The sequence below is a fragment of the Lytechinus variegatus genome, chromosome 17 (assembly GCF_018143015.1).
Source record: "Lytechinus variegatus isolate NC3 chromosome 17, Lvar_3.0, whole genome shotgun sequence".
NCBI lineage: Eukaryota > Metazoa > Echinodermata > Echinoidea > Temnopleuroida > Toxopneustidae > Lytechinus > Lytechinus variegatus.
The window spans coordinates 24,834,430-25,043,439 of NC_054756.1; the positions used below are offsets into that span (position 1 = coordinate 24,834,430).

Here is a 209,010-nt window from a genome sequence, read left to right on the forward strand (position 1 = left end):
CACATACGATTTTGATGAAATCTTTAGCATTATGTTTGATTGATTTTTCTCTTTTTATTCAAGTCAATGTTTTTTTTGTGGGGGTGGGGGTGAACTTGGCCTCAAACTTGGAACATGCATTTATGGGGTGCCAGTGGCTATAAACTCAAATTACTCAATCATCGTGTTATATTTCACTCCTGCAGTGAAAAGCTGTGAAGAATTGTTTTTTTTTGTGAGGAAATAAATGGAGAATCCATCTTGATGCATATTCGATTCCCACTTGGTGCACTAGTGCCCTTTGGTAAGGCATTCATCCTCATTTTCAGGGGACTGTTTCATGAAAGTTGTCAGCACTAGCAAGATGTCTTTCTCTGGCAGTTACCATACAGTAAGTCAGAGGCCAGTGCCTTTCAGCCAATCAAAAGCAAGGATTTCACTGAAATAGTCGGCACTGACAATTTAGTCAGTGCTGACAACATTCATGAAACACCCACCAGGTCCCCCATAGAGGAACTCAAGCTGTCAGTCCTCTGGTTGCTCGCTTACAAGCATTCATGCTTTCTTAGCAATTTATTAGGTAAAAAGAAAATCACTACCAAAGAGTTGCAACAGTTCTAGGACACTAAATTCTACCTGATAATAGTGATATTGAAATCAGTAAAGTTCTCTATCTCTAGTACACATTTAAAAACTTGGCATTTGGAACAACTGTTTCTGGGACGGAAAATTTAAAAGTTTGAAGAATTGAAAGATTTTCACTGCTCAATTAATACTCAGTTTTCAATATCCAACATGAATATGGTCTGTTTTCCAAGTATTACTTTATGAAAAGGAAACATTTGTTAAAACAAAAGAAAAAGACTTGAAATTTTATTGTCCAAAATGGGAAAGGTTTTGGATCGTTGGACATGGAGTATGATTATTAAAGTTTCAATGTTTTCTCAGTCAGAGTCTCTTGTCTGGAGATGACAGATTTTACAAGTGCAACTGTGATAATTCCACACCAAAAATCCTTTCAATTAGATCATACTTGGCATGGATCCTCCTCTTTTTGGTAGCATCTGCATGTTCCAGTGAAGACACTGGAAGTTCCTCCAGAAAACTTTCAGCAGATGCTGCTCATAACTTATAGTTTATCCCATTTTACTCAAACGTTCATTGATCTTATTCTTTGATTTTTCATTCACACAAGCTAACCTGTTCCATAGGTTTCATTCTCCTTTAATGATGCCAGTCAAATATTATAATTATCAAGAAGAGAAATCCTTATAATTCCAGATATTTTTACCATTGTCAATAATGTTTCTTGTTATAGTAATTGAAAAACCTTCTAATTGTTTGTAAATTTTGTGATTTTATATAGATATCCTAATAAAACATATAATTGTAAAAAAAAATAAGTACATGATATCTCCATGGTCCATTGTATACATTAAAAAAATACATTATACATCCAAGTCATGATATCAAAGGAAAGTGCGGGAAGGGATACTTATTCCAAATCCCTGTCTTTTTTTTTGTCTGGGCCTCACACCTCTTAAAAACCTCTCCAGACTCCCTCTCGGGCCTCTGTCGTACCATCTGCTTCAAGAAATAACTTATCTCTGTTTAGTTTCTAATTCAAGATATTCTACCATTCTCATCAAAAATATTTGTTGTAATATTATTGAAAACATCTCCTGGTCTTCTCCTACTCTTTAAGTTGTTGGCCCTGATCTTTGCATCAGACCGTTTCTTTCTTGTCTCCTCCCACAACCGGCGCTGTATTAATGATGCACTTGGCATGGAGATCTGCTTGCCTGATTTCTCTCCACTGATTGAAGTAAACATTTTCTGAGGTGACCTTTGTCATTAGTAATTCGATCTTTGGTAGCTAAATAAACGAATTTTAAATGGGCATATAAAACAACTGATCTATATATGAACATAACTGTAATGGCTGCTGATGTGCCATGAAAATGCAAAATTAAGTAAAATGTAATAACTATCTTAACATTGTAAAAACGTTCATGTCTCCTTGCATTTAATCATCTCATCTTCAAGTTTCAACATCATCACAATCTATTCTAATCTTTATGATTACCATCATGCGTATCATTGTTATATTAATTATATATACATGTTATATATTTATCGAGAAAGAGTAGACTTACTGAATTTGCAACTCTTGAAGGCTCTTGAATTTTTTCCTCGTCGCCCCCAGAGCCCCCTGCCAATTTGTAGTCTCGATGTTGTTTGTACCAACTTGCAAGACAATGACCGCGGGCCTTCGAGGGAATTCGAAGTGGCGTAGCTCCTTTTCGACGTGATGACATTTTCCTCCTGGCGTTGACTAAGAGTTGACATCCTCGCTTCTTCGGGAATTCGACATCTCCTTGGACCAGTGTTCTCATCTGGCTATCTCCGAAGATATATACAAGCTGAAGTGGAAAATAAAATAGGAAAATGGCAAATTAATTAATCATTTTTACTGAACTGAATTATATGAATTCCCTTTTTAGGGGGGGTGGTAATAAAAAGATCACTGTTACACAGCTATACTGCCCACCCAAAATACTTTTCGAGAATTATACTAGGTAGGTAGCAGGTCTACTAAAAATATTGCTAACAGACAACAGAAGGTATTACTAATCGTTAATTTACCCTATAATATTTATCTATTCCGGTTGGACAGTGGAAGGCATTCTGCTTTCCACTGATCCCCTGCTCGAAAACTCGGGCTTTTGCTCTGTACCCAGCCATGATAGATGCGATATGACAGTGTAGAGAGGCCATCTCCTTGGCATATCGTACTCTAGTACTATAAAAGTGACTGTTGGTGATCTCTTCCCTAGTGGAGTAATCCTTTGCTGGTATCCTGTTATATTAAATATATATACGTTATATATATATATCGAGAAAGAGTAGACTTACTGAATTTGCAACTTGCTTGGCTCTTAGCAGGAGGCTCTTGAATTCTTTCCTCGTCGCCCCCAGAGCCCCCCTGCCAATTTGTAGTCTCGATGTTGTTTGTACCAATTTGCAAGACGATGACCGCGGGCCTTCGAGGGAATTCGAAGTGGCGTAGCTCCTTTTCAACGTGATGACACTTTCCTCCTGGCGTTGAATTGACTAAGAATTGACATCTTCGGGAATTCGACATCTCCTTGGACCAGTGTTCTCATCTGGCTATCTCCGAAAATACATACAAGCTGAAGTGGAAAATAAAATAGGAAAATGGCAAATTAATTAATCATTTTTACTGAACTGAATTATTTATATGAATTCCCTTCTTGGGGGGGGGTGGTAATAAAAAGATCACTGACACACAGCTATACTGCCCACCCAAAATACTTTTCGAGAATTATACTAGGTAGGTAGCAGGTCTACTAAAAATATTGCTAACAGAAAACAGAAGGTATTACTAATCGTTAACTTACCCTATTATATTTATCTATTCCGGTTGGACAGTGGAAGGCATTCTGCTTTCCACTGATCCCCTGTTCGAAAACTCGGGCTTTTGCTCTGTACCCAGCCATGATAGATGGGATATGACAGTGTAGAGAGGCCATCTCCTTGGCATATCTTACTCTAGTACTATAAAAGTGACTGTTGGTGATCTCTTCCCTAGTGGAGTAATCCTTTGCTGGTATCCTGTTATATTAATTATATATATGTTATACATTTATCGAGAAAGAGTAGACTTACTGAATTTGCAACTTGCTTGGCTCTTAGCAGGAGGCTCTTGAATTCTTTCCTCGTCGCCCCCAGAGCCCCCTGCCAATTTGTAGTCTCGATGTTGTTTGTACCAACTTGCAAGACGATGACCGCGGGCCTTCGAGGGAATTCGAAGTGGCGTAGCTCCTTTTCGACGTGATGACATTTTCCTCCTGGCGTTGAATTGACTAAGAATTGACATCCTCGCTTCTTCGGGAATTCGACATCTCCTTGGACCAGTGTTCTCATCTGGCTATCTCCGAAAATACAAGCTGAAGTGGAAAATGGCAAATTAATTAATTATTTGTACTGAACTGAATTATTTATATGAATTCCCTTTTTAGGGGGGGTGGTAATAAAAAGATCACTGACACACAGCTATACTGCCCACCCAAAATACTTTTCGAGAATTATACTAGGTAGGTAGCAGGTCTACTAAAAATATTGCTAACAGATAACAGAAGGTATTACTAATCGTTAACTTACCCTATTATATTTATCTATTCCGGTTGGACAGTGGAAGGCATTCTGCTTTCCACTGATCCCCTGTTCGAAAACTCGTGCTTTCGCTCTGTACCCAGCCATGATAGATGCGATATGACAGTGTAGAGAGGCCATCTCCTTGGCATATCTTACTCTAGTACTATAAAAGTGACTGTTGGTGATCTCTTCCCTAGTGGAGTAATCCTTTGCTGGTATCCTGTTATATTAGATATATATATGTTATATATATATCGAGAAAGAGTAGACTTACTGAATTTGCAACTTGCTTGGCTCTTAGCAGGAGGCTCTTGAATTCTTTCCTCGTCGCCCCCAGAGCCCCCTGCCAATTTGTAGTCTCGATGTTGTTTGTACCAACTTGCAAGACGATGACCGCGGGCCTTCGAGGGAATTCGAAGTGGCGTAGCTCCTTTTCGACGTGATGACATTTTCCTCCTGGCGTTGAATTGACTAAGAATTGACATCCTCGCTTCTTCGGGAATTCGACATCTCCTTGGACCAGTGTTCTCATCTGGCTATCTCCGAAGATACATACAAGCTGAAGTGGAAAATAAAATAGGAAAATGGCAAATTAATTAATCATTTTTACTGAACTGAATTATTTATATGAATTCCCTTTTTAGGGGGGGGGGGTGGTAATAAAAAGATCACTGACACACAGCTATACTGCCCACCCAAAATACTTTTCGAGAATTATACTAGGTAGGTAGCAGGTCTACTAAAAATATTGCTAACAGATAACAGAAGGTATTACTAATCGTTAACTTACCCTATTATATTTATCTATTCTGGTTGGACAGTGGAAGGCATTCTGCTTTCCACTGATCCCCTGTTCGAAAACTCGGGCTTTTGCTCTGTACCCAGCCATGATAGATGCGATATGACAGTGTAGAGAGGCCATCTCCTTGGCATATCTTACTCTAGTACTATAAAAGTGACTGTTGGTGATCTCTTCCCTAGTGGAGTAATCCTTTGCTGGTATCCTGTTATGTTAATGATATATATGTTATATATTTATCGAGAAAGAGTAGACTTACTGAATTTGCAACTTGCTTGGCTCTTAGCAGGAGGCTCTTGAATTCTTTCCTCGTCGCCCCCAGAGCCCCCTGCCAATTTGTAGTCTCGATGTTGTTTGTACCAATTTGCAAGACGATGACCGCGGGCCTTCGAGGGAATTCGAAGTGGCGTAGCTCCTTTTCGACGTGATGACATTTTCCTCCTGGCGTTGAATTGACTAAGAATTGACATCCTCACTTCTTCGGGAATTCGACATCTCCTTGGACCAGTGTTCTCATCTGGCTATCTCCGAAGATACATACAAGCTGAAGTGGAAAAGAAAATAGGAAAATGGCAAATTAATTAATCATTTTTACTGAACTGAATTATTTATATGAATTCCCTTTTTAGGGGGGGGGGGTTATAATAAAAAGATCACTGACACACAGCTATACTGCCCACCCAAAATACTTTTCGAGAATTATACTAGGTAGGTAGCAGGTCTACTAAAAATATTGCTAACAGATAACAGAAGGTATTACTAATCGTTAACTTACCCTATTATATTTATCTATTCTGGTTGGACAGTGAGAGGCATTCTGCTTTCCACTGATCCCCTGTTCGAAAACTCTGGCTTTTGCTCTGTACCCAGCCATGATAGATGGGATATGACAGTGTAGAGAGGCCATCTCCTTGGCATATCTTACTCTAGTACTATAAAAGTGACTGTTGGTGATCTCTTCCCTAGTGGAGTAATCCTTTGCTGGTATCCTGTTATATTAACTATATATATGTTATATATTTATCGAGAAAGAGTAGACTTACTGAATTTGCATATTGCTTGGCTCTTCGCAGGAGGCTCTTGAATTCTTTCCTCGTCGCCTCCAGAGCCCCCTGCCAATTTGTAGTCTCGATATTGTTTGTACCAACTTGCAAGACAATGACCGCGGGCCTTCGAGGGAATTCAAAGTGGCGTAGCTCCTTTTCGACGTGATGACATTTTCCTCCTGGCGTTGAATTGACTAAGAATTGACATCCTCGCTTCTTCGGGAATTCGACATCTCCTTGGACCAGTGTTCTCATCTGGCTATCTCCGAAGATACATACAAGCTGAAGTGGAAAATGAAATAGGAAAATGGCAAATTAATTAATCATTTTTACTGAACTGAATTATTTATATGAATTCCCTTTTTGGGGGGGGGGGGTGGTAATAAAAAGATCACTGACACACAGCTATACTGCCCACCCAAAATACTTTTCAAGAATTATACTAGGTAGGTAGCAGGTCTACTAAAAATATTGCTAACAGATAACAGAAGGTATTACTAATCGTTAACTTACCCTATTATATTTATCTATTCCGGTTGGACAGTGGAAGGCATTCTGCTTTCCACTGATCCCCTGTTCGAAAACTCGTGCTTTCGCTCTGTACCCAGCCATGATAGATGGGATATGACAGTGTAGAGAGGCCATCTCCTTGGCATATCTTACTCTAGTACTATAAAAGTGACTGTTAGTGATCTCTTCCCTAGTGGAGTACTCCTTTGCTGGTATCCTGGTGTCGAAAGTATGTTACTGTTCTGCCGCCTTGAAAGTTTTATGAGGAGGAGACATCCTTGGTTAGAGATCCAATTGACTCCTGGAAAAAGAATACTGCTTCCTTGCTTCTACCTGAGAAAAGAAAAAAAGTTACTAATTAGGTTAATTATCATAAAAAGAAAAATTCATACAATTTGAGATATTCTACCATTAACAGATATAATTGTTGTTACAATAATGAAATCACCAACCAGTCTTCTTCTTTCCTGTTTCATCGTTGTTGGCCCTGACTTTGGCATGGGACCACTTCTCTCTTGTCTCCTCCCACGACCGGCACTGTTTTGAGAGAAGCTATCTCTTTGACATGTCTCACTCTAGTACTGTAGAAATGACTTGACATTCTTGCCCTAGGAGAGTTATCCTTGGGAGGTTCTCTTGCGTCGATATAAGTGTGATACTGGTCCGCCATTTTGAAAGCTTTATTAAGTGGAGACATCCATGGGCAAAAGTGCAAGTGATAGATCCATTTGACCAGGGGAAAAGAATTCATTACTAATTCCTGGCTTCAGCCTGACAAAAGAAAAAAGTTACTAACAATTATAGTAGTAATAAAACACAAAATTGACAAAATTAGTACATAATATCTCTATGGTCCATACATTAAAAAAAATACATTATACATCCAGTCATGAGATCAAAGGAAAATGTGGGAATAGGGATACTTACTCCAAATCCGTCAACTCCTTCAAATGTAACCAGCAAATGTGGCTTAAGTGGGTTGTCTTATTTCGACATCAGGCAATTCTCCGATGGTCCCCTGTTTGGGCCTTGCATCGTCTGGAGACATTTCCATACTCTCTTTCTGGTCGTTGCCTCACCGTCTACATCAAGAAACAGAAAAAGGAAAACAATCTTCCACAAATCAATTTTTAGGGGAAAAATACATGTCGACAGTTCTATCAATTAATACTTTTTAACTCGATGTTTCAAAGGTAATCAAATTTTATTGTTGTCATCATTTAAAAAGAAAACAAAATATCACTATGCAACAAATTGAATTTATTGTAAATCTTTATGGATCCAGTCACATAAAAAAATGCTCTAAATCTGTAATATATATTATGTATTACATGCATTTTGTATTTTGAGTATATGATTTGTGTAGAAATGTTAATTAAAGTCTTTCTTTGAAAATAAAGGAAAGAATGTTAAACTAGAATTTAATTCGTCATGCGGACGAATTAGGTGGTCTGTCATGATTTTTCATTCAGAGTCGGCTAATGTATAAAATGAATAATTTAGATATGATTGATAATCTTGATTCTAGACATCCTAAGAATAAATTTTGACCATTGCTCAATGTGATTATTAATGTTTCCCATAGACTTTACACGTAAGCAATTTTGAGAATTACAATTCCAATATTGCAAGTGAAAAACGGACATGATCCCGGCATCTGATCAAAAAGTGGAGGTCACATTACCGAAAGCCCAGAATCTCAGCTATAACATATTAAAAGCTCCGGCAAAACTGACTAGAAGAAATGGAGATATGGCTCACGAAATAGAGGAATGTCGAATCTAGTTTTGAGAAAAAGTCATGTCCCATAGAGATTACACACAAAATACATGTGATATGAAAAAAACAATTATAATCTGTTTTATCTTGCTAAATTTTAACTTTCATACCTTTTAATTATCATAAAGGATCATGTAAGAGGTGGCAAAAAGAAAAAAAAATGAAAAAAAAAATCATCTTTTCTACCCCAGGAATCGAACCTCCGCCCTCGAGAAAGCAAGTCAAATGCGTTATCCATTGAGCCACGATATTCCCCATAGAGATTACACGTAAGCAATTTTGAAAATTACAATTCCAATTTTGCAAGTGAAATACGGGCATGATCCCGGCATCTGATCAAAAAATGAAGGGCACACTTCCGATAGCCCAGAATCTCAGCTACAACATGTTAAAAGCTCAAGGAAAGTTGACAAGAAAAAATGGAGATATGGCTCACGAAATAGAGGAATGTCGAATCTAGTTTTGGGAAAAAGTCATGTCCCATAGAGATTACACGCAAAATGAGGAAAAATGACATGCCTCTTTTCATCGCTGTTTTACGCAATGATGCGTTCCTCAAAACGAATATTCATGTTAACTGAGGAGAAAGAGTACCTTCTAAACTACAACATATCGAAATCTGGGCGAAAAATGATTTATATTCGAGAAGTTACAGCCAAATTTGCATAAATTTGATGACGTCATTTTTGAATAAATGAAATTTTTAGTTTGGGCGCCTATTTGATGACGTCACGAGATAATTTAGGGACAATGGTGACATGAAATCAAATCTACAACTCATAATCTATCGATATATGAAAAAAAAATTGGGGGTCAATGGACTATTTAAAGAGCTACAGTGAATTTGCAATAGGCATGTTTTTGCCCATATATGGCCTATAGTGAGAGCTCGCGCGCACACGTGCTGCAAACTTTAACGGGTGTTAATTTCGTTATTAATGGTTGTAGAAGGTTGATCAAGGTATCAAATTGCTCAGAATTTTATTAGCAATGCAATGATATTAAAAGAAACGGTTTTTCTGCGTTGCGTTAAGGTGTAACGCGCGGAAACGCGCGCGCATACGTGCGCGCGCGCAAATTTTCGAAATACTTAAAATGATCTGAAACGTACCCAAAAAATTTTATAGGTCATTTGGACGATTTTTTTACCTTTGACGCGCGCGTCATGACCTCTACATGACCTTTGATGACATTGACATTTGACCCTTGACATGAGGTTAATGTCATGTAAATATTGTTAATTTTTGATAATTGATAATGAAGATATGATCAAATGAAGAATTTTACAAAATGGCGCGTAGATGACGTCATCATGACCATATGACCTTCAAAAGCTTATTTTGCCGTCTCTATGATAGATTCTATATATGACAAAAAAATCAGCAAAATTGATTCAGCCAATTTCGAGAAAAGTTGGCGACAAACATAGGTGCTAAAAATAAATAAATAATAAAGAAAGAAAATTCTGACGAAATCAAGAGGTGATCTGTCATAGACAGACCACCTAAATATAATTTTTTGAAAAAATACTGACAAATCTACAATTTACAGTTGAGGCCAGAAGTTTACATACACCCAGGAAATTCAAAGAAAAGCTGACATTTGTCAAACGTCATAGAATTTACTGTATCTTATAAAATATTTGTGCTATCATGACAAATTTGATATCAAATTAATGAGTATGTCATGCCCCTTCATCACACTGCTTTGTCACCAGGAGCTGAAAAATATTTAGGTGAATTTTTTCCCAAAAAAATCTTCATATTTTAGACGAATTAAAAATAAAAACTTGACAAAAACATTTCATATTTGTGCTAGTTACTTCTGAAAACAAACAGTTCAGATTACACATTTTGTTCAGTGGTGACATATCATGATAGAAAATGTAATATAAATCATAGATTTGACATTTATATATTTTTATGAAAAGATGTTTGAAAATATAAAAACTAACAATAGAATACAATGGCATTAATATTACTTTTTTTCTTCAAAGAAAATTCCACCTGAAATATACTTTGATCTCAACGGTATTCCAATCATGTGGAAGAGCTCAATATGCTCTTTCATTTGATACCAAATTCTTCATGGTAGTATTTATATTTCTGAAGATATAGTAAATTTAACGATGTTTGGCAAGTGCACGAATTTCACTGAATTCCATGGTTGTATGTAAACTTTCGGCCTCAACTGTAAGTTTGATAGTGGTCCGCCACCTTGGAAGTTTTAATAAGAGGAGACATACATGTATATTGGCAACAGTGCAAGGGAGAGATCCACTTGACTGAGGAAAAAGAATTCACTACTAATTCTTGGCTTCTGCCCGAGAAAAGAAAACAAGTTACCAACAATTTAGTAGCCTATAGTGATCATGAAAAGATATCCTTACAATTTCAGATATTCTACCATTCTTGTGAAGAATATTTCTTGTTACAACTTCTTCTTTTCTGTTTCGTAGCTGTTGACACTGACCTTTGAGTCCGACCACTCCATTCCTCCCGCAACCTTTTTATCCCACATTCAATGGAAATCAAGTCAGCCGCTCTCTACCAGTACTTCTTCCCGGCTTGGACCTGAGAAAATTAAAACAGTGGTTGAGTGTTAAAGGGTGACCAGGTTGTTACATGTATGTGGAAGTCTCTGTTTGGTAATTTATAATTCTATATATTCTACCATTCTTATGAAAAATGTTTCTTCTTTAGGCCAACCTAGAGAAGAGAAGGAATTTGGAGTTGAAAACAGAGTCATAATGACTTCATTCAGTATATACCTTAATTATCCCTAAGTAGGTAAAACACCTTGTCTTCTTCTCTGACTCATAGTTTGCCCTTAGCTTAGCATCTGACCATTTCTTTCTTGTCTCCTCCAACAACCAGTACTGTAGATCATTGACGTACTTGGAATGGAGAGAGTCCTTTTCTTTAACATATCTCACTCTAGTACTATAGAAGTGACTGTTGGCAGTCTCCCCCTAGCAGAGTTATCCTTAGCTGGTACCTTAGCTGGTACAACAATAAAAACATCTGCCGGTCTTCTTCTTTTCAGTTTTGTAATTGTTGGCCCTGACCTTTGAGTACAAAGATTCATTCACTTCATTCTGGTCTCCTTCCACGACGTCTTTCTCCCACACTCAATAGATATCTAGTCAGCTGCCAACTTCTTCCTGGCTTCCACCTGAGATAAATTGAAACAGTGGTTGAATGTAAGAGATAGTTATACAAAGGCTGTCCGGGTAGTAATTTTGCGAAGCAATGTATTTCTGTTTCGGTACCTTCTTTCATCCTGTCATCCAAGTGGCCAAGCTGACCATTATCCACCACATACTTGATGTGTCCAATCCCTTTTCCCTTTCTCTTTACTTTCCTTGATTGACTGATGTCCCACTCTATTTTGCCCTCTTCATTCTTGATAGGCATGGCCATGCTATCATCGGCAGCAGTGTCTACAATTGCCATCTGTTTGTCATTTGCAAAACTGTCGGGAGTCATGGGTTGCCGTATTCTCACACTGAAATCAAGGTGTGAGAGTACGTATATGTAGAAAAATTCTCCTGAGGATACTGGAATGAAGACTTGAGCTAATTCCTGGAATGTCTTTGGTTTACTATTGGCATCAATTTTTTTTAGAACTCTTGGTCGTTTCAGTGAGGAGGTCTATCGAATACACTCTTTGAGCTGGTGTCCTCTACAAACCTCTTTGCCGTTTTTAAACATTTTACACCTCCACCTCCCGGATCTCTGACATTCCCAATCATGCCGTTTTCCACCTCGCTCACAGCAGACATCTGTTTTCCGAAGCCATCATTGTGGCGCAGTTTCATTTCCAGTCCTTTCCCTTCTGGGGCCTTAGCGGGTCTCACCACCACCATTTTGTAACGTCGCTCCTTGATCTCCTCTGATAACTTTGCTTCGTCACAAAAAAGCAATGAAGAACTTTGTTCAGTTATGGTTACAACTGTCCTGGACACAACATAGACTGTTGCCACCTCACCAATTTTACCGCCAAGCTGCAGCCACTTCGGCTGAGGTTCATCGTCCGACTCTGTCCTGACGAGTCTGGCGAATCAGAAGAGTCCTCCTGTCTAGTTACCTGCTGGCATTGCACACTCAGAGGCTTTACAATAGATATGATTCCATATGATAAAATACAAAAGAATATTAAAGTGGGGACATCGCATTATCAGCTTGCTCATTGCATATTCATGAAGACATGCTTAAAACTGTTCACCAAAATAAAACATGAATTTAGAAAATCATAACTTATTCCTTGTCTGATTTTGATGAAACTTTCAGAATTTTCTTTGTCTGATTTTACTTTATTCAAATCATATTATTTACAGCCCTGAGTACCCATTTAACAATACATGAATTACCAAAAATGACATAAGATTTCAAGAGACAAATTTTGAATACATTACACATAATAGTAGTAGTAGTATTATGCAGTAGTATAAAGAATAAGAAGAATTAATTTCGTCCAATGTCATATTTACTCAAAGACATCTAGAATTAGTATTAAAGGAATTTGTTCTGCTTACTCAATATTGTCTGAACTGCCAATGATCCTGTGTATGATCCACGATTTACCGAATATGACCCAAGATTTCCTGAGCCAAATTTGGAATACATTCCAATGCTGTGTAGTAGTAGTAGCAGCAGAAGTAGTGTCCAGTAGTGGCCATACCCTTCAAGAATTCTCATAAGGAATTTATTACCCTTATCTAGTTTTTTAAATTACAGAGAATGATACAAAATTTAGAGACAAACTGAACAAAATTTGTATGTATTATTAATATTGCACTTTAGACTGTAGTACAGTAGTAATAGAAGTCCATTCTGTAGTATTAAGAAAAATAATTATTCATCATGGCCAGGATCTACAAATGTATAACCGGAAATCAAATTTATTGTTTAATTGCATTGAAGAAGTACACCAAGAAAACATGTACAACACTCTACTTCAAGTTTTCAGACACAACTCGTTAACACCAACATGCTAGCCAGTCGAAACCCGATTGGGACCCAAGATACTGTATACTCTTGCGACATTTGCTTCGGTGTTAGTGTTGGGATTGTGATAGAGTTTTTGGTTCAGAATAATGTAAACATTAAAATTAGGGTTTATTTACTCATGGAGGTTGGGTGTTATGTTTGGCTTAAAGTGCAGATGGTTTATCGGAGCAATTGTCGCCAGAGCAAATGTTGTGGAACCAGCTTTATATGAGCGACTGGAACATGTTCTAAGTCAGCTACATAGGGTTATATCATTCAGGTTCACAAGTCTTGTGTAAATTCATTTGTCATTTGTAACTTATAATATGAACAGCTTTATGAAACACCCACCAGGTAGTCTTGTTAAAGTCCCTGGCTTGGCTGTGTAGTATTGTGGCTACTTAACTGTACTGTGACCCTACTTGTGGCCATAATTGTGATCAAATTACTACTGTCTCTTTAAATGAATATCACAACTGGCAGTTTGGAAGCAAACCTGTCTCAGAAAGTCTGTAATTCTAAATAAAAATGCTTGAATTTGCTGGGAATACTCATAGGCTGATGTATTGCGTACAAAAGTTTATCTAAATCATCTCATTTTGCTTGGGTGAATTATAAAGTATGATCTGCATCGGTCGTTTATATCCCATATGAATAGAAGTGTGCCCAAGGTGCTTCCTTGTTGGACACCACACTTTATGTTAATACATAAATTGGAAAAAAAAAATATGATTGAGAGAGATAAGATAGTTTCTATCTAGATGTAGAAGGTAGTTCCTGAACCACTCCAAGGCCTTTCTTAGTATTGTAGTACACCATAGTGCAAACATATTTGATTTGATTTTATTTCCGTTTCACAAATGTACATATGAATTATGATAAACATAACAATGTTGAAAATACTGCAAGACATAATATAATACATATAACATAATCTTAGATTCAAGAAACATAATTCAATAAATAAAGTTAACTAAGATGACATTTGTATTTAAAAGTAAAATGGAGGGTCTTGCCAAAAGAAAACAAAGCTTGTACAAAAGGCAAGCCCCTATTCCTTAGTTCATAAGTGATTGTTTCTTTGTGTTGAAGATCTTGGCAAATGGTAGAAATATTATCATTGTCAGAGCTGCGTTCTCAACAAAAGAAGTAAAGCATGAATGTTTTTTTCTCTCTTTAAAATGGAATGAAACTGAAAATGCCATCACCTGTTAAAGTGTATTATTTGTATTCCAAAACATGGTTGTAAACATTCAGCTACAATCTCCATAGAATTGGGAATTTGCTCAATTCGAAAAGCAAAAAAATTGAAAAGGTATATGAGGGGATCAACTTTTGATTGAGATACTGGATTCAAGCTCATGAATGATGTTAATATCATCATAGCCAGAACTTTTCTTGTTAATGTTTTAAAAAAATGGGTATATGTATGTCAGTTGAAAATGTTAGTTTAGGTAGGTATGGCTAATAAAAGCAGAAATGTATTTGTTGAGAGAGCTCAGAGGTTATTATGTTGTTGATATTACAGCATCACCTATGGAAACGAAATGGGCATCGAAGCTGAATGCACGAATCATATTTTCAAAAATATTTACTTCATTATCTGATATGTACGTAACTTGTTTCAGAAGTTTCCAGGTTTAGGTAAATCCATTTGTTCGTAAAGAAAATTTATTCTCTCTTTTTTAAACAAATGTTTTTGTCGACTAAATAGTCACCTCAAAATCTGTTGAAAAATAGTATTATAATAGTCTTATTTTTTTCATTTATATAAGAATCCCTTCTCTGAAATATTTGATTGTATTATTGAATAGTTTTACCATTTTATAATATTTTCAAATATGAGATGGGTTCTTATTATATACACTGACAGGTCATGTTCAAATGTTCTCATAAGATTGAAAAGTTAACCTTTAATGTACCCCTCATATTTTCGGAAGGTAAAAGAAAAAATTATATGAAGAAACTTATTTTGCTATTAAACAGTTTCAAGAATATGAAATCAAATTCTTTCTCCTTTGTCTGGTCTGTTGAACAATCTAGAAGGATGTGTGATTGTGTTATGTTTGATTGTTGTAAATCATTTTTATTACAATATTAAAGGAGACGTTCACCCTGAAGGAAAGTTTGTTGTAAAAATAGCAGAAAAATGATAAAAAATATTGATGAAGGTTTGTGGTATATCCGTTACTCAAAGATTGAGAATGTTATTAGAATTTCACATTTTTTATTTGTGATGTCATAAACAAGCAGCTACCCATATATTATGTATCATAAAATGCATGAATTTCATTTTTTAATGGTTCCTGATGATTTAAGTTTGTTTTCTTTCATGATCGGGTGTGAAATAATTTGTCTCTTAATATATAAAAGGTACAGTAAAAACTATTTTCAATTTTCTGAAAAAAAATGACATTTCATTGATTTTTTACCATTCGCTATAGAAATGCTGCTCACATATGACGTCACAAATCATATAATTAAAATTCTAATAAGTGTTTAATTCTTTGATGGATTTTTCGCAAACCTTCAGCAATGTTTTTAAATACTTTTTTCTGCTTTTTTCTACTTTTTGTCAGGGTGAACTTCCCCTTTAAGGGTTTCACCAAAAGTGCAGTTGGATTCAGTGGTCTATCATATAAACACCAGAGCTCAAATAAGTGATGATAAATAGTATTTCCCTTTTATATAAAATTATTTTCATCAAGCACTCTTTGGATTACCTTTGAAATCTGATATTTGACTGTAACTCATACTGGACATTTAAACTGGGGGCTTTGGAACAGTTTTAAAAGTGAGGGGTTTGATGGTTATGTTCACATTTCTAAAATACGTTTACAAAAAGATGTTTGTTGAGCCCCCCCCCCCCCCATTCCGTCACCCAGTGGCGTACCGTGGGTCAAGGCATGGGGGGGCACCAGCAAAAATTTTGAGTCACCTAGTGAGCACGCAAAGCGCGCTCAGTTGCTAGGTATGCCGACCTAATAGAGACATTTTAAGGACAGTGTCATTAAACGGATACGCATGTCACTGATCACATAATGCGAGAGCTGAAAATTGTTGATATTCAGACCTAAAAAGGGACATTATAAGCAAATTTTTGTAATCATGATATGTACCCGTCTTGCTAAACAAACAATGTGAGCACGAAGTCCGAGCTGAAATTTTTGTAAATATTGAACCCAAACAGACATTTTAAAGACTATATTTTAGGAATCTATTAAGAGTAAACATATCTTACGATAATAATCTAATGCGAGTGTCAAGCGCTTGCTGATTTTGTTAGAATTATATTTATCCAAACACATAAAGCACTTATAGTCATTGTAATCGTGATTAACATGGGCATCTCACTAATCAAATATTGCGAGCTCGATGCGCGAGCTGAAAATTTAGGAAATTCAGACCTGAAGAGGGACATTTTAAGGCTTGTTTGTAGGAATTCACGAAGACCATAAGTATTTCACTAACCAAATGAAGCGAGCGCAAAGCGCGAGCTGAAATTTATGCATATATTGACCCCAAACATGGATATTATAAGGACTATTTTTTAAAATAATCCATTAATAGTACACATATCTCACCATAGATATCTAATGCAAGTGCCAAGCGCATGCTGATTTTGTTAGAATTACACCTGGGGGCGTTTCCTCAACATTTTTGTCTGACAAGTTGTCAGATCTGACAACTTTTCTGGATTTTGATTGGCTGAGAAGCACTGTTACTATGGTAACTGTCGGATAAAGTGGGACTTGTCGGATAAAATGTCTGACAAGTCCTTTCATGAAACGCTCTCCTGTAGACATAATTTTTGTAGTCATGATTATCATACGCATTTCACTAGTCAAATATTGCGAGCGCGAAGCGCGAGCTGAAAAATTACGAAATTCACACCTGGAGAGGGGCATTCTAAGGCTTGTTTGTAGGAATTCACGTAGACCATGCGTATTTCACTAACCAAATGATGCGAGCTCAAGATGAACTTTTTTAATATTCAGATCAGAAGAAGGGACATTTTAAGGACTGATTTTAGAAAATCATGAAGAGCAGACATATCATCTCACTAATCCACTAATGCGAACGTAAGCACGGACGGGAAATATTTCATATTAAGACCTTACAATAATATGTCACTACATAAAACAATAATAATTCGAAGTAAAAGGAAATAAATTTTATGTATATTGACTTGAAAACGGGAGGTTTTACACAACAGGAATATATCTCGTTAAACAGACAATGCGAGTATCAGGAACAATGAAAACACAGGCCTTGAGCAAATTATGTTTCATAAAGTTATATATTTTTTATTTTTATGTAATATAACATAATTAACAATAATTTCTTCCTTCCCACTACGTTTCTTTCACTTTCTTCCTCTTTTTCTCCTTTTCTCCGTTTTTGTCTCACCTGCATAGCAGAGTGAGACTATAGGCGCCGCTTTTCCGACGGCGGCGGCGGCGACGGCGGCGTCAACATCAAATCTTAACCTGAGGTTAAGTTTTTGAAATGACATCATAACTTAGAAAGTATATTGACCTAGTTCATGAAACTTGACCATAAGGTTAATCAAGTATTACTAAACATCCTATTAGAGTTTCATGTCACATGACCAAGGTCAAAGGTCATTTAGGGTCAATGAACTTTGATCATGTTGGAGGAATCAACATCAAAATCTTAACCTGAGGTTAAGTTTTTGAAATGTTATCATAACTTAGAAGTATATGGACCTAGTTCATGAAACTTGGACATAAGGTTAATTAAGTATCACTGAAGATCCTGCATGAGTTTCACGTCACATGACCAAGATCAAAGGTCATTTAGGGTCAATGAACTTTGGCCGAATTGGGGGTATCTGTTGAATTCCCATCATAACTTTGAAAGTTTATTGGTCTAGTTCGTTAAACTTCGACATTAGAGTAATCAAGTATCACTGAACATCCTGTGCGCATTTCAGGTCACATGACCAAGGTCAAAGGTCAATGAACTTTGGCCGAATTGGGTGTATCTGTTGAATTACCATCATAACTTTGAAAGTTTATGGATCTGATTCATGAAACTTGGACATAAGAGTAATCATTATCACTGAACATCCTGTGCGAGTTTCAGGTCACATGATCAAGGTCAAAGGTCATGTAAGGTCAATGAACTTTGGCCATGTTGGGGTTTTTTGTTGAATAATCATATCTCTGTAAGTTTATTGGTCTAGTTCATAAAAAGTGGACATAAGAGTAACCATGTACCACTAAACATCTTGTGCGAGTTAGAGTAGTTTTCAAAGTCAGCACTGCTGCTATATTGAACCGCGTGATGCAGGTGAGACGGCCAGAGGCATTCCACTTGTTTTTTTTTTGCCAGCCGACTGGGGGAGGGGGGGGCACGTGCCCCCCCCCCCCCCCGTAGTTACGCCACTGCCGTCACCCATGTGATATACAGTGGGACAATGGTTTATGGATGTGTTTTACTGCAGTCACATTTCCCCTATGTGCCAGATCGAAGACAAGTTAAAAACTGCTGTTTTATTCAACCCACCTATATGTAGCTGGTACAGCCGCAAAAGGAGAAATTAGACTCCACCATTATTGACCCTTAATTTAATTTTAACAAATGCAAGTGACGTATGATTCATCTCATTTCACAAAAAGCAAAAATTAAGTGTGACTTAATCTTGTGTTGGTGAACGCCCCCTTCTGATGACTATGTGTTTTTTTTTATAATGAACTGTGAAATGTTTCACAGAGCAAATACAAGTAAATATAAACAAAGTGGGGTTTTAAAATGTATGCACTTCTTCCTCCTCCCCCTCTTTATTTCTTTATTTTTCTTCTTATTCTTCTACTATTTATTCTATTATTATTCTTCTTCTTCTCTTCTCTTTTCCTTTTTGTTTCTTCTTTTTCTCCTTTGTCTAATTCTTCTCCCCTCGTCTTCCTCATTCTTTTTCTTCTCCTCCTCCTTTTTTCTTATTCTCCTCCTCCCTCTTCTTCTTCTCCTTCTTATTCTTCTTCTTTTTCTACTCTTCTCCTTTGTATTTCTTCTTTTTCTCCTTGGTCTTCTTCTTCTCCTATTCCTTCTTCTTCTTCTCCTTTTCTTCTTATTTTCCCCATGTACATATTTCGCTCTATTTTCTCCCTCTCTTGCTTCTTTACAGTCATATTCCCATGTAATGTAATTGAGAAGAGTCTTAAATTATAAGGGGGTAGCTGTGTGAATATAACTTATTAAAAGCCTTTTTTTTCTTATGTTTTTCAGATCGAGCTTTCTGATCGCGACATAATTTTCATAGTTTTTAAGGAAAGTTCGCATTGACATCAAGTCTTTGAAAAAAAAAACAAAATTTGAAATGTTTGAAGGAAATCTATCATAGAATGACGGTTTTGGGAATTTTTACAAAGTGATTTCGTGCAAGTAATTACAGAGGAGAAAATGCCTCCCATTTTCTTCGAACATGCTCTCATAATTATGGGCTCCGCCGACAATTGCTCCACTTTAAATTCCACACACTAATCGAATGACCAACTTCAACCCTGGGTTCAACACTATAAACCTAGCATAAAACCCTATTTCTAACCCTAACCCTACACTGTAAAACTGCGGTGTTAACTGACTCCAATTTGTGTTAATAGAGGACCACACCCTGAGATTTTCAAATTACACCCTAGAGATTAAACATAACACCACAGAGTGTAAATGTAACAACAAAAGGTGTTGTAACAACACCTATAGGTGTATAATTAACACCACCAATTTAACACCGGTGTAAAATAAGTGGTGTGGTCCTCTATGTACACCGGTTAACACCACAGTTTTTGCTGTGTACATCTTAGACGAAATTATACCCGGAGCGGAGCAATTAGTCGCCGCAAATATCGTGTCACCCTCACACCGGGCCCTCACATAAATAAATCGTTAATGAGCCATCTTAGTCTTTGATACAAGGGCGAACTTTTATCGTCTGTGATACGCCATAACGCAATCCATTTTGAACGTTTAATTGTCTCGTGTTACTTGTTTGAAAATTGATACCGTTTTAATAATAGTAGTATCAATGGAGAATCGCCCGTTTCTCGAATTTCTGTCCATTATGGTGACGCTCAAATAATTGTGGATACCATAAAATGCAAACGAGGGTATAGTCAGTCACTTGACAGTCCAAAGGTTGTCAAGTTCAATCTGTTTCTTTTTTTTAGTGCGGGGGGGGGGGGTTTGGATAAAGTAACCATGGTGTATAGATGTAGGGTAATAGGGAATAATTATGTTACGAGGTATATGGATGAGGCTTCAGTGGCACTTAATTTTAAGAGTAATTTCGGTTATAATATCCGACGTTTGTCAGTGTAATATGATATTAATATTGTAGATTGGCTATTCGAGTTAGAATACTTAGGGTTCACTACACAGGTGTATATAAATTCCACAGAGAAGTTTCTTTATTCAAAGCTAGGGTCCAACTCCCCGAGAGCACATGGCCCACTTTATTTCTGCTGCCTTTCCAAAAACTATATCATCCAATTCACATAAACATCAACCAATCAAAAGGTAGTGTGTCCTCTGGGTGGACACACTCTATCTATAACACATGAAACATAGGATAGATCAGATAACCAATCAGGAAGTATAGTCCAGGATAGAAGAGGCGTAACCTTGTTTCTTTATATATACAATATTTTTTGATGGTTTCTTGTCAATTCGAGGGTGCTGATTACGAATCTGAATGATGCCACTCGTGTAACCTTGAGCATTTTCCGCAAATTGGCAAAATCCAATATGGCCGCCAAAATATGCAAATTACCCATAAAAATCCTAAAATTGTCCGCACATTAGCTACGAAATGCATGAAAATGTGTGGCAGGAGTGAGATACTCCCTGTAAAAACTTATTTGACAAAATATTTATTTTCGTCATATTTAAAATGGCCGCCATAGTCCATTGTATACTATATTATGTACAATATAAACAGGGAAAACTAGCTTTCACAAAAGTGAGCACTAAAATGCATATTATTAAGATTAAACGAGTGGAATACTGACTAAAAACATTATTGTTACCAAAATATATTATTAATATGCCATGTATGTGATGAATGTTGTATTTAGATATTCAAAATGGCTGCCAAAGGCCCTAAAAGCATTATGCACAATGAGAAAGAGGGGCAAAAAAATCACAAGAGTGATCACTAAAATGCATATATATGTGATAAATTAATGGGATACTGTTTAAAACACATATTTTCTAACGAAATATATTATTCACGTTTAAAGTTTGTGTTAAATACTGTATTTTTACTTTCAAAATGGCCGCCAGAGACATTAACAGTATTATGCACAATGCAAAGTGGGAAACCAATATTCACAGGAGTGAGCACCATAAATGCAGGTATTAGTGATCTGAGTAAAATATTGTCTGAAAGCATAATTTAAGATATATCATTTATTATGCCAGATAGGTGATAGATACTGTTATTGGAAAGTCAAAATGGCCGCTACAGGCCCTACGATATTATGCACAATGTGAATGGGAACAAATTATTTCAGCATAATTTGGCTTTGCTTGGCCAATTGGGGATGTATGAGTGAAATATCGTCTGAAAACATGATTTATAACAAAATATATGATATCTTATGTAATTTATGTGATAAATGCTGTATTTTGACATTCAAAATGGCCGCCATAATCCCTATATTTATCATGTACAATGCGAATGGAGAAACTAATTTTCACAAGAGTGAGAATCATGAAATGCATATGACTGTGATATACGAGTAAAATTAGTTTTAAACATGATTTCTAACTAAATACATCACATATTGGTTGTGGAGGTTATGAATACTGTACTTTGAAATCCAAAATGGCTGCCATAGGTCCTAAAAGTATTATGTACATTGTAACATTAGACATGTAATTTTGACAGAATATGGCTTTGTTTGACTCTAAATATTGCCTATAATTGTGAATTCTGATGCAAGGGTGAAATATTGTCTAACACCATGGTTTCTAACGAGATATATCATAATGTTGTAGGTGATAAACACTGCATTTTTAAATTGAAAATGGCCAACATAAGCCCTTATCGTATAATATACAATTTGAGTGCAGACAAATAATGTTCACAAAAAGGGCATATGGCAGCCATTTTGTATGTTGAAATACAGTATTTATCACATAAATTACATAAGAGATGATACATTTTGTCATAAATCATGTTTTCAGACGATATTTCACTCATACATCACCATTTGGCCAAGCAAAGCCAAATTCTGATGAAATAATTTGTTCCCATTCACATTGTGCATAATATCTTAAGGGCCTGTAGCGGCCATTTGATTTTCAATAACAGTATTTATCACCTAACTGGCAGAATAAATGATATCTCTTAATAGAAATCATGCTTTCAGACAAGATTTTACTCATAGGTCACTAATACTTGCATTTATGGCGCTAATATTGGTTTCCCACTTTGCATTGTGCATAACACTGTTAATGTCTCTGGCGGCCATTTTGAAAGTAAAAATACAGTATTTAACACAAACTTTTAACCTGAATGATGTATTTCGTTAGAAAATACGTTTTTAAACAGTATCCCATGAATTTATCACATATGATATGTATTTTAGTGATCACTCTTGTGATTTCTTTGCCCCACTTTCTCATTGTGGATAATGCTTTTAGGGCCTTTGGCAGCCATTTTGAATATCTAAATACAACATTCATCACAGACATGGCATATTAATAATATATTTCGTTAACAATTATATTTTTAGTCAGTATTCCACTCGTTTAATCTTAATAATATGCATTTTAGTGATCACTCTTGTGAATTTTTTGGCCCCCATTGCCATTGTACGCAATACTGTTTGGGCCAGTGGCGGCCACTTTAGACATCAAAATGCAGAAATGTTCCCATTTATGACATAATAAATGATATATCTCGTTAGTAATGATGATTTGCATAATATTACTTCGTTCATATATCGCGATTTTTTGCGGTTTAGTGCTCATTTTTGTAAAAAAAATAGTTTTCCCTATTCATATTGTACATAATAGAGTATACAATGGACTATGGCGGCCATTTTGAATATCAGGAAAATAAATATTTTGTCAAAAATTATTTTTTCAGAGTGTATTTTACTCCTGCCACACGCTTCCATGCATTTCATAGCCAATGTGCGGACAATTTTAGGATTTTTATGGGTAATTTGCATATTTTGGCGGCCATATTGGATTTTGCCAATTTGCGGAAAATGCTCAAGGTTACACGAGTGGCATCATCCAGATTCGTGATCAGCACCCTCGAATTGACAAGAAACCATCAAAAAATATTGTATATATAAAAAAACAAGGTTTGGTCAAGTTTCTATGGGGCCTATCCTGGACTAGTAGTGCATGCAACATAAAAGAAATCAATAGCCAATCAGCAAGAGGTGTGTATAGTGTATCAATGTGTGTATAACCAAACATACAGAGAATCAATGAACTGAAGCACATAATCCAGGTCAACTCCATGTCTGGCTAAACAAAGAAGTGATATTTACAAACAGTGAGCAAAGGTATTGAATTGCATCTCACATTCCAACTTGTTTATAGAAAGTTCTCTGACCTATAGTATACTGAAATGAATCTAACCTGTACATGAAAGTTCTCTGATCTATGGAAATAAGGCTCTACATAATACTCCCTCTTACAGTAAAAATGTCCTCATTTTTTTCAAATTGAGACCTATCTTCCAATTGTTTTTTTTTCCTTTTTTTTTCTAACCAACTTTTTTCAAACCAAAATCAGTCTTGCATTATTGTCAAACATCATACAGTTTACACCAGACAAATTTATCCTTCTTTAATATCTACAGAATACATGTATTTTTTTTCTAAAATATATATTGTGGAAAGAATCCTGCAAAAACCACAAGAAAAATTACGACTATGTATTTTCATTTAAATCATGAAAAATAATTGTAAACTAAGATGTCAATAAATATTGACCTCTCCAACTCAACATTATATCAGTTAGCCTTCTCATCTGAAACCAGAAAAGAATGATTCTGTATCTCAACTGGATATAAGTATATCAAATTGAAAGGCATAAAATCCTTGTTTTCAACATCAGCTGAATTATAGAAAAATCCAAGTTGTCAAACTTTAGACAAAATACTTCCACAGCCTAAAAAACAACATAAATATCAAAATCTCAAACACATTATCTCTGTACTAAATCAATTTTTCAAAGAGAAGAAAAACAAAAAATATTTCCTTTGTTTCCCATATTGTCCTCTGTAAACACCGTTTGTTTTTTCTTTTAACTTATAAGCTGTGTACATTTACAGTGAACTACTTATTTTCCTCTCTATCTTTTTTTTTTTAAACACATTTTCTTTCAAGCTATATGCTGTGTACAGTATATGTATTATTTACTCTTGAAACATAACTTTCAGTGTTATCACCTTTCTCTATTCAAACACTGTCCTAAAACTGTGTCCTGCAAGGATTGCAAAACAATACTAAACATTACTTGTTTGCCATTTTCTATACCATGACAACTTCACCTGTCCAAAGTTATACCATGTCATTGAGTTTGGAATAGTAAAAGAAAACACGAACAAAGCTATACCATTGTAAATGTTCAATGCGTTGCAAATTACACGTTGGAAGATCAGTATAATTCAAAATTAAACCGCTACACCAAGTGTCTAAAGAAAGTTTTCAGTTTACTTTTACTTCTTGACAAAAAAATAAATAAATAATGAGCGTACTAGCAATTAAATCATCCATTAAAAGTATGCCTTCTCTTTATATCCAATGCATGGCATAAATTCATGTATGTTTTGTCCTAGTCCTATCAAAAATAGGCATAATTTTACAAAAATATACCAATATGGAATTTTTTTTTTTTTTTTTTGAGTAAGTAGCATTAAGCATGTCATATAAACCACATGTGACATTTACATTAAACATCATATATACTGCACAGATAATAGATTTTTTTTTCTTCTTAAGTACTAACTATCCTAGTAGGAAGAGCAGAGCGAAGGTGCTCAACCTGAGATCGAACCCGGGATTATTCTGCCCGAACGTCGTGGTTCGTCTCTCTCTCGAGAAAAAAAAAACCATGCAAAGAAATAAGATTTGATCAATGCTGATTGTTAAAAAAAAAACTATCTGATCTGTAGAGCGAGGGTACAGACCAGCAGTAGATAGCCTCAGGATTATTCTGCCTGAACGTTGTGGCTATCACTGTATAATTGTATTACCTATCGTGGCTGAATCCTTCAAATTCTCGAAGTTTGATGTTCCAGAGTTAAAATTCCTTGTATTTGAATGTAATCCTCAAAGTGAAAACAAATATTTCCAAAAAGATGTGATCCAGAGTTCAAACTTGAAGGATGTATGAAACAAAATTTAAAGTCTGACGGTCATCAATCTCTGACTCGTTGGAGTTCTTTCATATAACGAAATATGTGATTCATCTAGCACATGACGAATGACCATGACCATTATGAATAAACAATAATAAAGCAAACAAAATTTTATAATGCATGCATTTCAACTGAGTCCATGCATCCAATGGTATGTCTTGATACACTTAAAACTGAGTTCATGCATCTGTTTGGTCATGTGTGGATAAATAAGTTCACGTATTCCATTCATTGTATGCATATTAAAGTTCAATCTCTGTTAATCCAGCATACTATGTCAGTCACGTAGTAATATCCAGCGAAATGAAGTTATCTGTAGACAGTAGTGGTCCTTTAGTTCCAATATTAATCACAAGACTATCCATATATCTCAGTTTTCTTTAAGATGATGAGTCAAATACGCTTCCAAATGATTAATGTTTTACTCACGAAGTATCATATTCCTTTAATCTCCTAGGTGGTATTAATAAACGTCCACTTCGTGATCGTCGTGGAGGTTGCTCAACATTTGCCTGACATGGCAGCATTGGCAGTTGTTCTCCATCCTCTTGGGGAAGGGGATGGGTATCAGGTCTCCATCGTCTACCTGGGGGGCTGGCATTGGTAGTTGTTCTCCATCCTCTTGGGGGAAGGGGATGGGTATCGGGTACCTCTCGGCTGCCTGGGGGGCTGGCATTGGTAATTGCCCCTGGTTCACCTGGGGGGCTGGCATTGGTAAGTGCCCCTGGTCCACCTGGGGGGCTGGCATTGGTAAGTGCCCCTGGTCCGCCTGGTGGGGTGGAATTGGTAGTTGACCCTCATCTGCCTGGCGGGGTGGAATTGGTAGTTGACCCTCGTCTGCCTGGCGGGGTGGAATTGGTGGTATTTGTGGTTGCCACCAAATATCAAAAGAGTCTGCAGGCCTATTGAAGGAGGATGTAGACCTGTTAAGGGAGGAAAATGGTATATTGAAGGAGGGAGTAGGTGTATTGAAGGAGGAAGTAGGTTTACCGAAGGAGGAAGGAGGAGTTCCCATCCTCGACCTAAAAGGCTTCAAACGATTGTGGTGTACAATCTTTACATCTCCGTTCCTAGAAATCTTGTAGTTCAGTCCCTCAGTACATGATGATAGAACTTTATATGGTCCCTTCCAATTCGGCTCTAGCTTGTTCCGCACGTTCACCGGATCATGTAACCAAACCAGATCACCTGTGGAATAAGTGATAGTCCTATTTCTCTTGTCATAATGTTCCTGTTGGGCTACCTGTGCTTTCCTTGTATGCTCCTTCACAAATCTAAAGGCTGTAGACAGACGTTTATTCAGTGAATCTGTGTAACCTTCTGGAGTCGAAGTAGGATGTGAGGTAGCTGCTGGCGTTGGGAAGTTGACGTTGGCTGGAGTCCTAGCCTCTCGTCCATGCATTATGAAGTAGGGTGATAACCCAGTGGTAGAATGTACACTAGAGTTATATGCCAATTGAAGTTGGTGTAAATGGCTATCCCAGTCTCCACCTTGGTCTGCAATGTACTTGGCTAGTTGATCTTTCAGGACTCTATTGGCTCTCTCCACAAGACCGGCACCCTGAGGGTGGTATGGGGAGGACCTTGTCTTCTCTATTCCCAGATTTTTACATAATTCTTGCAAAAGTTTGGATTCAAACTGCCTTCCTTGGTCTGTGTGCAGGCTTTCAGGCACTCCATGTTCTTGGATGTAATCTTCACAAATGTGCCTGGCCACTGTCTGTGCTGTCTGGTCTTTCATCGCATACAAATTCAAGTATTTGCTAAAATGATCCACTACCACCAGCAGATATTTATATCCGTTCCTAGATCTTGGAAGTTCAGCTATGTCAGCAAACACTTTTTCCAGAGGACGTGTAGTGGTAATAGTCATTAACTTTGCTCTGTATGGTGGATTAGGAAGGCGAAAAGATTCACATGCCTTACAGGTGTTACAATAATCCACTATATCCTTATGCATATAAGGCCAGTAAAATGACAAATGAGCTCTCTGCAATGTACGTTGTGCACCAAAATGACCAGATGAAGGGTGACCATGCAAATTATGTAGAACTCTCTGTAATAAGGATTTTGGGATTACAGTTTGGTAAGTGTATATCTCTCTAGGCTTGTCATAGGTCTTCCTACATAAAATGCCTTGCCTAATTACAAGACGAGGGAGCTGCCAAAGTAGTCGTCGCATACGAGCAGATTGTTGGCGACGTTCTTTCCAAGTAGGGTGATATCCATCTTTGACATACTCCATAACCTTAGAGATGTCTTCGTCTAACCGTTGGTGTTGAAGTAGGTCGTGGTCAGAAATCAAATCACTATGTGATCTCTTCTTGACGTTAGGAAGATTGTTTGCCTGAGTTTCACCACATCTAACCGATGTAGGTTGAGTTTCATCACATTTAACTGGTGTAGGTTGAATGTATGTAGTTTGAGTACCAGTAGTAGATGACGGTGATGAAAGAGGCTGGTGAAACGTCTGAGTACCAGTAGTACATGAAGGTAATGAAGAAGGCTGGTGAAACGTGTGAGTACCATTAGTCTTGGATGTCGAGGGAGGATGAATATTCAGATCAACCTTCTCCTTGGGTGTTTTCGTCACCGCATTGCACTCAACAGATTCCTGTTTCGTGTCGTTTCTTTGACCATCCAAGCGTCTTGACATAGCATCTGCATTCTGATGAGAACGACCACGTCTATGTCTTATGTCAAATGAGTAGGCATTCATCTCAACAATCCAACGAGCTCTTCTTCCTGTTGCATCATCCTGAATGGGGACTTTCCTATAACCCAAAAGAGGTTGGTGGTCTGTCACAATATCAAAGTGTTGACCTCGGAGATAGTGCCTAAAATGTCGAATAGCACATACTATCGCCCACAATTCGCAGTCATATGTAGACCACTTCTGCTGAGGTCTTGTCAGCATCTGACTGAAGTAGGCTATGACTCTCTCCTTTCCTTGCTGTACTTGTGAGAGGACAGCCCCAACTGCATCAAGTGAAGCATCTGTAGATAGGATGAAACCATGATTAAAATCAGGATATGCTAGAAGAGGGGGACTAGTCAAAGCAGTTTTTAAGTGACTGAAAGCAGCGTCACACTCTGTGGTCCAGATGAACGGTGTGCCCTTGTGAGTAAGCCTAGTCATTGGAGATGCAATCTGTGAAAATCCAGGTATAAAGCGTCTGTAGAAAGAGGCTAAGCCCAAGAATGATCTAACATCAGTGGCAGTCCTTGGTTGTGGCCATCTAGTCACTTTCTCTGTATTACTAGGATCAGGGAGGACACCTTCCGAGCTGATTACATATCCAAGATATGTAACTTTCCTCTTGAAGAAGTGACATTTTGACGGTTTGAGTGTTAGTCCAGCATCACGAAAGCGATCAAACACTTCTTTTAGGTTGTGTAGGTGATGATTAAAGTCTCTTCCCACAACAATGCAGTCATCAAGATATACAAGACATGTGGACCAATGTAAGCCGTGAAGAACAATCTCCATTAAACGTTGAAATGTCATGGGAGCGTTCACTAACCCAAAAGGCATCACGTTAAAATGGTAGAGTCCACTGCCTGTGGTAAATGCGGTCTTCTCTTTGTCAGCAGGGTGCATTTTGACTTGCCAGTATCCACTTGACAAATCGATTACACTGAAGTAGGAAGACGCAGATAACGCATCTATGGAGTCATCCTGTCGAGGGATAGGATGTGAATCCCTAATGGTAATGGCATTCAGAGCACGATAATCCACGCAAAATCTATAAGTATTATCCTTCTTGCGTACCATGACAATAGGACTAGCCCAAGGGCTATGACTTTCCTCAATGATATTGCGTTCGAGGAGATCGTCAACTTGTCGTTGAATCTCTACTCTCATAGATGGCGATGTTCGATAGGCTCTCTGTCTAAAAGGCATCTCTGTGGTTGTATAGATTCTGTGATGGTGGAAGTCTGTTTCTCCAACATCTTCTGGTCCAGAGCTGAAAATGTCATTGTAAGACTCAAGTAACTCTAAAGCTTGACGTCGTTCGCTCTCTGTCAAATCAGATTCAGCATCAATAAAATTGCTGTGATTTTTAACTGTGTCACTGATGTTATGAAGAGAGGAAGAAGCCGGAGGAGTTTTATCAGTCCCTGGTTGTATTGCACTAACAACATTGTACTCCTCTTCCTGGTCACCTATCGAAGAATGAAATTGGCCTAAATGTGTATCTGACTGTAACTCTATAGGCATCGAAGAAGGATTAACCAAGCGTACTAAGATTATCCCATTCTGAGCACTAGATAAAGATCTTGCTCCAGCTACTTCAAGCTTCTCATGAAGTGAGGGTTCAAATATCCCATCATAACCATGTGGAGTAAGATCAGCTTGTAGTGATGTTAACTTCCCCTGTGCGTGTACCTCACTCAGAGGGGGTAGTGTAACTGTTCCTATCAAAGATACATTGCAATGTAGGGGAGCTTGATGTTGACGATAATCAGCAAGGGGTATCTGAAGTCCAGGCATACTGAAGGAGGAAGTTGCTACAGATACCGCTGCCTTATGTCGAAGGAAAAAGTCCCAGCCAAGAATAATGGGGTGTGAAACATTCCGAGCAATGTAGAACATGTGTTGGAGAGCCTTGTTCCCAAGATGCAGGGAGGAGCAAACAGAACCTGTTATGTCCAGTGAATTTTCTGTAACAGAAGTAGCAGAAATTACTCCTTTCTGAATAGGACTTCTGTGAGGTGGAGGAATTGAATTAAAGAAGTCAGTACTCATTAACGATATGAATGACCCTGTATCTAGGTATGCTAGGATATAAGTCTTGTCAACAAGGACAGGGATATAAGGAGATGGATGGTTGATTTTGGGGCCTGTTGTAGTCTGAGCTGACGACTGACCCTCATCATCAGCTAATGAAAGTTTTCCGATTGCCGGGAGAAGTGGACTCGACGAGGACTCTCATCATGACGATAGGAAGTACGTTGCCCTGGATGTGTCTGTTCATACTTGTACCTTGAGTCATCATATCTAGAACGCCTATCACTCTGGTCTCGAGGGCGTGTCTCATCATACATATATCTTGAGTCATCATAGTTAGGATGCCTTTCATTCTGATTTCGAGGGTGTGTTTCCTCGTATCTGTACCTCGATTCACCATATCTCGAAGAAGGATGCCTTCCTGGGCTTGGCGAGTGTCGGCCAAAATCCCTTCTTGAAGGACGATAAGAAATCCCGGGACTTGGAGAACGACGAGAATAAGGACTTGGAGAACGACGGTTGTATGGGCTTGAAGAACGACGTCCCTCAAAAGTAGATCTGGGCCTGTATCTATCCGGCATACCATCTCGACTATTCTTTAGTTCCTTGACCTGCAAATCTATCCTGTCTATCTTTTCCATTAATTTGTCCAATAAGGCATCATGGTCTACACTGGCGACTTGCGGTTTGAAAGGAGCTTCAGTCGATGGAGGATGCTGCATAGGGCTTTGGTGCAATGCTCTTTCCATCCTTACTGCAATCTGTAATGCCTCCTCTATTGTCTTTGCACCATGTTCTCGAACCTTCAACTGAAGAAATGGGTCAAGACCTGCTATTGTGGAGGGGCCGAAACACTTACAATCATACACACTCACTAGCTCAAGTACACTTCACACAGGGAAAGTCTTACCTTATTCACTTGTATGTTGAACCCTCTCGGTCGGTCACGACACGTCTGTGCTGTGCGGGAGTTTGAGTATGGAGTGATCTGCTTGAGTGGCGTGAGTATGTAGCTAGAGTACCGGTATGTGTAGTGTATTGTGTACTGCATTGGTGATGGGTGCAAATATTCCCGCCGGTCCGGTGATCGTGTGACGTTGTCTATTATCTGCTTAATTACTCCTAATCCCCTAACACTATACTTCCCCCCACCCTAAAAAAATTGGGGGGCATATTTCCTATACAACTTAACATAACTTAATATACTTAACAGAAGGTATACTCAACTTAACCCTATACATAAAATATACATCAACGTTCACATTTTTTTTCTCTCTTTTTTGTGTATCTTTTTCTTTCTTTTTTTTTTCTTTGATCTTTTTTTTTCTTTCTTTTCTTCTTTCGTTTTCTGTTTCTTTTCTCCTTGATTTTTTTTTTGGGGGGGTCTGTGACCTCTCTTTTTTTTTCTGTAATCTTTTTATATTCTTTTGTGATCTTTTTCTTTTCTTTCTCTGTGATCTGTTTCGTGATCTTTTTCTTTTTTCTTTTCTTTTTCTTTATTTGATCATGAACGTAAGTATAACACAAATATTTACATCATCAATATATACATCATTACCAAATACATCATTACCAAATCATAAAAAATATTCTTACCTTGTCTCTGCCTTGATATAATTTAAATAAGCTCACTACGCTTATCTGTGTACCTTAGTAAAAGAAACAAATATATAAATCAAAGAATATATACATATGTGCATAAAGGGTGTGATCAACCAACTAACTTATCGATTTTTACGAATATAGAAACAATAAGGGGTGCATACAAATTAATTGGGTAATAAATTATACATATTATAGGCATTAATTTCATATTTATGGTATATATTGCATTGAAATACAGATCCTTTAAAATAAATGAATTTGCACAGTGGCAGGCAGAGACAGGTGCAAGGGAGAGAGACAGGAGCTCCTTTGCTTTAATCTGTCATAACCAGGATTGATAGTAAATTCAAGATGGACACGTTCCGAGGAGGCGCTCCCATGACGTTTCATGGGATGCCTCCAGGAACGGGTCGCTTTCTTGTTTCACAAATTTCACACCTGGTTATATGCAGATGTGATTGTCTTTCGACATGCCGTATCGGTAGTACTGAGAGCTACAGATCCCAGCATGCCCTGCTGAAGGAGGATCATGACTAAGCCGGATGATGTAATGTCTTAGTGATTCAGGAATCATGACATCACGCTCATCCTTCTCCATCAAGATGACTCCTTCTCTATAAAGGCAGAAGAGTTCCCTGTTTGTCCACAAAAACTTTCCCTCTGGCGGGAGGAAAAACAGAGTCTCTTCAGCCGGCGCTTTCTTGTCTGTCCAAAGGCGGTTTCTCTGCCACCTCAGCTGGGTCAACTATTCGGATCTCAAATGAATTGGCTTTGTTGAAGGATATTTCCATTACAGGGAAAGATTCAACAGCCACATTTGGGACCCCTTGTGTTTGATTTTAATATGGCACATCCTTGTCTACTCAATCGACAAGTGTACCAATCTATTTCTTTTGAAGTAGAAACCTTCTCAACTCCTGTTCCCATGGGGCCAGCCCCTCTATAAAGCGGCTCCAGGGATCAAGAAGGTGAAGAGTAGATCCGATTCATGAGTATCCACAATGGGACACATTCTGAAGGTTCTACGTCAGGTCCTACAATTAAGACTTATAAGCCTACCCAATCATATAACCGTTTTAAGAATCTTCTCGTTGTATGATTGGTAGGTCTTCACCATTTATAGTTAAGATAGCATTTGGGATGCTGATATTGGCATTGTGTTTTTGTAACAAGTCAACGCCAAACAACATCTCATCTGCTATCGGAGCTACATAAATCTTCTCGCTGAGTACTTGGGTACCCAGCTTGATATTGATAGGCCCTACCACCATGCCGTCCATTGTCATGTCTCGGCCAGCCCCCTTAAGGATTACACGCTTAAGGATGGGCGGCCGAGGCTGGAGGCGATTGAATAGGCTATCTGATATAATGGTGACAGCTGCCGCAGTGTCCAAAACAGATGTAATGGGCTCTTTGCCAACTGTCAACTCAACACTCAATGTTGAAGTAGACACAATTCTACAAATGACTACTTCAACCTCTTGATCTTTAACCTCACCGGAAATGTCTGGTGGCCATGGTGGATTCCTCCAAGGGACATCAAATACCTCGGAGAATTTCGGGCTCCCTGGACTTGCTTGCGCGTCCGGTGCCCGTGTGCTACCATGGTCTTGTGGCATTAGGCTGTCCTTTAATGGAATGGGGATGGTGGAGGTGGGGATCTGTGATCGGATCGGGGATTCCCCATCTCCTCCGATCCCTGTCCATTTCCCTCCTCCTCGAAGGCAACAGCCCTAAGTTGTCTGTTCTGAGCAGGAGATCTCCCTCTGGGGCAGGCCCTACTAAAATGGCCTTCTTCCCCACAGTTGAAGCAGCCTGTGAAGTTTCGCTGCCGATCGGTTGGTGGAAGGACCGAAGATGACCTTCTGCCTCCCTCTGTCCGATCCGGCGTTCTACTAGAGGTATACCTCGGCCTGTCTGATGTACCCAGAGCCCAACCAGAGGTATACTTTGGTCTGTCAGGTGTGACAGGGGCACGGCCGGAGGAGTAACCCGGCTGGCCTCTTGACACCGACAAAAGTTCTTTAGTACTCCTAGACAGATCAGTGATTGCAACAACCATCGAATCCATCTTGGAGGCCCACATTACATTCTGAGCCTCCAGAGCACTGATTCTAGCCTCAAGGCTAGAAGTTCCTTTGGTGGCAGCTTCCGGAGGAGACGACTCCTGTACCCTGAGGTCGTTATTGTCTTCTCCTACAGAGAGCTGCCTTACCTCGTTCCTCAGCCTAGGGCCATGCTTATGCATGGTCTTCTGGGTAAACTGAAACCATTTGTACTTGGTCATGGCTTCGTCTAATGTCCCAGGCCGAGAAGTCAGGACATGATGCCCTGCATCTTTGTCTTGGGCACCTTGGCAGAACCTTGCCACGACAAGTTCTTGGACGAACTTGTCAGGTAGGCCTACGAAGGCCTGACCTGCAAGGGTCATAAGCCTATCTGCCCACTTGATGATGTCTTCATCCGAGCGTTGAAAAGCCGATTGGAATTGCATCCGAATAACTTCCGGCTCCTCATGGAGAGCAAACCGCTTCTCCAACTTGGTAACCAAGTCAGGGAAGGCGATATTTGGATTGCTCTCCTGGATAAGGGCCATGAACTTACTGGCTTCGGCCTCCAACGCCAGACACAGCTGATATTTCTTGTCTGCATCAGACATGCCATGTCTTTCGGAATAAAGTTGAAACATTGAATAGAAGGCCGCCCAACTTCCCTTGCCGTCGAACGAAATAGTCTTCGGCAAAGAGGTTGGTCTAGAAGGGGGCCTTCTGTCATCATAGTCCGGTACCACAGGTCTTGATGCCGAAGTAAGTCTGGTGACACGGGGCGGCTGATTTCTTGTTGGCAGCCCCAAGTATCCCGGACTTACTGATGGCCTTGTGGTGTTTCCATGTTCATTGAACACTGAGCCTCCATGTCCATCTCCTTGGGGTCCAGCGCCTTGATACACAGGGTTGCTACCCCCATGTTGCAAGTCGCATGGTCCTTGGGGAGAGGTGTGCGGGGCCACAGTGTCAGGATAGTGTGGCGGATATCTGCCTCCAGCCCATGGCGGGCAATACCCACCGTAGGCAGCAGCAGGGTTGCAGTATGGAGGAGCTGGTCGTCCAATTGCTCCGAATGGCATCATATGCATCATCCTAAACATCACGCCATACATTTCCTCGTACTGCGCTTGAGTAAAGTGTGGAAGGGCCTGTGGGTAGTTATGTGGAGGTGTCTGGGTAGTTTGGTTTAACATTGCTGGTCGGCCACCCTGAGTACTGGGAGCCTGACCATGCAAATCTACTTGGGCATGAGGACCACACTGGAACTGGGGTCCTGGTGGGGTAACTTGTTGGGGACCCTGTGGTGGGAACAGGCCATCGTTCCATCTTGAATACCCAAATTGATTAGCCCAGAGGGACTTAGCCCTATCTTCTGGAGAGGCCGAGGGCTGCTGAGTATAAGCGCCACCTGGCCTCCCCCCTGTGAAAAATGAGGAGGCCTCCCCGGCCTGTGTCTGAGAAGACTGGCCTACAGCACCCTGTGTGCTATGTGCACGGGTGTGCTGTGGCCGAGCCTCGATCAAACGCCTGGCATATGGGGGGCTCCTTAGATGGTATAAGTGGAACGCTCGTATAAGGCTCATCTCCTTCGGAGCGCACTTCTCTGCGGTCCACATTACGAGCCGTTGTTGTTGGCTCATAATCAAAGGCGTAAACTAACAGTTCTGCCTTCGGTACATGAGGTATCGACAAGAATGTCTCTGGAGTAAGGTCGGCCGCCTCCCTCGCGTGTAGAATGCGGTTGGCGGTGGCCATACCCACTCCAGGCAAAGTCATCAATTCCTCAGACGAACAAAAGTTGATTTTGATTCTTGAAATGTTGCTCGCCATCTTGATGTAAGGAAATAATATTAATCAGTAACAAAAAAGAATCCCAATAGTCAATTGAAAATAAATTTGGGACAAATTAAATTCCCAAATTGAACTGTAATTAACCAAAAATTATCCTGCAGACTAGTTTGTCTTGCGGATAAAATCAAAATAAATCTGGGACAAAATTAACTTTTTAAATAAAAATATGAAAGAGAAATTAACAGAACTAACCTCAGAATATCCTGACCTGAGAATGTAATCAAATTAAAATCCAAAGGCTACCTTGCCTAAAAAATCAAATCCTGTGTTTTTTAATTCTTAGAAGAAAAAAATGCAAACAATCGAATGCTTACTTGTTCGAACAAGGATATGTAAAATATAGAAATAATTTCTTATTCAATTATGTAAGTATATTTTTATTATAATTTTTTTTTTTGAACAAAAAATAATATTTACAAATACACTTGGAATAATGAATAGTTCTACATACAATTTATTTAATTAAACACTTTATAATTTATTAATTTGAATGTCAGCAGCACAGCTCACAGCATTCACTCAACAGCAGCAGCGGCAACAATCCAAAAGCACAGCAACAACAGCAGCAACAAAATAATTAATACAATGGCAGCAGCAATTAACAACAACTCTTCAACACAACAGCAGCAGCAACAAGAAAATAAATATTACAAGACTGAATTTCCTGATCTCCTGAGACGTGACCAAAAAATAATAATAAATTCCTAACAATTCGACAGCAGCAGCAGCAGCAGCAGCAGCAATTTTCTGGTGTTTTCTTCAAAAAACACCCAGAAATATAATTACAAAAAAATAGTACTAACAACAGCAGCAGCAGCAGCGCAGCGGTCAAAGGAGAAAAGCAAATTCAGGCTTGTAATAAAATAATCAACTCACAACATCAATAATATTCAGCTATCCATTCACACAACATACGGTTCACAGCTCAGCCCACTCACGTCGCAAATTCACAACCCAATTAGTACACAATCAAACTCAATAAAAAATTCATCAAAGTCAATCACACTCGGTGGATTTAAATATATGGTTAAACAAAATGAATGGATATTTACCCTAAATAGTACACGAATATTGTTTGTCCCAAAAATAATCCGATTGGCTCCTGTCAAGCTAGCCGCTGAATTCCTTCAGGGGTTGCTGCCAGTGCCGATCGGTAAAAGAAATAAGGTAAATTTACGGAACTAAATATCAAACTTTTTCCACCAAAAATTAAAATCTCAAACTAAAATAATATGTTATTTGTTGTGTAATTTATATTTTGGACGAAACAGAGTCAAACAGCTGAAAGTAATCAAAAACCTAAAAAATTTCAAGATGGCGGCGGCTTTTTTATATTCGGCCACAGCCAGCGCAGATTCTGCTATCGGCGCCGGCTATGGCGAAGTAAAGAAAATGTTTTGCCGAAAATAAATTAAAAGTCACTTTTATCCTCGTCGCCAATATTGTGGAGGGGCCGAAACACTTACAGTCATACACACTCACTAGCTCAAGTACACTTCACACAGGGAAAAAGTCTTACCTTATTCACTTGTATGTTGAACCCTCTCGGTCGGTCACGACACGTCTGTGCTGTGCGGGAGTTTGAGTATGGAGTGATCTGCTTGAGTGGCGTGAGTGGCGTGAGTATGTAGCTAGAGTACCTTCTTCTTCTACCGGTATGTGTAGTGTATTGTGTACTGCATTGGTGATGGGTGCAAATATTCCCGCCGGTCCGGTGATCGTGTGACGTTGTCTATTATCTGCTTAATTACTCCTAATCCCCTAACACTATAGTGAAATGAAGCGTCTTAGATTCTCACCATTCCTTGCTTTCTCTTCATAATCTGGAAACGCCTCTAATACAAGTTTCTGAACAACTGCAGCATAAACTTCTAAAGGTTCCTCAGTTGCTCTGGGTCTAGCTGCTGCATTCGTCCTAAAGATGTCTAGAAAACCCTTTCTTGAAAAGACTTGAGAGAGTCTTGATTTAGCTGCATCATAGTTATTTTTCACATCTGTGGGCATACCATCCCATAATGAGAATGCTGCGCCACCTAAGCGGGTTGGAAGAAACACTTCCTTCTTCAGGCCAGAAGTAGACCCCGACGCATCTAAAGCGACCTCAAATCTCTTTACCCACTGTTGAAAATCAGCTTCATGTTCTCCTGTAAAAACTTCAGGGAGCTCCAGGCGAAACATCATGAAACAGTAACAGGGAGAAATATAGGCGTAAGCAAGGGTAAAGTAAAAGTCTCACAACAGTAGATGGCAATCAGTGTGAAGACATAATCCTATCTCTGCAGAAAATAGATATTCCAGAGTAAAGAGATCCAATAAGTTTTCACAATGATGATGGAGGAAATCCACTAATCACTGCAAATCCAAGGAAGTACAGTACACAGTCATGGAGTATCGAAGTCGGGATCGAAGTATCCAAGATGCACGAAGTACCGGTAGAGTGATTCCACAAAGTATCCGAAGTGATGAAGGGAGAAAACATCCAAAATGATCACGATCAAGGGAGAAAATAATAAATGACCAGCAAGAAAACACTGTAGAACACCGCTGCTACCAGATGTAGGGTGGCTACTGGAGTTAGAATACTTAGGGTTCACTACACAGGTGTATATAAATTCCACAGAGAAGTTTTCTTTATTCAAAGCTAGGGTCCAACTCCCCGAGAGCACATGGCCCACTTTATTTCTGCTGCCTTTCCAAAAACTATATCATCCAATTCACATAAACATCAACCAATCAAAAGGTAGTGTGTCCTCTGGGTGGACACACTCTATCTATAACACATGAAACATAGGATAGATCAGATAACCAATCAGGAAGTAGTGCATGCAACATAAAAGAAATCAATAGCCAATCAGCAAGAGGTGTGTATAGTGTATCAATGTGTGTATAACCAAACATACAGAGAATCAATGAACTGAAGCACATAATCCAGGTCAACGCCATGTCTGGCTAAACAAAGAAGTGATATTTACAAACAGTGAGCAGATGTATTGAATTGCATCTCACATTCCAACTTGTTTATAGAAAGTTCTCTGACCTATAGTATACTGAAATGAATCTAACCTGTACATGAAAGTTCTCTGATCTATGGAAATAAGGCTCTACAATATGTTTGATTTCGGCATGTTTTTTATTAGTTAAGGTGTTACAAATTCTTAGGAATGGTGAAGATGTTCTTTAAGTGCTTTACTCGTATTGTAATTTGCATTTTTTTTCGTTTGTATCTTTCTTTTATAAGAAAGAACTTTTTTTATTACGTTGCTGGAACACTTCCATGGCATAATGCCACTGACTGTCAGTGGCATTATGCTTCGGAAGTGTTCCAGCAACGTAATAAAAAAAAGTTCTTTCTTATAAAAGAAAGATACAAACGAAAAAAAAATGCAAATTACAATACGAGTAAAGCACTTAAAGAATATCTTCACCCAGTGGCGTAACTACGGGGGGAGCATGGGGGCACGTGCCCCCCCCCATCGGCTGCCCCCCCCCAAAAAAAAAAACCGGAGAAAGGGAGAAATAGAGGGAAAAGGGAGGAGAAACGTAGTGGGGAAAGAAGAGATTAGTTATATGTTATATTACATAGGAAGCATTTTTTGCTTCATTGTTTCTGGTGCTCGCATAGACTGTTTAACGAGAATAATCCTGTTGTACTAAAACCTCCCGTTTGCAAATCAATATACACAAATATATTTCCTCGCAATTCGAGTTATTATTGCTTTATGTAGGGACATATTCTTCTTTTTCATGACTACTTAAAGTGATTGCCCTATTTTAAGGTCTTAATATAAAATATTTCCTGTCTGTGCTAACGTTCGCATTAGTGGATTTGTGAGATTTCTGTTCTTCGTGAACTCCTTAAATCAGTCCTTAAAATGTCAATTTTTCTTATCTGAATATCAAAAATTTTCAGCTCCCGCTTCGCGCTCGCATCATTTGGCTAGTGAAATACGTAGGGTCTTAGTGAATTCCTACAAACAAGCCTTAGAATGCCCCTCTTCAGGTCGGAATATCCTAAATTTTCAGCTCGCGCTCGCAGTATTTGATTAGTGAGATGCTTATGATACTCATGATTACAATGATGACTTCAAAAAGTACTTCATGTGTTTAGATGTAATTGTAACAAAATCGACAAGCGCTTGGCACTGGTATTAGATGACTATGATGAGATATGTATACTCTTAATGGATTTACAAAGAGCATAGTCCTTAAAATATCCATGTTTGGGGTCAATAAGTACAAAAGTTTCAGCTCGCGCTTCGCGCTCGCATCATTTGGTTAATGAAATACATACGGTCTTCGGCAATACATACAAAAAAGCCTTAGAATGCCCATCTTCAGGTCTAAATTTCCCAAACTTTCATCCCGCGCTTCGCGCTTGCAGTATTTGATTAGTAAAATGCGGATGATAATCATGATTACAATGACTACAAAAGGTGCTTCATGACACTGTGTTTAGATGTAATTCTTACAAAATCAGCAAGGGATGGCACTAGAATTAGATGACTGTGGTGAGATATTTATACTCTTAATGGATTCTGAAATATATTCCTTAAAATTTCTCTATTTAGGGTCAATATATAAAAAAAATACATACAAAAAAGCCTTAGAATGCCCATCTTCAGGTCTAAATTTCCCAAACTTTCATCCCGCGCTTCGCGCTTGCAGTATTTGATTAGTAAAATGCGGATGATAATCATGATTACAATGACTACAAAAGGTGCTTCATGACACTGTGTTTAGATGTAGTTCTTACAAAATCAGCAAGGGATGGCACTAGAATTAGATGACTGTGGTGAGATATTTATACTCTTAATGGATTCTGAAATATATTCCTTAAAATTTCTCTATTTAGGGTCAATATATAAAAAAAATTAGCTCGCGCTTCGCGCTCGCATTGTTTGTTTAGCGACACAGTTACATATTATGATTACAAAAAATTTGCTTATAATGTCCCTTTTTAACTCTGAATATCAAAAATTTTCAGCTCGCGCTTCGCGCTCGCATTATTTAATTAGTGAGATACATATCCGTTTAATGGCACTGCATGTCCTTAGAATATATCTATTAGGTCAGAATACCTGACAACTGAGCGCGCTTCGCGCGCTCCCTAAGTGACTAGAAATTTTTGCTGAGTGCCCCCCCCCAATGCCGTGACCCAAGGTAAGTCAATGTCTTCACCATTCCTAAGAATTTGTAACACCTTAACTAATAAAAAACATTATGCCGAAATCAAACATATTAATATCATATTACACTGACAAACGTCGGATATTATAACCGAAATTACTCTTAAAGTTAAGTGCCACTGAAGCCTCATCCATATACCTCGTAACATATTCCCTATTACCCTACATCTTTACACCATGGTTACTTTATCCAAACCGCCGCCCCCCCGCACTAAAAAAAAAAGAAACAGATTGAACTTGACAACCTTTGGACTGTCAAGGTAGTATTGTTAACCATGTTTACTGTCCAAGCAAGCGTCATTTGCTTGCTAAGTCCACATCACTTTTATTCCATTTGTAATTATATTGCTCTGACAGTTTTAACAATCAATGGTCATCTTAAGGTCATGTAAACACGCGAGGCTGTATCATATTGACCGAATAAACTGCACTTTGAACATGTTGAAGGATGAATCAAAACGACGGAAATGGACAACCGAAAGAACTTATATTCACCAATAATCATAATAAAAGTGGTGGAACTTCCAATACCCAATTCACCAATTGCGATATGATTTTATCACTATCTCTGAACGATTTCTGACACTGATTACTACGTACTAGTAAATACATCTTTCGCTTAACGACTGTTGGCGAAGGGCTAGATCCGGGGCTAGATGTTCTGCATGACTTCAGGCCAGTTAGCCCTTAGTGACGGCGAGATGGAAAGCAGTCATGACAATCACATAATTAAAGAGGAGAACAATGGGGACTCCGACGCCCGGATCGGTGTCGATGATGACCACGAAGTGAAGCTTGAACGCCGGCTTAGTCTCCTGGATGGCATCATGATCAACATCGGTGTCATCATCGGATCCGGAATCTTCATTTCACCAAAGGGTGTCCTGGCCGGTGTCGACAGCGTAGGAGCCACCTTGTGTATCTGGCTGGCTGGCGGTGTCTTTTCTGTCTTCGGCGCTATTTGCTACAGCGAGCTAGGTACGATGATCCCAGCATCGGGAGGCACTTACACCTATGTCAGGGTAATCTTCGGAGACCTTTGGGGATTCTTAAGCTGTTGGTCTCTTACATTGTTCTCTCAATCTATCGCCAATGCTGTAATTGCGTTGATGATATCCAAGTACTGCCTTGAGCCATTTTACCCTGATTCGGAATGTCCGCCACCAAGGGTAGCCGTCAAACTTCTCGCCGTTGCAGCCGTTCTGATTATCACGTTTGTGAATTGTTGGGACGTGAAGCTCTCGTCCCGTCTTCAGAACGTGACGTCGTTCACCAAGCTTGTCGGGCTCGGCGTCATCATCTTCATGGGGGTGGTCAAACTCGCGAACGGGCATACCGAAAACTTTCAAAACCCTTTCGCATCGACAAACATCCAAGGACTTGCGCCAGCGTTCTACGCTTGCCTCTTCTCTTATGCAGGTTGGCAAAGTCTAAACTCGGTCGTAGAAGAACTGAAGAACCCTTCCAGGAACCTTCCAATTGCCGTCATAGTTCCTCCTACTGTGGCAACCGTTGTAAATACTCTTACCAATGTTGCATACTTTGCCGTACTCTCCTCTTCGGAACTACTGCGTTCTGAAGCCGTTGCAGTCAGTTTCGCCGAGCAAGCCCTTGGGAAATTTTCTGCCGTTGTATACATATGCGTTGTCTTGTCCTGTATCGGTTCTCTTAACGGGAGCATCATATCGCATTCAAGAACGTACTTCATAGGCGCCAGGGAAGGCCATCTCCCACGGTTCTTTGTCCAAGTTGGGATACGTCACAAGACGCCACTCCTGTGCGTCGTCACATCGTCACTTGTAACAATCGCACTCTGTTACGTTGATAGTATTTTCTTGCTCATTAACGTCTCCCGCTTCCTGAACTGCTTCTTCTTTGGACTGTTGGCCCTCGGGATCCTGTACCTTCGAATCAAGGAACCTGAGCGACCAAGATCTTTTCACGTCACCTTCATCATCCCTGTCATATTCCTGATGATGTGCTCATTTCTGACTGGGTTTTCCTTCTGGGGAGCACCCATGGATTCGCTCATCGGCGTAGGGATTATCTTAAGTGGGATACCGCTTTACTACATCAGGGGTCGATGTATCATCCGAGCTTCGTGGGTGACGCGTCTTTATCGACGCACAATTGTTTTCCTTCAAAAGGTAACGTTTGTTTCCCCTGAAAGAATTAACCAATGACGTCGCGTCTGCTTGTTTCAGTTCAATTCAATCAACATCATATCGAAAAGAATAGATGAACGAGTCGAACAGATAGGAAAAGATTGATTCTATCATATCAATTTTAAGGGTTTTCCTTCATGGATATTTCGTTTTCAGGACCCTTTTTTCTGCGATTCACAATTATCATTTTATTGCCTATTATTTTACGTTTTGTCTTTAAGTCTCAACACTTATATATAAACGTTTTACTTTAGAAAATAAATGTCTTTTAGATGTTGCTTAGATTATGCTTCACCTTTCAAAATAGAGAGAGGGGAGAAAGGGAGAGGGAGAGAAAGGGGAGGGTGGAGAAGGGGGAGTGTGATCAACCGCGTTTCTTACAACAACGTAACTGAGGGGCCATTTGACGGGCTAGAGAAGTGATGCCCCACCCCACCCCTCCGCCCCAGATTTTGTGTATGAGAGATTCGAAAATGAAAACAGAGATGATAAAATAGGAGAAAAGCAACAGCAACAAAATAGAATGGCGCAGAAGAGGATCAATCATCCCACAATACTACTCCCTTTTTGATTCAAACATAATCTGCCAGTAGGTCATCGTACATCCTATCGAAATTTGATGCCGCCCTTGTTTTACTTGTTTCAAATTGCATACCGTGTATGCTATATTTTTCTTAATTAGTTTGTTCTCCATTGATATAGGTTCGAACCTTTTAATTGCCCGAATGCTAGCTCGCTCGCAGAACAGACCAAAATACGATAATTACATTATATTGGCAATGAATCATAATAGTCTTTACCAAAATATTCGAACTAAAATATGTTTACATTCAAATTGTAAAAAATAAACATTCTCAAAAAGGCACACTCGGCGATTTCGTGAGGTTTTGTTCGGGGGGGGGGGGGCGACAAGATGACCCTCTCCCAACAAAGTTTCTATGTTTCAAAATTTATTGATCAGAATCCACACATATCCACCATGACGATAGGCGAGATATTGTTCCAGGGGATACCCCCCCCCCCCCCTCCCCCGGCCGTCATTCGGGATCGCCGGCCATGCCATAACGAGTTACACTCTAAAAAAAAGTTTACACAATATTGGGTAAAATGGGAACATGCATGTTTGTTGGGTAAAAAGATACCAAATGTTTTGTTAATTTGACGCAATTTTGCGTTGAAATTTACCCTTCAAACATGCAGTTTGCCCAATATTGGGGGAAAATTACCCAGCAAACATGCATGTTCCCTTTTTACCCAACATTGGGTAAATTTTTACTCTCTGTTTTTTAGAGTGTTTTGGCTTTATATAATTATGGTTTAGGATTAAAGTACCCTTATATTAATAATTCTCTTCTGCAATATATAACTTTCCCCTAGATATTTATGGCGTTTATATTCTCAACAGTCCACGAACTGATCTTAAAGGGGAATCCTACCCACATCAAAAGTTGCTTTAAAGGAAAAAGAAAAAGATATCAAACAATTTAAAGAGAGCAATAAATATCTTATTGCTTGTCCGATTTCTATCAAAATTTGTACTTTTCTTATTGTTATCCTCTCCAACACTTTTTATAACCAATAGGGTTGGATTCCCCTTTAAGGCATCGTATGAAACTTATACCTCACATTTTCCAATTTAAAAGATACTTCCCGTAAATATTACAAGAAATTTTTAGACATACAGATCTCCTTTGTTCGAGCAGATGAATTGAAAAAGAAAGACATCTTCCAGTTCAGTGATTAAACAATCAACTTTTAAAAGGCAGGTCGCCGTTACACAAACCTTTACAATCAATAAAAGGAAACAACGATTCTCACTGGTTACTTGTCAATCTTCTGAACAGAATGTGAATGAAACAATGCTCTTGATTGGCCATTGTATTTTCTTTCTTTATTATGCCATTAACTGCAAATTTTCTGTTATAGAAACACTGGTCAAAACTAGGTTTGATTATTAAAACAGTCAAATCCCACTTCTCATTAGATTCCATCCTAGCAACGCATCAGTATTTGGCTCTCATCAGTTCATTGAAATGTTGTTCGGGATTTTCATCATTTGCCTCGTTAACAAAGTGTTTGTTCTAGGTAGGTAAAATTGATTAAAACAATGATTAGTTCGAAATTAGTGTGTAATGGATAATTAAATTATAAGGGGGTAGCTATGGGAATGTAACTTATTCAAAGCCTTATTTTTTTTCTTTTTTTAAGATCGAGCTTTCTGTTCGCGACATAATTTTCATAGTTTTTACGGAAAGTTCACATTGACATGAAGTCTTATTTTAAAACAAAATTGGAAAGGTTTGAAGGAAATGTATTATAGAATGACGGTTTTGGGAGTTTTTACAAAGTGATTTCGTGCAAGTAATTACAGAGGAGAAAATGCCTCCCATTTTCTTCGAACATGCTCTCATAATTATGGGCTCCGCCGACAATTGCTCCACATAAAATTCCACACACTACTCGAATGACCAACTTAACCCTGGGTTCAACACTATAAACCTAACATAAAACCCTATTGCAAACCCGAACCCTACACTGTAAAACTGCGGTGTTAACTGACTCCAATTGGTGTTAATAGAGGACCTCACCCTGAGATGTTAAAATTACACCAGAGTGTAAATGTAACAACAAAAGGTGTTGTAATAACACCTATAGGAGTATAATTAACACCACTTTGTATTTTGGCTTCCAATCAAAGTTAGTTGACCTTTCCCTGACCTTGTCTTGACCCTTTATATCTTCTGGATAAGGACTTCTGATTATGGAATTATCAAAATCGAAAATATAAAAAATTTACACATGCATAAAAACACGGAATAAATGAGCTTTCTTAACACCATCAGTGTAATTTGCCATTTAACGAAAGTTCGTTGACCTTTGACATTTCTGGTCATAACTTTTTAACGGGAGGTCAAGAGTATATAATTGTGTACACTTTTTTGTTCAGTATAACAAGACAAACAATTTGATGTGTCATTTGAGAGAATTGGAGCAATTTAAAAAAATGACCCCCATTGACCTTATTTTGACCCCCAACAAGATGACCATTAGAAATTTGTCACCAAGTTGGAAGTTGTTCCTTGTGATGTCACCAATCACATTAAAGTGAACAATCAGACTTAGCCAATTTGTCGAAGTAAATGACATATGCTGCCTGACTATACCGTTTTAATAATAGTATCAATGGAGAATCGTCAGTTTTTCGAATTTCTGTCCATTATGGTGACGCTCAAATAATTTTGGATACCGTAACATGCAAACGAGGATATAGTCAGTGGCATTATGCCATGGCAGGGGCGGAAATCTCTCCCAAAAAGGTAGGGGGGACAAGGGGCTGGAAAATTTGACATGCAGAAAAAAAAGGTTATCCCAAAAGTTCGATTTTGAATGATCTATTTCTTACCATCATAAAAGACCACAAATAGTAGGGGGACATTTGATATTGTGTCCCCAATATTTTGAGTAGGGGGGACACGTCCCCCTGGGATTTCCGCCCATGTACCATGGAAGTGTTCCAGCAACGTAATAAAAAAGTTGTTTCTTGTAAAAGAAAGATAAAAACGAAAAAATGATGCAAATTACAATTTGAATTAAAGCACTTAAAGAATTTCTTCATCATTTTTAAGAATTTGTGTACACCTTGGGCCTGTTGCATAAAACTTTTTACCTGAGAAAACTCTGGTTAAAACTGAAAACCAAGGTTAGTCTGATTTCTGCCGTTGACTTTAACACAGGGCAAAAACTCCGGTAGAAACAACCTGAGTTTTCTCAGGTAAAAAGTTTTATGCAACAGGCCCCTTGTCCCCTCGTTCTCCACTCAGTAACACCTTACTAATAAAAAAAAACATTATGCCGAAATCAAACATATTAATATCATATTACACTGACAAACGTCGGATATTATAACCGAAATTACTCTTAAAATTAATCTTAAAGTGCCATTGAAGCCTCATCCATATACCTCGTAACATATTTCATATCACCCTACATCCATATACCATGATTACTTTATCCAAACCGCCCCCCCCCTCCCGGCACTAAAAAAAAGAAACAGATTAAACTTGACAACCTTTGGACTGTCAAGGTACTATTGTTAACCACGTTTACGGCCCAAACAAGCGTCATTTGCTTGCTGAGACCACACTTTTATTCCATTTGTAATTATCTTGCTCTGACAGTTTTAAAAATCAGGAGCCATATTATGGTCATGTATATACGCGAGGCTGTATCACTATTGACGGAATAAACTGCACTTTGAGCATCACTGCTTGTTGACGGAAATGGACAACCGGGAGAACCAATATTCAACAATAATCATGGTAAAAGTTGTGGAACTTGCAATTCTCAATTCAACAATTGCAATATAATTTTATCACAAACTCTGAACGATTTCTGACACTGATAGTACTATGAGTTAATACCTCCTTCGTTTTACGACTGTTGGCGAAGGACTAGATGTTCTGCATGACTTCAAGCCAGCTAGCCCTTATAGTGACGGCGAGATGGAAAGCAGTCATGACAATCACATAATTAAAGAGGACAACAATGGGGACTCCGACGCCCGGATCGGTTTCGATGATGACCACGAAGTGAAGCTTGAACGCCGGCTTAGTCTCCTGGATGGCATCATGATCAACATCGGTGTCATCATCGGATCCGGAATCTTCATTTCACCAAAGGGTGTCCTGGCCGGTGTCGACAGCGTAGGAGCCACCTTGTGTATCTGGATGGCTGGCGGTGTCTTTTCTGTCTTCGGCGCTATTTGCTACAGCGAGCTAGGTACGATGATCCCAGCATCGGGAGGCACTTACACCTATGTCAGGGTAATCTTCGGAGACCTTTGGGGATTCCTAAGCTGTTGGTCTCTGACATTGTTCTCTCAATCTATCGCCAATGCTGTAATTGCGTTGATGATTTCCAAATACTGCCTTGAGCCATTTTACCCTGATTCGGAATGTCCGCCGCCAAGGGTAGCCGTCAAACTTCTCGCCGTTGCAGCCGTTCTGTTCATCACGTTTGTGAATTGTTGGGACGTGAAGCTCTCGTCCCGTCTTCAGAACGTGACGTCGTTCACCAAGCTTGTCGCGCTCGGCGTCATCATCGTCATGGGGATGGTCAAACTCGCGAACGGGCATACCGAAAACTTTCAAAACCCTTTCGCATCGACAAACATCCAAGGACTTGCGCCAGCGTTCTACGCTTGCCTCTTCTCTTACGCAGGTTGGCAAAGTCTAAACTCGGTCGTAGAAGAACTGAAGAATCCTTCCAGGAACCTTCCAATTGCCGTCATAGTTCCTCCTACCGTGGCAACCGTTGTAAATACCCTTGCCAATGTTGCATACTTTGCCGTACTCTCCTCTTCGGAACTACTGCGTTCTGAAGCCGTTGCAGTCAGTTTCGCCGAGCAGGCCCTTGGAAAATTGTCTGCCGTTGTATACATATGCGTTGTCCTGTCCTGTATCGGTTCTCTCAACGGGTGCATCATATCGCATTCAAGAACGTACTTCATAGGCGCCAGGGAAGGCCATCTCCCACGGTTCTTTGTCCAAGTTGGGATACGTCACAAGACGCCACTCCTTTGCGTCGTCACATCGTCACTTGTAACAATCGCACTCTGTTACGTTGATAGTATTTTCTTGCTCATTAACGTCTCCCGCTTCCTGAACTGCTTCTTCTTTGGACTGTTGGCCCTCGGGATCCTGTACCTTCGAATCAAGGAACCTGAGCGACCAAGATCTTTTCACGTCACCTTCATCATCCCTGTCATATTCCTGATGATGTGCTCATTTCTGACTGGGTTTTCCTTCTGGGGAGCACCCATGGATTCGCTCATCGGCGTAGGGATTATCTTAAGTGGGATACCGCTTTACTACATCAGGGGTCGATGTATCATCCGAGCTTCGTGGGTGACGCGTCTTTATCGACGCACAATTGTTTTCCTTCAAAAGGTAACGTTTGTTTCCCCTGAAAGAATCAACCAATGACGTCTCTTCGGCTTGTGTCAGTTCAATTCAGTTCAACCCACGTCATATCGGAAATGAACAGACGGGTCGAACAGATAGGAAAAGACAGTTTATGTAAACTATTTTTGAAGCGTTTTCGCTTATAGACATTTCGCTTTCAAGACCCTTTTTTTTGCGGTTTACAAACTAATACCGTTTTAATGCCCATTATCATATTTCAGTTGACCTAGTATGAACGCATACGTTTTTTCTATAAGTCTCAACACATATTTATAAACGTTTTATTTTAGAAAATAAATGTCATCTATGTTGCTTAGATTTTGTTTCACCTTTCGAAATAGAGGGGGAGAGAGGGAGAGAGAGAGGGGGGGGGGCGTGTGATCAGCCGCGATTTTTTTACAACAACGTAACTGAGATGCCATTGGACGGGCTAGAGGTGTGATCCCCCACTCCCTCCGCCCCAGATTCTGTGTATGAGAGATTCGAAAATGAAAACAGAGAACATAAAATAGGAGAAAAAGCAACAGCAGCAAAATCGAATGGCGCAGAAGAGGATCAATCATCCCACAATACTACTCCCTTTTCGATTCAAACATAATTAAATCTGCCAGTAGGTCATCGTACGTCCTATCGAAATTTAATGCCGCCCTTGTTTGTATTTGTTTCAAATTGCATACCGTGTATGCTATATTTTTCTTAATTAGTTTCTTCTCCATTGATATAGGTTCGAACCTTTTAATTGCCCCGAATGCTCGCTCGCAGAACAGACCAAAATACGGTAATTACATTATTGGCAATGAATCATAATAATCTTTACCAAAATATTCGAACTAAAATATGTTTACATTCAAATTGTAAAAAATAAACATTCTCAAAAAGGCACACTCGGCGATTTCGTGAGATTTTGTTCGGGGGGGGGGGCGACAAGATGACCCTCTCCCAACAAAGTTTCTATGTTTCAAAATTTATTGATCAGAATCCACACATATCCACCATGACGATAGGCGAGATATTGTTCCAGGGGATACCCTCCCCCCCCCCCCCCTCCCCCGGCCGTCATTCGGGATCGCCGGCCATGCCATAACGAGTTACACTCTAAAAAAAAGTTTACCCAATATTGGGTAAAATGGGAACATGCATGTTTGTTGGGTAAAAAGATACCAAATGTTTTGTTAATTTGACGCAATTTTGCGTTGAAATTTACCCTTCAAACATGCAGTTTGCCCAATATTGGGGGAAAATTACCCAGCAAACATGCATGTTCCCTTTTTACCCAATATTGGGTAAATTTTTACTCTCTGTTTTTTTAGAGTGTTTTGGCTTTATATAATTATGGTTTAGGATTAAAGTACCCTTATATTAATAATTCTCTTCTGCAATATATAACTTTCCCCTAGATATTTATGGCGTTTATATTCTCAACAGTCCACGAACTGATCTTAAAGGGGAATCCTACCCACATCAAAAGTTGCTTTAAAGGAAAAAGAAAAAGATATCAAACAATTTAAAGAGAGCAATAAATATCTTATTGCTTGTCCGATTTCTATCAAATTTGTACTTTTCTTATTGTTATCCTCTCCAACACCACTTTTATGACCAATAGGGTTGGATTCCCCTTTAAGGCATCGTATGAAACCTCATATTTTCCAATTTAAAAGACACTTCCCGTAAATATTACAAGAAATTTTTAGACATACAGATCTCCTTTGTTCGAGCAGATGAATTGAAAAAGAAAGACATCTTCCAGTTCAGTGATTAAACAATCAACTTTTAAAAGGCAGGTCGCCGTTACACAAACCTTTACAATCAATAAAAGGAAACAACGATTCTCATTGGTTACTTGTCAATCTTCTGAACAGAATGTGAATAAAACAATGCTCTTGATTGGCCATTGTATTTTCTTTCTTTATTTTGCCATTAACTGCAATTTTTTTTGTTATAGAAACACTGGTCAAAACTAGGTTTGATTATTAAAACAGTCAAATCCCACTTCTCATTAGATTCCATCCTAGCAACGCATCAGTATTTGGCTCTCATCAGTTTATTGAAATGTTGTTCAGGATTTTCATCATCTGCCTCGTTAACGAAGTGTTTGTTCTAGGTAGGTAAAATTGATTAAAACAATGATTAGTTCGAAATTAGTGTGTAATGGATAAGAGGAGGAAGGACATGGAGATGGTGACGAAAGAGCTATGATGATGATGATGGTGATGATGATGATGATGATGATGATAATAATAATAATAACCAATTTTTATAAAGCGCTTTTCCCAGAATGGCCCAAAGCGCGTTCCAGCATATTATTACCCCGGTCATTTGATTCATTTCAATCAAGCACGAAAAGTGCACGATTTCCACTCCCTGGGGAGCATTCCTTGCATTCATCGCAGCCACATTATGGTGCTGGCAAAATCAAACATACAATATCTTTCGCATCCTACCGGGTATCCATTTAGCACCTGGGTCGAGAGTGGCAAAGTGTGGATTAACGCCTTGCCAAAGGACGCTAGACCGCGGTGGGATTCGAACACACGACCCTCTGTTTACAAGGCGAGTGTCAGAACCACTACACCACGGCTCTTCTAATGATGATGATGATGATGTGAGATTGACACTGATATTTTTCAATAACAATATAATGTAGTGATGACACCAATACTAGGTGTCATTGATTAGACTGATGATACTGGTGGAGATGATGATGATTGCGATAATGATAATGCTGATGATGGTGGTGGTGGTGATGATGATGATGATGGTGAGGATGATGGTGGTGGTGGTAGTGATGATTATAATGGTGATAATTGTGATGATGATGATGATAATGATGATGTTGTTGATGATGATAATGGTGGTGATGATGATGATGATGATGAAGGGGATGATGATGATGGTGGTGGTGGTGATGATAAAGATGGTGATGATGTTGATGGTGGTGGTGATGATGATGATGATGATGGGGATGATGGCGATGAGGAGCAGGAGGATGATGAGGAGGTTGATGATGGTGATGATGATGATGATTATGATAGATGGTGATGAAGATAACATGATAGTGATAAATATAATTAGATCTTTAATGGTACACGTGATGATTATAATAATAACGTCTGGGGTGTTGCAAGAAACTTGCGATCAATTTCAAGTAATTTTTCGTCCCTAATATATGTCTTGCAGTTAATTGCAAATTAGTGATTGATTGCTAATTTGCTCCTTGAAACAAGAAGTTTAATCTGATTTGCTACAGCTAACGTTGATCTATCAGTTGTAAAATTGCAACTGATCGCAAATATTTTCTTGCAACACCCCCTATGTCTGTAATCATCATCTCTATCATGGTGGATGACAGGGACGGGGCCGGACGCGCGAAACTCGCGGAATTGTTTTGCAATTTCAGCGAAATCACAATAGCAGTCAAGAGATGAGCCCAAACGATCTACGCAAAAAGTAAGGACTGAAGAAGTTATTATGATCATATTTATGCAAATTTCAAATCATGACCTAAAAAAACAGGAGCAGCTTCAGGCAACGATTCATCATCATGCGCTGTGGACAAATTCAGGTCGAGTTCTTCATGCGACGTCGTGATGAATCAGAAAGTCGGCGATGTCGTCCACGCAGTCAACGTCAGCGTGAATCTGATTCTGCTTGAAATATCCATTTCTAATGCTATTCCAAACTGTGGACGATCAACCAGAAGACGTCAGTATAGAGTCTGCACTATGGGTGTGATTGACGGTAAATATGGTTATGATATGAAAATAAAATTCTAAGAATATGAATATAGATTCATAGACACGTATAACTGATATAATATTGATATAAAAACGTACAAAATATATTGATAAACCATAATATTAATATGAAAATATCATGTGTGTCAAGTATGATATAATAAAGAATCAACTACATCTATATAAATTGAATGAATATGATATAACTAAACGTAAATGGTTGTATGAATACACGTACATCATTGTCATTTTAAAAATTATGTTGATGAAGAAACACCGTGCCTATTTTTACGATATGAAAATTATGACTACCACCAATGAAACAAAATAATAACGATAGAAATTATAATGTTGGAAACGAAACAAAAATGTTCTAGGAATTTTAACTCACTGTAAACTTTTTTCATGCAAATATAATTTTTGGTTGAATGTACTAGCACCCTCACAAAATATTATATATATGAGTATTTTTTCATGACAGTGGAGAGATTTTTCATAGTTTTCATGCATTGCATTTCAGCATGTGCTTCGAATCCGTCTGTCAAAGGTGGTTCATACTCTGGAAATGGCACTTTGTTTAGATGCGTCTTTCACCATCGTTACGAGGGAAAACGCTGTGAAAAGAGGGGCATGTTTGAATTTATTAAGTGGAGTATCCCAACCTGATGTTGTCAAAATTTGAATAATCAAAGTGAAGTTAATTAGGCACTGAGTGAAATACTTAAATACACGGGATTTAAACAACGAGCTATTCCACTTTTCGGTTTTGCATCATTTCGTTTGAAGCGAATCTGAATATGCTAAGGAACCGTGTGCGTCGCGTTCCTAGTTTCCATTCTTATATTTGTAGATTTGAATTACAATGTTTTTCAGTGTGTATTTAAAAAAAATATATATTATACGATCGAACTACTGATGACTGACTGAATGAGGAGGAGGAAGGGGGGGGTATTGCTCGTTTGTGGGGATTCGTATCACACCAAAATAATTTCTAATTCAGACGCAGACCCTTTTTTAATTTTATTTCTTATTTTTGAAAATCTAAGTTGACGCAATTAAACGAAAGAAAAGCGGGAAAAGATAGAATGAAAGGGAAACTAAAATACTACCTCAGTCTATCATCTTGATAGAATAAATTCGGAGGTGTATAGGCCTATGATAATATTGATTCATGTGCCATTATGCCTCATAGTAAAAAGGATGTTGATTGTTGATGCTCGAAAAAAATTCATGGGATTAATCGAAGTTTGAAATTTCCTGTTATTCAACGTTATTCCGAATAAACTTCAACGATTTCATCATTTACAAAAAAGAATTCGAATTTCGTTGGATGTTGATTCTATTATTGCTAAGCAACTGTAGTGAGTAGTCGATAATCAATAACGATAAATTACGAATAGTTCTTATCTTTAGAAATGAAATTTAATTCTTTCAAATCGGTCGATAATTAACGCAACGATTTTATCAGCAAAAAAGGACACGAGAATGGAAATGGAACATGCACGATTAAAACCTTAATCAAAGAAAAAGGGGAGACTTGCTATTCTGGTTTTGATGATGATGAAAGTACTACTACTACTATTACTACTACTACTACTACCAAAATAATAGTAATAACAGTAATAATTATTATTATCATCATCATCAGCATCGTCATCACAACCACCACCATCAAATGACCGGTGTGTTGGCTCAGTTGGTGGAGCGTCCGTCTCACAACCGGGAGGTCGGGGGTTCAAACCCGGCCGCGTCAGACCAAAAGACGTTAAAAGATGGGAGTTGCTGCTACCCTGTTTGGCGTTCAACAATTAAAGGGATAGAGCCTCGTCGATCTGGCGCTGCACGGTGGCCGCCGGGCCCACGATCAATTGGGCAAAGCAAATTTTCGGAGTATTTCATTTCATGTCTATTTCGAACAATAAATTATGGATTTTCATTTTCATTTTTTCATTTCATTTTCATTTCATTTTTCATATCATTGTCATCATCATCACAATCTTTATCACTACCACCATTATCATTGTCATCATCATTATCATCATCATCATCATCATCACAATCTTTATCACCACCATCACTATCATCACCACCATCATCATCATCATCATCATCACCACCACCACCACCATCACTGCTATAATTATCACCATCATCATCCCTACCATCATAATAATAATAATAATCATCATCATCATTGTTTCTGTACCCTTAAATGACTTTAAGAGTTCCCATAAATGTCATAGTGAACAAATTTACACAATACAAGACAAAACGTGGGATTGCTTTTTGTATTTAATCATGAGATGCCAAAGTGGTACTGTTGACCGAGTTCATTGTAAAAATGTAGCCTCCAAGCTGCATTTTACTGTTTCACCTAAATGCATACCTAATGAACAAAATTAAAATAAAAGTGCAAGATTAAAAATGACACATACATTCATGTCAATAGATTCCTGTTCAAACTGGAGAGTATGGTGGACTGGTTATCGAGTTGCAAAGCTTATCCCTGTTAGTATTTTTTTAAAGCAGCAGTTGAAATTAAATTCTAGAAAAATAAAAGGAGAGTTTTGCTTTCCTTCGAGACTAATAAATATAATACCACAAGAAAGTAATAAAGGGATTAGTGTGGGTTTTAAAAATTGACATATTGTGGCATGTCTTTGGGTGATGCAATGCATATTGGATGACGTGGAAAGAAATGAATTAAAGTATTTATGTGTGACAGATCTTTTGTATCACCTTTCTTTATCAATTTAAATCTTGTACTAGTACTTGGTATCAAGAGACTTGGCTTCTTTTGATGTGTGTAATAAAGCAATTTATTGAAATCAAATGACCTACATCATTTTGGATTCTCAACAGAACCGCCGAAATGCATAACTGTATTTGTTGGGTACATTTATATGGAAAAGAGAATATTGAGTTTCAAGTTTAAATCAAAGTTTACAGATATGCTAAAAAGAAATGGAGCTCAATCCTCTTTAAGACTGACATTACAAAGATATGACGCATAGAAGTGATTTTCAACTTGAGCTATATACTGTGATTGCAAAAAAGACATGCCACAAGTGTCACATTCTGTAACAAAAGTAAAGACAAACAAGACTATCGGCCCTCTGTCGCTTCACTTTTGTTAACAATAATAAAAGAGTAAATAAAACACCTTACCTAGGTATGGCAATGGTTTTGTTTTCCCGGTGAAAGTTTATTTCTTAAAACATCTACTGAGTCCTTGGAGAGTCGAAATCTGCCCAGCCAGTGGGCAGATTCCAAAAAGTAATAAAATGATTAAACATTCCGTCGTCCTTGAAATACTCCAAAAATACATACCATTTACTAAACTTTTCATAATAATCACTTGACTTGCAACATGATTCTTATTTTTTTCATATTAGTTTTAAAAAATTACTTCTTATTAAGGTTCATACCTCATAAAATTTTAATCTTGGAAGATTATATCAAAAGTGAAAGGCATCATGATCTATTTGTTTTTAAAAATGACAAGACATGATTATTTGTCCACATTAAGTGCAAAAGTTGTATAAAAAGTGTATAAAAATTGCATAGTAGACATATAAAAAGAGCACCATGGCATACTTAATAAATTGTAATCTACCTGTTTCGCGACAACATGAAAGTACGAGTACAGAGTGTGTTATGAAATGCAAAGTAACCTACAAAACAATTCGTATGAAATTCAGCATTCAGTTATAATGTAGCACCATGGTAGGAGTCACTTAGAAATGCATTCCTTTTTCTTGATACACCCTGTACTAATCTCTGAAGGAATTACCGGTGTGTTACAGTCATACCAACGTAACAGATTCCAAACTGACCAATTGCAAGTCACTGGAAATGACCTAGTAAGACTAGGGTCCTGTAACACAAAACTTTGCAATTATCATAGAATATCTTCTTAACGATTGATAGCATTGATTGCAACATACAATTAATCGTGAAAATCAAGCCTACGATCAATCGCTAACCTTTGTGTTACAGGACCCTGGTCGATTTCATTAGTGAGACTAACATTTCTGAAAACATGGGCCAAAGTCGAGTTGTGTTCAGATTACTTGAATAAATTGAAATAATAGTTTCTTCACAGTGACGTATGGGGCTTTCAGCGACGTGGGTGTATGGCAAGCCTTTTAAACATTTATTCCCATGTCTTCATATCAAGAAACAGGAATAAATGCGAAGAAGGGCTTGTCATATGCCTGCCCCACGAAAGCCCCTACATTGTAGAGCCAAAGCTCGCTAATAAAATTGCAAAGGAGCTTTGGCTTGGTCATTATCAAAATCAATGCACTCTTCTCAAAATGAGAGAATGAACAATGGCTCAAATATCTAACTGAAAGAATGAATGATGTCAGCCTTGGTTCCAATACTGAACTGAAAAAAATGATACCATATTCAAGTTAAAATAATCATCAGTAACAATCCATTCAACAATGTAGTATGTTAACACTATACACGGGCAGTGACATCGTGAATCACATTTATTTGCAAAGACAAACCTTTTGGACAATTCTTTTAAAATTCTTCATAGCAAGCCATAATCCTTATTTAAATAAGACAATTATTACTTTAAAAGTCTTGCAATATTAAAACCATTGGATTTTAAAAATTTGATGAGAGCACAGCGATAAAACAGAACACATTAATTGCAGACATTAAAAGACAATAATTCATTCATAATCCCTTACAATGTGCGTCAGTCGTCATAAATTGGACAGTTAATACTTAATAAAACTTGTGCTATCTCAAAAATTAAACATTTTTAAAATTGATGAGAGAACGGAAGGCATAAGGAAAGGAGATATGAACTCATCCCAGTCACATTGAATGTTGTGTAAAGTCTTGGTATGTAGTTTAGGAGTAACAAATGCACATTCGCATTTGGGGGCTTGATCGTGTGGTCATCGATGCACTCAGTTGGCGGCGCAGGAGCGTGTATCGACGTCGCCTTCGAAGAGGCCGGCGGACATGTTGATGAGGTCATCGTTGACCATGATGTCACGCATGCAGCCGACGTAGTGGGCGTTGACCTGGATGCCGGGATGGTTACCCTCCTCACCATCTTAAAGAGAGAGAAAATGCAAAATTATTTATTTATTTAATGATTGCTCTGACTACTCAAACTGCAGACATAAATATAATAATAATAATTTGACTTATATCGCACCAAATGCACTCTGTAGAGTGCTCAAGGTGCTTTTTAGGAAATTATAAAAGAAATTATGAAGAATTGAAGAGAAATGTTTCAAGGTAAAGTTTGAAAGTTTCAGGTGTCAAGCACTGTTTGATGTTTTCAGGGAGGCTATTCCATAGAGGATGAGTAAACAAATGATCTTTCCCCCCAGGTTTTGGAAACTTTTGGGGTAAAAAGAGAATTGGAAAATGAGGAATGTAAGAATCTTCAAGGGAAAGATGCAATGGAGGATCAAAGGGGGGGGGGGCACAGCCGGCTCGATTTCATGTAATAACATAAGAAAATGGAGAGTGGGGATATGACATCATCTGCCCACCTAATGAATATTCATGACGATGTGCATATAACTGTTTTCACAAAATATTCATAAACTTTCAAATTCAATAACTTCGTTATTTGTTATTCAATTTTGATGAAATTTTACTTTGTGAATTTTACTCTATTTATTAAGATATAAATATTTTTCAGCCCAGACCATCCCTTTAATACTAAATGCTATTATTTACCTGGCAATCCTCCAAAGTACAGAGGATTATTGGTGTTGGCAGCGGTAGCTCCGCTCGGACCGGTCACGACCTCACCCTCGTCTCCGTCAACAGTGATTTGCAGGACAGAGCCCTCTTTGGTCACTGTAGGAAAAGTGGACAATAGAGAGAGGGGATGAAATGATTGAATATTTTCTTTCATGATAAACTCATTCTGTTAAAGGGGAATCCAGCCTTGGTCATAAAATGTGTTGGGAAGGATAAAATTAATAATACAGAATGATGAAAGTTTAAAAGAAATCGGACATGCAACAAGAAAGTTATGACTGCTTTAAAATTGAGATCCCTAAGACTATGTAGATTTCAATTGGCAACTGGGTAAGTAAATTATGACAAGGGGCAAGAACAACTTTCCCATGGGCCATGCACTTAATTATCAGGGATTTGTGGTTTTCTCCTAAGTATCCATTCCCTTGGAGCAGTAAACTAAATATAACCAAGGCAGTATATTGTTTTATGTCCTCATGAAAGAAATACATATTTTGTAGTAAAGTTAAAAAAAAATTGAAATTTTAGCCATTTTATGTAATGGGGTACAGGGAGGGGTAGTCCTTGCCTTACTGTACATCACTATGACATCCCATATGCGGCCAATTTAAAGTCTCCATGGCTATAATGATTACCAATATTTTCAAACTTTAAAAATTCATAACTTTCTTACTGTTTGTCCAATATTGTTCAAATTTTCACCTATCAACTTGTCTGATTTTCTTTTTCCTCTAAAAACAAGTTGTTATTTGGGTAGGATTCCCCTTTAATTGTCCCACCATGCAAACCTTCACAGGTAACTACTCGTTTTGTGGATATTTCTGCTTTTCCAGCATGAATCTAGCATCAAGGTTACTATCACAACATACCATTCCCCATGAATTGACATCATCATCATTGGTTTAAGTTGCCATTTTCTGGGTGACAAGACATTTGCTCCTGCGACATCTGTTCCGATCTTATTATCTCAGATTACAATAGAGATTCTGACTCTCGCCTTGTAATCAGAGGGTCGTGTGTTCGAATCCCACCATAGCCTAGAGTCCTTTGGCAAGGCGTTAAACCACAATTTGCTACTCTCCACCCAGGTGTTAAATGGATACCTGGTAGGATGCAAAAGCCTAATTGAGTCTTGGAACTCTTGTTGGAATGCTCCCCAGGGAGTGGAGAAGGTGCATACATTGTATGCGGGCAAGCAAGGATCCGATGACCTGGGTAATAATATATCTGTAAAGCACTTAGAGACCTTGTTTCAATGAATTAAGCGCTATATAAATGCAGATTATTATTATTTAGTTTTGGAGGTTTAGATTTCACGTTTGGCTTAACGTGCATATTTTCCATCGGAGCAATTGAACTCTTTCTGTTCTCCTAAAGATACCTTCTACTGTCTTCGCATTACTTGATACTTACCTAGTAGGTCGTGCCAGTTGCCATCACAGAGGAACGCAGAGCCTTCTGGGGGCATGTAGGTCGCTTCAATGACACCTGCACCGTTCTGAACCCTGAAGAACAGCTGCAGACATTAAATAGAAAACAAAATTAGGACCGCGAAATCACCGATACTGCTTAATCTATCAAGATAAAGTCTATTCTGAGGCACACCATTACTATGACTATTCACCTGAGTTTGGCTTGAACTGCTGCTTTCAGCACTCACCGTCTTCAAGGAATTAATCCTGCCAGGTACCCACTCACTTCACCTGGGTTGACTCTGTCTTTTAGCTCAGTTAGTGACTGCCCTTTGCATTCCAACATTGCTTTCATCATCAGCAGCATTGTGGACAGCAACCAGAGCACCAGTTTTTCACCAGTCCATTTGAAATAACCTTTTGGAATGTTACAGATCTCACTTGTATACCTTCTTTTCTCCCATTCAACATTAACGAAAGCCATTTCTAAATTCTAAAACAAAAGATTCTTAATCAGTTCGTAGTCCAAAGAGCGAATCCTACTGACCAGTTGTCAAAGATTCACCCAACACTCACAGCAACCATCCTCGTGGAAAGGGGAATGCAGAAAAGACACATAGTACCTTTACGGTGGCATTTCTGTTAAAATATGCAACAGAAACTTCTGATAAAGTTACCTAAAACCCAAGACAAGCTTTATGATCCCTTCATCCCAAACCAAAGCTCTTACCTGTCCATCGATGAGCTCGAGGGAAGCAAAGTCCATCTGAGGTTTGGCCACAGAGAAGATGACCCCTGACTTGACACGGGGCTTGATGGACATACGCACCTCCATCCTTTGGTTGACCCCAAAGGTCTCATCTGAAAAGGGGTACAAAATACATTGGAGGATCAAGGGACTAGTCAGGATCATCGACAGAATTGATGTTTGCTATCAACAAAATACAGGGTTCCCCCAGAAATTTGAGAACAGAATTCCATGACTTTTCCATGACTAAATTTCTGCTTTCCACGATTTCCTGTGACGTCCCAGGAGTTAGGAAGAATTTGGGATGTTACAAAAACTGGGAAAAATGAAAATCTCCAATGAACACCAATTATAATAGCAGAGTATGACCAGAGAGTAGCGAGACACGATAAACTTGAAAGCTTCCATAGCCAAGAGGTTAATGCAATTCCGTGACTTTTCCATGGCTTTTCACAAATTTGTCAAATTCCCTGATTTTTCATGACCACAAATTTTTCCAGGATTTTCCAGGACTGAAGGAACCCTGATAAGATGAGGTGATCACATTGTCTTTTGCAGAAACATAAAATCTCAAAGTAATAAATATCTAAGTTTTACAACTTCTCAAATTTACTTACCAGGGATGACGTATCCCTTGCCGGGACCAAAGTAAACACCCGGTTCAATGAGTTGAGAGCAAGCCTGGATCTCGTACTCGCTGCTAGGATTCCCAAAAGGAACTCCGTTGTTGGCTAAATCTTTCATGCATCCAAGCAGGCCGATCTGGCTGGCTTCCTACAAAGACAGAAGTGAAATGGTTTCAAAGATTTTATGAATAGAAATATATTCATGATCCTGTTACATAACGGTTAGGAATCAATTACAAGAGTTGAACTGTACAATTGATTACATCTGGGGCCCATTTCATAAACTACTTACAACTGTTGTAACTTTGCCATTATGGCAACTACCATGGTAACCTTGATTGTGATTTACTTCTGAGCCCTGTTGCCATGGTAGTTGCCATAATGGCAAAGTTACAACAGTTGTAACTCTAAATGAAATGGGGCCCCTGATTTTACAGGTACACAGTTCTCTTCAATCAATCTGGCTGATGCCTCATCTTAATCAGTTGGTTCCTGGACAAAGCCTACGGAATTACAGAATTTCGGAGTCAACAAGTTAACCCGTTGCCTACCAAAACTGGGTAGTCTCTGTACAAACCCTATGAGAAATACAGAATCCAGACATCGAAGAGTTAATTGGTACGAAGCAAAGGTAGTTTTTACGGGACTTACATTGACATCGTTGTTACTGATCGTAAGCGTCCTGTTCAGGCCGCCCCAGTAGAAAGGGGATGTGGTTTGCAGAAGACGAGCACCTGGACCACTGTTGCCGCTCGCGACCAACTCTCCATCGATGTACAGCTCGCCCTCTGTCCTCTTACGATATGTTCTGATCTGAAGTACAAAAGTGGGAGAAAAGGAAAAGACGATCAGTGAACAATGATCTTAACTGCTTCATAAGAGAAAGGTTTAAAATTTTCAGTATGAGAGTGGACCTTCTTCGGGCCCGTTTCATAAAGGATTTGTAAATTTGCCATAATGGCAACTACCATGGTAACAGTAGGGCTCAGCAGCCAATCACGATTGAGGTTTCCATGGTAGTTGCCATAATGGCAAATTTACAACAGTTGCAAGTCCTTTGTGAATCGGGCCCATGGTCTCGCTTTTCCCATTCTCTTCTAGAACTAGCTACTGGTAGTTAAATATTGTGTTGGAACTAAGGAAATGGGTAGAACCACTATACAAACAGGCTACAAGGAAAGATTACTAATATGATTATTATCATTGGAACAGAAAATGATATGTTTTACATATATGTAGTTCATAGGTTTCATCAAGGGGAGGGGCAACCGAAGATTGTTAACCCTAAATAGACTGGACTATTTCGACGCCTAAGAAGACGGGGGGGGGGGGGGGTGCTGATTCAGCCCCCCTTATGATCTACGCCGTTGATCGCGCGATCGCGAAGAAAATTGGCACACGCATTACCCATGGCAATGGCATCAAATATTTGCCATTATGGCATCAAATTCTGCAAAAAATCTCATGTCTCATTGCGTAAAATCATAAGTTTGCTCTTATTAATAAAATAATGCCCCTGAAATTTTTGTTTCACATACTCTAGATAGGCATCTGATCAAATTGATTTTAAAAAAAATTCAAAATAAACATTTATTTTCTTATGTATTCTATTGTTTTCTTAATTTCTTATGTATTTATTGTTTTTTCAATGGAAATTGTCTGGAACTTTATTTTGACCATAAAAAAGATAAAATTAATTGATTTTAAGCAGTTAAAGGAAAAATAATGATACATTTATGAATTTTGGCTAAGAACACTATTTGCATTGGATTTGTACACAAATTCACATTTTTGAGTAATTTTGGGTCTGCATGCACTTACGAAATGTTGCGTAATTTTGGAACCGCGTACCCGGGGGTCACAATTTTGGTCCCAAAAGTTGCGCGAGACTTGTAAGTAAAAAGTCAGCGAGCGACGCGGATTTATCGCGAAAAATGTCGAGGGGGGTCTGAATGTTGCTTACTTTGTTTTGACCTGCCTGACCCCCCCTTCCATAACGGTTTTCATTGGTGATGCAATTGCCAAACAGGTATCAGATTAAAATGAGATTAGATTTGCAACAATCCTCTCTCAACCCTAATTCTCCCAGGGTATTTTGATTCTTGTCATTCCCAGGGGGGAGGGGCCATTATGGCCATTATGGCCCCCTTAAAACCTCGGCCGAGGATTGCGCGATCACGACGAAAATTTGCATGATGGTAGAGAATGACGTAATCTACGCATTTGCATGGGTAAATTTCACTGAATTCATATATTTATATTTTATAAGAATTAATTATGCTAATTTATTCATGAAATGATACTTTTTGCTCTGATTCACTAAATAAAGCTCCTAGAATGCCATTTTTGGGTGAAAATATTCTTTATAGTATTCCTAACAATTGTGAATGAAAAAAATCTGGTACCAAGGCCGATTTCTTATTTTATTGTTTTTTAAATTTCTTATGTATTTGTTTGTTTTTTTACTTTTGTTTTTTATTAGTCATTCCAGACTTAATTCTGATCATAAACAAGGCAAAATAAATCAAGTTTAATCAGTAAAAGTAGAAATAACGATACATTTATGAATTTTGGCTAAATACACAAATTGCATTGGATATGTACATGAAATCACGTTTTTGAGCAATTTTGGGTCTGACATGCACTTACATAATGTTGTAACCGCGTACCCGGGCATCACAAATTTGGTCTCAAAATTTGCGCAAGACTTAAAAGTAAAAAGTCAGCAAGCGGCGAGGTCAAAAAATTTTGCGCAGCAGTTATATCGCGAAGCCCCCCCCCCGGAGAATTAGGGTTAAACCATTAATTTTTGTTAAGCTTCATTCCCAGGGGCCTACAGCACAAAAGTGGGCGACGGCCAATCAAGATCAAGGATTACAAGTAATTTATCATTGGATGATTCACCCAACAGAGCCCTGTTAATGATTTCCTCATGTGTACAAGAAAACAGGTGCTCAGGATCCTTTAAACACAGAGTTAAGCACAGGTCATTCCCTGGCTGCACCGTTGCGTTGTTTATTGGGAATAATCATCTCTAGTTTATTTCACTTTCTTGTTGATAACAACGGTTCAGATTGTGAGCGCCGACCTCTCCACTCGAGTTGATCAGTTTACTTACATTTCACATAATTAATATATATATATAATACTTGTCTTTAATAATCAACTGGTATTTGTTACTTTGGGCAAGTCCGTAAAATAATCAACCTTTTGTACGCCCCACCCCAATTTTTCTCAAGTCTTATTTCACTTCATAAACTGACCAAGTCATGGTTCTTTGAGAACATTACAGAGTGCAAAACGAACCAGAAATCAGAGACAGAAAATTCCATGAAGGTCCCACAAATATGGGGTCAGACGTACATGTACACATTTTATGGAATTGCCCCTTTGTTACATGTAGGGAGCCCTAACTACAAGCTCTTGATTCTTTGGACTCCCTAATCATTTTTTACTTTGTATTGTTTTGATAAACTGTTCTTTGAATATTATTGTACATAGCTTCTGTTTTTTTTAATGGTTGAATCAATAAATGAAATGAAACATTCAATCCAAACATCTTACCGTATGCCACTGGGCATCGTTGATTGTGCGACCGTCCTCGGGCTCTAGTCTCAGATTCCCCGATCCAAGATTAAAGACCATAACGGGACGACCCTCATACAAGAACAGCGTCAAGATATCAATCTGGGAATCGTCTGCAGCGTAGTACATGAGACCGTTGCGGGCACCGGTTCGCACAGCAACGGAAATGTTGTACCTGAAAGTTGCAAGGGAAAATATTTCATAGAATGTATGTAGGTACAGTAAAAAGATTTTTCCAATAAACAAAGATCAATATCAATTCAACAATATATTATTTTGATGAGTGTTACAAAACATTGTACGATTGATAAAAAAAAGGTGAATTACCAAAATAAGTTAACTGCAAGGCAAGTAGTTAATGAATGGAGAACATTTTTCTTTTTACATTTGAAACTTGTCACATTACTGAGCTCAAGTTCGATATCTTCGTGTAGAGTAACTGTCGACACACATTTTAATGCAGTATTTTGCCAATTAAAATAAATAAATATATTTGAATTTAACCCTATTTAGGGTTAAAACTTGGGAGCTCAAATTTTAGTGCTTCCTCATCCATTCCTTTAAAAAAACATGCATTTATTAAGAGCTTTATGAGCCATCTTTAAATCAGTTTGATCAGGGAAGAGCTAAAGCCCTCTACAAACACAGATTACCAAATCTATGGTCAGCCGAATGGAATGGTTGCACTTCAGATAAGCATAAGGATAACTCACTCATTTTTGTATTGTTTCGTAATTTGTCTGGGGAACGCCACGTGACTGTCGGCCAGGACGCCAAACTGGACGGCGCCCTCGTTCGATGGGTCTTCAGGCGCTTCCTCCGGGTTGGACGACAGGACGCAAGGCCCGTCGTTGCGCATGGACGGCGGAGTCGACGCTCCTTCGGTCGAGGCAGCATCGGTGGGGGCAGGGGAGGTGAGGGTTACTTCTTCTTCCGTGGCGTTGCTCGATAGCAACGGATCGCAGAAGCCGTAGAAAGCATTGAAGTCTCTCATACGGTTGGCAAAGGTGATTTTGCTGTAATTTGATTGGAAGGTACAGATTATGAATAAAACTGTGTGTATGCATCTGCTATATAGAGGAGGTGACTCCTGTACACAACGGAATCAGGTTTGGGAAAGAATAATCCAGTTACTACTGAAACAAATTTGGAATAGATATTCAGATAAACCTGGATACTTTGAACATTTACATGCTATTTAAAATATAAAGTTAAATTGTGAAAAAGTGTAGTGAATAGTGGCTGATATGACAGATATGGATCAAAGACTTCTGCCAAACTAGGAAGAGGCAAACATTCTATTCTATGGTATTTTTTTGTGATTTTATTGTCTATTATTGTAGCACTTTTCGGGAGTTCTTTAACCCTAATTCTCCTGGGGTATTCTCCTGGGGGGGGGGGCCATTATGGCTCCCCCTTAAGATCTCGGCCATGGATTGCGCGATCACAACAAAAAATTGCATGATGGTAGAGAATGACATAATCTATGCATTTGCATTGGTAAATTTCACTGAATTCATATATTTCTATTTTATATGAATTAATTATGCTAATCTATTCATTAAATCATACTTTTTGCTCTGATTTACTAAATAAAGCTCCTAGAATTCGATTTTTTTGTGAAAATATTCTTTATAGCATTGTGAATGTGAATGAAAAAATTCTGGTACCATGACCGATTTCTTATGTATTTTATTGTTTTTTAATTTCTTATGTATTTCTTTTTTTTTATTTCTTATGTATTTCTTTTTTTTTACTTTTTTTTATTATTGTTTTTCAATGGAAATCATTCCTGACTTAATTCAGATCATAAACAAGGCAAAATTCATTAAGATTAGTCAGTAAAAGTAGAAATAATACACATTTATGAATTTTGGCTAAATACACAATTTGCATTGGATTTGTACATGAAATCACGTTTATGAGCAATTTTGGGTCTGACATGCACTTACATAATGTTGTGAATGTCGTAACCGCGAACCCGGGCGTCACAAATTTGGTCTCAAAATTTGCGTGAGACTTCAGAGTAAAAAGTCAGTGAGCGGCGAGGTCAAAAAATTTTGCGCAGCAGATATATCACAAAAATTGTCGAGAAAATTAGGGTTAAGATATGGCCTTTGAGTGTATCACATCTTATGCAAATGTAAAACATACAGCATAAATGAATGAAATAAATTAATATTTGCCATCCTGTGCAGTTGTAAGGTTACTTGACAACAACTTACTCATATTTGCTGGATATATCTGCAAGACATCCGATGAAAGGTGCATTGGCTGCGGGTGGAACAGTAATAGGTCCCAAGTCGTATCCCTCAGGAACACCACCAACAAAGAGCATGCCAGCTGTCTTCATACCACGGCTATTAAAGGCTTCTAACACTGGATCGTTATCATCGACCGACAGGGAGAGTCTAGAAGTACAAATAAAGAGGGTCAGAATCGGTGCACAAGTAGGTTTATTTTTAATTGGTCTAGTGCCACTTGGTCCAATTACCATCTCAAATACTATCATTCAGTCTACCATCAGTTCGTCCACTATCCACATGGTCTAATTGGCCATTTCGTCCACTCACCATTTTGTCTAATAACCAGTTGGTCCAAAAGCCATTTAGTCCATATGCCATTTGGTCTAATTGGACTAAGTGTTAACTGGGCGAAAATGAATGAAAATAAAATGGACATTAGAGCAACGATCATGAGACGAAATAGTCATAGACGAACTGGTGATTAGACAAAGTGATGATTGGACCAAATGGTTGTTAGATGAACTGTTGATGGGCGGAATGCTATCAGACCAATTAAAGGTAGACCATGTGGTGAGTGGAGGAGTTGGCAGAAGACAGATTGGCAATTTTTACCCATATATACAGCATAAAATAAAGACTTATTTCTAAAAATATTACCCCAATCAATGAAATATGGAATTATGACAAATATGATTTACAAGATTTTATTGTCAACTCTGATGATTCCAGAGAAATATACATGGTTTGGGTTGGCTGCGAAGCATCGGTATTGCCAGGGAACAATCTTTGTCAGTGCTGACAATATTCACAAAACAGAACCTTGATTCATTTTTTATTTTTTTCCAATATGCTCCATGAATATGAAATAATACAATGTGCAAGGTTGTTCTGGAGACCCTGCAGCAGTTTTCAGTTTGGACAGAGGGGAAACCTTTTCTTAATTGAAGAAAAGATTCATGGATATCAGGCATGCACGTGATAAACCAACATACATGTAATTCTAAATTAAAAAAACACATCAAATTACTATTAAATGGAAGGTTTTCTTTTACAGTAGTCATTGGAAGAGTTTGAGTGGGAAGTCAAATAATCGTGGCTCTGATGAACAATGTAGAGTGCATCTCTTCAACGAGGATAAATGACCGTCTTTGTCAAGGTACACTTTATTATCAATTTAAACTTTTTTATCAATAACTGATTGCGAAAAGCTGTAACATCTAAGTATATAATCAAACAATGTCATACCAAAAATTTGATGAAAAGCAAACAAATTGACATTCTTCTCAGGGAAAAGTACATGAAGTTGAATAATTCAAATAAACCAAGCATATATATTCACACACATACATGTACGTTTGCATTCATAATATTATATAAAGGGTCATATAGCATGCAGGCTAAGCACACTGTGGATATATATAATGATATTACAAGTATATTACATACTTAAGAGAGGCATTACATACAATACTTACGATTACAAGTTGTAACAATACATGTGCATGCATACATACATTAAAAACACAAACACATATTCTAAACATTCTGATATATACATGTATATATGCTTGTACATAGAGTTCTTATACAAGAGATCAGACACAATGTGCATGTGTATTTAGAGATATCTATGGGTGCGTTCAATCGCAACTTTTTACCCTGGAATCACGATTTGAAATATGTTCCTATAAAATACATGTATTTAAGTGGAATCATGATTGCGTTCAATCAAAAGAAGATATTTGCTTCAAAATACATACATGATATGCAGAAAAAAGGGGAAAGATGTTTCTGTAAGATCATGTTCGATTAAAGGTCAATAAAACTGGATAGTGTTTTGAATCATGATTCTATGTAGTCACTATGTCAGCCTATATCACGTTCATCCCAAACCGTGCCCTGCCAGCTGTATTCTTCGCCTTCCACAGTAGCGTTGCATGTATGTACTGAACATCAAAGGTGTGACGCAGTGACGCTTTAAAGTTGACCTACATGTATACTTCCTAGGTCAAACTGCGCACTACGACGCGCAATGGCGAGGCTGAAGTGAAGGAAAAACGGCATTCGAAAAGAGTATATAACCCTGATTCTGCAGTTACCGTGATTTAAGTTTGCATTTAGAATCATCAACTCATGTTTGTGATTCTAGCTTACAAGGTCACTTAAACACAGCCAAACAGCTTTAGTTTCGTTGTATTTTTTATCCATGAGAAAGAATGATAAGACTTGGGGGAAATAATGTAAATATTGATAGTATGAATGAGGAGAACACAGCATTAATAAAGAGAAGATTCAACATCATAAGCTAGCTTGTGCAATTTTTCGCTCCTTTTTATCAGGATTTTGAAAGAGTGATTCAAAATGGCTTTTTTATGACTTCTGTGATGTCATCACTGCTATATAGCCATATATCACTAAATATTAGGCCAAATACCCTAAAGGTGGGCAATTAATTGTACCACTCTACTACTGACTGATTGTATTAATCAGTAAATTAGATTTATTGTAGTAAGAATAATAAAACCAAGGACTCACAGGGACTAGGTAGGCAAATGAAGGACCTTAAACTTAGTCTGAATACAAGTACCGACATGATCAATTTGAAACCCCTACAGATACAGCAATAGGGAAACCTTTTATCAATTTTCAAAAATTCATAATGTAGTTCTAATAAACATCAAATTTTGTTCAAACTTTCACTCTGCTTTTTAATATTTGTCTTCTTTTTTCAAAGAAGTTTTCTTTTTTTTTTTTTGGGGGGGGGGGGTGTATTTGATTCCCCATTTATTGAGCTATAATGGATGAGTTGGTACACAAAAATTAAAGTTTCCAGTCTCATTGCAAGAATTCAGACTAAGGAGCACAACAGCAAATTTGAAAAAAAAAGTGTTCGAACTTCAAATAAGGGGGAAGGGGAGTGTCACAATCAATTGCGTCTCATGGTTATTTGAAACTACCATGGAAGCCTTGATTGTGATTGGCTGCTGAGCCGTGTTACGCAACCGAGTTGCCATGATGGCAAAGCTACCATAGTTGCAACTCATTATGAAAGGGGTCCTAGGTCAGACAAAACAGAAGGTGCAAAAATGGAAAATAAAACATAGGAAAATCAAACAAAAAAAGGAGAAAAGTTGTTGTTAAACTGTGGATAACACAATCAGGCAAACAAAACGTAAGCACACGTGCAAGTCATCATATGCAGGGTTAGGGAATATATAAGCTAAAAAAAAGGGATAAACAAGCTAAAACTAAAAACAACTACTCTACGGAATTCTAATAAATAATATTCAACTACTTACTCATCCTCTGGTCTAATAGGTTACACAAAAGTATGATATGGCAGCGAGGAAAAAGATTGGGAAGAATATATGATCATTTAACGAAACGCAGGAATGGGTTTTTGCAGGGGAGAACGGAGCATAGAATATAAAGAAGCGGTCTTTGGGGTTTTCACAAAGATTGTGTACAGGTATAGTGGGTGATTTCAAGTCCAGTGTTGGCCTTGGTGTTGGTGTTGAAATTTGGATTGCTTCCCCTAGCTTCAAAACTTATTCAGAGTTTGTAAAACTGATCCAGATCACATTATTGACATCTCGACAACTAGTGAGTGACTTTTCGGGACCATCTTCATTTTATGTTTGGTGTTATAATTGTGTAAAAATTAACCTAACACCAACACCAAAAGGTCAACACTGAACTTGAAATCACCCAATGTGTTTGAGACCCGCCTCCCCAAAACCAACTGTAAGTCACCCAAAATGAACTTTTGAGATTTTTTATTGAGCTTGAAAAAAGCACGTCCTAAGCTTTAAATTGAAAGTAACTTGTAAATATTGATCAACAATTACCCTAACAAGTACTTGATTGAATGTAGATGAAATTCAATGAGAGCTTCAAAGAATAGGAGGAAACAAGGTTTGAACTCTGGGGTTAAGCAAAAGAGATGTGCACATCGTACAATTTTTATGGACAAAAATTACCGTAAAAAGGTGGTGTCAAAGAAACTCTTGTATCTTGACTTTTATTTCAAATAGCAACCTCAAATTTTGAGAGTACGAAGAAGAAAATCACCATTTCAGATTTAGTAGCTTGTTTTTTTAATTGTTAAATGTTGAAGACCAAAATACTATTTCGGCTATTTACTGAGAACCTTCTCTTGTAACTTAGTGTTGGTATTGGGGTCACTGGTCACATTCAAATTAAACGACTCATCAAACATTGAAACTGTGATCAGTTTTTTTCTTTTGGAAATTTTCTAGAAAATATTCTGAACAAACATGTATTTTAGATGATGACGTTGCTGGCTTTCAATAGTTGCGATTGATCGGATCGATCGCAACTGTTTGTAAGACAGGCTCCTGGTACATGTATACACCGATTAAAGCTTTCAATTGTGAATAAATGTAAATGAACATACACACTGCTGTATTAAATTAATGGGGTGGAATGGATACGGTATGGTGTCCTATTACTACTCCCTCCCAATAAAAAAAAATCCATTTGAAGTATGTTGGGAAGAAAGGTAACAATTTGAAATTGATCATAAAATTAGTTTAAATACTCTGAACACTCGAAATAGAGTGAAATTATAACCTTTTGATTTGTGTTTTAATTTTGTTATCCCTTAAAATGAAAAAAAAAATTAGCTGAAGATGTTGCTGGAATGAAAAAATGACAAACACAAAAAATAAATATCATTACTTTCTTACAATTTTGTAACTTTTTAATTGTGAAAAAAATGAAGCAAAGAAGTCACACACTTTCAGAAATGGAATCAGGGGTATCAATTTCACTGATTATTTTGCTTTCAGTAAATGACATAAAAGGTTTTCAGTAGCTTATAACAAATTGGCTATGAAAATTGTTTAATGAAATAACCCACATTCCATGATACTACTACTACTAATAATGATATAGGGTATTTGTATAGAGCACATATCCACCTTGTCTCCCAAGGCACAACCAATAAAACGTTGATTACAGTAGCTTATAACAACACATGTAGTAGCTTGTAACAAGGTCAAGGTACAGCGTTATGAGGTGTGCACATGATAAATATATGCCTATTCTACCGCCTCAAAAAAGCACAATGAATATAATCAGAGCAGCTGAAGACTAATTGTAGCATGTAAAATTTAATTTCTAAGTTCTACAGCAATAAATTTAACTGATTTGATTAATTAATACAGAGTTAGCATGTCACACTTGCTATATAGTACTTGGGAAGGAGGAACAATGCTCAACAGATGTGTATGTAAAAGTCAATCTTGCATTTGATTTGATCAAATCAACTACCCCCCTCTTAAAAAAAAAAGTTTCCAGTGATTTAAATCAATCTTTCACTTCTATGGAAAACCAGCAGAGCTGCCAACCTGAACAAGAACATTTCAATATTTTCAAGGCTGAAAATCAGTATTTTGGTGAGGAAATTAGTATTTTCACAGGAATACCATAGTATAACCATCAGAATTCTCTATTTTTAGTACTAAATACGGAAAATCAGTACCACTTGGCAACTCTGAACCAGTATCACCATAATTTACTAGTGTGTGCACAGGCCTGTTAGAATTGGTCAAAAAAACTAATCAATGGCCTTCCTTAAAGTTGATTTGAATCAATAACATTACTTGGGAGTCAAGGGGAGTATGTCATGAACAAATAGATTAATTAAGGATTCCAGTAGCTTATAACAAATTGCCTTTGAAAATTTGTTTCATGAAACGCTCCCCAGGACCCCGAAACATGAGTTGAACTTGAAGAAAATAAAATCTTCATATGTAAATCATGCCTTCAGCAACAACCACCATTGTGTGGAGACATAGAAAAGCATGATCTCAAGATAGAAGTTTTGAGCAAGATTACAACTTTCTTGATTAGAACAAGTATTATGCAAATTAATAATATATCCTCAAATGAAGATAAAAATTTGAAAAAGGGAGGCCATCGAGATTTAAATGAAGTATTCCAGTTAAATACTATTCAAATTATGCAAATTAAAACAAATATGGTATTCATCTGCTATATTGCACATCAAAAGCTCTACTAGGTCTATCACTAGCTGTATGTATAATGAGTATACAAAATGCTTTCTGTGCATATAATGAAAAAAAAAAACAACACTGTCTACGCATTATTGCATTTGATATCCTTGATAAGATTATACAATTTTAGTTGATAACTACTCTACATTGGTAAAGATCACATGAAATGCATTTTTATACAACCCCATCCCGGGGGGGTGTTGGGTGTTTTTCACAAAGATTTAAGTATGACTTAGAGTCGCACTGCAATGTCTAGTTGCATGCGGTATTAAAGGCATGACCGCACTGGTCAGATCATGCGAAGAGGACGTGCACTTCTGCGTATTGATCAATGAGATTGCTCATTTCAGGTGCGCATTGGCATTTAAGTCATACTTAAATCTTTGTGAAACACTCCCCCGGCCCTGTAACATAAAGCGAGATTGATTATGGAGCTGATATTTACCATTGATTGCATTGTACATGTATATTGCATATAATCAATTATGAATGTCAACTAAACAATCAATCACTGCTCTTAACCCTATCTAGGCCAAGGTATTTTGGGAGGGGGCACAGCCTTTCTGTTATAGCACCAAGGAGGAAAAATTATCTTTATAGTTTTTTAATCTCTCTATATAGGAAAGTTCTGACTGTACACGTCGTCATATTCCTATTTGCAGTATCATCTAGCCACCCATACATGTATCTAGAAGCATCCGGTGGGAGTTTCATAAAGCTATTAGTAAATTAAGAGCGAATTCTGAAATGACTAGTGAACCTTTTTTACGCCCTGAATAATCACCAATGAACATTTAATGGTGAATGTCATTTACCACAAGAAAGGATCACCAGTCGTTCTTAAAGTCATTCTTAACTTACGAACAGCTTCATAAAACGGCCCCCGAAAGTATGAAGGATGATATGCATGAGTGTTTTACTTACTCTCGATTAGCTCTTCTTGCTGGGCGACGTACGTTAATGGTGTGCCACATTCCGTCACTGTACGCATTCTCGGGGGTCAGGAGCTCTGCAGTGCTGCCGTCTTTATGGGCGACGACAAGGACAGCGCCGTTACTCATCATGATCGCAACGGAGGAGCTCTGAAAGAGAGAGGATACGGTCAAAGTTCACTTCATGTTTACCTAATTCTAAAATAGCATATCATTAAATTTTGTTTCTTTATATTGATCCTCAAACTTAATATTTTATGTTTCAGCAAGATTTGTAATTATATGGTATTGTCGTGGGTATGATGGTGGAGATGAGGAGGAGGAGGATCAGGATGATGAGGAGAATGAGAAGAACAATGAGAATGACGATTGCAATAATAATAAGAATCATAGAGAAAGAGGAAATGAAATTTTCCTGAACACAATACACTTCCTAATCATGAACTATCCCACCGCTGCCACGACACTACAGAAAGACACTGCAATAAGTGCCTACCATTTATTATAGGAACATCATGATTTGACAAGGAGCTGCAAAGAGGGCAATTGTTTATATTCTCGTCAACACATGAACCGTCACAAGCTGGTGCTATAACACTTCACATACCAGAGTCGGAAATACACATACTGGCGCAGACCTTTCCCGCCTGACCTTTGCCCTCTGACCTCCCACTTACCTGAGTGTCATCAGCAGTGTAGAGCATGAGACCATCAGGCTCCTCGGTGCGGAATCTCAGGATGAAGTCGCCGTCTCTCATCAGGTCGAGGCCATCCACCATGGCCAGCTCGGTGTAACCTCCGCTGGGACGGGGGTACGTGGCAACACGGATGTCCTGCAATATCAACAACACAAACAACATTAGGAATGCAAACAAGAGCTAAAAAAAGCCCAACATTTTATTATATCCTTGCAATGCATTTGATGCACCTTGTTTGTCTAATAAACACAAGCTCAAACCCTGATAAGCTTGAAACTTTGCTGAAGTTGATTCTTTTGGTACCACTGAAGCCTGTTCCGAATTCAGAGGAAACTACATGTATGAATACATGTTTTACATAATCTTGAACAAAAACTACATTCACGTGGGAGAGTATTTGACATCTGGAGCGTGGATATGTGCAAGTTTACCTGAATATCATTATCAAGCATTGGATCTTACTTTTCAAACTTTTCAAACAAAAAGTTGGGTTCTGACAACTCAGTGTTGGATTAAGGCTCGGCAGTCACCTATTTGAAAAAGCCAATTATATTTGTCTTTTGGACAATAGACTAACCTGGCGGATGCAAGCAGGGAAGAATCCGGCCGTTTGGACATCGGCAGCGGTCAGGTCGACATTCTGGGAGCTGATGACCAGGTTTGCCATGCAGCCACGGAAACGCTCTCGGGTGACAGTTCTGGAGGAAAAAAAACAGAAGGGAAAGGAAAGTATTATTCATGCAGAAATGCTATAAATAGACTTTAAAATATTCCATCAATATTGTTAATTAACATTGCAGCTGAATCTTACTGTAAGACTTATCATTTCAATAATCCAGATAATTAATAATTTTGTTCATGATCATCATCTCTCTCATTCTTGATCCTTTTGTCCCTTTGCACAAAATAATGATCAAATTAATACTATTCTTACCACCATCAGCATCAGCATCAGCAGCAGCATCATCACCATCAGCATCACCGTCATCATCATCATCATCGTCATCATCATCATCACCATGATCATCACCGTCACCACCATCATCATCATCATCACCATCATCATCACCCTCGTCATCATCACCCTAATCGTCGTCATCATCATCATCATAATTATCACCATCATCACCACCATTATCATAATGCAATTCTACTTACGGGAACTGGCCATCTGGAATGGCAACCAATCCACCAATGTAGATGAGATCATTGGTGGCCAGCTCAGTCTCTGATCCGGGTGAAGAGAATGAAGCAAAGTCCTCCGTACTATGATAAAAAACAGAAAACAAGAAACTCACAAAATTATGTCGGCACTTTGTGTAGCTGAAACCCTGATAGTGCAAACCAACAGAATAAGAAAATTCATGATAATAATATTGTGGATGCCACTTAGAGTTGATTAAAAAGTCTGAATTCAGATTATAGTCTGAAAAAGTGACATCCCTGTAATATGGACACCATGTGAATAGTGCTTAATAACATGTTTCTAAGCAAGTTTGCATTGATCGGTATTATGAAGTGCTAAGTCTGTGCAAAGCAATGCGGAAAATACACGCCTGAATCTTCAGGTCAAGATAAAACACATAATTTCAAGGACTACTCACATTGCTTCCTGGGAGATGGTGAAGAGTTGGGTGGCCTGGCCGGCACGGAAGAGGTTGATGGTGGTCCACTTGTTGTTATTGTACATATTCTTGGACCTCTGAGAAACGGGACCAGATCCAAGGTCGTATTCGTAGTAGATACGACCGCCACGCATCTCCACAAAGAAAGTCTCTCCCTGAGTGAAGCAAAATCAAACAGTACAAATTGGTATTTGATGAAGGTAATGTCAATGTCAACACAAAGACAATTTAAACAAATGGAGGAAAAATCAATCAAGCACTTTAAATTTCATCAAAAGTTGTGACGTTATCAAAATTTTCCCTTTTTTTCGAATGGGGAGAACATCATTGACAGCATGCAAATGGTGGAACGATGATGTCACATACTCACTATAACTATAGTACATTCTTAGCTGAAATAGCAATTATTCAAATGTCATCTTTTCTGAAGCTTATGCTTCTAATGGTTTCTTCTGCATTCAATTGAGTATTTCTGAGGGTTATTATTGATCCATTCAGACAAGTTATACATCATTTTAAAGCTTTCGATGTGCTTATTCAGACTCAATAAAAATCTCAAAATTCATTTTGGGTGACTTATTGCTGGCTTTGGGATGGCAGGTCAACCATAAAGGTTTCGCTGCATTAGGATGGTGAACCTACCTCATTTCCGGCAAAGAGGAGGAGTCCGTTGGGGGAGAGCGTCTTGATCTGCATCTGGATGCGGTTACCGACAGCCATCTCCTTGGTTCCACGTGGGACAATGGCGTAGCCCGTCCCGTCGAACATCACCGCGGACGGAGGATCGTCGGGGTCGGTCGTCACAGCCAGGTCCGTCACGTTCCTGATACAAAAAAGGAGGAAATAAGTTTATGGATGTTCTTTAAACACAACTATTGAAGAGGTTCAATAATTGATTTGATTCAATTTGATTTCCACATTTCTATAACGTATAATAATAGCTGGATTTATAAAGCGCTTTATGCCTGAGGATACAAAGCGCTGCTAATATTACCCCAGCTTTAGCTCGAGCTACCTTCATCGGCACTCTGTGCATGCAAGGAATTACTCCTGGGTCACCTCACCTGGGTTGAGTGCAGCACAGTGTGGATAAATTTATTGCTGAAGGAAAACACGCCATGGCTGGGATTCGAACCCACAACCCTCTGTTTTAAAAGCGAGATTCAGAACCACTAGACCAAGATGCACCCACAATAGTAATAATAATAACAATATTCAACATTTATATGGTGCTTAATAAAATGTTTTAAATGTTGCATACTATTACCATGGCTTTAGCATGGCTATCCTGGTATTATCATTTCAACATTACATAACAATAAGCAAACATTTTCCATCAAGATGATTACCATACATGACATTAGTCTAGTTCAAATATAACTTATACTTGGAAAGTTTCCTTTTTCTTTTTTTAATTGTTGAAATGTGCAGTAAATGAACTAAGGAAAAAAATAAAACCAGACTACAGTACAATAGTAAGAACCATTAATAGAGAATCATACTGGACTATCATGAACATTTCAATATTACAAGAGTGTAAGGATCATTGATAATTATTACATCCTTTCATTTTTACCAAATATTACAATTTTACCTTTGATATTGAGTTTTCTCTCTTCATAATTTTTTCACCCGTTTTTTCTTTTTTTTATAAACAAAAGACATTTTTAACAATTATTGTTTAACTTCATTGAGTGCATATCACAAGGTTTAATACATAGACTTCATCCAGAAGTCAACAACCTGTTTCACGCTTGACAAATGGTTTTATAACCTCCCCCCCCAAAAAAAATAAGCGGTTCCTTTTTAATGCGTAGTGTCAATGGTTACCCACCTCATTATTCCTTCATTGACAGAGCTAGCGTTGACAAAGTTCCAGACTCCGATGGGGGTATCACCATACTGGAATTCATCCATGCCACCAACGAAGTCACGGTTGCTGATGACACCAGGTAACTAGATAGTTGATGAGAGAAATCATTTATCTATATCATTATTTTTCTTTCATTCATTCATTCATCCATTCATTTATGTATGTATGTATTTAATCATCCATCCATCCATTCATTCATTTTGGGCAGGGTAGCCCCATCAATTGAAATAATGTTTATACACAGAGGCCAAAACACACACAAAAAACATAGAAATGCATATATTAACAGGTACATAAAAAGTTATTGCACTATGGAGTGTAAACAGAAAGTCATTACGTGAAACAAACAAAAGCATACCTGAGCATTTTCTGGAGCACCTCCGATAAACATGATGGAGTCGGGTTGGAGATCAAGGAGGGTAAACTCCCCGCTGCTTGATGACTCTCCGTCCTGCTTGCCGGTGCTCTCCGTGGTGACAGTGACCTTGGCATAGCGACCATACCTGAAAAGATATTGGTAAACGTGCATGAGTAGCAGTTCAATGAGGAAAAAAAAAAGAAGATTTGGAATGCTAAAGGGGGGGGGAGGATGAGGAAAAGCAGAAAAAGAATATAATGTGGAGTTAGAGGATTACCCCAGTATTATCCCACTATTATCCCAGTATTTCCCCAGTATTACCCTAGTATTACCCCAGTATTACCTCAGTATTATCCCAGTATTACCCTAGTGTTATCCCACTATCATCCCAGCATTACCCTAGTATTATCCCAGTATCAGCCCGGTATAATCCCAGTATTACCTCTCCACAAGGACGTATCGCCACATCCCATCTGTGACATCCTGAGCTACCTGGGTCATGGCATCATCATCTCCAAGGTTGTAGCGGAAGACAAGGTTACGATTCTCAATGGTGAGGGCCAGGTAATCATCCTGTTTTGTGAAAACGGGGAAAAGGATACAGCCTAGGCATTCTATTGATATAACATGACTCAAGCCAGGGGCGTGATTCACAAAGAATCAAAGTTTCAAGGTTATGATTCTCAAGGGTGAGGGCCAGATAATCATCCTGTTTTGTGAAAATGGGGAAAAGGATACAGCATAGATATTCTATTGATATGACTTGAGCCAGGGGCATGATTCACAAAGAATTCAAGTTTATTGAAAGTTTGCTTACAATACAAATTAACTACTTCCTCAATACCAGTAGACATCATTTATTTATTTATCTAATTTTTCATTTGAAATTGATTCCTGCCAGCTGGTAAATAATTTAATATTCAAAACACCAACATTCCTAAAACTATAAAACATTTTTATTATTCAGGGGTGCAAGTCAATTTTACTTATTGTACCTGAAATGAGGCCAGAACACATTAAAACTCCATAAAGCCTGACAAGACCTGAAATAGGAAGTTTTCAGTTCTTGCAATAAAGCAAAAGCTTTAGATTAGAAATTACTGTTTATTAGTCAAAAGAATAAAAAAAGAAAGATAAGGAATAAAGTTCATACCGATGAAGCAGGACCCCCAACGTAGTAAAGGAGACCATCGTTGGCTTGCGTAGTGAAGTAAAAGGAGAACGAGGAGATTGGCGTTGATTCCGAAACCTCGGCAGGAGCCTTGAGTTCCACGTAGCTGTCTGGACCGAACTTGGCTGCAACCTTGATCTGTGAGCGGGAAAATTATGAACATTATAGAGGTTTTGCTTAAGGAAACGTGGAGTGTCAAATCTGTCGTGCAGACATGACAATGTGCATTAAAACCATGCGAATAAACTGAAATGGACACTGTGCGTCTAACATAAGTTCATGTACATGTAGATGTCAAACTTCTTGAAATAATGAAGTGAAGACTACCGACAGACTTTGGAATAGCATGCCTAAAAAAAAAGGAGGGTCACAATGACTTGAGAATGCTCCTCTTTTGTTGAAAATAGGGGACATACATCAGGGACATAAAAAAGGAGGGATTTTCAATGGAAATGACAAAGTCATGTAGACTGCCAAAAAGGAAATTTGTGCTAACTTTGAAAATTAAAACTGATGCATATTGCACCAAGCAGGTAGATATCATCAAGAATAGAATTCTAAGATTAAGAACAGTAAAGATATAAATCAACGCAGCCCTTACGTGGTCTTTGCATACACATTTAACTGTGATCCAAAATGGCAATTTCAAATAACTGGGATGAATAGATAGAATATCTCCAAACCTCTAAAATAATACACTTTGAGAGATAACATTGCATAACCAAGCTTTAAACATTGGTGATGGACAGTAAATTTAGCATGCTAATATCATGCTGTGAAGATAGAAATGTCAAAATAGTGAAAAAGATTTCTTGAAGATCACCCCCCCCCCCTAATAATGACTACAAGACATGTACAAATGCTCTTGAACTATCAGACATAAAAACACAAAATAAAAAGATTTATGATGAATTACTGCCATGCCACATGTGACACAACTTAAAAAAGGAAAAAAGAAAATGCATCTTTACAAAAAAAATGGAGTAAGAGAACATGTATAAACTAAAAGAAATCATAATTTAAAAACACATCTAATGAATGGTAAAATTTAAGCCAGGCATACAGTGTATCTCTTTTTTTTTTCTTTTTCTCACTACGGCTAGAGTTTGTCACTACGAATAACAAACACACAATCTTCATGTATGTTACCGTGTAGAGAATTCTGGGCAGGCAAAATGTATTATGATATCAAATGAAATGAAGAAAATCTGACTCACACTAAAAAATTAAAAGCACTTCTATATATATTTTTTTTTTTGCAGAGCTTTTTTTTAGAATGAAAAATGGGACCATGTCCATGTAATTCTACTATTTTTATCCCAAATGTGTTGATTCACTGATCATAACGTAGAACATAATTGGATAGAGTATTTTAATCAGTATTTGTTATACAAAGGGGCTTTGAAAAAAAATTAGTTACAGCCTGAAAGCTCCACGATTTAATTTAGCTGCTTTGTAAATGCAGCAGTTTATAAAACTGATAAAAGTGCATATTCTACAGATTTATTTTGCCAGACTACTCTCTCAAAAGATAAGCTTTTCAGATATGGTGAAATCATGGCAGAAAAAGTTTACTAAAAAATGTGACTGTTCTAAGCGTCAACCAAGACTACTGATTATCTGAATCTATCATATTTTTAATTGCCAACAGCAACTTTTTTCTTTTAAAGTTAATCTCAAATAAAAATTCATACAGAAATACATAAATCTGTATGTAAATTGAAATGAAAAATTTATGCATTTGCACAGAGACAGCAATTTACCATTTTCATTGCATTGCCAATTCAAGGATTAACAGTGATTATTTTCCTTTGAATTGCATCAAACAGTATGTACAGATGCAATCAATATAGGGAGGTATGTATGTTACTTTTCTTTTTATTGATTTTCATTCTTTTGGCATGTCATTTAAAGTAAATAGGCAAAACCACAAATTGGGGTCACTTTTATCCAAAATGGTAACAGAATAAATAATATTCTAACTTTATTTCTATTTGAAAGTGTGTTCAAACAAAAGCACATGATTCTACTCACTGTTCAAAGTTGAATTTCCTGAAAATCTGCCCCTTCGTTGAAAAGTAAAGTTGGGACCAGTTGACTTTTCAACACATGATTTCAGAAAAAACAGTTGTTTTTCAACAACAATTGCAACTATCAACTAAAAATATGTGTATTTCAGAGTAATATTTGGTACTATCTCATGACACTCAAGTGCAATATTCAATGCTACTCTATGATATTAAGTATAATATTGACATTTAACATGAAATGTTGTTTCAAAATTTAACATGGCTTTTCAGGGTAATATTTACAATATGTATTTTGTTTTATTCAAGTATTCAAAAGTATTTTATGGTATCAAGTGTAATATTTGTTGCTTTTCATGGAATGTAATCTAATAATTTATACTATCTCATGGCAATTTGGGGTAGTATTCTACGCTATTTCACAGAGGCTTGAATCTCATTTTGATCAAAAATGCAAAGGACACATAACTGCCTGCCCATTTACAACGTCTTACTCCAGGGGTAAAACCATTCTACATGCAAAGCAATAGAATTATTGATTAAGTATTCATATCTCAATCAATATATCAGTTGGAAAAAAAAATACATTTCATATGTCACATATGAAATAGCTACCTTGCATTTGGATAAGCTTGAAGATATGATGACATGAAATAAAACAACTTTTTCAAAGCTAACCTTATGTATGGGTATTACTGCTAAAATTCTTGTTTAAAAGACTAATTTTAGGCTCTTTGATGCTAACTTTGAAGATAACTGCATTTCATAATAATGATTTTTCAAAAATTAATAGATGCTATTATGTTACAATATAATATTGGAGTAATATAGTGATTAGAGTATATAAGGGGATAACAGAAAAATTAGAATGACGCAAAAATATAATTAAGGTGTAGCTCAAAAGTTTTGAACTGCAAAAGCTATCTCAGCTGGTTTTGCACAGGATTTTATTTCATCAAAAGGAGGACTGAAACAAATAACATCCTTTTTAAATGATTTTGTATTGTAAGGGATCAGTTTGGTTATCCCTTTACTTATTTTTAATTTTTTTTTGGTTTTGTCTAGATGGACATGATCCCTTACTCCGTTAGCCAGTGAACGTGCTTCGGCAATCTTTTTCTGGATCTCGGCGAGGTCGTAGGTCATGGAAAGGGTCATGTTGCCCATGAGACGGTGCTGCATCCGGAGTCGGTCTCTGATGTCGGGGATCTCTCCGTAGATGCGATTGATTTCATCCACTGTAGGGGGTGGGTGGGGTGGAGAGAATGGGAGAGAGTTTGAATTAGACGTACATGTGCATTTACTTCATGTTATCAAGTTACAATCGGGGGAGTGTTTCATGATAGGACTTGTCACATGTTTTAATCCACAAGTCCTGTTTTAGCCGACAGTTACCATAGTAACGGTGCTTCTCAGCCAATCAAAATCAATTAAAATGGTCAGAAATGACAACTTGTTGGACAGAAAATGTTAATGAAACGCTCTCCAGTTCAATAACAGGTATCATCCAATATCAAGATCAATAAGTTTGAGTATCTATGACTATATATCTACATGTATCTATCTGACTGTAATTGTCATGATCATCATCGTCATCGTCCCCACCACCATCATATCATCATCGGTCACATCGGATCACTGTGACTCCCATATGCACGTGAGCCAAGTTTGAAGTTGATCTGTCAACATCTTATATCATGTTTTATGACCTCTGCGACCTCATTTAACCCCGAATCTCAGTTTTTAAGTTGATCTGTCAAATGGTTCTTCATTTATCACAAGAAAAAGCTATTGTTTATATATATATATATATATATAGTAAATAGTGGTAGTAAAATACGAGCTGTGATTGGCTGGATTTGTACCACGTGACCTCCCTTCAAAAAGTTATATTGTACATATGTACAATATAACTTTCGATTTTTGGATGGCAAAATCCATGATGGGGGGCTTAGATTAAGGGATCTATTTACTATAATAAATAGTGAACGTTCTATCATACAATATTACTGGACTATATGAACTCCAAATATAAAATTATCCCTCGTGCAAGCCTATTTCACCTCGGCCTTCGGCCTCGGTGAAATAAACCTGCACTCGGGATAATTTTATATTTGTCGTACATATAATCCAGTATATTGTACAATAGATTGTACACTATATAGTTAATATATATATATGACATTTGACCCTTTGACCCATCGTGACCCTGAAATCTTTTCAGATCCCCAGGACTCCTACATCTATATCCATATGACAAAATTTTAAAGCAGATCTGTGGAACACTTCTGTAGTTCTTGTGAGGAAAAAAAAACCCCGAGACAAATGGACGAATAATCCCCTTAAAAACAATATGCCTACTATACAATGGGTGGAGGCATTATATTAGATACATGTACGAGTGCAGTTGAAGAAATTGTGAATGAAACGCAAATCCTTTCTTGTGTATTGCAATTTAATTAACCATTGTTGCACAATATAAAATCTATTGAACATAACTGTGCTCATCTACTTAGTGAATGCTTAACAATTAATGAGGTAAGGTTGAACTGATGTCTACATGAACAGTTTTTGTGTTGTAATAACAAGAATTATCTACTTTGTGATTTGGAATAATCTTAATTGTGAACAGTGAAATATTAGCAAACATATATAAATATTTACGACAACAATGGCTAGTCTTCTAAGCTTATTATAAATGAAAGAATATTAATTAAAAAAAAGTAAAATGCTAATTTGTGAACAAGGACTAGAAGATATACATTCATTTGACAACAATGTCACAAGTCTTGTACCCTTATATGACACATAAAAAGCTACATGTACCTAAAGCTAATTGCATTGGATCATGTACGAGTACTGAAATGTATTTCAATGGATAACTCCCACCCCACCTAAATATTGCAACCCTTGCAAACTAAGTGCATGCTTGCGACTTTCTGTGTACTAGTGAGTGACGCAAAGTGAAGACGCATGTTTGCTAGAATCTAACTATTTCTAATCCTGGGTCTTACCCGCGCTCTTCTCCCTGGATGGTGTCCCTAATGGAGGGTTGAAAAAATGGGCAGATATATCACACATATTCCTTTGAAACATATTAAAGCTAATGAGCCTTTTCATAATTTAACAGTGCATGCGCAGTAAAAGGTCATTTGAGATACATCGGGCCGTGGTTTTCAAATTCACCGACATAGGCGTTTGTGATTTTATGATTATATATATGTATTGCTTATATTTTTGCTTTAGTTTTTTGTTTCAAATAGTGATTGTTTTAGTAGCCCAAACATGGAGTAGTGTGTGCGTAGCACTTTGTAACCGAAAGGAAAAGGCGGCTACTTCAAAGGACTATGGGATCGGATCTTAAGATATTCTTCTCGTCGCTTTCCGGTACGTCCGAGATAGCGCATGATCTGTGACATCAATGATGGAGTTGTGTGCTATTCCATCATTGACGTTATGGCACAGCAAAATTTCTTTATGGGCGTTTTGTTTTCAATATCACTGTTAGAAAATCGCATGATGGAATCGTGCACTATTCCATCATTGAAATTACGGCAGAGTAGATTTTCTTTATGGGCGTTTTGTTTTCAATATCATTGTTATCGCTGGTCACATGCTGTTTTTTTAACCGATCACTTTACAGGATTGAACTCGTACATGTAAGATATAACATCATGTACAGTATTAAGCGCAGTAGAGAATATGAATACCATTAGTTGAATGATAAACTGAGGATGCCAACTTACGAGAATTTTGTGAGGATGCCATCCTATCGTTAGCTTCTTGGATCGTATCACCGAGACCATCAAGCTTAGCCTTGACGTCCCCGGCACGGGCAATGATGTCATCAGCCCGATCCTTGGCATTGTTTCCGATGTCTTCAGCAGCCATGGCGGTATTCGCAGCGCCCTCTGCCAGATTTCCAAGGTTAGCTGAGGTGGAAACAGTGTATGGTGGTCATGAAATGACAAATCTATGGTGGTTATGATATGATAGGCTCTTATATTGTCAGTTTCATAAGGTTTTTTTTCTGAGGTGAAGCATGGAGGAAAAGATAAATTCGAATTTAAAGAGAGTTTACCATGAATCCATGTTTAGTTTTTTGAAAGAGCAAAAACATAATAGGTAACTGAAAACTGGCAAGGATAAATAGGTAATATTAATTATAGGAATCTGCCAAGGGTCCCAAAACACAAGGGATAGGCCGACAGTTGTTTTCACGATTGATTGTACATTGTCACCGTAGAAACATGTTCTTACGATCATTGCTATGCTTTGTGTCACGGGCCCCAGGTCATGTTTTTTGGGGGACCAAAGTAATTGGCTTGACTTATGGCTAAATCCAACTAAGGTGATTGTAAATAACATATACTTTGTTTATTTCGGTCTCACAATTCCTTCGCCTTTGGTGATTGTGTGACATGTACAAGTTTGGCTGAGGCAGGCTTCAGTGTCACCATAGCCAATTTATAATGTGCATCGAAAACTCTTAAACCAATAATGCTCACTCATTTATCCGATGATTTTTCCATTGAATTACATATCTTGCATATTTTCACATGGCAACGGAAAGCAATGGATGAAGAAAAGCATGATAATCTCACCAATGTCGCAGTTGTCTCCCGAAAAACCGAGCCGGCAACCGATATCAGCTGGATCACATTCAGTGACAATGGTACATTCACTTGTTGCTATGAAACACATGAAAAAAAATCAACATTATTAAAATAACAGAAGGAATTTGATTGTCATAAAAGTCTTCATGGTTATAATTTTGTTAACATCACTGCATCAATGAGTAACCCAATGAAATAGTTATGGGGATTGTTCTCATTGCACTCACATTCAGATTAGCACCCACCACCATCGTCCTCTTCCCCATCATAACTACATGTATCATCCTCCTCCTCCCCATCATCAATGTTTATCATCTTAATCCTCGACTCCACTACCATCATCGTAATCATCATTCCCATTCTCTCCCTCTTTCTCACCATCACCATAATCTTCATCATTCTCACCATCATCACAATTATCCTCAACCTCATCATCATCATCACCATACTTATCCTCCTCCTATTTTCCATCATCTTCATCACCACCACCACCATCATCATCGTCATCATCATCATCACCATCATCATCATCATCATCATCATCATCATCATCATCACCATCATCATCATCATCATCATCATCATCATCATCATTATAATCGTCACCTACATCATCCTCATCATCATCACCACCACTCATACCATCCATACCCACCAGATGGGATAGCAAGGAGTCCTCTCTCGATCTCTTCCAATCCATTTCCTACAGAATCCAGGTTTTCTTTAACTGTATCCACGACCTGCTCTACTTCGTTCAGCTGATCCCGGAGACCTGAAAAGTCCAAAAAATAACAAAATAAATAATTGAATCCTTCAATTTCAATACGACTAACCCAAAACAGGATATTCAGGGATTATTATGGAATTCATGGAGTTGCAATGCAATTGTTTGCTTTTTATTGACTTCATTAACAAAAATATGTGGTGGTCAATGGTGTCAAGTTTTCTATACAAGTATGAAGTTCCTCAAGGTTCAGTTCTGGGTCCTCTTTTTCTTCTTCATACAAATGCTATTGTAGCTACTATAATAAAAACAAGAATCTCAATCATTTTATTACATAAACATATGTACAATACTGTACATGTACATAACCGATCAAAGAATGGTTTACTACAAATAAATTTTGAGATTACGGGGAAATATAGTATCTTTGTTTAGTCATCAAAACACTATGGGGATCCCAAGTTATTTGTGAATAATGTGGACAATTCAGGAAAAATCTTTTTGATGGCCACTTCTTAAAACGTAACTACCTGCTATGGCTGCAACATTAGATAAGCTTTATCATTGTAAAGAATGGGATTATCCCAGGACACTTAAAAAAAAGCATTTTGGGGGACAATAGCTGAGCCCCTCCGCAATTATCTTTTTGTTCATTCATTCAATGATTTTTTTTTAATACGGTGAAAAAAAAAGCTTTCTTCATGCACATTAACCTAATACATCTGAAACACAACCATGTACAAATATGCCATGGGACTTACAGTGTCATATCAAATATAAAAAAAAACATACATACATACAAGTAAGTTGCATCATCAATTGAGTTATATATTAAGTCATGTTAGAGTGGGGTAATTGTGCAAACATGGGCTTAACAAATGATCAACATGCCACAGTGCAAAATAATAGTGGAATAAGTGCATAAATCGTCTGGGCACCGTCTTACAAAGAGTTACGATTGATCTACTCAAATCATAACTCTATGGAAATCCATTAGTGTCATAATTTTTTTCTACAGAAAAATCGCAAAATGTCCTTGGTAAACAAAGGAGAATGCACCAAATTGTCAAGAAATCAATGAATTTATGGATATGCATTCATATCTAGAAATTTTTTTGAACAAACATGCATTTTATATGATAACTTTGCTGGCTTTCCATAGTAGCAATTGATCAGATCAATCTCAACTCCTTGTGAGACGGGGCTCTGAAGTGACAAAATTCATCACACACACAAAAAAATGGGGGGAGGGGGTTGAAGGGCTTCAACCGTCCCCCACCCCCACTCCCACCTGTGCAAATAGGGTTGATGTTGAAAAAGTAAAGCTTACAACGTCATATTCTAAATCAATTTAAAAAGAAATTATATAACACAATTATTTGTATAAAGAATAAAAGAAAAATACATGCAAAATTAGTTTGGTGAATGTATAGAGGCTTGTAGTGAACACACATTACAAACTATAAACCATTCCAAATAAACGGAACCAAAATACAATTTAATCAAGCATGGATCAGTTATACAGTGCAAACGGTTTACAAAAAAAGGAAAAGGAAAAGAGTAATTCCACAAAGTTTGTAATCCAACCCAAAATACATGTAGGTGGCGCCTTCCTGGAATATTTTTTTATGTTTTCTAGCTCAATACTGTAAGTTTTAATACTCTCAAATCATCATAACAAAGTGAAGTAAAAATGAGCAAAATCAGGGTCGGACATATGGGTAATTACATCAGGTTGGGTAAAAAAAATAACAAAATGTCTATTGTATTTCAAAGTGAAGATCAATTCAGATGTGGGCTGGCTAATTTTTAACATGTCTAAGTGAGGAAGGTATCTGACAATATAAATTCATGTCTGATCTCGAAATCTTTTTCTTGATTTGTTGCAATTCAAATTACATTTTTTAACCAATGTTGCAGAGACACCACATTCACATATCATTGGCAATAGACTGTCGGGGTCTGAAATTGCAATACTTCAGGATGATAGAACAGTTAACCTTAGTGGCACACCATTTTAAAATATATTTTAAGTGATTATTTGAAGATATTTGTATAGTTTAACTTAGACAAAGTTCCTTTACTTCAGTATATCACTGAAATGAACCCAACATGATGGAATGACCCATATAGAAACGTTGCTTCATGGAATTACCCAAAAAGGAAAGAAAAAAAAACCTTTGGGGTGTTACTTACTCATACTCTGGTTGAAGAGGGAGGCTGTGTGGGGCAGGGTGGGGATAGGAACACACAGTTTATAAGATGCAATACACTTCACACAAATGCGGAAAATATACAGTTCAAAATTATGCCTGTGAATTCAACACTTAAATTATGTTGTATTTAAATATATATATAGATATATATATATATATATATATATTTTTTTTTTTTTAAAGGATATCCACTAGCAACAACATCTAGCATTTTACAAAGTTGTATACAAGGCAATATCTGTAAATTAACTATTCTAAAGTAATGCAGGGATAAACACACCATTACCATTGGCAATCTAAAAGACACAAATTCATCTATTTGACCATTTACCTCAAAACCCACTATAATATAGCCAAACTGAATTTTTATCCCGCTTAGAAAAAATATCCTATGCTTTAAAAAAGTACACAACTTGTCAAAATTGAGTAATTTTGACAAGTTGCACACAGGTGCGTGATTCAATGAAGAATTTCAGTGAGAGCATCAAAGATTAAGGTTAAAGACAAGCTTTGAAGTTCAAGATGTCCCGAAAGAAATAAAAAAAAAAATATGTTCTTTTTTTGTTCTTGTTCAAATGGTGACAGTATGAAGAGAATGAGTTACTTTCGGGGATGGGGGAGGGTGGTGGGTAAATGACACAGAGTGAACGAAGACTCTTATTTTCAGATTAAAGAGAAATTCCAGTAGTTGCAGTAAACACTGATTTTATGAGAAAGTCTGTAAAACAAGGCTTAATTGTCAGAATATCATCGAGGATCTAGATCTGGTACAGTTACATTAACTGAACTTTGTGAAATCTTGAAATCTACGCTGAAAAATGTTCACGCCGAAGATCCCCAACACAGATAAGCGCACGTGGGACAATGTATAATTATTGCTTAGGGCGTCGGGCCTGACGCCCTACCCGATTCCTGTGCTTATTTGCTGATTTCTCAGCAATTACACAATTTCTTCCAGAATTCTTTGGCACATGCGTTTTATTTATACAAACAGACACTTTGGTGGTCATTTCATTGGATTCTGTACGAACTCATTTTGATATCGTTACCAAAACTAGCATTTACCTTTAAGTTATTTTCTATATTTCAAACTATAAAAGTCATATAAGCTTTTCATCATAATTTGAATATTGAAGATCAAATGACAATATATTCTAATTAACAAGAACTTTGTATCGTGACTTATTGCTGGTTTTGAGGCAGATGTCCAGAGCTGCCAAGTTGTATTTTGCATTTTCAGTATTCTTATCCCCCAAAATCAGTATTTTGACCAAACAATATCGTCATCTTCGATCCTTCCGTCGGTCAACGTAAGTTGCCATCTTGGATGACGTCATCATCCTTACAGACATATTTACCAGTCGCAAAATATCGCGATTTGAGCCGCTGCTATGCGCTTGTAAACTACGTGCGTGCGCTCGGAACTTGTAACCCGCATTGATTCGCCAGGATATCGAAAATTCTTATCGGAAAGCCTTGATGAAAGCATAACTCATTGAACGTAGAGGGCAGCAACACACGGAATACCTTTTCTTCTCTAATTTGTTTTTTACCGTATTTTATCATGAAAAAGCGTACTGCCGTATTTCAAATTGATTTCCGTATGAAATACGGAAAAATCGTACTACTTGGCAGCTCTGGATGTCACATGTGAAACATCAAAGCACAGAAAGCATATTAACAAGCACATGTAAATAAATAGTTGGTAAATTCAAGTGAGGAGGGTAAAAGCAGACGACTACAAGCAAGCAAGTTGGATTTCTAAGTATTCAGGCATGTACACAAAGCTGCCAACCTGAACATTTCGGTATTTGAAAAGCTAGAAATCAGTATTTTGGTAAGGAAATCAGTAGCTTCTAATGAATAACATAAGGCAACAAATAAAACTTTAGATATCAGTATTGTGCATGAAACCATAAGTATTCTTCTCCTTTTTCAGTTTTAATTGCAGAAAGTCAGTGCTTGGCAGCTCTGTGTACTGTATGCACTGCATGCTTCGAAGATGACAATGAATGCCACTATCAAGGGGCTGCTAACTGTTAAAAACTTTTCCTACAGTCTCTCTGAAGCAGAGTTATAATTGTATGATAGAGGGATATATTGGGACAAGAGTATGTATCACACCGATCTTAGACGCTTCTTCAGCGATGGCATTTTCCGCGTCATTGACACAGACAAACCAAAGCCAAAGAAACATCTAGGAAAGGACATGAAATGTTCTTTCCTCAGAATTCTAAGTCCAGGGGGTCGTTTCATAAAGCTGTTCGTAAGTTATGAGTGACTTTAAGAACGACTGGTGAACCTTTCTTACGCGCTAAACCATTGCCAATGAACATTTCGGTGCATCCTATTTACCACAAGAAAGGTTCACCAGTCATTCTTAAAGTCACTCTTAACTTACCAACAGCTTAATGAAAGACCCTCCAGGGCTCCGACAACATAAAGCTTAGTAATTCATCGTGGGGCAGATTTTTACGATTGATTGTATCGATTGTTGTGTATGATCAATCGTGCAAATCAGCCCCACAACGGATCACTAAGCTTCATATTACCGGCCCAGGTGGGTGTTTCATAAAGCTGTTCGTAAGTTAAGAGCGACTTTAAGAACGACTGGTGATACTTTCTTGTGGTAAATGGTATATACATTGGCGATGGTTAAGCGCGTAAGAAAGGTTCACCAGTCGTTCTTAAAGTCGCTCTTATCTCACGAACAGCTTTATGAAACGGCCCCCCGATGACAAGATCGATATGTGTTTTTTCTACATTTACTTGGCTCTATCACTTCAAACTTTCATGAGAATATACTACAGATACTTCATGGGCCAAACTACTTATGAACAGGGCCTGTTGCAGAAAGAGTTGCGATCAAATGCAACTAAAAAAATATTCCGCAACTTGATTTTCAGCCAATGAAGCACCTGTATTTGGGATTTGCGCTTGATATTTTGACTTGTGTTCAAATGCAACTCTTTCTGCAACAGGCCCCAAATGGCTACATTTGTAGACCGACAACATTATTAGACTTGGCATGCAACAAATCAAACAAATCATTTTTCATAAGAGTGATAATTGGATAAAATCTTTACCGTCCATGCCATCTCCGGCTTCGGCTGCCTTCTTTAGAAGTTTCTTGCTGCGACGCTTGGAATCTTGAGGTTCGGTGCCAAAGCTGTTTGCCTAGCAAAGGGTCAAAGGTCAAAGTTTACAATATGAAAGTGCTTGGTAATTTCGATGATTGTCTCAGACCAGGGCCAAATTTCATAAGTTTTTATGAAACCAACTCTTGTTGGAATGTCAACTGTCATTGGAAGAGCCAATCAGGAGGCAGAATTTTCACTATTCAATGCCATGGTAGCTGACACTCTATCAAGAGTTGCTATCATATCAACTTATTATGAAAAGGGTCCCAGGGTATAAATGGATGCAGAGTGCATTTACGTTGGATTTTTCTATAACCATAACTTTTTGAGAGACGAGATGATATCTAAGTATTCCAATCAGTAATACTCAGTTCATAAATATTTTTACACGAATGAATGTCTGACTACAGTTGCCTCATTGACTTTTGAACACGGGCTGCAATTGGATGCATATACATACCATACTTCATTTCCTGTCAATTATGAATGAAACAAATGAATTGAATCCAAATTTTATATCAAATGAAAACATTGAGACATTGCAACTTATGCTCCAATGACCACAGAAAATTTATTTTCCAGCGTTACGGAGTATAGCTGGTAAATTTTGTTTAGACGGCAACGTATGAATGCTAAGTCAGGCAAGCGTAGCGGTCTTGACGACGTTGGGTAATTTGAATGTGACGTATAGGGTAATTTGTATATGAAAAGAAGTAGATTCTTGAGTTGGGCGTAGAGAACGCCGAGGATCATTCTAGCCTTCTACAGCATAGAACTAGCACGTCTTTTTTAAAAAAAGACCAATTAGTTACCCGAGTTAATATTTTAAGAATCCATTATTTCGTTTTATGTCTGGTAACAACGTTTGTAATAGCCTAGGGTTTTTCAGAGTTTTTGCGCTTATTAGTTTTTATCTCTGTTTTTTCAGCCCGGGCTAATAGGATAGGGAAATGTTAGAGTCAAATTTCCCGTGTTAGGATTAAAAAGGATAAAACCTACGAAGATGATGTACCTTAAAACACATACTGAAGAAGCAATTGGTTTGTTTTCGCGTTTGTGACATATCTTATTTTTATGACAACTGTGTTGTCAAATGTATTGATTATTTGATATTACTGAATAAAGACCTCGCCGGCTCGATCGTGCTAGTAGCTTGGCAGGCTAATCCCAGTAGCTTGGCAGGCTAATCCCAAAATAATGTGTATTTTGGTTTTTTGGTGCGTTATGGTTTGTAATGAGAGATTTGTAAGACTTATGCTGTGAACGTTGGAGGATGAACGGTTTGAAAATATGCATTACTGCACTTAATGATTAAAAATACCAACAGTACTGATCAGGTTTTGCAACTACATGATAATCAAAGGCAATAGTTTTCCTTTTCCTGTGATTTATTGATTTAATTACTTATCATCTATTCATTTATCTATTAATTTTATTGCAGGCAAAAAGAGTACAAATACAAAGAAATTGAAAAACCGATGGACCGGTGGTCAGAAACTGCCAAAAGGACTCTAGTTCCTATTGAAGGTTCCCGTAACAAGTCAAAAGTTTACAATCAAATAAGCAGTTAATTAGATTTCTATGATAGTGAGATTAAGAAATTTGAAATTCCAGCAAAGTTTATCTTCTTCTTTTACAATTTTGTGAATGTTTAGTGTGAAGATACATGTAATTCCTGTAGGAGCTGTACTTACTTCGGCGAGTGCCAGTTCGGATGCATTCAGGGCTGCTCTTGCGGCTCTCTCCGCTTCATCGATGGCATTGACGATATCCTGGTAGGCATTCACAGCTTTTAGAGCATTCTTAGACTGGTTACGTGTACTGTCGAATGTCCTGGATGATTATAATATGAAATGATACCTGTCTGTCTCATATTGCTCTTAAACATAAATGCCAGCTGTCAAACAATCTAACACTAAATTTGTCTCAGATATGCCTCAATAATACTGTTTGTAATCAGCCACGCGTGAACACATTGCTGAGTTTTTTGTCTAAAAAACCTGTGCATCAAGCCATGATCAATCATTTTTTGGTCTAATACACAGGTTTCGTCTGTGACATCATCCAATACTACTCTCTAGCATGGCAGGCAGCAATATAAGCACTGCCAAAAATAATTTTTTTAAAGGGATTTCTGTTTGTTTTATCTTACCTATTAAGCTCCTTTGCATACTCTAAGAGGCCATTGGCGTAGTCGGTGGCATTTTGAACAAGCTCTGGCAGACCCTCTCCCTCCGCCTCGTAGCGGTCGATGAAGTCCTCCAGTTCCCGGATAGCAGACTCGAGTTTGGAACCATTAACTTCTGACGCCTAAGACGGAAAAGAAAGATTCTATCATCAGAGCAGTTAATATTGAGGTCAAAGGACAGGTGCAGGCATTCGCACAAGCATCCAAGCAAATCCCCCCCCAAAAAAAAAAAATAGAAAAGGAAAGGAAAAATAGCAAATTTGGTGTGGGAGAACTCTCTAAAAATCATAAAGAATTTAATCCTTGAATTGACGACAAATATCTCTTTTTCTTCTGAAACACAGCTCAAAAAATAAATGTAAGGCCAAGTAAAAAAAGAAAGTAGTTGATCGTCCTCGCGCGCATCTATTTTGGCCGCCGCATGGAAATTTTTGATATTTACTATTTTCAAAAATTGGCTAAAAAAAAAAAAAAAAAAAAATCGTGATGTTCCATTTTTTATATTCCCTTTTTCATTGCAGCATCAATTTTCTTGATATTTATTATTTTTATGGCTGTTGAATAGTGAAAAAATCACAAAATCATGTGCTTTGGGATCTCTCTCGCAACTTCAAAAACAAATGCAAAGTCCGATATCGCCGTAAGTGCAAGAAAGAAAAAAAATCTGATTTGGTTTTCTATTGGAATTTTGAAGATACCATCATAAATTAGCGAGAAGAAGAATAGAAAATAACGTTTGCAAACTCGGGGAAGATCACGGATTTCTTCATTTTTAGTGCATTTTCGGGGACCCCACTTCCTGAATCTGAACTAATCCGTCGCGTGCTTTGGAAATATGGCGCAGAAAAATCAATTTTAATGACGTAAATTTGTATTTCGGCTGGTTTTTTGGTGAGTGATAGCACCTGTACTTCGATGTGTGTTACGGTGATTGACTGTGCTTGTTGTGACTCTGTTGGGTAAATGCATATGACTTGTGTGCCGGGATGATTATTGACTGTGCTGGCGCAACATGTGAATTTGTGAAATGAATTGAATTTTCTGGCGAGTTTTCTAACGTCAGCAGGCGCGCATTGAATATTCAAAAAATAATTTCAAGTGGATTATTCTTTATGAAGATTGAAAATCATTAATGGGATTCCAAGAAGTGCCAATTCTGTTCAAATTTGATAAACTTTATTCTTCCTTGAGCTATTCAATTTGATGGAAAATTGTAAAAATTAGTTAGTAAATAGATCCAACACCTACAGTTACAAACATGAAATAACATATCAATTTGTTGTGTACAAAAAACGCTCCTTTTATAAGGCATAGAAATGGGACGTTTAACGCACAGTCACTAATACGCGCCGCTGTCTTCGCATCGTGCAGGCAGTCTACGTGTATAGTGGCGGGCTGCTACATTGCGGTGCAGGGGTGTTCAACTTACATATCGTGAGCGCACTCAGCTGCGTGTTTTCACTTCTCCTTTCTCTCCTTTTCTTGTAATTTTTCCTCGCATTACTTGTTTTCATAAATTTCCCTCTCACTTTCCTTGTTTTCTCACTCCCTTCAGTTTTGTAACTCTTCTTGATCACTTGCATTCATTGGCACACCCCCCGGTCAAAAATGGTACGGTTCTATCCAACATACACTCAAGTCGTCGCTGTACGAATAGTGACATTCTTCACGCGCTGCGTTGCCTAGCTATGCGTGTGTACTGTGTACTGTGTACACACAATGCCATCGGCTGAACCCGCCAAACTATAGTGACCAAAATTGCAAAAGCTTTTGCAAATGTGAAAAGTGACAGAGGTTTTGTTTATCCAATCAAAATCATTCTTAGGTATTCACAATCTACAGCATTTTCTGCAAAATGTCTTTTTTTGATAGGGTCTATTGTGACGTATATATATTTTTTACACCAATGTGAAGTCGCACCAAACGTTTCGTTTCCCTCACTTGCCCATTGGCTCATGTACAAATGGATTTTCAAAATCATCAAGAAAGGTTCCAAAAACCTCAAAAGTGACAGAACTTAATTTGACTAAAATTGACTGAAAATCATATCATGTTCAAGGTGAGAATCTGCTCTATTCTATTCTGTTTTGATAGATCACCTTGTTGACACGTTTGGGAGATATCTTAGTAAATCCCTCAAAAACTGCGTATTTTCCATAGGGAAATGATTTAACACGCTACGCACTGCAAAAAGGAGCGCAAACAAATTGATATGTAAACATTATGTGAACAATTAATTCAATCATTTAACATTTGATATCAATTAAAAAATGAATAAAAATTGAACAGTACTAAACAACATGTAAATGGATATACAAGCAGCTGGAAAACTGCGATGCGAAACCATTCCCAGAGCTAAAAAAGAGATTGGCTCTGGAAAACTAAACATGGCTCCATGGTAATAAAAATGACCCCACCGCCATGTATTTTTTACCGTTACAATATATATATTAATATAGAATAATGTTTAAATCATTCACATGACATGAACGTTTTGTTGGCGGTATACATCAGTATAAATACATCAATAGATTTTTATCGCATGATACATTTTCCATAGATTTCCAATCAATTGTATGTATATACATGTATATTATGCATATATATACATTTCTACTTATTTATTACTAATATTGAGCATGCACCGATCACATATTTCGAGCTTGACATGGCCTGACAACCATTTGAATAAAAATAGCAAAAAAAATAGTAAATAGTAAGGACCTCCCTCATCACTGATGTAAAAAAAACGGGCCGAGAAAATGCCTCCTTGTTTTTAAAAAAAATAGTAAGATAGCAAATAGTAAGGACCTCCCTCATCACCGCTCTCAAAAAACCCGGACGATCAACTACTTTCTTTTTTTACATGGCTCAAAAAATAAATCTAACATGAGAATCAAAGATAATTGAAATATTTGATATGAAATTGCCATATAAGCTGAATATATATCAATTATTGTAGACATTCTATTGCATTGCAAATTTTGAGAGTGTAAAGCTTTGCCGATTCCAGATATTTTTCTCTGAAGCAAGCTTTCAGAGAAGCCAAGACTCAGTGTAAATGGGTTTTGCACACGCACTGTCCATTCTATCGAGGTGGATATTACTCAAGGTCATCCTCCACCTACCTGAATGGCTGCACGAGCGTCTGCAAGGAATCCAGCGGCGTCATCGATGAGATTGGATGCATTCCGGACTTCATCTTGGGCCATCTCATTCTTAGCATTCACCTCGGCGAGGATAGCCTACAGAGATAACAACAATAAATAGCAGTTTGATTTATATAATGGGTGATTTCAAGTTCAGTGTTGACCTTTTGGTGTTGGTGTTGGGTCAATTTTTACACGATTATAACACCAAACATAAAATGAGGATGGTCCCAAAAAGTCACTCACTCGTTGTTGAGATGTCAATAATGTGATCTGAATCAGTTTTACAAACTCTGAATAAGTTTTGGAGCTAGGGGAAGCAATCAAAATTTCAACACTAACACCAACACCAAGGCCAACACCGAACTTGAAATCACCCAGTGCTTACTTTGCTTTTTTTCTAAGCACTTTACATCATAATCATTATTATCCCGGTCATTGCATCCTGGAATGTCCGGACACAAAGTATGCACTTACTCCACTCCCTGAGGAGCATTCCAACAAGCATTCCAAGAATCGATTACTCAACATACTACACAGGCTTTCACATCCTACTGGATGTCCCATTTAAGAACTGGGTGAAGAGTGGCAAAGTGTGGATTGACGCCTCGCCAAAGGATGCTAGGCCATGGTATAGGATTCCAACACACGACCCTCTGATTACAAGGCGAGAGTCAGAACCACTACACCATGACGCATCCACAATAAAATATTAAATAAACAATGAGTGATATTCTAACAACTGAACCAAGGTTTAACCTTAGACTTATATGGAATACTAAGTGTCATCTTACTACTTTCATATTCATGACAAAAAACCCAAACATATAACAATTCAGACATTTGGTAGGGAAACTAGAATTTGCCTCCATTGTACATTCTAATAGATTCTTTAATAGTTCTGCCAATGTTGACTTCGCCTGCGAGCAGCAGATGTCTGTAGTTTAGAAGCTGATGGCTATTTCAATTTTTACTTGACTATGATCAGAATACTTCAAATGGAAAGCTTCACAAATGTTCAAGCTGATAGACAGCATTTTGATATTTTTTAAGATGGTCTCAAAGCTGCAGGAACCTTCAAGCCTTATCTTTCTGCAAAATTTCTGTGAAATGTTCGGACAGGCATATATAAAATAGGCAAATAATTCTCATTCAACCATCTCTCCAATCATCCAATCTCTTGTGCGATTAGTCAGAATGAAAAAGTCCAAAGTAAGGGAGACAACCTCACCTCATAAGCGGGGGGACGATGCTTGTCCAAGATGGCATTGACTTGGTCGGTCACGTTGTCGGAATGCCTGCATAGTTCCATGAGTTCATTCAGCTTGTCAATGAAGCCACCCACATCGTCACCAACCTCATCCGCTCGTTGTCCGACCTCCTGGGAGTCGTTCTGAAGAGAACGAGCTCTGTCAAGGACTAAAACGAGAGAAAATAGGGACTTATCGCAACTGCAACAGGGACGGACTCAAGAAAACAGCAAATGCCTTGAAAATACCAGTCAAAAGACAATATACAGTTGGGAGGTCTTTGGAGAAAATTGGTGAACCAGAACAGTAGTTTAGTCTTCGAAGCGGATGGAAAATTCAAAATAAGTCGTTTGTCCAGAGACAGATAAAATTGATTCTCTGATTCATTAATTCTTGACAAAGAATGCTTTCTTATGAAAGGCACTTGAGAATACATTTTCATTTTTTTTTAAGGTGTCATGTGTAGTGGAAGCGAAAACTCCTTAATGAGGTAAATAGTAGGTAGAACATTAAGGAAAAACTCCTTAATGAGGTAAATAGTAGGTAGAACATTACGGAAAAACTAGAACTGGGTCTCAAATGAATGTTCAAGGAGTACAACCATGATTTCCATTATCATTGTCATCCTCATCACTGTCATCATATCATCAACATCATCATCATCTCCATCATTATCATCATCATCATCATCACCCTCATCACTATCACCAACATCATCACCATCATTACCATCATCATCATCATCGTCATCCTCATCACTGTCATCATATCATCAACATCATTATCATCATCACCTTCATCACTATTACCAACATCATCACCATCATTACCATCATCATCATCATTATCATCATCACTATCACCAACATCATCACCATCATTACCATCATCATCATCGTCATCATCGTCATCCTCATCACTGTCATCATATCATCAACATTATCATCATCATCTCCATCATTATCATCATCATCATCACATCATCATCATTATCACCCTCATCACTATCACCAACATCATCACCATCATTACCATCATCATCATCCTCATCACTGTCATCATATCATCAACATCATTATCATCATCACCTTCATCACTATTACCAACATCATCACCATCATTACCATCATCATCATCATTATCATCATCATCATCATCGTCATCCTCATCACTGTCATCATATCATCAACATCATCACCATCATCATCATCAACACTATCACCAACATCATCACCATCATTACCATCATCATCATCATCATCATTATCATCATCGTCATCCTCATCACTGTCATCATATCATCAACATCATCACCATCATCATCATCAACACTATCACCACCATCATCACCATCATCACCATCATCATCACCACCATCATCATCATCATCACCACCATCATCATCATCATCACCACCACCATCATCATCATCACCACCATCATCACCATCATCACCACCATCATCATCATCATCACCATCATCACCATCATCACCATCATCATCACCATCATCATCACAATCATCACTACTATCATCATCATCCTCATGGTCATCAACCTAATCATTTCCATCACCACCATCTCCATCGTCGTCATCATTTCATCATTCACTTTGGGACCCCAACACCACCCGCATCCTCAACTATCAGAGCACTCACGCTCTTGAGCAAGTCGTTTCTCCTCCTCGGCCGCCTCCTTTCCAGGATTGAGGTCTCTGTTCCGGAGTTCCTCCAGGATTTCCTGGGCACGGGCCAACAGCTCGCCAAGGTTGGTGTTACTGGATATCGTTCCGTTTCCGATGGCTTGCAACTCCCGAACAACATCTACAGAATAAAGAAGAAAGCATGCATTTTGTGGTCAGTTCGTCTGTTCGTGTACAATTTGGAGAACTGAAGAGAATGAGAAAATGTGTTTAGCATCAAAATCTAATCATAATAATGAATACCTATTGCTCTTATTATAATAATGACCTCAAAAAGCTCTCATCAACTTATGTATAAGAATGAACATGCATTATTTGTATCTCATTGATTTATGTATTATTATATTCATGTGTTGTAATTTGTATGTTTGCATGTAAACAAAATGAATTTCCATCAGGACAATAAAACAACATATAATAGAAATAAAATCATGAAAAAAAAAAATTTAATTTCCAGGAATATCAAAACTCTTGCCAAAAAAACTTCCTCTACAATAGAATCCAAAATGCACTGAGCTGCAGCAAATCGCATGACTGGAATATTGCATTGAAAATGAAAACACCAGCACATGGCTTCCACATACACTCCCTATGGCTAAAATGCATGCTTGAACCGGTTTTATAGAAATATCAATTACCATGGATGAAGTCGATGGTGGCATTTGCCTCGGCTTCAATCTGCCGGGCTCGTCCCTTGAGGATATCAGCATCTATGGCAGTATCTAGTCCATTCGTTCCTGCCGCCATTGCCTGCTCAAAGGAAGAAGGTAGTCAGATGTTGTTACATGTGAATCACAACAGGAGTTAGGGGTAGTTTGTGACATCCACTGTATTTAACTTCTTTGTTATTCATTTTTCATTTATCGGCACTTTAAACATATTCATTTTCCGAAAAAAATATCAATAGCATTACATAAAATTACTTATATCATTCAAATGCAACATTTGGTAGTAGTTTGCCCAGTGCATCAGCTGGCAGCCAGGGGAGAGGGAGGCAAACTTAAAAATTGTGAAACCCAATGGTCCCTCTGCCTAAAAACATATCAGGTAATATTTTACCATGAAAAATCTGATATATAAACTTGTTTTTTACATTATTAAATCATATTTGGTTATATTTTACCATGAAAAAATCTGATACATAAACTTGCATTTACATTATTATTATCATTTATTTGACCAAATCATGATACAAGAATAGATGACATTATACATGGTAAAAAACAAACAATACAGAATGGAGCAGTGCTACATGCTGGTCAGGGGTGATAACAGCATAATAAATAGCTGTTGCTATTAAATATTTGCTTAACAAATTATATTTATTTTCAGTTAGGCCTGAAAGTACTTGGATATTGATCGGTACATTACAAAGTACATTGTAATAATCATCAGTTGGATTTGAGAGTATGAAAATATTCCATTCGATATGAAAAGAAGATCATGAGAAAAGTAGACACAAATATAAAGAAACAGCTATACTACAGTTGTTTGATCTGTGAGTCAAGAGTCAGGCAAAGAGAAACAAAGGAGACAACGGGACAAATACACAAACACACAGACACAGAAAAACAGAGAGACAGAAAGAGATATAGAGCGAGATGGCAGACAAACCGAAATAGAGAGAACAGAGAAAGCGAAACATACAGAGACAAAAAACACAAGAAACAAGAGAAATAAGACAAAGAGACAAGAAGACAGAGAAAAACACTGTATTAGCCAGAAGGTGAGGAGGATTTCTTTACCCGTTCTTCGACCTGGCCTGCTTGGTATTTAAGATCATCAATCTGGTACGTGAAGTTGCCTAGTGAACGGCGGACAAGGTCGTTGTTCTCCTCCAATTCATCCACTTGTGGCTGTTTGTAAAATGTAAAAAATAACAAATATCACATACATGTATAAAGTATTAGTCTCGCTAACTATTAAAGGGATGCTCCAGGCTGAAAATATTTGTATCGAAATAAATAGAGTAAAATTCACCGAGCAAAATGCTGAAAATTTCATGAAAAAACAAAGAGCGAAGTAATTGAATTTCAAATGTTAGCAATGTATTGTAAAACCTATTATGTGCACGTCCTCATGAATATTCATTAGGTTGGCTAATGATGTCACATCTCAACTTTACTTTTCCTTATGTTATTAAGTGAAATCCTTATTTCATTTTTTTTAATTTATGTGTGAATGATATGTCTCCCCTTATAATAACATAAGTTGCAGCAATGAATTATCAAATCAGTTGCAAATCCATTTTCTTTAATTCTTGGAGGAAAAAACTTGAATAAGCATAATTTCATGTAATAAAATACAAAAGAACGCGTGGGAATATGGCATCATCAGTTTTCTTATTGAATATTGATGAAGACATCCATAGCAACTGTTTAACCAAAATAAATGTTAATGTTTGAAATGCCATAAATGTGTTATTCCTTGTCACAGTTGTCAGATTTCGATGAAATTTTCAGTGTCTTGTTTGCATAATTTAAAATCATCTGTTCATATCATAGAACTTGCAGCCTGGAGTACCCCTTTAAGGTCATTAATGTCTGGTAAAATAGACGGATGAAATATCCCATAAGTAATACTTTCATGAAACACTTCCCAGAATCAAGCATAACCAACTAGCAGGAATATTTTTGAAGGTTGCTGTTTGTTTCTTTTTAATTTGGGTAAAACTTTGGAGGGAATTTGTCCATTCCACCTCAAGCGTGACTAGCTTTCACACAGTGCCAGACAATTTTTTTTGCTGCTGCTGCTGCTAACACCTGGGCACCATTGCATAAAAGCTACTATTAAAGTAACTTTGCCATACAATGCTAACTGTCATGCTAGCTGACCAGGCTCCATTTGGGGAAGACAAGCCTAGCTTGCATCAGTACAGGCTGTAAAGGGGGAAACCCTGTTTCAGTCCCAGGAGCAAGTCGATTTGGCCCCTGGCTATATTTGGTTTGGGTTGACTGCCCATTCCATCTAATTATCATTGTCACATTATTCAATTATCGTTTATTACGTGGCAGTCATGGACCACTTTTCATCATTTTATGATGGCAGCATCCGGCCCAAAGAACAATCTTAAGAAAATTTCAAAAATGGAAACCTCATGGAAGAGTAATGTCTTACGATGAGATCATGGATGGACTGGTTGAGTTGGTTGAGACGCTGGAAGGCCACCACGCCCACGGTGATGCCAGTCAGGTTGCGGTCAGCCTCATCCAGATCGCCGGCCATCTCCTCAACGATATCCAGTAGAAGATGGACGCACTCGTCGCAAGCTGTAGCCATGTAAACAATCATCATTACAAAAAAATTAAATAGATAGTTCTGTTCAATAATAGAATGCTTTAAAAGACAATCATTGATTCATTAATTGGCATACCACGTTGTGTGTATGTATTGTGAAATATAGAGAAGTTCTGAAATATCCATATACAAATGTATATATTTTTATCATTATAACATGTCAAAACATATACATATATGTAATTATGATGATTATTCAGCATTATGCTTCTTTGATTCTTCTGTAATATTGGGTTGGATTTGACCCTCTAAGAAATCTGTCAGTTGTAACACACATACATGTACCAATGTATTGTCCACTACTACATATACCTAGTAATATGTCGCCACTCGTGGCGACAGAATAATATGGATGGATACCACGGTCCAGTAGGACAAACCAAGGCAATTGATTCTAGAATAAGTTTTTTAAGATTGATTACATTTTTTTTTAATTACAATACCTTCCAGTCAATACATATTATGCTTAAAAAAAAGAAATAAGATTAGCCAAAAGAAGTCCTTTCAGTTTCAAAAACTCTCCTTTCAAGACCATATTGCTAGTCTTACAATGGATATATAAATTCTCACACGAAAAAACTTATTTTTAGAATGAAATGGAATAGAAACGAACAATGGCATGCAATCAAAATCTGAAGTTGAAACTTCAGTGGAATGTAAACTCACGCTGACATCCCTGCTCGGTGAGGATGTAGCGGTCTTCGCACTCGTCACAGTTCTCTCCCATGGCACCTGGAGGGCACAGGCATTCACCAGTGTTAGGGTCACAGCGAAGCTTGGGGTCACAGCCGCATTCTGAAATGAAAAGGCAATAAAAGATAATGGAAGGGTTGTCAAGAAAGAAAATTGTCTCATATGGTGGTGTTGATTGTGGTATTGATGACTATTATAGTGATAAAGATGATGATGATGATATTGATGATGATGGCGATGAAAGTCGGAACTCTCATTGTTATATTTCTTGTCCACCTCAGAATGCTTTTAGAACAACACAACATCAATGCCTATCATTATTTCTATTATTTTTTATTGATGATGATGTTGAACTGATGATGGTGATGATGATGAGGATGATGGTGATGATGATGGCAATGATGATGATGATGGTAATGGTGAATACACATATATCTTGAGGGTGATCATTTCCACAAAAGAATAAAAGACAGAGAATACACATTATCAACATTTATCAAATAAGAAACATTACACCAGAAAGCTTACCATAGCAACCATTGGGTCCGTAGTTCCAGTATCCATGGAGACAGGCATCACATTTTTCTCCGCCCACACCAGGCATACATGTACACTGTCCCGTTTCCATATCACACTGGCTATCAATAGCCCCGACGGCGCAATCACAAGCCAGACAGCCGCTACAACTATGGTAGTTCCAGTAACCGACCTAGGGTGTCAAAACAAACAATGCATGAGATGAGTATACTCTTATGTATGACTTTTATGGGTGAAAAATAAAGAAAGTAAAGCCATCAAAAAGATTTTCTGAGGTTTCTATGCACCATATTTGAAGACATATTGGCCCGTATTCTGAAGTCGGGTTTAACTTAAACTCAGGTTTAGAGTTGTGGTTTAAGTATGGATAGCCAATTGTTACATAAATCACTAACAGTAGAGATATCATACTTCAGCTCATTTGGCTCTCAAATTATTCATAATTGTCTAGAAAGTATAAATAGATGATTGTCTTCTACACATAAAAAAAAAACTTTTTTACAGCAAAAGTTTCATGCAACAGGTCCCTGGAGTTAAAATTAATTTTGCAGTTGTAAAATTGCAACGGAAATGTGTAATTTATTGCAAACGTTTTCTTGCAACCCGCCGAAAGTGATGTAACTTACCGCACAACGCTCGCAGTCGTATCCTACAACGTTCGGCCTGCAGTTGCAGACACCATTGAGGTGGTCACATGACTCACTACCACACTGGTCACAAGAACAAGCTGAAAGGAGAAAAAAATAATAATTCAGTACTGGGTCACAGCCTATTTTTCTACATAGCATGAATCTATTCTGTATTCCAGCAAAAAAAAAAATATTAGTTGTATTTACTGGTTTTATTTTAATCCACAACCATTTTGTTATAATCATTTTATTCATTTATTATTTATTTTTCAATTTTATTTATTCATTTCTATAAAACTTATTTTATGTTATTTGTTTAATTTTTTTTATTTATGTATTATTATTTTTTTTGTGGGGGGGGCTTAACTCAAGCTGTAAAACTGTAACTATATGACCAATGGACAAAGAGAATTGTTTGGGCCCTTTATTCAGGAAAATAAATTACATTTAAAAATTTTCTGTCAACCATAATAATTCTGCGGTTGACCGATTGAATGAATTGGCAATTTGGATACATTTGAGCGAGCTCCTTCACACCATACCTTGGCAGTTCTGAGCGCGGGCATCACCGTAATACCAGTCGTTGCAATCCTCGCAACGCCTTCCCTTGGTCTCGACCCTACAGCTGGTGCAATTACCGCTGGACTGATCGCACTCCGACAAGCCGGTGTTGGGATCCGTGTTCCCGCTGCAGTCGCACCGCCGGCAGGCCTGGCCTTGGTAAGGGTTGCCATAGTAACCTTCAACGCACCTGGAGATGGAGAGATAAGAGAGATTTTGAAGTTTTGAAGGGGAGCAAACAAAACATTTTTAAAACTGTGTTTAAAAGTAGCAATTAAATTCTTTTAACATCACAAACATTTCTTTACAGACTTTCTCATGATGTCAACATTTTGCAGCAACGACATTCAATTACCTTCAATTCAGTGGGCAATTGGTGTTATTGGCCCAATAAACACGAAAATTAGCAATTGATATTAAGGCTGATTGATCGCAACTGACTGACTTGATAGCACACTTACTGGTCACAGTATTGGCCGGTATGTCCTGGTTGACAGATACAGAATTGTTCACCCTCGGGTGAAAAGGTACAGGTCTGGGCAAAGCTGATGGAAGAAAAAAAGCAAAATATCATTAAATCAATTGATCTGTAGAGATACACAGCTTACACATGGTTGAAATTGATCTAGGTTCGTTTGTCAAATTGGCAATGTTCATCAATATTTCATTCATTGTTCATTTTCAAAACTATAAAGAATATAGCAAAATATAATTAAATGAATGAATCCCATGGATACATACAACTTACATATGGTCAAAATCAATTTACTTTTGCTTGTCAAATTCACTATGGCCATAATTTTTTTATTCACTATTCATTTTCATTTATATTAATATATTAAAAATATAAGCAAATATTCAATTAATAATCCAATATATAGTAATAGTAAACAGCCCTCATGTGATCCAAACTAATCTAGTTTTGCTCCTTAAATTGGCAATGTCATTATGTTCTTTTTTTATTCATTTTCATACGTGAACTTAGGAATAAATAGTATGGACATTCAAGTAACATCTTTCCAAATGTATAATAGCAAAGTTGTAATGAAAAGTTGCCAATTTACCTTTAAATCAGCAGATGTTATTTTATTGTGTACATTGCATTGCCAATTTTAGAGTGTGTGGTGTTTAGTCTAAAGCCCATCTAATTCTAAAGTCTTGATATAGATTCAATAGTATTATATTGCATTACCATATTACATTCAAATCCACATAGAACCATTTCACCAAACTAATGCAAACCTTCAACATGTCATGTTTGCTATTCCTCGTCCGATTTTGATGAAATTAACAGTGTTCGTTGTCTGATTTACTATATCTGTTCAAATCAAATTACTTTCAGCCTCGAGTGCTGCTTAGACTCACTTGAGGTTTTCGACAGGCTGAGGGCATGAGCAGATCTTGCAGGCATCGGGCTCACCGGATGGCGCGTCACCATAGTAACCGTTCTTGCATCGTTCACACTGATCACCTTCTGTGTTGTGTTGGCAATTCTAAACATAGGACAAATGGTCATTTGTCAATTTCTTATGCTGCCTGCATGTTCTTTGTATTGGTAATAACCATGAGACCTTCAAATCTGAATCGAAGTCATATCATTTTTCAGGAACTGCGTGAATATTATGTGAAGTATTGTGGGAGTCAGCAACTTGGTACTATCTTACAGTTAAATGGTGGTGAACAATGCAGTTCCTGATTATCATCAAATTCATCATCAACATCATCGTAATCATCGTAATCATCATCTTCGTAATCATCATCATCGTAATCATCATCATCGCAATCATCATCATCATCAACATCATCATCATCATAATCATCATCATCACCAACATCATCACCATAATCACCATCATCATCATCATCATCATCATCATCATCATCATCATCACCATCATCATCATCATCATCATTGTAATCATCACCATCATCATCATCATCATCATCATCATCATCATCAAAATCATCATCAACATCATTGTAATCATCATCATCATCGCAATCATCATCATCAAAATCATCATCATCATCAACATCATCATCATCATCATCATCATCATCATCATCATCATTCTATCACATATATGCAATCCATCGTAATAAGTCTATGCTATAGGAACCCCCCTAAAAAATAAAAAAAACTTACCAGACACTGTCCAGTCTTGGGGTCACATTGACTGGCATGACCGTTGCAGTTACATGGGACACACTGACCAAGGTAAGGACCACTGCCGGGTAACCGGTAATGACCCTCTGCACATTGCTGGAGAACAAGAGATAGATAGGGAAATATACCACTGGTTAATAAAAAGAAATATACACCATTGAATGGTGAAACAATGGGTAACTGGTAATAATTCCCTGCACATTGCTACAGAACAAGAGATAGCTTAACAGATGGTTCGTATTATAAAAATATATACTGATACTTGTATCACATAAAAGAATGCTTAAACTATCAAATCAATGCTATCAACCAATCGATTGCTCCAATTTTAGTGGATTATTACAGTAGCTTGTAACCTGCTGAGAGGAATGTATCTTTCCTCACATGACAATCGATACATGTATCACATAAAAGAATGCTTGAATTATATAAGCCTGTGTATAGCTTTGGTAAAGGGTCAATAATGTGATTGATAATCGAATATCGTCTAATATGACAGTCTTACTGAAGTGTAGAGACCGTTAGATATTTTTCCAACTGCACTTCTCTGAGAAAATTTCAAATATTCAAATCTTGGATATATAGCGCCCTCTCTCGGTGATGCCTGTTTTAAACTAAAAAAATGGGCATTCAAGCACTTATCTTATAAATTTAGTGATTAGATATCCAAAAGTTACAGACTAAGAACATATCTTGAAAGTTTCAGCCCATTCCATGATTTGGAATAGGATTTAATTGAAAGACAAAAACACACAGATATTTTAATTTGATCGGGTGACCCGATCAAGTTAAATTTCCATGTAAAATCGCAAAATTTATCCTGTAAAACACATTTTCATTTCATATCCTCCACATCATAACTGTTATAGGGCATATCCATTCATATTAGCTAGCAATGAATTGGAATAGTGATAGGTGCATTTTGGTGGATTTACCAAAACTATACACAAGCTGTAAGTCAAAGCTCTCAACCAATCGAATGGTCTAATTCAGTAGCTTGTAACCAGCAGAGAGGCGTGTATCTTACCTGACATGACAATCTCTGACACTAATACATGTATCACATAAAAGAATGCTTGAATTATCAAATCAATGCTCTAAACCAATCGAATGGCCTAATTTCAGTAGCTTATTACAATAGCTTGTAACATGCCGAGGGGTGTATCTTACCTCACACGACAATCCCTGATATTGGGGTGGGCATCGACACCTCTCTACCTCCTGGGCCACGGCGCCATCTCCGTTCCTCTTTGTTGTATCCATGGAGACACCAACCAAACTGAAAGATTATGTTACCATGGTAATAATAAACCACTTTGGGGAAAAACACTTTGAGCCAATGATAGAAAAGGTACTGTTTAAACACAACTACATGAGGAAATGCAAGTCAAATGTGATGAAATGTGTGATTCATAGAAGCTGAATTCTTAAATTTCTTTTGATTAGCAAAGTTTAATTACATCCCTTAATGAAATTCGCCCCAGGTCTAAAAAGAAAATTTGCCGTTCTAAGTCAAAATGTACAAATTCAAAACAAAAAAAGAAGAAAAAGGAAACAGCATCATTCTAATTAAAAGTACCATATAAATAATAATAGGCATTTATATAGCGCCATCTATCTCGAAATATTCTATTCCGAGGCCATTATTATTAATACCCCAGCTTTAGCTCGAGCTGCCTTTCAGTGCTCATGCATTCAAGGAATTAATCCTGCCGGGTACCGATTCACCTCACCTGGGTTGAGTGCAGCAGTGTGGATACATTTCTTGCTGAAGGAAATTCCACCATGGCTGGGATTCGAATCCACGACCCTCTGTTTCAAAGTCAGAAGACTAATCCACTGGGCCACAACGCTCCACCATTCATTCATGATGTGAACTTGTGACCCCACATTACTCCTCGCTTTAAAAGTATCTTACAAAAAATACATATATTCTGTCTCTCTGTATTTTTCATGTTCCTATCTCAATTCTGTTAAGATCTTCTTAATTATTTTACAATGTTTATTCAGGAGACTTACTCTGCGGTGAGAATCCTATCGTAATACTGAGCCCTGATCTGGAGCGAGTCGATGTTAGCCAAGACCGTCATGAAATCGCTCCTAGAGACCTCTGCAGCACTGATACTATACTGGAAGTTGTTCTACAAAAAGACAAGTTGAAGCAACATATCATATCAATGATAAGCCTTATTAAAGAATTATTCATATATAAAGTGGTGCTAAAAATTAGTGAATCCCACGAGAAAATGTATATATTTCAAATGTTCAAGTTCTGACATGTTTTGAATATTCAATTGTGAAGTCAGGTGATAAAATACTACATTCAAAAGAGATTTTTTTGCAGGAGTTTATGTATTTATTGTAAAGTCAAAATAAATTTACAATACATGAACATATTTGTAGTATGACATGAAAGTACAATGTGACAAATTTATAACAGTGTCATAACAAAATATGTACAATACAATTTAAGGATAAGAAAAGTAGTGAAAATACAAATGCAGTGGCAAACTATACAAGAAAAATAAATGCTTGATTCATAGCAGAACAATGTAGCGCTCGCAAAAGTATGTAGCAATGTTGTCTCCGTTCAACACTCAGCATGAATGGGTGCATTTTCTGGTTCGGTTCACTGTCTTTTTAGCACCTCTGTACGGAGTTTTCTTTCCTGTGAACTTTCATTTCACTTCATTTATTCATTTCCATTTTCAACATAACGCATGTATGCGATTTTCAAATCACACCAACATCTTCCTGAAACCCTCTTACCCCTGAAGAATAAAGGTCTTGTGAAAACCACCCCATGTGAGTCACTAACCTCTTTGAGTTCAACTGAAACGGACAGGTCCTGGCCAGGCTCTGGTTGGTTGATGTGAAGATACATGATACTGATGTTGTTACCCTGCAAGGTCAGAGGTCAAAGACACCGGTTAACATTACAGAATTCTTGTTTACCAAAGTCCATAACTTTGAGATGTTTATTATGTTTGATACTCCTCATTGGGGTTGAAATATTGGAATAAAAAAAAAACAGAAAGAACAATATCAAAATCATGCAGACATATTAAAGATATCTGTAAACTGAAAAATCATCATTTCATTTCTCTGCTAGGACAATTGTAACATGTGCAGTAAATGGAAAGGAACTGGTAGTGTTCTTGGCATTCGGTACATAAAACATATCACAAACAAGGCTAACAGCACTTTCCTACACTGAAGTTTGTCTAATTTCATATACCAGGGGTATGACCTATTGTTTTCATTTTCAAATATAAGAAAAGAGTTCAATTATAGTATTTTTTTTATTATCCTGTTGAGCATTATCAATTACAGTCTGAATTTTATTGAAGAAAAGTTATATTTCAATGAGGTTTTAATTGCAGGGAACTCACATTAAAAAAGCTGTGCTTTCCAGTGGGTTCCTTTTTTCCATTTCTGTATTTCATATTTTGCTTAACATTTTCATTTCAACTTCAACAAAATTTACAATCAAACAATCTAGCAACGTTTACAATTTACAATCAAACAATCTAGCAACAATTGGGTCCTTACCGATATGAGAATGTCTGGACGTCTCATGGGCTGGGCGGGGCCGTCAATACCGATCGCTGGCTGAGGGTTGTTCCTCACTGTATACTCTAGTTTGCCTCCATAGGATGTTAGCTGCAGAAGGACATTAAATCAACAATGATTAATTAGAAATTGAGGATTGGTTCAAATAATGTACTCTAGTTTGCCTCCATAGGATGTTAGCTGCAGAAGGACAATAAATCAACAATGATTAATTAGAAATTGAGGATTGGTTCAAATAATGTATTCTAGCTTGCCTCCATAGGATGTTAGCTGCAGAAAGACATTGAATCAACAGTGATCAATTAGAAATTGAGGATTGGTTCAAATAATGTATTCTAGCTTGCGTCCATAGGATGTTAGCTGCAGAAGGACATTAAATCAACATTGATTAATCAAGGTAACATAAGATTTCTTCTTTCTTTTTCATTTTCACTCGTTTCATTTCAACAAATCAAATGAACATAAATGGACATAATACAATAAGGGTAAAATTTGAAGATGAAATTGAGGTTTCAAACAATGTACTCTAGCTTGCTTCCTCAAGATGTTAGCTGCAGAAGAAAATTAAATCAACCATAATTAATAAAGATAAAATAAGATTTCCTTTTTTTTATTTTCACTTTTTCATTTCAACAAATCAAATTTAATAAAAAATGACATAATACAAGTTATAAGAGTAAACTTTGAAGATGAAATTGAGGATTGTTTCAAAGGATGTACTCTAACTTTCCTCCACAGGATATTAGCTGCAGAAGGACATTAAATAAAAAACATTAATAAGTTATCAAGAACAAATACACAAAATGCACAAAAAATTGCTCTAAAGATGATCTAGTTATGAATCAAATTTTAATTTGACTAAGTGCAAAATTATTAGAAGACGAAGTGGAAATAAGAACAGCAATAAGACCAATTGGTGTAGCCCATGTGGTACTAGACTATCTCAGAAGTAGACAAACGACTTGTGGTCCAAGTGAACATAAATTGAATACCCTTCCGATGTCCGGGCGTCTCACCTTGTTGCCGATGAACTTGTCCGAAGCACTCCAGTAGATGGCGCTCTGTGGGTCGTCGCCTGTTCCACTCACGTAGATATTCGCAAAGTTGGAACCATACTGGATCTGGCTGGGGTCAAAGTTCACGGTCGTCCAGCCATCAACCATATCGATCTGCATGGACAAGGTCATGAGAGGAAAAGATTAAGTTGATGATTTGTGTCAATTTTTCATGAGTATCAAGATTAAGAAATATTGCTGGAATAAAGTGCTGGGCTATCATTTTGAAAAAACAAAAACAGCATGTCAAATGCCGGGTGTGTTGTGACATTCCATTATCACCATTATCTTCATTTAAACCATCATCATCCTCATCATAATAGTAAATAACAAATATGTAAATCGGATTCACCACCACAACTACCATCACTAGCAGCAGTAGCATTATAATCATCATCATCACCATCATTGTCATCAACATCATCATCACCATCATCATCATCACCATCATTATCACTATCATCATTGTCATCATAATTTTTATTGCTATCATCACTATCATGATCACCATGATGATGATGATCATCATCATCACTATCAACATCATCATCATCAACATCATTATCAAATTAACCACCATCAACATCAACATTATCATCATCACTATCAACATCATCATCACCATCATCACCATCATCATCATCCGAATCATCCCCACCATCATTGTCATCATCATCACTTTCATCATCATCATCATCACCGTCATCCCCATCATCCGAATCATCACCAACAGAATTGTCATCATCACCACCATCACTGTCATCATCACCACCATCATTGTCATCATAATCACCACCATCATTGTCATCATCATCATCACCATCATCATCATCATCATCATCATCATCACCACCATCATCACTATCATCCCCATCATCAACATCATCAAGATAACCATCATTATCATGAACATCAACAGTATCATCAACATCATCATCATTATCATCATCGTTATCAACATCATCATCATCATCATCATCATCATCATGAACATCATCAAGATAACCATCATTATCGTCAATATCAACATTATCATCATCATCATCATAATCGTCATCATCCTCATCGTCATCACCATCATCATCCACAGGTGCCACACATCGAAACTCACCTTTGCACGTCTTCGTGTGTAGGATTGGCAGTCGGAGCTCACTCCAAAGCAGAAGCATGAGATACAGCCCTCAGGGTTTGAATCGGCTAGGTAGAACGTTCCCGGTTCGCACTGGTTGCACTGATCACCGTAGACATTGTCCTGTGTGATGCAAATCACAAATGGGGTTACTTTATTAAAGTAAACCAGGTGGGTGTTTCATAAAGCTGTTCGTAAGTTAAGAACGACTTTAAGAACGACTGGTGATGCTTTCTTGTGGTAAATGACATACAAACAAAATGTTAATTGGCGATGGTTTATGCGTAAGAAAGGATCACCAGTCGTTCTTAAAGTTGCTCTTAACTTACGAACAGCTTTATGAAACACCCAGCAGGGTTAAAGGTAAATGCTAGTTTTGGTAACGATATCAAAACGAGTTCGTACAGAATCCAATGAAATGACCACCAAAGTGTCTGTTTGTATAAATAAAACGCATGTGCCAAAGGGTTCTGGAAGAAATTGTGTAATTCCTGAGAAATTAGCAAATAAGCACGGGATTCAGGTCAAGCGTCAGGCCGACATTCAAAGCAATATCAATACACTGTCCCACGTGTGCTTATCTGTGTTGGTGATCTTCATTGTGAACATTTTTCAGCGTAGATTTCAAGATTTCACAAAGTTCAGTGTATGTAACTGTACCAAATTTAGATCCTTGATGATATAGTGACAATTAAGCTTGGTTTCACACACTTTCTCATGTAATCAGTGTTTACTGCAACTACTTTCATTTATCTTAACTATTTACCTTGCAAAGACACTGAGCGGTGGTCTGGTCGCAGATCTCTTCTGTGGTTCCATTCACATCGCAATTACAGGGCTCACAATATGGGTAACCGTAGTAGCCACGTTCACAGCGTTCACACTGTCGGCCTCCGATGTTAGGCTTGCAACTACAAACAAAAGAGGCAGGGTTGGTAAATATGTGATTTCATTTATTCATTTATTCATTCATTTTTTTTATTTAGCCATAATAAACATCAATAATTCTATAATAATAAAATTATACTTTATAATTATAAAATTTTACTTTCATATATACAGTAGCGCTTACACTTACTTTATCAGAAGTCTATTTCGTAGTGCACCTAATGCAATAGCAATATATCCTTACATTTGCTTTAAGTACCCGTAACACATTGACAATAAACTGTACCTTAAGAAATGAAAAAGCAAAATTATCAAATGTGTGATTTCATTAACTGGAGAAATCTAGTTATATATTAATTTTAAGATTTGTCCAAAGAATCTTTTTTTGCAATGGGCTTCTGCACCAAGCTGAGAGAAGATACATGTATCTTTACCACAAATCACTTGCCAGACCTGGGGAGCGTTTCACGAAAGGTCTTGGCGCACGTATTATTTGACAAGTCCTGTGATATCCGAAAGTTTTCAAATCAACAGAGCTTCTAAGCCAACCAAAAAGCAATGCTCCCGAGTTGAGGGTGGCACAACTATATCTATGATCTGCCACAAAGTGCAAAATAAATTGTTTGCTATCAATAAGTCAGATGTCACGATTTCAGTAGCTTTTTTTCACAAATACATGTAGTTAATGGAAATCACAGACTATTTTTTAATGAAATGCTCCAATGGACTGACAAAAACTCATATCACAATCCTCAAAGATTTGATTTCAGTGATAAAGGATTGGATGTCAGTTCCATTAGAGTTGGTTATGACCCCAGGTCGGAGGTGAAAGGTCATGACTTACTTGCACTGTCCGGTGAAGAAGTCACAGTTGAGGTCATCATTGTCTACACCTCGGATGTCACACTCACAATCCTAAAAAAAAAATTAAAAATGAAATTAAAAAAAAGGACAAAAGAAAACAAATTATTGCTAAAATAATTTAAAATAAATCAATTCATAAAATCAGAAAGCGTCCCGGAGATCCACAATTTTATCTATTTAGTTTATCCGAATTTCTAGGTTTATAACTGAGTACACTAAAATACATTACCAGTACTACTAAACAATTACAAACTGCTCTAGGAATCATCCCAATGAATTCTGGTTGCTAAAACCCATTTAATGAATTGGTAAAGGATCAATAATTTTACTTCAATGTCATTTAACATTCCAGTCTCACAAATGTGCAGTGCACATTGAATTTCTTCTGTTTTTTTTTTTACAGTATATTGCTAATGTTAATAATTATTGTATGTTTTTCTGCCATTTCTCAGTTATGATTGTACTTTTCTTGAGAAAGGGTCTTTTGGGCACTAATCTTACAAATTTAGTGACTGGATATCTAAGAGCTATAGACAAAGATTATATCCTGAATTTGAAGACCATTCCATGCTTGAGAACTTGTTTTACATCAAAATGACAAAAAATTCACTTTATCTAAATATCATGTGATAACTTACCACACATCCGACAATAGGATGGTATCCATAGGTCTGGGGTGCGCAGGTGTCACAGTTGGCTCCGGCTACGTTCTCAGGGCAGATGCACTCTCCCGACACCTCGTTGCAAACACCAGACTGGCAGGTACAGGCTTGGGACAAGCACAAGACATTGAAAACAAGTTTGAAATTAAACCCTCAATTGGTTTTAAGTTACTTCTTTTAATGTTATTTATTGTGAAAATAGGATAAGTTGGGGTATATAATGACCTCTGACCTTCTGACCCCACAATCTACTCAGGGGAGCACTTCATGAAAGAACTTATCGGCAGTCTTATCCAACAAGACTGATTTTATTCAACAGTTACCATAGCAACAGTACTTCTCAGCCAATCAAAATAAAGGAAAGCTGTCAGATCCGACAACTTGTCGGACAAAAATATTGATCATTTGTTCTCTCATATGCATTCATGAACCAAGCTTAAATTTGAATGATCAAGAGAATAAGATATTCATTGTATATATAATGGTCTTTGACTATTGACCTTGTGACCCAAAAATTTCATCAGACCATCATCACTTCCAAATGCATACATGAGCCAAGTTTGAAGTTACCTTCAAACAAACCTTTCGTTATTGCGAGAATTAGGTTCCTTTTCTACTTGTAGTTCACATGAAAAGTTGTAAATGTCTAAAAAAATCATGGCTTGAGGAATTCATGAAGTGAATCAAGAATTGAGGAAAAAATTGGGATAGAAAAAAAGGAGATTTTGTATGTACGTGCCCCATCTATATAACACAACTGTACATAAAATGACTGTTTGTCAGAATTTTTAATAAGGCATACACTTAGAACAGAGTACCATGTATTCCGTACCTCTGCAATAGGGGAAATCGTAGTATCCGACGGCGCACTTGTTGCAACGACGCCCAACGATGTTCTGTCGGCACTGGCACTGACCGCCAAGCTCGTCACAGTTGAAGCTAAGAGAACCCTGGCTGTCACAGTCACACTCTGAGGCACCGTAGTTGAAGGCAGAGGAGAGAGAGAAGACGGCTTCACGACAGAATCCAGAGGAATCAGGACTGTAAGAGAGAGGATTAGTTCTCCAATAATTATAATAATAATATGGGGTATTTATATTGGGTGAATTTAAGTTCAGTGTTGACCTCTTGGTGTTGGTGTAAGGTCAATTTTGACATGAGTACATGTATAACACCAAACATAAAATGAAGGTGGTCCTGAAAAGTCATTTAGGAGGTGTTTAGCTCTCAATATTGTGACCTGTAAAACTTATTTAACTCAGAATAGGTTTTGGAGGTAGGAAACGCAATCCAAAATGTGCTTCCAACACCACACCAACACCGAACTTGAAATCACCCACTGTGTGAAAATATATCCACCTTGTTACATGCCCGGGGCACTCTTGCATTACCCAGTTATGCACAGAGAAGACTAGGATAGAGCAAGAGCATGTATGAAGCAATTGATAGTACAAGTTACATGCATATGGCATCCAGTGGGTTAAATGTGAGGATTTGAATCTATAATCATCTTATTTCAATTTCAAACAGAAATATATATATACATTGATATATTGTAGTAAATCAGGAAAATCAATCCAGATATTATACATCTACATATCTACCTATAACCCCTCTCTTCCAATTTCAACATGTCACAGGCTTTATCTAGGCAGGTTTCGAATGAGGCAAATGGCATCTATATAAGCGTACGCCTGATTTATGGGGCGGGGTGTGCACACACTGCGACTTTTTACATACTACATGAGGTGTATTAGTGCAATAGTACAAAATTGGTAGAAATATCAATTTACTGTCGTAAATTAAGATTCAAAATTAGCAGCTATGGAATGGGCACCAGGCATGCATAAAGCTGCGTGTAACTGATGAAAAGCTTTATAAAACACAGCCGACAACTTGGTCAAAGCCGACAACCTTCATATGTACTTTCTACACAGGTTTTAGCTTACCTAAAGAGGAAGTCGTTGGCACTGCAGTACTGGACGACAGGACTTACAACTATAAATACTCAACAGTGGTCTTTATACACAGTTTATTGCTCATCTGAAGAAGAGATCCTTGTTATTGAGATACTTGACTAATCGAAACCTGCCCATAGAGACCATCAACGTGACTAACTTAAATACCTGCGAGTGGTCTTTCTATACAGGTTTAAGCTTACCTGAAGTAGAAGTCGTTGGCACTGCAGTACTGGATGAACTCTCCTGCTCGGTCCTGAGGGTTGGCGTTGATGAGATCGGGTGTGTACATCTCAACAGGGATGATCATGATATCATCCTGGAAAGGTTCAAATGAGAGATGTTTGGAACAATGATGCAGATTAAGATGAGTTGATATCCATTTGGGGGGGGAAGGATATACAATTTACGATAAACAAAATAATGGCTAGGCTTGCATTTATCTTATTAACATGTTTTAATTTATTCTTGTAAGGGTTGGGAAAATTTGTGGCTGCAGCTTTAGTGGAGCCCATGCGACATCGAATGTCATGGGATAGGAGCGGCACAGCTAAAATAAGGGTATTATAAAAGCATATAATTCACTAGAACATCGTACTTTATCATAACTCAGTACTCATTTAACGGCTTGGAAGAGCAGTGACACAACATTTGCTCCTGCGCCAATATCTCAGAGCTTTACTTCATTTAAGATGTAGGGCTAATGTTACAATTGGGCATAATGTTAGGGTTAGGTATAAGGTAGGGTATAGTGTTAAATCCACTGCCGAAGTGCAGAGCGTGAAATTTTTAACAGAGCAATTGTTGCCAGAGCAAAAGACATGGAACTGGAAGAGCACACAACGGTGTTTCAAGATCAAATATGCAGAGACTTACGATCCAGAGTTGACGGTCGCCTCCGTCCGGCAGCGTGACCTGGATGCCTTGGCTGAGGTCGCTGAGTTCGAAGACGTTGCTACCGTCGGGTTTGGTGACGACGACACGACATCCGGACACATGGGGGCAGTATTTAGCATTGAAAGTACCTGAAAGGAGACGTGAGTGTGGTTATTTATGCTTTATCATCATCCATTATTCATCCTCTACTCCATGGGGTTACATACTTCATTCATGATACTGCGGACCTGGGTCCCGTCTTACAAGGAGTTACGATCGATCAAATCAATCTCAACTGTATGGAAATCCATCAACACCATAATTTTTTCAACAGGAAATTTGCGCAATCTCCTTGTAAACAAAGAGAATCCCACTGAATCTTCAAGAGAATGATGAATATACATGTATGACAATAAATAATTAAATAGAAAATATTTTGAACAAATTAGCATTTTAGATGTTGACATTGCTGGCCGTACATGATTGTGATTGATCGGATCAATAACAACTCTCTGTAAGACAGCGCCCTGATATTCCTCTTTTACAAGTGGATTATGGGTTCAAGGCCTATCCTGTGTGTTTATTTCCTTCATCAAGAAATTTCATCTATACAGTGCTTCACTCAATTCCGGCAGCGTCAAATGGGATTGGCAGGAATGGATTCGCCGATGAACATAATGTGTTACAGCTGCTCTACTAAAGCCAGGGTAATTATCCTGCATTATTGTAGAGACTTGTGATAAAGTAAGTCGCTAAATAAGAAAAAAACACATGCAATTATTGCTTATTCTTAAATCATCACAGGGTGCTACGTAACTTTTTAGAAGCACTTGTCCCGTTGGGCAAGTAAATTTTCAAACAGTTGAAATATACTTGCCAAAAAATCTATTTCACTTGCCCGAAAAAATCCTTGAAAAAAAAGCTTGACCTCTTCAAAGAAAGTTTTGCAGTTTTACAAACCATTGACCTTTTTCTCTCTTTTGACATGAAGTGATCTACCTTATTCTTGCGTTTCTTTTTCCAAAGTGATTTTATCTTGCCTGCCATGACCAAAATTAGGGTCAATATATCATCGACCCTAATTTTGGTCATTCTACTGTGAGAATTTTGCTTGCTTAATACGGGCAAGTAGTTTTGGTCTTTACTTCAAAACACTTGCCCGACTAACTTTTACTTGCCTCGGCAATCGGGCAAGTGCTTATGTAGCACCCGGATTATCAACATAAAAGATGAGAGATCTATTTACCTTCACCATCAAACTGGCCGACGACCCTGAAGTTGGCGTCGTAGGACTGTCCGTTTGGTTGGTAGTAGTGAATGACAAAGACAACCTCTCCACTGTTAGGCACGAGATCGTCATCATAAGATGCAGTGTTCTGTAAATTCAGATATAAAAAATTGCATGAAGTCCAGACCTGTCAACCTCTGGGAATGAGGAACTGTATTCAGTGATCCTCAAAACTGTGTTTTGAAATATTGACCCCCATATGACATTTGGTCTAGTTAACTGAAATTACATGCATCCAATTACCTACAATTGTGGAAGTTTTATGACACACAGAATATAGAGATAATTATTCATCAATAGGATACGACTTTCTTAAAAAAACAATTTAATTAATTTTATTGAGAAAATCATATCTTATGAAGAATGCCATTATTTTTGTTGCAAAATGGTAATAACTACCACGAAAACATACCAGTTGGCACCTCTGAAATAAAAAATAATAAGAAACTCACCTCATTATCATTTGAGAGGTAGATAACGGTCGGTGATGGGTTGTAGATGTTTGGTGGCAGGGGTACGTTAGGATCCATGTCGCCATCGAGGAGAATGGTGTTTGGTGGTACGGGGTAGGTCGATGGAAGACACCTACAATGCAACAAGAAACATCAATATTGTTATAAGCTTCCAAAATCCTTTACCGTTCACTTCATCTGGGTCATGATGTGCAGCATAATATGGGTGAATTAAGATTTTTTCTCTCTCTCTTTCCTTTTTCTTCCCTAAAATAATGTTAAAGGGAATCTGTATTTCATAACAAATGAAGGATTAACAACAAATAAAATTATTTTACATACATATATTTATACTTTCTTTTAATTCAATGTAAATCTAGGATAACTATTTCATGTGACAAAAATTAATTGTTATATTATTGTTTTATACACAATATATTGTTGTAATTATTTTGTTTTTTATCGTGTATAGTGTAGAACAAAATGTTCATTTCAAGTGAATAAGTACATTAATGAATTCAAATTCATATAAAATACATCTTCAACACATACCATTTAACATGTTTTCTTTCATGAATGGGTAAATTTATTACTGAAGGAAATATGCCACGGCTAGGGTTCAGACTTAAGACCCTCTGATTGAAAGACAAGGGTTGGGACCATTAGAACATGAAATGAGGAATATCTGCGCCCCATAACATAAAGCTGAATAGTGATTGATCAAGTGATTGATTTAACACTTGATCCTATATAATAATCAATGCAATCAATCTTAGAAATCAGACCCAATCAATCGCAAAGTTTTATGTTACAGACCCGATGTAAGTTTCTCTATTAAGACAGGGTCGTTATCTTCAACCCTGGACCCTTTAACATTAAGCTTTGCAATTGATCATGAGGTTGATCTATGATTGATCAAACACAATAATCGATGCAATCAATCTTAGAAATCAGACTCAAAATCAATCGCAAAGCTTTATGTTACAGGCCCCAGATGTAAGTTCTTCCATTAAGACAGGGTCGTGTATTTTCAACCCTGGACCCCGTAACATTAAAGGACAAGTCCACCCCAACAAAAACTTGATTTGAATAAAAAGAGAAAAATTCAACAAGCATAACACTCGAAATTTCATCAAAATCGAATGTAAAATAAGAAAGTTATGGCATTTTAAAGTTTTGCTTTATTTCACAAAACAGTTATATGCACATCTCGGTCGGTATGCAAATGAGGAACTGATGACATCACCCACTAACTATTTCTTTTGTATTTTATTATATGAAATATGAAATATTTTTATTTTCTCGTCATTGTCATGTGAAATGAAGTTTCTCCCTGAACACGTGGAATTCCATTATCTTAACATTTTGTGCTACAGGCAAGGAGGTCCTAATTGTCAAATTCATAAAAACTGAAATATTGTATAATTCAAACAAGAAAAAACAAAAGAAATAGTGAGTGACATCATCGACTCTCTCATTTGGATGTAACTGGCTCGTTCATATAACTATTTTGTTGAAAATAAGCGAAACTTTGAAATGTCATAACTTTCTTATTTTACATCCGATTTTGATGAAATTTTCAGCATTGTGCTTGTCTGATTTTTCTCTATTGATTCAAATCAACATTTTTCTGAGGTGGACTTGACCTTTAAGCTTTGCAACTGATCATGAGGTTGATGTATGATTGATCAAACACAATAATCAATGCAATCGATCGTAGAAATCAGACCCAAACAATCGCAAAGTTTTATGTTACAGACCCCTGATGTAAGTTTCTCCATTAAGACAGGGTCGTTATTTTCAACCCTGGACCCCGTAACATTAAGCTTTGCAACTGATCATGAGGTTGATGTATGATTGATCAAACACAATAATCAATGCAATCGATCGTTGAAATCAGACCCAAACAATCGCAAAGTTTTATGTTACAGACCCGATGTAAGTTTCTCTATTAAGACAGGGTCGTTATCTTCAACCCTGGACCCTTTAACATTAAGCTTTGCAACTGATCATGAGGTTGATGTATGATTGATCAAACACAATAATCAATGCAATCGATCGTTGAAATCAGACCCACAATTAATCGCTAAGCTACATGTAACAGGGCCCTGATGTTTTTTCCAATATTCTGTGAAGCTAATGCATCAACTATTGACAAAATCAATGATTAATATCTATTTTATTAAAGGAAATATGAACAAGCAGGCTTAATTGCCCCATCTCAACTCCTGAACTACTCATATCTGGCCAGGTTAACTACCCATAATGCAACATTAAGCAGCGTAGTCTTGTAATATAGACCCACTTGAATAATAATATATTAATTCACTGCTCAATACATTCACACCTCAAGTACATGTATATTACCAAGTACAAAACAAGTCCTTTTCTTCTAAAAAAACAATTTAGTTTCTCTATTCAAATAAATCGTTGGATAATTTATTTTCTCATTACTTAGTTGTTATCTCAATAGATTTATTTTAAGACAAGCTATCTACATCATGCAGCAAATGGAAAGACCACACATTTGACTACCCCTTCAAAAGAAGTAATACTAACTCTCCATCAGCAGTACGGACACATTCAAGGGTTGGTGTAACAAAGTCATATGAGAAAGACTCCACTGGGATGGCAATGACACGGCTCTGGGATGGCGGGAGAGAAATATCAAATGCAAAATGAAATTAGAAACAAGTTGTATCCAACACCATCATAGCTAAACCTGCTTGGTGTTATGGTATTACATGAAATCTGAATTATTTCATATTTTCATACATGTGTGTTATGTCTCCCTTGTAACGAAACAAGTTGCAACAATGATTATCTTACACACTAATTAAGTAGTCAATCTTATTCTTCCATTTTTGGATGAAAATTTTCGGACAAATATGATCTCATACACAAAAATACAAAAGAATAAGCGGGAAGATGACATAATCAGCTAGCTCATTGCATAATAATGAACACATGCAGAGAATTGTTTTCAAAGAATACGGTGATGCAAAATTAAAAAATGTCACAGCTTTGTTATTCCTAGTCCAATGTTGATTTTTGTGTGTGTCTGATTTTACTTCTTCAGTTCAAATCATATTCCTTTCCGCCTGGAGTACCCCAAGCAACTTAACTTACGATTGAAAGCATGTAAGGTGATCCGATCTTGGTAAGCTGGGCGTAAGGCATGACCTCCTGGATGTCAAAGACTTTGACACGGTTATCATCATCCAGAACGATGGATCGGCATCTGCACAGATCAAATAGTGGATAGAATATAAATGCGATATTAGAAATTGCAGTGCTGGTCAGAGAGACGTAAATACAAAACTGCCAATATGTTCTAGTCCCATAAGGCAGGGTTCCCAGCTTTTCAAGAAAACAAAATTCCCTGATTTCCCGCTGATGAAGTTTAAAAATTCCCTGATGATTTTTAAAACCCATTCCCAGTTTCGCATGTTTTCTAAGTTGTTGCAGTGAATTACATGTATTTTCAGTATACAAACATTACTGTAAAGCTAAGGTACTAACATGGTGTTAAAGGAGACGAAGCTCTGGAGACAAGGGGCGCTACTCCTTTTGGGCTTTTTAGTGTACATAATCATGTTTATTAAGGTAGAGGCCTTACTTAGATCATCTGCTACTCTACAGTTACCAGTACTTGTACTGCAGTCAAAGAGGCTACACTAAAAAAAACACCATAACCAGTCATTCAATGGATGTGATTGTTGTTTTGATATGCAACAAAACATAACAGAGTCTGACTGAATACCATGCTTTCGACTTTTGGGCTGATAGAAATCCTGATTTTCCCCTCATTTGAGGCATTTTCCCTGATTTGAGGTATCTTTTATCAAATTCCCTGATTGGAAAAAGGTAGAATAATTTTCCCTGATTTCCCTGATGGGCTGGGAACACTCATAAGGCCATTTCTTTGCAGACTCCAAAAATACAAGTGCAATGTTTTTGTGAGGAAATGTCATATTTTAGCACAAAAAATCACGATAAAATCTCTGAAATATGCGTTTCGACTGCAAAAATAAAACCTGTTGGAGCAGAGGCACAAATGTGTTGCCTATTTGCCATCTGTTTTCATTTATTTTATAGTAGTGATCAAGATACACTTACAGGAATGAGCAATCGTTGAAGATGAGTTCTCCTTGTTGGGTATCTTGGGAACCATAGACGTCAAGGAGACCAGAATTCTGGCCAGGTCCACCACCGTAGTACTCGAAGATGATTACATAGCGTCCTGCTCGGTCGATGGGGAGATCGATGCCATAGATGTTCTACGATGTGATGGGAAATGAAATGAATAAAGGAGTGTAAACATAATGATAGGCTGCACAACATTGCATATTCGGGTATCGTCATCATCACCATCACCATCATCACCTTCATCATTATCAGCACTATTATCATCGTTGTTATCATGCTTGTCATCATCAGTATCATCCACAAGGCCATTTTAATCTCGTCACCAATGTTACCTTCAGTCATCATCATCACCATCACCATCAACATTAACATCTCCCTCCCTCATCATCATCAACATCATCATCATCGTCATCATCATCATCATCGTCGTCGTCATCATCAGCACCAAAGCCATCACCACCAACATCATCATTAAAATCTCCACCATCATCATCACTTTCATCGTCATCATTGTCATCACTATCATCCACAAGTCCATTTTAATTTAATCACCGTTACCAACCATTCATCATCATCATCACCACCACCATCAACATTACCATCTATCTCCCTTATAATTACAATCATCATCACCATCATTATCATCATCATCAGCACTATCATCATCGTTGTTGTTGTACTTCTCATCATCGGTATCATCCACGAGGCCATTCTACTCTCATCACCAACATTATCTACCATCATCATCGTCACCATCATCATCACCATCAACATTAACATCCATCTTCCTCATCATCATCACCATCATCGTCATTACAAGACCATACCTGGTTAACATCAACAAGGGCCATGCTATCCACGCCCAGTTCTTGCATAATGAGATCATCTCCAAACCTCTGGACCGGGTAGCGTCCTCCGCCACCATCGACTGAATAGCCGTCAACACCAGGAGCTACGTAGAACTGGTCCACCTCGGGAAAGACATAGAAGTTACATCTATTGGAAGAAACACAATAATAATTATAATAGTAGATGGATGGCAGGAAAGATGCAATAGAAGTGATAAATACATCGCTTACTATGAAACAAATAATAAATGTCACAAATCTATAGATATTAGAAGTTGGTCTCAGGAGTTTTAGAAGTATGTGAATTTCCTTTCTTCTCTTCTTTCCTCTGAGACCAGGGTGATTTTTTTACCATGTATACTATAAGTAAAGATATTACATAAGAGATTATTGAAAATTAAAGAAATATTTGATTCGATGATGGATCCCATGAGCAGGGAAGAATAAGAATTATTCAGTCGAACTATAAAATAAGATCACAAGCATACTGTACGTTAAAATGAGATTGTATCCAATCTCAATTAAACTCTGTAATTATTGGATGGTGGTGAGTACACTTTCGTTAACCAATCTCTCTCGGCGAGATCACCGCTAGGGTGTAAGTTGCACGTATGATAATAATAGGCATTTATATAGCACCACAAATATTCTATTCCAAGGCGCATTGTTATTATTATTACCCCGGCTTTAGCTCGAGCTGCCTTTCAGCACCAATGCATCCAAGGAACTAATCCTGTCAGGTACCCATTCACGTCACCTTGCCAGTGCAGCACAATGAAGGAAATTACGCCATGGCTGGGATTCGAACCCACGAACCTCTGTTTCAAAGTCAGAAGACTTATCCACTGGGCCACAAAGCTCCACGTATGTATTATGAAATACACAAATTTCCATGACTTGACCCCACCTCACACACGAGAACATATGAAATGTAACATAAATCTTTTTTAATGTAAATGGGGATAGCCTCACCTTTGCTGAGGAGTACCGACGATGCAAGGCTCGGTCGTATGCTCTTGAAGAATGGTTGCCTCGTAGAAGTCAGATGGAAGAAGAACAACATAATCCTGTCCAAATATAAAACAATAGAGAGTATTAATGAGTAATACATGAGTCAGAAGGTTCAAAATATAGAATTTTACAACACCCTCTTGATGTAAAAGGAATTAAATAAATTCTTTGTGGCAGGCAGAATGTTAAAGTGTAAATAAACTGTAAATAGCAAATGAAAGAATGCAGACTGCAAACATCAAACTCGACGCACATTATGAAATTTGCAAGAATCTTAACTTCGGAGGGGGCAGACAGAACAAGAAGACAAAGATTTGTCCTGTTTGCAATAATTCATGTTATGACCCTAAGAGGAAAAGTTACTTACATGAAGATAAACAGAAGTTCAGAATGGGTAGGAGAATGAGTAATCAATTTGCTAAGGAATTTACCTCAACTTGAAAGGAAAAGTCGATAAATGGCATTTAATACCTCAATACAATAGCTATCTCCAAAAAAGTCACAAATTTTATTGAAGTAAAACTGGGAATGAAATTATGATTTCACAATTAAATAAATTCTTAAGTTGGTTGTGCAATTAAAAAGCGAGAGACTTACGATGAGGATGCCCTCTGGAGCCTCGATGGCGACAACCCACGAGCCGGGATTCAGCACAAAAGGTTTGATGACTCCGCTACCCTCGACAGTCACGAACTGAGGATTGACCGTGCTGACGAAGATGATACCGCTGCTCTGCTCAGAGGCTTGAACTGAAAATAAAATATGAATATTCATTAGGTATTTACAATATTTACAATTATCAATTTATGAATAATATTCTATATACACACATACAGGGAGCATGTTGGTATCCCCATGACTTCTATGGTTAAAAAAAATACCTAAACAGTTAAATCAATTTAATGCAGGTAAGCATATATGTGGTATTTCCAACAGAACAATACATGATGAAAATATAAGTTCCCAGTATCGATCCCTGAGGAACACACCTTGTGATGGGTCAGCAGGTGTAACAGTCATCCTGCCTCGGGTTGGTCCACCAGCGTTGGGGTAGTAGTAACGCAGGATGATTCGGTAGATGCTTGGGGATTCAACAGTGACTGGAATACGGATTTCAGGCTGTAAAAACAATTCACATAAATTCATTATCAAAATTTTCAATTCTCAATTACTCTTACTTCATCTTGTTCAAACCCCAACCTATTTGAAACCAGTCAACATGAAGGCTCTCGTGTAGATGCAGTTGTAATTGAAAAGAAATCCTGATTAACCACGAGGGTTACTTCATTCATCCGACCACTAATACATCTATATGCATGATGTTCTCAAAACGATTCGTCTTTGCTTTGTGCTTCTAATAAAAGGGTATTGCTCTCAAATTATCATGGGTCGGGTGGTTTAAGAAGTGAAGTAAAAATGGCAAAAAATGGAGAATAGGGCTTACAAAAAAGTTTATTATCTTATAGAATTGCACAACAGCGATTATTCATTCAATTCAATTAATTTATTTCCTCTTTCGATCTTTTTACATTTACAATGATAGCTCAATATACATATTTACAAAATATAACATTTAAATCAATTTTTAGAATACAATGATAACATGAAATCGAAAGGGAAGGAGACTAACTAAAAAGCAGAGCTTGTAGGTTTAAGGCCCCATTTATAAGTACATTTTATGAAAAAAATAAGATAACATTAAGAAATAAACAAACAACAAAATATATATCTAATTAATAAAAATAAAATATTACCTGTATAGCAGACATGATGGCATAGCCAAGGTAAGAGAAGCCTGGGAACTCAAACCCATCGTAACCGAAGCGGACGCGACGGCCATTGGGAGTGTACCCATCCTCGGCCTCAAACTTCATCTGGTGAAGGTCCGGTACAAAGTGATTGGCTTCAGGCCTGGTGAGAAAAAGATATATTTTATATCCAATTTCAAATTCAAATTTTGAAATTTCATAGTTCAAAATTAAAAAATAAGAAATAAATAAAAAAATCGAAAATTGAAAACTTCAATATTTCACTTTCTTGTTCCACTTCAAATTATAATTTCAATTCTTCTTACTGTTTCTTTATTTAATTTCTCATTTTGATTTCAGTTCAAACATCAATGGCCATTCTTATCTAGATTCAATTTTTATTTCATTTCATTTACCCTAAGTAGGCCAGGCTCATCACAATTAGATCTGCCAACTTGATCAAGAACATTTCAGCATTTTAAACGCTGAAAAATCAGTATTTTCTAAGAAATACCATAAGACAACATAAAAATGCCACTGAAGTTGTAGAAATCAGTATTTTGCATGGAACCAACACTATTCTTCTAATTTTTCAGTTCTAAATACTAGAAATCAGTACTACTAATAGCAGCTCTGCATCATCACCATCACCACCACTACCACCACCATTATCATCATCATCATCACCACCACCACCACCATCATCATCACCCATCACCACCACCACCACCATCATCATCATCATCATCATCACCTACATCATCATCATCATCATCATCATCATCACCATCATCATCATCACCACCATCATCATCATCATCACCACCACCACCATCATCATCATCACTACCGTAACCACTACCACAAACATCCTCATTGTTGGAACTATTCAACAAGGTTACTTACATGTCACATCTGACTCCGGTCACCCTAGGCCTACACACACACTGTCCAGTTTGTTTGTTGCAAGCGGCATGCACAGATCCTCCAACATCGCAGTTACAGTCTTGATACAAAATAGAGAATAATAATGATAGCCCTTAATACATTCTAAGCACTGCATACTATAACCGCGGCTTCACCATGGCTATCCTGATTGGGCGCTCAAGCATTCAAGGAACTTCTTCATACCAGGAACCAATCTATTACATTCGGATGGAGATGGCAGTTGTAGATCTTGCAGAAAGACGCGAGTGCTGCAGTGGGATTTGAACCTCAGACCTTGTAGATCGAAGCCCAGAGACTTATCAACTGACCCATAACACCTCTATGAAGCCTCCTTTTTTTGTTTAGGTATGATGCAACAAAGCTCACCAACTCTTACAGGGCAATTATTAGTCTAAGGACATCAAAGGTAAGGTCCTTGGATTTCCCTGTTAATATGTCTTGATGCGTCTCCATTGGCCTCTGATATTTTTTGTACCCTTTTTTATTTGCGCTCATAAATGGTGAAGAAAGTTGCCTTATAGAAAATTAGCTGTGCCCTAAAATTATCTAAATTGCAGGCATGCACTTTTTTTTATAATGTTGAGACAAAGCAGTGCAAGTTACTACTCCAGCTTTTTACATGTTTCAAATAAAACAAGAAAGACTCTAATACTCATGCAATGTCAACTCTCTGATGTGGAAATAACATACAAGTATCTGTAACCACAGTAGTAAAATTGGCATTTAGAAACATCATTTCAGAAGATTTAAACGCTACATAAAATATGATATAATTATAAGTTATCATCTAAATTAAGTCTACGGGGGAAAAAGTGATGAATTACCTTGGCAACCGATGGGGTTGCTGGCATCTAGGAGGTAGGTGCCATCGCGGCATTCATCGCAGGTACGTCCAGTGACTTGACCCTTGCAGTAACACTGACCAGTACTCTGTTTTGTCCAGAAAGAAACCAAACCAGCAAGCATTACAATTCATTCAAAATAAGTATAAAACAAGAATTCTGAAATATAAATTTGATGAAATGTTGAAGTTTTTGGATGTATGAATAAACATTATGTGACATATGATCTCTGCAAAATACTAAGCAAAGATCCTATCTTGTCAACATATGCCCTCATGTCCTTATTTTTGTTAGTGATTTTCAGCATTTTCAGCACTTTTCTTTATTTTTCATGTCTTTGCCATTTCATGTTGCAAATAATGTTCTCATGAGCTGAGAACATATGCATATATACTGTAATATAATGTGATAATGTGCATTTATAAATTTGTATTCATATGGAGTATGTTTCTTTTTCTAGGCTGGTTAAACTTTACTTGATTTTCCCATACTTAACTTAAAAGGGATGAATCAAACTACTTGTATATTTAGCCCCCCAAATACATACTTTTTATTTATTTATTTTTTTTGGGGGGATGGGGGGGAATGTTTCACAACCTACTGTCTAAATTAGCAACCTTGGATATTCTTTCAAAGTTCTTTGAATGGAGATTCAAAGCTCCTTAATCTTAATTTTTTTTTCCTTGTCTTCAGGACTGTTTTTAACTCTGAGGAATGGTTATTGTCACTTTAAATAGAAGAAAATACCAATTCATTTTAAATCTGTGTATGTACATTGAACATAAACATGCACTGTTGTACTTAAGTTGACAGGACCAACCATCTGTGTTATACGGGGACCTACTCCTACTGAGGAGAAAATTAGAATATTTCATATAATAAAATACAAAGAAATAGTGAGTGGGTGACGTCATCAGTCTACCAATTTGCATACCGACCAGGATATGCATATAACTGTTTTGTGAAATTAAGCAAAACTTTAAAATGTCAAAACTTTCTTATTTTACATCCGATTTCAATGAAATTTTTAGTGTTTTGCTTGTTGGGTATTTTTTGTTTTTTTTCAAATCAATGTTTTGTTGGGGTGGAATTGTCCTTTAAGGACAGAATTTATATAACATGCTCACAAAACAGAATACATAATTTGTAGCTAAGATGTCCATGTAGATACAGTACAAAAGTCTGATCAATCATTTTAATTACTTTGAGGAAATGACAATTCTTTGATTGTTAACAGACAAGGAAGCTGCTCACAAGTGATATCACAAAATGAAAACTTTCATAAGTTGCAACTACTATCATTTGATAGATATCTAGCACACCACGATTAATGTCTCCTACTGATAATTATTTATTAAAAAACAAAGTTGACTTCAGGCCTGGGGACTGCCCCTTGAAAACAATTCCGCCACCTTGTGTACAATCATCATAGAACATGTGAAATAATAATGACCATGAAAATATATAAGTACGCTGGTGATAGAATCTGCCAATGTATGTGAATATTATTTCTTGGACATTATACCCTCTTTAACAACAGAAAAGTTGAGCAATACAAATTTTTGAGACAGAATATAGGTGCGTGTTTGTGTGCAATTATGATGTCATGTTGCAATCACTTTTCTTTTCTTAACAAAAAATACCACTCTTTGTCTTGATAGCGATAGTATTAAATAAATAGGAATGATTTCTATCACCAATGAAGGACTCATGAGAGAAATATATTAAAAAAACTCATCCCATTTCCTTTCCAAAAAAAGCCACTCTTTAGGTGATGATTGATATAAAGTATGAAATAAATAGCAATGATTTCCATCACCAATTTCATGATTCCCGAGAGAGTAAGAAAAAATACCATCATCCCAGGATAATACTTTTACCTCATGAAAACAACAAACACAATGAAAGCTAGAGGTGCATGATATAGTGACTTCTTCCACACTTTCTTTTTCACTTCATCTTTTTTCAAATGGACTTTTCCCCCTATCATTTCCTCTAATATCCTTACTGAACTACATGTATAGAACACATGAAAACAAGTCTAGCAAATATTGAAAGCATGAAAATTCATCTTTTTTTGCAATACTGCACAGTGCAAAAAAGCAACAAGACTGCACCTACTGCTTGTGCATTTCACACAATATCCCTGTCAACCAGTGAGAAGCAAAAAAAAAGGAGGGTGGGGGTAAAATGGGGAGGGGTGGGCACAAGGATCTTGGCATACCAGCTATGATTGGAGGATGGTGGGAGTAAGGATCACCTATCTTGTGTTTTATCTAAATACAAATAACAATATTCACCAATCAAACAAGAACCCATATACAGAACAGTTTTGGGTGTCCCTCAGGGCAACTGCATATCACCAATCTTGTTTCTTTTCTAAGCACATGTAAATCTACTGTGGAGTTTCAAGATACTAGACAGTGTGGATGGGGCACAAATCAGGGGCATACACATAAAAAACAACTGAGGCCACCATTTTGGCAATGTGCAAAGAGATAAAGGCTCTATTGAATTTAAAAAATACAGATTCACAAAGGATTTTAGCACAATGGGTACAGATTATGGATAGGTGGGAGGTAGAGGAACACCCGAAATATGGATTTGACAACAAGTACATTTCCTTTTGAAAAATCAGCATTGCATTGTCAATGAAATTATAATTCTAAAAATGTTGTCCAAATGATAGAAAACAAATTGTTAGAAAACAAATTGTTTTCTTGTATTTTGCTGCATTTTTAATGAACAAAGATTAAAGATTCATTTTTCTTCATCTTTTTCCACTCTAGCTTTTTCTATATCTTTCTCTTTATAAGACTCAATGAATCAGGTAAATGTACTCGCCCCTATTGTTATATTCTCTAACTTCTTTCTTTCCCTCTCTCTATCTCTTACCATAAAAAACCATTCCATTTCTTTGTCGAATTTCATGCTACCACATAGAGGACTTCTTAAGGTTTTGATTACATATGTGCACCCACGGTACAGTAATAAAGTGTGTATGTGTGTGTGTTTTAGATACTTTTTCTTTAAAATAGTGATGAAATTTAACCCACCATACCAAACAATGGTTATGCAAGTATATATTATTGATCTTGAATAATTAAATATATATTTTAAATTCAAATGAAATATATAACTTATTTATGAAATAATGTACATACAAACACAATACATAAAAGTACATGTATGGTATGTGCATTATATAATAGCAATAATTTGGAAAAATATATTAAAAAAAAGAGTATAGAAATAATTGGGGCAAGGGCACTCATATATTGTAAAAAAAAATTATAACTAATAGTAATAAGAAATATACAAAGGGTCAATAGACAGTATTAATTTTTTAAAGATAAATATTTGGAAATCTAGGAAGTAGATTATTATGAATGTGAGGCAAAAATATACACAAAATTTAATTCACATCACACGATGTATGTTTAAAATTTGTCAGATTGAAACAATTTTTCTCCTTTATATTTCAAACTGAAAAATAACAGGCATGCAATACTTTATATTTTTATTAAACACAGCAAATATTCTCTTAGAAAGAAACTCTTAAAATTATTTGTTTCTATTATTATAATCTACATCATCTAATAAGAGAATGAGAAGTAAATAAGGGTAAAATGTATATGCATACGTTGGTTTTGAAAAAAAAAATAGAGCTAAACATAGAAAGGTTAAATCCACACATGTATAAAAATATACTTTTGTGGATTTGAAATTTACAGTTATAAGTTTTATTATCAATAAATCAGAATGTATGGACTTCTCAAAAATCTATCTTAAAATAGCTTCACATTTCCCTCCCTTTTGAAGAGCAAAATGAAGTAAAATATTAATTACATTTCAGTTGTTAATTCAGCACATAAGCGAGAGGTGATTAAAATTATCCATTAATCTCTTTCAAACTCAGAAAAAAAAAGAACTAAAAACAATATGGTTATAGTTACTTGAAAAATTGAGTAAAGGGGGAGGAAAAATCTAGGTAGATTATTTGAGAGTTTAGATCCAGCTCTACAAATAATATCATAAATATGTACTTAAAATTCAAGATTGCACTTTAGCAGAGATCTATTCATAACTTATTATGCAATATATTCTAATGTAATTTGTTTCAGATTTCCTACACGATAAAATTCTTTTAAAGTAACCCCTTAAATGCAATGCATAACAAAATTATGCAAGATTGCAAATTTAAGCAAAACAAAAATAATGTCTGAAAGCAAAGTATATTTGAAAAAAAAAACCAATGGTAAACTGGCATGAACCTGGGCATGTGCAGAAAGCAACAGCAATATTTCTGCCAAGAATATCTTAATTTGGAAAAGAAAATCACCAAAAAATGCGGGTAAGGAATATAAAAAAAGGATCATTCTGAAAGACTGCACCCTCATGTCCTTGGAGAATGAGTAAATGTATTTCCTGAACCATAAATTCCTGTTTTAGCCAAAGATATCATTTGACCAGAGAGCCAAATATACAAAATGCAAAAAAATATTAATAAAAAATGCTAATGGCCTGCAAAAAATTCTCATGACCACTATGTAGGATCCTACACATTAATTTGCACACTATGAAACAAGAATTTCTAGCTCAAATCCATATTGCTAATTCAAAATATGACCAGTAGAATATCAAAGATTGCATTTCTTCAATCTTTAACAAAGGCAAACTAAAATTCTGAACAAGCTAGGTTGAAATGAATTTTAAATATGTTTTTCAAAAAGCAGAGTATTATCATCATTACAGAAACTGAAATACAGATCATCAGAAGTCATTACGCCGAGAATACCGAGGCATTCTCCAAAACACTTTTGGGGGGAATAAATAAATATCCATAAGTCCAAGTATCTAGAAGTTTATGTTGATGATTATCAACAGGCTAACAAACTAAAGATAATACTAAAAATACATTATTTAAAAAGTATGAGATCTATTATTACTACAGACCTCCAAACTGTAACAAAGATCATCAAAAATTATATGTTGATAATTTACAAAAAGGCTATCTGGTTTTCTTCAAAATCTCCTTAAAAATAAACCTTATCACTATGTTGATGTTTAGCAGGGGAGTCTTTCATGGGGCACGTTCTCAGTGATTTTCACTGACAAATTTGCCCAGAGCCAATCAGATGCAAGGATTTCAATAGCTTATAACAAATCCTGTTTTCCTCAAGGCATGAAATTCTTCCCAAAGGAGAGGGAGTGCAGTAAATCAAAATAGGGAGGTACATTGTAGTATTGACAGACAATACACAAAAGTAAAGATATACATATAAAGGGGGATATCATAGAAGAGTGCAAGAGATATAGTAACAAGGTTTGACAGGGTCAAAGGTCAGAGGTCAGTTATATATCTACAGGTCAAGGGTCAACATTGATTGTATTACCTTGTGCCACGGCGCATGGGCCTGGAGACAAAATTGTTAGCAAAGAACAACGGACAAAATTAAAGACGTGAAAACAAGACAGAGATATCAAGCCTCTCAAAAAGGATTTGGCAACTCAAGTTTGAATATTTTCTTCATGGCAGGGCATTTAGAGTAATCGGGCATGTGATTATTCCTGTAACAATTGAAGCCAATACTGTGTGATATGTCAGGTATGAAATTTTCATATCATTGATACCACAGAAAAGATAAAGAGCATGGATTGCACCATGGACAAGAGCATGGTACTATATTGAAAGATACACATGCATTTAATGGTTGAAAACGGCTTCCAATTCTTCTTCAAGAAACATTGCAGTGAAATGATTTGTAACTCAAAAAAATGTTGTTGTAAACTGTATCTTGCCATAAATCTTGGCCGACCCCTTCCAGTTCCAAATTGATAACAGTATAAAAAAAAAGCTAAGTCCAAAGCATCCATGTACATTGAAAAGTTGCAATATTCACTTTCCTTTTTTCCAGTTGCGTTTTATTATTTTTGAAAGAAAAAGGTTGCTGTGCAGTTCACTGCGTAACAAAAGAAGGACTCAATTTCATGATTATAGTAACTCTGCCATTATGCTATGTACTTATGATTGGCTGCTCTGTCCCGTTACCATGACAATAAAAAATACCATAAATATATCATGAAATGGGTCTCTTATTTCTGCTTTAGACCATGACCTTTGTTTTATAGTCTACTGCCTGCTCGTATATGGGTATGAAGATTTTGCACAGAACCAAACCAAAAATATTTTCGGGCTTCATAGTCATCTGGTTCAATGATCATTCCATTTCGAAAGAGATAGGTGTAAAATCCATCAAACTTTTGGTAACAAAACTTTTTGAGAGGCTTATCCAACATGAACTCAACATATAAGAATTTCTTTATGATGAGAATAAAAAGAAACGGCTCCTGCTAATCGTAATGGTGCTTCGTGTAAAAAAAAAAGCTCAGTGCTGTAAAGGAGACAAAATGTTAAGTAACAAAAACAACGTAAAAAAAGGGGAAAATACAAACATTTATCAAATTTTAACATATAATTCTAAAAACTTGGGAAGTACCAGAACAAAGAGAAAAAGGACAAAAATACCAAAACAGATATCTTCACTAATTAATATAAAACACTGATGTTATTACGCCTTATCATTATACCACCATGAAATGATGCCGTCTGCCCTGCATCTAACCATTTTTGTCATAGCATGCATGCATGTTTCCATGGCAACGGCAGAATGAGCATTTTAAAATGCTCATCATAAATGCCCTTCTACAGAGTGCTTTTTGTGCTTCTTCATTAATAATCAATGAAGCTGCAGTATGAATGCTTATGTACATTAGGCTAAGGAGAAACTGGAAACATGATTCTGATGTTCTGTCATATGTGCAAAAATGATGGTACATTTATTTGTTTCCCCAAAACTTTTTTTGGAGAAACGCTATTTAAACTGACATTTCTTAATTCATAAATTTCTAATTTCAGACAATATTGTTGACGGCAGTGACAGGGCTTGAAAATTAAATATCCTGCTTATCAAACATTATGCATTATACATGTAAGTGAAATATAGCTCAATGCAACATCAACAGGCATCAACACTGACCATTAATAATTTTTAGTAAAGAAAAACCCACAATCGATGCTAAAAATCAAAATCTTCAGGAATAATTGACATAAAAGTCCAGGAATATTTGTAAATCACTTTCTCAATACATTCAAAAGAAGGTATCCTGGTAGTAAATATAAATCCTGGATAAAATGGAAATTTCTCTGAAAACAGTGAAAAGGGGCAAAATTTAGTATGTAATTACTGTGATCAGGGATAAACATTGATGATAGAGGAACATGGTTCAATGATGACAAAATTAGATTGGAATTCTTGGGGTGAAATACCACAAAATAAGAAATCTTATTACAATTTTGGACTTCAATATTCTGCAATGAAAATTCAATTAAGATGATGCCATTGGAAAAGGCTTATCATCCCAGAGTTTTTAAAACCTTGCATCTCATTCAAAAATTGATAGACAGCCTCAGAAAAAGCAATATTTTAGAGTTATAACATAGGTAGCAACCTTCTTTTGCCTTGGAGAATTTTTCCCGAAAAGGAGACTGTTTTCAAACAATATGAGGTTGTGACCATTACCATATTGCCAGATACAGCGTTTTGTGACATCCCTCAAAATAATAAAATCTTAGGATTTGGGATGTGGTCGAGGCCAACTCGGGGCCACATCTTGATGGCCTCAGCCCTGGCAGGAGTCACGTGTACATAATCTCTGGGAGACGGTTTCTCCAGCGGCCTTGTGACTCGAAGTAAAAGACTCGACTAAATCCCTGCCTAGGATACAAGGTTTTAAAAGCCCACTGACAACATGAACAAATCCCTTCAACAGGGCAAAGGGGATCATTAGTGTGGAGCTATTACCTGCCTGTATAGGGAATACTTACAATGTCACAGATGGCCATTCCTCCAACAGTTCCAGCTAGGTTGCAGTTGCAGTCCTCGCAGCCGTAGGGGTTGCTGATCTCAAGGTTCCAGTATAAGGGTTTACAGGTGTCGCAGGTGCGCCCCATCACATTGTCCTTACACAAGCATGCACCCTATCGAATTAAAATAATTACAATATGACTTTATTATACAAATAACAAATACCACCAACATGGTATAAGTTTACTGACCCTGAATGACCCTGACCTTCATCAGGCAGGATGTTCAGTGATACTTGATTACTCTTTTGTACAAGTTTCAAGGACTAGATCTATACACTTTTAAAGTTATGACATTTCAAAAACTGAATCTTTCTTATGATTTTGATTCCCCCAACATGGTCAAATTACATTGACCCTAAATAACCTTTGACCTCAGTCATGTGACCTGAAATTCATGCAGGATATTCAGTGATACTTGATTACTTTGAAGTCCAAGCTTCATGAACTAGAAGATCCATATACATGTACTTTGATGAAATTTTTTGAAATCTTAACCCTGGTTAAGATTTCAATGTCGATAACACCGCCACTGCCGTTGCCGGAAATGAGGCGCTTATAGTCTTGCTCTGCCATGCAGGCGAGACAAGAAGAATTACGATGAAGACGTACCCCGGTGGCGGATCCGCATCCTCCCAGAGGCTGGCCTGGAACGTCAATGACGCCGGCAGGGTCGCAGTTGCATTCTTCACAGTTAGGGTAGTTATAGAATCCATCACCGCACTGTTGGCACATCCTACCCTGGAAGTTGGGACGGCAGGAGCACTGACCACTGACCTGGTCGCACAGGACGTTGAAGGAGCCGTAGCGATCACAGTTGCATGCTGGGATAGACCATAAAGGGTTTGGAAAGAGGTGAGTTTGGATGCACATGTTACTGTTCAGCTCAGAATTTTTGAATAACTGTTTACATTTGGGGAGTGAAGAAATTATTAATTTCATGTACACCTCACCAAAGAAAACAAATTACAAGATTGTGTAGCAATATAATGACAACTTTAGAATTAAGATTCGCATGGCTTTTAGAAATTATGTCTTTATGAAATGCTTATCCATTGTTCTTATTTATTTTAATACCTACATTCAGTTTTGATAATTAAAATCAATCACATTAGATTACATGAAATGAATCAGTTCTACAACCATTTCTTTTTTGCTAATGCTTTTTGCTTTTTAATTCATTTTTGATGGGGATGAAAACTTTTAAGTTTTTGAATAAATTTCCATTTAAAGCTTACACAACTCCTACTCTGATCAGTGCCTATTATTGCATTAATGGACACATTCCTGAAGTAAGAAGTATCACTAGAACAGAGAACATTTTTTTAATTGAGCATTTGACCACATACCCAAAAGTTCCTTGACCTCATCCCAAAAGTTCCTTGACCTCTGGTATACTTACGTTCACAGGCAGGGTACTTGTAGTATCCGGCAGAGCACTGGTCACACTTGAGTCCACCAAAGTTGCTCTCGCAAGGGCACTGTCCAGAATCATCACACTGACCATTGAAAGAGCCAGTCAAGTCACATTCACATGCTAAAAAGGTCAAATGTCAAGGTTCAAAGGTCAATAAAGTTGCATAAAAAATAGACTTCAACTTATTACATTCTTTCTTTGTGCTATATTTACACTAGATTATTGATTGGCTTCAGCATTGCAATATATAGATGTAAGGTCAACATTTTCTGCAAATTTCAAATAAAAAACTGTAAATGATTAAATATCTCTATCATCGTCTACCAAATAAACATCTTGAGTGCATTAAAATTATTCATTCATTTTTCCTAGGACACTTGAGGTCCATAAACCACAAAAACCCATAAAAATGAAATCGCATTGACTTAGAAAATCATAAAAATGTTGCCTTAGCTACTTGATTGTACACCTATATATCAAGGACCCCTGAAATCAAGGACTGCCTGAAGAAAAGATATGACAATTAATATCTCACAGAAACATGATCTTTAGCATCCAGTTGAACTTGACCATTAAGACTTAATTCAATGTCCCCCTAGAATGATATTTACACACAAGGTTTACCTCCTTATAAGTAATTTCTATGGTTTCAAGAGCAATGTTCATTTTAAACACTACCATGTACTTACAAGTACAATGAATTTTTTTTTTTAAAGTAAGAAGACCAACTTCAAGGTTCGTGTGGTCCAGTGGTTAGAGCATTGGACTCATAATCGCAAGGTTGTGAGTTTGACTCCCTAATCTGCCTTGTCTCTAATGCCTGAGAGTAATATCTGTCGTCTATAAGGTCAGCCACAATGAGTGATTAAACCTAGAGGTAAAATGTTTCCTAGGTAATTGTAATTGGTTATATACCAGCATGGCGTTTAACAGCAAAACGCTGTCCTGCCAAGTTCCTACGGCAGTTACCATAAACAGAAACAGAAACTTACGCAAGCATTCTGGGTAGTTGTAGTATCCCAGAGCGCACCTGTCGCACCTATCACCACCAAAGTTCTCCCGGCAGAGGCATTCACCATTGGTCTTGTTGCAGATCTCGTCCTCGGTACCGAACTGGCTGCAGCTACAATCTGAAATGAGCAAAGAAAAAAATTGTTATTTGGTTGGTTTGCCAATTTCATTTTTCATAAAATAGAAGGATAGCATAACACAGATACAATGAAAAATATTAATAAGGACAATTAAGCAATCACAATTTGTTTAAACATAATCAAAGCCTATTAATACAACTATTGGTAAACCGTCCCCCCCCTTAAAGGGCATGTCACTTTCCCCATTCATCACTAGATTATATTAATGCATAAACAATTGATATGGAGGATATGAAATGAAAATGTGTAAAATTGGGTAAATTTAGGGATTTTACAGGAAAATCTTTTGGTTATTATTCAGATGATAAACCTGTGCCATGTTTTACAAAGAGTTGCGATTGATCCAACCAACGACAACTAGCAACAAGCTAGCATCGTCAACATCTGAACTGCATGATTGCTCAAACTATTTCTAGATACGATATATATTCATACACTCTTCATCTTCTTAAAAATTTAGTGTGGCTCTATTTGTTTACTAGGACATTGTGCAAATATTCCTACAGTAAAAATTATGACATTGATGGATTTCCATATAGTTGAGCTTGATTGGATCAATCGTAATTCTTTGTAAGACGGAGCCCTGATTTTTTTGGGGGGTGGGGGTGGTGTTCTATGAAATATCACCACTATAAGCTTCTTTCAAATGATGTTATCATAAATTCATTGACAGCATAGAAATACTTAATAAAATAGTTAGACAGAGAGAGAGTAGAGCTTACCGTTGCAAGTTGGAAAGTTGTAATGTCCGTCACGACAACGATCGCAGGAACGTCCATCGTAGATCTCACGGCATGAACACTGTCCATTCTCGGAGTCGCAGACGATGTCGTATGAACCAATGGTGTTGCAGTCACATCCTACAAATTCAACAAAATAATAATAGAAACAATTATATCAATTATAAAAAATCATCCACATTTTACTGTTTGAATAGAAATTACAAATATAAATCGTCCAACAATTAATTTTGCCCAAATGATTTGGGCCAGTAGCCACTGAGCAGTGCCAGATCGATGTTACTTTATCCTTTAAATCTTTTAATGCCACACAGGGTAGCAGCAACTCCCGTCTTTTAATGTCTGTTTGGTCTAATACAGCTGGGGCTTGAACTCTGGACCTCCCGGTTGTGAGGCGGCCGCAATACGAACTGAGCCAACACACCGATGTTAATATGCATTCATTGGATGGCATTATTATACATGTAGCCTTATTTCAGTTAACACTAGGTTTACTCAAACCACATAAAATGAAAATTAGAATATTGTGACGTCATGTGACTAAATCCAACCGATATCAGAGTATGAGGTCATGTGACTTACGTTGGCATTCTGGGAATCCATAGTAGCTGAGGGCGCACAGATTGCAGTTTCGTCCTGTGAAGTTAGGCTTACAGGGGCACTGACCTCCGTTGACCTGGCATACTTTGTTCTCTGTACCGTTCACATTACAGTCACAGGCTGAGGATGGAGAAATACGCATGAGTTGAGAGGGTGATCAATAAAATACAAAATTTCATATTGATCAGTTAAAACACAGGAGAATCTGCCTTTGGGATCATGAAAATCTGCAAAATTTGACTCAGAAGATGAAAATTTCACATGGTTGCATGCTCAATAAGAAGATAAAGGAAGAAAGAGGAAAAAAAAAGAAATACAGGGAGAGAAAGGGAAAGAAATCAGGAAGAAGAAATAATGAATCAACAAAATAAATAGAAAGAGACAGAGAAAGCAAGAAAGAGGAACAAAAAGTGTAAGTGTGAGCATGAACTGCCAAAATAATTTGTAAGCGAATTTCAGAAGAAAAAAAACAAATCATGAATTTGGGGGACTATAGTAACAATCCAAACTTGAGAACATCTCATCAGAAAGGTACCATCTGAACAGATGGCCAAAACTGACCATTACCACCCACTGTTCACATGGAAACTTGACCATCACACCAGACGGTGAGAATATGGTCAGTCTTGTCCATTTTCAAGTTGACCAGGTGGTTTTGTATATAGACTATCCTATCAAAACAAAATACTCTCGGTGAGAGGCATAACATAAGCAAGACAATGCCTTTAAATGAAACTCCACGACTTATAAGGCAAATTTACACCAGCCTGATAAAAAAAATATCTGTAAATCATGAGAACTTGTTCATGCCTATTTTTCATGTTAACACCTACCTGAACCATATACAATTCTCATAGCCTTTGAGAATACCTATATTTCTTCATCTCTGGATGCACATTCTTGCCTCATTATTTATAATTTGCGATTATTTCTTTCAGAATTTTGAGAGTACTTTATTTTAACACCAGCATAAGAGCCAATATTTTCATAATTGAATGGATATAAGATCAGCATCTATTGAATGAAATTTGGCATTGTACTTACGTCTGCAGTAGGGGTAGCCGTAGTATCCCTCATTACACTCGGTGCAGTCGGGACCGGCATATTCCGGTTTGCACTCGCACTGACCGGTCAGAGGTGCACAGTTTCCAGTAGACAGGATGGGGTCACACATGCAGGCTGAAATCAATAAAACACAAGAGAGAACAGGTTGTCACTAGTATTCAAAGGAAGATCAAAAATAAGTTAACAAAATTTACCCATAAAGATATAAGGAAACAAGAACATAATTTTATAGAAACTTGTTGTTTTTTACTTGGGTTTAAAGGCATGTATCATTCAGATGTGAATATTTACATCTATAATTATTAACATTATAATTATTGATTATTGAAATTTGAGAAAAAAATAAGAATAACGTAGCATTAAAGGGGAAGTTCACCCTGAAGAAAGCTTTGTTGCAAAAATACCAGAGAAAATAGTAAAAAATATTGGTGAAGGTTTGAGGAAAATCCGTTAAAGAGTAAGAAAGTTATTAGAGTTCAAAGTTTTGGATTTGTGACGTCATAAACGAGCAGCTGCCCCATGTGTTATGTAATATAAAATGCATGAATTTCAAATTTTGCATGGTTCCTGATGACTTAATTTTGTTTTCTATTCATGATCGGGTGTGAAATAATTTGTCCATTGATATACAAAAGGTACAGTGAAAACCATTTTCAATTTTCTGAGAAAATGACATTTTATTGATTTTTTACCATTCGCTATGTAGGAATGCTGCTCGCATATGACGTCACAAATCAAATAATTGAAATTCTAATAACTTTTTGATTATTTGATGAATTTTTCTCAAACCTTCGGCAATATTTTTTATTATTCTTTCTGCTATTTTTACAATAAAGTTTTTGTCAGGGTGAACTTCCCGTTTAAATCAGAAGGGTATAATAATGTGATATTAAGTCATTATAATTATTCTTCTCAAGTCTGTTTTTTATTGTGAACCAAAGCATATGACTTTAGAGACAGTTTAATCTATGAGATCCAATCTCTCCTAGCACTTGAGGTAACTTTTGATTTTCCCCATTATTATTTCACATTTTTCTCTATACAGTTTAGAATATCCTTTATTTTAATACCTCATCACTACTGAAATCTCTGAATTACATTTCCTGCCACCTTTTCACGCATTGATATTCCAACTCTACTATACTCACGTTGGCAGACGTCGTAGTCCGACTGCTTCCTGCCCTCAGGCCTGAAGAAACCGGGCTTACAAAGATGGCAGTTGACGCCCATGGTGTTGTGCTGGCAGTTCTGGCAGACTCCGCCGCCTTCCATGTTACCGTTGATGTCCATGGATCCCCTGGAGAGGGCGACCTCCTCGTCGTAGATGCACTCGTTGGAGTGGCTGTGGCAGTTGCAACCTGGAAATGGAGTGGACAAGAAATGTTGCCATTACATGGTAACAAGAAACACAGGTGAAACATCTATGTAACAGTATACAATTATCTATAAAAGGGGAACTGTTATAACATGCTAATCCATCAAAGATATTTTGGCACTCTTTGTGCTAAAAAGGATACAGTAATCTGGTTAGGACAGTGCTTTTCTTGAGAACTGCAGTATTCTTGGAAAATGCAGACCACTGTTGGGTTAGAGTCCAGGTAAGTGTTTCATAAAGCTGTTCGTAAGTTAAGAACAACTGGTGAACCTTTCTTACGAGCAAAATTATCACCAATGATTAATGGTGAATGTCATTTACCACAAGAAAGGACCACCAGGGGCCCGTTGCATAAAACTTTTTACCTGAGAAAATTCAGGTTGTTTTTACCGGAGTTTTTGCCCTGTGTTAAAGTCGATGGCAGAAATCAGACTAACCTTAGTTTTCAGATTTTACCAGAGTTTTCTCAGGTAAAAATATTTATGCAACAGGCCCCAGGTTTATATTTAGCAATCAAATGCAGAAGTCCTATGATGGCAAAGTTAATGTAACCTAGGCTAGGCATACATTATGGTTTACATGAAGCTGACTCACGTTCACATACGAAGGGGTTGCTGTAGGAAGACGTCCTCCAGGCCTTCTGCACGTAACCGGGACAGCACGTCTCGCACTCCGACCCGCAGGTGTTGTGCTCACAGCGACACACCTGCTTGTTGCTACCGTCATTGGCCGGCAGGTCACAGTAGGTGGCATGGCCGTTACATGCACAGCGCCCACCAATGGTGATGTCTTTGATACTGTAGAAGTACTAGAAAGATCAGAACAGAGAGCAAAGGTGGATTATACCACTTAATAATTTCTCATACAACAGCCAAACAAACAACCAAACCAATCAAGGGTCGTGTGGTCTAGTGGTTAGAACATTGGATTCATAATCACAAGGTTGTGAATTCAATTCCCAACTCTTGTCTCCACTTTGATAAGTAATATCTGTCATCTATACTGTCAGCCACTACATGTTTGACTGATTGTCCGAGATGTAAAATGTTTCCAATAGGTAATTGGGCAAGGCTCCACATTAACTTTTTTGGTGGTGGCCCATTCGGGCCACCAAAACCTTCAAATAATTTTTTTTGGTGGCCCATTAGTAAAGTTTGGTGGCCCGAAAAATATAAAGAAAAACATTAATTAAAAATATAAAGAAAAACAAACTGAAATATTCTGCAGTCACTACCACGTACCACTATTCTTTGTACATCTTGTATGTAAATCGTGCTTGCTGTTATTTTACTTTGCTTATTTTGTGGTAATATATAAATTGTTCTATCATTGTGAATATGAAATGATTGAAAGAGAATAAAAGAATTGTATTGTTCCCAGGTTGTGTGGACTTAATATCCGTATAGATCGACACACACTCATAATGGTAAAGTAAATAAATAGTGCATATAGCAAACTCAGATTGATTTACAAAACAATGATTTTTCCTTCCTTTTTGATCGTAAAACCTAGATTATGCAGGCCCCAAATCCAGTTTATTTTCTCTTTTCCAGCATATTATAGCAGGAGAAAATCACAGAAAATATGCTGCAGAATTAGAACAATGTATAAAAGGGGGAAATAAACAAAAATAATTTTTAGAATAGTATATTGAAAAAAAAAATTGTAAAAATGAATAAGTGAAATAAGACAAATAAAAAAATGAAGTAAGAAAAAACAAAGAACAGGAAAAAAATTGAGAAAAAAACAAAAGAAAATGTAAGAAAAATGAATAAGACAAAATTATCAGAAAAAATGGGGGAAATTATTATTATTATTCAGTAGAAACATGTTCTTTAATCAGGCATATTCAATGGGAAGGGGTATAAATGGTTTAATCACTGTAAAAAAAATGACAGAAAAAAATAAATGGCAAGTTATCTGGAAAAAACAGTGAGAAAATTCCTTCCCTATATTTGACAAAATGATGGAAAAATTCACATTTCATATCAATAAAATGCCTTCCCAAAGTATTTACTTCCTTAAGAGTGGTTTAAGAAGTCATTTATAAACAAGAAAGAAAGAAGCTGTCTATTCAAGACAGCTTCGAAAATAAACCAAATATCAACATACATATAAATGCACATGTGGGACTGTGATGTACTCACCTATGTGTTTTATGTGTATTAATGCATTTGGAAATCGGTCTTTTTGAGTCAAAAGAGAGGTCATAATTCCTCCTTTTAATGCTTGCAAATTATCAGGTTTCAGTAATATGGACTGTAGAAGGGCATTTCATTGGTGTAAAATTTGACTTTGACGTAGATTTTCAGAGTTCAAGGGAAGATTTCTTAGCAGTAACATTTCGCATCGCAGCTCCCTGAGTCTGAATAGTCTGCTAGCGCACAGCCAGCTGCAGTGGTTTCACGCATGCAAAGCTAAGCAAGACAGCCGGCTGAATAATAGTTAGGGGAAGGCGGGGTAAGTTGAGCATAGGGGCAAGTTGAGCCACCAGCCCCAGGCCAATAATGAATGAGTCAGACATTGTGGTGGTGTCATGTATTGATGACCCATAGCATAACCCCTAACCCCACCATATTGTTTTCAACTTTGAAACAAAAAGTAGTTTTTTAGAGGGAAAAATATGAATTTCATCAAAAAAGTAAAAAAAGTGTGAAATAGATAAGTGCTTTATAAACACACACGTCTTTAAATATAATAAAGACATGATAACAACATTATTAGTCCAGGTATGGATCTTCATTCTTGTCATAGTCTTTTATATGATGGATGCATAATAAATGTGTGGATACAAAATTATCGCACTGAGTTCGAACTGGGGTAAGTTGAGCCAAACAGCATGGGGCAAGTTGAGCCATGGTAATTCCTATGGTAATGTATCTTAAAAAACAAACAAACCATAAAAATCGATTGAAATGCTGGCTGAAAGGAGTAAATTTACATGGCTGCTCTTTTCCTTTTAAAGGATGTTAGTATTTATAGAGAATTAGCAAATGAAAAGACTTTAAACAAAAAATTGACATGCTGGTTCTCCCTTCATACATTTTGTACATAAGTTTTTGTGGCTCAACTTACCCCAGAAGGTGGCTCAAACTTACCCCATATATGGGGCAAGTTGAGCCATTTGACATCGTTTTTTTCAAAGGTCACGATGACTTTCAGTGTGGGGATAGAAAGTTATATATAGGTGGAAAATATTTCAGAAGAGTTAAATTTCAAGGCAAGGTACTTATTTCGACAAGATTATTAATCATATCAATTCTAACATGCAAAAAGCAAAAACTGTCACAACTTACCCCGCCTTCCCCTACTGTGTGCTAGCGGTAGGCCTACATACTGTCATGACTGTGCAATCTTTGTGTGTGTCTATTTGTGTGTAGATTAACAAAAAAGGCGCATGACGAATTGACTTGCAATTTGAACTGTAGAAAGTTGATAAATGCATGCAAAATCGGGAGAAAAATTGCGCTACTTTGAAAATTATTGGTTGCCCGATTCGGGCCACCAAAACTTAACATTTTTTTTCAATAATGGTTGCCCGAGATGATTCTTTGGTGGCCCCGGCCGCTAATGTCGAGTCTTGAATTGGGTATATACCAGCTGGGCGTTTACCAGCAAAAAGCTTTTCCGCCAAGTTCCTACAGGTGTTGCTACAACAGAAACATAAACTCCGAACCAACCTAAAGTCTGTCATTTGAAATAAAGTAATAGCGTTGGTCGGATTGGAGTCCATTTCATGGGTGTGACTGCAGAATAAGTGATGCAAGAGTCAGAACTTCTACTGTGCTTTATTCAATTTTCAAAGAAAAAAAAGAGAAAGATGAAAATTCCGGTTAATTTTCCCCTTTACCAACACACTTAACACCTGAACAATTTGAAATCTTAGCTGCGAACATGATTACTCCAAAAGAACCATGTTCCAAGCGATACTGTAGCAAACCATCTAATCCGTTTGCAATCAACAGGTTTAGTTGCTGAGATAAGGAAAAAGGACAAAAGTAACACCTACCCTTCGGGTGATGGTGGGGTCTTGGCGGGCGACGGCCATAAGATGACCAAGGAGCGTGTTGGTTCGGAGAAGCCTGATGCGGATGTGGGTGGCCGTGATCCACTCCTGGAGAGTAGAGGAATGGGGTGCTCCTGGACGGTTGTTCACCAGAGAAACCACGATCTAAAGCGAACGCAAACAAAAATGTGATCAAATTGAACAACTGAGCGTAAAACACCAGTTTTTTTATTGCCCTTTTGTGTTTATGTGTTCACCAGAGAAACCACAATCTAGTAGAGTGAATGCAAGCAGAAATGTGATCAAATTAAAAAACTGAACGTACAACAACAGGTTTTTATTGCCCTTTTGTGTTTAGGTGATGGGTTTGTCCGGTTAAATGTGTTTAAGCTCTTATTTTTACAGTACAAATATCAAATGAATTGATTTATTGAATTGTACATTGGCACTTTAAGTAGCATTTACACTACATTGTAATTTTAATGTACTTTATTTCATGTATATAAGGGTGGTTATTTCAACATTCCTTGTTATATTTTTATGATCACCCAGTTCTAATAATATCTGTATATTCTTGTTTTATTTCACAGTTTTCTTGTCTTCTCATTGTTGTACATTGAATTTGTCATCTATTATGTACTTTGTATTGATTTTAATTGGAATTGAATAAAACATAGAATTTACGAATTAAAATGAACTGAATCTACTAAAGCCAAGGTTATCATGCTGCACTGCTGCACTAGTTATAATGCTGCACTAGTTATAAAGTACATGTAAGTGGTAAATGCTACATAAGCAAGTATAATTATCATAAACATGAGTTAGTGCATATCAATGTGAAAGACAAAATCAAGTTTATGTCAATCCACACTAAGAGTGAAGAGAATTCAATCAAAAATGATTTGAAAGGTCAAGGTGCCATCAAGTTGATATCCACTCAATTTAATTGAGAGGTACATCAACATGGGGTGAGATGCCATCAAGTCATGTTAAATGCCATCACTTCCAAATCAGATAACAATCGAAGGTATATTAAAAATTGTGCCATCAAGTTTGCATTCATTCCTTTGCAAAATTGATTAAAGAATTAATCACAAAGTTATAAGATTCTAGAATCAATTGCAACTTCATAATTATGTCAAGTTTAAAGCTTGAGACAAAATTAATCTCATTTATTTATTTCAATTCAAATCAATTCAATCATTTTTTTTTCAAAATGCAAATTTTATGTCTGGATGCCTAAAAGCAAATCCTCAATAATGTTTGAGGAAAAAAAGTTTGTGGTTGTAAGCCCAACTTGAACCAAAAGGTGATACTATTGTCTTAAAGTTAAACTATGTTTGATTCTAATGTTTTTTACTATATAGTAGTTGTTGTATTTTACTATCCACTATTACATGAGTTCATTTTGTAAAGTCACATGGATCAGAAAGGAAGACCTTTTGGTTTGTAGTTTCTTTTCCCCCGGCATCCATGTGACTCTCCTTATCCTATTGTTTGTATGTGCTGTTTATGTTCGATTATGCTGAATAAAATAACAGGGTGCTACATTAGCACTTGCCCCGTTGCCTGGGGCAAGTAAAAGTTAGAGTTGGGCAAATGTTTTGAATTAAAGACAAAAACAGCTTGCCCGAATTGAGCAAGCAAATTTCTCACACTAGAATGACCAAAATTAGGGTCGATATGATATGATATTGACCCTAATTTGGGTCATGGCAGGCAAGATAAAAACACTTTTGAAAAAGAAATGCAATATCAATGTAGATCAATTCATGTCAAAAGAGAGAAAAAGGTCAATGGTTTATAAAACCGCAAAACTTTCTTTTAAAAAGGCTAAAAAAAATTTCAAGGATTTTTTCGGGCAATAATATAATTTTCGGCAAGTATATTCCAACTATTAAAAAATTTACTTGTGCAACTGGGCAAAGTGCTTCTAAAAAGTTATGTAGCACCCTGAATAATAATATTGATATCAAATAATGGTATGCATCCTACCTCTCCATCTTCCAAAGGAACAATATCAGAGTATCCGGCCGTACAGATCACGTCATCATCATTTTGAATCTCTTCAAGAGACTGCATACCAAATTCCGACTGACAGTCACTGGGGGTCTCGGCGAAGTACTGCCACGGTTCGTAAGTCTCCCCGTAATCGCGGGATCGCTCAAGGACGAACATTCCCGGTCGGGGTGAGTTGGCAAACTTGATCAGGACATAGGCAACCTGGTACAGCTGTAGGTATAAAAAAAAGAATGAGAAAAAGAAAAAAATATTTTAGACACTTTATCTTATACTGGTACTTCATCTGTTTATTATAGATATTGGCATATTCATATGATTCGTTTTAAACCAGGCCACCGGCGGTAGCTACACTGAGCTGTTGTAGTGGGCGTACGGTAAAGACAATTCACTGCAGAGTCAGTGCAAATTATAGGCAGTGTTTTTTATTGAAATGAAATCGATCGATGGCCAAAACTCTTGGATAATTTACCTGCTAAAAGGACTGAGGTATACATCGAGCATACTTCCAAAGTGAATGACTCGATGAAACCAAGTTTTAAAATTAGATCATCGCGGCGGGTATCGCAGCTTCGCAATGTCAGCCATTGTTCCACTGACTGTAGGCTCAAACATGATAGATGGCGCTGTCCGCATTGAGGCCTAAAGTTAGCTAGCAAGACATGTGTTGTTTTTCCCGCGAAGCAAAAAGAGAAACGTGATGAAATGTTTGCGCTGCACCCTGATTTACTGGAAATTATCATTCCTAAAGATCTTTTGGTGAGTTGGGTGAGATATTTTCATGAAAAATATGTTTGGTGTAGGGTGACTATGTTGGGAAATATATGTAATCAGAGTGGGTTTATGTAAAGGATTGAGTTTAGATTGAAATCTCATTTCATCACGTACCTGTACTAGATTTAAAAAAAAAAAAAAAAAAAAATCTCGGCAAGTGTGCGTCCGGATAATAGAGAGATCCGGATAAGGGGAGGCCGGATAAGAGAGGTCGGACTGTAGTGAGAACGGTCAAAGCGGTCTTGGAAGCGATCTTCCAAACCAGTTTGGAAAACCACCTCGCGATGTAGTTTTCAAGATCGCTTTGCCTCGTTAAACTGGTTTTAGCGTAAGTGAGGACACAACCGTTCTTCGAGAAGCGATCTTCGCACATTTTGAGCGCGCTACTCCACACAACAGGTGTAGAATGCCTATGCTGCGGTTTCGAATTTCGCGCGAAACCTGTCACCCCACTGAGAGCGTTTTCATAGCAACAAGAGCACTTTACGTGAAGTGATTTTGAAAACCACTTTCGTGTGATCAAGTGGGAACGCTAGCAAAGCGATCTTCCAAAGTGGTTTCCTGAATCGGTTTCCAGTAAAGTAGTTTTAGGAACGTAGTGAGAACCGCCTCTTAGAAGGAAAACTGTTTTGCAAGATTCAGTTGCATCCTATCACAAATCTGGCCAAACAGGTCTCATACCTTCCACGTTTCAGTTATTATATATCCATTCTTCCTAGTTCCCAGCACGATATGAAACAAATTCTCATACCATCATCAATGGGAAATAAAAATTGACAAGAACTTTATTTTTTATTATCCATACTATTTTCTTGTTCCTAGCAATAGAAAAATTGACCTCATAGTAATATATAATCATCATAAGAAGAGGGATGGAGAGATAGCAATAACATTTCAGATTATCTCCAAATTCGTAAAAATTGAAACAAAAACAATAAAAACAAAAGAAAAAGTGAGTGACATCATCGACTCTCTCATTTGGATGTAACTGACTCGTTCATATAACTATTTTGTTGAAAATAAGCGAAACTTTGAAATGTCAGAACTTTCTTATTTTACATCCGATTTTGATGAAATTTTCAGCATTGTGCTTGTCTGATTTTTCTCTATTGATTTAAATCAACATTTTTCTGAGGTGGACTTGACCTTTAAATAATGTTCAACAAAACTCCACATCACCCATCAAGGTACACTGTAGATGCATTTACATTACAGCAGCACAAAGAAGGGGAGGTGGCAATATCTCACCAGACTGGGATACTCCCAAAACTTATTTTTTTATTACCTTTTCTGCCATTTAAACCACACCTTCAAAATCTTGCCACTCCTAGGAAACAGAGTCCACAGTTGTGTGTGTATACTATATGACAAGAACAAAACTTTCCCATGGTAGCAGACAGTCACCCGATGACCTTTACAGTGCTACACAGATGGAGAGAAGGCAATATCTCACCAGTCTGGAATGTTGGAATGATCAGCTCTCTGTGGGTTCGGTGGGATACAAGGGTTTGTCTGTACCAGGGTTTGCACTGGGACTGACTTTACAAGCCTTACATTATACAAGCAGGACCTGGCCATTGTGTAGGCAATGGAGAAAAAAAAGTGAGCAAGGGAAGGTTTTGCCCCCATTACTATGCTTTTCATACTGTACAGTAACCATATGCGGTGCTGCACCAGCCCAAGTTTGCTCAATCTCAAGATTTTAGCCCGATCAGCCCTCTACGCGATTAATCTCCACCAGCGCAAGAAGAGATATTCAGGCATGAGCAAGGCATCGATGTATTATAGTCCGACACCGTGAATAAATAATCCTCAGTCGAATCTCGAGTGAGTCTGCACCTGTGAATTAGTGGGATAATTCGAAAACGCGCTAATGTGCAAATAATCCTAAGTTGATTTAGATTTGCAATCTCGAGATTAATCCAGCGAATTATCGCAAAGTTTAATATGCTCGAGATAGGCGATACCGTACTTCCAATGAGGACCAACTCCGTTTGTAACCCTCTTCAAGTGGGTCGAGTACTCCACTTTAATCTGGATGAAATAATCCTAGAATTATCATACTGCCCTCCAAAGTGGAGTAACTCCTTCTGAACTCTGGAGTAACTCCACTTCGGTTGTCAGTATGAAAGTGTATGAGAGGCCCAAGTCATCTATTCTTCAATGCATTTAAGGCCTAGATCTTATGACTGCCATACATATATAAACCTCATAAAATCAAAGAAAAGATCAAATATGAAAAAAATGTAATCTATTGAATGAGATGCAGAGCTTTTAATAGTATCCCAAAAAACATTTTGGACTGAAGTTGGAGACTATCCCACACACCGAAAACCAAACTAGTCTGGAATGTGAGTGCTTGACCTCAGGGGGTTCTAAAAGGTCATTTAAGGATAGGCTGGTCATATATTTGGGTGTCAACAATAGTAGTGTTGTTACTTTTGATCTGTAATTGCTGTATTAACACTAGTTCTGTCACAGAGGCAGGCTGGCAGGCCTATATGTATTACATCTTTAATCTGTTTATCAAGATTCTGAGAGCATGAAAAGGAAAGGAACAGAATTGTGGTATTTTATATTCATGTCTTATACGTATGGTCGAAAGATATTTTGAAATAAATATGATTTGAAGATAAATTTGTCTGCCTTTTTTTTACTGTTTGATGTAGAAACAATTTAACTCTTAACATGCCACGCACACTACTAACCCAACGCCACAGTGCTAATCCGATGCTAATCCCCCGTGCCAGCCACAAAACCCCCCTGTGCCACATTGATTTTGGGATAGCGAGTCGTATTCACTCCTTTCAATAGTCATAATTACAATTGCTTGTAACTCTCTAACGATTATTTTTTTCATAAAATATTGTGTTGTTAAGTTGTAGGAAATTTCATACCCCTTATAATGGTGTCCTCATTATATGGATTGGTTATTATCTTTACCACTAAAATATGAGTTGTATCAAGTAGTTCCATTTTGTGGAGTGTTTTGTATGGATCAAAAACCTAGGTCACTTCCCTCTCAGAGGCGGAGCCATATCTTGTAAAAAATGTAGAAATACTCGAAAAAGTCGAATGTAAACCGCGTGAGTAAGTTGATCTGTCAGAAAGCAGAGTTCGCACTGCACACAATAGTGCTAATTACGGCGTGCATGCGATGCGCAATACAATGCAAAACGGCGTAACAATGATTGTAATTCCGAATGTGCGCAGTCATGCACGAAGCAGGCGAGGGTAGGAAACAATGCAAGCACAAAGCAGTCAATAGTAGGCGTGCGAGCACGAGTGTGGCATGTTATAGTAGGATACGTAGGGTGCACGAAGCACTCAATGAGTTAATTGGTGCAGCATGCAGCAATTAAATCCTATGGAAGCAAACTTGAAATTCAAGCCTACATGTAGTTTATGTTTATGGGAAACTCCCCTACAGTGCATATATAGGGCCAACTTTACTGTAGAAGATAGTTAAGAAAAAATGCTCTTGAAAGCTTTGATATATAAGGTCAATAAATGTGAATTTTAAAAAGTATTACAACTTACATGTACCAATCTTACAGAAGCATAGGCCTACTTGGCAATTCAATCTTTCACTTTCAACCATTCGGGATTGTTTCTGTAATTGAGCCCCCCTCTCTCGTGTAATCTATTATCAGTTGTTTTTTTCCAGATAACTCTTGGAACATTCCCTTATACGCTTAGTAATCAGATATTATTAGACATTTAGGGAGGTTGAATTCTGAAAGTTTCAGCTGATTCCATGCTAGAGTAAAACATATCAAAAATACATTGCGATTTGGCCCCTTATCAAAATGTTCATGTAAAATTGTCAAATTTATTCAATAAAAACACATTAATTTCATATCCTTTACATCATTACTGTTAGGGCATAAATAATGAACTGTAATGGTGATTGGTGACATGCATTTTCTATTTTTTTTGGGGGGGGTCCAAACATAAGGCTTCATATGTTGTGTTTATGGAGTATCCTTTGTCATGCTGACCATGAAAATTGATTTAATGTCAATCAACCTGAACTGCAAATTGAATTTTATAGCAAAATAAGGAGGAGCATGCTCCCTGAAGGCCTATTCCTCCCCCTGTATACTTGCAAATTCCTCCATTATTATATGTTTGAAAAAAGATTTGCTACAAAACTTTGAAATTAATATAAATCAAACACCTTGGGTAAAGACTATACTACCACGCCTGGGTGCTCTTCAAAACTTTTTATTACATGCCAGTGCCTCCCACACATGCACACACAAATACCAGGGGCCTATATACACACACTATACCTGAATGCATGTGTGTGTCGATTGTGTGTATGTATACTAGGCATGGCAGTGCATGCATACAACCCTCCCATACAAAATATACATAGTGACAACAGGCATAAGATCTTAGTACGAGGACAGTTTCGAGCATAAATTGGAGGATAAAATTGGTAAGTTTGAGATTTGAAGACTGGCAAAATCAGTTAGAAACTACTCCAGCTCTTCAGTAATATATCATAGAAAAGGGTAATGTGAATATTTACTGCTCATAAAAAGAAGATAGTTAAATATTTTGCATATTGGCTCATTCGGAGTGAAATAATCACATTCTCAGTGCTAATGTTAGGATTGTAGTACTAAGATCGTATGCACAATGCATGTGAAGCTGGGAATTGTGTGTGTGGAGTGTGCATACATGTATGTCAAAATGACGATGCATAGAAGTACAACTTGTATGCCTGGTGCGCTGTGGAAGTGTAACCTTCTGAGCTGCATGGGGGGGGGGGGGAGTGGGGCAGGGGTTTGAATGGACAGGTACAGGAAGTGGTATACTTGGTTCTACTGCCTTTAACTGGATAACCTCACTATAAATTTTACCAACATAAACACTCAATTGTAGGTCTAGTCAAGATTTTCTAATTTTCAAATAGTTTTGATCGTAGGATCACCAGCAGAGTTTTTCAAGGGCAACGGGGGCCTAAATGGAAGTGGGAGTGAACTTGAACTTATCTTGGGTTGAATTAACTTAAAATTGCTTCATACAACAATGTACCATGGGCTGAAGTTCACTTAAGAATTAATCTCTAGAATTAGCCATTCAAAAAAGATTTAATTTCACCCACAGATTAAAGTGTTTCAGAAAATTCTCCACTTTAACCCACAGTTACACTTGATGCAATTACATAAAATGTAAATTAGATAACAAGCAGTTAAATCTAATAGCCCATTGCATAGAGTTGTAGCCAAAATTGTTTAATTACATGTGTATCAATCTGAGCGGAAAGACATACAATGTAGTAGGGAGAAAGTCTGGATTAATTAAAAATAAAAATATGATTACTTTCTTTGTCAAAACTACAATTTTCCACATTGTTTTTATTTCTTTTAGATCCTAGTGGAGTTGAATGAACATCACCATGCCTCCAAAAGTGTCCAGGAAAGCAAACTACAGCCTCCCCGAGAGCCGCTTCCTCGTGGAAAAGTTCAAAACGCATGCCGCATACTTCGAAAGCAACTGGAACAACGGCTCCCGCTTCGAGAAGACTGAAGTCTGGCAGGATATCTATGACCAATACCGGGAGCAGTTCCCGCACATGGACCGGACCGCCCTCGACATCCGTCGGAAGCTGATCAAGCTCCGAAGCGAGGCGAAGATGATCATGCAGCGGGAGCAACTGAAGGCACAGGGGGCCAACATCCACGAGCTCCTTTCCGACAGGACGATGAAGCTGGCTGTGTCTCCAGGCCACAGGATGATGATTAAAGCCATGATGGGTGAAGAGGATTGGTCCGCGGAAAACGGAGACTTCGTGGAATACGAGGTGGAGTTTGATGACGATGCTGAGAATAACATCGACTTGGAGTATGTCACAGATGGCGATCAGGAAGGTAAGAGCTTCTTGAATCTTGACTATACACTTTGAAGGCTATGCTGACAGAAACCCCCACCCCTCCCCCACATAAAAAAATGGGGAGCAATTCATGAAGCTCCATGCCCAAGATTTTTACAGGAATATTTGCTCTCAAAGATATATAGACATGGCTTTTGACTAGAACCACACTCGCACTAAAAAAACATCATTTACACAGGTCCCAGATACTGGAATGGTATTCACCAAAGCCTTAAACAAAATAGAAATATAAACACCTTCAAAAAACACCTAAAACTCTCATTCCTTAATGAGTACAATGTATGACACACATGAACTGCTTTATCTTTTCCACGATACTTGCCTCTCGACCCTATTTCTCTTTCCCCTCCCCTTTCCCTTTTCTGCTGGACACATAATCGTTTCATTTTGTTTTATTTTGTTTTTTCCCCCAGTTTTTTAATATTCCCTTCTCCCCCTAACCTATGTAGTTACTGCCCCCTTTTCTTTCCTTGTTATTCAAACCTATTTTGCCGTTCTTCATATATGGTCTAGATTGTCTTACTTTACTTTTAATTACTATAAATTTATCCTAAGGGACCTACAATGACAAGCTTCACTTTTTTATAAGTCCCTCATTTTCATTTTCACATGCTAACTGTAATCTATAATTTGTCTAATCATCAAAATGCATCTGGAACAAAAAGAAGTGTATATATTCCATCTATTTCCTACGAATTTGTTAACTAATTATTGAAGTATTCTTATGACACTTATTTATTGAAGTATTCTTATGACACTGTTTTATACATTCATACATATGTTTGTTTTGTTTATTATCAGAAAATGGAACTGAAATAAACTAAACCGAAACTGAAACTGATTGCTTTTCAAATTTTCAGTCAAAATTACCTAAAAGACACTTCATGAAACACCAGAAAAAGAAAGATGAAAGAATAACTGCAACAGAAATTTACGTAAAGACACACCAGCAATTAAACCTTGGGAACGGGGAAGAGCAATATACCAAACACATTTCCTATCTGTTTAGAAATAAAACTGATAAAAATACAGACAGGAAATTCTTTATGATGGAAATGTCTAGACTTGCAAGAAACTTGTGCCGAGAAAAGCTTTGTTTCTATTCTAATATGAACATGTACAACCTTCCATTTTATCTGTAAAATTTAACTGCTCTAAGCCAGGATTAAAGTTATTGTTTAACATTGGTTTGACTTTTAAAAAATCTGAGCTAGAAGGTCACACTTGTAACCTGTGTCTGTGATAAGTTACAAAAATAGAACCCAGAAAAAATTGCGTTCGAAAATAATTATTTAGTGCTTCAAAAATTGAAATATAGAGTGACCGGAAACACCATCTTAATTTCATCCCATACACTTATGTGTACTATTTAGGCGTCTATAAGACGCCTATTTACAAAAATCGGGGTTTGCCTTGTAGTTTTTGCTTTTCATTCTCAATAATGGTTGTTTTCAGGGTTTATTAGTTCTAATACATTCACTCGTACACATGTTTCATCTTGGTTTGAGAATTTTTTAAATCGGCTGCTCACAAAGTTAAACGATACCTTTAATCTAATGAACAGGCTCATGTAATGAGCAAATAAATGGCAATTAATAATTATAAAATGTTTTTACGTCATGTTTTTTTCTGTTCTTGCTTCTGCAGCATCTGGTAGCACGAATCCAGAGAAGATCATCAAGAAGCTCTTCCTCCCTGGAGCCAACCCTATATCCATGGCATCAACAACTCAGAAGCACAGCTCCATCAAACACCACGACTATAGTTGCCCTGAGCCATCATCGAAGAAGAGAAAGCAGCACCATGTTAACGAGGCGCCCGCTTCCTCGAATCCAACCTCTGATGTCTTGCTGGAACTTCAGAAGCAGAAGCTGAAGATGGAGCGGAGGAACTTGTCTGTCGAGTGGGAGAACCTTCACCTGATGCAGAGGAAACTGAAACTGGAGGTCAGGCTCCTGGAACACCAGGTGGCTGAAATAGAAGGATCCAGCGGAGGCCAGGCGAAGAAGCTGTTCCAGAGAAGTGATGGAAGCGTGAAAAGCCATGGGGATGTCATAGGAACAGTAGATGAGGAAGAGACAATTGCCGAGGGTGATGAGGGTAGCAGTGTACAGGAAAACGGACAGGAGAATGGACAAGAAGTTGAGCAGGAAACACAAGTGCCTGATGAAGAAGCCAACTGACTTGTTTGAACTACTAATAGGAAAGATCATTTTGAACTGACTGCTTGATAAAAATACATTCCAAATGATGCTATGATATGGCAAAGTATTGCCCTGATGTTATTACTAAAAGAAAACGGTTAATGAATATTAAGATGTGATGACATAACCTGAAGTTGGATAAATAATCTTTGTAGGTTATCAATCTTACTTTTAACAGGTTTCTAGTTCATTCGTTGTTGAACATGATTTAGCTCGTGAACAGAAAATTGAGAGCAGATAATTTGGCACAAAAAGAGCTTTATCAAATATGCCCTAGCCCTACTACCGGGAAAGTTGATACAGTGTACTGTAATTGCAAAGTCAAATGTTCCTTCTTTTTTTAAGAGTTGTGTATAAATTTCATTCTATCAAAAATCTAATCACTTGTCAATTGTGTGGTCTTTAAAACTGTGACAACTAACAAGGTAAATTGCCTGGGTTTATCAATCATTTACAAAAAAAATAGAAGAACATGGGAAGGGTTTTACATGGAGGAACAAATGAAGTGGAGCTGATTGCCTTTATTCCAGACATGGGCATACAGACTTATACTCCTTTCATAAACCTATCCTCCAATTAGCCGCCTAAGAGTAATGCGGATAATTCAATAAAAATTGCGTTCACAAACTCCGAAAATAAGCTGCATTATTTTTACGAGCGCCCGTCCTGAAAAAGGCGGATAATCGTCATGACAACTGGACATGCCCCCTCCGATGCGGTTGTGTTGGAAAAGGGTGACCTTGTGACCGCACCATGGCAATTATCCGCATTATTTGGAAATGCGTTCATAAACTCAAAATCTTGTCCCGATGCTGCTATTATGCGGATAATAGCAGCATCAAAATAATGCGGATAACTCTGGTCCTCCTCCATTTTTACGACCAAATTATGCTGCTATTAGCCGCATAATTGGGTTTATGAAAGGGGTATTAGCCTGCCCATTTCATCAGGAGCCTGTTTCATACAACTTGTTACCATTACAAATTTCCATTAACATTCAAAAGCTACTGAAATCCTTCCATTGATTGGCTGATGGCAGATTTGTTATAAAAATTTTGTATTTGTTTTTTATAACAAGTCTTTACGAAATGAAACCCAGGTCTCAATTATAAATATAAAGTCAAATGTGAAGTTCAAATTCACATCCATTTGGTTTCTATGAAAGAAATTTAAAAAAAATCAGTTATCAACTTCTACCTGTATCTAGTATTACATATAAAATTTGTCATAATAGTTTGAACTAACATGTATGAACATAGGCTACATATGATGCATGTTTCTGGAACTGTATTCAATCAAGTTCATTTTTTTGCCATCAGAAACACTTCACCTAATGACATTTCCCATTCTGGTGACTGTTCAAACTGCACATGTACACGTAGACCTCACCATAATATCTGGTCATTATGGGTATATTGTAGTTGTTGTTTCGGAGTACAGGAAGTCTGGTAGCCAAATGTTGATTATAGCTTGGTAAATTGGCAGCACCCCTGCTTGGGGGTTACTCATACAAACTATTACCTGCACTTTTGTTTGAGGTCACTGCTGATGGGTCATGATAGAGGCCAGGTTTTTGTTTTCATCAGCCCCCCCCCCCCCTCTCTCGCTAAAAACAAGCTTCTTACTTTATCCCCAGTCCTTACATGATCAGCTTTGCTCAAGTTCATTGCATTTAAAGAAAATCCATCATCTTACAAACTGGAAATCCTATTTTGATGGTGGTATATGGCCTTATTCATAGAGTATGTAAATTTTTTCCTCCAAAGTCCAATAATGCCCCCACCCCCAAAAAAAAAAAAAAAATCTGATTGGAATTTTATTTCAAGATCAATCCTACATACATGTACGCCCTACAGTATGAAATATTTTGCTAGTTTCATTTTCATTTGGGGGGCAGAGTTAGAGGGGGCAAGGGGAGGGAACTGCGTCACTGCCCTGGTGCTCCCACCCCTGCCCCCCCACAACCCTATCCAGCCAGTGATAATTACAAGAGATGAGAGGGAAAAGGAGGCGAAAATTCTATGAAAGATAAAGAGAGAAAGAGGAGGAAAGTAGAGTTTAGATAAAAAGAATGCCACCTCATGTTTTGGTGAGCCCCCCCCCAACCAATAAAAAATAACATGGCAATACCCTTTATATTTGTTTATTACATGATTAACATAGTACGTTAAATCAGTATTTTTGAAAACTTTGGGCTGGTGTAAACAGGTCTACATTGTCAGTATACAGCCAAGTTTTATATTGTCGGTGACAAAGACACCTTGTACCCATGAATCACAAAAGACAGGGTATAGTGGGGACGATTTAATTCGAGGGGATTTAGCTTGCATGTGTTGTAACATGTTCAAGTCAAAAGGCTAAATTCATACCCCTTTCATAAACCCCTTTCATAAACCCCATTAAAATGAATTAGGCGGCTAATAGCAGCATAATTTGGTCGTAAAATTGGAGGAGGACAAGAGTTATCCGCATTACTCTGATGCTGCTATTATCCGCATAATAGCAGCATCGGGACAAGATTTTGAGTTTATGAACGCATTTCCAAATAATGCGGATAATTGCCATGGTGCGGTCACAAGGTCACCCTTTTCCAACACAACCGCATCGGAGGGGGCGTGTCCAGTTGTCATGGCGATTATCCGCCTTTTTCAGGACGGGCGCTCGTAAAAATAATGCGACTTATTTTCGGAGTTTATGAACGCAATTTTTATTGAATTATCCGCATTACTCTTAGGCGGCTAATTGGAGGATAGGTTTATGAAAAGGGTATCAGTGATGGAAAGGCCTGTCTTGTTCGGTCTGCGCTTACATACTACTTTCGGCTGTTTGACCCATCGGTTTATGGTTTTGTAAGCATAGATTATGGATTAACATCATACATGTAGGCATTGACACGAAAGTGATCAATATTAAGCAGATCTCCTTGCATTTAACTTTTAGTTTATCTTTGACTTTGAGCGAGTGAATCTTTCATCTCCGTTCAACATTTTACTTTGAAATGATTGTGTGGGATTCTGCCAAATAAGGAGTACAGTACATGTATTTTTTCTTAATAAGAGGGCCTATATGTTACAAGTCTTTAATAGCCATTTATATAGACTTGGTGGAGTCTGGAGATACGATCCCTTCAGCAGGCTTAGAAAAGATAAACTTTCCACACATTTATAATGCTATAAACACTAAAAATAAAGTTTGAAGACATAATGAAAGGGTGAAAAATCCCCCAAATCATAGACTGCAGGTTGACATTCAGAAAACTAGCATGTACTAAGATCCATGATTTTACCAAATAGGCTTGCCAACTTCATCTCCAATCTGTCATGAGTAACCAGTAATTAAAGGTAAATGCTAGTTTTGGTAACGATATCAAAATGAGTTCGTACAGAATCCAATGAAATGACCACCAAAGTGTCTGTTTGTAATAACTAAAACGCATGTGCCACAGGATTCTGGAAGAAATTGTGTAATTGCTGAGAAATCAGCAAATAAGCACAGGATTCGGGTAGAGCGTTCGGGCCCGACGCTCTTAGCAGTAATTATACATTGTCCCACGTGCGCTTATCTGTGTTGGGGATCTTCGGTGTGAACATTTTTCAGCGTAGATTCAAGATTTCACAAAGTTCAGTTAATGTAACTGTACCAGATCTAGATCCTCGATGATATACTGACAATTAAGCCTTGTTTTACAGACTTTCTCATGAAATCAGTGTTTACTGCAACTACTGGAATTTCTCTTTAAAATAAAAAATTGTAAAAAAATATACTGAAAAAAATACATATTTGTTAAATACAGGTGTACTACCATCGTCAGTAACAAAATAATCCAATATTTCATGGCTTAAAAATGAATATAACTTATTTTGTCTGTTATAACACCTTCTTTCAACATATAGGTACATATTCCGCTACCCAGAATTGTATTTTTTGGTTTAGAGATTGAAAATATTCTCACACCACTCTATCACAACAGAATATATACCGGTAAACCACAGACAGTTTGATATATAAACAGGACAATATGGCTTGGTTTCAATTGTTTGGGACTAGCCTCCTTCCTTCCTTTCCCTGGCTACTTTTTAAAACCAAGGTGAAACCAGACTTGTCAATCTGTGGCTATACAGATCTTGTGAACGCAATGCCAACAGTTGAATAATATTGTAATGGAGATTTTCAAAGTATTTTACGATTACAGACCTACAAAAGTAACTGACTCAAATTTGTACATACGTGAGAGGTACATATTTTTTAAATAAATTTCAATGAAACTTTTGTTTCTTGGGTCTCATGAATCCAATCTTCATTTTGGCAAAAAAAATTCAATTCCATCAAATTCTAATAATAAGTGAAAATTTCTTAGCATTTCAATACACTGTGCTGGCTAAGGAGGTAAAAAGAAGATAGTTCTAGAAAATACAAAATGGGTCCGGAGAAAAGTTACACAACCAATAAACTTTTTCACCATTAATAGTACTTCATACTGGTGGAAGTAAATCCCACCCATTTTAAGCCAGATCTAGGACCTCTTTTAAGCCCTTTTGTGCAAATTTCTACATTCCTTGCCCCTATTTCTATGGACAATTTTCAACAGATCATCCCTTTGTCAAAGAGGTGCTTCAACCACAGAGGTTGTTCAGTGAAGCCTGAATCCCTTGTACAATGCTTCACCTACTGGGAACAAAGGACCTGAACTGGGGCTGACTACAGTACTTGAGTTTTCTGTAGGATTCATAGGAAAGGTGGGATATGTCACTTCAGGCTTACAGACCAAAAACAAGAACCAGTAAGTAGGTCCGCATAAATGTAGGATAATATCCTGTGTTTGAGTGCATAACTGCATACAGCTTTTACAAAATGAAGACAAAGGCCTAAGAATAAGTAATCAATAGCTTCCCAATTCCAAAGCAATATCTGACAATGTAGTGATGTACATGTATCTATAGTACACTAGCTGCAAATCTTGAATGTATATTTTAGCACAACAATCATGGGGGAAAAGGAAAATATCAAACAAGTTTGTAAGTGAACAGTTTAATAACAGAAATAAAAACCACCAATACTACATTATGCCATGCAATTACTACAAGTAGCTTTTGTCTGAGTTGTTATTCTAGGATTCTCTTCTAAAACTATGAGAATTCCGTGATTTTCGGGGCCAGTTCAAATTCTCAAATTTTCCTCTTTTTATCACTCCTTTTATACTTTATAATCTTTATCCAGATTTATTTTCTGAAGTGACTACACTGTCAATATATCAAGTTTTCATCTCTTCAACCTTTGCCAAATTAAGTCAGTAGCTCTACAGGACACTGAAACACAATATTGACACTTTTTGACAGGTAACAGTTTTCTATTCTAAGGCTGATTAACTTAGTATTTCCTGTTCACAGTCCATCATCAAAAATCTTCCATGAAAATATCATTGAATTTTTAAAAGAAATTGCTCAGAAGTTCAAGGAAAGTTGTAGACACTACGCCTAGTAGACACACAGCACGACCTTGTAACAAAATCAAAATGTAATGCTTTTACTAAGTTCAATCATTTTTTCCTCAATTTTCTTTCCCCAAATACATGCACAGAAAAAATCTAAGAAATCAATTTAGGATTAATTTCCAATATTACGATTGACGTCTTTAGAAGTTCTATTATTTTTTCCCTCAAACATTGTTTGTTGTTTTTTTTTTACCATAGAAATTACCATGGCTAAACTTGGGTCATCAATACATGACACCACCACAATGTCTAATTCATTATTGGCCTGGGGCTGGTGGCTCAACTTGCCCCTATGCTCAACTTACCCCGCCTTCCCCTAAACAACGTAGTATATGAAATACCAGGATTGCTAAAAAAAGTTAAAAACTTGTAAACAAGCAACCCTCGACATAAAAATAATGAAAAACAATGAGAATACAATTACATTAGATATAAAAAATGTATATATAACAAATAACGATAGAAATATAACAATAAAGTCATAATATTACATAGGTTATGTAGATTCGAATCAGTGATAGGTCAATACGCCATCACGTGACCATAGCTGCGAGGATTGCATTTGTTATATTCTAGGTTTTGACGTCACTTTAGGGAATATACTGCGTTGTATTTTCAATTGCGGCGTTATATTCACTAAGGTGACGTCACTCGCTGCATACAAGTTGCGTACCAAGGTAGTTTATATGATGTACGCGCTAATGTTAACGCGTCGATTGCATGAAGAACGCGCTTGATGTATTTTCCAAAAAAAATCTATTATGACGTAGATGGATCAGAGCTGTAGCAAGAATTTCGGGTTTGAGCCAGATGATGAATGCAATTTCTGATGGCGAATCCATAATATAACAGATCTTCTTTGCCTGGTCTATCGTTTTAATAAATAACATTTCAACTCCCCTCCGAAGCTATATTTTTCCCTCAGCGCTGCGCGCTTCGGGCAAAATATAATCCCTTGGGAAAAATATAACTCCGTCGGGGAGAGGAAATGTTATATTCAAACTCTAGGTAGGCAATATCTGTATAATATCAACTAATCAGACTGAAGGATTTGAGAAGCTCTGAACTGTGATCTGCAAAAATGTTAATAATCATAACAAGTTTGATGAACAGGCCCGGTAAGTCTTTACTTGGCATGATTTTCTATTGAACCTCATAGTAACATATTCAAAAATAACACAAGGTGAGAGATTGGTAATCTTGTTGTCATCCTCCTCTTTTGTATCCTTTGATTACTTTCTTTCTTTTTCTTTATCTTCTTCTCCCCCCCCCCATGTGTCATTTTCTCATCCTTCCAACTTCAATTCCCTCCTTCTTCCTCATCGGTCATATTTGGCATCATCACCATCAATTTCATCTTCATGTTTTCATCACCCATCATCATCATCACCACCACCTTCATCACCATCAATTCATCATCACAATCATCGTCATCATCATACTCACCACCATCATCATCAACATTAATGATCCTAATAATCGTCATTAATCGTCATCTTCATCAATTCATCATCACCATCATTGCGATCGTTACCATCATCATAATCATCATCATCATCAATATCATTGTCACCATCATTATCATCATTACCATCAATCCATCATAATAATTATTGTCATTAATCATGATGATCTTCATCATCATCATCATCATCACCATCACCATCATTACCACCATCATCATAGACTCTAAATATTATCATCATTATTAATCATCATCATCAATATCATTGTTACCACCATCATTTATATCATTACCATCGTCATTGTCATTACCATCATAAATAATCATTATCATCATTAATCATGATCATCTTCATCATCACCATCATTACCACCATCATCATTCATCATGATCATAATCTTCATCATCATTCTCAGCTCATCACCATCACCATCATCAACATCCATTTATCTAAAGTGAAGTATAGTATCATCCACTTCAAGTCACTCTCTCCAATTTTAGAAGCTAGAAGTTACATTAAGATTCACACTAACATCGATTAATTTCAATTTTTTTTCCATACCTGGCCCAAACTGATGGTGACATTGACTTCGTTGTAGCTCATTCCTCTGGAAAGCGGAGGGCTCTGCCACCATTTTTCCGTCCCGTCGATAGCATATTCAATGGGATGAGCCTTTGCTGGGTCGCTGGGGTCACAGTTATCACAATACTGCCCTTGGATGATAACATGTTCGCCGGGTCTGTAGATGTCCGCCGTGTTTCCAGTAAGTTTGCAGTAAAGTTCCCCCTGTTCTCCGGGCGTGGCAAACCCTTCACCGCAGGTCGCAGTGGCTTCGATTTCTCGTCCACGGGCAATGTTGAAATATGGAGGATTTAATACTAATGTCTCGTTTTCATGGCTTGTCGCGGAAACGCAGCAAAAAGCCGCGAAAAGGAGCTTGACGATTAGCTCCAACGCCATTTTCGTGTCTCTCCTCCTCCGTTCTCTCGTGTGTACTGAACTTTGAGAATTCGGGCGCGGCCGATACCCCCGTTCGATTCGGCTCGGCACGGTGCATGCATGCAATCCGCCTTGTTATTCCGCGCAGCGCAGCTCAGGTCCACAATTAAAGTTTTGAGACTTCGAGGCGGTCATATTCTTAGCTCCAGGCGCTCGTAATCTTCATTCTCGTGTCAAGAATTCAAATACCTGGGACTTCTCTGGTGGAGAGATGAAGGGGGGGGGGACACTAGAGCAGGAGCATAGCCAGGGGGGCAGTTGGGCGGTCGCCCCACCCCAAACGCCCCTAAAAGGAAAAAAAAAAGAGAGGAAAAGAAAAAGCGATAGGAGAAAAGGGTAGAAAGGTATAGCTTTGTTGTTTTTTCCTTCTTTTTTGTAAAAAGAATAAAAACCTATAAAAACGTTGATCCTCTCTCTCATAAAAAAATCTGCTTCCACGCTCCGCGCGGGAAATATATCGAAAGCACCTTTCCCTTTTGTTTCCCACACCTTTTTTCTAACTCCGTTTTTCCCGTTCCCGGTTGTGGGAATCGTATATTCTTGCCAGAAATCATAAATTTTACATGGGTGCATAAGAGTATGAAAAGTATTTTTTTATTGCATTCACACAAAATGTCGGCTCTTCTGTTCGTCACTTCCCGACTCCCAAATGAAATTTCTTTCGCTTTTCAGCAAGTAATTATTGGCAAAGTATATCTGCTCTTAAATCAGTGCCGTGTATATATGCAAAAGTATATTACATCGCTGCACATTCATCTGTTATCCTCTTTTATGCCATTGAGTTAAAAATTTAATATCACTTAAGTTTCTTAATCAAATAAAAGGAAGCGCTTAATACGAGCGAAATTGCACAATTTTGTTTTTCTTCTGAAATAAATCACAAAGGTTTCCGTGCTTCGCGAGCATGGGAAAGGAAAATTAAGTCCTTCTTCTAGCTTGCATCAAATTTCTCATTTGAGCTCGTTTTTCCTCTTAACTCCTCTTAATCGAGTTATAGTATAAGAAATGTCAAACTTATATCATGTTAAAGTTTCAGAGAAATTTCTAGAATTCAGATCTTCAATGCCATTCGCGGGAAGGAATAGGGCCTAGTTCCTTTTAAGCTTATATACCCGTCTACTTCTCTGTTTTGCGACTTGAGTAAACTTGAGTTACGAAATTTATATCAAATCTGATGTGACCAAGGTAGGCATTTATACCACTTCTGATGTCAAGTTTTATAAAACGTTTTAGCTTCCGCGCTTCGCGCGGTATAGAAGAATTATTTCAAATTCTTCAATATCCGATATCTTCAAGCTCATTATTTCTTTCGAAAACAATTTTTTTTTTAATCACAGAAATTCAATTGAATTCGAGTTCATAAGGGTATACTAGAGATGCAAGAGACGCCTTCTTTTGACCCACCCCCCCCTCCGCGCGGGAGGCGCCTGGCTATACAAAGTTCCGGGTTCGATCCCGCGGCATCTATGCCCATGAGCAAGTCACTTAATCCACAGTGCTCTTTATCCTGCTCCCCCTTGAAGATCTATATTGAAACACTATATTATGGACCTACTATCGGTCCATGGTTGCGGATTCTATAGGGGAACATGATCCGGCCCTTGTCGTGCCCCCCCCCCCCCTTGAGAGGCTTAATTTAGAAATATGTCGTGCATTTTTTTTTCTTGTGAAATGTTTCCTAACTTAAATCACCAAAAATGCACCCTTTTCTGTTGAAAGGGGGGGGGACTTTTCTTCAGCCTTATTTTCCCCGATCGGCCGCTCAAGTTGATTTTTGTTTGTTTCTTTGAAAGAGTATAGTCCTAATAGTCACGTATATTCTTATAAATCAACATAAATATATTGTAATCTCATAATCCTTATTCAAACAGTGCAAGCACGAAACACGAGCTATTTTTTATATTTATTTTATGTATTTTGTCCTAAAATTTCAACTGATGTAACATGTATGTATTTTATTATCTTTTTTACATATTCCAGTTTTGTTACAATATGTTATGTTTTATACTAACTATAGGACCCCATTGGAAATAAGCCTTTCGGCTTTCATGGGCTATCCTGTCAAGGTATTCTTCAATTTCATTGTAATCTCTTGTGATATTCTTGACGAATAAAATCAATCAATCAATCAATCAACATTCTGGGCAATGTTTGTGATCCCGAACAAGATGCGTATGCAATTAAATACTGACTGCGATCACGAAGCGCGAACAGAAATTTTAATTGAATGTTTTGAACTGATCGGTTCCAAAGGTACTTGTTAAGGACTGCTTGCAGTTAGCCATGAAGACGTACACATTTCAACAATCAAATAATGCGAGCGCGAAGCGCGAGATTTTGGCACTTCTACCTAACGATTGGAAATTCTAAACACCTTTTAAAATCGTGAACAGGATAGGTATAACAACTTAAGCGAGCGCGAAAGCGCGAGCGGAAACAAAAAAATCGAGATTTAGACAAAAAAACGATGAGTGATTGGGGATCTTCTCAAATTAATATTGCGAACGCAAAGCGCGAGCAGAAACTATTCTGATCTGAAACTGGATGATTCGAGTTTCAGATTTAGTCAGAGAATCTAGGCATTCGGAATATATTATTTATCATGAAAATCAATGATAAAGCGAGCGTGAAACGCGAGTTTAAAATATTTGGTATTCCAATCTGAAAGTATAATTATTTGAAAAGGAAATGAGCTGCGCATCTGAATAAACATGCGCGCGCGTGTTCCAGAATAGAAAATGCATGGACATTCGAAATATATTATTTATCATGAAAATCAATAAATCTTAAAATATTTGATATTTTGATCTGTAAAGGGACACTCAAGCTCTATATTTCGAATACTGATATTTTTCATCTTTATTGCTCAGTTGGGTTTTTGACATAGGACTGGGACATTCTAAGGACATTTTGTCATTATATAAAAATTATGACTATCTTCCTATTCCTCTTCCTATAAGCGCGAGATAAAATTTGTGCATATTTCATTCTGAAAAGTTACAATTTAATTATTAAATCTTATATATCAATCTATGAGAGCGCGAAATTGGTTAATATTATGGCCTGAAAAACTAGACATTTCAAGCACTTTTTTTTATTATGAATAGGATGCATGAGTTAATATGTTTTTAACATTTGATGCGAGTGCAAATCGCGAGCCGAAACTTTTCATTGCTAAACTGTCTATTTTTTTTTTCATTGCTAAACTCTATTTTTTTATTTTTTAAAATTAATATTGAGATATAACTCACCAATCAAAATGCAAGCGTGCAGCGCTATAGCTGATACATTTTGGCAATCGGACCTAAATATGATAACTTTATGGAATACTTTCGTGGGTCATCCTGTGCAAGCCTGTTGTTTTAATGCTACTGTATATATATGTTATGGTGACTTGCCAAATAAAATCAATCAATCAATCAATCAATCAATCAATACATGAAAACATTAGGCACCTGGCAAATCAAATGTTGTGAGCGAGCAGAAAACGTTAGCATTCAGACCATAAAACTGACTCTTTTACAAAGCACTTTTTAAAAAGCAATTTGCATATCAAACAAAATGATGAAAGTTCGATTTCCGAGCTGAAATTTGTTTTGCATGCATATTAATTTCCAAACTTCCATCTTATTTTGTTCACTCGTTTTTCTCCTCCTTTTTCCTCCTCTCAGTTTCCCTCCTTTCTTTTCTTCCCCCTCTTTCCTCTTGTTTTGTTCCGCCACTGACAGGGGGGGGGGGGGGGGGAGGTGGCGGCCTCGCCCCCTGGATCCGCCTATGGACTTGGACATTCTAAGGACATTATGTCATCATATGACTCTATCTTCCTATTCCTCTTCCTATAAGCGCGAGATAAAATTTGTGTATATTTCATTCTGAAAAGTTACAATTTAATTATTAAATCTTATATATCAATCTATGAGAGCGCGAAATTGGTTAATATTATGGCCTGAAAAACTAGACATTTCAAGCACTTTTTTTTATTATGAATAGGATGCATGAGTTAATATGTTTTTAACAATATTATTGATGCGAGTGCAAATCGCGAGCCGAAACTTTTCATTGCTAAACTGTCTATTTTTTTTTTATTTTCATTGCTAAACTCTATTTTTTTATTTTTTAAAATTAATATTGAGATATAACTCACCAATCAAAATGCAAGCGTGCAGCGCTATAGCTGATACATTTTGGCAATCGGACCTAAATATGATAACTTTATGGAATACTTTCGTGGGTCATCCTGTGCAAGCCTGTTGTTTTAATGCTACTGTATATATATGTTATGGTGACTTGCCAAATAAAATCAATCAATCAATCAATCAATCAATCAATCAATCAATCAATCCGATCAATCAATCAATCAATCAATCAATCAACCAACCAACCAACCAACCCGACCAACCAACCCAACCAACCAACCAACCAACCAATCAATCAATCAATCAATACATGAAAACATTAGGCACCTGGCAAATCAAATGTTGTGAGCGAGCAGAAAACGTTAGCATTCAGACCATAAAACTGACTCTTTTACAAAGCACTTTTTAAAAAGCAATTTGCATATCAAACAAAATGATGAAAGTTCGATTTCCGAGCTGAAATTTGTTTTGCATGCATATTAATTTCCAAACTTCCATCTTATTTTGTTCACTCGTTTTTCTCCTCCTTTTTCCTCCTCTCAGTTTCCCTCCTTTCTTTTCTTCCCCCTCTTTCCTCTTGTTTTGTTCCGCCACTGACAGGGGGGGGGGGGGGGGGAGGTGGCGGCCTCGCCCCCTGGATCCGCCTATGGACTTGGACATTCTAAGGACATTATGTCATCATATGACTCTATCTTCCTATTCCTTTTCCTAAGCGCGAGATGAAAATTGTTAAGGGACAATAATACCCTGACTTAACTAGCATAATTAGAGCCGACGACATCTCTTAATATTATGGCCTGAAAACTGGACATTTCAAGCATGAAATATGATGCATTTGTAATATATATTTAACAGTTTAATGCGAGCGCTATTGCTAGCCGAAATTTTTGATAAACTGTCACCTTCATCCCTTCATCCGTATATCCGCCACTCGTTAGATACATAGGTCCCTACAGTAATATCATTGTGCAATTTCTTAAAAACCAGCATGGATATGTTTCACCTTGGGAAAGGCTACGTGGAGGATGTAATTGATAGCTTCGATCAAGACTTGCTCATGTCGATACAGAATTAAAATATTATAATAAGCTTGTAAAATTGAAAAAAATCAGAGCAACCATGAAAATATCAGTAAAATTAATTATGATGATGAAAATACATTTCTGTGAATACTTGAATGTGAAACTTAAAAAAATGCATTAAGTGTGTTGGTTTAATAATGATAAGTTTTTACGACTGGTAAAAATATAATCTGTGTGCGTCACTAGTACTATAGTTAGTACGTGTACAAAAATCAGCCATTTATGTTTTGTACGCTGAAAATCATGCACTGACACGAACTTAGTTTGTGAACAGCTGGTGAACTTGAAAACTGCTACGAACTCCTAAATGACTGCGAAATTCACTTTTTTTAGGTGACGGTCAACAACCCAACATGGATGCCCAAAGCGTCGTTCCACCACACATAACGATCCCGGTTTTGGCCGTGGTTGTTCTCGTTTGTCTCGTTTTCATGTTTGGATTTCGCATGACCAGTCCGCAACCACCGAGTTTCGATTTTGATGATGAGTCCAATGACAAGAAATCCAGACGGGGCAGGAAAAGAGTAACATCATCGGTATGCTTTCTAATTCTATAACTAACATGACTAACTTGATTATTAATGTGTGTTAATGTTAGACTTACGGTATATCAATATCTAACATACATTTATTAACCTGTTCCCTTCTTTCTTACCCTATTTTGTTCCTCATGACCTGCATGCCATGCATGCCGGCCCCCGCCCCATCTATTTTTTTTACTCTTTCATTTTCATTCTAAAAAATTGAATTCTCTTCATCTTTTTTGTATGTTGATTGTTCCTGAAAAGGACATGTTTTAATTTGTATCATATACATATATTTATGCACAGGCTGGTAGACCTATTTCTTTATAGCTTGTTTGGTCATTGGATTTTTGGATATGTTCTTGAACAGAATTTATTAGACCTTATTAGTTAAATGATTAATGTAAAACCTTCTTTTACTTTGTAATGTTAGTGTACTAGGATTGGATTGAAATGAATTGTTTAACATTCCACGAATTTGAGGATTAGATGTGCTAAAAATCTTGTCTGAATGCAAGAAGAAAATATGAAATTTTAACGAAAATCAATGTCATTTTGAATTTGCAAACACAATAGGCTGTTTACTGAGCGAAACAATTGAAAAAGAATCAAACACTACATTGTTTCAATTGTTTAGTCTTGCTGATCAGTTGGCCCATTGATTATGTGCAACTGATTTCCTTGACAAAAGCCTAGATAGCCGTGTTATTAACCACTTACATTCTCTTTCGTAACCACTTCAGGTTTAGCATTTTGTGCATAAGCATCAGATTTCAATAAACGTCTTGGCAAAATATTTAGATTGACAAGCTAAATATATTAATGGTAGATGGTACTACTATTGGTCAACGTAAAATGTTTTCCCGACCTTTTTTACTTTCTGATCCCTTGCAATGTCTGTTTATGGAGTAATTTGGTATTAGCAAATGAGTTCTATCCTCTAAAAAACCGCCACCTAGTTTTGATCAGTTGACCTTGAGAAAATGACACTGGTTTAGAAACATTGATCAGGGTCCCCTAACACAAAGGCTAGTAATTGATTGTATGCTTAATTTTTACGATTGATTGTACATTGTAGTCAATGGAATCAATCGTAGAAAAATGTTCTATGATCATTGCTTACATGTAGTTTTGTGTTAAGGGCCCCAGTACACCTTTTGCTTAAAATGATATGAAATAAAACTAAATTCTGTGATGAATGATACTCATTGCAATTGTTGCATCTCTACAGCGACCAGAGAAAGCAAGCACAAATGGATCTGTTCCAACGCAGAAAGAGAGCCGGGAGAAGGCTGCGCCAGCCAAGACTTCTCCGAGCAGTAACGGCAGCAATGCCTCTCCTAAGAAGGCCAAGCCAGCTGTACCCAAGATCACCACATCTAACAGTGCCCCAAAGCCAAAGAAAATAAATGACGGTGCTAGCCAGGAGAGGGAAGAGCAAGAAGGAGGTGGGTTTTCAGAATGGTTTATTTCCAATTGGTATAATTAATGCCAATTTGTCCAATTAGTAACAACTCATCTACTATCATTTGGTCTACTACCAATCCGTCCACTATCCACATGGTTTAATTGCCATTTTGCCAACTCACCATTTCGTCTAATAACCAGTTGGTCCAATAGCCATTTAGTCCATGTACCATTTGGTCTAACAGGATTAAGTTTTACTTGGGCAAAATAAATGAAAAGAAAATGGTATAGACTAAGCCTGAGTCGAATCGATTTTAAAATCGGTGTTCGATCGATGTCATCGAACACCGATGCAGATTTTGCAAAATCGGTGCATCGAAAAAAAAAAAAAATACGTCGGCCGGCCGATTCGTTTGGTTTACACAATCAGTCATCAAAATATCAGTAATGTCCAACTTTACTACTACTTACTTGATTTCTATTGCCCCCAAAATGAAACCGATTGAGTAATTATGATGCTATTCACCATTATTTTGAAGTTTATTTCGATCATAGTTCGAGTCTTACTCGTCTGCTCGTGCCGAGATAATTTATGCACGATGAATTGATGAATGGAAGTCATGGCCATCGATCGTGCATGCGCATGCGCAGTACTGTTCTTTAATCAAACCAGAAAATGACCGGAAATTGACGCGATCAACGTAAAATAAAGCTTGCTTTCATGAACAATGTTAATATCATGACCATAGAATATTATTTATTCGTAATATTTAACAATAATTTGCATATGATAATCATTAATATAAATTTAGAGCTTGATGTGAAACGTTTGTATTTCGTTTCAATTTTCAATGGCGGACATCTCATGACGATCGACTTGACTTCTTGAGTCGAGCTAGTGCACTTGTCTAAAAAAAATAATCATCACGTCAGGATTGATTCTCGAACACTGTCTACATGTACATGCAAAAACTCTGTTCAAGTTCGTAATATCACCATATAATAACATCTTACATGACAAAACAGAGAAAATTGCGTTTGATTTTTCCCCCCATCAATTTGAAGCTAGTTTGTGCCCAACTTTGGGCTCTGATTTCATGAATGGGAAAATATGTCGTACGTCATCGAACACGCATGCGCATTGTGCTTATTTTCTCGGAGCTTGGAGGAGACGTCCAGAGATGGAATAACAGAAATAATCCCAGTATTAATTCTTCCATATGAACATAACATACTTTGCTGACATCGTCAATATTCTTAGTATGACCATAAAATCTTGTTAAATCGTAATAATTTAGATTAATTTAGGGCTCGATTCGAAACATTCGTATTTATTTTGATCGCATGCTCAATTGCGTCTAAAAACTGGATTGTCATTATCAGGATTAATTCTCGAACATCGTCATAACTCATATTCCACAATCTTTCCTCACAATCGTTATATCAGCATTGAATAACAATTCAAATGACCATCCGGAGAAAATAACGTATTTATTCCCATAAATTTATTTGGAGCTCATTTTGGATCCAACTACACAATCTCAGGCAAGTTACAGCGCTCTCCGTTGATTGCACTTGTTTGCTGACGCTGACGTCAAGCACGCCTGTCGTTTCGGGAAAGTGAGTGTACGGAGCTGCGGACGGGGCTGGTGAATGGACTGCGAATGCTAGTTGACCGAAAATCATTCGGATCGACTCTGCGTGATTCATGTCTTTATTATTGTTTCATTTTAAACTTATATGTTGTCATCTGCAAATATCATTGTTGAAGACATTTTGGGAAGAATTCTGCTTTGGTCCCCGGCCTTTTTTTGTGTGTTTTGTGATCATGGAAAATACAAACGAACTTTGCTCTGTCATCTGCTTGTGCAACGCTCACCTGGCCAACGCCAGCGCATACCGTCAGTGCGTAGTGCATATGCAAAGCGCATCGCATCGACGCAAAAACAAGACTACATTTTCCCCGCCTTCAATATTCGATGCATCGATGTTCGATCGAATTAGAGCTGTCGAACACCGGTTTTCAAAATAATCGATATGACTCAGGCTTAGTATAGACCAACTAGTTATGAGACAAAATATTGTTGTACCGTGGCTAACACTATAAAATACTAACTATATGTACTAAGCTACATGTAACCTTATGGATCTCTGCGTAAGTCGGAGAATGAAGGCCTAGTTGGATGCTCAGGACTTGAACTCGAAAATGCCGTTGCGTTGCAGTGCGCTCTGATCCTAGCTGTAGGCTGTATCCGCCGGGGGTGTCTTCACCCACTCTGTCTTCCTTTTGGTCTAATCCTAGTTTATCAACCAGTTCGTCTAGTAGCCATTTGGTCGGATTGCAATAAAGCCTGTTTACCATTTTGTCTACGGTATTTTCCAATTAAGCTGCAGTGTGTGTATATACCCATTTCACTGGATACCCGCTTGGCCTTGCACTACTTGGTTCGTTCGATTCTGATTTTTTTTTTTGGACGGACTGTTTTTTAACCTAATTTCCGTTTTTGAAAACAAGGAGTAAACTGATGAATCTAGAAGAAGCTGGATTAGACCATCTTGGCAATAGAATAAATGATAAGTTTTGAATGGACCAAACAGTGAAATTTATAGTAGTCCATGTGGGTTAAAACATGAAAGTGATAGCCAATCTAGGAATTCTTTGCAAACTACATTCAGTATTTGACTATTTGCAATAAGCCAGTTTGTAGTTCCTTTCTGCGCATGATCAGAGGAAGGTCATTTGTACTAAAGTGACATGGTGGTTTAAAATCTAATGAGATAAGCACCAACTTTGATGTCTTGATTATTCATATATTCTTTTGAATAGTGGTTTTCATTCACATCCACAAAAAACAACAATGCGTCCACGAACGACTGGTATTTCACAGTTTGCCAAGTACATTGTGCAACATGCTAAGATATGCATTCAAAGTAGGAATGCAACAAATACCTTCATTAAATGTTCATTGGTGTGCTATTCTAGTCACCTGGTCTATTCAATTTCTTCATCCTGCTATGTAAGGCAAGCTTACGTAATATCTTGCTTTGAAATCTGCCTATCATAATGAAAGAAATGAAAGGTCATTTGACCAAAATTGTCCATGAAGTAACTACGAACTAGTCTATTACAACAGGAGGATTGTAATGCCTACATTTACTTTATTGGTTTGCTCTGATTAAAAATCTGCATGTTAAGCCGAAATTTAAAGGTCAAGTCCACCTCAGAAAAATGTTGATTTGAATCAATAGAGAAAAATCAGACAAGCACAATGCTGAAAATTTCATCAAAATCGGATGTAAAATAAGAAAGTTATGACACTTCAAAGTTTTGCTTATTTTCAACAAAATAGTTATATGAACGAGCCAGTTACATCCAAATGAGAGAGTCGATGACGTCACTCACTATTTCTTTTGTTTTTTATTGTTTGAATTATACAATATTTCAATTTTTACGAATTTGATAATTAGGACCTCATTGCCTGAAGCACAAAATGTTAAAATAATGGAATTCCACGTGTTCAGGGAGGAATGAAACTTCATTTCACATGACAATGACGAGAAAAATAAAAATATTTCATATTTCATATAATAAAATACAAAAGAAATAGTGAGTGAGTGATGTCATCAACTCTCTCATTTGGATGTAACTGGCTCGTTCATAGACATGTAACTATTTTGTTGAAAATAAGCGAAACTTTAAAATGCCATAACTTTCTTATTTTACATCCGATTTTGATGAAATTTTCAGTGTTATGCTTGTTGAATTTTTCTCTTTTTATTCAAATCAAGTTTTTGTTGGGGTGGACTTGTCCTTTAAACCTAACCTCTAAAAATAAAGCTAAATAAAACCCTAATTCTTATCTTTAACTTATTCTAAACCAAAACTCTATTACAAACCTGACTCGAACCCTATGCCCTTTGAGATATTAGGACCTGGTGGGTGTTTCATAAAGCTGCTCGTAAGTTAAGAGCGACTTTAAGAACGACTGGTGATCCTTTCTTGTGGTAAATGACGGCTCATCAGTATATTCATTGGCAATACTTTAGCGCGTAAGAAAGGTCACCAGTCGGCAGTCGCTCTTAAAGTCGCTCTAAACTTACGAACAGCTTTATGAAACGGCCCCCAGACCAAGTGTCGCACGAGCAAATGTCGTGTCCCCACTGTATGTGACCTGGGGGGTGTTTCACAAAGATTTAAGTATGACTTAGAGTCGCACTTAAGTGTCTAGTTGCGCGCAGTATAAAAGGCATAACAGCATTGGTCAGATCATGCCAAGCTGACGCGCACTTCTGCGTATTGATCAATAAGATTGCGCGTTGCATATCATGTACGCGTCAACATTTAAGTGCGACCTAAGTCATACTTAAATCTTTGTGAAACACCCCCCAGATGTCCAAATTGTTTATTGAACATGTGTACAATAATAAGATAACTATGCTGAACAGACAAATTTGTGCAGTGAAAGAATAGAAATACAGGTTGAATGTGCATCTGCCCTTCAGAATATGTTTAGAAAGAAATCAAGAGAATCTTGCCTTTGTTGATCAATATTTATCCTACTGTCGCTCGTATGTCCGACTTCAGGATGTGAAATAAGATTGATACTTCCATTAGTCTAGTATTTCAAAATTAAGCACTTACTGTAGTTTTATTACCTCTCAACAATTTATAATTAGCATGATATTGATAAAGGTAAAAAAAGGAGCAGTACTTTTCCAGGAAATGCACATTCAGTTTCAGATACAACTTTTCTCTTGATTTCTCTTTCATATTGGTAGATATCTGAGGCAGGGGTGGATCCAGGATTTTTCGAAAGGGGGGGGGGGCACATTTTCTCGAGGAAAAATTTTGACAAGCAAAAAAAAGAAAAAAGAAAAAAAGGGTCTTTACCAAAAATTAAAGGGATTTCATCCACAAAAATATTTACAAGCAAAAAAGACTTCTGTTTTAACAGTATTTTTACAGTACATTACAAATTTTAATTGTGCCTCTCAAAGGGTGGGGCACGTGCTGGCTGTGCCCCCTCCCCTAGATCCGCCACTGATCTGAGGCAAGGTTCATTCTAACTAACTGAAATGGGGCTCAATTCAGTCTTCGAAATGTCAAAATTTTGAAAATCAAAAGAATAAATCTTCTCCGTAGTCCGTGGTGTACAAATTTCTAATTTCATTTTCAGACATACATTTAGCTTGGTCAACTTTACATTCTGCAGGCCTACCTTTTGAATGCACTTCAATAGTCTTCAAACTTTGTTGTCTCCTTAGTATGTGTGTGTAACTACTGTATCACTTAAATTGTTCTTGCATTGCTTCAAGTAGGCCTACTGTACTTTTGTCAAATAATCTGTTATAAGTGGTACCTAGATGTAAACTTATAAGCCAGGGTTCATAAACATAAATTATCCAAAGATTCAGCTGTACAGCAAACTCAATAGGTCGTATGAAGGATAGACGATATTATGCTCAGGACATTACAAGCTGTATGAAAGAACAGACTTCATACTGAATGACCATATATACACGCTTTAATAAGCACTAGGGATGACATATAATAAGCTATCATAATAAACAGACTACATATCAACAATGAGCTAAGTAATACAAAAATTTAACCTTGTAAATGTGATTATTTGTGATTTCTTTAATCTCATTGAATTACTGTAAATGTTGTAATTTGATCTGATTCTTATTAAAAATGTAACAAAAAAGGGACTGTACTTGTGTGGGTTGTAGTCAAGCAATTTTGACAAGTTAAAGCTTATTTATCTGCTTTCTTGCAATTAATGAAAATCTATTTTGGCTGGCTTGTCATGGGTTTTGAGGCGGACTGTCAATGTGTTTGTTGCTTGAGTTCCATATATTTCCATGTACATTACATACATTGGTTGGTATGTGGGCGAAGACATTCAGATGGCTATGCTGTATCCCACATGAATGTTTCTTGGAAAATCTAAGCAATAATGATCTCCACAGGGCATCAATATCCTCCCACTGTTTCCCATTTCATTGTAATGAACACTGCCTACACTGCTGTACTTTGCTGTTGTTTGACTTCTGATTAAGTTCTGAACAGTATGGAAGAAAAGAAAATACCAAGGAATTAGGATAAATTTATAAATTTTGTTCTAATTTGAGCAGTGAATTGAACCCATTGCAGGTGGGGAAGGGATTATATGTTCAGGTGCTTGGAGGTGTCTGTCACTCCATGTCCATGAAACCATTAAGTCAATAATTGTTTGTAATATGATTTAAAAGCAACACTCGTATTACATGTAAATACCGGTAGGTAAAAAAGCTGCATCAAAGTAACGGAAAATGCACCATAGACTGTCTTTCTCCTCTCTCTTGGTGCTCTATTTACACAGAGAGCTAATCATAACTTGGCATAAAAAAGATGACATTAATAAAGCAAAGTTGCAACTTCTAAATTACAGTTTTTGTCTCACCTGCGAAGCAAAGTGAGACTAGAGGCGCCGCTTTTCCGACGGCGACGGCGGCGGCGTCAACATCAAATCTTAACCTGAGGTTAAGTTTTTGAAATGACATCATAACTTAAAAAGTATATGGACCTAGTTAATAAAACTTGGCCATAAGGTTAATCAAGTATTACTGAACATCCTATTAGAGTTTCATGTCACATGACCAAGGTCAAAGGTCATTTAGGGTCAATGAACTTAGACCATGTTGGAGGAATCAACATCGAAATCTTAACGTGAGGTTAAGTTTTTGAAATGTCATCATAACTTAGAAAATATATGGACCTAGTTCATGAAACTTGGACATAAGGTTAATCAAGTATCAATGAACATCCTGCATGAGTTTCACGTCACATGACCAAGGTCAAAGGTCATTTAGGGTCAATGAACTTTGGACGAATTGGGGATATCTGTTGAATTCCCATCATAACTTTGAAAGTTTATGGATCTGATTCATGAAACTTGGACATAATAGTAATCAAGCATCACTGAACATTTTGTGCAAGTTTCAGGTCACATGATCAAGGTCAAAGGTCATTTAGGGTCAATAAACTTTGGCCGAATTGGGGATATCTGTTGAATTCCCATCATAACTTTGAAAGTTTATGGATCTGATTCATGAAACTTGGACATAATAGTAATCAAGCATCACTGAACATTTTGTGCAAGTTTCAGGTCTCATGATTAAGGTCAAAGGTCATTTAGGGTCAATGAACTTTGGCCGAATCGGGGGTATCTGTTGAATTACCATCATAACTTTGAAAGTTTATTGGTCTAGTTCGTTAAACTTGGACATTAGAGTAATCAAGTATCACTGAACATCCTGTGCGTGTTTCAGGTCACATGTCCAAGGTCAAAGGTCAATGAACTTTAGCCGAATTGGGTGTATCTGTTGAATTACCATCATAACTTTGAAAGTTTATGGATCTGATTCATGAAACTTGTACATAAGAGTAATCAAGTATCACTGAACATCCTGTTCCAGTTTCAGGTCACATGATCAAGGTCAAAGGTCATGTAAGGTCAATGAACTTTGGCCATGTTGGGGTTTTTTTGTTGAATAACCATCATATCTCTGTAAGTTTATTGGTCTAGTTCATAAAAAGAGGACATAAGAGTAACCATGTATCACTGAACATCTTGTGCGAGTTAGAGTAGTATGCAAAGTCAGCACTGCTGCTATATTGAACCGCGTGATGCAGGTGAGACGGCCAGAGGCATTCCACTTGTTGATCAATTGTGTTGTCTTTAGTCTTGTGTTAGAAATATCTTTTCAAATATTCATATTTCATTAATTTTACATTTTTTTTCTTCATCATAATAATCCAAAACTTTTGATGGGGCTAACTTGCCACTTTGCCAGCAAGCCCAGCTTATCATACAGGAGTTCGGAAAATTTTTGTTGTGAGAAAAGAGTAGAAGTTAGAACTAGCATACAGATGGGTGGGGGGGGGCAAGTTCCATGACCAAGAAAATAAACATTTAAAAGAAGGAAATAGAAAATAAAAGAACTAAGGAAAGGAAAAGGGGGTGAGATATAATGCTATTTTCTGAATATTACATTATATACGTTTCAGTCTAACACAAAATTACATTTTCATTTTAATCCGGTCAAAGTTTTTTGTCACTCGCCCCTGCTTGAAACTAAAAATAGATTTTGCTACATACACCATATTATGCCCCTCAAGTTTTGAGGTGGGCCATTATTCCACAGTTGCTTAGTCGGTTACCATGCCATCATAAGTTGGCCTTTAGCACTGAGTAAAATATGCAGACATTCCTTCCAAGGATAACATAGAACATTTATTCTATTTTGTTGTTAGGTGAAGGATGGATCACTCCAATTTCCAAGAAAGAACGCAAGCAGAACAAGCAGAATGCAGGCCAGAAGGAGGTTACCAGTCAAGGCCCAGCTAGGCTCTCCCCCAGGCCCCACAAGATGACAGCCTCAGGGGACAGTGTACAGAGCAGCACCAAAACCACAGAGCAAGTGGCTGTTGCAGAGTCTAATTTGACTGCAGAGGTGGGTGTTGCCCCTAACAGAAACAGCAAGGGATCAAGTGTACATGAATTGACAATTCCATTGTTTGTCTCGTGTAGGAAGTCATGTGGGAGTTGGTTTAGACTCGATGAATTCTTATGAAGAGAGAGATGCATTAGATATATTCAGTTGCATGAAAATGTTGTTTTGGGAAAGTGAATTGTAAATGGATTTAACTATGCAAAGGCTTTGCTTCAGAAAAAATTTTGTTGGGGATAATCGTGAGATTAAAGAGAAGATATCAGCTTCTATCAACTTACGATTTCTGTGGCAAGCTTTCATCGTAAGGTCTTGTTGCCTGGTCCCTGAAAGCTTGCGATTAAGTGTGGGCAAATTTTTATGATTAATCATAAATTATAATCAATACAATCAATTACAGAAGTAATTTTCATGATCCTGAGGTTTTTTCCTTCACTGTAAAGTTCAAATCAACTTAAAAACCTCTTGATCAATCAAATCAACTGAAATTGAATTTAGCTGTTAGTGAATTCCCGGCCGGGTCATACCAAAGACTTTAAAATTGGGACCTTCTGCCTTCTTGTCTGGTGCTCAACGTATGAGAACGGAGAAGGGTAGTAATAACATATTATGTTGTGCAGGGCCCGCTGGAAGAACAACGTTTACAGCTGAGATTGGCTACCCATGTTTTGTGTATGTGTATTCTAACTCTAATACACATTTGAACTCGGTCTCGATCTCTACTCAATAACCAGGCATGTCTGCTTGGCTTGGAGTCACATTCACAACTAACTTTATTCTCTATACTAAACTACAATATATAATTCACTCTACATAGTTACATATTCTGAGGAAGGCAAAGTGATAAGGAAAGTATAAACAGATGGAGTTGAATAGGGGTTGTTCATGGTGGGGGTAATGCAGCGTGGTCAATATTTACACAACTGGTCTGGGGTGGAAACATGATGATAGTGAGCTTATGAACGGAGATGGAAACAGTAGTTGAGATAGTGAGGCATGAATTAATAGCATGAGAAAATGACAGAATGAAAGGATGGTTTGATGAAGAATGAAATGTGTTGTATGAACACAATACCATGGTGAATAAGAGTTATTATTATTATGATTATTATTATTAATTCCCTTTTCCATGGTTCTCTAGTAAATAATCCATGGATATGTGTGTAATGTTTTTTTCTTTAAGAACGCCACCCAAACCGATGAACAGACCAAATCCGTTGAAAAGGTTGAAGAGAAGAAAGTTCCAGAGACTTTAGCTGCCTCCCCTCCTCCTCCTCCTACCGCGGCAGTAGAGTCGCCTTCCACTAACAGCAGCAAGAGCTCTCGAAAGAAAAAGAAAGCAGCTGCAGCCGCCGTTGCCGACTTTGCGTCCACGATACCAACTGACAAGGTTGAGGAACCGACTGTGGCTAGTGATGAAGTACAGGAGGTACCGAGCGAGAGTGTAGTGGAACCAACAGAAAGTGGGGATGCACCGATAGAGCCTGAAGGCAAAGTGGAAGAGGCAGAGGAGGAATTCACAGTCACAAAGTCAAAGAAAAGCAAAAAGAAAAAGGCCAAGGTATGATGGAATTCAATATCTTTTGAGAACCTGGACACCATTTCATTAAAATTTATGATACATTAGCAACTCTTGCTGGATTATAGACCTTTCATTGGAAGAGCCAATTCATAAGCAGAATTTTCACTGTTGTCACGGTAGTTGACATTCCAGAAAGACTTGCTCTTATACATAGTTTTATGAAATGGGGGCTAGGTAGGTCCTTTCTTAAAGCTGTTTGTACATGTTCAAGTCACAAACGAGTTACATTTATGACTGGTGACCTTTTTTCGGTGAGCTTCATGGGCACCAATGAAAATTTGTGTATATAGATGACCACAAAAAAGTGTTACCAGTTGTCAGTTGGGCGTAAAGTCGTGTGTAATTTACAACCAGCTTTTATTATTATTTATTATTGTTTATTTGACCAATATAAAAAGTACATACACATTACATTAGAATTACAGTACATTACATTAACATGCAAAGAAAAGTGGGAACGGCATGTGGGTCAGGGGGCATAAAAGCGAAATACATCACTGTTGCCCGAAGGCATGAGCCCCCACACATGCCGCTCCCAAGACATAAATAAAATATATAAGTACTCTTACACAAAATATTGCAGGTTAAAAAAGGGAATACTGAAAAGGGTGCTAAAATTATTAATCAGTGCTTCTCAACCTTTTTTTACTCGAGGACCACTTTGAATCTCAGATTTTTTTCAAGGTCCACCAACCAAACTTTTTTTAAAAAGGATATGACTATACTTGTCTCAACTTAAGTTTTTGCATTACTGTGCAGTAATGATAAATCCAAATTTAATGTATTCAGGGTCATGTTTTATTACAGTTACCTTCTGACACTTTTCAACAGTAGATTTGTTTCTTCCCTCACCCTTTCGCTTTAAAACACTGTCCATTTTTTTATGAAAGTATGTTTCGTGAAATTTGAACATGAAGCTCTTAAGCACATACGAAGCAATCAGTTTGAGAAATAAATGCATTTGCAAAGGTCCGGTGAATGGGCGATAAATAACTACATGCACAATATACATGCACATGAGGCCTGAGGTTCACATCAAAGTTAGATCGAAACCATCATATAAATGTATGTATATCACATCATGCTACCTATTGACGTGCCTTTAGCTTTGTTTGACCCATAAAGACCGATGAAACATACCATTTTCGGTTAAATATACTATAATTTTCTTTTTTTCCTCTCTGGAGCTTCTCGCGGCCCACCTGAGAGAGCTTCGCGGCCCACCGTTTGAGAAGCGCTGGTGTAGACCAATCAGCAAGTTACCTTTTGAACCAGGGGGGTGGGGGTGTGTTTCACTACAAGTTTTGTTGGTGATTTTTCACTGACTAATTTTTCCTCTGCCAAGCAGTTGCATGGAGTAACCTGAACGATCTGGGTAACGTTATTAAGCCTTGTACAAATGCGTAAATTCTGTTGCAAATATACTGTCACCCAAGGATTTCAGTCGTTTAACTGTTTTTTTGCTAATTTGTTGTTATAAAAAGTTTTATGTAATGCTCCCTGGTTAGTGAAAAATCACTGACCAAATTTTTAAAGCAACCCTAACTCCCTTGTAGATTAGATAGTTATCCATTTAACGTCTCCTGGGACTGAGACCAGTTCCATGCAAAAACAGAAACACATACGCACACGAAATAAAATGATAACACCCTAAGGATACTCATGTCCATACCATTCACATGAAATAGGAAGGAACATGTGAATAACTTTCTGATGACATGGGTGAAATTTCATAGATTAAATTGTGGATGTATATTTTGTTTTGACAACAATATAAATAAGTATTTTCTTTCTTTTCTTTCATTCCATTCTCAATTCTTTCCTAAACAAGTATTAGTTTACACATCCTGGAATTTCATATCCTGATATTTTTATTTCAGGCAATTAAGTATTGTGGTCAAGTAATTTGTTTTTTTAGCCTTTGTAAAGAGGAAATTGAAATGGGAAAAAATAGTGGTATGACATATTTGATTTCTATTATCGATGATCAACAAAATAAAATGATTCAAGAGGCTGAGTGTTGGTCAATATTTATGAGCATGTTTTAAGACGTTGATCAACCTTTAACGACTCCCATTTTCTCTCTTCAATTTGTAATCATTTAAGAGCCTAAAAAATTTCCTACTAATAAGCTCTCCATCAAAACATTTGTGTTTTTTGAATTTTTTCATAGTAGGCATATTCAAACCAACTAAAGATCTATAACACCCATTACCCACTACTTTTGTTTCATCATATCATTAATGGATCTGCACCGATTACAACAAATCTCTTATACACCACTATCAACCTGCACGCACACTGCGATCATCCCAATCTAGTCTCTCGCTTAACCCACTTTCTAAAAAATCCTGGGGCGATCAAGCCTTTGCTCATGCCGGACCAGCCCTGTGGAATTCACTACCGCAGGAGCTGAAGAACTCAAACTCTGTAACATCCTTTAAGGGCAACCTAAAATCGCTTTTGTTCACCAGCAGGTACTAGGTTTGAAGACAGTCATTTTTCCTCATTTTTAAATTTGCCCTTTTTTGTACTCTTAGTTCTCTTTACTTTTATGTCTTACTCTCTTAAGCGCCTTGAGCATTTAATCAAAATGGAAAAGACGCTATATAAGTTATATGTATTATTATTAAATTATATGTATTATTACTTTGCTACGAGAACTTTTTCAGGGCTCAAAATGCCTGATAATTATTTCCAGCATTCGTACCCACCCGATTCAGATTTTTGGGATAAGTTCTCAAAGTTATGAGCATGTGTTGTATGGTCGATTGGTCCAAGTAGCAGATGAGATATAGGATACAATTCAAAATAGCTCAGTAGCCCCAAGGTGCCTGTGCCCAATGGACTTGCTAATTTATATGGTGGTGATCAATGGGTGGTTTCAGACCGCCTCGAAGTTCGCCAGTTCCAGGTATTCTCTGATCGGGAAATTTACCCCGATCAGAAAATACCAGGTATTTTGGTAATGTGAAAGCAAACTACGCGTAATCTCCCCGAAAGAAAATACCCGCTAAATAGTAGGTACTTGGCGAAATTACGAGAACTTTCGCGGGGATTTTTCCAAGGTCGCAGGTATTTTGGCGATGTGAAAGCAAATTACGGGAACTTTTAGCCCAGCGTGTCGTTGGTCGTCATTGGGCGCGGGAGCTGTGGGTGGCTGCTGGGCTAGTGATTTTGAATCTCGCGCCTTGCCTGCTTATCAGACCATACTGCGCATGCTCGTAACTTCAGGAACTTATCCCGAAGGGTATGTTTCAGGGTGGTGTGAATGCAGGAATAATTAACGGGTATTTTTCAGCCTAAAAAAGTTCTCGTAATTTAACGGGGATTCTTGTGATCGAGGCGGTTTGAAACCGCCTAATGGGATACAAGTTCTTGTCATTTGCGTTCATACTACCAAAATTCCCCCGACATAACTTTATGGAAATCCATCAGTGCCATAATTTTTTTACAGGAAATTTACAAAATATCCTTTGTAAACAAAGGAGAACGCACCAAATTGTCAAGGAAGCAATGAATTCATGGATAAACTTTCATGTCTAGAAAATCTTTTGAACAAACATGCATTTTATATGTTGACTTTGCTGGCTTTCCATAGTTGCGATTGATTGGTAAGACGGGCCCCTGGTCTTCTTGAACTTTGAGTTGGTCTGAATATGCTCATCCACCGGATACCTCGTGTGATCATAATAATAATAATATTACATATAATTTATGTTGCGTCTTTTCCATTTTGATTAAATGCTCAAGGGGCTTCGAAGAGAGCAAAGCATAACAAAGAACTAAGAGAAGTACAAGAAAGGGTATATTGCAAATGAGGAAAAAATGTCTGTCTTCAAATCTAGTACCTGCTGGTGAACAAATGCAATGTTAGGTTGCCCTTAAAGGATGTTGCGGAATTTGAGTTCTTCAGCTCCTGTGGTAGTGAATTCCACAGGGCTGGTCCGGCATGAGCAAAGGCTCGGTCGCCCCAAGATATTTTAGATAGTGGAGTATGTAAGAGACTAGATTGGGATGATCGCAGTGTGCGTACAGGTTGATCATCACTGTGATTAATGTACAAGTCCCGTCTCTTTCAAATTTTCCCATTGGTGCAGAATGCATCATCTGCTGTAGCAAGTCCAGAGGCAGCCCAACCCTCCAGTTTGCCAGAGACCCCTGCCAGCCAGCCCCTTGCCACAACCAGCCCGAAACCAGATAGCCCAGTCAAGGAAAAGCAAGGTAAGAACTAGGTCCCAGTGTCATAGTATACTTGTTATACCATGGTGATAAGAATCCTAATCAAATGATTGGCTGAAATCAATCACATGACCAATCATTTATTTCATATAATTTGCTAACATGAAAATTTGCTTTTGACTCGGGCACCAATGACTAATTCTATTGACCAATAATGGTTTTGAGATAAGGATGGTCTAAATCACAAGGATTGCTTTGGTGATAGGATGCTGAGATCTCAAGGGGGAGGGGCTTAGCTTCAACCTTACACCCTTCCTCCTATCTGTTAAAGGATTAAATAGTAATAAAAATAATATTTTTTATATAAAAATAATATCTATATATAGTTTTTGTCTCACCTGTGAAGCAAAGTGAGACTATAGGCGCCGCTTTTCCGACGGCGGCGGCGTCAACATCAAATCTTAACCTGAGGTTAAAGTTTTGAAATGACGTCATAACTTAGAAAGTATATGGACCTGGTTAATAAAACTTGGCCATAAGGTTAATCAAGTATTACTGAACATCCTATTAGAGTTTCATGTCACATGACCAAGGTCAAAGGTCATTTAGGGTCAATAAACTTAGACCATGTTGGAGGAATCAACATCAAAATCTTAACCCGAGGTTAAGTTTTTGAAATGTCATCATAACTTAGAAAATATATGGACCTAGTTCATGAAACTTGGACATAAGGTTAATCAAGTATCACTGAACATCCTACATGAGGTTCATGTCACATGACCAAGGTCAAAAGTCATTTAGGGTCAATGAACTTTGGCCAAATTGGGGATATCTGTTGATTTCCCCTCATAACTTTGAAAGTTTATGGATCTGATTCATGAAACTTGGACATAATAGTAATCAAGCATCACTGAAAATTTTGTGCAAGTTTGAGGTCTCATGATTAAAGTCAAAGGTCATTTAGGGTCAATGAACTTTGGCTGAATCGGGGGTATCTGTTGAATTACCATCATAACTTTGAAAGTTTATTGGTCTAGTTCATTAAACTTGGACATTAGAGTAATCAAGTATCACTGAACATCCTGTGCGCATTTCAGGTCACATGGCCAAGGTCAATGAACTTTGGCCGAATTGGGTGTATCTGTTGAATTACCATCATAACTTTAAAGTTTATGGATCTGATTCATGAAACTTGTACATAAGAGTAATCAAGTATCACTGAACATCCTGTTCCAGTTTCAGGTCACATGATCAAGGTCAAAGGTCATGTAAGGTCAATGAACTTTGGCCATGTTGGGGTTTTTTGTTGAATAACCATCATATCTCTGTAAGTTTATTGGTCTAGTTCATAAAAAGTGGACATAAGAGTAACCATGTATCACTGAACATCTTGTGCGAGTTAGAGTAGTATTCAAAGTCAGCACTGCTGCTATATTGAACCGCGTGATGCAGGTGAGACGGCCAGAGGCATTCCACTTGTTATATAAAAATAATACTTTATACGAAAATAATATTTTCATATAGCGCATAATAGTGAAAAGACTCTCCACGTGCTTTACAAATATTTAATTGCTAATTTATACAAATTATGTATTTAACTTAATTTTAATTATCCTTTAAACCTAAACCTCACACCTAAAATATGTCGTACAAATTAGAACAAATTGCATCAATAGGTAAAAGTTACATGATTAATGAAAGTTTTAATTAACAACATACTATATTAAACATTAATAAACATTATTTTGAGAATAAATAGGTCTTGAGAATAGATTTAGATATGGAAAAGGATGATGATGCAATTATAATATGTAAAGGTAGAGAATTCCAGAGTACAGGGGCAGAGAAGGAAAGTGCTCTTTGACCATACATATTTGTATTGGTGGAGGGAACATTTAGTTCTGGCAAATTCATAAATGAGAGTAAAAAACAATATGTCCCCTGTTTATTCCATCTAGGGTCACCTAAGAAATCTCCCAAGAAATCCGCCAAGAAGCCAGCATCAAAACAAGTTCCTGTAGAAGCAGAAGAAAGTAGCAGTAAACCTGAATTCGCTTCAAAAGGTGAGTAGAGTTAATGTCATTTGGAGGAGGAGGGGGGGGGATTAATTGTAGTTAGTAACTTGTACAGGGGGCTGTTTCATAAAGTTGTTCGTAAGTTACACATGACTTTTTTACTGGACTGGGGTCCGTTTCATAAAGCTGTTCGTAAGTTATAAGCGACTTTAGGAACGACTGGTGAACCTTTCTAACACGCTAAACCATCGCCAATGAACATTTTGGTGCATACCATTAACCACAAGAAGGGATCACCAGTCGCTCTTAACTTACGAACAGCTTTATGAAACACCCACCTGGTGTCCTGGGGCTTGTTGCATAAAAGTAACTATTAGGGAAACTTTGCCATCCAATTGTAACGCTGACCAACAGCCAATCAAAATCAAGGATTCCATGCAAGTTTACCATGATATTAACTTTTATGCCATGGGCCCTGGTGGGAGTTTCATCAACTGTTATAGGTTGTGAGTGACTTTACAAACAACTGGTGATCTTTTCTTTCGCTACAGGACATATTCCTATGTCGCTGACTTAGCACCTAAGGACTTGTTCCAGTTGTGTGTAAAGTCATGAGTAACGTAATTAAAGGGGAATCCAGCCTTGGCCATAGAATGTTGTGTTGGGAAGGAGAAAAATGAATTAAACAGAATGGTGAAAGTTTGAAAGAAATCGGACAATCAATAAGAAAAATATAGCTGCTTTAAAATTGAGATCACTAATACCATGTAGATTTCAAATTGGCAACTGGGTAAGTAAATTATGACAAGGGGCAAGGACAACTTTCCCATAGGCCATGTACTTTATTATCAGGGATTTGTGGTTTTCTCCTAAGTACCCATTCCCCTGGGGCAGTAATCTAAATATAACCCAGGTAGTATATTGTTTAATGTCCTCATGAAAGAAAAATATAATTTGAAATAAAACTTTTGGGAAAAATGACATTTTAGCCATAATATGTATTGGAGTACATGGAAGAGTAGTCCTTGCCTTACATCACTATGACATCACATAGGTGGCCAATTTGAAGTCTCCATGGGTATAGTGATTACCAATATTTTACAACTTTAAAAAATTCATAACTTTCTTGTTATTTGTCCAATATTGTTCAAACTTTCACCTATCAACTTGTCTGATTTTTCTTTTTCTTATAAAAACAAGGTTTCATTTGGGTTGGATTCCCCTTTAACAGCGTGATGATGCACCCACCAATTTTTGTGCTAAATGATAGAGCCCTTGGTAGCTCACTTGGCACCTGAGAACATGTTCCATTCCTGTAACGTTATGAACGACATGAAAGTCCCACCAGGGGCCCGTTTCATAAACCTTGTTATGATAACAAGTTTGCAATAACGGTTATGATTTAAAGGTATTGTTTAACTTTGTGAGCAGCCGATTTAAAAAATTCTCAAACCAAGATGAAACGTGTGTACAAGTGCATGTATTAGAACTGATAAACCCTGAAAACAACCATTATTGAGAATGAAAAGCGAAAACTACAAGGCAAACTCCAAATTTGTAAATAGGCGTCTTATAGACACCTAAATAGTACACATAAGTGTATGGGATGAAATTAAGATGGTGTTTCCGGTCACTTTATATTTCAATTTTTTGAGCACTAAATAATTATTTTTGAACACAATTTTTTCTGGGCTTCATTTTTGTAACATATCACAGACACAGGTGACAAGTGTGACCTTCTAGCTCAGATTTTTTAAAATTCAAACCAATGTTAACCAATCACTTTAAACTATGATAAAAAAATTGAGGTTCAATTCGGGATAGCTCGTTGTAATGTATATCTCTAGCAGGAGAGGTTCATTGTATCAGCTCATTTGACTCTTAACCCTTTTCTTAACCTTCTGCGAATGATAAACAAGGTACTTGTCTGCACCATTAAAGAATTGTGAAAGGGCATCGTAGACATATAATTTAAATGCAACTTTAAAATTTTGGCTCTCCATAATTTTAGCACAGAGTTAGTCCATGGCCTTGGTGAAATGAGACTTCAGAATGACTTTACTGTAACAGTCATTGAGTGAAATTGGGTATCCTAATAGTTTCCCCAATCTTGGTTAGCAAGCACCCAAATGATTTTAATTTTCCCATGAAAGCCGAACTATGATGTTGCTGTGATATATATTATGTCATGAACATGATTGATGTTGATTGTATAATTTTATCTTTTATATAATAGTAATAATATTTTATTTACCCGGGGTAGCCACTTCATTTAGGAAACTGCTATACCAGCGGGCCCTGCATAACATAATATGTTATCATTACCCTTCTCCAGTCTAAATGCTGAGCGCCAAAGCAGAAGGTCCCATTTTTATAAGTCTATGGTATGACTCGGCCGGGGATCGAACCCAAGACCTCCCGTTCATTTGGCATTTCTACCACTGAGCCAACAAAGCACGTAACTAACCTTCAGGCAGTGGACAGTTATTATACTGGGTATGGGGGGGGATGACACATTGAGTGGATGAGACATATTTTATGGAATTTCCTAGCAGTATAGTGTAGTTAATGGCTCCCCTTGCCCCCCCCCCTTTCCCCAACCATTGAGATGGTGTCTACCTCGAGTGTACCGTTTCGCCACGCTTTCCCCATACAGGAGCATCGTTAGACCCCGATTCAAAAACACAGAGGGCAGAAGAAACAGTAGAAGAGAGACTGGCCCCCAAACCCACCCCTAGTCCAGATCCAGCAAGCCCAACCATGCCAAGCCCAACCAAGCCAAGCCCAACTACACCACAAGACAGTGTGGAGGCTGCACCATCGGAGGAGAGGAAAGACGGGGCAACAGGGGGAGAAGGAGGAGGTAAGTTGGTATCATGTGGTACGTTGTGGCCCAGTGGATTAGTCTCCGGACTTTGAAAGAGGGGGTTGTGGGTAAGACTGTGGGGTCAAATCTTAGCCATGGTGAAATATATCCACAAAAAAGCTGTAACCACAGTAATCAGTAGCCGAGCTTAGCCGGGGTAATATTGGAGCGCCTTGAGCATCCTATCAAGGTGGATATGTGCACCATACGAATATATCATTATTAGTATATCCAAGTTCATCATTTACTCTATTTTTCTTATACATTGTATACCAACTATGCAATGTTTCACCACTGTTACAGATGCAAATCAGTAAGGACTTTCCATAATCTGTTGTTCAAATTATTATGTATGCTTTAAAGAAAATTACCATGATTGTATCCTATGAATTATTTTTTGGGTGACAATTTTGTTTCTTATCAATCCTTTCAGATGACTGGGTCGAAGCCAAACCAGTCAAGAAGAAGAAGAAGGTCAGGAAGGACGTCTGACCTTTGACCTTTCATCTCTGTGAGGCCGTTGACCTCCGTGTGCCTTTTAAAGAGACCTCTGTACCTGGGTCGTGCCTTTCATCCGGCAGAGAAACCAACAAAGCTGTGCAAGGATATGGGAGATGGCGGTGGATATCGTGACCTTTGAACTATGACCTTTACTGTGACACCCAGTGCAGTTTCCATTTGTTAATGTACCCCAGACATTGTGCAGAGCCTAGCTTATCCATAATTTGAATTATATGTGCTGATGGCAGGAGTGAACTACCATATGAAGTACAGCAGTTAACGACATGACCCTTGACCTTTGACATTCGTCATGACAACCAGCATAAATTTCATTCCAGGAATACAGTCAAAGTAAGGTCGAAGGTAGGGTAAGCAGTATTTCGGAAATCAATTCGGAAGTGCCAGATCGGCAAAGAAGTGACTTGAAAACTCCCCAAGTTCTGATGGAATATGACCCCTGTTTTTTTTTTACTTGCACAAAATGCAGAATATCTACCATTGCATTCAAGGTATACTGAACTAAGCTTCACTCACAATTTATGCCAGCACAATATCTAGAAAGATATGGAGTTAATGTGAGATAAGTTTCAGACATGAACATTTCTGGAGTATGTGTAAATTTCATCATTTACAGCAACTCTCAAAACCAAATCGGGGGAACAACACAGAGGCTTGTAATTGTAAGGATGCCAAAATGTGCCAAAGTTTAGTACCCTTCTTGCTGTTAAGCCAAACATGAGTCTTTTTTTATTCTAACCACCAATACGTTGTCCTGAACTCTGTTGGTATCCCTCGCAACGTGTGTCGAAACTTTGACGGCTGTTGCGTTACATCGAAGCATGGGAAAGTTTCATGTCATGGTATTTGTGACGTATGTTGCCAAATATGAAGGGTGTTTAGAAGTAGAAATCAATCAAAAAAAGAATAAATTTTGAACATTGTTTGATTTATTTTCTTGAATTGTACAGCAATTAGCTAGAACAGGAGACACAAAATTATATTTTTTTTCTCTGATTTTAGAGGTATTTTACAAGTTAGAGTATATTATTTTGTGTATATGAAATTATTGAAACATATTTTTTATCGAAATCCGATGCTCCATCATTCCAACCAGTTAAGGGCATTTGTTAAGATATTTTTGAAAGAAAGCATAAGCAACATTTACACTCTAATTGAAATATCAAGTGTATAATTTTTCATTAAAAAATGTGGGATGACTTTATTTTTTAATCAACGACAAGATTCGAGAGAATAAATAGATGAATTTCAATTTCTCATACTACTTTATTAGTGTTTGTAAGACTTACTAGAATATCTGAGGTTTGAAGTAGACTTCAAATAAATATGTACATATTACTTATTTTTGATGCTATCTCTCATACAAACACTGCATGAATTCATCGCAGCATTCATATAGACAACATTCCCAAAGAATACCCCTCCTGTTGCCTTCAACATCTCCATTTTTTGGTGAAATTCTTTGATGATCAATATTTCATTTTTAGCATTCCGTTTCTATGAATAGATGCAAGAAAAAAATAGACTTGGGTGCCATTTTTGAAGAGTATTCCACAATTTAGGCAGTATTATAATCAAACTTCCAGGATTATCTTGACTAATAGTATGCTCATATGAGGACAAAGGTGTACCTTTTTTTATTGAGATAATGGTAGAATACATCTCTTTTTTGTCTCATTTCATTTTCAAACTGGGTGTGGGGTTTTAAGAGTCAACAGTATTAATCTCATTGCAAGCAGAGGGATAAAAGGTATTATGCATATTTTTGAAACTCCAGCAGCAAAGATACATTGTAAACCGCACTGATGTTTTTCCCCTCTAGACATATGTCCAAAGACCAATTCGACAATATCATCAGTGAATATGGTGTGCAAATCATATTTCAGTAAATGGTGTATGTGATGGGGGTAAACTAGCAAAAAAATGTTACATTAATTTCATTATGAATTTAATATATCAACTGAAATGAACAAAAAAATGAGATTCTAAGGTAGAAAAATAATATTTTATCAAAGTTCATTTCAAACTCCTCTACCTGGTTTTTTTTGCCAAAAATATATATTTTTATAGGGATTGGATTTCATGAGTTTAAATGGATGTTTTTGCTCTTAATTTACTTTCATTTGACATCAAAATATTTTGTGAAGAAAAATGAAATTCGGAAATTATAATCACATGTTTTGTGTCAAAACTTTGTTTTTTCTTTGTGATTACTTACATGTTTGGTGGTATTGTAGCTTACACTTGAGCCGGTAAAGACAACATCTCAAGTTTTATTTCCTATGAGTGTATATTGTACATAAAGCAAATATGTAAATAAAGATATGATGACAATCTCTTTATCTTGTCAAGGAATATTGCTCCATTGAACATTAGTCTAACTTAAATCATGGTCTGAAGACGTAGATTAAGTATGGTTATTCAAATGGGACGTAAATCTCGATCAATTTACTATCACATTTTGAACGCGAAGCATTACAAAATGTCTTGAAATGGTCAATATAATTGTTTTCTTCACCATTGAAATGTGGGGAAGATCTGCATAAACTCACGAGGAGCGAGTGAACAGAGGAAATGAATGTTCAGCAATTATAACTTATAATTTTAGTCTAGACTTAGACCATGATATAAGTTCAACCAAAGTTCAGAATAATTCTGTGGAATATGGAGATAATATTCTTTATTTTTGTTGGTGTTTTCCAGTACAACTCTAAGCTTGATACAGGTATGATGTGTGCTTTGAGCTTTGACCAATGCACAAAGGATTTATGATTTTTTTTTTTAATTTTAAACAGTCATACAGTACCAGCATATGATTTCAGCCACTTTAATACAGTACATTTATTGAAATATATTATTTTTTCTGAAGTTTCAATGGCTTCATCACCATTTTTTGTCACTCGTTTTGGGGCTTTTGAATAGTATGATATACTAGTCTTACCTTAACTTGTACGCTACCATTCCATGTGTATGATTGAGACCATATTGAGAAGCATTGTTTTCTGAGATGTACTTCATTCAGGTGACAATTAATTTTTTTTCTATTTTCAGAGGCTATATTTTTGACCTCATTGGAACAACTGCTGAATCATAAGGATTATTTCTTTCACTGTAAGGGCTACTTTTTTTTTGCTCAATGGGCAATTATGCTGTGCAAGCATATCAATTTCTTCTGTTTAGAAAAAAAAGATATCTTGGAGCACCTTTTACAAAAGATGGTTCCCCCCCCAGCATTCCATTTTGTCAATTTTAGATGCGCGTTTGGCTTCAGTGAGGATGAAATAGCCCATCCTCATTTGTTTCATACACCAATGTCATTTAGAGTTCTTTTATAGTTGTGGATATTGGTTGGAAGTCTGCACATACCTATTATCTTGCATCGTATCAAATACTTTGCTTTATTCTGCGTACTTAAGTAAGTTGGGGAATTTAAGTAGCGTTGCAAACAAGTATTTAGTCGAAATTGTGAGATTGACGTATCTTGCATCGTATCAAGTATTTTGCTTTATTCTGCATACTTTTGAAAGTAGATTGTGGACCTGCATTTCAGTAGCATTATAAAGTTGAAATTGTGATGTTTAAGTTTTATTTTTTCGCACTTGATATCAATAGATCAATAGATGTAGATTGGGCTATTATAGTAAAATGATAATAAATCTGATTTTGAAATTTGATTCTGAATTTTTTATGTACCTGAGTAAGTAATGATTGAATTTGATTGTTTTCATTGTGTGCCCAAATCAAAGATTGTAGTGTTTCTCTGGCCAACAGATTTATGCTGAATATATAGTTGGTAAGGGTATTAGGGTAATATCTTAGGCCCAAGCTCATACTTGTGGGTATATATTCAAAGCTTGAGATTTCATCGTCCCGATTGTCAACAGAATTTACAGATTCTATAACTGCTTTGAAGTTACTGCTAGTTTTATAGCTTCTTCTACATTATTGCAAAAAATTATTTCATTGCGTATATAGAATAGAAAAAGATGAAAATATTTGACTTGCACATGCATTGTAAGGCTAACTTTAAAGTGAAATGATGTCATAAATTATGTACAAAGAAATTGAGGTTAAAGGTCACCTTGTTCGAATTTAAACCTTACGAAGAATATTTAAAGGGATGGTCCGGGCTGAAAATATATCAATAAAAAGAATGAAATTCATGAAGCAAAATGCTGAAAATTTAATCAAAATTGGATAACAACGAAGTTATTGAATTTTAAAGTTTATCAATATTTTTGTAAAACAGTCATATGCACATCGTCATGAATATTCATTAGGTGGGCTGATGATGTCACATATCCACTTTCCTTTTTCTTATGTTATTACATGAAATCACAAATGTTTCATTTTTTCATACATGTGTAAATGATGTGTCTCCATTATGATGAAATAAGTTGCGGCAATGAATAACTAATGCACTTAATCAGTTGTCAACCCAATTGTTTTAGTTCTTGATAGAATTTTTTTAATAAACCTAATTTCTTATGATAAAACACAAAAGAACAAGTGGGGATATGACATCATCAGCCGAACTAATGAATATTCATAAAGACACGCCTAGAACTTTTTCACCGGAATAATGCAAATCTTTGAAATTGAAGAACTTTGTTATTTGTGATCCGATTTTGATCAAATTTTCAGCATTTTGCTTTGTGAATTTTACTCAATTTATTGAGATAAAATATTTCCAGCCTGGACCATCCCTTTAACATATTTTGTTTGTGCACTGTTTTATTTTCAACATGGTAGAGTATATTGAACATTCCTATGTAAAACCAGGCACATATGTTGCTTAATGTTATTTTTTGCTTTTGTTTAGAGTAATTTGATATGTAAGCTGCCATTTGGTCCACACCCACTTGGTCTACTTTCTGTCTGGTCATCCCACTTGGTCCAATCCTAGTTCACTATTTGGTCTAATTACAATTGAGCCCGTTTACCTGTTTTGTCTAATATCTATTTGGGTTCTCAACTTGGTCTAACATCATTTAGTCTTATGATTCTAAAATGAACTGCTAATGATCCAAATTTTCATCGTACAAAATTGAAAATGACCAGCAGACAAAGAGATCATTGGGGCACTGGACTAAATGTCATTTAAACTTATACCCTTTTCATAAACCTATCCTCCAATTAGCCGCCTAAGAGTAATGCGGATAATTCAATAAAAATTGCGTTCATAAACTCCGAAAATAAGCCGCATTATTTTTACGAGCGCCCGTCCTGAAAAAGGTGGATAATCGCCATGACAACTGGACATGCCCCCTCCGATGCGGTTGTGTTGGAAAAGGGTGACCTTGTGACCGCACCATGGCAACTATCCGCATTATTTGGAAATGCGTTCATAAACTCAAAATCTTGTCCCGATGCCGCTATTATGCGGATAATAGCAGCATCAGAGTAATGCGTATAACTCTTGTCCTCCAATTTTACGACCAAATTATGCTGCTATTAGCCGCCTAATTCATAGTAATTGGGTTTATGAAAGGGGTATCATTTGGCATTAGACCAAGTGAACTGTAGTAGACCTGCTAGACCAAACAACAAATAAACCAAATTGATAGTTGATCAAATGGCCTGTATTTTTTCAAAAGAGGTTTTAATTACAAAAACCACGTACTATGCAGATTTCTTGTATTATCGTGCTTGAAGTAGGCACCCTAATACACTGTATGTAATTGGAATTCTTCATTTAGAGCATAATTATGTCCAAAAATCTGTAGTCCATTGTTTTGTACCATGGTGCAATTGAAACCTCTATTGAGAATACGGTCCATTGGGAAGGAGAAAAATAAATTAAACAGAATGGTGAAAGTTTGAAAGAAATTGGACAAGCAATAAGAAAGTTATAGCTTTTTTAAAATTGAGATCACTAATACTATGTAGATTTCAAATTGGCAACTGGGTAAGTAAATTATGACAAGGGGCAAGGACAACTTTCCCATAGGCCATGTACTTTATTATCAGGGATTTGTGGTTTTCTCCTAAGTACCCATTCCCCTGGGGCAGTAATCTAAATATAACCCATGTAGTATATTGTTTTATGTCCTCATGAAAGAAAAATATAATTTGAAATAAAACTTTTGGGGAAAATGACATTTTAGCCATAATATGTATTGGAGTACATGGAAGAGTAGTCCTTGCCTTACATCACTATGACATCCCATATGCGGCCAATTTGAAATCTCCATTGGTATAGTGATTACCAATATTTACAACTTTTAAAATTCATATCTCTCGTTTTGTTCAATATTGTTCAAACTTTCACCTATCAACTTGTCTGATTTTTCTTTTCCTTATAAAAACAAGTTTTTATTTGGGTTGGATTCCCCTTTAAATTAAACTTGTGCATTATTTGTTTTATTAGATAATATGAATAGATGGCAGGGATGTTAAGAAGCTCGCAGTCAAGTTTTTATTTGGGTTGGATTCCCCTTTAAGGAATCCTCTTTCCGATTCTAACTCTCGCACCCTTATTCTTTGTTCGAGAGGAGGGGGGGGGGGGGGGTTAGCAAATATGGGGTGCCACGTTTTTAAAAAGCCCCTTAATCAAAGGTCATGCATTTTTTCAACATTTGAGAATATCACAAAAATATCCACACAAACCCCTTGAAATGTATATAATTTTCCAATTTGAATCTTGAGGGCACACAACTCGAAATACTTTTATATTGTCTTCCCTACCAGAACGCATATGTTTGTTGTTTTGAATAAGTTTGCAGTAAAATGTAGTAAATAAATGTGTGTAAATTAATGTATATTATGAAGAAATGTATGCAGCATGTTAACTGTTGTAATATGTATGTAAATCCAAACACATCTGGGTGATTTTGGGGTCTTTTTTTTCTTCTTTGAAGTTACATATCATTTTTAACTGTATTTTTCAATTTTCATGCGAAATTGATAGATGTATTCATTACCACTGAATTATCCTTTATGTTGTTGCTATTTTTATATATTTTTCCTGTTACGTCTCCTGTTATTTTTTTTTGATCAATGGAATGAACATAAGTGTATTTTTTGAAAATTCAATATTTTAAAATTCCAAATGGAGCAATGTTATGAGGGTTCTGTAATATTAGTTTATTTGTGAAAATATGAAGGAAATTTGATATTTTTACTAAATTGTGGCCTGTTTTACAAAGCTGGATTGATTGCCCTCCCCCCCCAAAAAAAAATACTGCAAAATTTTTTTTTTCTGTCCATGCTTAATCTTGCGTTCTGTGATTATCTGACAGAAACAGCATTTCTGGTTTGCTGAGATCAACTTAATCTGAAGTTTTTATTAAAGATTCTTTCGTTCATGAACCTTTTCCTTTAGATCTGCGACGCAACCTCCACGATACATGCATCTTGCCAATAACACTGTATGTTCAAACCAAGGAGACGTTTTCTACGCAAGTGCATTTCAAACAGTATTTTTCACTAATGACATCGTTATAGGATTCTGGTGGGTGTTTCATAAAGCTGTTCGTATTAAAGGAGAATGAAACCATTGGAACAAGATAGCTTGTGTGAAAACAGAAAAATCAAAGAAACAGATCAACAAAAGTTTGAGAAAAATCGGACAAATAATGAGAAAGTTATGAGCATTTGAATATTGCGATCACTAATGCTATGGAGATATCAAATTGGCAATGCGACAAAGATGTGTGATGTCACTTGTGAACAACTCTCCCCATTACTTTAGTATATATTTCACTTGAATTGCCTCTTTTATCACATCTATCCATAGATCATGTGTTCTTTCTACATGAGGGCATGTAATACATATTTTTTTAGAATACATCATGGATAGAGAGTTTGTATCATCATAAGAAAAAGCAAAAAGAGACATTTTGAGGGTATTTTATAGTCCACCAAAGGGAAAGTTGTTCATCAGTGAAAGGACCACCAGTTGTTTGTAACATCACTTGTGACTTTCGAACAGCTTTATGAAACGTCGCCTGACCTGCCCTGTGCTGTTTCATATATTGAGTCTAGCATTACAAAAATTTCAAATTCGATATGAGGCAGTTGCTACAAATGAATACAAAACCAAGATTGTGAATGTAGCTTTGCTAAGTATGCTGCATTATTTTAGAAGATAAAGCCATGAAGTTTTCCGTACGAAGGGAGTTGGGTGTCTGTGGTAATACGTTCTATGGTACTTTTTCTATGGTGGTGGTTAAGGTCACATTTTCTTACAGTTTTTGGGAGCTTCGTTTTTGCCAGGGCCTGGCCAAGTTTTGTGGACTATGAAATGTTTGGGATGAAATGAAATAAAATGACAATCTTGATTATTTTGCAATTATTGATTCTTAGTTCTAAGTAAATTCTTGAGGAGCAATGTTTCCAATATTAAAATGATTCCACATTTCATTGTTATGCTATGAAGTACTGTGTTTAAGCATCAAAGCGTTTGAGCATCTCAAATTTACTGAGTTGGAGTCGTACTTTGTTAATGTTTGATGTGCAAGACTTTCTTTCAAAGTCACGTATGAGTCGATGACATTTCTATTAAATTTTCAGATTTGGAAAAGGGCATATTAATTTCATTAATCAAAAATTATTTTATGACAATGATGAACAGAAAGCAAGAAGATAAGAGAAGATTATCTTATGTGAAATAATGTGGTTATAGTTGAGCTTTATCCAATGAAAGACGTCTTTGTGATTGGAGTAAAATATTGCAAATGAAATTGTATTTTCTTCTTATTTTGCAATTAAACAGTGATTGCACTTGGCTTGTCTTAACGTTGCTGGTGTCACTTTGCTCATTTGAAACATTTATTAATGAAACATCAGTAGTGGCTTACTTTATAACACCATACACTCTTGGTGTTTGCATTTAAACATACAGATGCTATTCAAGGAGCACCAACACAGCAGTTACACCTTGTGTTTATTTAACACATATATGTCTGATGATGAAAGCAGTTTCACTTAGATTGTGTTAACACCTTGGTTTACACCTGTAATGTTAGTCAAGTTTACATCTGTAGTTTTAACACCTTGATTACACCTAAAGTGTTAATGAAGATATTACATCTAGTTGACACAATGTATTACACCCTGTAGCCCCTGCAGAGGTGTCGGGAGAAAGCACTGCCTAATATCAATAGATCCACTTGAATATGACGAGTATGTATTAATTCAATCATAAGGCTGCAGTATGAAAGCAAAATTTTGCAAACGCCTCACAAAGATGTTGACAACAAGAAATTAGCAAATCGATATATGCATCAAACTGTAGGTTATGTGGCCGGTTTCATTAAGAATTACAAGTATGATAACTTTGCGGCAATGGCAGTTACCATGGTAACATAACAGGGCTAAGTAGCCAATCAAATGCTCGTTACAATAACGGCACTGTTACCGTACTTGTAGGTCTTTATGAAATGCGGGCATGTTCATTATTCGACATTGAGCCTGTAGTGCTTTAAACAATTATTACGAAGTTCACTCTCTAAATGCATAAGAATTAATCTGGACCATTATCACACTCTCAGAGTGAGACGAGGGACCAGTCATGTTGGAGTGGGAGTTACATCTTTTGAGAGTGCGTTATAGCTCCTTCTGGAGTGAACTGTGATTATTTTTAGACATTTTCACTCCAGTATAGGAGCAAAAATCCACTCTCAAAAGATGCACATCCCACTCTTAAAAATGACTGGTCATTTGTCTGACTTTGAGCGGAATATGATTAGGGACCCGGGACCTGTAACACAAAACTTAGCAATGATCGTAGAACATTTTTTTTACGATTGATTCCATTGACTACAATGTACAATCAAGCGTACGATCAATCGCTAACCTTTATGTTATGGGACCCAGATCAGCTCTTTTGCATTTTGAAGTGCATCAATCAGAAAAACACACTTTATGTTTCTTAAAGTGATTACAATGTGGAGAATTGAAAGCAGTCTTGAGGACAGTCTTGCGTCCATACAGCTCTATGTGTTAGATGTCGAAGAAATAAAGGCTTGTCTTTCTTTTGAAGAAAAAAAACACGGTGTTTTGCCTCATCTTTACTTGCATACATGGGCGGTGATTCTGTGGGGGTGGAAGGGGGAGGGGGGATATCTCCCCATAAATTTTATTTTCGTACAGCCTCCTATTAAAGGGTGAGGGTTGTTTGTCCCCACTCGACAACCCAAAATTAAAGGTCAAGTCCACCCCAGAAAAATGTTGATTTGAATCAATAGAGAAAAATCAGACAAGCACAATGCTGAAAATTTCATCAAAATCGGATGTAAAATAAGAAAGTTATGACATTTCAAAGTTTCGCTTATTTTGAACAAAATTGTTATGTGAACGAGCCAGTTAGATCCAAATGAGAGAGTCGATGATGACACAATTTATTTTGTTTTTTATTGTTCAAATTATACAATATTTCAATTTTTACGAATTTGATGATTAGGATCTCCTTGCCTGAAGCACAAAATGTTGAAATAATGGAATTCCACCTGTTCAGGGAGGAATGAAACTTTTTTTTTCATATGGACGGGAGGAATAAAACTTCATTTCACATGACAATGATGAGAAAATCAAAAAATTTCAGATTTCATATAATAAAATACAACAGAAATATTGGGTGAGTGATGTAATCAGTTCCCTCATTTGCATACCGACCGAGATGTGCATATAACTGTTTTGTGAAATGAAGCGAAATTTAAAAATGTCATAACTTTCTTATTTTACATCCGATTTTGATGAAATTTTCAGTGTTATGCTTGTTGAATTTTTCTCTTTTTATTCAAATCAAGTTTTTGTTGGGGTAGACTTGTCCTTTAATAATCAAGAGCGCTCAGCTCGGTCACGCACCGAGTAAATTTTTTCCTTTTTGAATAGCGCCCCCTCTCGGATCAAACAGCTGTTCAGTTCATTGACGCCTGTGATTGAGAACAGCTGATTTGAATCGGCCGATATTGTTTGATATTCGGTCAGATCGCGACGTTTGAACGAAAACCACAAGAACAGATCTAATCAGGCACTTCCTAAACTTGTTTGAGTAGATCTTAATCATTCACCTATCTTTCCCAGAAGCGAGCCGCCCTCAAAATAGTGAAACAAGTGCCGGACAAAAGTATGTTCTGTTTGTGAAGTGAGCGAACGACCTCATTCAAACAGCCTGACTCATCGTTTCGTGGAAACGACCCCGGGTTGTATCATCTGGTAGGTCGCGTTGAGCACATCAATTGTGTATGTAAATGGTGATAATGTCAGTGCGGTTTTCACCGCTCATCCCTATTCCCACCTCTTTGGCATGAGAGGCTTTCTTTAATGGTATTGTTTAACTTTGTGAGCAGCCGATTTAAAAAATTCTCGAATCAAGATGAAACATGTGTACAAAAGCATGTATTAGAACTAATAAACCCTGAAAACAACCATTATTGAGAATGAAAAGCTAAAACTACAAGGCAAACCCCGATTTTGTAAATAGGCGTCTTATAGACACCTAAATAGTACACATAAGTGTATGGGATGAAATTAAGATGGTGTTTCCGGTCACTTTATATTTCAATTTTTGAAGCACTAAATAATTATTTTCAAACGCAATTTTTTCTGGGCTTCATTTTTGTAACATATCACAGACACAGGTGACAAGTGTGACCTTCTATCTCAGATTTTTTAAAAGTCAAACCAATGTTAACCAATCACTTTAACCTTTTCTGTTTTTAGATGTATTTTCTATTTATTGATTTCCTTTTTATGACCACATGCACCAATTTCTTTCTTTGGGATTCTTTTCTTTCGTTCGTTCTGTCTTTCTTTTATTCTTTTTCATTCATTCCCACTTTCTTCCTTCTTTCCTTTTCGTTTATTTTTTAATACTTTTGCATGTCTTTATTGTATAATCTGAAGGGGTCACGTCAATTATGATTGTTATAATGTACATGATTAAGTCAATTCCCTCACCCCCCCCCCATTTATTTATTTCCCTCATATTTGCAGGTGCCCCTTCTCACCTTTCTTACTTTCTTTCTTTCTTTCACTCTCTCCATCTCTTTATTTCTTTCTTCCTTCCTTCTTTCTTTCTTTCTCTCTCTCCATCTGTCTCTTTCTTTCTTTCTTTCTTTCCATCTCTCTCTTTCTTTCTTTCTTTTCTCTCTCTCTCCATCTCTCTTTCTTTCTTTCTCTCTCTCTCTCTCTTTCTTTCTTCTCTTTCTTCTCTCTCTTTATTTCTTTCTTTCTTTCATTCTTTCTTTCTTCTCTTTCTTTCTTTCTTTCTTTCTTTTTCTCTTCTCTTCTTTCTTTCTTTCCTTCCTTCCTTCTTTCCTTCCTCCTTTTCTTTCTTTCTTTGTTTCTTTCTACCAACGTTGTCTTCCATATTTCTTTCTCGCCCCCTCTCCCCATAGGCGGGGGGGGGGAGGGGGTACGTGTCCCCCCTAAATGTGAGGTGGGGGGACGAGCCCCCTAAATTTTTTTGTTGATAACCCCTTTTTTTTGCTTGTCAATTTTCTTTCCTGCTTCCCCCCTAATTTTTTTTTTATTGATATTGATAACCGTTTTTTTTTTGCTTGTCAAAATATTTTAGTGCCCCCCTTATTTTTTTGGCTTCCGCCGCAATGCCTCTCCCACTAACGGTATACATGTAACTTCGAGTTACAATCATGGACACTATACTGTAAAATTATGATCCAATCCTAATTCCGCCTTATGTGCATTCAGTCAGGATATGAACTTTGTGAACCGGACCGAGGTGTCGCACCCATTTCGGAGTAAGTAGAGCAGAAAATTTGTTAGTTCAGCGACTATTCCCAGGTATTGTCTCTTTCTCATCTTCCCAAGGTTAAAAATGGCAATGCTTCGTCATCAGACACGTTTAATTCCTTAGCAAAATACAGAAGCACCCCCAATAATCATTACATCCCTACATATCGTATGCTTCATTAGTGGTATTGTGTTACGTGACAATTTCTTCCCAGAAAGAGAACGGCCAGACCCACAAAGTGTGCAGAAAAAAGAATAATCTTGAACGAGGATGATAACAATATTCACAGCTGGCACAAAGAGATGATTTTGATGGGGATTTAATTTGTGAAATAGGCCACGAAATCGCATCATCGTTCGACGTTTGACAAGGTGGTTATGGATAATTTTGAAACGACCTGATCTTGAACTTCCGTTTCAAGGTTTTTACCCATCTGTGTGGCGTTGGGAAAGGGCGTTACCCTTTATCCTGGGAATAGTGGAGGATGGCCATATCGTAATAAGAACGCATCTACATGTATATAGGCCCTGTATGAGTGAGGAAATAATGATTATGGTCAATGTATCTTGTTGGTTTGTCATTTTCCCCAAAAGATGTGCTTATTTTTGTAAATTTCACTCTAATTCATCTCGGTATTCTTTCCATAATTTTTGATAAGCCAGAAGATAACAATGAAAGAAGAATGTTTAAACAGATAAAAGAAAGAAAGAAAGGGAAGAAGAAATGAATGACAAATGAAAGGGAAAAGAGAGAAAGTAAGGAAGAAAAAAAGAGGATATTTTAAAGAAAGAAAGAGAAAGACTTAATATTTCTCATTATTCCATTAATAGTATTCAAAATAACATTTTATAAATCCTGATGAAATTATTTGCTCTGGATGAAAAGTAATCCTTTCAACAATAAAAAAAAACAAAAACTTCGGAAGTGTAATCAGCCTTTGACAGCAATGTAAATAAATGATGAATTATTTACACTGATGATTGCGGAGGAAACAATTTTTTTTCTCTCTGACAAAGTAAAATATTATGTTCACTGAAGAAGTTCACGCCAAGAATAGACAATTCAGATTAAACGTGATTTAAAAAAAATTTTAACGTCACATTCAGGGAAATTATTTGCATGGACGTAGAGGGAAGTGA

At 37.1% G+C, this 209,010-nt stretch overlaps 5 protein-coding genes across 8 annotated transcripts; 4 read left to right on the forward strand and 1 right to left on the reverse strand.

The window, feature by feature from the left end:
* Nucleotides 1-41,594: 41,594 nt before the first annotated feature.
* Nucleotides 41,595-43,559, forward strand: LOC121431056 (Y+L amino acid transporter 2-like). Its single transcript, XM_041628526.1, has one exon. It carries the CDS (start codon nucleotides 41,771-41,773, stop codon nucleotides 43,295-43,297), a length of 1,527 nt encoding a protein of 508 aa, XP_041484460.1. The 5' UTR covers nucleotides 41,595-41,770; the 3' UTR covers nucleotides 43,298-43,559.
* A 4,222-nt stretch (nucleotides 43,560-47,781) lies between these two features.
* LOC121430590 (Y+L amino acid transporter 2-like) lies at nucleotides 47,782-49,263 on the forward strand. The gene has a single exon (XM_041627908.1). The coding sequence runs from the start codon at nucleotides 47,782-47,784 to the stop codon at nucleotides 49,261-49,263; it is 1,482 nt and encodes a 493-aa protein (XP_041483842.1).
* An 8,238-nt stretch (nucleotides 49,264-57,501) lies between these two features.
* Nucleotides 57,502-168,392, reverse strand: LOC121430820 (laminin subunit alpha-like). 4 transcript variants are annotated; one of them, XM_041628230.1, is made up of 78 exons: nucleotides 167,925-168,392; nucleotides 151,500-151,736; nucleotides 149,508-149,669; nucleotides 146,093-146,306; nucleotides 145,272-145,481; nucleotides 144,103-144,237; nucleotides 143,041-143,178; nucleotides 142,441-142,578; nucleotides 141,560-141,697; nucleotides 140,553-140,687; nucleotides 139,763-139,974; nucleotides 139,112-139,264; nucleotides 136,620-136,640; nucleotides 131,206-131,311; nucleotides 130,340-130,439; nucleotides 129,440-129,596; nucleotides 128,675-128,804; nucleotides 128,283-128,434; nucleotides 127,647-127,741; nucleotides 126,654-126,822; nucleotides 125,797-125,957; nucleotides 124,807-124,918; nucleotides 124,237-124,322; nucleotides 121,678-121,810; nucleotides 121,184-121,313; nucleotides 119,938-120,086; nucleotides 119,265-119,380; nucleotides 117,936-118,144; nucleotides 117,080-117,210; nucleotides 116,422-116,492; nucleotides 115,456-115,600; nucleotides 114,672-114,812; nucleotides 113,522-113,674; nucleotides 112,485-112,595; nucleotides 111,751-111,834; nucleotides 110,952-111,073; nucleotides 110,103-110,211; nucleotides 108,912-109,028; nucleotides 108,131-108,258; nucleotides 107,227-107,310; nucleotides 106,747-106,955; nucleotides 106,202-106,302; nucleotides 105,567-105,747; nucleotides 105,012-105,140; nucleotides 104,166-104,317; nucleotides 102,794-102,904; nucleotides 101,687-101,798; nucleotides 101,005-101,169; nucleotides 99,328-99,515; nucleotides 98,076-98,192; nucleotides 94,912-95,069; nucleotides 94,454-94,592; nucleotides 92,706-92,796; nucleotides 89,600-89,623; nucleotides 87,335-87,451; nucleotides 86,668-86,754; nucleotides 85,810-85,995; nucleotides 83,147-83,301; nucleotides 80,019-80,174; nucleotides 79,308-79,438; nucleotides 78,866-79,010; nucleotides 78,469-78,590; nucleotides 77,277-77,457; nucleotides 76,614-76,789; nucleotides 76,168-76,275; nucleotides 75,587-75,707; nucleotides 74,989-75,144; nucleotides 74,304-74,461; nucleotides 70,638-70,649; nucleotides 67,318-67,503; nucleotides 65,806-66,108; nucleotides 65,072-65,267; nucleotides 62,159-62,320; nucleotides 61,499-61,655; nucleotides 60,864-60,994; nucleotides 60,135-60,237; nucleotides 58,695-58,817; nucleotides 57,502-58,056 (listed from the first exon to the last, which is right to left on the reverse strand). In XM_041628230.1, exons 1-78 carry the CDS (start codon nucleotides 168,321-168,323, stop codon nucleotides 57,908-57,910), a joined length of 11,091 nt encoding a protein of 3,696 aa, XP_041484164.1. In that variant the 5' UTR covers nucleotides 168,324-168,392; the 3' UTR covers nucleotides 57,502-57,907. The 4 variants fall into 4 exon arrangements, with proteins under 4 accessions (XP_041484164.1, XP_041484166.1, XP_041484167.1 ...); XM_041628232.1 differs by lacking the exon at nucleotides 136,620-136,640; XM_041628233.1 differs by lacking the exon at nucleotides 89,600-89,623.
* On the forward strand, nucleotides 156,612-160,786 carry LOC121430821. Its single transcript, XM_041628234.1, has 3 exons — nucleotides 156,612-156,741; nucleotides 157,680-158,179; nucleotides 159,850-160,786. Exons 2-3 carry the CDS (start codon nucleotides 157,696-157,698, stop codon nucleotides 160,383-160,385), a joined length of 1,020 nt encoding a protein of 339 aa, XP_041484168.1. The 5' UTR covers nucleotides 156,612-156,741; nucleotides 157,680-157,695; the 3' UTR covers nucleotides 160,386-160,786.
* A 5,366-nt stretch (nucleotides 168,393-173,758) lies between the features above and the next one.
* On the forward strand, nucleotides 173,759-199,108 carry LOC121431402 (nucleolar protein dao-5-like). Its single transcript, XM_041628967.1, has 8 exons — nucleotides 173,759-174,116; nucleotides 175,336-175,552; nucleotides 183,811-184,010; nucleotides 185,191-185,568; nucleotides 189,690-189,813; nucleotides 191,730-191,834; nucleotides 194,443-194,649; nucleotides 195,086-199,108. The coding sequence occupies exons 1-8, from the start codon at nucleotides 173,934-173,936 to the stop codon at nucleotides 195,142-195,144; spliced, it is 1,473 nt and encodes a 490-aa protein (XP_041484901.1). The 5' UTR covers nucleotides 173,759-173,933; the 3' UTR covers nucleotides 195,145-199,108.
* The last annotated feature ends 9,902 nt before the right edge of the window (nucleotides 199,109-209,010 follow it).

What these genes read in the sequence shown, in the direction of transcription:
- LOC121431056 (XM_041628526.1), top strand. Translation starts at nt 41,771, where the DNA reads ATGTTCTGCATGACTTCAGGCCAGTTAGCCCTTAGTGACGGCGAGATG.
- LOC121430590 (XM_041627908.1), top strand. Translation starts at nt 47,782, where the DNA reads ATGGAAAGCAGTCATGACAATCACATAATTAAAGAGGACAACAATGGG.
- LOC121430821 (XM_041628234.1), top strand. Translation starts at nt 157,696, where the DNA reads ATGAACATCACCATGCCTCCAAAAGTGTCCAGGAAAGCAAACTACAGC. An exon ending in CACAGATGGCGATCAGGAAG is followed by an intron (nt 158,180 to 159,849) that starts GTAAGAGCTTCT and finishes TTGCTTCTGCAG; the next exon opens with CATCTGGTAGCACGAATCCA.
- LOC121430820 (XM_041628230.1), bottom strand. Translation starts at nt 168,323, where the DNA reads ATGGCGTTGGAGCTAATCGTCAAGCTCCTTTTCGCGGCTTTTTGCTGC. An exon ending in GTCAATGAAGGAATAATGAG is followed by an intron (nt 77,458 to 78,468) that starts GTGGGTAACCAT and finishes TTTTTGTATCAG; the next exon opens with GAACGTGACGGACCTGGCTG. An exon ending in ACGAAACAATACAAAAATGA is followed by an intron (nt 65,268 to 65,805) that starts GTGAGTTATCCT and finishes TGCAACTTTCAG; the next exon opens with GTACAACATTTCCGTTGCTG.
- LOC121431402 (XM_041628967.1), top strand. Translation starts at nt 173,934, where the DNA reads ATGGATGCCCAAAGCGTCGTTCCACCACACATAACGATCCCGGTTTTG. An exon ending in GAGGGAAGAGCAAGAAGGAG is followed by an intron (nt 175,553 to 183,810) that starts GTGGGTTTTCAG and finishes TTTTGTTGTTAG; the next exon opens with GTGAAGGATGGATCACTCCA. An exon ending in CCCAGTCAAGGAAAAGCAAG is followed by an intron (nt 189,814 to 191,729) that starts GTAAGAACTAGG and finishes TATTCCATCTAG; the next exon opens with GGTCACCTAAGAAATCTCCC.